The 254,955-nt window shown below is 40.3% G+C and overlaps 5 protein-coding genes across 20 annotated transcripts; 3 read left to right on the forward strand and 2 right to left on the reverse strand.

Annotated features, from left to right (window-relative positions):
- Nucleotides 1-20,387: 20,387 nt before the first annotated feature.
- On the forward strand, nt 20,388-21,770 carry UQCC4 (ubiquinol-cytochrome c reductase complex assembly factor 4). Of its 2 annotated transcripts, none has more exons than XM_072600432.1 (2): nt 20,388-20,673; nt 20,814-21,770. In XM_072600432.1, exons 1-2 carry the CDS (start codon nt 20,642-20,644, stop codon nt 21,178-21,180), a joined length of 399 nt encoding a protein of 132 aa, XP_072456533.1. In that variant the 5' UTR covers nt 20,388-20,641; the 3' UTR covers nt 21,181-21,770. The 2 variants fall into 2 exon arrangements, with proteins under 2 accessions (XP_072456533.1, XP_072456543.1); XM_072600442.1 differs by lacking the exon at nt 20,388-20,673 and having other exon boundaries at nt 20,680-21,179; nt 21,415-21,770.
- Nucleotides 21,771-23,059: 1,289 nt separating this feature from the next.
- Nucleotides 23,060-148,949, forward strand: UNKL (unk like zinc finger). 12 transcript variants are annotated; one of them, XM_072600334.1, is made up of 16 exons: nt 23,060-23,913; nt 24,135-24,245; nt 61,705-61,881; nt 62,425-62,558; nt 72,833-72,968; nt 82,144-82,261; nt 85,694-85,778; nt 88,096-88,253; nt 93,059-93,247; nt 97,690-97,752; nt 103,750-103,927; nt 130,411-130,503; nt 139,054-139,284; nt 140,935-141,137; nt 141,367-141,624; nt 142,712-148,949. In XM_072600334.1, exons 4-16 carry the CDS (start codon nt 62,519-62,521, stop codon nt 142,865-142,867), a joined length of 1,908 nt encoding a protein of 635 aa, XP_072456435.1. In that variant the 5' UTR covers nt 23,060-23,913; nt 24,135-24,245; nt 61,705-61,881; nt 62,425-62,518; the 3' UTR covers nt 142,868-148,949. The 12 variants fall into 12 exon arrangements, with proteins under 12 accessions (XP_072456435.1, XP_072456384.1, XP_072456394.1 ...); XM_072600283.1 differs by lacking the exons at nt 23,060-23,913; nt 24,135-24,245 and adding exons at nt 29,579-29,690; nt 30,816-31,025; XM_072600293.1 differs by lacking the exons at nt 23,060-23,913; nt 24,135-24,245 and adding exons at nt 29,579-29,690; nt 30,816-31,025 and having other exon boundaries at nt 130,459-130,503.
- Nucleotides 147,151-156,534, reverse strand: GNPTG (N-acetylglucosamine-1-phosphate transferase subunit gamma). Of its 3 annotated transcripts, none has more exons than XR_011965327.1 (11): nt 156,362-156,489; nt 156,212-156,263; nt 154,797-154,864; nt 151,250-151,304; nt 151,083-151,166; nt 150,136-150,229; nt 149,159-149,273; nt 148,865-148,947; nt 148,156-148,701; nt 147,949-148,030; nt 147,151-147,741 (listed from the first exon to the last, which is right to left on the reverse strand). XR_011965327.1 is itself a non-coding variant. In XM_072600409.1 (11 exons), the coding sequence occupies exons 1-11, from the start codon at nt 156,423-156,425 to the stop codon at nt 147,620-147,622; spliced, it is 951 nt and encodes a 316-aa protein (XP_072456510.1). In that variant the 5' UTR covers nt 156,426-156,534; the 3' UTR covers nt 147,151-147,619. The 3 variants fall into 3 exon arrangements, 2 of the variants coding, with proteins under 2 accessions (XP_072456510.1, XP_072456521.1); XM_072600409.1 differs by having other exon boundaries at nt 148,570-148,701; nt 156,362-156,534; XM_072600420.1 differs by lacking the exon at nt 147,151-147,741 and having other exon boundaries at nt 147,969-148,030; nt 148,443-148,701.
- Nucleotides 156,490-159,893, forward strand: TSR3 (TSR3 ribosome maturation factor). 2 transcript variants are annotated; one of them, XM_072600388.1, is made up of 6 exons: nt 156,490-156,732; nt 157,686-157,896; nt 158,215-158,408; nt 158,541-158,714; nt 159,437-159,500; nt 159,663-159,893. In XM_072600388.1, the coding sequence occupies exons 1-6, from the start codon at nt 156,600-156,602 to the stop codon at nt 159,853-159,855; spliced, it is 969 nt and encodes a 322-aa protein (XP_072456489.1). In that variant the 5' UTR covers nt 156,490-156,599; the 3' UTR covers nt 159,856-159,893. The 2 variants fall into 2 exon arrangements, with proteins under 2 accessions (XP_072456489.1, XP_072456499.1); XM_072600398.1 differs by lacking the exon at nt 158,541-158,714 and having other exon boundaries at nt 156,493-156,732.
- On the reverse strand, nt 159,857-193,555 carry BAIAP3 (BAI1 associated protein 3). The gene is made up of 33 exons (XM_072600270.1): nt 193,390-193,555; nt 187,905-187,992; nt 187,007-187,093; nt 186,639-186,746; nt 181,534-181,593; nt 181,013-181,079; nt 180,107-180,320; nt 179,265-179,309; nt 179,103-179,180; nt 177,740-177,842; nt 174,150-174,257; nt 173,381-173,473; nt 172,423-172,526; nt 171,951-172,074; nt 171,432-171,556; nt 170,750-170,840; nt 169,948-170,004; nt 169,613-169,710; nt 168,688-168,739; nt 167,758-167,888; nt 166,993-167,116; nt 166,312-166,455; nt 166,036-166,128; nt 165,691-165,882; nt 165,470-165,538; nt 164,692-164,771; nt 163,844-163,952; nt 163,104-163,175; nt 162,744-162,824; nt 162,502-162,646; nt 162,252-162,375; nt 161,747-161,952; nt 159,857-161,589 (listed from the first exon to the last, which is right to left on the reverse strand). Exons 1-33 carry the CDS (start codon nt 193,542-193,544, stop codon nt 161,489-161,491), a joined length of 3,528 nt encoding a protein of 1,175 aa, XP_072456371.1. The 5' UTR covers nt 193,545-193,555; the 3' UTR covers nt 159,857-161,488.
- Nucleotides 193,556-254,955: the final 61,400 nt, after the last annotated feature.

The following is a 254,955-nucleotide window of genomic DNA, read 5'->3' on the forward strand; positions in this document are numbered from 1 at the left end:
GGAATCTCAATTTGGCAGATATATTGAGGATGGATTGGATAGGAGAGGGACTTAAGGGATGGAGACCAAGTAAGAGACAATTATTAGAATAATTTAAGCCAAAGGTAATGAAGGTTTAATGGAGGGTGGTAGTCATGTGAGTGAAGAGGAAGAGATGTTTGTAAAGAATAGGTTGTGGGGGCAGAATCAACAATCCTTGTCAATGGATTGGACATGTTGGATGAGGTAGACTGAGGAGTAGATGATGACTCTAAAGTTGCAAGCCTGGGTGCCTGGAAGGATGGTGGTGGCCCCCAGTAGAAATAGGGAAGTTTGGTGTGGGGCAGGTCTTGGGAGAAAGATAATGAGCTCTGTTTTTAAAGGTTGAGATGACTGAAAGATCCATTTCAAAATGTCCAAAAGGAACTTGGTTGTGCCAGACTGGAGCTCAAGAGAAAGACTAGAGCAAGATCTATAGATTTGGAGTTTAGCCTGAAAGAAGATAAGAATTCTGAGGAACTGAAATGATGAGGGAGTGCATTCTACAGGATCTCTGTACACTGATATCCAAACACTGTTTAGGAGCTAGGTGGTACAGTGAGTAGAGCCTGAAGAGCTGAGTTCCATTTTAGACTTAGATATTCATTAATTATACGAACCTGGGCAAGTCAGCTTCTATCTACCTCAGTTTCCTTAGTTGTAAAATGAGAATAATAATAGCATCTATCTCCCAGAGTTTTTGTAAAAATAAAATGAAATAATATTTGTAAATTGCTTGGCACAATGCCTCACTCATAGTAGTTGCTTCTTCCATTCCTTTCTTCCTGTTCCCTCAGCTTTACCTCCATAGCCCTCCGTCCTGGTCCTCTTCTCAAGAAATGCAACACATAAACTGACAACGGTTAGAGCAATTTGATTTGTCTACCCCGAAATCTAAAATCAAATCATTTAAACAGAAATTAGAAAAGTAACTTTACACATGGGTTGACCATTACATTACAGAACAGACTCAACTTTGGAATCAGCTTCTGCTCAATTAGGAAAAAGAGGAGAAAGAATGAAAAAGAGATAATACATCATAATATGGTACCCATTCTCCTAAATGGAAAGTCAGGAGCCACCATCCCATTCTGGTCACTGAAAGCAGAAGCAGTTGTAACATCCAAAGCTCTGGTGATGGCCCCATTGGCTACTGCCACTGGAGTTAGGTAGTGGTCCCACAGGATGCTAAAGTTCAATACTCTATTTCCTCACTAGCTTAAATTGGGTCATTGATCCTTTTACTGCTGCTACAATCCATTACTGCCACTGCCGGTGATCAGTCATTATGGCTGTCCCAGTCAATAGCTCCTCTGGCTCAACAGCCAATGAGGGGATTACTTTGTTATTTCAAACTGCCCACTTATTTTAGCAATGAGTCGCCACTTGACCAGATGAAGTCAGGCTCTGAACACTTCTCCCTGTCAGTAGAGCACCATCTCAAAAGCTAGTCATTTACCAATTAAGCACAGATCCTTGTGCACAACTATTGTGTTTGACTACCTGGGACTTGGAAATCACAAATAAAAGTCTCACCATTTTAAATTGGGAGTATATGGGCTAGGACTATTTGGCTTTTTTACAATTTATCTGGCTTACTCTGGCTGGTCAAACTTAAGTTTATAGAACCACAGCATGTTGCAGCAGAAAAAGCACTGAATTTAGAACCACATGACCTAGGTTCAAAGTCTGGTTCTTCTGCTTGCCATCTGTGGGTGATATTGGGTAAATCACTAAGCCCCTTTTGGCCTCAGTTTCCTTACCTACCTGTAAAATGAATTAAATGACTTTTAAAACCTCTAACTAGGTGGCACAGGGAATAGAGTGTCTAACCTGAAGTCAGGAAGACTCATTTTTGTGAGTCTTCTCATAATCTGGCCTTAGACACTTACTAGCTGTGTGACCCTGGGCAAGTCATTTAACTCTGCCTCAACTTCTCATCTGTAAAATGAGCTTGAGAAGGAAATGGTCAATCACTCTGGTTATCTTTGCCAAGAAAAACTCCAAATGGGGTCACAAAGAGTCAGATACAACTGAACAATAAGACCCATTCCAACTCTAGATCTATGAATTCTCTTCTATAATGCTACCTTCCCTACTGTCCCATCCTTCCCCAAGTCATGTTCTGTTATAGGCAGCTCAGTACTGATCAGAAAGGAGACAGTTGCCAATACCTTGCCATTGGAACTCTAGATATTTTCTGATCATATCAATTTGATACACCTTGACTCAATTCATTCTATTGATTAATTATCCCAGAACATGGAAGTAGAACCAGAATAGGAGTAACAAGTGAACAATTTTGGCTTAAATACCCAAATGAGATCTGTGATCTCATCAAGAGGCATGTTCACCACAACTATACAGATCAAATCTTATCCACACCTGACTGTTCTGCCTGACCCTCTTCTATGTCCTCCCACAAGCCTTCCATTTAGGTCACCCATGCTAAAAGGACAAATTTTTCTCTCCAGATATGGAGAAGTTACAAGTAGAACATAGGAGTTGACTACTTTTTGTCATATGATTCCCTCCATCTTTTTTGACCTTTTAAAATTGTTTTCTCTTCTTCCCTCATTATTACGAACTTAACAAAATTGCCCATCTAATTTTTCAGTCTCCAGACTACTTTTTCATCTCTACCCTGGGAGACTCTCTCATGCTGGCAAAGCCTTTGATCCTGCAGGCTCCTCCGATTAGTGAATTCCTGCCCAGTTCTTCTAATTGAGGAAGTACCTTTTTCAGTAATGTTTGCTTCTAACCCAACTAACCCTAATTCTACAGATTTTCTTTTATTTCTTTCTTCCTTTTTTCCTTTCTTTTTTTTTCCTTCCAGACCATTATCATGTTCCCCCCATGTCTTCTTTTCTCCAACCTAAACATCACCAGTTCAATTTATCCTTTAGGTAATGTTCAAAGGATAAGGTTTACCGCCATCTTGGTTGCCCTTCTCTGAGAAAACTCCTCAACATCCTTTAAAAATGGTGTTCTCCTGCAAATCAAAACAACTCTGAGGTACCCCATTACACCTATCAGATTGGCTAACATGACAAAACAGAAAGATGATAAATGTTGGAGAAGATGTGGGAGAGTTGGAACACTAATTTATTATTGGTGGAGCTGTGAGCTAATCCAGCCATTCTGGAGAGCAATTTGGAACTGTACCCAAAGGATTACAAAAATATGCATACTCTTTGACCCAGCAATATTGCTCCTAGGGCTGAATCCCAAAGAGGTCGTAAAAAATGGGAAAAGGTCCCACACAAATGAAAATATTTATAGCAGCTCTTTTTTGTGGTGGCCAAGGACTGGAAATCGAGGGAATGCCTGTCAGTTGGGGAATGGCTGAACAGCTGTGGCATATGAATGTAATGGAATACTATTGTGCTATAAGAAATGACCAACAGGCAGATTTCAGAAAAACCTGGAAAGACTTATTTAAACTGATGCTGAGTGAAATGAGCAGAACCAGGAGAACATTATACATAGTAACAGCCACAGTGTGAGGGGACTGTTTCTCATAGGCTTAGCCCTTCACAGCAATGCAAGGACCTAAAACAAGGACCAAGCACTCTTGAGGCAAAATGCCATTCACATCCAGAGAAAGAACTATGGAATTGAAATGCAGAATGAAGCAGACTATTTTCTCTTGTCTTATGTTTTGTTTTCTTTTGGTTTTTCTCATGGTTTCCCCCATTCATTTAAGTTCTTCTTAGCAACATAACTAATGTGAAAATGTGTTTAATAAGAATGTATGTGTAGAACCTATATAAGATTGCAGCCATCTCAGGGAAGAAGGGAGAAGGGAGAGGGAGAAAATTTAAAACTAATGAAAGTGATTGTTGAAAACTGAAAACAAATTAATTAAATTTTTTTAAATGGCTTTCTTCCCCCACCCCCAAACACAATACTCTAGCATAATCTGAGCAGCATGAATAGCAGGGCGATCACGTTCCTTATTTTGGATACTTTGTTTTCTTTTTTCATGCTGTTTGTTCTTACATTGCATTTATTTTCTGATATTATACTCTCCCCCCCTCTCCCCCACACAATGAACTCTCTCTTTTAACAGAGAAACAGTTAAGCAAAACTAATCAACCCAACATCATCTTGCAACCTATATAGTATTCTACAACTGTAAGATCTGGACAGGATGGGGTGAATTTTAAAGGAGGATATCTGGTTCCTGAGTGACTAAAGGCAGAAGGAAGTTCTTCATGTAGAACAGTGGGAAAAAAAGTGTGCCAACTCCTCCTCCTAGACTGATGTCAAGAGATGTGAGGGAGGCAGCTCAGTGGCAAAGTGGATAAAGCACCAGCCCTGGAAGCAGGAGGATCTGAGTTCAAATCTGATAGACACTTGACACTTACTAGCTGTGTGACCCTGGGCAAGTCACTTTGTCCCAGTTGCTGAGAAAGAGAAAGAGGGAAGAGGGGAAGATGGGAGTGGGGTGGGGACAGAGACACACAGAAAGACAAAGAGACAGAGACAGAAAGAAAAAGAGAAAGAAGCCAGCCTTTAGAGGGGATCAAAAGATATGGTTTCTTCAGTAATGAATGAGTGGATGAATTAAAAAGCATTTATTAAGCCCTCACCATATACCAAACAATATGCTAAGTATGGGAAAACAAATAGAAAAAAAGCAACACAGTCCCTGCCCTCAAGGAGCTCGTACTCTAAATGAGGGAGACAATGTGTATAAGTCACAAACAACTACAGACCAGACTCTATGAGTAGGGGATGCTCAAAGCTGCCAAGACATTATTCAATATTCCCCCATTTGCAGGTAGGACTCTGGAAAATGAGATGGAAAGGTAGAAGGGAAACTTCCTTCTAGGACTCTGGAAAATGGGTTGGAAAGGTAGAAGGGAAACTTCCTTCCTTCCTTCATCAAATCTCATTATCTCAGTGATCATCCCTATACAGATAACTCCCAGATCTGAATAACCAAACATCTCTCTCTCCAGAGCCTTAATTCCCCATTGACAATTCTTCCTGGATATCTCCACCTGGATGTCCCATGGGCATCTCAAATTCAGTATATCCAAAACAGCACTCATTGTTTTCCTCCCTAAAGCCACCCTTACTCCTAACGTTTCTATTTCTATCTAGGACCTCACCATTCTCTCAGTTGCCCAGGTTCATAATCTCTGAAACATTAATCTCTGATACATTCTTAGCTCTTCATCTTCCCTCAAGCACCATAGCTAATCAGCTGCCAAGTCCTGCCACATACCTCCACATTCTTTACCTCTGTCCCCTTCTTTCTGCTTCCACAGTTAACTCTATGTTGAGGCCTCTTACTTCATTAGGATGGCCTTCATATTGGCCTTCTTGATTCCATTCTCTTCCCTCTCTAATACAACATCCCAGCAGCTGTTCAATTGATATTCCTAAAGCATAGATCTGGCCATGTCCTCTTGCTGCTGAAGAAGCCTCAGTGGCTCCCTATTGCATCTGAGAACAAATACAAACTCCTCTCTTTTGCATTTAAAACCCTTCAAATCTGGCTCCAATCTTTCTTTCCACACTGATTTCCCATTGCTCCCCACCATGTACTCTGTACTCCAGCCAAATGTGCAGCTTACTCTTTCTTATATACAACATTCTATCTCCCACCTTTATGTCTTTAAACAAAGTATTTTCCATTCCTACAACACACTTCTACTGACCTACATCTCAAAATTCCTTGCTTCCCTCAAAGCTCAACTTAAATGCCACCTCCTACGTGAGGCCTTTCCTGATCCCCCCCAGGTGGCATTGCCTCCCCCACCAAATTACCTTGTCTTTATTTCACATATATTTTTAATTTATTAAGATGTACACATGTTGTCTACCCCTATAGAATGTACCTTCCTTGACAGCAGGGGGTGTTTTATTTTTATCATTGTATCTCAAGTACCCAACACAGTGCCTGACACATATTAGGTGTTTGCTTGATAAATGCTTGGGAGAATAAAGGTATTAATGTGTCCCTGGGTTCCAAAGGGTTCAGGTCACTGAAGCCATGGTGACAGCTCCCTCTGCTGCCCATCAAGGAAATACATAGGGCCTTTTTTCCTTGTGCTGCATTGAATGCGAAATTCCCTTGGGATGCAAGGAGACTCAGGGGTTACCATTCCATTTGGGGATAGCTGTTTTGGTGAGGAAATTTTCTTTACATTGAACTCAAATCTACTTCTCTGTAATTTCCATCTGGTATTCTTGGTTGTTGTCTCTCTGGGGCCAAGCAGGAAAAAAAAGTCTATTGCCTCTTTCATATGGCAGCCCTTCAAATATCTCAAAATAATAAATCCACACCCTCCCCAGTCTTCCCCTTTCCAGTTTTAATATCTCTTGTTCCTTTGATTGATTCTTATATAGTACTATCTGTCAAAGGTTAAGACAAGTGTAAGAAGGGTTCATCAATTTGATGAGTAGATTACAGTGAATGGGGGCTCTATTTTAAGGTATCTGAAGACACTTCTCCAAGAAGTGTGAACTTGGCCATTTGTGCTTTGCTGATATGACACAAGGAACTCCTGATGATTGGGTGACTCAAACTCAAGAGAATAGATTTTTTTTGTTCGAAGATCTATATCTCCCTAAAATCTATGAAAGTAACTAACAGATCAATTTAATATTTTTCTTTCCTTCCCCCTTGGATTTTGAGAAAATAAACTAGAATATGACAAAAATTAGTTGCATTCTGGTGGTTGTATCTAAATACAGTTCCCTCCCATCATGAATACTTGATAGTGATTGTTAGTAGAAGTACATGGCAAAAATAGAAATGTGTTTTAAGAAAGATCCTGGGGCAGCTAGGTGGTGCAGTGGATAGAGCACCAGCCCTAGAATCAGAAGAACCTGAGTTCAAATCTGGCCTCAGACACTTGACAGTTTGTAGCTGTGTGACTCTGGGCAAGTCATTTATCCCTGATTGCTGAAAGAGACAGAGGCAGAGACAGACAGAGAGAGAGAGAGAGAGATCCTAAGATTGGATTTTCTAGACTCAAGAGATAGCAGCAACCAGGACATGGATAGAACTCCTGGAAAGGCATGGAAGAAGCACACAGGTACCTGGCCACTTACTCCAAAAGAGAAGTTCATGGACAATATTTGTAAATACTCTGTCTTGGGGAAGGGAGATTTTAATTCCCTAGACAATGCAATCCTAGAACCTAACCTTCTAGTCAGAGAAAGGAGATCTCCAGGGAAGCGTCTGGTGAGTAATCCTAAATATGAGAGTTCAAGATCTGACTTTTTAGAGAGAGAAAGGGATTTCCTCATAGAATGTATTCTTTGGAAGAAATAGCAAGGTAAGGAAGGCCATCTGAATAATTTCTGTTACAGCTTCTTAGAGAGTAAAGTCAGTGAATTACTTAGACACTGTTGTTGTTTGGTTGGTTGCTACCCATTCTAGAAGACCAAAATGACATCACTATGTTGGGGGTCAGGGTACAGTGTGTTTGACTGTAGCTGATCAGACCAAACAATATGAGCTCAGAAGGCTCAAATAGCCTATATATTAAACATTTGAAGTGGAGATGTCTCTAAATTTGCGTATCTCACAGTTCTTTTGAGCTACTGCAATTCTGTTTTCCTCATAGAGTACAGCACTTCTTTGATGCAGGCACTCTATCCTAGGTAGTCTCTTGCCAGTGTCTCCCATGATTGATTCCAAAGTTCTTCAGAAGATATTTCAAGAGTATCCTTGTATCATTTCTTCTGACCTCTGTGTGAGTGCTTGCCTTGTGTGAGCTCTCCATAAAACAGTCTTTTAAGCAAATGCACATTTGGCATTCAAACAATGTGCTGAGTCCATCAGAGTTGGGCTATCTGCATTAGAGTTTAAATGCTTGGTATTTGAGAAAGGCCCTCAGTGTCTTTTACCTTATCTTGCCAGGTGATCTTTAGAATCTTCCTAAGACAATTCAAATGGAAGCTACACATTCCTGGCATGGCACTGCTATACTGTCTGGGTTTCATTGGCATACTACAATGAGGTCAACACAAGGACTCTGCAGACCTTTAGTTTGGTAGGCAGTCTAATACCTCTTCTCTCCCACACTTTCCTTCAGAGCCTTCCAAACACTGAGCTAGCTCTGGAAATGCATGCATCAACCTTATCATCTTTTGTACATCCCTGGAAAGTATACTGCCAAGATAAGTGAACTGATCCACAGAATTTAAAATTTCTCCAATTACTGTAATGGATGGATCCACATAGGATGGTGTGGTGCTGGCTGGTTGAAGACCTCTATTTTCTTGGTGTTAATTGTTAGGCCAAAATTAGCACAAGTAGCAGAGATCCATACTTTGCTACATCTCAGCCTCAAGTCACATACCAATTCCCCTTCCACTTTAGTCCTGGCTTGTTCCTTTTTAAGTTAAATAATTGACTTCATTGAAGGTCCAACAGATCGTACAAAAACATCTCTTGTTTAATATTTTTATAAGCAGTTTGGAAGCAGAGTGTGAAATCCTCAAGTCTATAAACTGACACTAAGCTCTCCCAGGTTGTGACATTCTCAAAGAATGGGTATGAACTCTTGGGAAAAAATCTCAAGACATTGGGTCATACAACCCAGTGAATGAATGGCTGATGAGTTTTCAGTAAGGCAAGTGTAATTTAATATATTTTAGTGAAAAAAATTCAAACTCCTTATGGAAAGATGAATTCTGAGGTCCCAATTAAGAATAACAAAAAGACAGTCTGCTCTGGGAGAATTCACTGTCCGGTTGAAATGGTGAGACTCAGATTCATAGAATAATTAGAGAGAGAGGGCCATAATGATAAGAGAGAATATAAAGCTCCTAAAAGACAACTTGGGTGATGTAATTTTTGAGTACGTATAGCTTACAGAGAGTTTACAGTTGATAAAGAACTTTCCTTACACAAACTCTGTGAGGTAGTTAGTGAAAGTATGATTATCCCCATTTTACAGATTAGAAAACTGAGGCTCAGATTTCACAGAGCTAGTAGCAGTTAGAGCCTGATACTAGACCCCAGATTTTTCTGATTCTGAGTCTAGTGCCACTACACTCCCATTTATCTCATGCTTTTTAAATGTAATGGCTCATATTTATGTAACTCTTTAAGGTTTTCAAAATACTTCACATAGATTATTTTATTTCATTCTTATAACAGCTCTGTGAGATAGGTGTTGTGATTATTCACATTTTACAGATGAGGAAACTGAGGTGCAAGGAGGTTGTGATTTTTCCAGGGTCAGGGTTACATAGCTATAAGTTTCTAAGACAGAATTTGAACTAAGTTCCTTCCAATTCCAAGTCCAGCACTCTATCCATGATCTAGTATTACAAGCAGGGTTGTGTTGGAACCAGTTCAAGCTAGCTCTCCATTGTTTAATTTTCAGTGTGAATATGTATTCTTCAGAAATCAGCAAATTCTACAAATCAGAGGTTGATTTACTGTTTTGTTGATTGTCTAGATTTAAGGAACTGATGGATAAAATATTAAGAATGTATATATATATTTTTATTTTTCCTGGAAGCTAGTTAAACATTTACCAGTCATCCAATCCAAACTGAAAAATGTGGGGTTCATGGGATGGTAAATAGGTTCAAGTTACTGAATCAGACTTTCCAAAGAGGAAGAAGAGTACAGAAAACTTTGTTATTATAGAGACCTAGTCCTTGCCAGGAGTGGAGTGTCTGTGGCTAATGATGCAAGATTAGGAGACGGAGCATCTGTCTCAGCATATGCTTCTCTCAGATAGCCTCTTATCCCTGGCATTTCTTATTTTAAACAAAACAAAACAAAACAAAAGCCTGACTTTCCGTGCTATCCAAGCTCTGTCTTATCAGCCCATCAGGTAGAGAATAGGGAATTGGATTGGCTGCTGGTCTGGGGCTGCTACTATATCCCTCTTGAAAAAGGCCTCATGGGACAGTTCTCCTCACACCTCTTATTGATCTTCCTGTCGGAAAATCAATAGCACCAATATGTCAGCTCTCAAGTGGAGCGACAATAAATTACACCCACCATTAAGCACACAAGGGCTACTGCTGCCTCTTCCACCTCCCCATTAGATGAACATTAGGCCTTTCAGTGAAATCTCTGTGTGCTTTGAGATAATGAAAGGCTAGGTGTTGCTTAATTTTCTGCTCAGGGAGGGAAAGGAGGGAGCCAGGGCAAGGGAGGGAACTGCAACAGAAATCCTGGTCCTAGTGAAGTTAGCTTTTTACTCTCTTATTCCCCACAGGTTGTCCCTATCATGTATTTCAGAGAGAAAGTGCGGGTGAGGATGGAGGTAGATAGATAGCTTGTCAAGCTACATGTTCATTACAAAATCACAGAACTGGAGAGTTGGAAGGGACCTCAGCAGCCATGTAGTCCAATATGTACCTGAAAAGGATCACCTCCCATCCCACCTCCTACCCCTCTCTCCACCCCCAAAAAGTAGTCATCCAACCTCTGCTTGAAGACTTCCAAGCAAGTCATCCACCTCTTCTCAAGAGAGTCCATCCCATACTTGGATAGATCTAATTATTCAGTTTTTCCTGATTGAGTTTAAAATCGGCCTCTCTTTGCAACTTTCCCTTAGTGCTCAGGTTTATGTACTCTGGAGCCAATCAGAACAAGTCTAATACGTCCCCCCACATAAAAGCCCTTCATATTTTTGTTGTCCAGTTGTTTCACCCATGGCTGATTCTCTATGACCCCATTTAGGGATTTCTTGGCAAAAGGTACTAGAGTGGTTTGACATTTCCTTCTCCAGCACAGAGTTAAGTGACTTGCCCAGGGTCCCACAGTAAGTATCTGAAGCTGGATTTGAACTCAGGAAGATGAGTCTTCCTGATTATAGACACAGCACTCTATCTACTGTACCACCTAGGTTCCCCAAACCTTCATCGCCTTGAAGTCAATTATTATGAGTCCACCTGAGTCTCCTACTCTCCTGACTTCTTCTAGAGAATGCTTCTCCTGACCATATATCAGCAGATTGAAACCAGTTACAGGTGTCTACTCATGCTCCAGTGACTCCACAGCACTTTCACTGTATGTTATCACAACTCTGGAAAACAGACTCCCTAGTCTCCCAGGAGACACCATCAGAAGCACACTGCTCATGTGCCACTCTCTATTACACATCTTTATCTCATCTTTTAAAATCTCTACTTTGTGTATGTTTTAAGTGTTCATTGAGTAGTGCATGGATATAATTTATATATGGTGGAAGTGCGCTTAAAATTATTTGTTGATAGTGCTGATCAACAAAGTTTGGAGACCACTGCTTTAAAGCCTACTATTATGATATGTTTTTGATGAGCCTATAAGATTTGAGTCCACCTCTAATCAGCACTGATTTCAGCAAGAGTTAAGTAAGTCTTTTTCTGTGACCTTGGGCAAATAATTTATTCTCTCTGTAGCCTTAGTTTCCTCCTCTGTAAAATGAAGAAGTTAGTCTTTTGACTTATTTCTAGGCATATGCCTAATAAGGTTAAAGACAGAAAGCAATTAAAGTTGGCAGGGACCTAACACTCTCATTTTACAGAGAAGGAAACTGAGACCCTAAAAGATTAAGTTATTTGCTCATGGTCACTCAGAAAGTAAGTGGCAAAGGTAAAATTTGAACCCAGATCCTATGGGCAGCTAGGTGGCATTAGAGTGCCAGACCTGGAGTCAGGATGACTTCTTCCTGACTTCGAATCTGGTCTCAGACACTTCCTAGCAGCATGACCCTGGACAAGTCACTTAACCTTGTCAACTTCAGTTTCCTCCTCTGTAAAATGAATTGGGGAAAGAAATGGCAAACCATTCCAGTATCTCTCTGAAAATAAACCGAAATGGGATCACACAGAGTCAGACATGACTGAAACAATTGAACAACCCACCCTATGACTCTAAATCCTACATTCTTTCTATCTAACCGCAATGCCTCCATGTACACCAAAATATTATGGCAGCATTTTTTTTTTTTGTAGCAGCAAAATGCTGGAAACAAGGTAGATGCCTGTCAATTTTGGAATGACTAAATAAACTATGGCATATGAATATAAAGGAATATTACTATTCAGTTAGAGATAAGGAATGTGAAGAATACAGAAAAGCATAAGCAGACAGATAAATTGATGCAAAGTAAAGTAAGCAGAACCAGGACAAAGTACACAATGACTACAATAATGGACATAGAAAGAACACCACTACCACCCCCACCCCTCCCCTGCCACACACACAAAACAAAACAGTGGCTGAGGCTGGCCCCAAAGAAGAAGTGAGAAAATGCAATTCATCTTTCCTCTACAGAGCTGAGGGCTAAGGGTGTGACACTATGTATATTGGTTGATGTGGTTAGCTTTGCTGAATTAATGTTGTTATTTTCCCTTCTTGTTCTTTGTCACAAAGTGTGATAAGGAATAGGGAAAAGATAGATTCAAAAAAGAAGGTAATATAAAATCAAAAGATAGGAATTTTTAATGAAGGAATTGGACTAGATCAGAATTCTTAATCTTTTTGTGTCATGGACTGCTTTGGCATTCTGATGAAGCTTATGGAGTTTTTCTAAGAATAACATTTTCTGAGAATAATGTTTTAAATAATGTTTTAAAATACACAGAATTATAAGAGAAGCCACTTATATTGAAATATGGTTAACAACAACAACAAAGAAACAAAAATAACCCAAGTCTGTGGGCCCAAATTCCTGGATTGATTATCTTTATGTACCTTCCTACCTCTAATCTGATACTTTGAAGGTTTTGGGAGGGTTGACTTCAAGCTTGTTTTCATCTTCCCCAAATAGAGCATCTATTTGTTTATTTTAAGGGTTGCCACTTAATGCCTTCTTAATCTCCAATAATCAGGCTTCTTGGAAGTTAAGTATGAAGAAATGACTGATTTTTCCATCTAAATATCAAGATAATTAATTGAAATAATCAGTTATCAGATGGTCTGCTCCCTCCATGGAAGTGTTCTTTCCAGCAACAGCTTCATGATATCCTAGCATCTCTATTTCTTCCTTGGGACAGTGTCCTTCACAAACTTTCAACAGAGGTATATTTCCCACTACTAGCTGCTGTTTATAATGTTCACCCCAAGTGCAACCATGCTTAATTATGACTCCAATGACAGTATGGCTCATATTTATGTCTTATTTTAAAAATACAGAATAAACAAAAGGGGGAAAGTATGAATAACAACTTAAATTTAAAAAGCATATTAAGAGGTTTATTTTTTAAAAAGGAGGAAATATAGGAACTAGAAGGGAGAAACATAATGGAAATATTTGGTTGAAGAGCATGAAAAAAGAAAGAGAATATTAGCATGGGAGTATGCTACAGACCACTTGGACAGAAGGAGGATATAGATGAAGAGTTCTGGAGCTGTATCACAAAACTGGTGCAAGTGGAATGATTTAGTATTGATAAGGATCTCCCCTATACATACGGGACTTCTCTCCCTCTGTCAATAACAGAACAGGTAGTCATTTTTTTTACTTGCTTTAATGATAGTTTCACATGTCAAAAGGTGGAAAAACCAATGAAGAGAACTGTTGTTTGGCACATGACTCCTTCCAATAAAGACAAATTGATTCATTGAGTGATAGAACCTTGTAAGGAAATGACCATTCCTCTTTAGAATTTCAAGAAAACTGGACATAGTCTGACACACATCCTAGATTCTGGGAAAGCAGAGTTCAAATAGCTCAGAGAAAGGATAAGTAAGACTCAACAGCCTAAAATTCTATAGGGAAAGTCAGCCCAAGAAGGATGGAAAGCTCTTAAACATGAAATTCTGGAGACACAGAGAAAAATTCTGGCAAAGATAGTGACATGAAAGGTTTCAGCCAGGTATGAGTTTCCCAAGAATCCCATCTGGAATGGTTAAAAATAACAATTTATGAAACAAAGGATCAATACACTTAAAGAGAAATAAATATATGAGTTCTTGTATCCCATCTAGGCCAGTGAGGAGTCTCCTATTTTGAACCTAATGCAACTTTGAAAAAATCTGACACTTTTGTTGTCCTAAATATTCCTCATCAAACTCAACTCATTCTGAGTTTTACACTCCTGATACAATTCTTACAGGATCATGCCATGGTTTTGTATTCATTTTGAATTATCTTGTCCTACTTTTATCTTCTGTATGTGATTTTTAAAAGTTGGTTGATAAGTTCCCCTTTGTATCCATAAGTTTTTTTTAAATTTCCCTCCTTTGTCATCACTGAAATTGTTTTGGGTTTTTTTTTTATGACTTTAGAATTTAATTCTTGGTATTTTCCCATTCCCCCTAGGCTGAGTTCCCCTGGAGTTTAGACCATGGAGTCCTACTTACCTTTTTCCTGAGCCCTTTAAAGTCTGTTCAAAACTGTTTTTGCCTTTTTTTTTTTTTTGAAACCCCAGGGCTTAGCATAGTATCTGGTATATCTTAAGCGTTTGATAAATGCTTTCTAAGTGATCGATCTTCTAAAATCCATATCAGATTATACCTGTACTCTCTTTTCTATTCTAAGCGAAGGAGTCATTTCCCCTCAAGGTTCCTAAGATTCCCACCCCAGCTAATAGTGTCTCCTTGTTGATGAGAAGTCTGGAACAGTAGTTCTTCTAATTGTTTTTTTCTACCTTTTGAAGGATAAAATTCTTAATAAAAGCCAGGAGAGGATTGCGGCTCCATTTCTGATAGAGAGTTCTAACAGGTTGCTAATACTTAAAGGACTCTGCTTCCTGATATCAGGCCTCTGTGTCAAGCTTGTGACTTAACTCTTTATCTATTTCCTCCTTCCATCCAGGTTGTCTGTAATATACTTTTACGTTAATATCCTTTCTGTTTCTCCTGTCATTGCTTTTCACTCAAAAGATTCTACCATGTTTCCTTCCCTTTAATTCCTCTCTTGAGCACATCTTCTTATTTTACAATATTATCTTTCCAATTCTTCACCATCTCCTCTATTCTCTTCCTTTTGATTGGATATAGTCTTCTAGGGAGAAGATTGTAATTATGGATCCTATGCCACTGAGTCTCAGTGATACCTATAATATGAAATTTAATTCTTTGTATTAAGATCTCTAGTTTGTCTTGTTGATTACTCATATTGTTTGCATTTGTCCATACACATCTGAGGCTGTTCATTGGATTGCTGCTCATTTCTTGCATTTTGTTTCCCATGAACATGTATTTCTACTGCTATTTTTGTCCCTACATTGTAGCTATGCTCTATGAGATCTAATGTGTTGAATATATGATGTCAATTTTCTCCTTACCCCTTTCTTTTTTAGTTTAAAGCACTTTTGATTAGATTTGTAAGACTCCAGGCAAATACATTTTTCTAAACTAACCCTTGTTAGGTATATTGCATCCTTGTCCAGGAACCTATCATTCCTATGTTAAAATCATGAGCTAGAAATCCAAAAGTCATCTTCTTAACCAGCTTTCTACTTTCCAGTTCTATTTTTCTTTTCTGAAATCCTTGACTTCAGTGCTCTACATGAGTTTGCTGATAGTGTTATTATTTCAGCTAACTAGTTCATTAATTACCCATGCTTTACTTGTTAATAATTAATTTCTGTGTTCTATAGATATGCACACACTCTTGAAGCATGGATATACATGCCCTTCATGTAACCTAAGCATGCTGTCATTTAAGTATCCTGTCAAGATTCATTTAGTGCCAGGAAAGTATACTTGTCTAATATAAATATCATTAATAAGCATGTGTTTTCTTTGGTTTACAATGGATATCATAGGTTGATTACCTGAGTTGCCAGGATAATCACCTTTTTTATTTAAAAGCATCAATGTTTGTATTTATTCTCAGTAGTTACAGGTTTCATGCTTACCTGACTGATTTTTGCACAGGGATGAAACTTCTTTTAGCCCAGGAGAGGAATGTAACCCTGATTCTGCCCAAGCTTAAGTCTGTTTTTCCAAGGAACAGCCCTGTGCCTCATGTTCCATATGAGAAAGCAGGTAGATGTAACTCCTGATTTATTGAGAGAATACTGAGCATATATCAGCATATGCTCTGTGTTGTCAGTTTTTGTTCAATAAAAGTACGGACATAAAGCACTGCATTTTGTTGCAAATTTTAGAGAGAGACTTTAGAGGCTCATGGAAAGAGGAGCTCCAGGAAGGTAGCAAAGGGAAACTCTTGAACAGGGAATGGGAGCCCTTAGAGCTCTGGACATGTCTGAGAGCCAGAACTATCATATTCCTTGAACTCCAGGGCTAACAATTTTAGAGACTGCTGAGAGTAGACCTACCTTGAATGAGATTATTCTGACTTGAGTTTGAGCTGTTATCTTATCTCATTCCCAGCTGAAGAGCTCATTTTCTCTTGGTATGCTTTGACCCATAGAACTTCTCCAAATTCTGTCTGTTATTTTCCTTGGATAAATGGATTTACTCATTATTGTGATTTTTAATTGTCTTCTGTATAAATAGTATTTGATAGTAAGGGGCAGGTATAAGCAAAGGGCTACCCTTCACTCTTAAGAGTGAAAAGGGAAGTTGCTTTATTTCTGAACCTCTATATATCATAACCCTTAGAGATATTTGAGGCATGGCAGATGGATGTAATTCTAACCTGATTTTTAAAAAAAAGATTTTTAAAAAGGCCATTAGGAAGAATGACTTCCTTCTACCTCTTTCCCCATTAGGCACAGGCAGTGTACTTTCTTGTACTGTCCAGTATGATTTTCTAAGGCTAGTAATAAGTACACTATAAAAGATGGGTGCCTAAAGCATTGCTACTACTTGTCCCCTGAAGATTGCCTTACTAATGCTTTTTCATAATCCTTACCAGTGTATTTCTTCCCATTGATAATCAGTTAATATCAGCATGTCAATCAGATTTAATTGTAAGACTTTAAACCTAAAAGTTGGGGACACACTTTCCCATCCACTTAAGTTTAGAGCACATGTAGGAAAGAGAATAATTCATATCTCTTTAAAGTTATTTTTGTAGATGTTCCCTTTTGGAATGGTTTAGTTTCTCCTGGGTTCTTTGTAGAGTCTTAATGCCACCTTTCCTAGTTTGTCTTTAGCTCTTGAAGCACAGCGTGTTTCAAGTCGCTGTTTTCCCCGGGGATGCTAAGATTCTGATGAGAAGTAGAAGACCTCCAATCCTCCAACATTCACAATGTCCTCTGGTCAAGATGGGGTAGAAGGAAAAGACAAAAGCTCTAGTCCTCCTTTCTAATTTCTGTAAGTACAGTAATTCCCTATCAGGGGCTTGCGTAGAACTCTCCTCTGTGCCACAGTTACTTGAATGCCTAAATGGACCCTAATTTGCTGGTTTTATATAAGCCACACAGGGCCTGTTCTCTCAACTAAATAAACTTCTAATTCAGCATTACTCCATTTATCTAATAGCTTTTTCTCTTTTAAAATTGTTTAAGGACTCCCCTTCCCACAGGTTTAAACCCTTGATTGATTGATTTCTTTTCTGGTTAAGAAAGTTTGTGTGTGTGTGTGTGTGTGTGTGTGTGTGTGTGTGTGTGTGTGTGTGTGTGTGTGTGTGTGTGTGTGTGTGTTGGAGAGTGAGAGCAAGACAAAGACACAGAGACAGAGACAGAGACAGAGAGAGACAGAATGATTAACTCGATAGAACTCCAATCTTATAGGAATTTCCCTCAGTATTGTTTCTTTCAACTCCAATCATGTTCTGCTTTCAGTGCAAATCATCTTGAAGCTTTAATAATCCCTGGTGTGGTATCAAAATGGGGGGGTGGGGGGGAGAAGCAGTTAGGGAAAGGACACAAGCAGTGAGTCCTCTGTCCTCATTTCTGCAATAAATCCAAAGTTGCTGCCCTCATACATAGAGGTTGCTGCATCTTGGCCTTTCCTCCAGACCTGTCACTTGAATCTATTTTCTAATTCTGTGGGTAATTAAAAGTGCTTTTTAAAGTCCCCACCCACCCACCCCCTGCTGCCATTATCTGTAATTGTCATTTTTCTTCTCACTATAGTCAAGTATGTTGTTAGCTGATTCATTTCCCCGTAAGTTGGACATTCAGAAATTATTTCCTCTTACCCTTTAAAAGTATCTTTTACTACCAGCTTAAATTTATCCCCTAATTTAAAAATAGCTTTTAGGTATTCCTTTATTTGGCCTTGTGATTTTTCTTACCAGGCCATTCCTTGCACATTTATTTAAGTGTTATTCATTTAAGATTTTTCTCAAGATACTTTATTTTTCTTTTTGTTGTCTTTTATAAAATTCTGAACTTGACAAATATCAACAAACTTGAACATCCTTGTATGTAAAGAAGTCAGAAAAAGACAATTGCCTATGAAATTCTGACTCTTACGTACAGCTTTTAAAAGTATATTACACTTAACAGAGTAGCATCCACACTGCCATGTTCCCTTCTGTAACTTTTGTCTGTCTTCTGTGTATTTTTAAAATGTTTCTTTAATGCTTTTTTCTTTGTTTCTCTTTCCAGTAGAGTTGTATTTAGAACTTTAAGTGTTTCCATTCCTTTGTAGTATCTTTTTTTTATTACTTTGTCACTTTGTTTCACTCATTTTCAATTCTGGTTGATTTTTATTTTCTTGGGTGTGATTTTTTTGTAGCTGTTTTTCTTTTCTTTGGTATTTCTCTTTGTTGCTTTCTGAGTAATAACAGAAGAAACAGTTTCTTGTCAAACCTTCTCTCCTCGCTTTCTTGTCTGGCAAACCAATTCTCCCAAATAAGGGAGAAATCATTTCTAACTGGGGGGATAATACTTCGAGAAATCTATTTGAGAAGGGTTAGCAATCAAGCTATACCTCGAAAGATGGAGAGAATGTCAACAAATTGGATATGAGACCTAAGGGGTCAGGGAGAAAGACACTCTAAGCACAGGAAAAGTGTGAACAAAGTCAAGGAGATATACAATTATGGTGACAGCAAGCAGTTCGCTTTATATCGGTAGTGCGTCTTCAAACGACTGTTCCAGTCTCATTTGATATTATTTATTTGCACATACTAGATCACTCGATATTCCCCAAGGCCTGTACTTTCCCACTTTGAATCTTAATGATATTCTACCAATGAAAAACTTGTATGAACTGATACAGACCAAATTAAGCAAAATCAGGAGAACAACATACATGATGATGACAGTGATGCTGAGGGAAAAACAACTCTCAGTGACTTCCACAGCTCTGATGAAAGCCATTACCAACACCGATGAAGTATGCCTCCAGTGCTTCTGGTAGAGAGCTCATACAGGAAAAGCGCAGTGTGTGGCATATATCTGAAAATCTATTTGGCTTCCTTATTGTTACAATGGAGAGTTAGTGGGAAATGATAGGGAAAGGAAGGAAGGGGAAGAAAATGGCATGAAATAAACCATTAAAGCACATATGAGAAAAATAAAAGTAAGTTAGAGGGAGACACAAATCAGCAAGGCAATTCTATTAGTTCCTTGTTAAATTCAATACAGAGGCAGTTTAGTTAGGTGGCACAGTGGATAGAGTGACTAATTTGTATTTGAACTCAAATCCTCTCAGACATTAATTTAGCTCTGTGACGCTGGGAAAGTCACCTAAATACTCTATGTCTCAGTTTCCTGTAAAAGGAAGATAATAACTATTACCTTCCAAGGTTGTTAAGAGGATCAAAATCTAATACACTTTAAAAAATTTTGCATGACAGAACCTTTGCAGCGTACTTTAAAGGTCTGAGAAGTGCACCCTATGAGATGGATGCCATAACGATCCCATTTTACAGATTGGGAGCCTGAGGCTAAGAGGGGTTAAATGACTTACATTACTTATTACATAAGTAATAAGTATACCAGGTAGGACTCGGGCTCAAGTTTTCTAGGCTCAATCCACCTTCGTTTAGAAGCAACCAAGCTGTTTCTCAATGAGTCTGTGTTTCATATAGTCTTCCCCCCTCCCCCCTCCACTCTGTTTGCTATCTGTATTTTAATGCTTGTTTGAAGATAATGAAGTTCATAATAAAAAATAAAATTTTTTAAATTAAAAAAAAAAATTCCTCTTGACCTCCCTACAGCCACCTCTTAAAGCCCCGCGACCCCCACGTTCTCCCTGTCGGCAGTCCTTCTTATACGCCGGTGCCGCGGCCCTGAAGTCTGTCCTCGTCTTCTCAGAGCCTCAGTTTCCCCATCTGTAAACTAGGGATTAGGTCGCTGGCATCAAGAGAACCTTATATAAACTGTAATACAACGGAATGAGATCTGTAATGATGGTGCTAACGATGGTGTGGCTTCTCCTGGGATACTGGGAGAGCCACCTTTCGGGCCTCCGAGTACACCCAAGGTTGGACGCGTCTTCTTTCCCCAGCCATGCTCGGGCTTCTTCTATCTAACTCATAGCAAGGAGAGGAAAGGAAAAACAAAACTCCATTTCCCATCATGCCTAGGGCTAGCGTCCCCTCCACGCCAGGGCGTTTCCGCGCCGCGTACTAGAGCTATTTCCGCTGAACGCGAGCCCTTTCAAGTTCCTGGTCTTTACTTCCGGAGGTGTGTTGAAGGCGGGGAGATAAAGAACGTAAGTAAAAAAGAAAGGGATGTGACGAAGCTCCAAAGAACGTAGCTAAAAAAGAAAGGGATGTGACGAAGCTCCAAAGAACGTAGCTAAAAAAGAAAGGGATGTGACGAAGCGTCTGCGCCGGAAGTGACGTCACGGAGGGCGCCGCGCTGTGTGTGAGCAGGGTCAACCGGAATGAGCGGTTCCTTGTGCTGTCGAGCGGCGGGGTGAGTCCTCGCTAAGGGGGCGGGGAGGAGGCTCTGCCAGCTGCATTCGCTCCACGGGAGCCGAGTCCTTGGACCACGGTTAGGGAAGGGAAGGGAAGGATGCGGGTGGCACCGGGACGGCTCACTAGTCTCTTTCTCAGGAGTCGCCGGACGCTGAGCCTCGTGCCTTGGGCCTCGAGAGGCTTACTTCCTCCGGTCGGAGCCAGGGCCAAGAACGGGACCGCGGAAGAGGAGGACGAGCTAGATCGACCCATTCAGTTTTCCTCCAGCAAGGCGAACCCGCGCCGTTGGACCGTGGAGCACTCCCTGGGCAGCGACCGCCATCGGCCCTGGTGGAAGGTCGTACCCTTGAGCGTCTCCCTTATAGCGCTCATCGCCTGGTGCTTTTTAAGGGAGGAGACCGAGGTCGATCGATGGCTGGCTGAAGGCTTGGAAGGGGAGTCGGCCGAAGGAGATGTCCATTCCGAGCTCCCTGGAAGCCAGGCTGGCCTGGGAGCTAGGACTTGATGAAGGCCGTTCCAGACACTTGGAGAAAGGTCTACCTCTGCCACCGAATTCCTGTGTCATTTTTGTCAAACCGCTTCCTCATTTAGGCCTCGGTTTTCTCCTTTGTAAAATGAAGGGGTTGGAGCAAATGGAGCATTGGATTTCTCTCAGCTCTGACTTTGATTCACCCTAGGATTTGTAACATCTATATTTTTCTTTTCAGGTTATCAGGTGTCTTGCCTAGTCTTAATCCTTGAATTTCAGCCTAGTGGGACATGCTGGATGTGTCCAGAAAGATAGCAGTGTTCTTAGAGGGCAGACTCAGTGACAGCAGTAGACCATCAACAGAAGAAAGAAACTGCCCTTTGGCTCACCCAAGCTTCCTAATGAAACTTTTGAAAGGGCTTCTCAGGCCCTTTAGAAATGTTGGTATTAAACATTCTAGTAATTAACAACTGGTGCTTTTAAATGTGTTGGGGTACAAAGCACAGTGCAGAATTGCCAGTTGGATATCATTTGCATGAAAATGCCATCCATTTTGTTTTTATAAAACAATGTGAGAATAAATGTTACTTCTGTAGGATTGAAATAAAGTAAATAATTTGCCTTTGGATGGTATCTTTATGTGCACCCCTTTAAAAGAAGTTCATGCCAAACATGCTGATGAGTTTCCCATGTCTTGTTAGGGAAGAGATTTAAATTGGTTTTTAATTATAAAATTCATTAATTGTACAATAGAATTTCCATTAACCTTTAAGTTTGCTACTGATCCTGTATTAATTTTGGTGTAGCAGTGATGGATCATATGCAGGTACATATTAAGTTCCTACTATGTGCCAGGCACTGTGTCCTATAAGATACAAAGGGTCATAGAATTTGAGATTTGGAAGGAATCTCTGGCCTTGTACTCTAAAGCATACCTAAGAGAGCAAGTTTATAGGCCTGTGGTTAGGTGATTACTCTAAATATCTGACAGTGCAAGTTTGCAAAGTGCAATAGGTTCTTGACCCATATTTGATTAGCAAAGTAACTCTTTGGAAATAGGAACTATGGGTATTATTTCCATTTTAGAGCTTAGCATTTGAATGAGGGAAAGGGAACAAATGCACATTTATATAGTGCCTATTAGTGGCTGGCTGATAGGTGCTCTTATCTCATTTTTTTTTACAGTTGAAGAAACTTAAGAAAACAATGGTTAAGAGGCTTGCCCGGGGTCACAGCTAGTAAGTCTATGAGGCTGGAAGTCTTTCTGACCACAGGCCTAGTCCTCTATCTATTGAGCTATGGGATTCCTCTGAATCAGTTTATTCCAAGTTGTTTCTTACCGGAGAAAAACAAAGTAGATTGATTTGATTGTGAATTTAAAAATTAAATTAGTGTCCAAAAGTAACATTTAAGTTTAATGTACTTAAAACTTTATTTTTCCCTCAGTGTGCATCTAGTGCAAAAAAATTATAGCTAGTATTTATATAATTCTTTAAGGTTTGCAAAGTGTGTGTCACAAACATATCATTTTATTCTCATTACAACCATGGAAAGTAGGGGCTATTATCCCCATATTACAGTTGAGTAAATTAAGGCAGCTAGGTTAAATGACTTGCTGAGGGTCACATAGCTGGCAAATATCTATGGCAGGATTTGAACTCAGAGCTTCCTAACTGAATTCAGCACTCTATCCACTACACTACCAGCTACTTCTAGTACATAAAGATATCACCCAAAGGCAAATTATTTATATCTAGTAAAGCTGTCAGTATAAGAAAAAAATAAAGGAGCAATAAGTTTCACCACCCTTTATGATTGTAATTTTACCTTGACTTTCTATAGTGCTAATTTTTGAAGAGCTCAAAATACTTCAGATCTCATCTGTGTACATATCTATACACTAGCCTGGTAATGAAAAGGGCACTGTTAATTCATTTTGGTAACTAGAGAAAGCAGAGTTGTCTGATTTTACCTCAAGTTAAGTACTAAGTATAGGGTCTAGATCTAGGACTCAGGATTCCTTATCTCTGATAGGATCATTCCTTTACCTGCAGTGTTTAAACTTGATCTGTCTTAGGATCACAGTGCTGAGCAGATACCACCCATTTGGCATTGCAAATGACCAAAGGAAACAACTCCCCCAAGCTTCCCACCAAGATGAATGAGAATAGCATTGTTTTTGATGAGACTTGCTGTTTACTTTTGATTAAATATGTAGAACTAGATTATTGATGTATATGTTGTATGTATATGTGCATATGCACACACATGAATGTGTGTATGTGTATATACCTATGCATATACATGCAAGCACATGTAATTATTCTCTCTGCTTTTAGATTTTCCTGTTTATGGAAACTTGTGCTTACTTTGGGGTAAGATTTCAGTGTGCCTCCATTGTTTTGAGAATTCCAAATGGAGTCCGAGTCTTTCCTGTTCTTTCAGAGTTGCTGAAGTAGGGACATGTATCACCTGTCTCTCAATCCATACCTCTGCCTAAATCTCTACCTGTGCCAGCATGCATCAGACAAGGAATTAGGAGCCCTCTAAATTTTTTTCATGCAAAGTGGGGGAAATAAAATGATAGCAATAAAGAGACAGTAAGCAGTGGAGGGAGAACAGTTCATTTGGACTATAAGAGACCAGTGGCTAATCTGTCACCTGCCAAGGCTAAATCGACTTCTTGTTTCAGCGATCCTGCAAAGGGAGAAGAAATCACCACACCAATTTAATGACTATTATAATTTTGAACTAATACCTCTTTAAGAGGTGAGTGAGGGGAAATGCAAAGTTTGATCTGCTCAGTGTACAATCTCCTCATGCCATGCACCATGGTGGGCTGGGGAGGAGATGGGCACGGAGATTTTGATTTCCATTAACTGACCAAAGCTTGTCTGATAGAAGAAAAGGCAGAGATGATTCTTGCTGCCTCTTGAATGGTGGGTAACAGTAATGGCTGCTCATTCCAGTTTCTGGCCTCTCACTCCTAGACGCCTCTAAATCAAAATCCCAGAAATCCAGATTCCAACAAATGTCACCAAGTAGTGAGACCTGGGACAATATCTGCTTGAGTTCCTGGTCTCCATAGCAGCACTATTCAGGTAAGGAGCCCATGTAACTAGGATTCCACAGGCATATGAATTCTTTTTGTCTTTGAGATGATGTCTGATAGTAGTATTGCTGGATCAAAGAGTATGTACAGTTTAGTGTCTTTTTAGGCATATTTTCAAATATTTAGCTGCCATTTCTTATCTATCTCTCTGCTGTGAGTCTGTACTGGCACTTTACTTTTGCCACTTCCATGAGATGGATACCTTTAAAAACTTCCTCGAACTATCTATCCTCCAGTCAGGATGCTTGTTGGGGAATGCTGTCATGATGTGGACTCTCAGCCTTTTAGTAAATGGAATGCAAGAATATTTTCTAAAGTGAAATTTTCATCTCTAGGCATTATAGGACCATGAATTCCATGAACACACCTTTTTATATTTGTGAGAGAAGGTAAGGTTTCTGTGTGTAGTTAAAAATGGAGCACTTTATGTGAAAAGGACTGTGGCACTGTGTGAGAGAGGAGAAGGTGGGTATTCAGGTTTTGGAGATGATGGGTCATTATGGTGATATGAGAGGATGGACCACTTGTTTATGAACAGGCTACAGATTGTTTTATTTGAGAAAGTATAATTACAGCACAACTGGAGAACTGGGTTTAAATATCCTACCTCTGATATTGACACCTGGATCATTCCCCCTATGAAGAAGCAGACTTTTAATGAAATAACTGGTCAGCTAGGGAATGTAATTTTGTGCCTTGGACACCAGCTATTGCTATCTTTGGATCAAATGGCTATGACAGGCCAGTTGACCATGCATAAGCTTTTCCAAAGGTTGCAGGATCCCGCTGTTCAATAGAAGTTGATAGCTTGTAAACTCTTCAACTACTCCCCCAACCCACTCACCATTCCTAGCTATTTCCCACTTGTGGGCAGAGCACCTGGCTCTAGTGTATGACCAGGAATGTGCTGAACAATGACTAAAATAGGAAAGTCTCAGCTACTATGGTACTTGAACACTCATTAGGGAAACCTCCCATTTCATTCATAGGACTTAGACTATTTTTGAAGGCTGTTTCCAAACAGCAATACTATAAAGAAACCACTTTGATCAGTTCTTATCCTTCTACTGACCATGATAGCTTCCCAGAGCACAGGAAGGAAACAGGACTAGGGGAAGGAAGGTTGGGAATTCACAGAAATTTCCTCGGGAAACATTGGAAGAAAATAGTTTGGAAACGTAGGTTTTTGAACATCCTTCTGCTGGTCACATCAAAACAAGTCCGCTGGCAACTGAGTTTATTACAATCTCACTCTAGTGAGACCAATCAATCAACATGTAATTATTAAGCACCTACTGCATGTACCAGGTACTATATTATGTGCTAGACATACAAGTGCAAAGCAAGAAACTCACTATGTGCGAGCACACTTGCCTGCAAAACTAGCCCTGACTGCTCCCCAACTTCTTGCAAAGTTTCATCTCACAAAAGAACTCCTACCTGGATGGTTCTTAGAAACCCCCATACCTGTCTATGGGGATCGGGAGTGGGGCATTGTGTTTGTGATGGGACAGGAGTTCTATGTCTGTATGGCCAGGTATTATGTGAAGGAATCAGGAGTTCTGTGTGTCTGTGAGCGAGAATAGCTTGTGGTCAGTGTGTGAGGGGCTCATGAGTACTTTGTTTATGTGCATGAAATGTCTGGACCCTGTATCTGATGTGTGAGTGAGTAGGACGGGAACTGCAGGCATGTATGAAGGGAATATCATTGACTGTGTGTGTGAATAGGGACAGGCTTTGGATGAATGTTAGAGAGGCCATGGGTGGGGCACTGTTTTGGAGGGGTTGGTGCACTGGCATTTAAAAAGCCTTGTAAAGTACATAATACAAACATCCTTATTACCATTTTACAGATGAGGAAAATGAGAGTTAACAAAAGTAATTAAGTAACTCCCTCTGGTCTGACGTGTCAGAGGCAGAGTTGGGACCCGTATCTTTTTGACTCAAAGGCTATCATTTCTTCTACTACCATAGATTCAGAACAGGAAGGGCCCTCAGAAGTCATTCCCCTCCCTCCTAGTTTTATACTGGAGGAAACTAAAGCCCAGAGAATTTAAATAATTCACCCAAGGTCACACAGGTAGTAAGCATTTGAGGTCGGATTTTAATTCAATTCCTCTGATTCCGGAACGAGGACTTTTTCCTTTACTCCATACTAGCTCATGAAATTAGAAAGTGTGACTATCAATACCACTGGGAGACAATCCTATGTAGTCAAAGAATGGGAGGTAAAACTGAAAGGGTAGATTGAGGCTAGCCTATTGAGAGCCTTGAATGCTGAGATAAGCAGTTTGAGATATGTCTTTTGTAAGCAATAGGGAGCCCTTGAAGTTTCTCAAGTAGAGGATAAGAACTACTCTGCAACTTCCAAAACTGGTTGAGCATTGGCTAAATAGGATCTCTTTCAGCTTCAGCTCCTGATCTCAAGGTAACTAAAATGAGGATTGGCTGGGTGCACCCTGTACCGAGAGGGATTGATTGGAGGATCACTGTGAGAAATGGAACTGTGTCTAGCATTCCCCCTATGGCTTTTCTCTTCAAGACTCATGACACCTCTGCCTCCAACCGACCCTCCAGAGCTGAGAAGACTTTTCTTCCTACTTTACTGAGTAAAGGCTATCCACTGTGAGTTCTTTCTAATGGACTCAAAACTCCTTTTCTTTATCCCCAAACTCTAGTACTTTATTTCAGTCTCCCTGAACCAGGCTGAAAATGCAGGGACTGCTGTTTTCAGCTCTGATGGGTTCATCTGTCCTTAAACAACCACATGGCTCCTGGCTCCAAGTAGACTTACCGTATTAATGCCAAACTTAATGTAGACAACTGATGGATTTAATCCACTCCTGAGCTCAAGAGATCCACCAGTCTTGGCTTCTGTGGTAGCTGGGATTACAGGTTGTACCACCAGCCCTTGCACTAATGATTTTTTAATTGCTAAGTCTATTGGTTTTTTCTCAGTTGTCATCCCTCTTGACTTCCTGTTTCTGACATTGTTGGCTAGTTCCTCTTCCTGATAGGCTCTTCTCTCTCTTCTTTCACAACACTGCTCTTCCCTGGTTTTACTTCTCTGATTGCTCCCTTCCTAGTCTCTTTTACTTGATTGTAGAAATATAGGCTGAAGAGGATTTGAATTCAGGTCTTCTGACTCCAGTGCATTTATCCACTAGTCCATGCTGCCTTTCTGGTGGATGCTGGATCAGTATGTGCCTCCTGCCTCCTAACCATGGCTGTGCCAGAAGTCATAGACTTAGACCTCTTCCCTTTCTCTATTCTTTATCTTGGTGATCTCATCAGCACCCTTGGGATCAATTCTTAGATTTATTCAAATGATTTCCACTATATATCCAGCCTAAATCTTTTCTCAACTCTAGTCCCACATGACCTATTTCTTGCTGAGCATCTCCATCTGGATGTCTTTTCTTGATCTTAAAATTACCATGTTTAAAACTGAACCCATTTCCTACATTCCTCTAATATCTCCTCCCTCACACCACTCTTGGGGGTGCTTCCATTCTTACCATCCCAGGTTGACATCTCTGAAGTATGCTTGATTCTTCTCTTGGTTTTGTAGCTAATCAGTTGATATATATTGCTACTTCTACCTCTATAAGATGTGTCCTATCTGTCCTCTTCAAATTCATGGCCATTACACTCATTTGGGCCCTTGTCACTTTGATGAGTAGAACAGTCTCTTAAATGTCTCTCAGTCTTAACAGTCTCTCTCTTCTCCAACCCTTACTCTAGGTAGCTGCCAAAATTATTTCTGTAATATATAGATTTCACCAATGTGCTTTCCCTGCCCCAGAATTTTCAGTGACTTCTTGTTGTCTTTTATGGTAAAATACAAACTCAGCTTGGCATCTAAAACTTTTCCCAGGATGGCTTCAGCCTACCTTCCCAGACTTGTGTCGTGTTACTCCATTTCAGATGCTCTCTGCTTCAGCTAAATTGGCCCTTTTGCTGTTCTCCCAAGTCATACCCCTTCTTCCTTGCCTGGAAAACACTTCCTTCTTGAATTGACTTAGAATTCTCATCTTCTTTCAAGCCTCCGCTCCAGCAATACCTTCTAGAAGGCCTTTCTTGTTCCAGCTAGTTTTAGAATTCTTTTTTTTAAATGTCAGTTTCTTATCTGCTTATCTCTTGCATCCGTTACAAGAGTATGCATACTTGCTGAGGGCAGGGACTCTTTTTTTATCTGTTTTTGTGACCCTACCACCAGGTTTAGTGTCTTGCATGTGACAATTAATAAATGCCTTTTCAATGTTGAATCAAAGAGGTACAAAGTGTTAGGAGAGGCTACAAGGTATCTAAATGACAGCGAATGTTGCAATGGATACATCTAGCTAGCTGTTTGACTTTGGGTAAATCACTTAACCTCAGTTTCCTTAACTAAAATAGTAGCAATAACTCCAAGGGTTGTTGAGGATCAAATGGGATCATATTTTTAAAAAGGCTTAGCCCAGTAGTGGGCTAAAGTCTCTATATATTTGTCAATTCCCTTCCCTACTATAAAGCACTCTGATGGGAAAGGGGTACTTGTAGGCTTGTGAGTGGGATGGGACAGTTTTCATGTGAAAGACAACGCTTATACACAGTTGGTGCTTCTTCTCCGTGCTTTTGCTTTCTCGTCATCTTCAGTAAGTATTTAATAAATGTTCACCCACTGACTTGAGAGGATGGGTCAACGAGTTTTCGGGGGAAGGCAGAGCACCAATTGTGTGTGATAGGGCTGTGGTTACTGCGTGTCTGTGAGTTACTAAGCCGAGCCTTAGGCTTCTTTCTCACTGATGGGTCCGTCTGCTTCGCTTGCTGGCGTTCTCACGCGCTCTGGTGGGGGCGGGGTTGACAGCCGGGAGCTGGGGGTCCCTCGCGTACGGCGGCCGGACACCAGCGCGGGGCGGGCAGCCTGGCACCGGCAGAGATGCTCACTCAGGTGGGGGTTTCGGCCCCCGGGCGCAGGTCCAGATTTGGGCCGCCCAGGGGGGCGTGGCCTCCGATCTCAGCCTCCCGGCCCCGGGCCTTTGGGCGGTGTCATTCACGGCGGGGGCGTGGTCTCTGCGGGCAGTTGGGCTGGGCGACGTGGGGGGCCTCAAGGTAGTGGGTGTGGCCGCTGGGTGTGGCCGTTCCAAGAGGGGGCGTGGCCTCCTGCGCGGGAGGGGGCCGGCGAGCCTTCCAGGACGGGGGCGGGGTCCAGTCTCCGAGCGGGCAGGCGGGCGCGTGGGTGGGCGGGAGGGGGTGGGGGGCCCGGTGGGCTTGGCGAAGGCTGTGGGGGTAGGGGAGGTGGGGGGAGATCCGGAGGGGGCGGGGGCGGGTCCGACCAGCGCATGCGCGCTGCATTGTTTTGACTGAAAATGCCGTCGGTTTCGAAAGCGGCGGCGGCGGCGGCGGCGCTGAGCGGATCCCCCCCCCAGACGGAGAAACCGACTCATTACAGGTCAGTGTCCCGTGCCGCCCCCTACCGCCCGGGGTTGTCGCCGTCGTAGCCGCAGCCGCCTCCACCACGGCAGGCGGGAAGCGGCCTCGCGCGCCCCCGCCGCTGAGCGCTTCGGCCCGCGCGCCCGCGTTCCCCCACCCTCCTCTCCCCAGCTCCCGGTCCTCCTCGCGTCTCGGCCTCGCGGGCGCGGGGCTGCACGACTCTGAGCCCGAGGCGGCGGCGCGGCGCGGGGCGGGGCGGCTGGAGCGCTCCCGCGGCCTCCGAGCACCCGCCGCCGCCTCCGTCCTCCCCGCCCGCCCCTCCCCCCGCCCGCGGAGCCGCCTCCCAGCCCGCCCCTCCCCCAGGCCTCTCAGCCCGCTGGACGCCTGAGCCTCCGGGCCGAGCCGGGCCGCCCACTCCCCGCCGGATACGCTGAACTTCCTGCTTAGTGGCCCTTACGCGGCCTCCCGGCCTTTCCCCTGCCCACCTGGGCCCGTGCGGTCCAGCTCGTCTCCTTCCCGCGCCCTGGGGCTCCGAGGTCTTCCCTCCCACCCTGCCTGCCCGCTTTCCTTTTCGTGGGTGCCATCCTATTTCCCTGTCCCCTTCCTCCGGGAGCCCCAGATGCCAGGGCTAAAGTGCCAACCTTTGCCTTCACCCACACCCCTCACACACCCCCTCTTTCCTTCTTCATTTAAAAAGTGCTGAAACAACCTTGGTGTTACGCAAAATTTCGCTAAATCTGCCTTCGGGATAGTTTAGGAGCTGACTTGGTGGCTGAATTAAGTACATTCTGAAAGACTCGGGTGTGGATAGATGGGAGGGGGTGTGCTTCCCCCCAACCCTCTTCATTGAATGCAGACCTATGCTGGGGAGTCCCTTTTCCCCTCCATCCATTGCTGTGTAATTGAAGATAGATGGCTCATAGGTCTGTTTTACATAGAGATTCCCTTTCTAAGTTTGGCGGTGGTCATTAAAAAAAAACAACCCATTAACCAATTAACATTAAGTTGTTTGGCCCTAATAAAGTTACATTGTTACACACACAGTTTTTACACTGACAAAGAGAACTTACCGAGCAAACACTGCATCAAATGTATAGTACTTCCCTCCAGCTGAAACGACTTGTAATACCATTTATCTTTTTAGGTATCTAAAGGAATTTAGGACAGAACAGTGCCCCCTGTTTTTGCAGCACAAGTGTACACAACACAGACCATTTACCTGTTTTCATTGGCATTTCCTAAATCAGCGTCGCCGTAGACCCATCCGAAGGCGTGATGGAACTTTTAATTATAGTCCTGATGTATATTGTACAAAATATGATGAGACTACAGGAATTTGTCCGGATGGTGATGAGTAAGTGTATAACTTTCTTTTTGTACTTTTAGTAAGTTATGGTGATTATCAAAGTGATTTTAATAATAGTTTGCATCTTACCTGGACGAAGACAGTTCTTAGTCATCACCTTGGAAGGTGAAGAAAGAAGCTTTAAAGATTTTATTTTAACTAAAATGAATGACATACCAGAAAGTATTTACCTAGTGTACAAAAGATTCTGCATTTTTAAGGTTTTAAAAGTACACCGAGAATTCCCTTCTTTGTCACTCTGTTATTACTCATATTGCTTATGCAGTTGATAATAGGTTGGCGTATGTTGCAATTTAAAAGAATTGTTTCCTCTCCCTGTCAGTAGTAATGAAATTAAAACTATCTTTTCAAAAGTGTTATGAAGTGATCCTTTTGTGAGTAGTAAAGTACTAGTTGACATGAATTTTAAAAATAGAAAACAAAACTGAAAACTGCTCACCCACAAAAAGTTTACTGCAAAAAATAACTGAATTGGAGTGGAAGTGACCATTAATGCCATTGACTTTCAGAGAATGAATTGAAAACAAATGATCTTATGAAAAAAAATAACTTGTATTTAACCAAGTCATAGTTCTTCTGTATTGTTTTGACAATAAGTACTCTTGGTATGCTTTCTGAAACGTGCAACCTGTGAAGGGGAAATATACTATACTCCCTTGCTTCTGCAAGGAAGGGGACTGATAACCCAAAAAAAATCGTGAGCTACTGTTGTTAGTGTAGTAAGGATAAACCCTATGTGTTACTATTTTAAAAAAAATTTTAATCATTTCTTCTGTGACCCTTTATTGAAAATAATAATATCATTTGTAAAAGATGCATTTGATATTTCAGCTTTTCTGAATTTGTTCTTGAGATTTTATGCCTGAATATGTAGTTAACTTTTGTAAAAGAGGCATGCACAGCTGAGAAATCCTTTCTATTTCCTTTCAGTAATATCTGGAGGTCTGTCATAATCTAATTTTTCTAAAATTCTATTCTGGTCCTTCAGTTCCTTTTTGTTTATTTTTTGGTTAAATTTATCTACATCTGAGAGGGGTAAGGAGGTATTCTGCAATGATAGTTTTCCTGTCTATTTCTCCCTGTAACTCATTTAACTTTTCCCTTAACTATTTAATACTGTTCCATTTGGTGCTTATGTTTAGTACTGATATTCATTGTCTATGGAATGTTTCAGCAAAATGTAGTTTCCCTTTTATTTTTTTTAATTACGTCTTTTTATTTTTTAAACTGTTGCTTTGTCAGAGATCATAGTTAAAATATCCCTCCTTTTTTTTTAATGGTAGGTGAAGCATAATCTATTTTGCTTCAGCCCTTTATTTTAACTCTGAATTTTTCTGTTTCAAGTTTGTTTCTTGTAAATAACATGTTGTTGGATTTTGCTTTCTAATCCGTTTTCTTTTTCTCTTTCATGGGTAAATTCATCCCATTCAGTGTTATGATTTTTAATTTTGTTTTTCACTTCATTCTATTCTCTTATACTTTTCCTTCTCTTTGGTTCCTGTTCTCTTTTTATGAAGAAGAAGAGAGTGATGAGCGACAAGGAGTAAGCTCTACATCCGTGCTCTAGTTTTGGTGTAATATGCTTCTGTTTCTCTGCTCCTCTTTCTTTTACTTGTAGTCTAATAACAGGTTCTTGTCTTTTTTCCCCCATTCTTTTAAGCCCCTCTTTGAAATCCACTCTTCTATTTTGTTTTTCTTATGATTAAATTCTGTCCCTTTATCTTTTCTCTTATTTTCCCTTTTATTTTCTCTTTTCCTTCTCCCTTTTCCTTCCTATTTTTCCTCTTGAGTGAAATTTTTTTCTTTACTCAGTTTTCTTTCTTTGACCAATTCAGATGAGACTGAGGTTTGTGTCTCCTGCTCCCCTTCACCTTGTTTGTGTGAACTTCTGTTTGCACACCTCAATTATGTGAGGTAATTTCCCATATTATTCCTGTCTCTTCTATCCTCTCCACCAATGTATTCCTCTTCCTTAGCCTTCCCATGCTTTTAAGATCATCGGAATAGAACAGAACCATTCCTAGGCTCTCTAATCAGGTGCTCTCTGTGACCTCTGATGATGATAGGATTTTCAGGGGACATGAATATCTTTTCCTTATATTAGGATACAAAGTTTATTCTTATTTAGTCCCTTATTGGTAGTCACCTACCATTATGTTTATTTTTTGTTGTTGTTTCTCTTGATTCCTCTGTTTACACTTCAAAATTACTATGTAACCCTGATCTTTTAGGAATACTTAAAAGTCCTCTCTTTGAAGGTCTATTTTTTTTCCATTAGAATTATGCTCAGTTTTGCTGGATAAGTTATTCTTGGTTGTAAGCCTGTATATCTTTTCTCCTCTGGAATATCATATTTCAAGTTCTCTACTCTTTTATAGTGGTCACTGTGGAGTTTTCATGTGATCCTGACTGTGGCTCTTTTGTACTTGAATTCTTTCTTGCTGTTTGCAGTATTTTTTTCTTTGACTTGGAACCTCTGGATTTTAACTATAATTTTCCTGGGGGCTTTTATTTTCTGTTTTCTTTTAGAAGGTAATTAGTAGATGCTTTTACTTTCTATTGTGTCTTCTGGTTCTAAGTTATCTGAATAGCTTTATTTTAAGATTTTTTTGAAATATTATAGTGGGTTTCTTTTTTTAGTCAAGGTTTTCAGGTAGTCCAAAAATTCTTGACATTTTTTCCTTGATATGTATTTTCTACCTCACTTTTTGCAAAAAGTTATCTTACATTTTCTTCTAATTTTTTTTGGTTTTTTGACTGAATATTTCTTGTCTCATGGAGACTCATGGAAACATCTCTTGTCTTATGGAGACTTTAGCTTCTATTTTGGTGTAAATTCTAGTTCTCAGCTAGTTTTTTCCCTCTTGAGTAAGTTTTTTGTCCCTAGTTCCAAGCCATTAATTATATTTCCAAATTTTTGTTCCATAACACTAATTTCCTAGTTTTTTCCTCTAGTACTCTCATTTGGTTTTCAAAAAAAAAATTTTTAGCTTTTTTTATTTTTAAAGTCCAAACTCTTTTGGGAATTATAGTTGAATTTGTTCCCAAGCTGTGTTTTACTTTGAGATTTTGCTTGTAAATGTGTTGAAGTCAGTTTTCTTCTTTTGGGTTTGTGTCTTGAGTGTCCTTGTCATCATAATAACTCTATATGGTGGGATTTTTTTTTTTTATGTTAGGGCTAGACTATGAGTGCTTCTAAGCGGTAATGTCTGAGCTGAGCTTTTGTCTTCTTGTGTCCTATCACTGGTTTCTTGGTGTTTTATTGAGTGTTATGTTAGTCCAGCTTCTTAGGGACAGCTCCAACTAGGGACCTGCAGGGTTTTAGTGCTTCCAGAGTGATTTGATCCTGGGCAAAGTCTGATCTGTAAGTTTCTGACCTGGGTGTGGGTCTGCATAATACTTCTGTTGGCTTGCCCCTGATTGAAAGTTCTAGTAGACATCTACTGGACTAAGTGTTGATCAACCATTTGGAAAGCTCTTCTGGTTCAGAGTAACAGAATTGTAGGTTCTTCTTTGGTCTAGGATTCTTTCCTTGGCTGTTACGCTGGGGACTTCAGCATGGGCTGGAGGCTGGAACTGAGATCTTACTCTGTTCTTGGAGTCTGAGACATACAGCTGTTGTTTGCTTCTGAACTTATCCTTTCCTTAGTGCATAGTCAAGGGTTGGTGACAGCTCCTCAACCTTGGAAGTTCATGTTGGGTACAGATCCCCACTTCAGGCAGCCCTGGATTTGTGACCCAGAACTGAGCAGTGAATGACAGAGCTGCCCAGTTCACACCTGTTCTTGCATCCTGCATAAAGTCAGGGTTCTCTATATATGTTTGGGACCTCTTCTTGCACTGGTGAAGTAGCTTAGATCCTAATTCCTGCACACCATGGCATCCTTGGCCAGACCAATTTCTCTGAGTCAACAGTATCTACAGACCTCTCTATTTCTCTTTGCTGACCTTGGCTTGGAAATATAGGTCAATTTTTTTCCCTTGGGTTTTCCAATCAGGGGAAAGAGAACAAGCATTTATATAGCACCTACTATGTTTCAGGCACTGTGTTAAGCACTTGACAAATATTATCTCATTTAATCCTAGTGATTTACCCATACTTACAACTAGGCAATGTTAGAAGACAAATTTGAGAGAGAAAATAATCCCTGCCTATAAAGAGTTTACATTTTACTGAAGGCATAAAATATGTACATGGATAAATATAGTAGAAGGTAATTTGAAGAAAAAGAGCAGTGACAATTAATGGCTCATATAAAACTTTATGGAGGAGGTGACTGGAAGCAGAGGTAAGAAGGGAGAGCATTCCAGGCAATGGGGTACCGCCCATGAAAAGGCATGGAGTTGGGAGTTGGGGTGTCTTTTTATGAGGAATAGTAAGAAGGGGAATTATTCCAAAATTGTAAGTGGAGGGGAGTAATTTCTAAGACGTGGGTTTGTCTTGCCACTGATTCATGTTGGGTATGTAACCCTGGGCAAGTTATTTAACCTCAGTGTACTAGGTAACTCTCAGATACTATTCGTGGAAAAGAAGATACTGTCATGAATTGGTACAGGGACTTTCCTCATCTGAGTCATTGTTTTTAGGTCATTGATTTGATAGTCATCCATACAGAACTTTTTGAATTTAAGGAAGCAAATGAGGTCACTGAGGATGAAATTGGAGGGATAAGAGGTCCTAGGGCAGAGCCAGGGGAAACATTATTGCTAAGGAGGTGAGAAATGGAAAATGAGCCACTGAGGTCTGAGTCTGATTGTAGGTATGGGGATGGAACTAGTAGTTAGAGGTTGAAGATGTGTGAGAGGGAATAATAATAATTCTTTCTGTATGGAGGGGATAGATGGAGGGCACAAGTGAAGGTTTGATCTTGACAAGAAGGGCCACTTCTCTGTCAGAAATCAGGGTAAAGGAGGACAGTTTAAATGAAGACATTGAATGATTTTGAGGTGTGGAGTAAGGAGATCATGATATATGGCTTTGATAAAAATACTGTAGTTGGTAAAGGACATTTGAGAGATGAGGGGGATGAGTTGAGTTCTTGAGTACCCTAGAATACCTGAAGGGAGCAAAAGAGAACTGATCTGGAAAGAATGAAAGGATTGCTATGCAACATTTGAGAGCCCAGTTGAGATCAGATAAATTGAAGTTATAATGGGCCCAGTTTGCATAGTGACGTGAAAGAGGATGGGAGGGAATGGTCTGGGGTTGAGGATTTGACTAGATCTGAATGAAAACCAGGAGGCAAGAAAGAGGAAGGTGGAGAACAGTGTTGTTACTGAATTGGTTAATCATAAATAGGGTCAAGATTAAAGGGTGAAGTGAGACCAGATTAAGCACTGGACTGGGAGAATAGGGAGAGATGGAGAAACTGGAGACTAGTGAAGAATGGGTTTGGGAGGAGTGAATAGATGGCAGACCAGATAATTATTAGAGAAGTGAACTTCAGCCTTTATGAAAATGGCACTCTTATGGGTGATGGTGAGATCTGAAGCTATGGTAGCTCAGGTCATGGAAATTGAGGTTGATGAACTGGCTATTATTTGAAAGCAAGGGTTTATATGGAGAAGAGCCAAGTACTGAATTCTTTGCAAAAGAAGGAAGTGACCTCAAGGTTGACAGATCCTAGTAGTAAGGATCTGGATGGAGTAACATAGGCAGATGGAAAGGCATAGTGATACAGTGGAAAGAGTAATGGCTTTGGAGTGAAAGGAATTCATTTCGAATTCTGTCACTCACTGCTTGCATAACTTAGACAAGTCGCTGAACCTCACTAAGTTTCAGTTTCTTACCTGTAAAATGAAAGGAGTTGAACTAGATAGTTTCTAAGGTCATTCCTTGCCCTTAAATTATGATCATTTCATTCTCAAAGAAGTTGTTGAGTGGTGGCAGAGGGATGATTTAGAAGTGGCACTGAGGAGCATGGAATTTGCTAATTTACGCTAGGCTGCTTTGTCAGTGCATCAGAGAGAAGGTGCAACCAGAACTGGAGCGGGTGACTAGGGATGCAGTATCTTCTGGAGAAAACCAGATTTCCACAAATGTCAGAAAAGAAAGTGTTTTAGGAGGAAGGGAAATACGTTAATAATAAGTAGAAAAGGAGTTCTAGATGGTGTACGTAGTGCTCAGTTGACTTTTGAACCACCAGTTTTGATGATAGGAGGAAGTTATCTAAACTCAAAAATAGCTTGCAGCTACAGCTCAGAAATATTGATGTTTAAGAATTTCTTCATCTAAGAAGTGTAATATAGACTTTGAGTTCTCTTTACTTTAATACTTCTTTCCTTTTTATATTTTGATACTGCTTGAACTGTTTTGAAGTTAATAAGTAAAGCATTCATTATTGGCAGACAAGCATGTATGTATATAGCATTTTTGCAGTTTTAAGTAATTGGATTTTTACATTTATTTTGACATTTTCTAGTACTAAAATAAGTGGGTGTATTTCTAAATGCATATTAGTGGTACACAAATAATTAGAAATTAGTAATTGTGAGTAGAGGTAATACATGGAAATTCAGAATATGAGATTTCCTTTTCAAACTGAATCTTTGAGGATATTGGAAGAAAAGAAGCTTCCATTTCTACCCAGAGAATTGAGGTGCTGTGATTTTAAAGAATAGTACAATGGGGGAAAGTTTCTGTATGGAAAGGTTTCAAATTGCTTTATTAATGATTTGTTAAGGATGGAGTTTGCATTGGATGGGATCTCATTAGATCAGAACCTACATGAAAGTGAATTTATATGTTTACTTTTATTGTTAAGAACAGTAGCCCTTATTTGTCAGAGATGTTCTAGTTAAAGAATAAAATTTTGTTTAGTGAAAATCTGATAAAGTAAATTCTAAAAATATGCATATTTGAAATATTTTAGTGGTTTCTGGAAAATTGGATTGTTTTAAAAGTTAAGGTGTCTATAGCAAGGACATGGTGCTTGAGCTTTGGTGGAGACAGTTACATTTTGGTAAACTTATAAAGTAGCCATTTGCAAAACTAAAAAAGGTAACATTGCTTTGAAAGCTGGTTTTAAAAATATGTTATTCCATTGATTATTACTCTGGTGTTTTGCTCAAAAGACTTTGAATATAGTGTAGGGGTCTGTTTAATTGAAACGTGTGTTTAGTCTTTGCTTTGCCATTTCCTTGTGTCCTTGATCCAGTCATTCCATGTTTTTGCTTCAGTTGTTATTAGATGAGGCCAGAAATGTTATAGTTCACATTCCTATGATGCTTTTTAAGGTTTAAAAAGTATTTTTCTCACAGCAGATTTGGTAGTGGTAGCTTTGAGGTAGTGAAAGTGTTATTGCCTCCATTTTATAGGTGAGGAAACAGGTTCCCATGGGTTGACATAGGGTTCTGACCATCATTCTTTCCATTAAACCAGGCTGAGTGGATCTAATGAAATGAGTTTAGTCATTTTTTATATTTTACAAAGATACATATTATTAACAACATTCAAGGGTAAATTGGTACTGATTGTTAAAAAAAAAATAGCTTTGCTTAATGTTAAGCATTCTTTTCCATGATAAACTTTGTCAGGTGAATTTGGTCCTTTGGAAAATATCATTTGCCTATGAATTTATTTCATAAAAATATCTTGATGACAAGACTATATTTTAAATACGGCATAATTTAAGGAACTTAGTAATTGGTGGGTTTGCTCTCATTTTCTTTTCTTCCATTATTGATTCAATGTGTATAAATCTACACTTAGTAAGAACCCAAGTTGACATTCTGATTCTTACTGAAGAATTTAAATGTTTGTAATTTTTAATTAGAGTATGAAGTTACTTGTTTTGATAGTCTATAATGGTGTTTTAAATTTCTTTGCCATCTTTCACCCAGGAGTTTCAAAGTACTTAGTAATTAGTGCTTATTCCACTGAGAGAGGAAATTCCCTCCGTCCCTCCCCCCACTTCCATCCCCAAAACACTGGAAAGTTGCATATTTTTTCAAGGCTACCCTCTAGTTAGTGGCAAAAGATAAAATTACAATTCTGGATCCTAGATATCTTCTTGGACCAGATTTCTAAACTGGAAAGGCCTAACTCTAATGTAGCTATACAATTTCTCAAAATGACTTTTAAAAAATTAACAGATAAGAATAGATTTTTAATTATAGATTTATTGTTGTAATAGATATAATTTAATTTGAACTCTTCTGCTTCAGTGATGTCTAGAGTAATTTTGAAGATGCAGAAGATAAGTTTTGGAAGTTGAATGATAGTAAAACCATACAATTTTAGAATTGGAAGTACCTTAGTACAGCCAATTTATTTTATAGAAAGTTCCAAATTGATAAATATTTTTTAAAAGTTTACATTTATAACTTGATTTAAGATTTTCAAAGCTCTTTACACATTTCCTCACTTGTTTAATGTTACACAGATCATATAGTGACAGAGCAGGGGTTAAAACCCAGGTTCTCTGACTCCTCTTCATCTAGTGTTCTGTCCACTGTGCCATGCTTTTATGAAGCTTGGTTCTGTTACATGATAGGGATGGATACAGAGACACTGACCTATTTATATAAATGTTTTTCTACAGTAGTAAATGTACTCATCTCTATTCCTTTTGTTCACTATATTATAAGTGATGACCTAAAGGGAAAGTGGTCAGAAACTGTGAGTCAAACCTGAAGATGGTGGATATACTGAAGAAAGGTGGTTAGAAGTGTAGGAGGATCTAGTAAAGCTCTCTCAAACTATTTCTTAATCTTTTTCTGTCTGTGAACCTGGGAGGTGGTCTATTTGTTTAAAGAAATCTCAGTCAGCACACATGATCTTTTGTGTTTGTATGTATGTGTTTCCACACGTCAGCCATTATTTTTTATGGTTACAACTACCTTTACTCTATTGAGTAAAAGGGAAGTGTACAACTGTTGTTGTTTTTCATGACTCCATTTGGGGTTTTCTTGGCAAAGATATTGGAGTGGATTGCCGTTTCCTTTTCCAGTTCATTTTATAGATGAGGAAACTGAAGCAAACAGAATTAAATGACTTGCCCAGGGTCATACAGCTAGTAAGGATATACGTTTTTATATATGTATTTATATACATATGTATATGTGTGTACATGCATGTATGTATATGCATATATGCATGTATGTGTGTGTATATATGTAATATATATTAGAGTCTATCTCTACAGTGAACTTCAATGTACTAATAAAAATAGTTGAGAATAATCTGTGTAGTGTATAGATTCAACAGTACTACTCCTCAAAAATCTTCAATAGCTCTTATTGCCTATAAGATAAAATACAGACTTCCTAACTTGACATTTAAAGTCCTTCATAATTTGGCTCCATCTTAGCCTCTCAATAATCCAGTAGATCTGTGACTTCATCTGTGTAGGTATTCCCTCTCACAATGCAGATCAGAAGCCATCCATGTCTTTCTTGTGCAACTTTTATCCATGTCCTCCTGTAAATTTGCTAGAACGAGACTACACAGTGTGCTAGGGGCTTTCTTTTTTTGTTGTTGACATTTTTTAATACTGGTGGAACAGTTAGTCTGTCTTTTACTTTATCCCTTTTACTCAATAAGTGACTCATCCTTTTTTCCACTCGTGTTTCTCAGAGAGCATTCTTTGTAATGTTTCTTATGCACAATTCCTCATCTCTAATGCCTTGTATTCATTCATTCAGCAGCCTGCTCATGCCCACCATACCTCCTTGAATGCTTTTAAGTCCACCTTTAACTTCATTTCTTCAGAGACTTTTGTTTTCTATGGTTTGTAGCCATGTGACCAAAAGAATATTGATTGGTGTAAAAAAGATGAGCCTTTGTTTCAGGGAGAACCCTGGGATTATTTTTCAGTCTCCCAAAGACATTCCAGTCTGCCACTCTTTGACCTTTTTACTTCTTGTCCCAATCTAGTTCTTATCAATCTAGTATGTCTTTGTTTTTTAGATATGTTTCTTGTAAGGACCAGTTTGTGTTCTTATGCATTCTGTTACTTTTTATTTAAGTTAGGAGAACTAGATTCGAATTTTAAAAATGTATGTCTCTGATACTGTTATTTTTTCTGAATGAGTTTTTTTAATTCCTCTTCTTTTATGATGATACTTTGTCACTACTTTATTTTTGCTTAATCTACTTGAAAACAGCTCTATTTTCCACACTTTCTTTTCCGTAACTTCGTGCCTCTCTCCACCTTCTATTTGTCAACCCTTTCACTTAAGTTTCACTTAACGTATTGATTCCCTTCTCATTCTTTCCTTTAACTATCTAATTCTTCCCATCCTCCTCCCTTCTTTTTCTCCTCTGTAAAGTAATTTAAAATCCCCTTTTTTTCCTTTTCAACTTGTTTATTAGTGGTTCTTCACCATTTTCTCTGCCTTTTTCTTTTAAAAAAAGGATTTTTACTTTGTTCTTTTCATTAACTTTTATTATTTTTTCATTAAAGTTTTATTCTTCAGTTCATGATCTTTATACTTTGTTTATTCCTTTTAAGTCTCTTTGTGCTCTCTATGAAATTAAAGCTTCTAAAGTACCAAGTGTGAGTTCTTCTAAACAATATCCATGTTTTGTCTTGTTTTTATTATCCCTTTCTCACTTTTCTGTCTTATTCCTAATTCTTTGAAATGTCAGTTCCTGCAGGAGGTAGGTACCATGTTCTCTCTTCTTTGTATTTTTCCCTGCCCATGTTGTTTGCCACCTCAGGTTTTCCTTAGAGCCATTTTATCTTTATTTCTCTTTTGCCCCATCAAATTTGTACCTTGTATTATGCTTATATATGCCTTCTGCCCACTTTCCCACACCCTAAACAATAAGTTTCTTGAGGTAGGGACTCTTGACATTTTTTTATCTTTGTGTCCCTAATACTTAGGATTGCTTGTGTATCTCACATGGAGTCATAGTTGCTAATTACTTAGACCACAGGTGTTTGTTTCCTTCCTCCATCCTCTTATGCTACCCCTTCTCCTCTTAAGACTGTGTTTCAATATAAACCAAATGTTCTGAAACCAAATGTTGTAGTGATTTTTGGTTTATCTTCACTTTTGCCACCTTCCATTGGAAATCTTTTTATGCATTTTGAAAGCCTCACCCCCAAGATAAATACTGTGTTTCTTCCCTCCTCCCTCATTTTACTATATGTCTAAATGTACTTGGTAAGTGATTTTATAAGTGATGAACATAACCGGGACGTTATTTTTTCTACATGTGATAGTGTGATATAGTAGAAAGAACACAAAACTTGGAATTGTGGGACTTGCAAAGTCTTGGCTTCATCTTATTACTTTTGTGAGTTATTTAACGTCTCTGTGCCTGGAGTTTTGCATCTTTAAAATGATTGTACTTTCTCTCACAGGATTATTGGTAAGGATTAAATAAGATTGTATCTGTAAAGCATTTTGTAATCTTTAAAGCACTATGTAGGTCCTATTGCTTTTGCCTATTGCCTATTGCCTTTGTTACCGAGCATTTCCTCAACCATCATAGATAGTAACCGCTCTATAGTTTAGTAAATGATCTTTCAGAATTACTATGGCCAAATAATTCATTACTCTGTAGCCAACCTGGTGATAAGCCTCTCTAAACTCAGTGAGATTGGTCCTCAGACACATACAGTTCATTATGGAGTTCATCTGTATTTGATGACTTAATGGTTTGGTAGGATCTGCCAGACATTGCTCTCTGGTAGGATATACTCAGAGTTAGCTCCTTGTCATGAAGATTCATCAGAGGACAGCTTAAATAATTGTATTTTCATTTTCTTGGAAAGGGGAAGTTCTAGACTTGTGATTTCATCAGATGTGGAACTCCTGATGTGAAAATTCCTTCTGCTGTTGCAGATCAGTAATCTACCTGTAGCTTATAGTTTACAGTCCAGAGTAGGGATTCTTAACCTGGGGACCATGAACTTTAAAAATATATTTTTTTATGATTGTATTTCAAAATAATTAGTTTCTTTTTTAGTCCTGTGAATTTTATTCATTTAAAAATATTACTCTGAAAAGGGATCCATGGCCTTCCTTAGACTGCCAGAGATGTTCTTGACACATGAAAAAGGTTTCAGACTCTGATCTGTAGAGTTGCTTTGATATCACTGAGAGGTTAAGTGACTTGCCTGTAGTTGAGCAGGTAGTAGCCTTCAGTACTCTTTCCCTCTAGCTTGTCTTATTGCTTTCAAGTTGGTTGTGGTAGTGGTGATGGGGTGGGGTGGTATTTATGAGAGAGTCTACCCAGTTTTTTATTGTTTGTTTTTGCTCTCATTACATCTGAAAGTTCTTATTTCAGCAATCTTTCCTTGATTTTTCAGTCCTCTACTTGATTGCCAATTTCTCTAGGTTATCAATGACTATACTTCCAGTTAAAGTATTTATTTGAGTATCTGTGTTCATCATGTGTCTGTTTCTTCTCTGCCATTACATTGAAAACTCCTTGAGACCAAAGACTGACCCTATCTATAATCATTAAATATGATCTGTCTCTTTCAGAATTCTGTGATCTTTTTTTTGAGATTGGGCAAGTTGGAGATACAAGTTCCTTTCCAATTCCAGGATCATTCATTAGATATGTCTTGCCTGGGGAGATTTTGGATTTGGAAAAGAATTTCTTTTAAGTCTCCTGGCAAGGTTCTGTCCATTGATTCTATTTTTCTTAACTTTAAATGGCAGACCAAATTTAAATGCAGAGGTTTGAAGGGTGATACTATAGTAGAAAAAAAGTTATACAAACGTTTCAGAATTTAGAGACATTGATATAATTCTAAATGGTAAGGCAATTCTAAGTTAGTTTCTAGGACTTATTCCTTTGAATGAATAAGTTATTGGTGTTATTTGATTTTTAAAATATTTATGTTTCTATATGAACCTCTGTTCCTTTGAAACTGACTAACAGGATTTTAAAGGGAGAAGAATCTTTTGGCTTTTTTTTCTGTTTTAAAAGAAAATAAATCTCTTTTACCCCTACTTGCCTCTTTCCCCAGATCGAAATGCTGCTCATAAGATAGTCTCAGGAAGATAGTCTCAGGTTTGGAAGTTTACATGTTTACTTTTTACAAAGTTTGTATCTTACATGATTTTCATTCTCTGGAATGGATGTTGGGGTGATTATTTTCATTAGTTAAATATTTTGCCTAATTGAGTTTCCAAATATGAATTACCAACATTTAAGTATTTAGACACAATTTAAGTGATAGCACACAAATAAAACTGACTAAATTAAACATAAATATTAAATTAAGAAGGCCCTGTAGGATCAATGACTTATTCTATGAATGTTAAGGTGCTAATTAACTGTATGTTCTAGATGGTAGAATACCAGAGTTTAGGATTAGATAATTAAGATTTTTGGTCTTAAATTAAAATTGTTGGAATTTATTAAGTGCTTATTTTGTTACATGCTCCGTGTTAGCATTGAGGGATGCAAAGAATGACAAAAAATACCTTCTGTAAAGGAGCTCACCATTCTAGTGGAGTCAGTCACTTGCAGGCAACTATGTACGTACAAGATAATATACAGTATAAATGAAAAGTAACAGCATCGTGCTGGAAAGTGTTTAACAATTGACTCTGGAAAGAAAAATCCAAACATGACACACTTACATGTATAATCTGCATTATTAACATTTTATCTTTCATTTTCTTAAATTAGGCAGTCAGCAAAACTGTAAATCAAGCCCTGATTTGTAGTGTTTGCCAGTTTTACTTTAACAAGGTGGGGAAGGGGAGGTGTCTGAATATTGAGAGAAGGGGAATTCGGACTCTTCTACTTATGAACTGATTTTGATTTTGAACTGAGCCTTGAGTCCAGGAAACCCAGAGGCAGTGGTGAAGAGGGACAGCAGCATAGTCATGTGGATAATCAGTGAAAATACATGGAGTCAAAAGCTGGATTGAGGAGAGGCAGGAAGACCAGTGTTGCTGGATTGCATGAAGACTTCACAAAAACTGGAAAGATAGAAAGGTTTTGAAGGATTTTAAAAGCCAGGCAGGATTTTATATTTGATCCTGAGATAGTAATAGGGAGCCATTGGAGTTTGTATAGAGGATGACAGACAGGCTTTAGGAAGAATGCCTTGGCACTCACTGAGTAGAAGATGGACTGGAGTGAGGAGAAATTTGAGCCAGGGGGACCAACCCAAAGGATGATGAAATGATAAGTTTGAGGTGAGGAGAACCTACATCAGAGCAGTGGCTGTGTGAGTGGAAAAAAGGACCTATCTAAGACAAATATTGTGAATGCAGAAACAAGATTTAGCAACAGATTGTATATGGGGAGTAAATATGAAGGATTGAGGATGATGCTGAGGTTGCCAGCCTATGTCACTAAAATAAATCTAGTATGTTTTTGGTAGGAAGGGTAAATATGGGCCCCTAGTTAAACTTCTTTATCATTTAATTGTCTTTTTCCAAAATTAGGGCAGAGCACCTTGATTTTATTTGAGTTAGTTTATTGTTGGAAAATGCCTTTTGGATGTGTATAATGGTTAGTCTTCTGCTTATTTAAAATAGCTATGAGTTTTGGCTCCCTCAGCAAATTACAGAAGTAGAGGAATCTTGTAGTTGAGCTGCTTTGTTATGTGCCTAGTGTATTTTTGCTGGTGCATAGGAATGAGGAAATAGCATGACTTTGGTTCCCTACTACTTTGCAGCAACAGGGATGCTCACACCTCTTTTAGCCGTGCTGGGTTTGCACAGTATGGAAGTTTCCTTTTAAGAATTTCCGTTTCATTTCTAATATTGTAAACCTTACTGTAGAAATGAAATCTCTGGACACTTTATTGGCTGTTTCTCACCCATTTAAAATGTCCTTTGTTCTGAAAAAGCACACACCCCTTTTCTCAGTCAGGGCAGTGATTGGTTCTTATTGATCACATGCATTTGGACTACCACTGTTAGCCAGCTAGCTACCTGAGGAGTTATTGACGGTTGCTTCTTTTGTAATTAGAATGTTTAGTTGATTTTTTTAAGAGACTTTCATCTTGGTAGAGTACTGATACCTTTTCATTTGCAAATGACTTTTTAAAAAATTTGCATGTTTCTTTTCTTTCATTTGCAAAATTGACTTAAAAACACAGCTATTAGAATAATGTTGAGCCGTATTACATTGTGGGAAATTAAAATGCAAAACTTTTTATGTTAAATCCTTTTTTTCTTGTCTCCTTTTCTCTTTCCTTAATATGAAATATTTTAAAAAATAATTTGATTTCTAGGGCTTAGATTTTTTTTCTCCCTCTCCCACTGAGAAAGAGTTATATCAGTATATGGTATGTTAATATAGATAATTATTTGATCTTTTTCTGAGTAAACTTTATTCATAATATTATGGAACAGGGAAAAAATTCACCATAATAATGGTTTTAATTCAAATGAACTTTTAGAATACTTGAGAGATCTTCCCCTATTATAATTCTGGTGTTACATTAAATATTCAAAAAGTATTAATTGGGATATATTTTGTTCAGGATACTTTTTATGGTTCCGTGGAGGGTACTGAGATTATGTGCCATAGAAATAAGGATAACAAAATTTGTTTTGATTTTCTGTGTTTAATAATAATACTTTACATTTATAGGCTCTGTTATAATTTATATTATGCTTTCTCATGTTATCTCATTCTGTCTTTACCATGTTCTTGTAAAGTACGTAGGACTTTTGAAGAAGTAAATTTCCATAGGCTGCTTAAGTTATCTAGATCTAATTTTTGCTATATCGTGCCATTTATAAGAGAAATGTCCTCTATAGCATCCAAGGTTTGAAACATGACTTTATCTGTGGTGTAAGTAAGCAGCTTGTAGAATGGGGAAGTTGTTTTATAATGGAAATTTAGCGGATACTGTCGATGCTAATTCAGGCGAAATAATTGAGGATTAGTAGTAGAGAAAATAAAATCTGTCATTGTGACTCTTCTCCTTTACCATCTTCATTTGCTGATTTTCTCTGCTTAGCAAATGTTTATTTCCATTGACTAAAGTTCTTTTGCTTTGTTGATTTGAGTTGCTTTGAAAGCATTCTTGAGGAGATTGGGTTTTTTGGAATTGGCAAAGGGCATTGTAAAAATGAGTCCCATTAGTATGGGGAGAGAAAAATCTAATGTGTTGAGTCTTAGCATGAGTTGCGTTGAAGTCTAAAGATAGGTATAATATAATCTTTGCCTGTGTACTAGGTAGGATATGATATGGCTTAGTGTTTGTTTGGGACTTTACAACATATTGTTTATAAAGTGCTTCTTTGAAACTTTTTTGTGCTTTAATGTCAAGTTTTGTCCTCTGATAATAGTTCTCTTTCTAGTTTGTGTGAAGGCAGGCATTTAAAATCATTTCTTATTCTGTATGTTCCTCAGTTAGAGTAGATGTATAGATGTACTTATAGTATCTCAGAGCAAATCAGTCTGTATTTACAAAGAGCCTATTATTATTGTTCATTTTTTTCCTTATGTGCCTGGCACATAGTAGGTGTTTTAATAAATGCTTGTTGATTGCTATTGTTTGCAAATAGCTAGCTGACTTGAATATTTTGTGTAGATTAGAAGGAGAATGTTCATAGGAGTTTGTTAATAGACAAGATAAAATGTCCACCCAGAGTCTGTTCTAAACACCAAAAGTTAAGATAACATCTTGAGTCTGTTTTTTGTTGTTGTTATTGAAAGATTTGCTTGAAATGTACTTTGATATTTTAATACTTCAGTTGCATTCTAACTTCAGTGGTGTGGATCAGTCAGTAGTTAATAAACATTTATTAAGCACCTACTATGTGCTGGGTACTGCTAAGCCCTTGGAATATTAAAGCAATAGACAGTCCCTATCATCAAGTGTTGTGAGGATCAAATGAGATAATATATGTAGAGCATTTTAGAAAATCTTAAAGCCCCTTTCAAATGCTAGCTATTATCAAAACAAATTTTAATTCATTTTAAGAACCATGTATAACTACAATCCTATATATAAAGGGAGATGAGGAGACATAAAGTTGGGCAATGTAAGGTTTAAATGTAATGTTTAAAAATCAGACTAATTGAGAGTGGGAATCCCGACATCTTCCCCAACAAAGATCATCTTTGATTTCTTCAGAAACCAACAACTCCACAGGCTTTTTAGGTGAGTGTGTTTTACTCTCTGCTTTAGATAAGGACCTTTATTCTTTGAGCTGTTTGGGTCCTTATCACTATTAAATTGTAACTTAATTATGCTGAGAAGAATGCTAAAATTTATCTACTTTTTGATCATTGTGTTATTTTTCTAGTCTGCCATTCTGACCTTCTCATTTGTAGGCTGTTTTGTAGGGGTCAAATATGGTAGTAAATCTGTGAAATAACTTTGATATATGTAGGTGAGACTTTCCTGAGATAGTTCATAAAAATCATAGGGAAACTAAGGAAATTAATTAGATAACTTTGTAATGAGTTTTTTCCTCTGATTCTTCTCTTCAAGTTCACCAAAAGTAGTGTTGTGCTTAAAAAGAAAGAAAACCAGAAGGAATGATCGGTAGACTAGAAATTCTAGAAATCAATTTAAGAAGTATATAAACTTGTGTGAATATATGACAAAACATAAGTAACTCAGTAGTTAAGAAAAGAAGCACTACATAATGTGAGAATTGGGTAATATTGTGGAGAAAATATATGATAGCATACATTGCAGAAAACTTGATGTGTAAAAATGTTGGGCATTTTTTAATGAGAGAGTGAGAAAGAAGCAAGAATATTTATCTTAGCAGTTCAGGAGAGATACATTTATGACCGATGGAGACCTCTCTCTGGCTTGGTTTGCTCATTTTCAAAATGACAGAGGGATGGGCCAAAATTGATTTGCTGGAGCATCAGATACTGCTTTTTTACAGTCCAAGCAAGAATGGATTGTAGTTTGCTGACACCTGGACTAGATGATCCCTTTTGCTTCAGCATTATATTAGTCTGTGAAGGGCCATTGGACTTGGCAAAAAGGAGCTCATTGTGAAGCTGTTTGAGAGCAAAGACAATGTAGTGGGTTGACAAGGAAATCATTAATAAGGAAATAGAGACAGCCACTGTACTTCTTATTTGTGGAATTCTTTTTTTTTAATTAATTCATTTTTCGTTTTCAACATTCACTTGCATAAGATTTTGAGTTTCAGATTTTTTCTCCTTTCCTCACCTGCCCCCTCCCCAAGACAGTGTGCCATCTGATAATAGGCTCTACTTATCCATTCATATTAAACATTTTCACATTAGTCATGATATAAAGAAGAATTAGAACTAACGGGAGGAACTATTTGAAAGAAGAAACAACACAAAACAGCAAAAGAAAGGGAGAGCAAATAGTGTGCTTCCATCTCTGGATGGAAGTTCTTTCTCTGAATATGGATAGCATTTTCCATCTCATGAGTCTTTTGGAGTTGTCTTAGATCCTTACATTGCTGAGAAGAGCTAAGTCTATCAAAGTCAGTCATGGAACAGCAAGCCTTTCCAGGTTTTTCTGAAGTCTGTTTGCTCCTCATTTCTTATGGTACAATAGTATTCCATTGTGATATGGAATTCTTTAGAGTAGGAACACAGTATTGCCTAGAGTTTCTCTTGCTAGGAATTTTTTAGGCATTTGAGGACTTAGTATGATGAACTGCTGCTTTAAGGGGTTTCCTAAAAGGTGTCTCCTATGCAGCATTCATGTCCCTCACATAATTACTATGGAGATAACTTTGTAAAATGATCTCATGAGTATTTTCATCAAATGAAGTTTAAAATATAGGTACATGCTCACCTAAGGCAGAATTTTCCAAACTCTGAGGGACATCTAATTAGGATATAAAACCCTGGTACTTTCCAGTACAATTACTGCAGAAACACACCTACTTTTTCCAATAAAAACATAGTCTAAGTTAGAATTTTTAAAAAACACACATACAAATACCCAATATATGATGAAATTAGTTCCATTTTCAGATGAATGAAGCATATAGTCATTTAATATGATATGCATAAATGAGACTAAATTTCTTTGGGTGCATTACCTTTGGTCTGCATAGGTCCATGACACAAGTGGGTTGCTACTTAACTGCATTTGAAATACATAAACTTGAAGTTAATTAGTCTTTTTATGGAAGTTGCAATATCATAATTTCTGTTATGTTTCTTAATATCATTATCTTGGCAGGTAAAATTAGTGATCTGGTTTCCAAACCACTCTACAACTTCAAAAAAAATGGAAATAACTGAGTTATCAATATTAATTTGAAATTTTCAGCAGTTTTAATTTTCTTAAATTTTTTATCCACTAATTACAACATAAGTAAAATAATGTTCTTTCATGATGGATAAATGCATAATTGGTTTGAAGAAAAAACTCACTAAAGCAGGTACAACTAATATAAGCAAAGGCAGTTGAGATCATTTAAGTAGTGGAAATACAGAAAAGTAAAAAAAACCTATTACAAAAAAGAAAACATCCAGATTCACATTCACAGATCATTCAGATTCACAAATATAGTTATTGAAGCAATAGAAAAAACTTTTTGTTTGTTTGTATGAATGTCTTAATTGCAGTGAGCAAGAAATCTAATAAATTGAAATATCTTAATGTTTATATATGCAATATGTGGACAGAGCTAAAGAATTTTTCCAGAGAAAATTAGGTGTTTGAATAAACAGAAAACCTTTTTTCAGTAGCTATTTCTTTGATATCAGAAGGGTGCCTTACCTTCTATAAAGTTGCTTATAGAATTGTGTCATTTGAGCCTCTCACTGGCATCCTATGTATCTTCTCCTGTTTTTAGTCTTATACCTACAAAACACTGACTACATTCATTTCTTCTCCTTTTACTTCTCAAATGCTATTATTTTCTATTTATCAGTCAGTGAAGCATTTAAGTGCCTGTTAGTGCCAGGTACTGTGCTAGGTGCTGGAGCTAGATAAGTACAAAGAATGAAACAGGCCTTACTGCTAAGGAGTTTTACTCTCCATTGGGGGAAAGACCGTTACATATATGAATATGTACAGCATAGGTATAAAGGGAGTAAATACAACGTACAAAGTGGTTAAATACAAGGTAGTTTGAGTGGGAGGGCTCTGAATCTGGCAGTGTGAGGATCAAAAAAGAATTTCATGTAGAAGATGGAGCCATGCAGTATTTGAAATCACTCTTAAAGACTGGTAGTCTGTGTGACAGAGGTCAGTAGGGAATAGGAATTAAGTGTAAAAAAGCCTCATTTGTTCTCTTTAAAATTTCATCCTATGCACAATATTTTCTCCTTTTTTTAAAATTTTTTTTTTAATGTTCTACAATCACTACCATCAAACTTAGATTTCCCCACCACCACCCCCCTCCCTCCCCAAGATGGCACACAATTCTATATAGGATCTACATACACTTTCCTATTGAATACGTTTTCACTGTAGTCATGCTGTATGGACGAACTAAAATAAATGGAAGAAATCATAGAACAAATCAAAACATAATACACACACACACACACACACACACACACACACACACACAAACACGATCTGCTACATTCTGTGAATGAATTCCGTAGTTCCTTCTCTGAGTGTGGAAGGTATTTTGCCTTAGAAGACCATTGGGAATTTTTTTTTCTTTAAGTTCTTGCGTTGTTACGAAATTTCAAGTCTACCAAAAAAAAACTCTCGCACACTGGTCGTTGCTGTGCACCAAGTTCTCCTGGTTCTGCTCCTTTCGCTCAGCATCAGATCATATAAGTCCTTCCAGGCCTCTCTGAAGTCTTCTTGTTCATCATTTCTTATGGCGCAATAGTATTCCATTACATTCATATACCATAATTTATTCAGCCATTCCCCAGTTGAAGGGCATCCCCTTGATTTCCAGTTTTTGGCCACCAGAAAGAATGCTGCTATAAATATTTTTGTACATGTGGGACCCTTTCCCATTTTTATGGTCTCTTGGGGATACAGTCCTAGTAGCGATATTGCTGGGTCAAAGGGTATGCACATTTTTGTAGCCCTTTGGGCATAGTTCCAAACTGCTGTCCAGAATGGTTGGATGAGCTCACAGCTCCACCACCAATGAATTAGTGTTCTAACTCTCCCACATTTTCTCCTTTTTTTTTTAACCATACTCCTAGAAAAAGCTATCTATTCACTTCACTAAGGGATGATCACTGCAAAGGTGTAGAGACAGGAGATGGACTGTTGTGTGTTACATAGAGAGAAAGCTAGTTGGGCTGATTTGAAGAGTAGAGGAGAAGGAATAAATGATGAAGCTGAAAGATAAGTTGGGGACTGGTTGTGACTTTTAAAGCTAAGTAGAGACATTGTGTATTTTGTTATAGAGGTGATAGAGTTGATTGAGTAGGAGAGTCAATCACTTGGTCAAATATGCCCTGAGGATCATACCCTACTTCCAACCAAAATTAAAAAAAGAAGAAAAACAAAAACTATTTAATAAATAGTCACAGTTAAAAACAAGTGCCACAAACTGGCCATATTCCAAAATTTATGTCTCATTCTGAATCTTCAGTGTATCATCTCTCAGGTCACTGGGAGGTTTTAAATTCAGTCTCTTAGGTTTTAAATCTTGGTATCATCCTAGATTTGTCACTTTCTCCCTTTGACTTACCTCTTATTTCCATGTAGTTGCCAAGTCTTGTTTATGCTTCCTCTGTAATATCTCTCCCATCCATCTCCTTTCATGTGTCCACATATCCACTATTCCAGTTCAGTACCTTATCACCTCTCATCTGAACTACTGCATTAATGTTTACCTCTAGCCTCACCTCTGCAGTGCATCCTCTACATAGTTATCAGAGTCATATTACTAAAACACAACTCTGACCCTGTCACTCTCCTGCTTAAGAAGCTTCAGCACTGGCTTCTTGCCTCAAGACAAGATGCATACTCTCCTTTTTTCTTGGATCTTTTAAAGCCTACCGGTTTGTCTCTAGCTCACCTTTCAGGTGCTCTACATTCCGTTAAGTTAAACTGGCCTCCTTGCTCTTCCCCATACATGACATTTTGTTTTCCCCCTGTGTGTCCTTGTTTGGGCTCTCGTGAATGCCTCTAATGTACTACTCCTTACTTCTGCTTCATAGGATCCTTAACTCATCTCAAGTGCCACCTCATACAGAAGCCTTTCCTAATTTCCCTAGTTTCCTAAGAAACTTCTTTGTATCAATTTTGTATTTGATTTCCTGAATAGGTGTTATTTTCTTTTAATAGCACTCACATGCAATCTCTCTGCTGACCTCCAAACTTGCATCTCCAACTACTTTTCAGACATCTTGAACTGGATGTCCAGTAGACCTTTTAAACTCAATATATCCATATAGAACTCATTAACTTTCTTCCTAAGCTCTTTCCACTCCAACTTTCCATATTATTATAGAAGACAGTAGTGTCATCCTAGTAAACTCAGGCTTGGAACCTAAGAATCATCCTGGATTCCTCATGTCTCTCATATTTAAGATGTTGCCAAGGCTCACCAACTTCACCTTTGCAAAATCTCTCAGGTAGCGCCCCCTCTTTCTTCTGATGCTGCCACCACTCTAGTACAGGCTCTCATAACTTCACAGCTTAGTTACGACAGTAGCTTGCTGGTGAGTCTGCCTGCCTTAAGTCTTTCCCTACTCCAATCCATTCTCCATTCAGCCACTGATCATGTCACCTGCTCACCCCACCACACTCAATAAATATTCAATAAACTCTCTATTTCCTCCAGGAGCAAATGCAGAATTCTTTGTTTTGTGTTCATCACCCTGAATCACCTAGCCTCCACCTACCCTTCCAGTTTTCTTACACCTTACTGCCAGCAAATACCCCTCAATTCAATCACACTGGCTTCCTGGCTGTTCCTCAAACAAGACACTCTTTCTCTGGTCATTTTCTCTTGCTGTCCTCCCTTCCTGGAACTTGCTCCTTCCTAAATTCTGCCTATTAACCTCCCTGACTTCCTTTCAGTCTCAAATAAAATCCCACCTTGTATAGGAAGCCTTTTCCAATGCTTCTTAATTCTAATGCCTTCCCTCTGTTAATTATTTCCTATTTATGCTGTATGTAGTGCATTTCGTATATATTTGTTTGCATTAGATTTTAAGCTCTTTGAGGGCAGGGATTGGTTTTTGCCTCTTTTTGTATCCCCAGTGCTTATCACAGTGTCTGGCACATTGTTGTTCAGTAGTTTGTTGTGTCTCTTTAGTTGTGACTCTTCATGCCCCCATTTGGGGTTTTTTTGACAAAGACACTGGAATGATTTTGCCATTTTCTTCTCTGGCTCAGCAGAGGCAAACAAGGTTAAGTGATTTGCTCAGGGTCACTCAGCTAGTAAGTGTCTGAGGCTGGAGTTGAACTCAGATCCTCCTGACTCCAGGGCCTCTGCTCTATCCATTTCACCACCTAGCTGCAACTTGAGTAGGCACTTTGATAACTGTTTGTTGAATAAACCATATATTTTCTAGGTATTTCTTTACATCACCTCTTTTATCTGATAGATCATTAATGATTATATGTCATTTGGTATAGTCTGACTTTTTGGTGAAATAAACAAGATACTTTGAATTTAACTGAGTAAAGACACCTGTCCTTTCCTATATTTTTGTATTAATTATGCAGTCCTGGGTCAAATGATTTTTAAAGATTGATTCTTTGCCTCAGTTCATCCCAACAGTTGTGGGACTTAGAGGTTTTCAGAAAGGCCTAAAATGATTCAGATTAATATACCTTTTTGAGAAAAAAGAGTTTTTATTGATATCTTCTGTTTCTTACATCAGCATAGCTACCTCAAGTATCCTTCCCCCTTCCCCTCCCAGAGAACCATACCATGTAACCATCAGTATTTTTTAGAGAAGAAAAAAAATCAGCGTAACTTATCAACACATTGGAAAAGTCCCCAAATATGTACTTGTTACACCTGTGGACCTCCCACCTCCACAAAGGGATGGGTTGTGAGTGCCCTTTTATATCTCTTTGTTTGAGTCCTGTTTGATATTTGTACTTTTGTTACATTTCTTTTTGACTTTTTTATATTGTTATTCTTTACATATACATTATTGTAGTTACTGTGTATATTGTATTTTTGGCTCTACTTATTTAATTTAGCATCAGTTCAGATAGATTTTCCATACTTCTCTGTATTGATCACACAAATAATTTTTTTACAGCACAGTAATATTCTGTTTCATTCATGTACCTCAATTTGTTTAACCATTCCCCACTTTATGTACATCTGCTTTGTTTCAGATTCTTACGTGTCACAAAAAGTGCTGCTATAAATACTTTAGAGTGTATGGGGATTTTTTTTTAATTAGTATTTTCCTTAGAGTATAAACCCAGTAATGGGGTCTCTGATTTAAAGGGTCTGGACATTTTAGTCTCTTTATTTGAGTAATTCTAAATTACTTTTCATGATAGTTGTAACATGTCACAGATCCACCACTATTATGTATTAGTGTGCCCATCTTTCCACAATCATTCCAAAATTGGGTGTTTACCATTTAAAAAAATTTTTTTAGACAGTTTGCAGTGTACAAGATGAAACCTCAGGGTTGTTTTGATTTCCATTTTTCTTAGTAATTAGTGATTGGAGCATTCTTTCCTGTGATTGTGAATACTTTGGGGTTCTTCTTTTGAGAACTGTTTGTTTATATTCTTTGAGCATTTATCCATTGGAGAATAGCTACTAGTCATACGTTTATTATTTCTGTATCTTGGATACCAAACTCTTATTAGAGAAGTTTGATGAAAAGTCCTGGTTTCTGCTTAGGCAAATCAGACCAGCTTCTTATCTTTGATGTCTGTCAAGGATACACTAAGGACTGACTAGCAAATCAAATAGGGAAAGCAAATACTGGGCATAGAAGTTTCCAGAAAAGTTTAGGAGAGACAAAGAGAGGAAGGGCAGATGTTGCAACTGAAGCTTTTTGTGTCTCTAGAGGTTCCAAAAAATTTGGAGAAGCTTTCTGGACTATCACACTTCTTGAACAAAATAAGTTTCAAATAATTGCATTAAATTAATTGCATTAAAAAATAAAATGTCACATGTGGAATAATCGGAAATATACAATACGTGAAGCTTCTTGTTAAGTCTCTTCTCTCCTTTTGCTCCAATAGACCAAGCAGATATAACTAGAAGTTTTGATGCTTCGCTGTAGGTTTTAAATTTTCTTATGATTGTAGTAATATTTTCTTAGCTATATGGTGAGGTATGTCGTTGATTCCAACTTGGAAAAGACAAATAGAGAGCTAGACAGACAATCTGAAGTTTCATATTCTTTGACTCATAATTAAGTTAATAAATTTTTATTGAGCATGATTTCAAATTCTTGGTTGAATTTTAATTTCATGCATTTTAATACACACACGTGTATATGTGTGTATTATCTTAATATCTCATATATTACCCAATATTTCCTTCTAAAAGAATAGTCTCTTAAAATAATCCAGTACAGGAAAACTAACGACACCATGGTACTTTAGTACTTTACTTTTGCATAGTCCTTTACTTCTGCAAAGAAACTTCTTTGGAGCTAAGCTTAGTTATCGTAATTTCGCAGCATTCACTTTAAATTGTTTTGGTTTTTTTGTTATATTTATGTTGTAGTCATTTGTATGTTGTTTTCCTGGTTCTGCTTACTTCTCTTTATGTCAGTTCATATAAGTTTTCCTGTGTATTCATGTTCACTGTTTCTTTCAGCACAGTAATTTTCCATACATACGTGTGCCACAACTTGTTTAGCCATTTTCCCAAATGAACAGCGTCTACTAAGTTTTCAGTTTTTTCTACTACAAAAAATGTTGCCATAAATATTTTTGTATATATGGGCCTTTCTTTTTGTCCTTGACTTCCTTGGTGTATAATTAGCAATGAAATTTCATCATCAGGAGGTATGGCTGTTTTATTGTCTTTCTTAGCATAGTTCGCATTGTTTCTGAAAAGGTTAGACCAGTGTGTGACTCTACTAACAATGCATTAGTGTTTCTATCTTTCCAAAACCCTTGCAACGTTGATTATTTCCATCTTTTGTTGTCTTTGCCAATTTGCTGTGTGTTAGGTGAAATCTAACTTATTTTGATTTTATTATTTTTTGTAATTTGCAGCATTCTTTCAACTTTACAGTTCCTTTGAGAACTGTTATTCATATTTGATCTTCTGGGGAATGTCTTGTATCTATATTTCTTTTAGTTTCCTACATGTTTATGACATCAGAACCTTATCAGAGATATTTAATACAAAGAGTTTGTCCTCAATCTCTTCCCCTTCTTTTTCTAATTGTACTAATTTTGTTCATTCAAAAGTTTTTCAGTTTCATTAGATCTATTTTATCTTTTGTATTCATGTACATTTAATTGACTGGATTAACATGTGACTTGCACTGGTTCATTTTATAAGTAAATAGTATCTTGAATCTGCATTACATTTTTATGAAGTCATTTTTTATGAACAAAACTTGATAGATCTAGATTCATTAATTTGGGGGAAATCATGTAACCAGGTATCATTTAGCTAATCAACTAATTAAGACTTTAATTTTGCATATAACTAAGAATCAAAGTAGATGGGATAGACTTAACTTGGATGGTAGAAGAAAAGCCACAGGACTTGTTACTGTAAGGATAGAATGGAATGTTGAAAAAGACCTGAATTCAGTATTGGTCATTTATAAATGCCTCAATTTTCTCATCTTTAAAATGAAAGGGTTGGGTTTAATTTTAGTTTCATTTCTGTGCTCCTACTTTGAGGTTTTACTACAAGTCAGGTCACCAATTTATACCCTAATGCCTGTGTGGTATAGGATGTATTGGTGAAGGACTAGAACATTCTACCCTTTACAGCCTACCTAGTGCATCTGCTGCAGTGTATATCATGCTTTGACTCTCTCCTTGAGCTTTAATTATATAGATTTTCTGATAAAGGCAGAAGGAACTTTTTTTATACAGCAGGAAAACCTCTGAGTTGTTGGGGCCAAAATCACAAATTTGATTCCTTCTCCAGACTAGTTAGAGATCCTGCTCCACTGTCATAGACTGCCCCTGATCCAAACATCTCATAGCTATATCCTATGGGTCCTGAGTGAAAAGATACCTCTAGTTGCTAGAAAAGGTATTGAAAGCCACTGTTTTAATGGTTGTTTACTAGCTGCATTGAATGAACTTACAAAGAAGGACGTTAAATGAGATTGAGCTTCTGAAAAGCAGAAACTGTTTATTGTCTTTCTTTGTATGTCCAGTACATAGCCCAGTGCCTGGCACATAGTAGGCACTTAATAAATGCTTGTTGAATTGGTTTCTTGTTAGTAATAGCTGAGGTTTACATTGTACTTAAAAATTATAGAATTTTTATGTGCATTTATCTTGTGATCTTTATAACTCTAAGAGATGAGTAGTGTGGGTTTTGTTATCCCCATCTTACACATGGTAAAATTGAGGTCCAGTTGCTTCAATGAAATGACTGTCCCATGGTCACATGGCTGGTAATTGCCAGAGGTAGAATTCAAACCCAGGTCTTCTGCACTCTACCCACTATTCCCACTGCCTCTCTTTTTCAAAGCTTTGATATTGGATATACTAATATGATGGTTAAATGGGACCAAGAAATGTAGGCAGATTAGGCTTATATTGTCAGAGTGACAAAGTGCAAAGTTCAAAAAAATAGAAGCGGGAATTTGAACTCCACTATATCCATTGGAACATTGACATTAAATCCATCTTGTCTCTTTTGGGTTGCTATAGAAATCTCTTTCCTTTTCCGTCACACTCACATAGTTACTCTTTTGCTATTTTCTCTCTTGTCTCAACTTCTGGTAAATTATACCCACCTTCTTAATTCAAAATGAAGTGAATACAAAAAGAACAGAAGAGCAAGGGCTTTATTTAAATAACTGGGCATTAAGTCTCTGAGGTGTTTTGGGATAGAAGTTCCTTAAAGTCATGTATTCTGTGTCTCTTTTATTTTTTGGGTTTTAAATACATCTTATAAGACTTATTAATAACAGGCAGAGCATTTCTGATAAAAATTTAGAATTGAGAAGAGGAATTTAATAGTATAAAATATTTACTGCAAAATATCTTTTAAATAATAAACATTCCTGCTATGTTTAAAATGTTTATTTTACATAGCTTTTGCTTGTATAGAGTACAGGGATAGCTCTGAACCAAAGCAACCCTGTTGGGTTAGAAGTTGTCTAGTCCAACCCCTCATTTTTGAGATGAGGAAACTAGGGGCCAAATAGGTAAAGTAAGTTACCCAGGACCATATAGCTAGTTAAGTAAGTTCCTAAGGCATGGTTTCAGCCAACTTTTCCATACTTCAAGTCTGGTACTCTACCATAGAGAACAAAAAAATAGTATAGAAAAGTTCACAATATATCAGTTCACTCATTACGGACCTAGGATTTCATGATCATTCCAAATAAATAAGGGTAGTGGCAGCAGCACTGATAACTTTAGAAAATAACATTGGATGGAAATTGAAGAACAGCTACTTTTATATTAAACAGTAGCCCTGGGACCTTTTGGAAAGAACTGAGTATCCTGTTCTTTTAGACTGTGGCCACTATTCTGCCTGCTCTTCTTTATGGAGTTTAAAACCTTTTGTTGATAGAAGTTTTCATAGCCATTTTTAGTAAATTGAAGGAGCTTAACTTTGTGGGGTAATTTTTAAAATCAGTCACTTAAGCCATGTTTGTTTGCCAAATAATTTATAAATAGAGCATTGCTCTGTTGGCATGAGCTTGTCTGCTCTTGTTTTTTCAGTGTGCGGATTTGTTGTAACTTCACGTTTGCTTAACTTCTGAAAGTTTAGTGAGATAATCAGTTTTTTGGAAGTAAAAAGATAGAATGCTGTAAAGGTAAATACAGCTAAATTCTTTGGAAGATTTTGTTTTTCCTTTGAAATAGCAGTTTCAGGATCAAATTGGAGGTCTTAACATCACTTTCTTCATTGTGCATTCATTTTCTTCACTGTTCTGATTCCCAAGTCTATTGTTATTTTCCTTCCCATCTGTGTGTTCCTTAAATCAGTTTCCCTGACTGTCTTCTCCATAAGTAACTTATTTTTTATTCTCCCCCCCAATCTGACAATACCATGTATCATGGATTCAGTTCTTCTCTATACAGATGACTCCCAAATTTATATATGTATCTCTAATTTCTCTTCAGAAATCTAGTCTTATTCATACATTCTACCTATATGCTGGACATACCCACCTGATGACCTGTAGGCATCTTAGAGTCAGCAGGTAGAAAATGGGAACTCACATTGCCATGAAAAACCTCCTCTCTTTTAAATGACTTCATTGCCAATGACAAAGTTACTGTTTTTCTGTCAGGTTCTCAGTATCAGGGTCATCATTGGTTTTCTCTCTCCCTCAACTTCTCTATCTGATCACTTGCCAAGTTGTCTTGATTGTGTCTCCACAAGGCCTCTCATCCATTCCCTTCACTCTACTCGCATAGCTTCTCCCCAAGTTTAGACCCTTATCAGTTCTTACCTGCAGAACCCTCTTAATTTGCCTCTCCTTTCCCACCCCACTTCCATCTTTATGGACTCCCCATTGCCTCAAGGAAAAAATATAAAATCCTCTGTGTGGCATTTAATGCCCTCCATTATTTGCATCCATCCTGCCTTTCCACTGTATTTCACATTACTTTTCTTGAGATACTCTTCATTAGAGTCACATTGACTTGCTAGCTTTTCCCAATACGTATTCCATCTTCCTCCTCCCATGCTTCTGTACAAGTACCCCTGTCCTCCATCCCTTATCACTGCAGCCTTGTGGGATCCCTAGCTTCCTTGAAAGTACTGATTGGCTCTATGAATCAGACAATAGCAAGTCCTTATGCTTTCTTTAAATGACTTTGTATACACTTTGTCTTTTGTTTTTACTAGCTTGTGTAGATGTCACCTCAGTAGAATGTAAGTTGCTTAAGAATAAATTCTTTTTTTCTTTGTATCTCTGGTTCCTAGCGTTAATACCTTGAATATAGTAGGAGCTTAGTAAATGTCTATTGAACTAAATCATAAATTTTAATATATTTTGTAAAATGTGAAATTTATTTTAAAAATGTAATTTAACTTTTTCATTTAAAATTACCTCACGTGCCTCCTATTTTAGATGTAAGGTACCCGAGAGCCTCCTATTTTTAATTTAAGAGGCACCTTATATGAGGGAAAGGATTGGTTTGAAATCTTTCAGGGCAGATGCCCAATTAGTACTTGTTCAGATTCTAGATATTCCATTTTTGCCTGTTTTAAAGAGGCTCGTGAGGTACTGTTTGATATCATTGAAGTTAATCACTCTGTTCAGTGTTAGTCTGGGTGAGAGATTTTTCGCTTTGGCCAGGGAAGACACATTATACTATTCCATACAAATTGACATAGTAGTAATGTAAAAAACATGGTTACCCTACTGTGTTTTCATTAATTTTTTTCTTTGAATGCTAAGAAATGTAAACTAAGTGATTTAGTTTGACTAGCTTTCAGATTGATAAAAAGTATTATAGAAATTATTTAATATGAAAGTGACTGACTTCTGTCTTAGTAACTTTTATCAGTGATATATTTGTAATTTACATTAGATAATTTTACACTGAGCTAAGTGATCTAGTAACTGTGCTTTAATTATCAAAAGAACCCATAGGTGGAAGAATTCCTTTTCAGCTTCTATAATGAAGAAAATTAGTGTTGACTAAGGATCCAATATGTAAATGAAGCTGAACTAGAACTAATACTTTGTAAGTTTCTTAAGAACTGGATATACTTTTGTTTTCCCATTTTGCAGATGTCCTTATTTACATCGGACCACTGGGGACACTGAAAGAAAGTATCATCTCAGATATTACAAGACTGGTACATGCATCCATGAAACAGATGCTCGTGGCCATTGTGTGAAGAATGGACTCCATTGTGCCTTTGCTCATGGCCCTCTTGATCTTAGGCCACCAGTATATGATATAAGGTGAATTAATCTTTTTTCAACCGAAAGTTGTAGCCAAGCTCCTCATTTGTGTAACTGTGCTATAATTGTTTCTACAGTAGAGCTAGCTTAGGTACCATCTCTTTTGATGATCATTTGCTTAAATAGTCAAATTTTTAAGCAGTTAGTTTATATAGGAATATTATGTTTTACTCATTATATTCTACTTATACTGCTGAATTTAACTTCATAACTTACTAAGTATATTAGGTTGTGAGATAACATCCCTAAAAGAGGCTAATAATTCAAAATGCATTCTGATACTTATTTAGGAAATAAAATCCTTAATAAAGCTTCTGGTAATCAGGTCATTTGTGGGATCCCAGGAGTGTTGGGGGGTTTCCTTGGCAGGATGCCTGCTAGTGACTTCACTATCCAGGACCCACCAGGTAGCAGCTGTTTTTAGTGGATCTTAGGGCTCCAAAGAGTGAAATAATAACATGAATTTAAACATTTTATTTAAAGAGTTATAAAGAAAAGGAGTCCGAAGATTTAACATCTGTAAACTGACTTGTTTGCTTTTAGGGAACTTCAGGCACAAGAAGCCTTACAAAATGGCCAGCTTGGAAGTGGTGACAGCATTCCTGATTTGCAACCTGGAGTCTTAGCTAGCCAGGCAATGATAGAAAAAATCCTTGGGGAAGATCCCAGGTGGCAAGGTAACATTCTATCACTCAGCCTCCTCTTGTCTCTTGTATCTGTTCTTGTGTTAGTTTTGTTGAGAACTTAGTCATAAAGGTGAATTGCAATACACCGTGCCGTCCCCCAAATAATCTCTTCTGTATTTTGGAAGTATATGTTTGCACTGATTCAGTATTATCTTTTAGACCACTTTGGAGTGTTTCTAGAATTAAAGGGACATTTTTATAACCTTAATATTGTTAATTATCCTTGTTTTCATCTATGTGGTACTCCTTCCACTATACTGTTGCCTCTGTTTTGCTACAAATCTGCTGTATGGATATGTTACTGGGCATGCTGGAAGCCTTCTTGTTCCTTTTTTACCTCAAGGGTATCAGTGTACTACTCACCTTTACTGTAAAGTTGTATCTCTTTCTTAATGTTATTGACCCTCACCTTTTAGACAGACATGATATCTTTTACTTTTTACTCCATTTCTTAGATGTAAGTCTTTGGTAACAACATGTATGCAACTTGCTTGCAGTTATTTGTAGTTTTGCCATTGCCATTGGAGTGGAATTGTAATTTTAATTTTTGTGAGCTCATTGAATTTCTTAATTTGCAGCCTTATAGCATCACTGGGAGAATATTGGTATTAAAAACAAAGCTTTTGTAGTGATGAGCAGTTTGGGAATCATTGAAAACACTGCACCTTTTTCAACTGACTGTTATTTTATCTGATGACAAAAACCATTGCATGTACATAAGTAGTAAACCCATCTGTTGGTTATTCTGCATTGCTAGGGTGTAAATGATAGTTGTTTTAGTGTCACAGACTTGTATAAGGAAGAAATTCTGGCTTTGATTTTTTTTTACTCTTGTAGACCGTTCTGTTTGAAACAGGTCCTATTGTAAGACACATTGCATCTTGAATTACTGCCTCCATGCTTTAGTCTTGCATTTAATATTTTTATTTTAATCTTTAACATTATTTTAGTTTTAATATTTTTCAACCAGTCAGTAAACATTTGTTGAGTGTCCACTATATTCCTTGTACTATGCTAAGTGTTGGAGATAGGAAGAAAGATACGAAGATAGACCTGTTCTGAAAGAGCTCACAGTCTAGTTGGGGAGACAGTGTGTAAACAACTATGTACGACAAGCTATATACAGGACTGGAGGGGAGGCAGTAGAATTAAGAGGGATTAGGAAAGGCTTCTTGTAGAAGTTGGGGTTTTAACTGGAATTTGAAGGACACCAGGAGGCAGAGATGGGGAGAGAGAACATTCCTGGCATGGGGGGCAGACAGGGAAAATGCCTGAAATTGGCAGATGGAGTGTCTTGTTCAAAGAACAGCAAGGAGGCCATTGTTACTGGATCCTAGAGTATGTGGGAGAAGGGGGTTATAACGTATAAAAAAAGATTGGAAAAGTGGAATGGGGGGAGGGGGTCAGGTTACAAAAGACTTTAAAAGCCAAACAGAGGATTTTATATTTAATCCTGGAGGTGATAAGGATCTCCTGGAGTTTATTGATTGGGGCGGATGATATAGTCAAACTTGTACTTAAGGAAGATCAATCTGATACCTGATTAGAGGTTGGCCTGTAGTGGGGAGAGACTTGTGGCAGGCAAACCAAACAGCAGATTATTACAAAGTTCAGATGTGAGGTTATTAGGGCCTACACCAAGGTGGTGGCAGTGTCAGAGGAGAGAAGGGGACATATGGAAGAAATATTGCAGAGGTGAAATTGACTGGCCCTGTAAACAGATTGGTATGGGGAGTGAGAGAAAGAAGTTGAAGAAGACACCTAAGTTTTGAGGTTGGGTGCCTGAGAGGATGGTGGTGCCTGCATAGGAAAGTTTGGAAAGGGGGAAGATTTTGGAGGAAAGATGATTTCCATTTTGGACATTGACTTTAAATTGCTACAGGAGATACAGTTTGATATGTCCAGTAGGCAGTTGGAGATGAGAAATTGGAGGTCTTCAGAGAGATTGGGACTGGATATATAGATTTGAGAATCATCAGTATAGAGTTGATTGAATCTGTTTTTGTTGAAATATTGTAGAGAAAAGAGAAGGCAGCCCAGGATAGAGCCTTGTGGGATATCACAGTTTGGATGACTTGGATGAAGATCCGTCAAAGACTGAATAGAAATAGTCAGGTGGGAGAGGAACAAGGAGGGAGTTGTGTCATGAAAACCTTGAGAGAAAAAAGTGTCAAAGAGAAGAGGGTGATTGACAGTGCAAAAACCTGCGGAGAGGTCAAGAAAGATGAGGATTCAGAAAAGGCTGTTAGATTTGACAAAAGATTATTAGGAACTTTGGAAGAGCAGTTTAAGTTGAATGACAAGGTTGGGAACCAGAATGTAGAGAAATAAGAGAGTAAAAGAAAAGGAAGTGAAAGGTACCAAAGAAAAGGAAGTGAAAGGTACCTATTGTAGTTGGCCTTCTCACAGTAGCCACAAAAGGTAGGAGATGATATCATACAATAGCTAATGGAGATTGATGGATCAAGTGAAATTTTTTTGAGGATCAGGGAGACATGGCATGTTTGTAGACAAGGAAGTAGCCAGCAGATAGGGACGGATTGAAGATAAGTGAGAGAGTGAGAACAATAGAAAATGATCTGCCGGAGGAGACTGGATAGAATGAGATTACTTCTTCACATAGAGGGGTTTACCTTGTCTGGGAGAAGGCCTTCCTATCCAGGAAAGATAAGGGTGAAGGAGGAGATATTGGCAGATGGCATCTGGGCAATGTGACATAAGGAGGAAGAAGAAGCTCTTGGCAAATTGCCTCAAGTTTAAAAAAATAAAATAGGAGACAAGGGTCTCAGTTGAGAGAGGAAGCCATGAGAGGTTTAAGGAGGGATGAATAGGTTTGGAAGAACTTCTGTGGTGAGACAGTGATTAGGAAGGTGTAAAAGTGTTAGTGAGGACCCAGTTAAGATTATATAAATTTGTGCTGATGCAGTCAGCAGTTTCATGATTTTCTCCTACTTTGTTCAGCAGCACGTGTATGGGAGTGAAGGTGGCAGATGATGGGAGTGATCTAAGACTGAGACTTGGTCATACAATAAGGAGATAAGAGACTTAAGAAAAGAGAACAGTGTAGAATTGAATTGGTTCACCAAGGATCAATATGAGGAATGGAAAAGAGTGTGGTTAGTGCAGGGGTGATGATCTGAGAGAGAACTGAAGGGGTCAAGGGATTGGAGGTTCTTGTGTGGATGGAGAGCAAGGTTTGGGGTTGCAAAGCAGAGGCAGAGGTGGAATGACAGTAGATTCTAATTAGGTAAGGGAATTTCAGAGAACATGAAAATGGAGGTAGAGCATCTCTGGATGATGGCAAGATCAAAGATATGAACATTTTTGTTGGTGGGGGTGAAGGAGAAAATGTAGGAAATGAGTAAGTTGAGTAACTCTGAGTTTGGGGTGCTTGAGGGACTGTCACTATATATGTTGAAGTTCCCTAGTATGAGGGCAGGAGTTAGAGTGGAGAGAAAGGCTGTGAGCCAGGCGCTGAACTCATGAAAGAAAGTGTACTTTGTTTTAATGCCTATGGGCTATTATAAATCTGTTTTAATAGATTCTGATCAGATAAGGGCTATTTTAACAACCTTTCTGTTTCATCTCTCCCCTCTCCTCCAAGGACTTGCTGCAATAGCATCCTTTTTCTTATCCGATTTTAGCACTCTCTCAATCAAAAATTTTGAGTGATTTCTCATTTCCTATAAAATAAAATAGAGACTCTTTAGCCTGTTATTTAAGTCCCTCCCCAATTTCACTTCAACATTATTGGAGCAATCTTTTCAGCCTTCTTTCATTTAGCTTCTCTTCATGCACTCTATGTTGTAGCCAAACTGGACTACTAATTACTCTTTGGTTTTCGTCCTCCCTCTCACACTCCCTTCTCCTTATTCTGACAACAATGACTGGTATGTATTTCTTTCTGCTTTTTGAAAGTCTTCTATTTCTTCAAGACCTAACTCACATGCTACTTCTTCTGTTAAGTCTTCTCTAATCATGATTGTTCACTTTCCCTTGCTGAACATAAAATGGGATCTCTCCCTCTTCAGTTATTCTTATGTTACTTTGAACTTTGCCTTTTATACAGTCTGCTTTAGATCATAACTCATTTCTGTACAGGTCTTTCCCTTTCCTTCCCTCATAGAAAGGCAGTTTGGGGTACAGCAGTGATTGGCCTTGATGAACTGAGTTTGAATTGTGCCCTAGATAATTATTATCCTCATGACTCTGGCCACATCACTTAATCTCTGAGTCTTAGTTTCCTCAAGTGGAAACTTAAAATAATACTATCTCACAGGGTTGTTATTATAGTTAAATGAGTTATGCACATCAGGTGCTTTGCAAACCTTCAAGTGGATGTGTGAATGGAAAAAGTATTATGTGCTTACTATATGCCATGCATTGTGTTAAGTCTTGTGGATATAAATATTAAAGCAAACACTGTCTCTCTCTTCAGGGAGCTTGTATTACAATGAGAAACAAGGGAATGGTAGTCAAAGAGGGTTAATTTGGTCTGGAAAGGATAGTAGACTGACATACTGTTGAGGTTCGGGCTGCTTGGGACCCCAAAATACCAACACGCTGGCTCCTACTCGAATGAATTTGACCCAGCCCTTTAAGCCAGAAAACAATAAATTTTATTAAAGATTCACCATATTGGGTTGACTCTTAAGAAGCCTTGCCATTTGTGGTGCTTCCGAGTCAGATACAGTCAGATACAGTCAGATACAGTCTGAGCTAGATTGAATCTGAGTGCCTTCAAGGAGGCAAGATGGAAATTAAAGACTGTGGGAGGGAGCTGGGGGTGGTGTAGTAGTCTGGGGGTGATAGGAGGGATTTAGGGAGGATTTTAATGGGACTGGGGTGACTGATCAAGGGTTGGAAACAGCTGGAGGTAATTAGGAGATACCAGACAAGGGAGGGCCTAGCTAGGTTAAGGATAATAGATTGGCATATGAAAAGCCAGATTAAGTGGGAAGATTCAAGGAGGTTCCCAGAGTCTGTACCCCATCAATACCACATCCAGTTTAATTTGACCATGGTTTTAGAAATAGGGAGGGGAGGGGAGAGGAAAGAGAAATGGGTTAGGAGGCTATAGAGGAGAGAGTGAAGTGAATTATATCTAGGGCTTTCCTGAAATAAAGTTGTAGATGAAGCGTTCACCAATCAAGAGGGTAGCCAACCTGGGGTGGAACCTCTTTCAGAGCAAGGCTGTTGGTAAGAAGAGTTTGGAGGGAGGTAGCCAGAGAGGAGGAATGTTAGCTAGGATTGTTATTAACACCATCATCATTGTTATTGAACTCCTTGAGAGTTGTTATGAAGGAAAATTTTTTTAAATTGATTTGAGAGGAATTGAACACCTTGGCCAAGGTGAACTCCACTCCTTTTAAGAGTCGGAGAGACAGTGACAGATACATGGAAGTGAGGGCATTTTTATAAAGTTAGTGCAGGACTGATATTCCCAGAGGACAGATTGGTCCCTTCTCTTTCAGGTCACAGTCCTTTGACACTCCCACTGTATGTCATTAAGCAAGCACAGTTGGATTTTTAGGTGGCCCTGGCAGTGACTTCATGTTCTCCTTTCTGATAGGCTTTCCCTCAAATAGCTTGTCAAGGGTACTCACAAGTTTCTGACCTTTTATCTAACCGTACAAGGTTACAACTCTGATTAACTATCACAAATGAGAGTTTTGACTCTGTGGAAACAGAACTTTTTCCTTTGTTTCCCACAGAGCAGAGACTGGTTTTTTGTTGTTTTGTTTTGTTTTTTAAATTCCCAGTGCCTAAAAAGAATAATAGCCAATACTTAGGTAGTAGTACTTTATTGTTTGCAAAGTGCTTTGCATCCTACATTATCTCATTAGATTTTCACAACAACCTTAAAAAGTAGGTGCTTTTTTTAAGTCCCCATTCTACAAATGAGGAAACTGAGGCTGAGAGGTTAAGTGACTTGCCCACAGAGTCACACAAGAATGAGTGTCTGAGTTAGAATTTGAATTCACATCTTCCTGAATTCTTTACCTACTTCTCCTTTCTTTCTCAAGTCCAGCACCCTGTCCATTATACCACCCAACTGTCAAGCACATGAAAGATGTTTCGATTGAATTAACATGAATTTCTCATATTTAAATAGACTTGAATACCAAATCCGCCACCAGAAGTTTTACCCTGGTGCTTGATCATGGTTTGGGAATTACCCTGGGTTTTTGAAGACCGATTCCAATAGAATGTAAACTCTATCAGTTACTGTCAAGTTAGAAAGCCTTTGAGCACAGGCCCTCTTAACAGATTTGATGTCCTTCATCTGTTGACTAGCCTTGCTAAATGTGGAGAGGATTATCAGGAATGGTTTGACTATCAGGTGATGCATTTTCTCAGCAATGGTAGTTTATGAAGGCAATCTCCTGAGGTACAGAGGAGTTGTCATCTTTGTTAGAGGTGTAATACCCCTCCTGATGGAATCATGGTATAAGCTGAAGACCATATAATTTTTAAAAATTGAATAATACCTTTCACATTTTCATTTTATTTAACTCCATTTTTTATTGTTTCTTTTATGAGGTAGTAGGCTGTAACAAAAAGAATATTGGGTTTGAATAGAATCTGCATTCCAGTCTTGTACTATGCCTTCTATTAGCTGAATTAACCTTGGGCAGATCACTTGACCTCCCTGAGCCTTGGTTTTCTTAGAAAATGTTTGCGTTACTTCTGTACCCGCATGTTTTTATTAGAATAATTGCATTTGTACTACTCTTTCTTGTGAAAAAGAGATGGTATAAAAATACTTTGTGGCTGTAAAGCAGTATGTAAATATTATCTGTTTTTAAAATGATAATTATTTTCAGCAAAGCAGATGTAAAAAACCCCCCAAAATAATCATCAAAACCTTTAAGCAAAATAGCACAAAAAAGTCATTGAGAATGATTGTGCATGAATCCACATACTTCTCATATGTCTTTTTTGTCTAGACCTGTGGTTTCATTGATGTAGTGAAGTACCTTTAGGGATTCTCCCTCTACCAATCAAATCTATTGTTCTGCAACATATCATCTTGGGGAAATCTTCTTTGTTTTATTCTCTTTTAATCTCCTTTCTATTCTCTCTTATTTACTCTGTTAAAAAACATGAATGCTATCTTTAGTTTAGGTAGTACTAATGTTGATTGGATTTAATCTTAGTTTCATTTCTTGTGCTCTGGACCTAGGATTTAAGGGAACTCTAATGGGGGACACTCCCTCCCCCTCCCCAGTTGATAGAGATATACATTTCCAACTCATCTGTAGTATAGAGATCTGCTTCAGGTCACCAAGAGTTTCACTGACTTGCTCATGATCTCATCGCTAGCATGAGTTCCAGGCAGATCTTCAACATAGAGAATCCACACTGCCTTTGTCTCTTTCTTCTCCACTCCGTCTGGCCATGTTGCTCCTGTGTTCAAAAACTCCAGAGTTCCTATTGTCTCTGAGAAGAAAAACATTTAGCACTTCCAGAAAGAATCAAAGAATTTGAGATGTGGAATCAAACTCAAAGACCATTTAGTCCAATCCGTACACGAAAGGAAAACTACACTACTGCATGCCTGGCAAGTGCTTGTTCAGCCTCTATTTTAATTTCTCCAAGAAGAAGAAACCTGCCACCTCTCCATGCAGCTCATTCTACTTCTGCACAACTTTCGTCTCTTTGTAGCTTCTACTCATTGCTCCTGGTTTGGCCCTCTGAGACCAAACGGAAAAAGTTTAATTTCTCTAGAAAAGACATTTGAAGACAACCATCATGAACCCCAGCTAAGCATGCTTAATTCTTTCAACCAATTCTTACATGACATGGACTCAAGTCCCTTTACCAGTCTATCCTTTTCTGAATGCTCTTTAGCTTATCAATATCCTTCTTCTGTTGCCAAGAACTAAGCACACTATATCATATGAGAGCAGCGTCCAGTGGAGGGGGCTGCATTGACTCCTGTTTTGGAAGGTGTGTCCTCTTTAATGCAGCCCAATATCAGATTAGTTGTGTGTTTTGGTTTTGTTTTGGTTTTTTTTGGCTGCCACATTACACTGCTGGCTCAATATGAGTTTGCATTCTGCTAAAACCCCACATTTTTTTAGAACTGCTGTCCAACTATGCCTTCTCCATCTTATAAAGTTAATTTTTTCATAACTAAGTACAAGATTTTACATATATCCATATTGAATTTCGTCTTACTAGATATAACCCAGTGTTTTATCCCCTCAAGATTCTTTTGGATACTGCTTGTCATCCAGGCTGTTAGCTGTCCCTGCTAGCTTTCTGTCATTTGCAAAATTGATGAATAACGTATCTGTTCCTTTAAGGCAATTGATAAGAATATTAAATAGCTCAGGGGCAAGTTTGGATTTCTGGTGTATGCTGAACCATAACAGCTACATATTGAAAAATCCAAATAGTTTCAAATCTGGTTGTATTGTCTAATATGTACCTTCTCTTTAAGAATAGTATTGAAATCTTTGTTAAAATCTAGGTATTCTTATAAAAAAATGTGAATGGAATTACAGTGGCTTGATCTATTCTTTAATTAATCCATCCAGTTCTTTGTCGATTCCTTTCTCTTCTAGATTTAGTTCACTAACCATCTCTTTAATGATCCAGTCTAGAATTTTCCCAGAAATTGAAGTCAGACTCACTAGCCTGTAGTTTTGGGGCTGTTCTCTTCCTTTAAAAAAATGGTACAACGTTTGATCTTCTCCTAAGTCTGGCAGTATTTAATAATCCTATTTTCCATGTTCCTTTAGTACCCAAGGATGTGATTCATCTGGGCTAGGTGACTTATACTCTCTTACTGTCTCTTTATGTTTAGTGTCAACCCCCTATTAGCCATTTTTCTTGTCATTTCCAGGGTAAAAGTCATTATCTTTGGCAGAGAAAACAGAAACAAAGCCAGAACTGAGCTGCTCAGCCGGTTATAATTATCCCCAAGCAAAGATTCTGCCCCTTCTTTTTCTCCCAGTAGAGCTAAAAACCTTTTATTGTTCTTAGCTTCTGTCTTCAGCCCAAGTTAGTTTTAAATTTTAGCATTTCGGATGCTATTTTTATGATGTTGCCATGCTTTTATAGTAATTCTTTATTATCTGAGCTTGCTTGCTTCAGTTTTCTGAACATTCCTTTTGAAAGTCCAACCCATCTGTTGAATTCCCACCAGTCTCTTCAGACAGATCCCATTTTTCCTCCTTACTGGTATTTCTCTCTCTTTGTCTTCAGAATTTTATTCTTGAACATCTTCTTTCCCTTCTCAGCTGACTTCCTCTGAAGCATTTTAGTCCATGGGATCCCGCTTCTCTCTTTCCTCTGAACTCTTTAAACCTGCTTTCTCAAATACTTTTAAATTTTCTCTATTTCACAAACTCTAGGAGGGAGTGGCTTAGTTCCCTTCACGGTTCCCATTTATTTCCACTCCAGCATCAATTATTTCCTATACTAGTGGGAGTAAGATCCAGCATAGAATTTCTCCTTTCTTATTTGTAGCTTTAACATTTCTTGTAGACAATTCTTGTCTTGCATTTAATCAACACTTATTAAATCTGTACATTTCACAATGTCTCACATATAGCAATCACAAAAATATTTGTTTAATAAATGTTTTGCTTTTTAGATTTTTTCCATTTAATCCTTTTTTAGTTACAAAGCTATTCTTCTTCATGCTCTTTTATGTGGTTACTGGACATATTTTTCTTAATAAAATTGAATTTGTCCTTGGTAGAGAATTTTACATACTTGAGTTCAACTAAAAAATTTAAAATGCTTGAAAGTAGTCATTGATTCATTTCCCACTGAGGTTTATTATATACTACTTACAGCTACAAATCATGACAGGTTACCTTCTTTTCCTCTTTCCCATTATCCTTCTTCTATGAAAAAGTTAAACAGCCTCATCATATTATGGCATCTTTAAAAAAAAATCAAGTGTTAATAGAACATGGGATATTCCTTCAGTCCTGAGACAGTGGGACTTCCAAACTGTCCAGTAAAATGGAAGCTTCATGATAATAGGATTTGTCTTTTTCTATTTGTATACATAGTACTGGGCACATAAGATTGTAGATTTAGAACTGGAGAGGACTTTAGTGGCCAGCTAATCCAATCCTCTCATTTTAAAAGCGAGAAAGCTGGAGTCTAGAGGGGTTAAGTAATTTGTTTAAGGTCATACAGTAGTAAATAAGTGACAAGAGCTCTGTAAATGCATTTTAGTTTGATTAAGTTAACATTAATTGGTTGCTGTTTGCAAATGAAATGTGTTTATTTTTTTTCAGATACCAATTTTGTCTTAGGTGGCTACAAGACTGAACAGTGTCCAAAGCCACCTCGCCTCTGTCGTCAGGGCTACGCATGTCCACATTATCACAATAGTAGAGATCGAAGACGAAATCCCAGGAAATTTAAGTACAGGTGAGCTATTTTACACAATAGTATAGCAGAATAACTTATATTATCTGTATTCCTTCTAAAGAGCTTGGAACACTTTCAGATATACTCATTTTACTTCAGAAATATTTTTATACACAGTTCTTTATGTAAATTCTCATTATGCAAATTCAACTTTATGTTAGAATTCTGAAAGAAATTTGCATTTCAGAAGCCCACCATCACCTATTGTTAACTATACTGTACATTAATGTGCTCTTTCTCTATTTCTGCCCTTTGGCTCAGCAACTCTGTGGCTTTTAAAACCACCTTCCTTCCCCCCCCCCCCCCCCCCCCCCCCCCAAACACAACAAAACAAAAAAACCCTACAAGTGAAAGTAGAATAGTAGATGGTAGGAGAGACCCTGCCAGCACTGGATGGGGTCTTGACTTGGGTCCTCTGGTGCATAGATAGGAGAACTTTGCCCTACTCTGCCAGATTGGTGTATCTGTCCCTGATTCCATGTATTATACTGTGTGTCACTCATCCTCTCCTCCCTGTGTTTGTGTCCAACCCTATGTGTCTGCTGCCTGCCTGTTCTTCCTCTTGGCTCTAACTAGCCCCTTCCCTGCTGCCACCCCCCTCACTTCTCCCCCTACCATGGATAGCCTTGGTCAATTCTTGTTCTTCCTCCTGCTTCTCTGTCCTCAGTCTCCATGTATCCTTGAACTGTATCCTCCCTCTGTGGGTTTGGGGGTCCCCTTTTTCCCTTCCCCATGTCCACAGGCAAATTTGCATTATGTAAAAGTCATTTTAAGTAGAAATCTGTGGCACAGTCTACTTACTTAAAGTGAGAGCTGTAGGCAGCATGTATTTGTTTTTAATTAGCTGTTCCCATTTTCCATGTCTCTCTGCTTCAACTTCCTATAATTTCCCTTTAGGATTATCTTATTGTGTTTCTTCATAATTTCATAAGTCGTTCTTTAGTACCTAGTATGTTGTTTTGCTTATAGCTGACCCTCAAGAGATATTTGTTGCTAGCATTAATATTTCTTTTTCAACATTCCTTATTGTGGCTTGCCTTCCTTAATGTTTTGTGCCATGGTCATAGAACCACTGGACCTTTGATTTCCTTGGTTTAATAGGAACCCTCATGAAGAAACTCTCTGGACATCTGCTTTGCAACTTGTGATGTTAGAGAACTTCTTGGGGCCCTGAGATTTTAAGTGATTCACTCAAAGTCATATAGCCAGTATGTGCCAAAGGCAGGGTTTGAACTTCAGTGTTTCCTGATACCAAGGTTATAATAGAATTTAAACTGCGCTCCCTGCCTTTAGTTCCATCTTTTTCCAATCCATCTTTCACACTTCTGTGAAAATAATTTTCTTAATTCATGATGTTATTCACGTCTCCTGATTGTGAAGGACTTTCACTGCCAAACTGAGAATTTTTCATTTTCTTCTAGAGGCAGTAGGTAGTGACATGCTAAGACCTAGTCTTTAGGAATATTAATGTGGCAGCTGTGTAAAGAATGGATTGGAGAGGAGAGAGACTGGATGCAGGGAAACCAATTAGGAAGCTATTATAACAGTCCAGGTCAGAGAGGAGGTTGAAAGGTCTGCATCATTTTGTACAGTGGGAGGATATGTATGAATCCTGAATGAAGATATCCAAAGAACTTAAGAATTTGATTCACAGAGAAAAACATCCTCAAAGCCCAATTTCTCTTCCATTATAATTTGCAACAAACCCACCAAATTAATAATAATAAAAGGTCATTCTATATTCCTTGGATATTTCTTATCCTGATTTATGAAGTTAGTTCTCCCTATAGTGCAACAAACCTTAGTTAGGAAGCATCTTTTTCTTCCCCCTTTCTCTTTTTTTTCCTTCTTGCCTAAGTAGCCAGGCTGGAGAAAATAAATCTTCTAAAATCTGACTCCAGTCAAAAGCAGCTCATTGTAGAAGTTTCTTGCTCTCTTATCTTTTATTTTTTCTGACTCTACTTTTAGCAGTGATTAATTCCCTTCTTACTAACATGTACAGATAGACAGGAAAATTAAACTTAGAGCTATGTGTTGATATACTCATAGAAACAAAAGGAAGAAAAATTAGAATATTATGAGCCAACTTTATCAAGTTCATACCTTAGCTTACAATATCCTTTGCTTCGTTGTCCATTTTCTTGGTCTTGGTCTTGGGTTGAATGGACTCCTGTCATCTGGATCTCTCTCTCTTGCTGCCTTCTCACCTTCTGCCTCGAATATATCATCATATCATACTTATTTGAGTACATATTATATTCCCTCTTGGTGGATTGGCAGTTCCTTGAAAGAGCTATCATTTTTTCATCTTTGTTTTCCCAGCAACTTATTAGTAATGGTATTAATTAGTAATTAATTAATCTTAATTAGTATGTGTTTAATACATGTTTGTTGAATTATTAAAGGACTTGCCTAAAGTCATATTGAGAGTGGGGAAGCAATAATTTAAAGTCTTTTCACTTTACATATGATAATTATTTTCTGGATGTTTTGCTCATATCTTTCAGCTGCTTCCTAACTATCTCTCAAATAGTCCCTTTTAATAGGGCATATATTGGCACGTTAATTTTATTCAGAGAAATCCAAATGGTATATTTAGCTGGCTGTGATTTGATACCTTGGCAACTTAGTAACACTTACTAGAAATTTATATTTAGAAAGGATCCAGCCCTTCAAAAAATTATATTTTCTTCCTATTATGGAAAAATTCCTTTCCTATACCCCCATGAGCCCTCTAGAGATTTAGTGCAATATCAATTTAGTTCAATAATTGTTTTTTCATTATGAAAGTTTTCCATAAAGGTTCATACATTACAAATAGTGGCAGCAAACATGTACTCTTATAGTAGTTCCAAGAGAATTATTGCAGGAGCAAGCTCAACATTTAATTTTCAGTAGTGGGAGACATCAAGAGATACCTATTCAGGGGCAGCTAGGGGGCACAGGGAATAGAGTACCTGGAGTCTGGAGGACCTGAGTTCAAATCTAGCCTCAGACACTTCTTACTCATTAGCTGTGTGACCCTGGGCAAGTCACTTAACCCTGATTACCTTGTTAGTTCATATGTTAGTGATAATATCCAGTGCCCCTTAATTTTAATCCATATTGAACAAACCCTGGGAGCACTGCTGTTATTTAGGCATGGTTAAAGAAATTAAATGACAACTTTTAAATAGATGTAATGGTCATGTAATTTTTACTATATTTAAGGTTGTATAATAATAGAACTGAATTAGTTAAGATTCCCATTCTTTTTAAAATAATCTTTTTATTGATATCTTTTTAAACATTGCCTAAATTTTCCCCTGTATCTATTTCCTTCTTTCCTTACCAAGCACCTTCCCTTGTGAGACAAATAGTTTTAAAAAATAGAAAGGAAAAAGAGGAAGTAAAGAAACAAAAAATAACTGATCAATATGTTGGAAAAAACCTGATATAAGTATGCAGTGTTCTACTCTTTCCCCCTTCTCCTCAAAGCTTTTCTTTGGGGCTAGGCTTGTTCTTTATAGTTTTACAATACTGATTTTTTAAAAATTGTTTTGGTGGTATTATTTTTTCTATATGCATTGTCATGATATTATTTATATTGTTTTCCTGCCTCTGGTTACCATGTGTTTGTGTAATTTTTTTCATATTTTTCTTAATTTCTCATGTTTAGCATTTCTTCAGTACAGTAATATTTCATTATATTCTTATACCACAATTTTTTCAGCTATTTCCTAATTGGTGCCATCTTTTGTTCCCTTCTCTTTGTTACCACAAAAAATGGGACTATAAATATTTTGGTATATGGATCCCTTCTTTTTGTCATTGACCTCCTGAGGTATATGCCTAGCAGTGGTATCTCTTTGTCAGATGATACAGATGGACATTCATGCCACTTTTTTGTTGTTTGGTTGTTTTAGTCAAGTCTGACTCTTTGTGACCCCATTTGAGGTTTCTTGGCTAAGATGTTGTCCATTTCCTTCCCTACCTTATTTTACTAATGAGGAAACTGAGGGAAATAGGATTAGACTTGCCCAGGGTCACACAGCTAGAGTCTGAGGCTAAATTTGAACTCAGGAAGATGAGTCTTCTGACTCCAGGCCTGGTACTGTATCCACCTACCTAGCTGCCTTCAACTTTATTTGCATAATTTCAAATTGCTTTTCAGAACGATTAGACTTATTTTATAGCTCCTTCATCAATAATCAGTATGCCTATCTTTCACAGCTATCTTTTTTTTTTGTCAGTTTACTGATTATGACATGAAAACTTGTATATTCTCTTAGTGATTTGGAACATTTTTTTCTCATGGTTGTTAATAGTTTGAGGTTTTTCATTTGAGAACAATCTGTTCATTTAAGTAACAGCAAAGAAGGTCACCACTACTAAACTGTGGAGTATGTGAAAGGGAGTAAAGGCAAGACTGGAAAGATGGGAAAGAACTAGGTTGGTGAAGTTTACCAGGTTGACAGATGTCAAACTGAGGATGTTATGTTTGAATCCTGGAGGTAACAAGAAGCCACTAGAATTTATTAAATGGATATGGGGTGAGGAGCATGTTGATATGAGATTGAGGAGACATTTGAAACTGGGAGACTCAGCATCAGGCCCTTGCAATAGTTCAAATGTTAAGTTATGAGAGCCTATGAGAGCCTGTACCAGGATGGTGGCAGTGTCAGAGGAGAGAAGGGTGTGTTTATGAGAGATGTTACAAAAGAAGAATTGACAGGGTTTGACTATAGATTAGATGTGGAAAGATATAGTGAGATAAAGGAAGGAGTGGAGTTGAAGATTTCATATAGGTCTTGAGCCTTGGTGACTAGGAATATGATAGTGCCAGTCTTCTTTTACCTTACTCCCCTCCACACACCCTACAATTCTTGATAGCAATGAGGGCAGCTAAGTGACACGGTGGGTAGAGCAAGGGCCTGGAGTCAGAAAGACTTTTTTTCCCAAGTTCGGATCTGGCCCCAGATATTTATTAGCTGTGTGACCCTAGGCAAATCACTTAACCCTGTTTGCTTAAGTTTCCTCATCTGTAAATGAACTGGAGAAGGAAATGACAAACCATAGCAGTATCTCTGTCAAGAAAACCCCAAATGAGATCATGAAGAGTTGGACATGGCTGAAATGATTGAACAACAACAACTTGATATTACTACAGAAATTAGGAATAAGGGAAAGTTTGGGGAGAAAGGTAAGTTCAGTTTTGGACTTGTTGATTTGAGGTAGTTATAAGACATCCAGTTCAAGATGTTGAATAGGCAGTTGGAGATGCAGGACTGGAGATCAGGAAAGATTTTGGTAATACCTGAGATCTGATAGTTATCAGCGTAGAGATGATTATTGAATTCATAGGAGGTGATATGATAATCAAGTAAGATAGTATAGAGGAGTAAGAGAAAAAGGTCCAGCCCAGAGTCATGGGGTGTATTTATCACTAGTGGGTAGAGATCTAGGAAAAGAGATTGAGAAGACCAACAGATCAAAGGAGTACCGAGGGAACGGTGTCATAAAAGCTTATGAGAGTCAAAGGCTACAGAAGAATGAAGTTCAGAAAAGACCATCAGATTTGGCAATTAAAAAATCATTGGTAACATTGGAGAGTACAGTTTTGAGTTGAATGATGAGGTCAGAAACCAGACTGCAGAGAGTTTAGAAGAGAATGAAAGGATCTCCTGCCCATAGCTATAAAAAGTATATGATCTGCTTTTCTTCTAATTTTTTACAGCATTATCTCTAATATTTATACCATATATCCATTTTGAATCGTGGTATGTACTTTAAAATGTTGGTCCAAACTACCTTTCTAAAAGTTTTTTTTAATGAGCCTAATACATGAAAAATATCCAATTACCTTATCCTACTTTTAAGAAAACAATAATTTCTGACTTTTTCTTTACTTCATAGTTATTTTAACACCTTCATGCTTCAAGATTGAACATTTCCTTATAGCAAAAAAAAATAATTAAGCAAAAACATTCCATACAGTATATATAATTTGACAGTATATATAATATTCTGTTCTCATAATCCTCTGCCTCTTTATTGTGAGTGATGAGGTATATTAGTCATTGTCTATATCATTTTGATTTTGCTTATTTCTTCCTATATCATATAGGTACTTCTATATTTCTCTGAATTTCTTATGCATCATTTCTTACACTTCTGTACAATAGTATTCCATTACATTCATATACCATAGTTTTTCCATCTAGTTCTTAGTCATTGGGCACCCATGTCATTTATTGTTCTTTACCATCACCAAGAATATAGCCAGGAATATCTTGGTATATATCAACTATGTTCCCTCCTACTCATTAAACTCCAGTGGCTCCCTTTCATGTCCAGGATCAAATAGAAAATCCTCTGACATTCAAAGCCTTTTTTATAACCGAGCTATCTCCTATTTTCCTATTCTTCTTATACCTTATTCCCTGCTACATTGTTGTGTGGGTGTCCTTCGTTTTCGAAGAGGACCTTGACATCATCATGACATTTCTTGCAGTTGACTTTGATTTGAGTGAGGGGGACTGTGCAAGGTCACCAGCCTCACTTTCTCCTCCAGAGCCATCTGGATCCAGTGACCAGATATTCATCAGGATGATTGGAGATGGCCCAGGATACAGTGGGAGACCCTGGCCATTTTAAGCTAAGGACTTTTCAGGTACTCACTTAGAGAGAGGTAATGCCCATTTAGTGAATAGGCCTCCTTAAGAAGTAGTCAAGAGATGGCCCCTTTAATTAGAAAAAGGAAAAAAAAAATCAAGCTGGGAGGGCAAGGCCCTCTGGGTTGCTGTTCCAGAGAGAAATAGTTACCATTGATATTCACTGTAAGCCAGGAGGGCCCAAAATCAGCCATTAAGTGGAGTGTGGCCAGGGACCTGTTGGGATCCAATCTGTGGGTTTCCGAATGAACTGGGTTTAAGGTTTTAGGAAGGGAAGAAAGAAAGAAAGAAAGAAAGAAAGAAAGAAAGAAAGAAAGAAAGAAAGAAAGAAAGAAAGAAAGGAAGCTCTAACCATTAAACCCCAAGTTAACTGCTACATACTCTACAAACCAATGATATTGGCCTTGTTGTTGTTTCACAAACGATACCCTCCATTTCTTGGCTCCAAGGCATTTTCTCTGGTCGTCCTCCATTCTTGGAATGTTCTCCCTCAACTTCTTGGCTTTCTTTAAGTCCCAACTGAGTTCCAATATTTCCTTTCCCTTTCCCATTCCCTTTGACTTACCCCTTTTAATTCTGGTATTTGCCCTCTTTTACTGTTTCCTATATATTTTGTATATAGCTTCATTTTTTATATTTGTTTGCACAGTGTCTCTCCCATTAGACTGTAAGCTCCTTGAGGGCAGGAGCTGTTTTTTTTTTGTCTCCTTTTGTATCCCTAGAGCTTTATGCAGTGTCTGGCACATAGTAGGCACTATATTACACCTTTATTTCTATCTTTGTTTTCCTTGGGGTTATCCCCAGTAATGGGATCCCTGAGTCAAAGAGAATATAGAGAATTTTGTCTCTTCTCTTGTATAATTCTAAATAGAAATCTAGAACATTGGGTCACTATCTTCCTCAGCATTAATTTTTCCTGCATTTTGTCATATTTTACAATTTGCCTAGTATGAGAAAAAATCCAGAGTTGCTTAAATTTGCATTTCTCTTATTCTCAGTGATTTGGAGCATGTTTTCATGTGGCCACTTACAGTTGGCAGTTCATCTTTTGAGAACTGTATGTTCTTATCCTTTCCTTATTTATATATTGGGAATGTCTTTACAAATTTATGTTAATCCTTTATTTATTTTAGAAATCAACTTTGTCATTCTACTTTCGTGAGCTTCCTTCTCTTTGTTCTTTTGATTCACTTTTAAATACTACCACCACCGTCCCCTTCCTCATTCTTTGTGATAATTTTTGTCCAAGTGATCCTCATCCTTGAACACCCCTGGAAATGAATTGATTTATAAGGTTGAAGTGTTTCTTTTTTAATCTTTCCCTCTGGTTCCAAAATGTCCTTTCCCCTTCATTAGTTGAAAACTCTTTTACTTTACCCTGGCTTTTTCTTTTTATTGTTGTCTTTTAAAACCTAGTGTTTATTGATTATATCAGTCACTCAGCTGGCTTCATGCCTTCCTTTAAGTTCTCTTAAACATAGCAGGAACTTTATATTCTGCTTAAGTACTTCATTCTGCGGGTCTTTGTTCCTGGACTTGTTGCCAGGTAATAAAAGATAATCAATTTCTTCTCCCTAACTCTAGATAGGAATAAGTACAGCCTATTCATTATTTATAGTTTATTTCCCTGCTACTCTGTCTTATATGTCGGAGGGGAAACCCCTCAATGTCACAGAGGTACAGATATACAAAGTATGATATATATTTCTTTTTTTTTAATATACAGGACCTGAAGTGATATGCTTGAATTAGTAAAGACCAGATAAGCTCAAATTAGCAATTCAGAAGCTATAGACTTTAGAGAATATCTTGAGACAAACTGACTTTGTTCACTCATTGGAAAGAAATTTTATTTTTTGGATAGAAAACTGTTGGAAAGAACTAAACCTTGTTCCCCAAAGGTGATAATTTTTAATAAATGTGGGCAAATAATATTAAAAGTTGCCAGGGAGGCCAAGAAATAAATGTACATACTTTTCCTTTCTAGTAACTGGTTTGACTAAAAAGAAATTGAAATTGTAGTCATGAAAGCTTCAAAATAAAGCTTTAAAAATCTTTCAGATTTCAGAATTGAAGAAGTACCCAATCACTCACCAGTAACAAGTCTAGACATTTCTTCCAGCTCTAGGCTCCTAAAGATGGTTTTAATCAACCCTAGAAAATGTTTCCCATTTTATTGCTTTTTAAAGACACAGATTAGAATGTATGGAGTTTATGAGAAATTTGTGCTTTGTTAGACTGACATTTGACCATTTAATTTTATTTTTTGTCTCAGTGAGAGAAAATTACATTTTGAAAGAACTTGTATTGAAAAGTTCTAAGAATCCTTAAAGCTACTGCTCTTTGCTGATTCCACTAATTTGATGCTATCCCATTCATCTAGTGTTAATCTACTGATAACATGGTTGGGCCAGCTCCCAAATGTCTATATCTGTGTATTTATAGACTTTGATATAGCAGATTATATAAATGAGTGACATTTTCCTTTCTTGTTTTTCAGTAATTTTTTTTCCTCCTTCCAGGTCCACTCCATGCCCCAGTGTAAAACATGGAGATGAATGGGGAGAACCTTCAAAATGTGAAAGTGGGGACAACTGTCAGTATTGTCATTCTCGTACTGAACAACAATTTCATCCTGAGGTAAGAAATGTGCTATTTCAATCTGATGTAAAGAAGTTGAGAGGTAGTGTGATGTATTGTCTTCCAGTTTTTCTTTAGAAACTCTTAAAGTTTTGAGGAAAAATGAATTTGCCTCCACTACTTTTGCTGTTTTATGAGCCAGTAATGTTCATAATCTTCCACCATCTTACTTTGTAAGTTTTTTGAAAATGATTTTATATTCTAATTCAGTGTTGATCTTTATTTTAATTTGGCAAAGAGCTATTGCATTTCTAGGTAAATTTTTAGGGTTTTTTGACTTCCTTGATGTGATGATTGCTTTGAATCAGTAGTGATAGGAATATTCCATATTGATGTCTGCACATTTATCCATTTTCCTTTTTATCCCATGTCAGTAGCTTGTTTAATTTGGTCAGGCATGGTGACACATGCCTGTACTCTGCTACAGGGGAGTCTTTAATTGGCAGATCTTTTGAGCCCCAAATTCTGGGCTGTAGTAGGCTGAAGCCAATCAAGTGTCTGTACTAATTTTGGTATTAATGTTGTGGTGAGTCCCCGGGAGTAGGGGGCTCTTGTGCTGATAAGAGTATGACCATGCCTGTAAGTAGCCACTTCATTTCCAATGTGTGGATAAGTTATGGAGACCTAGCCTTAAAAACAATTAACTAAAAATAGGTCAGGTTGGAGCTATTTTAATTGCATGGCATATCAAATAAATGGTCTGAGTACACATAGATGATTGACTAGTTGTTTCCTATCTGTTAAGACATAGTCATTTTTTTTGAAATAGTATTTGATATTCTCCTTGACTAGTACCTTTGTACTCTCTTCTTGAATAAAGTATGTATAGATGTATATATGATGTATAGGTGTGAACCTTCTGTGTAATCTAAATACCTTTGTCCTCTTTGGTTCCTTAATCTTAAATTTTTTGACTGCTTTTCTTAATGCCTATCCTTGCATTGAAGTAATTAAGTTTTAAAAATGTGTAGATTTAATTTGGAAAGCTTATTAAGTTATTTGTAGAACTTTTTTAACATCTTGCAAAAATGAGAAGAAATCTAGGATGATAGCTGGAAGAGATAGTAGGATCAAATGAAGGAAGGCAGCAGAAAAAATAGCACAAGAAGAACAAGAGAAGGCACAAGCTCCTCGAGGAAAGATAGAAAGTGTTGGATTAAAGGAACAAGTCGTTGGATCGACTCTAGCAAGGAAAAGGGCCTTTTCTATCTTGGAGAGAAAAATAAGGGACAGTGTAGAATAGTTTTGAGCTGTGGTATAGGGGAGAAGGAGCTTATGACACTTGGCCTTGATTTTCTCAATAAAGTAGAAGATAAATCCTTTCTGTAAAGGTTTAGAAGGTTTATAGTAAAGAAGGTGGTTGTCAGGGAAGAACGAAAAGATTTTCATTTAACAGTGAGATTAGGTAAAACAAATTTGTAGTGGATCTAGTTGATATCGTTGTCTGACTCTTAGTAATGTTCTTAAGATGAGAACTGGAATAGAAAAGACAAGTGATGAGGTTAACCTAGGTTTGGAGTCTGTCAAGAAATGAGCGGTCATAGAACATAATGGCAGGAATGAAAGACCACATACGGTTGCACTGGTTAGTTTTGGCTTCCAAGGTCAAGGTCCAGACTTTTGATCCCATGACTGTGAAGAAGGGAAGATGAAGCCAGAGCAAATCCCTGAAGACTATTCAGCAAGATTTCACCATAAACAAGAATAGTTGTGTTTCAGCATTGCTTAATAATGACCCAGCACTAATTTGTCTGTATTGGGGATAGAGATGAAGCAATTGTGCTGATGGATGAGAAATTCCTTGCTGTGATGTTGTACATGGCACAAGACAACGGGCAGGTCAGGATTAGAAGCCTAGTGAAGCAAAATAGGTCTTATAGGTGCCACACCTTCAATCAAAAAAGGGGTACGTCTAGTGTTTCAGTTAGTAAGGAGAGAAAAAAGTGAGCATTATAAAGTTTGGAGAATAGAATGTAAGGTCTAGAAGGTCAGCAAAAGCAAGAAGGAATTAATCAGTCAGTGAGTAGTGGTAACAGAATTATAACTTCTGATCCTATTAGCAGAGGCTGTTTACTCTCTACTCTCTACTTTGACTTTATGTTTTCTGTTTGAGATATATATTTTGAGGAGATGGGGCATGAAGGTTTCTTTGTATCTCTACTACCATATTTGGCATGTAGTAAATGCTAAATAAAGGATTGTTCATTGATTGATTGACTCTGGTGCATGAATGTTGATTATGGGCAGAAAATAATCTTGCAAGTGAATCTTACTGTATGACAAGACCAGAAGAATTAGACTTAACCATGCAAGTACTTGAGAAGTTGGAAAGGTACAATGAGAAGAGTGCTGCATTTGGAATTATGACCTGGGTTCACATTTCACCTTCACCTTGCCATATGTGTGACTTTGGCAATCCACTTCACAGCTCTAAGACTTAGCCTCCTCTAAGGGTTAGAGTAGATGAACTCTAAGATCCCTTGCAACTTTAAATATGTAATTTTTTGAGACCATACTATAGAGAGTATTTAAAGGTGGAATGGATATTAAAATCTGACCAGGTATTGAAAAACTAGGCTTGTCAAGTTTACTGCATAACCTGTAGTAGTATTCGTTTGGCAGTGAGAAAGGCTACGTAGTTTTGTGATTTAGCATTTATTATGAGAGAGAATTTATGGCTGGAATCTTTTTGTCAGATGATAATTTTGCCATGTATCATATATTGCTATAAAAAATGCCTAAGGATTGTAGCTTAAAAGCTATGGATCATTCCCTGGGGTTCACAAAACAGTAGATTGTTGAGCCAAAAACAATATTGCCATTAGAATTATGGTTACTTTTTCCTTTGACTTATCTATATTTCAAATATGTTACTAAGCACTTTTTATCTTAAAAGTAATCTAACAAAAATATTTAAGTGAATATTTATTCTTACTAAGCAAAATAGTTTGATATAGCCCTTGATTTGCAAGTATATGAAAAACATTTGACTAAGCAGATGGTGTTTGCATATTTTGTTGTGGAGAAGCTGAAGGCAGCAAAATTCAGATTGTTTTTTAAAAAAGAAAATAAAACAATGGTAGTATAATGCAGCGAATTTCAGAAACATAATAATAGCATAATATAGACCAGGGGTGGAGAACCTATGGCCTCAAAGCCACATGTAGCCGTCTAGGTCTTGACTGAGTCAAAGTTTTATAGAGCCAATTCTTTTATTAAGGGGATTTGTTCTGTGAAGTTTGGATTCAGTCCAAAAAGGACTGCACTTGAGGACCTAGAGGGCCACTTGTAGCTTCAAGGCCACAGGATCCCCACCCCTAATATAGACTATATTGCAATCAAAGACAATTTTTCATAAAATTACTTCTAAGAAATGGTATCTGGTACTTTATTTAGTGAGTTGATCAAGTGTATTCGATTTTTCTTTCCTAGATCTATAAATCTACAAAGTGCAATGATATGCGACAAACTGGGTACTGCCCTCGGGGTCCATTTTGTGCTTTTGCACATGTTGAAAGTAAGTAAGCAAAAACTAGAATTTTTAGTATTAATCAAGATTATGCAGTTTTAGCTCAGTGGTTTCAAATACAGCAGGAATAATACTTCTCCAAAATTTCAGTGAAAAAATTGTTGTTAACTTTCCCTTGATTTTAAAAGATGTTTTATCTTTATCTTTAGTTGAAGAGCAGCCTGGCATTACTGATAACTGGCCTTGGCATAAAGAAGACCTGAGTTAGAGGTCATACTGGCTGTGTTACCCCAGGCAGCTCACTTAATCTCTTAGTTCTGTCAGACCACGTGATTGCAGAACACAAGTGTCTGATTTGTATTAGTGGGAGAGATTTTCTCATCAGAGAATTCCCTGTACTGACAAAATCATGTCAGTATTTTAAAATTAACTATATATAACTTTTATTTTCTTAGTTCCAAGTTTTGTGGAAGTTCTTTTTGGCATTTATTTTCTATAGAGAACATCCCATGAGAGCCCTAGCAAAGAAGGTTGTTGAAAATTCACCTCCAGTCATTCTGAGGAAACACAACATGGTACTTGTTAAGATTCAGTCAAATAACTTGGTTCATTCCATCAGGCACATACTGGTCTTAGGATAGCGAAGCTGTGGCCCAACTTTGTCACATATGTGTAATTCAAGTTGGTTACCACATATACCTATGTTGTATACTCAAATAATGGATCAATTCTAGGATAGATAATCTTTTGAGTTATGTATAATTCCCACAGCAGTGTGAGAATGAACTCACACAGCTGCTTGGGAATCCTCTCATTCCTACTGTGCTATCTCCTACTTCCCTGGATATACAGCTGGGTTTCTGGATAATCTTCACTTTGTCTCTTTTGCATGGTGACCATTGTGTGCTGCCTGGATGATTTACCCTAGAACCATCTTCTTGCCTTTTGCAGATAATAAAATAAAAAGGACTCTTAAGTCAATAAAGAGGTTTCATAAAACTCCAGGTTGAATGAATTTGATTAAGCTAGAATATGAAGACAACTTTTGATTCACCTTTTTATGGGGAGGACTTAACTAGAATCTAATAAACATTCACATTCTAAAGTAAGAGAACTTTAATAATGGTATCACATTTGATATCAGAGTCCACAGAAATCAATGAATAACAGAAAAGTTACTGAATTTTACTGAATTTAAGTTTGATAGATTTTGTCATTTGGGAATAAATAATTTCTTATTCCTTATAATTCTAATATTTCAGTGTTAATATTAGTTCAGTAAAAGGTGAATATAACTATAGCCTAGAGTTTGCAAAATAATAAATTTGTAACTTAGAAAATCTCATTTTGTTTGTTGCGGCTATTAAATTATGGTATTAACATCATGAAACCATAGTAAGCCAGACTGCTTTTATTTGGGTTTTTTTATTATTATTATTTTTGGTTTTTTGTTTTTTTGGAGACTGTCTCCTTGTCTCATTCAGGCTGAAAATTCAGCAGCCATATAAGTGGTTGGCACTATCACAATACTAATTAGCATGGCACCCAGGCTAGTTTACCCTTGCTTAGACAGATTGGTGGTTCTCTACTACTGTGGATTCAGTATATTGGTGCTGAACTTAGTGCAGCTACCCAATTGGCATTAGCCCTGCTGCAGCATGGAACTCTCCATCTCAAGATCCCTGCCTTAGAAGCAGGGACTTCGGGTGCATGTGTACCACCACCACATACTGCCAGCATGCTTTTAGTAAATGTTATAATTAGCTTCCTATTAGTTTAATTACATAAGACTTTAAATCATCCTAATAGATAGAAAACGTAAGTAATTGTACATTATTTTAATATGTAATGCACACACACTTATGCCAGACCATCTTCATTGTATAGATATAACGAACCCTTAGGTGTTGCATTGATAACAGATTTATTAGACTACACTAGCATTGAAAACAGATTAGTTCCATAGACTAATGTTAGCATTAAGGTCAGCATGGCCATTGTGGTGGTAGAAGTTTTCTTCTCTTTTTAGTTATAGTTTTTGGAGGAACTATAATTTTGAAATTTCACAGTCAGATCCAGCTAACCCAAATTTCATTGTACTGTTTTCATGTTAGGAGAAAGTATGCTTATATTTTTAGATATACTGTCAGTTGTAGTTAAAGACCACAAATCTACAGAAATCGTGGATTCTGGTTCTTAAATATTTTTGTCACCTTTTTTAATAGAAAAAAATAAAAATATTCTTAAAGAATTTATTTATGTTGATATTTTTGGTTCCTTATTTGTGGCATTATTTAGAAAAATGTTGTTCAAATGTTTAGATATACTCTCTTATTACCTGATTGGTTGGAATTTCCTTCAACAGAGGATACCATGAATGTAGTTATGATGCAAAACAGTGGTCAGTCAAAGCCGGGTGCTCACATGTTCTCAGCAGAGAGTATAGGAATCACAAATGACTGGAACTGCCATGATCCAAACTCCACAAACAACATTACAAATAATAATGGGCAGCCTGGAAATGTAAGTATTTCTAAATGCATTTTCTGCAACTAGTAGAATTTCAACTGATTTGATTTTATGTTTTAATGTGTTAAAAGTAGAGAACATATATTTATGTCTACACATATACATTACATGTGTGTGCTTACATACATACAAATATACATGTAAGTATATGCTATGTGCATGGCTTGGTATGACCCCAGGAATACATCTTCCTGGCACAAACCATTGTTCTTCAGGATCATCTCGGTCTACTTATATGTATTTGGCCTTGGGCCTAGCAGTTTGACAGCCTCAGAAAACAGATGCTTGGAAGTCTCCTTGCATTTCCCTCTTAAGTGGTCATAAGGGCCCAGGGAGTGACAGAATTTTTGCAACTGGATTGTCTCTAACATCCTACTGTCTCAGATCTGTGGAACTGGAAGAGGAAAGAAATCTTAGGCAGAAGTACATATTGGTATATGCTGAAGGAACAGTTTTTTCCAACCTACTGAGCCTACTCAATCAATTGTTCTATTATCTAATTATCATTTATTAGCCAAACTCCATCATGTCACGTCTGTCTGTCTGTCTGTCTCTCTCTCTCTTTCTCTCTCTTTCTCTCGCGTGTGCACACACACTCTCTCTGTCTCTCACTCTCTCACTCACTCACTCATTCACTCGCTCACTCCAGGCTCTGCTTGTAAATCAGCTGGTGGCCAGTTCCTTATAGAAAAGATACATGTATAAATGCTGATTGTCAGAGGTAACTACTTTGTTTTCTTATGTGTACACACTCACAAATATATATGAGCTGAGGGGGCTAAGTTTGGTTAACAAAGGAAATTATATAATAGAAGCACATACATGCATATATATATATATATATATATATATACACACATACATACATACATACAGAACAATCTATTATTTCAGCTGTTGAGTGGAGAATGATGATGGAAACATCCTATCTTCACTGGCTAAGAATTCGGAATCCCTATTTTCAGTGCATGCAGGCTTAATTGAAACAGCATGTAACTAGAAGTTTATTCTTCAGGTATTCTCAGGTGTTTCTATGTACCCTACCTAGGTCCTAAATATTTTCAAAGATGATGGATGGTGTTTGCTGTCTTTATTTGGCAGGAAGGAGTGAGAGGAGGGTGTAAGAAAAATTGCATGGTGCTTTTCTGTATTTATCTAATTTTGATTTTGCCTATTCAGGTCTAGTTACACACAAATTTCATTTGTGAAAATTGCCATTAATAATAAATTAAATTGTTTGTGTATTGAAGGTTAACTTTAAAAAATGGACCATACAACAAACAAAATAGTTATCCTCTTTCAAGTGTCATTCCTTTGAAGTAGCTGTAATAATTATCTAAGATGTGGACATCAGCTGATGTATAGTAAAGGAGAGCCCACAGCAATATGTAGATCATTTGGATTTGAGAAGGAACTGGATAGTCTGAAATACTTTGGGTTTCTCTTTTAGCTTTTTTAGCTTCACTTCTACTTTAGCTGAAAGCTCTGAGATTTCCTTCACCGAATTCAAAGCTCATCATGTCATTATGTATCTTTCCCATGCCATCTTTGCCTCTGTGTCAGCTCAGTTAACCATCTGAACCATCTGTTGTCTTCCTTTCCAGTCTTCCGAGCAGGGCCATTCATTTTGAGATCATTAGGTGGCAGGGTTCAGATATGCAGGATTCCAGCAAGAAAAAGTTATTGGCCAGTTAATACATGAATCAGCTCTATAAATTAAATTCAATACATACTTAGGTACTGGGATCAACATTGAATCCTTTTGGTGATAACTTAAATTTTCCAAAGGGAAAATAACTTATTTTGCAATGGATTTTCTTAACACTGGTGCTAATTGAAAGTAATTTGAAGAACTAATCACAGTTATACTGCTTGCTGATATAAATACTAGTTTCTTTTTAACTTAAAAGCAGCCTCTTTCAAAATTAATAAAAAAGAAATTGATTAAAAACGTGCTCCTTGCTTTTTATTCTCTTCAGCTCAGCCATATAACACTTGAGGTGGATTTGATGGCCTGTCTTTAGAAGAAAAGAAACATGGGTATTAGCTACTGTCTTTAACAACGTAATTAAACTTGATTATGCTACAAGAGCAGACCAAAAAGATGTTAAAATTCAAACGTTAATAATATAGTTGTTTATATAAAAGAAGGTCTAAACAGTCCTGGTTTCTTTTCCCTTACTTGTGACTTTTTAAATGCTTTTTCTTAAGCAAGGGTGAAGGGTGAAGTTGCTTTAAGATGAACAAAATCTATCATTGATTTTTCTGATTAACTGAAGTTCAGTTAGTCAAAACCTCCAGTTAATTTTGTTCCTGTCCTTTGAGAAAAGCAAAGTGGCATGTGACAGTTTGTTTTATCAGGCATTTATCTTAAAAATCGACATCTAATCTGTAGTTAATACAGTTCCTTCTAAACTGGTCTAATCTATATATGCAGTGTTACAGTGGATATTGAGAGTTGTAACCGTAATACTTCATTTTTTTATTAATTTATTTTTAGAAATTATTTATAAACATCAAGAAGCAAGACCAATCTAATGTCTTCAGAATTGTTCAGATTTTTAAAGAGAATTGCAGCAGACAAAAATATTTATTAACAACTTTCCAATTGCTTCTTTTCTTCCCCCTTCTAGTTTGTTTATCCATTCACTTTTATACTTGTTTGTATATTTTTCTTCTTATATTGTTGTAATGAATATGTTATATTTTAGTTATTCTTTGCTGAGCATTTTCACCATTTTCTGTTTTTTCTACATATTCTGCATATTCGTAATTTTTTAGCTCACTGAAATTTTAAGTTATTGTCATAAATATTCAATGTCTATCACATTATTATGGTGCATAGCAAACCCTTAATACATGTTTGTTGAATTTATCAAGTCAGTTGGAAATTCAGTACACTAAATTTGTATAGCACTTTTATGATTTTCTCATTTCCAGTCCTTAGACACTGTAAGGTCATTTGCCATCAAAGGAAGATTTGGTTGGATTTAGCATACTGTGGCAGTACTAAGGCAGTAAGATACACTATTAGGATTAAAAATCTTTTTAAAGTGCATGAGTTGAAACAAAAAGTGTGCTCTGCTTGCCTCTTTTAACCAGAAAATTCAGTAAACTAGAATCTGTTTCTTTTTATATCCCCATTAATCAGGATTTTATCCGCATTTATTTTACTTCTTTAATTTTAGCTTTACTAAGTGGAAACATAGGCTCTCATATTTAGAAGACACTCAGGGAGTCTATTCTAATTTTCCTTCTGCCCAGGGTAAGAATCACTTCAGTAACATTCCTGCCTTAATTACTATTAGCATAGTAATACATAACTATACTTATGTAATTGATTTTTTTGGAACCTGACTTTAGAACTTTATACTTGCCCCTTTGAGAAGTTCATAGCTTTTAGCCCATCTTTTCAACCTACTGCACTAATTTTTAATCTTGATTCTATCACCTGTCGTATTAGCTGTCCCTCTCAGCTTTGTTTCACTAGCATACCCTTTGTGTCTTCATGCATATAGTCAATGAAATATTGAATAGAACAGGCTGAAGTATAGAGTCCCCACAAGTTGACAAGGATCCATTAATTAGATATAATTTTTCCACTCCTTATAAATTAATGTAACCATACTATCAACCAGCCCACAAAAGCTCATGAGAGATTTCAGTTTTCAGTAAGGCACCCCAGACATATGCTATATACCTTTGGCGTTCTCATGATCTGTTATTTTAGTAACTACCAAAAAAGACAATGTGATTAGTTGCCGTGTTTTCTTATTGAAAAGATATTGCAATTTTTACATCAGGCAGGTCATGTAGGGTCTAAAAGAGTAATGCAAACTTAATTTTAAAATCTTAAGTTACAGAAAAATAATCTTTGTGCTTAGAATGCTAAATTTCTATTTGATTTAGAGTTGTGTTACTGTTCTGATGATGCTAGGGTGTTATAACCCTATATTTACAGTATCTAAAGGTCTTAAGTTTTATTTTATCTTTTAGGTATCCCATTTTGAAAATTGCATTGAAAATGTAAATGTAGCCTGTTCAATTTTCTCTCTCTCCTATTTTTTTCTTATCTCCCACTAGCAGAGCTCAGACTTCTTACAACTCAAAACAATTTTAAGAACAAAAGTTATCAGTTCAGTATTAAGTGTTTTGAAATTTGAAAATGCCTAAGTAATTACAGTTTCTTTTTTTAAAATAGAATATATGGCCCATGATTATTAGAAACAATTAACTTAGATACATTTTAAACATATGCCCACCTTAATTGGGATTACAATACTTTAGGCATACGCTTTTGAGAAATATTTTTATAGAGAACATAATCTTTTAGATTAGCAGTTATGTTTCTTGTTCTTCCATATTACACATAAAGCACAAGGTATTACATTATTCTGAGGAGGGTTAAGGGAAGAGTAAGTAGAGTTTTGAGATGAAAATTTGAATGGTTTAGTTTTTTTCTTGAAACTTGTCTTCTTCTTAAGTGATGAAAATATTGACTGAAATCTCCCAAAAAGGAATTAATTGGGGTTATGATTACCAGACAAAAAACTGAACAGATATTAATTACATAAGAAAAATAAATTATGTAGTATAAACAATTTGACCCCATTTGTAAGGCAGTTTTCTTCTATGTTGTAAGAACCTTCCCTCTTCAGTTCCTGTCTTGTGCATATAAAACCTAACCTGTGCATGACATTTTAAAAAAAATTTACATTGAGTGCCATGTTTTACAAAACATTAGTCAAGTGGGGAAGGCCTGGGCAGATACGTTATGTGTTTTTTGTATTCTTCCTTAGATCTCCTGTTCCAATAGTCCAACAGTAACATCAAGCTCTGGTAGCAGTAGTTCCTTGTCTCCCATTGGACCCCTTTGTAGGCAAAGATCATTAGCAAATGGTGGTTTATGTTCAGAATCTACCACATCAGGCGTTTCTTCACCAACTTCTAGCTATCCAAAAGCACCAGGTTTTGAACGAGAGGATCAGGTATGTCAATAAAATGAACATTGACAATAAGTGAAGAAGACATGTTTTCTACTTTTTATTTTTTACTATAATAATTGCTTACATTTGATAACTTGCAAAATAATCAAACTTGATTTCAGTTTGTTGGTGTTCAAGCAAGTCTTGGTTTTGGTGATAAAAAGCTTAGCCTTGGGACCATACCCAACCTTTTCCAAATAAAAATTGAAATTTGCTTTTAGAAACAGTTTTCTATATAAATAGTAAAATGCCCCTCAAATTAACATAGTAAACTCATTTTCTATTAGTGATAACGTTGGAAAGATAATGGTATAGGTGAGCATTTGACCTCAGGTCAGATAACCTCTGTCTTTCTACAGTTTTGAGTTGTGGTTCTCTTATAATTGGGTGCCCAAAAGACTGTGGGATTGCATGTTGTCCTTAATAGAAATTATTCTAGTTATTTCCAAGGTCTGTTTTATGTTACTAAGCAAAGGGTTTGTTATAGTATCCTGTGATTCTTGATCTTTTTTGCATTATGAACTCCTTTGGCAAGTCTGATGAAGCCTACAAACCCCCTCTCAGAATAATGTTCTCAAGCGTATAAAATAAAATGCATAGGGTTGCAAAGAAATCAGTTATATTGAGATAGTTATCAGATTTTTTTGTAAGAAAGAAAGAAAAAGTTTATGGACTTTAAGTTGAGCCCCTAAACTAAGACTCTTTGCACATTTACATCTTTGTATTGTCTCTCTGCAACAGCTATTTACTCTCAACCCATCTATTGTCTTTTCTTCCAACTGTCAGAATGACCTCAATCATTTAGAGATCTATCTAGGTAACAGGGTTCAGATATTCAAGATTCTACTTTATATCTGCGTTCTCCTGCAGAATATACAATTCACATTTTCCTGTAGTACTGCTTTTAAGTAAAAAACATACAAAGTCTTGAAAAGTAGTTAAAGCTGAACATATAATAAAAAACAAAAATTTATGTTACTACAGTACGTTTAATATTTAGCTTTGGAAAATGTTGATTGTGACATGAGTTGTAAAAGAAGCTGAAAGTTAGTAAATTTCAGTTGACCTTTTTTTGAAAGGGGGAAGGCAGATATTCTGTTATGTGGAAAGTTTCATACCGGAATTCCTATTTTTTTTCCTATTTAAAAGGAGGAGAGAAAAGCAGTAGATATAATATCCACTGAGTAATGCTTTTTGAAATACCTGCATGTCACAGTATATGCAGTGGTGACACTTGTTAGAAACAGCCTAAGACTGTTCTCATAGAATTAATGTTAATCAAACACGTCATCTCACCTAAACAGTAACACAACTGTAAACTTTAATTATAAATCCAATTCAGAGTTGTTTCACTGAACACTTAAGAGTATTAGTATTTTTGTATCTTATTTCAGATTAGTTTATTTTCTAATTGTGATTTAGGGAAAATCACAGAATACTGTACAATCTTCAGTAGACTTTAGGTTGGGTGCATTTAATAATCTTTTTCAATCATAGAAGATAAAACTATCATTTAAATGATTGTAAAAGATTGGTAAGTGTACCCAACCAGAAGTCCATTGAAGATTTTAAAATAATACTTTTTATGACTAGAAGTAATTTGGAAGTTCTATCCTGGCCCATTCTTTTAGTAAGGTTAAATGTACATTTTCCCACTTCCTCAATTTTCCGAAGTTGGAGGGATTGGGTGAGGAAATAGGTATAGTACTAATTAGTTACTATTGCTAGTTAGTTAACCATACCTTAGGTGGCGTTGAGAAATTTAAATCCAGTGTACTAATAATAGAAGATGTGGCCAGTAGTCATGATATTAAAAGTTGTGAAAATAAGAATAAGGGTCTTTGTAGGTAGTTCCCGAAAAAGCATTTTGGCTTAATGGAACCAGAATATCATTTTTGGTGATAGAATTTTATATCATTTTAGGGGTCATTTTTAGAGGGTAGTGGTAAATTTATAATAGCTACTTACTATAAGCATGATGTTCTAAATAACATCTAGTTCTAGTCTTTTTGAGATGAGTTCTACCTGCCATCTTGGAAAAAATTGTAGCTAAAAATTGTTTTTCTCACATTCTTGAAAACCTTTGCTACTAGGAATACTTTAGTGAAAATTGGAGTTTCAGAATTTACATAAAAATTAATTCAGCTTTTAAAAAGCCAACAGTTTTGCCATGTAATGATAAGATTTAAGGGAATTGAACTTCATGATGATCCCTCACTGTCCCTTGTTTTCTCTTCTGCTCAGTTAATATCAACTTTTCCCACAGAAGAGAAATTAGAGCATATAGTTTGCTGTCAGTTACAAAGATGACCTTGTCTCCTTTTTCTTTAGCTAGGAAATTTTAGGAACAGTGTGGAAAGAGCATAATTTTGAATATTCTTATCTATTCTTAGTCACTTGGAATAATCATTAATTAGTTCATAATTTGACACATGATGAAAGAATCAGATTAATAGATTTGACAAAAGAACTTTTAGCTGTTCAAATGGTCACCATCTTTATTTAATCCTGAATCCTAGGGGTCAGTGGCACTGTTGGACTATTTCTGACTATTGTGCAAGTACAACTACACAAATTCCTGAATCTTTGGAGACCCTATCCTCTCTACCAACTCACTGGTTTTTTCCCCATTATGTGCCTGCCCTATATGAACATACTCTGTGTGTGTGTGTGTGTGTGTGTGTGTGTGTGTGTGTGTCCCCCTCAGTGTTTAGTGTAGTGCTCCCAAATCAATTCAATTAATATATATTTACTGTGTATAAGTTACAATGCTAGGTGTTGGGGGTATAATGATAAATATTTCACAGACTGTCTCCAGGGAACTAATAGAAATAGAAAATAGAAGGAAACATAACTATGACACAAGGGAGAAATAACTTTCACTTGCCATATATATCTGACATTTATATAGATAGATATTAAAGGTGTTATCTCCATTTTATAGAAGATGAAACAGAGGCTTAGAGATATTTTCTGACATTCCAAGAATCACACAGCTATTACATATTAGCATTGGGATTCAAACAATCATTTATCTGGAACTGGAAGACACTTAAAAGGTCATCTAGGTCAACCTCCTCATTTTACGTATAAAGAAGCTTAGACCCCTAGATTTGCCCAGGTCCCACAAGGTAGTTAGTGTCAGGGCAGGAATCCACACTCAGATCCCATGACTCCAACTGCACCATGGAGTCCCTCCCAGTACTGAGGCCTGATTCATTCCATGTCCAACACTTAGTTACTCTTCTCTGTCATCTCTCATACACTGCCTTACAAATTGTAAGCATTTCATATGAATAAATGCAAAAAGCTTAAGCAGAGGGACTTCACTGTGTATACAGTGTTCATGCAAGGTTGATACAGAAATAAATTTTAAAAAACAGGATGTTTTCCTCATGTTGATGAAGGGAATAAATAATAATGCCAACAAAAATCGTTACTATAGCTATTGATACGTCTTCCAATAGTATACTATTGTGTGTACTACTAGGATGTAGATCTTGTTGTAGTAATAAGAACTAGTGTGATCTGAATCTACTTCTTATTTTTTTTTGTCAGTTTAAAAATTCAACCATACAGAAAGATCAAAGACCTTACCAAGCCCAATTCACTTCTCCACCTACTTCATCACTATCCTGAGTGGATGGAGGCAGACAAGAAACATCCATTTTTGCAAAATACATCCATTTTACAAAGCTAAGAAGGAAGAAGAAAATAGTGGGAAATACACAAAAATAACTTTAGATAACAGAGGGGGACACTAGAGGCAAACCAAAACACAACACAAAATTTAATGGTGTGGCTGCTCATCAGTTACTTTTCTTGGTTTTTTCTTGGGGATGAGGAGGAAGGAGAATACAGACCCACTCTTCAGGGGTACAAAAACAGGTAAAAGATAAAAAGTAGGATGGCAGAATTCCCCTTAAAGTACTGTTCCACTTAAATGTTTATTTTTATGGCAAAGCAGTTGGTTCTAGGAATATGATTATATGCATCTGTACTATGTTTCTATAGACTCTGTAGTTCTGATATTGATGTTTTCCTTCATAGGAAGAGCAAGATGGTGGCTAGACCTCTACTTGGAGTAATTACTAACTAGTATGTCTTTTAGAACACCTCTCTGTCTTGATGAATTTTGATTCTTTTGAAATTGTTTTCAAGTAGCTTTATAAATATAGGTTGTTCATTCTCCCTTTTCCTAACTATTTCTATAACAACTATCCAGCATCATTCTGTGGGGGTATTGTGGTATATATCCATGTGACTAAAGTAAAAACATTTGAATTTAAGAAGACTGATGCATAGACCTAAATAATTATCTTGGCGTAGCTGTTTATTATTATTTTATACATCCAAAACTCACCTTGAGTCAGGAGTTATTGTAAATATATTCGAAGTCACTATCCTTAATTCGGTTTTACAACATAAGTGTTTCTGTGTTTCAGGCAAAGCAGAGAAATTTGCCTACTGAAAATAACCAGAAAATAAGTGAACAAGACAATAAACAGGTACAGTCAATGAGACCAGTATTTTAAATTTTTTATGTTTGTGAGTAGAGTAAGCTGCTTGTATTTTCCTAAAAGTATTGAAGATGCTCTAGGTTTTCCTTTATTATTCATCTTGCAACTTTGTAAACGCTCCATCAGTTTGTTGTGTAGTGCTTTTGTGGTTGTAGTCTTCCTATAAGAGACTTTTCGGTGTTAAATAGACTTTTCATGTTTTTATAAAATTTGTACTTTGGGGTGGTAAAAACAGGCTACAAAGAAAAACATCGCTTGTGAAATGAAACATTCTATAGAAATCTGTCAACTTTCCTAACCAGTCTCAAATGATTACACATTGTATTTCTTTATCTCTGACTACATCAGCAGTGTGCAGACTCTCTTATTTTCTTCTCTCAAGTCAATGGGACAAAGTATTTTATAAATCATAAATGAATTTTTTTCAGAATTATTCTGGTCTGAGTCCCATAAACACCTTTTGTCATATTTGTCATTAGTATTTTTAGTGTCTTAGTGAACCTCTTTTTCTTAGTAGCTATAAAGAAATGTGTATACGTTAGAATTTCTGTAGTAGATTCTTGTAAAACTGATACCTGTCAGAGATATTCACATTTAGAAGCAGTATATTTTCTGCCTCTTGACTAATGAGGTCAATTAATGATTATATTTATTATTCTTTGTTACGCAAAAAGCAAAACAAAATCAACTCAATTAGTCTGCTATGGAGATTCAGATGTAGCTCATCATAGATGCCTCAGGTTCTTCCCTACCTTCCTGTCCTCAAACCTATGAGGATAGCCACTTAGGACTTTTCCTTTAAACAGATGTCTGGAAATTTTTTCTGTTCAGGGATATTGATTTGGAAAAAATCAGCAAAGGGGATATAAGAGAAGAAAACTAAAGTACAAATCAGGTCAGTTATGTAGGAGTGGGCTTTTTTTTTTAAGAGAAGTGTATAAAACATTAAAATCTAGTGCTACAAATTAAGAACAAGGAATAATGTAAATTAAAGACAGCATTTAATAATATTTGTCAGGTCTACATATATCCAATTGATAGGGCTAGAGGAAGAAAAAAAGGGGGGAAAGTGAAAAATATGTAAAAGGAGGAGATACACAGAAATAGAAGTTCTAAAGTGGTTAAATTAGTTTTGTCTTATCCTGCTTTTCACTTGGGTTGAATTTTGTGAGAATTATTGCCTCGTTATTGTTTTTTGAAATGTCAGAGGATTAACCCCTCTTCACAATTCTGTAGCTGATATTTATCCTTAGATTTTTAGGAGCACTGTTTCAAATAGGCTAATCATAGCAGTACCTGAGGAAATTTATTTCCTGGACTACAGTTGTAGTGGCCCAAGTAACAGTACACCCCTGGACTGGATGAAACTGGACTGAAAACTGGATCTAGCCTGTGAATTAGAGGTTCTCCATTCTTCTCCTAAGGGAAGGAGCACAGGGAACATTAAAGAACCCTAAATTTCTGGATGGCAGAGACTGAAAGACTTACTGAATAGTTTTTGATGGTTTGATTGGCTTTATTTTAGTCCAGTTATTGGAGACTTTCAGCTCATTTTTCTATCACCTTTTTCTTGCCCTGAAAATAAGTGATAATGGATTCTCATATAGGCCTCTGTGTGAGATCCTGAGTATTAGCACAGTATGGTGATGGTCACCAAGGGCATATTGGTTCACTTTTAAATATCGGCTTTCTGGAAGCCTGAGCCAGATAGCTTTGTTTTAGAGGAGTGCTAAGAGGACTTCTCTTCAGACCCTTCTAATTCTTAGGTCATTAGGTAGTTGGTCTACCTGTTACTAAAGGAAATATTGAGGCTTCTTGGAAGAAACAGCCTTTCTTTTATAGCTGACCCATTAGTAGGTAATCATTGTTTCATTGTAGGCTAGGGTTTTCTGAATGACTTTCTCCAGAGTGACTTTCTTTTTTCATTCTAGGGCAAGCTAGTTTTAGGTGTCAGCAGGTTACAGTTGAGACTGCAAAAGACAGGGCTATGAATTATCAAACCCCAATCATGATAATAAACACTAATTCTGTTGCTAATTAATGTACCAGTTCCTCTATACTTTTCCATAGTTCAAGTTCGGGTGTGTGACTGCACTGGGGCTCAGAAAGACAGATATTCACTGCACTGTTTCCCAGATCCAAGATTCCTTTTCATTTATCCCTGTATTTCCAGCTTTGAACTTGTAATGAGCATGCAATACCTTTTAAAAATGGTGGGCTTGCTTAAATGAAAAAAGAAGTAATGTATTGTTTGGGACTGCTTTCAGGTTAGTTCTTAACTCTTAATAGTTGAAAGGAGGCTCTTTTCTAGTTTGAGACAGTATTAGATGGAATACATTAATCCTTCTATGAGAGAAGTAGTCTTAGCACACTCGGTGCTGCTAAATTATTTCTGTGGTCACCTTTTGAGAAGTAATTACTTAGAACATTTATTCTTCAAAGATATTCTACCTTTGTTGAATTGTCACAAATTTTTCCATTATTCCCACCATATTCTTAGAATAAAGTCAATCTCCCCTCTTATTAGTTGTGAAGAAGCATTGAACCATTTTTCTATTTAACAAAACAGGCACAAACATAAATCTCCTGATATTAGAGAAAGGAAGTTTAGCCACATGTCTTAGGTTATTAGATCTGTGTTTCCTTTGCAGGTTAGCACCCACAACTTGTCATATGCTGAGATTGTTCAGATGTGATAGAAGTTGATAGGGAAACTCCAAATTTAATTCATTAATAGTGATATAGTAATATATCTCTTTAGTGAATAAAGGCCTGCACTTTAATACTGTTGGTTATTTATAAGGTAAGGTACCACTTTAGTGCCTTGGAGAGGGGCATCTCTTTTACCCAGTAATACTTGCATGCTTGACAGTGAACTCTCTGGCACTATACCATGCAACCAGAGTCTTTCCACATTTTCTGTATAGATATAGATGTAGCAGGATTAGGAAATAGATGATTTATGATTTGGAGAGGAGGCATCATTATTTGCTATTGAAGGCATAATGAACAATATGTTAGGGGGATTTAAAAGACCATAGCTTGGGCAAGAAAATGCACTTGAATTCTACCATATCAGATAGTCTTAATTTATGGAACTAGACCAGATAATGGTTGACTTACTGACTCTAAGTTGGCTCAACTTATTAACAGTTGTTGGGGTTTTTTTTTTGTTTTTTTTTTTCCCTCACTGGGAGTGATTCTACAATTTCTCTATGGACCATTCTTTGGAAGGGAGATTTGGTATCATTATATCAGTTAAATGAGGATGATGGTAAATTTGGGGGAGTCATCAAGAAATGAGATGGATAATTGAACTCTTACTGAGAATCAAAAATATTAGTTGATCAGGAAAATGTACCTTTTGAAACTTAAAGCTGTAAAACATGGAGTTTAGGATACTTGTTGATAGTCTCCTTTGAAGGAAAGTTAATGAATTGTATCAAATTGGGCAACCTGCCCTTTGGTCAATTTCCTGAAAGGTCGCTTTTCTACTCTAACTTACATAGTCTTTTTAGGCAGAAAATGGTTCATTCTAATTCATAGCTATTCATACCACTTCTCTACAGTTTTGTTCATTTTAATTCTTGGTTAAACTTGCCCCACTCTTTTCAGTTGGGGTATGTCCCCTTCTTCATTCCTGCCTCAGTTTGCTTATTCAGTAAACTTATTAAACACCTGTAATGTGCAGAATTCCCTGCTAGGCACTAAGTACTCAGTTATTTTTTATTATTTAGTATTATGTGCAGGTTCTAACTTACAGAAGTCTCTGACACAAGAGCAAACCTGCAGCAAACTGCAGGTACTTCCTACTTATACTTTAAGTCTTCTCTATATACTGACCCTGAACTTCCAGCTCTCCAGACCTTTGGACCAGCCTTAGTCAAAATCTAACCACTTTGAATAACCAGGAGTCAGCTGAGCTTCAGGGAGCACAGTGACTCAGTCAAAGGACATTTTCTCGTTTAGGAAGACAAATAGTATACATGTGTGTAGACCTCTTACAAATCTGACATTCTAAGATTCTTATAAAGATAATGTTTTTAAGTCAGAAAAGTTGTTTCCTAAATTATTAGCAGTTAGAAAATGGTTAAAACTCCAGCAACCTAATATTTTTGACCTTGTGAAGAAGTCTTCACCATGGTGGTGCTTTCATTTATATGGCCTCTCCCAGCTTTAAAGAAGAATCCTTCACTTAGTCATCTTCTTGGAACAGAATGATAAAGAATCAGAAAACAACTGTTGAGCCTTAGCCATTTAACTGAGTAGGAGTTGTAAGTGAGATCTGTGAATAAAGTTTTCCCAGTTTTTTGCATTTCTTTCTAGAGCATAAGATTTTTAGGAAGATATCTTACTCATAGTATTAGAGCAATTCTTAATATTCTAAGAGGATTCATATACTTTCTAATATATTAGGCATTTACATAATGTCTGATCTAGGTACTTCACATTATAACATAGAATTTTTAATCATGCACATACACAAATATATGTTTGTCACAGTTCAGAGTTAACAAGTTGAAGAGTTGATATATAAGCTATAGTGTCAGGACTAGAATGCCTTATAAGTTGTGTTTTTAACCGTTGCCTAGATTTTCATGGGGCTTGGGTGTTAGAGGCAGGGGGAAGAGTGATGAGCTACCTCTTCCCCCCTCAATCCCCATCCCCCACCTGAGTCCTATACATCTCATGTTCTGAAAGGGATGAGGAAAGGGATGAGATCAGTATTGAGTTTTAGAAAATGTTACTAATTTACCTAGGTGGAATCATTTCATTTAACCCTTCCCATGCTTGGTATCACTTTTTTTATTTGCTTAAACTAATCCTTTTAGATTTCATGGATATTTAGTTTATATAAATTAGCATTTGTTTTTTATTTTCATAGGTTGTTAATGATATCAGCAACAAAATTATTACCTTAGAGGAATATTTTGATCAGGTGAATAAGTTGAAAGTGACACAGGGAAAGTAATTTTTATTTAAATATTTACAGATAGGGAACCATATAGTAACACATGTTGTTTTAGAGACAGAAACTGTGTTCTTTGATTTATAGAGTACTATTCTAATTTAATAAAAATCTAGTTCTTTTATAGGCATACACTTTCTGTGACTACTTTCCAGATTAGTACTTTTTTAGTTTTGAGAGTTTCCTTGTCTTTTCAGCTGTGTGTGAGAGGAGCTCCATTTTTTAATTCCCATTTTCTTTTAATTGAAATTGTGCCGGTACATAACCCATTATTAGCCTTGACCCTTTCTCACTTATTAAAGATAATTTGAAGCCGTCCAGATTTTCACTTTCCTGAGGTAGTTGAAGAATGAACTTTTCTTGATTCCTTTTGGCAAAAGGAGAACAGTAATATAATCATTTTCAGAAGTTATAGGTTATTTACTCACATATACACACAACAGAAGTAGCCATTCAAATACAGATTTCTAAAAGGTTGGATAGAACTTTGGATCTTTTTTCCTTTGTTTTTTTCCTTTTTTTTTTTTTTTTTTGTCAGAAAGGGATGAAGCTATGATGGGGAGCACTATCTTTTGTATCTTAAGATGTATGTAGACAAGCATGTAGGAAAATACTTGAAAACTTATTCAATCAATCTTCCCAACCTGGTTGCCACATCTTTCTTCACCAGCTGAATCCACTGTGTTTGTTTAGGCTGGCATGTGCCTGTTTCTTAAAAGTGGTTTTCTATGGAAAACCAGATTGTGAATATCAAATCTGGAAGGTCACACTTTCTGAATGTGTTTGGTAATGCCTTTTAACAATAAATAAGTCATGATTTTGTTTGTCATATTTGTCATAATTGAAAATTCTAAAACATAATTTGGAACAAAACCACAAACACATGAAATCCATAATACATCCAAACTTTACTTAATTATTCCACATCCTCTCCCAATAATTGTATTTAATGTCACTTTATAATATTTTTCTGTCAAAAATACATTTGCTTATTTTATTTATATATTTTTAAACAGAACCACCTCAGTGTGTTTGCAGTGGTTAACCCACTTGCTTCAAGTATAACCTCCAGTATAACTTCTAGTCTGGCTTCCAGTATTGGATCAGGTAGCTCATCCCCTACAACTCTATCAGCTATCAATGCCAAAGCTCTCCCGTTCTACCCTCCGAGTAATACAGTTGAATCAGTAATAGGTAAGTCTAAGTGTTTCCTCTTTTTTTTTCTTTTTGCATTTATGTTACAGCTTTTCAGGATTATTCTCTTTTGATAAATATTCTGGAAATGCTCACTGAAAAATAATTTGCATTTTTTACATCTGTCAATTTTAATCTCATGCACTTAAAAGCAGTACCTGACTTAACATCACCTTAAGGTTAAAAATGTATTTCTATCATCATTTAGTCCTTTTTAAGTCTTCCCTCTAATATAACATCCTCCTAACTATAAGGGCCATTTTAGACAATAGATGAGAAAATAAAACTGCTAAGTATATGTGATTTCAGTGTAGTTCATTTGTGATCATAAATTTTACAGCATCAAACTGACCTGTATAAGATCAACTGAACATGATCTCTTTGGCCCGATAGAGAGTATTTTGTCATTTTCAACATTGTCAAATTCTCTGGTCCCAGATTTTCACTGGGATAAGGAAGGATTATGGTAGGATAGGAAGAGAGGTGGGAGTGGCTAAACATCAGGTTAAATTCCATGAGTTAACCTAACAAAGACTGGCCTTGATGCTCCCCTGGCCAGGTTCATCTTGTCTGTGCTGAAACCGATGTTCAGCTTGTCTCTATCCTCTTTGACTTGTCCTGAGTGTTTTTGTGTCCAAGACTTGAAAAGTAGAATTGCCACCCTGCATCTCTATGAATAGGTCTAATAGCAGAACTGAGTCTGGTAAAAGTTGAACCTTTTCATACCTTGGAGATAGGGAAACTGAACAGTTTTATCTAGTAGTAGTAGTAGTGGTATGCCTTCATATTTGTACATCACTTTACAGTTTAAAGAGCCCTTCAGCTCATACAGTCCTAACAACAGTTTGGAATTGCCTTGATTTTTACAAAGAAAGAAACTGAACATCAGAGAGATTAGGTGATTTGCCCAGTAAGTGGCAGAGCCAGAACTAAGACCAAGTTCTCTTTGATTCCAGCTTAGTTCTTTTCATTATAAAATTATATTTCCCTGCTTAAAGTCTATCTAGATTAGGGGATATCTAGGTGAGCCATTAATTCAACTAACACATTTTTAGGTACCTACGCTGTCCAAAGCATTGTTTTAGTTGCTAGAAGTGCAAAGATAATTAAGACAAAATAGTTATACTATTTTGTGGCGTATTCAGATTGGTTTAAAATGGCCTTGAAAATATAGAATAGTTATCAGCTCACAGAAATTTTCATAAACTTTTCCTGTTTGAAGTGTACAGATAATAGACTTTTAAAATAGCCCTTTTGTTGAATATATTTTACCAACTGTGGATCAACAACTTGAAAGAATAGTTGAAAATCAGTTTAATGTCAGAAACATGTCTACAGTATTCAATTTTTTCATCATTGCTTACTCTTAAATGGAAGAGCATATTCACATTATAATAACATGCTTTCTTCTAATGTAGTATCAGATTGTCTAGAATATGCTTTTATATATGTTTTGTAATCTCTTTATGAAGTATTTCACTCTACTGTACTCTTAAGAGTTTTTGCTAAAATGTTTGGGCATAATTGGTTTATAAAATAATTGTTTTCCTTGGCTTCTTTTGGTTTCGTTATTAAAATTTGTATTATCAAGAAGTACAGGTTTTATTTGGGGAGGGATCACCGAGAGATATCTTTAGGTATTTGTCTCAGTTTCCATGGTCACCTGACCCTTTGCTATTTAAGCTTTTGTATGGAAAATTGTACTCGAAAGATGTTGTAACCACTTTTGAAAATTCCTCTGAGGAGAAGAATAGCATATTGAATTTTTCTGTTAAAATTTAGAACCTTCTCACATACACTATCCTCATTCTCATGGGAAAGTTTAAAATTCCATGTTTCTCAATCAAATGAAGGACAGTTTATCTTTGTTATTTGTACTTGAAATTTAGAAGAAAAAGACAGTACTTATTAAAGAACTTTATTGGCCTCTTTATATGAAGGTTCACTCTTTATAGAAGATGGTAATCTTAAATGGAGGATTGTCATGTGAAAATCTTTGATTTTAATAATTCTGACCTATCTGAGAACTCTAAAGAAGCAGATCACTGACCTGGGAAAACTTGCATTTGTCCTTTGGAATTGTTGACTTTGTTCTCTCAGGACAAAATCTGTATCTGGAAGTGTATTAACACTGTGTTTTCAAAAGTAAAAGTTCACTTCATACTTCATATTATAACCAGTTTGTTATTTGAAATTGGCTCCATTTTCCCTTTTTCAATGAGGTTTTCATTCAAAAGTACAGAAATGAGTCACCTTCCCCCCCATATATATGCATACATATAAAATTAATCCTATATATTGACTAGTTGAGTTCATAAGATTTTGAAACATAAGATTATAGATTTAGAGCTGGCAGTGGCCAGCAAGTCCAACTCCCTCAAGGTACTGAGACTCAGAGAAGGTTATATGACTTGCCCATTTCAGTTCTCATTCTTCCTCTTATAATCCTCTACCCATTCTTCAAGACCGAGCTGAAACTTCCTCCGTGAAACCTTCCTTTATCCCTCTTGAAAGTTCATTCATCCTCTCCTTTGAACTCCTGTAGCACTACACCCCTTGATGATGAGGATCATATCTTTCATTTTGTATGTCCTCAACATCCAGTGTACCTTTGTACATAACAGCAGCTAAAAAATTGGAATTGGCTCTTTTTTTTTTTTTTTTTTGGCTAATCATTATTTGGTTTTAAAGCCAATTCTAGCTCAAACAATTTTACTTGATCACTTTGAGTTTTGTCTTTTAATAGACTTAGATAAATAGATATTCTTATAAAAACTACTTATAGGTAAATTTTGCTCCATATTGTCTTAGAAAAATAACTTTTCATTTTTCCAAGAATAGTAAAGTTTAGCAATTCTGTATAGTCTGTGTTTTTGTTAGATTATTTCCTTTTAAGTTCAAATAATGCTTCTGTGTAGTTGTAACCAGAAATGTTTAATGGCCGCTTATGAAGAGCTAACAAATGTATAGATTGGAATTAAGATGTTACTAAGTAGAAAATTTCTCTGTTTAGTTAATAAACTTTGCCTCCTGTTTTACATGTACCACAATAACATAACCTAGGAAGTATAGAATAGGAGGAATTTCCAGAATTATTCTCCATTTCTTTGGATATTTGGGCCTTTGAGGATCACTTGATAAATTTATTTTTGTGTGCTGTATATTTCAAACAAATCACTGAGTAAACTGCCAGTATAATAATTTGAAAAGTTCATTAACAGGGAAGAAAATTGGAACCTGAAGTTTTCAGTCCATTTCTAACTTGTTATTGTTAAAAGTGCCAAAATAATGTAATCAGATTTTGAGGTGGCATGAAAAGCACTATAAATGATTGGCCAGAGGCCTGATCTGTGACAAATGTGGAATTGGGAAGAGGAGGGGGCCAATAGGAAGGATGATGATAGTGATGAGGTATACCAGCTCAAGCCAAGACCTTTTTCCCCATGGATCAGGAGGGCTTTTGTCCCATTTGTCCGAAGGACCCTGGAAAGTCTGGCCTTGGGGGGGCTCCTTGGATTCCCCTTCCATTTCTCACATCCCAGATACTCCCTATCTTCTATTTAGCATTCTTTTGATATTCCTCCCTTTGATCGTATTACTAGCCAGTCCCATCAGGATTCTCCCTGGGTTTAATCTATCAAGACTATCCCTGGGACCCCAGACTACTTGGCGATACCTGGATTCTTCTCTCAGTCTTTTTTGTATTTAAGTTCCATCTTGCCTCCATGAAGGCACTCAGATTCAATCTAGCTCAGACTCTGTCTAGTTGAGATTGTTTGGCCCACTTGTCAATACGAGTGTTACAAAAGGTTAAGCTCCTTAAGAGTCAACCCAGTATGGTGAATCTTTAATAAATTTTGTTTTCTTTGACTTTAAGAAGGCTTGTGTTGAATTACTTCAAGCAGGACCCGACGTGTTGGTATTTTGGAGTCTCCCAGCACCATAGACCTCAACAGTAGAGTCAGCCCCATTAATAACATCTGCATTGATTATTCATTGGCAGTTAGAATGGGATAGAGTTCAAATTGTTGCTTAGAAAATAGGTATAGAAGAATGTACATTCTTGACAAGGGACCTAGAATTGGAATTGGAGGAAGATTTGGAAAGTAGTTCATCAGATGAAAAAAACAAGACAGCAAAATTGACTTATGGTTGCCAGTAAGGTTCTCCAAAGGATAAAGTACTTGGGAAACCAGCTTGAGACTATTCCTAGTAAGGAAATGAAGTCCTTGTTAAGACCTGCCAAGGAAGATGTCGAACAAAGGGAAAAGGTAAGTTTAAAAGCAGACGAGGCAAACCAAGGGCAGCTAGGTGGCACAATGGATAGAGTGCCAGTCCTGGAGTCAGGAAGACCCACGTTCATATTCAGCCTCAGATACTTACTAGCTTTGTGACCCTGGGCAAGTCACTAACCCTTTTTAGCCTCCATTTCTCATCTGTAAAGTGAGCTGGAGAAGGAAATGGCAAAACAATCCAGTATACTTGTCAAGAAAACCCCAAATGGCTTCACAGAGAGTTGGACGTGACTGGAACAGCAGGCAAACCACCTTCAGCCTTATTCTAGCAGGTTCAATGAGAGGTGTCTAAATTAGGGGAGAGAGTGCAGAACAAAAGAGAGAATGAGTCCTAACAAAGGTTCAGAATAAGAGACAGAGAAAACAAGATTTAGATTGGTGTAATCATAGGAATCGTATGGGGATAGGGAGAATAGACACATAATCAAAGGGTAATGTTTCCTCTGTTGCAGAATGTGTAGTTGAAAAAAATTATTATTATTATACTATTATATTAATAACTATTTGTGATCCTGGTTTTTCTCCTTCTAATTTCTGTTTAGAGTCCCAGCTCTTATTAAGGTCATCCTGTCTCTGAAGGACATAGCTGGTTGATGAGATTATTCCTAGACCTCAGGGAACATGTTCATCAATCTTGGGTGGGACCCCATTCAATTAAGAGACCTAATTTCTCTTTAGAGTATAAATAAAATCTACTCTGTGGGAGTCCCCTTCATTAGAATTTAGAGTGACCCAGTTCATGAAGGAGAAAACTAACCAGAAAGGTTGAGATGGAGATGGCTTCCCTCTGGCCAGATTGCTGGAGGCTGCTGAGTCTCTTGATCAAGCCATATTCAGAGCTGGAGGAGCTGAAGACTTTTAGCCTACTTCCTCATTAAATGTCCACCAGTCCAGGTGGATGTTTCCCTTGTCAGGTGACTTCCCTTGCAGAAGGTATTTAAGGTGTCTCAGGGTCTCCCTTGGTGTCTTTGTTACCAAGATAAACCAGCTAGCCTGATTAATAAATTGATTATTAATTATCCCTAAATTCTCTGTCTAGGAGCTTTTTCTTCATCTCAATAGTTGAACCTTTATATTAATTGGCAGAATAATCATTTATTACGTGTGTAAGGCACTATTGATAAAAAGGCAAAAATGGAACTATCCCTACCATTAAAGAGCTTATATTTTGCTCCGTAAAGGGGCCAAGGTCTCCCAGTGCATCCTGGGTCATCTCCAGTCATCCCAACGAATATCTATCTGGTCACTGGATTCAGATGGCTGTGCAGGAGAAGTGAGGCTGGTGACTTGCACAGCCCTCCCTCACTCAAAACAAAGTCAGGTGCAAGTCATGTCATCAGTTCTCTGGTGGCAACGAAGGACAAGCACAACAACAACACTTTGCTGGGGGCAGTGTGTGGTGTACAGGTTGGATACAGATAAGTAAGTGGGTAATTTGAGGAGGGAACGAGCCATCAACCATTAGGCAGATTAGGGAAAACTTTATAGAGGAGGTTGACACCTAAGTGAAAACATGAAACGTTTCATGAATTTGATTTTCATTGGAAACAGTAGTGATATCTAGGAATTCAGGCCGCAAACTCAGGTGTAGAGGAAGAAGCTTCATCACTTCCTGGAGTGATGGTCAGGTTTGGGTAACACTTTGGGTAATTGTAAGAGCCCTAAACTGAGGGAGTGAAATGTTGATTCTTGCTCTTATGAAAATGAGACTGATTAAAAATTTCCAAATTTTGGGAAGACTGAAGTTTAGTTCCCTCTGTGACCCTTATAAGCTGTACGACCAGGCAAAGTCCCTTCACCTCTCTGAGCCTCTATTTCCTCATTTGCAAAAATAGGGATAATAATACTCTTGGTATCTACCTCACAGAGATGTTGTAGTGCTTAATGTATGTAAAGTGCTTCACAGACTTTACAAGTGTTATATAAATACACACGCGAAACAACTAGAGGATAATGTAAGATATCAAAATATATGCTAAATAATGTGCTAGTGTAATAGAAATTCAAAGAAAAATATCAGTGTGGTCTTTAGTTGTTTGGAAAGACTACTTTTAAGAGTTGGGACTTGACCTAGCTTTTTAAAGTAATGTAGAATTTGAATTGGTAGAGAGGAGGATTTGGATTGGTGGATAAGGTTGGGTAGATGGGGCTAATTGATGGGGGCACTTAACCAGGTCAAGGAATGGAGAGTTGATAGGGGACTGTTGTAAATTTATGAGGAAGAGATGATGTAAGATTTGTTTTAAGAAGAATAGTGGAGCAGTGGTACATAAGGTACATCCTCCTTTTTTTTCTTTTGTTATTATTCTTTTCTGTCTCATATTTATTCCCTTTGGGAGGTCATGCATTTTGTGATCTTCATCTACTTCTGGATTAATCACTCTTAACCTCCAGAGGTTTAATTGTGCATAAGTCACTTTCCTTCTCTGGGACCTAGTTGTCTAACCTATAAAATAAGTGCTTTGGACTATGATATCTAGGGCCTTTTAAACTCTTAACATTTTCATTTGATTTTCATCATATTAGTGACAGAGACATCCAAGTAGAAAAGTCCTTTAGGCAGTTGAAAATATGAAATTGGAACTTAGTTGATAAGTTAGAGATGGCAGTTATTTAAGATATCTTAAACTCAGATGAAGAGGTTGTGGTTGAAGTTACAGTGGTGGATGAGCAGCACTTCAGTAACAGAAGACCACACACAACTGGAAGGAAGAGCTAAGAGAAGTAGAAGATCCTAGGAAAGTAAAATAACATAAAAACCAAAGGAACACAGTCTCGAATGTCACCAGTGTCATATGCATGCAGTGGAAATCAAACATAAAGAAAATTTAAATAAGAAATTTATAGTTTGGTCTAGAAGAGCGTTACTCATCTTGGAGAGAACACTGTCAATGGAATGGTAGAGTTTGGAATCAAAACTGTAAGGGATCTAGGAGAGAATAGTTAGGAATTGCAAACAAGATATATAAACTGTTTGATGAATGGGGTAGTAGGGACATGCATAAAGGGAAGGGTAGAGTCTGTCAGTGGAAGATTTTTTTAGGATTCTGGAAACCCAAATTATTTGAAGGCTGAACAGAAGGGGTCAATGGAGAAGAGATTTATGTTCTGGGTAATCTTCAGTTCAGAGTAGTAGCTCATGGTTTTCATGTGAAAATGTGGTTTGCACATATTTGATAAGCATTTGAATTGAATGTTATAATACTGCTTTAGTATTTGAAGGATTTATAGTTTTATAGAAGTAGATATCCAGTCTCTTGACATATTGTAACCCCTCCATAATTCAGTAGCTGAAAACTTTAATGATTACCTAGCGCTTTCCATAAATTGTGTCTCTGGAACTTCACAAAAGCCCTGTGATTTAGGTGCTATTATTATACTCATTTTACAGATTAGAAAACAGGCTGAGAGAGGCTAAGAGCCATAAAGCTAGTGTCTGAGGTAGAATTCAAATCTGAATCTAACATTCTTTCCAGTCTCTATGTGCTTGTTGATTGAGTATTCCAAGAGTTACTGTAGCCAAGAATTCATCACCCTTATGTCAACATGGTGATGAACTTCTCTGAACTTGCTAGCCTGGTCCTTGGGCAACTGGCACAATCTTTCACTGGGCCCTTTCTTGAAGATTTTCCAGCTCAGTAGAATCTGCCCAAGTCTGCACTCTTCTGGCATAGCCTTCCAGGACTTAGTGTATCAAAAGGTGACTTTAGTGGAAAGTTATTAATAACTACCAGAAATAAAACGGGAACTGATTATTTTCTAAATCACAAAATCGACATTTGCAATCTAGTCTATTAAAATGCCTCCCAAAGTTGGTATTCACTTTTGCATGTATTTGTCTGCCTAATGTAAGTCACATAGTTTTGTTTGGATATTAGTCTTGTTACTTTGTAAATATTAAATTGCTTTGTCTCAAGTTAATATGGTAGATTCTCTCAGAATGAGCCATGTATAAAAGTTCCATGATGCAACCAGTGTATTTGAATTCATTGGCAGAGGGCTGTGCCTCCAGTCATGTGATCGGGGGTTGCTGTGATTAGCTGGTACGTTTGCAGGATTCTATGTTTAAATTGGTGTGTAGAGGAGGAGGAGAGGCTGCAGACAGTGAGTCAGCAGTTAGGGCTGGTAAGCTTTCTTAATTTCTTTTAACAAACTAATTCAAAGATTTTATCAAGTAAATGTTTTTGTAATGTAATTTACCCTTCAGTAATCTTCTGTGTTGATTTATAATATGCTGTAGAATTTCACACTGATTTTTTAAATATACTTAGAATGTGTATTTTTTTCAATGTTCAGAGCTTTTTTTTTAAATTTTGTAAATGCAACCTTGTGAAAGATCTGACTTAGTGATTTTAATTGTGATTTAAATGTAAAAAGAAGGTAAACCTTAGCTGGATATGTTCCATTGCAACATCTGTAGTATTAGCAAACAATTATGCTCAAGCTATATACATCTCAATATTAGCTTAGTAAGATGGTAAGTCTGAAGATAACATTTTAGACACCAGAGTAACAAAACAATGTTTAAATAGCTTTGGGTCAGTATGAAACATTTTTCAATTTTATTTAGAGACAAAAGTCAAACTGTATTAAATCTCTTATTTTAAAAATAAACTACTAATACGAATTTGCCTAATTTCTGTGGTGTCCATGAACAGATTTAGACCAGGCAGCCATAAGGTTTTGTTCCTGTCTGCTGCCATGACAGCATTTACATTAACTGACAAAGGTCTTAACTCCTTGCTTGTCAGAATTATATTGTCAGAGTTGTTGAGAGCAGTACTTAGCCTGGGTGTATTAGTGCAGTGGAGACAAAGGGCTGTATGTGTACTGTTAAGGCTAGTAAATTTCTGGGGGAATAAGACACTGTACTTATTTATAGGGTTTGGGGACTAGGTATGGCACAGTCCCAGGCTGACAGATAATATGCACAGTTTTGTTTCATAGACTAAAAAAAATAACCTTATAGTTAATATATTTTAAGTGAGTAAATGCTTCTTCCTTTGGATAAGGTATTAGAGATTGGAGCTCTTTTCCCTCTTGTGTTGATTCAGAAGTTAGTCTTTTTAAAAAAAATTAAAGTGTCTTTTTCAGGTAGCTTTGAACTCAACTCTAAACCAGTTTGAATAGCTAAGTTGTTAACATTTGACAAACTCTGATGACCTGTATTTAGCACTAAGGCTTGAAGTTTGTATCCATGTTATGTAATGATGTGAAAGGTCTCACTGAGGCTGACTTAGGTATGAAGTGCTTGGAACACAACTCGACAAATTGCAACTTGGCTTTTCTATCTAAAGAAAGAGAGCAGAATACAAATGTTTGTGTTCTTTATGCATAAAATACCTGTTCATCAGTACCAGTCTTTTCCCCCTTCAGATATTGTCAGCTTCGCCTATTTCTATTGAGTCTGTGTCCTCCAGTGTCCCACTGCCCTCCATGGATTACAGTGGGATTTAGGATTGTTTGAAGAGCCAGCCAGGCACCTCTAGGCAATAGTGTGTGCCAGCTGTATTACTCAGCACTTCCTGGCTGGTGTTCATTAATGTTGAAAAGGGTTTCCTGGTTAAGATTTTTATAGTTTTGATGTCATTTTGAATTCTGTGACTTCCTCTTACACACGGTTTCATCTGTTCTGAAAGATCACGTTTTTAAAATTAAGCAGACCTGCAGTTTACTTTTAATAAAGTATTTGAAACAATTTGGGTTCTGACCATAAAAAAATGAAACCTGATAAAAATTTGGTTGAATTCAACAGGAATTTATTCATTGTCTTTGGTGTACTAGGAAGTAGTTGAGGTACCAGGGATATACAAATAAAAATGTAAGCAGCCCCTGTCCTCAAGGAGCTTACATTCTACTGGTAGAAAAGCAGCATGACAAAGAAATGTAAATATAACATACACACATAAAGTAATTTGGGGGAGAGATATTCCCCTAACAATTAGCCATATCTAAGAAGATCCATAGAGTCCTTTCTTTAGGATGCACCTGAGCTGAGCCTTGGCAGGAGCTAGGGAGTTGGAATGGGGGTGGGGAGGTAGGGAGGGAAAGAGGGAAGAATTAAAAACTAGATAATATGAATGAGGAGAATGATACCTTCTAGGATAAATAGTAAATTAAACATTTCTGGATTAGGATTCATTATGCTTGGTTAGGCCTGGTGCAGTGTATCTTCTGTGCAGTACTATGATTATCTAAGAAAGTATATGCATTTCCTGGAGTGATAAATCTACAATGAGGAGGCTTAGTAAGATGTTTTCCTCTGCTATGGCAATTCAGTTTCCTCTGGGGGTAAATTGTAAGACTTGGTCATTTGGGTCTGGGGAATCCTAATTTAATGTGCTTCTGAACATCTCTCCCCTGTTCAGGGTGACTTCCAGATAAGCCAGTGAACTTCAGTGGGAAAACTAGATGATCTACCTATCATCGGTTAAATGAAAAGATTCAGAGATTTCTACCCCAAGTCATTTTTAAGATAAAACTGTTTGTTCAGTTTGTCTACTGAAAGATTAAATGGAAGCATAAAATTTTCATCAGCTGTATTTATTAAATAGCCAACATTTTTGGGAAAGTGTTATCCCTAGAAGAAACAGGCAAAGTCTTAGGTCTTTTTAAGTTTTCTTAGTGCTTTTTTCTTTCCTACACCACTGCCATTTCCCAATGACTCCTTTGCCCCTCACCAACAGAACCCTACCTTGTAACAAAGAAGTACATACAGCTCTAAGTAAAACAAATTAAAGTGTTGAACTTTCTATTGTAAAAGATTTGGCACATTCTTTCAGCTGTCACTTTCTTGAATTTTTGTGTATTGATTTAATGAATGCCATAGATAAAGCAAACAATTTTAAAGCATTTGACTACTAGCAATAAGTAAAATGTATATGATTAGCCTTTCCCTGGCCAGGAGCCAGGTGAGTTGAAACAAATTCAAGGCACTAACACATGCCTCATTGCCAAGTTTTATTTCCTGTTCCAGTGCTTTTTATGACTCCAGAGTTTTCATTAATTAAGCTTGACACACAGACTGGCCATTAGATGAAATTCACTATTACAACAGAGTCTAAATAGGAATTGAAATGATAATCCAAGCTGGAGGCAGCACAATGCAAAATAAATGCCTTACCTCTGAAAAAAGTTGAACAAATAGTATGTGCTAGTACACAAAAAAACACAAATTTGTGTGCCTCTGTTTCAGAAACTAGAGTTGCTGTGTTGTTCAGTCATAGCTAAAAACCCAAATGAAGGTCTTAAATTTCCTTCTTTACTGTCATCTGTTAGGACTTCTTGATTGGGCCCAGTGACCGTGCCTTGGGTAGGTAGGTGAGATATCGACCTGCTTGTAGTATGGCTTTCTTGTGTTCCTGAAATGTTTGATCAGAACTCAGCCAGCCTGTTGCAGCATGGCAGTGTTTCCTATTCCTGCTTGCCAGACCTCAATGGCTGCGTTATATACACAAAATTAGACTTACTTTTTCCCTGAAGGCATTGTGCTGTCCGCTTTATGATTTCTGTGTCCTCCTGTTTTAAGCTGATCGTGTGGCAATTACATTGGTAACCTTTTGATTTTCCATCATCAAATGAATAGCCGTGTGAAATGGTGAAAATAGCTGTAATCTTAATTACAGTATTTCATAGCTACTGAACCTTGCTTGCCTTTTGGTGTCAAGTTAAGTATACAAGTCTGTCTAAAGCTGTTGATCGAGAAGGTGAAAGTGATAATTTGACACTTTTGATCTTTCTTTGTATGCTGGACAATATCATTGTGTTTTAATGGCATCTTTAGAAGTATGACATATTAGGTGAAAGTCAAAGCAACATAGCCATATTTAATATTAGCTTATCTTTATTATCCAGCCTAGATGTAGCTATTCAATTATGAATTTAGTAGAACAAAATCTAATTTTCCGTCATCCACTCAAGTACTTGAAAATATCTAAACAGTCTTCTAACTGGTCAATTACCAAATAATGAAGTATGTCAAAGGTCCCTACTCCAAAAAAAGAAGCAACAACAAAATTCATGCAGTCAAAGAAATTTCTCTGTCAGAGTCAGTAGAAATTAGAAAGCTGAAAAGTAGATTGTAATCTAGAATTATCAAGAAATAAGTTTTCAGTCTCTTCTTAGGATACTGAAAAGGTTTTATATTTTCTCCTCTGAAAATTTGAACTATGTATGACTCATCATTTTAACAACAGCACTTGAAAAGCATGTAAATAGATAGTTGTAACTGACCACAACATATTCTAGGATATCTGCAAAACAAGACAAAAATAGAAATGTTACCTTACCCTATTGGAATTCAGTCAATCGGCAGATACTTACTGATTACCTATTCAGTTTGTGACATTATTTTAGGTGGTATGGGAAATAAAGATTTTTTAAGAATTTCCTCATCTATAGATGAAGGGGTTGCACTAATTGGACTCTGAGGTCCTTTCCAACTCTTAGTCTATGATCCTATGAATATGGTCTTTATCTTCAAAGGGCTTCCACAGTCTCAAAGGGCTTACACAGTCTATTTGGGAAAATAAAACTCAGGCATAGGAAATAACATGAATAACTAGAAGACATCATATAAGTTTATTAAATGGTACAGACTATCAGTGCTGTAGGAGTTCAGAGGAGCTGACTAAATGCGTGTTGATTAAAAGGAAGATGAATAACTACTGAAGTAGTTAAGGAGGACTTCCGAAAGAGATGGAACTTGAAGAACTAGTAGAATTTAGTCAGAATATTCCAGGTGATGGGAACCTAATCAGAAACTTTTCATGGGACAGTGAATATTGGCCTTTCTGTAACAGAGTACTGTGCAGAGTACTGAGAGGAAAGTAAAAACCAAAGTGAAACTAATTTGTGGAGATCATTAAATGCCATTCAGTGGAATGCAAGACTTAATGTGCTAAGTAGTAAGGGGTTACCATAGTTTCTTAAGTAGGAGAGTGACATAGTGAAAACTTTGTTTAAGGAAGATTTGTCTGGTGTTGGCATGTGGGATGGATTGGAGAGGAAAGAGGCTGGTATAGTGTGGCATTCTTGGAAGTTGTATTATTTATTCCAGGTACAAGGTAATGAGAACCTGAACAAGAGTGACAGCAATAGAAATGGAGAGAAAAGGAATATACAGGAAATAATAGGAAAGAGGAAGGCAAAGAGGGATGAGTCAGGGATGTTTTCTAGTTACCTAGCTTATCCAGTTAGGATAATGGTAGTGCCAGTAAGAGAGATGGGTGATTGAGAGCTGATTTGACAGGAAGATAACTTCAAAGTGTACAGTTGACAATAGAACATTCAGGTGTCAGTATCCACTATATTATTGGAAAGATAAGACTAGAATTTAGATTCATGAGTGTTTGCTATGTGTAGCATACTGTACTAGGCATTATGGGTAAAGACAAAAATGAAATAGTCTCTTCCCTCAGGTGTCTTCTGGGAGATGGTAGAATATCTATAGAGATAAATTAATACAAATTAATGAAGGAGGGGAGAGTGGGAGGGAGGAAGAGAAGAAGGAAAGGAAGGAGAGAAAGAGAGGATGACAAATAGGAAAGACAGAATGAGAAGAAAAAGGGAAAGATATAGGGAGCAAACAGAATGAGAGAAAAAACAGGGAGAGAGAGAATGAGAAAGAGACTTTATGCTTCTTACCAGTGTAGTGAAATGACTTTTTCACAAAATTCTTCTGTTAATGATTGTTTAAGATGATAACACTGCTTTCTAATGGACTCTATTTTAAAAGTTTTATTCTATTTAGCAAATACAGTTGTCTCTGTTATAAGCAGGTAATGATTAGCGATATGTAGAATATTTTTGAAGTATCACCTGGGCGGAATCTCTGATTGATAACCTTGTCATTTTCTTTGCAATAGTCTTCTGACCTTGGTGGTTACTTACTGTCCTTTATTTTTGTTCCCCTCTACAAGTCATGATGTAATGATTCATCATGCCATGGAAATGACCTGGGGTTTTCAGAGGCAAGGTATTGCTTCTGGCTTCTGGCAGGTATTGGAAAGAACGAAAGACTTTTCAGTATAGTCTGCTAACAGATTGCTTGTATTGTCCAAAAAGCAGCTGAGCTAAATAAGAAGACGATCATCATCAGGATGTTGAATGATTGTTGGTTAGTGGCCCATGAAACAAAAGGGCCCTTCATTCTATCTTGCTTCTGCATTGATGGTGGCAGTGGCAGAAAAAGGACACAAGGATATTGACCATTTTTAGACTGCCTAAAAACCATTTAATTTGGCCATGCTTACTGTTCATTTATTCAGCAATCATTTATCAAAAAATAATTGTTTCAACCATTGTGCTAAGTACTGATGATAAAATTTTTCAAAAGTCCCTGCCTTTGAGAACCTTAAATTGTTTTATGCTCTTTGAAAATGTTATTGTTGTCTCTTATTTTTACATCACCTCCATCTCTCAGTATACTCCTTCTCTACCCAGATAGCCATCCCTTTCAACAAAGAATAAAAAGGAAAACAGAAAGTTCAGTGAAACTAACCCCAACAAATCTCACTGTGGTCCTCACCTACAGAGCCTATCCTCTACAAAGATATGAGAAGATGCCTTTGTTTTCCTTCTTCCTTCCTTCCTTCCTTCCTTCCTTCCTTCCTTCCTTCCTTCCTTCCTTCCATCCTTCCTTCCTTCCATCCTTCCTTCCTTCCTTCCTTCCTTCCTTCCTTCCTTCCTTCCTTCCTTCCTTCCTTCCTTCCTTCCTTCCTTCCTTCCTTCCTTCCTTCCTTCCTTCCTTCCTTCCTTCCTTCCTTCCTTCCTTCCTTCCTTCCCCCAGGGTTACACAGCTACTAAGTGTTTGAGGACAGATTTGAACTTAGGTCCTCCTTGACTCCAGGGCTGGCAAATCTACTGTGCCAGCCAGCTGCCTCTATATCTCTTCTTTCGTACCAGGAGTGGTCATTATAATTACACAGCATTCAAGTTTGATTTTTTAAAATAGTTTTTGCCCATTTATATTATAGTCCTTGTGTACATTGTTTTCCTGGTTCTGCTTCATTTGACGTGACTTCATATAATTTTTTTTCCTTGTTTATCTTCAGATTCATTGTTTCTTCCAGTGCAATAATCCATTACATTCATGTATCACTATTTTTTAACCATTCCTTATCCACTGGGCATCTACTCCTAGTTTTTTGACCACTATTAAAATACTGTAAATATTTTGGGCTATATGAGACCTTTCTATTTTTGACCTCCTTGAGATATCTACCTAGCAATTGAATATCTTGGTAAAAAGGTATAGACATTTTAATCACTTTCTTAGCATAGTTTCCAGTTGTTTTCCTGAATGATTGGAGCAGTTTGGCAGCTCTACCAACAACGTATTAGTGCTTTTCTTTCCTAAGCCCCTCTAACATAAACTATTTTCATCTTGTATCATTTTTGTTTATTTGCTAATTATAAGATAAAATCTGAATTATTTTTATTTCTCTCATTTTAATGAAAGGAATATAGTCTCTAGTAAATATGAGGGTTTTAGAGGATTTCAAGCTTAATGCACATCATTAGTGTAGTATGGTAGCCAAAAAAAACCCCTTAATATTGTCTTCAGTAGCTTTAAGCTGAACAGTACCTAGCGGAGGGCAGCCAGAATGGCAAACGACCTTACATCCCTGGTATATGAGGATTTGTCTAAATTTGGACTGGAGAAGTGATATTTGATGGTTGTCAGGTGGAAGAAAGATTAAGTTTTATTTTTTTCCACCTAGTTCTGTACCAGTAGATGGTAGTTATAAAGAGACAGATATAAGCTTGAAGTCCTAGAAATAAGAACTATCCATAAGTGGACTAGGCTGCCTCAAGAAATTAGTTCTCTCTCATTGGAAGCCTTTAAGCATAGGCTGAGTGGCTGCTTCAGAGGCATGTTGTAAGTATTCTTTTTGATTTATGAATTGAGCTAGCTGACTGGTAAGGTCTTTTCTAACTCTAAAATTCAGTGATTGTATGAAAGTTTCTGGAATGTGGACACTTGGGAAGATGGATACCTCAGTTTGTGCCTCCATAAACGTTCCTCATTGTGTTCCTAGAGAAGTCTTCTTGTTCCTAACATTCATAGGTTTCCCAATCATAAGCTTGCTCTCCAGCATGGATCTCTGGTGGAAGCCTTTATCGCATTACTTAGGCAGTTGGGATTACTTTTAACTATGAATTCTCTACTGTTCAGAGTGAAAGTTTTGGTTCTAGTCAGAGGCCTTCCCCACAATCATTGTATTTATGGAGTTTCTCACCTATATGAATTTTGTGATGGAATGCTAAGGATTGCCTTCTATTGAAGACTTTCCCTCATACATTACTTTCATCTAGTTCTCCAGTATAAGTGACCTGATGTTTAGTAAATTGTAAGCTTTGTCAGAAAGCCTTACAACATCTATTACATTTGTAGAATATGTATATTTCAGTATGGATGATCTGATACTGAATAAGTCATATGTTCAGTTCAAAATCCTTTCCATTTTCAAAATTTCTTTCCTAAAATTTCTCTCTAGTATGAATTATATGTCAAAAAAGTTCTCATGTCTGGGGAAAGGTAAAATTTTTCACATTTTCCCATTTACTTTTATGAGGCATCCAGTATGAATTCTCAAGTGTCCCAAGTTTGCTGGTTGTAGAGCTTTGCACATTGATTATTGTAACGTAGTCTCTGCCCAAATATCAACCATTAAGTTTAGCCCTGGAAGAATTAAGCCATGTTTATCGTGACATTTCCACTGTAAATGAAGCTAGAAGATATAAAGTAACTTTATATATGTGTGTTCGTCCTTCGTTGCCAAAGAAGACCATGCCATCAGAGAAATGATGACATGACTTGCACTTAACTTTGTTCTGAGTGAGGGAGGGCTGTGCAGGTCACCAGCCTCACTTCTCCTCCAGAGCCATCTGAGTCCGATGACCAGACATTCATCAGGATGACTGGAGATGATCCAGGATGAGGTAATTGGGGTTAAGTGGCTTGCCCAAGGTCACACAGCTAGTGAGTGTCAAGTGTCTGAGGTGAGATTTGAACTCAGGTCCTCCTGACTCCTGCACTGGTGCTCTATCTACTGCACCAACTAGCTGCCCCTAACTTTGTATAAGTTATAAGGCATATATGTATGTGTATTATGTATATGTGTGTATATATGTATATATATGATATAAAGTTGTAACAAGTAAAAAGATGACCCATAGCTTCTCCCCAGAGAGCTGATACAAAAAAGGACAAAAGTTGGATTTGTTGGGTTCACTGCATGCCCAAAGTTAACAAAAACATTTCCTAGGGCATTTGGTTAGCTCTGCTTGTAGTGCTTGTGATAAGCAAAAGCAAACAGACCACCGTTAAGGTAATTGCAGCTTATGTGCCAGCATTCATCAACAGTGAACAAAACAGGGAAAGCCTGTGAGGAGCTTATTAAGATTCTCCCATCTGAGTCCATATGTATCTTGATACTTAATGATTTAAAACAAAATGGGCACAGGAGAGGGCAGGAAAAGTTACATTGGAAAATATGATTTGGGATCAAGAAATAAAAGGGGCTTGCTGACCATTTAGAAGCTACATTTTTGGACATCAAGAATGCTTTCTTGGAGAAGAGGTTAAAGACACTGAATATGACAGATACCAAATTACATAATTTTTTTCAAAAATGAAATTGATTATAATTTAACACCCTGAAAATGTGCCTGACTGGTTACAGATACAATAGTCATTTCAGAACTGATCATGTACAATTAATTCTGCTGGTTAGAGTGGAAAACGAATTTAATACCAAATTAGAAGAAAAGATAAAGAGGGAAGGACATTGTGTGAGATTGATTATAGGTAGTTGTTTAAATAAACTGTGGACTCTGAAAAACTAGAAATGGACAGAAATAGACATTGATTTTTATTAAATATTAGAGAAATATTGTTGATGCAGATAGTCACGGTGGTGAAAAAGCCAGTAGAACTCAGCGATTGCCTTAGCCATAAAAGACATAATCCCCCCGTGGGAAGCATTGAATATAGAGTGTCCCAAAAGTCATAGTACAGTTTTAAGCCTTAATAATTTCAAAAGTACGAATACTACAAACTTACAAAAAAGAGTATATTTAAAATTTTTAAATACTTACTTTTGAAATTAAAATGACATGACCATTGTCTTGTGCTCTACATTGTTCAGGTCATTTTTGAACTTCATAAAAACTTTCATCATTTGCTGTTCTGACTTAAAGTAATTCCTTTGTTAGCCTTAAGATCATCCAAATAAGGTTTTGGTTCATACATAATAGTTTTGATGTGACATCACAAGGAAAACTTTGATGGAGATTGATCAGGTGACCAGGATGGTCAAGCAAGAGGACCTCCTTTCCCGTCCACTGGTCTGAGAAGGTGTGTGCACTTATTGCACACGCAATGTGTGATGACAGTATGTTTGCTTGTTAAAATTTAAAATTGTTTATTCAAATTTCACAAAGCTAAATAAGTTTAAAAGAAATTTCAGTTGTTAAAATTTCAAATTTTGGTAAGTTTGTAGCAATTATTAAAAATTTATATCTGCACTAAGACTTTTGGGACATCTTGTTCAAGCTCATTTGTAAAATGTTGCAGAAGTGGATGGCAAAGGATATGAGCAATCTGCCTGAAGGGTCTGTGATTTTTGTCAGAGTGGGTAATCCAGCTTGCCTAAATCACCAGCCCACTTTGACCTTTAAGAGACATTTGTCGTGAATAAGCAGAAAGTCATCACTGTGTGACCAGCTTATTAAAAAATAAAACAGTTGAAAAAAAAATTGAGGAGGAGAGAACATGTTGACAGAGAACTTCATGTGAGCAGTTCAAACAGATCCATTCTAAGAGAATTTGTAGATGAAATTGAAGGATGGATTGTAGCTACCAAATGAAGTAGGCTTACTAGCACTTTTTATAATAATCTGTTTTCATCACTTTTAAATCATCAAATTTGGCTTCTGTCACACTTCAGTACTCAGTGTACTTGGCAGCATTGTTGGATAATGGAAAGAGCAGAGGACTTGGATTCACATTATCTGAAAATCCTGGCTTTGCTTCTTAGCTGTAAAAACATGGTTAGTTTATTTAATTTCTCTCCATTTTTTTTTAAATCTGCGAAGGAAAATAATATATACTGCTTATCTCATAGAGTTGTGAACATTAAAACCTGTATAATTTTAAGTGGTGATTATCAGTTGCCATTAATATCAGTAATATTCAAATGTTTAAGTGGATCCATGATGTCAGCATTGTGAATATTTCCTCCAGTGAGGGAATTGTAACTCATCCATGCCTGCCCATATTTTGCCATTTTTGTCCGTATCTTCTCATGATTTTACCACAGGGAGAATCCACCCAATGTTTTGGGAGACTTCCTCTTTTCCTTTAACATCATTCAGAACACATGTCCATCCACCGCTTAACCTTTTCTTGTTATATGACCAGCTGATCTGCTTGTTTGCTCTGGCGCCTTGATAATACTGTTTAACTCCCCTACTGTATAGTTCCTTGTTTGTAATGTGTTACTGCCTACTTATTCCCACTATACACCTTTCTCTTGCTCTCTGGGTGATGATATACATTTTTCATTCTTCAGAGACTAGTATTTTTCACTAGTAGTCATAAACAGCTCATTCTGGAAGAATGTTAATATTAAAATGGAGGCCTTTGCTTCAGAAAAAAGTTTGACGTCATTAAAAGAACTCTAACTTCCTGAAGTTTAGTCCACTTACATATTCCATTTTGGGCTTGACTTATCCATTTACCGTCTCTGTCCTCTCTGTCTATATCTTTACATATTCATATACATATGTAAACATATACATATGTACACAGACATACTTTGATAAATAAGCTATTTGGGTTGTTTCTCAAACTGCATCTCATGGTAATATTTATTCTTTATTCAGTTTGTTTTTTCTTTATAAATAGTTAGGGCAAATCCTTTTGAGTGATTCTATAGCTCATTGAGAAGACTCTGCAGCAGGCCTGTACAACCTGAGACCCATGACTGCCAAAGGATTTCCAGTGGTCCGTGAAAAATGTAGAGGAAACTATCCTTTGTATATAGAGGAAATCCTTTAGCATTTCCCGATTAGCCTGCAGGCCTTAAGCAGCCCATAGCCCACAGGTTGTGCAGCCTGGTCTACAGTGTTTTAAAGCTTCATGAAATCAGCATAATATCATCCCTAAACACAATCTAGAGGATTTCATACTATTGATAATATGTAAGGAAGTAGTCAAGGATATTTAACAAGATAAAGACCTGACAAAATATATTTGGAAGAAATAAGTGAAGACAACACCATTTAAAAGACACTGAAGACATAATTGCCAAAATGTTTGAGAGGAAGACATTCCAAAATTATGTAGACAGTGAAAAATGTGAATATAATATATAACTGTATACAACTTTGACATCAAATGAAGTGTAAAAAAAAAAAAGAAAATTAAGTTGTTCTTCAGTGACATTGAAGATGTCCTTAGTAAAGTCAAGTCAAAGGGAGGATCACCTGTTAGTGTTGAGGTTCTCCACAAACTTCTGTTCACAGACTATACGATGCCTCAAGACACTATGAAGTTTCTTCTGTAAAATTCATAGTAATGCCAAAGAATTGTTATACCCATCCACACTAGGAAGTAGATGAAAAATGCATATTGCTCTGACAGTCACTTAACTTTCAGCAAATGCTGTCAGTGGGTGACAAGTTGTGTCCAGAAATGAGTTGGATGAGACCAGAATGGAATACATTTAAGAAGTTTCAGAGTGCTCACTTGTGATTCTAGGCTGCTCTCCTCCCACAAAATTTTAATATCAGTAGCCTTCCTATGATGTTATATGATAGCAGATGACTGAACATCAAAATTGTAAGCAACCTGAAGGAAATTAGAAAGGTACATGGTAAACAAAAGTAAGTTTTAACATAATATCAATTATAAATTGTATTTGAAAAATGGCATAAAAGACATGATTGAGGTTACATGTGAAAAGGGAGTTAAACCACTAATATACTTTTGGTGGAAGTCTGGATTGATCCAGCCATTCTGGAAAATAATTTGCAACTATATCCAAAAGTCACTAAACTGTGTGTAACTTTTTTTTAATAAATTATTTGTTTTCAGGTTTCAACATTTACTTCCATAAGTCTTAAATTTTCTCCCTCTCCCCCCCAAGATGACATGCAATCTTATTGGAGTTCTGTACATACATTCTTACTAAACACATTTTCACATTAGTCATGTTGCATAGAAGAATTAAAACGAATGGGAGAAATGATGAGAAAAACCAAACCAAAACATAACACAAGAGAAGATAGTCTGCTTCATTCTGCATTCTGATTCCATAGTGCTTTCTCTGGATGTGGATGGCATTTTGCCTTGAGTCCTTTGGGAATGTTTTAGGTCCTTGCATGGCTGTGAAGGGCTAAGTCTATCAGAAACAGTCCTCCCACACTGTGGTTGTTACTGTGTACAGTGTTCTCCTGGTTCTACTCATTTCACTTCCCATCAGTTTGTACAAGTCCTTCCAGGCTTCTCTGAAGTCCTGCTGTTCATCATTTCTTATAGCACAAAAATATTCCATTACATTCCTATACCGCATCTTATTCAGCCATTCCCCAACTGATGGGCATTCCCTCAATTTCAGTTCTTGGCCACCACAAAGAGAGCTGCTATAAACATTTTTGTACATGTGGATGTATAACTTTTGGCCCTGCAGTAATTGGTTTATGTCCTACAGAGATCAAGTAAAAAGGAAAAGGATTTACACATACAAAATCATAGCAGCAGTTTCGTTGTGGCAAAGAACTGGAAGTTAAGGGAGTACCTGTCAGTTAGATTTGGCTGGGGGGTGGGGAGGGGAGATGTGAGGCAGTTGGGGTTAAATGACTTGCCCCAGGGTCACACACCTAGTAAATGTTAAGTGTCTGAAGCTGGATTTGGACTCAGGTCCTCCTGGCTCCTGGTCCACCCAGCTGCCCCTGTGGTGAATCTATTATATATGTGTGTGTGTGTGTGTATGTATGTATGTATATATGTATGTATGTATACATACACACACACTTTAAACAATATGGAATTAATAGTTTCACATATAGTCCTTTTTATGTTTTACTTCGTTTATGGATATACTCTCTTTTTAATGGAAAGTTCAGAATAAGGAAAGAGGTGGATTGACCTTCAGTGAGAATAAAAAACAATAAATGGACATCCTGGTACCTTATATTGGTACCTTTGAGATACTGAAAGAATCATAGGAATCCCTAGGGGGAGATGGGTGGAATCTTTATATGGAATGTTCAGGACATTCATAGATTAGGAAAGCATAGATGAGAAGGCATGAAAGGTTTGTGTTTAATTGATGGGACAGATAATCCACACTGATAAAACTTCATTAAACTATTTTTGCTTCAGTTTTGATAAGTGAAAGTTTTATTTAAAAATTATACCATTATACTCTGCTAATCTGAATGCTATCCCATCTTTGAAATTTCAGTCAAGTCTTGTCTCCTACATGAAAAATTTCTTGTCTCGCCTATTCTTGATTATATTGTCTTGTGTTCTCTATTATTTTATACAATCTTATATAGTCTTTTAAGATTTAAAATTAATTCATAATAATGTTAATGACTAACATATAATCCTTGAAGATTGAAAGATACTTTATGTATTTTCTTATTTGAGTCTCACTACAGATCTGGAAGGTAAGTGCTGAAGCTGTTATCCTCATTGTGCATATGAAGAATTTGAGGCTGAGATTGACCAGTAGTCTCATACCTGATAAATCTCAGAGACAGGATCCTCTAGGTTCTGTATTCTCCATTCTCTGCACAACACCAGGTGGCCTCTCCTGTACATTCTTTCAAGAAAGGTTGTCTCACGTACTTTTTTTTAATTCATCTTTAATAATACTAGATACATTGTAAGTGCTCAGCGCTTATTAAATTGAAAATAAGATCTTGGGAAGACCATTTTAAAAAAAATAAGTGAGACTAGGAAAAGATAACAATTTGTGGATGCCCAAAAAAATAAAATAAAATTAGTTCCTGATGTTAAAACCTGGAAGAAAAGCCTTACTCTGGAATTGAATACTTTCATAGAAGCTATGTCATGTCCTTCATTTAAGAAAACCTTATTTAGACTTGATCATAGAACAGAGTGAGGTAATTTCCTAGCCAGAGACTTCTGGATACGCTATTTGAAGTAAGTCTTAACATAGAGGCCCTTTTTGCCTTGCTTTGACCTTGCTCTCCCCTTCCTCTGTTCTCACTTTGTTCAGTAATTTTTTCCAGTACATAAGATTTTAAGGGATTGAAAAAAATGAATACAGCATATGTCATGGTCCATCCATGCTACGTTTGCAAAAAAGATGTGTCTCTATTTTAATGTTCTATATTTCTGTCAAACTAATAAACAGTCTCATAAGGCATTCCAAACTAATTGTAAAAAAAAAAAATCTGGTTATAAAATAATTAGCCTTTTTCTTTAAAGAAAAATTGGAACAGGAGATTAGAAGCTGTCAAGAGTGAGTTTACTCAGGTATGTGATGTGCTATAAATAACGACAGTTTGTAGAGGCATCTTTGGAAATGATTAGTAAAGGGGAGGTGAGGTGCAAGGGGATGTCTCTTATTCTTGTTTGGTTTGAATGCCATCTTACCAGAAAGTATGCTGTATGTTTTCTCAGGGGATCTGTTTAAGCCATGTGGTTTTAATAGATAACTAGAAAGTACTTTTTATTTCTGATGTTATCTCTTAGATGAGGAGTTCTTAAACTGGAGGCCGTGAACTTGTCTTTTGAATGTTTTGATACCTGTATTTCAATATAATGGGTTTCCTTTATAATCTTATGCATTTTATTTTATGGATTTGAAAACCTTGTTTTTTAAAGAGGTTCATAAGGTTCAGAGTACCAGAGAGAGCCCATAACACAAAATAAGGTTAATAACCCTCACCTCCCCCATTCCTTGGGTTAGGGATAGTGTTATCTTCCTCTGGTTTTATTTCCTAGCCCAGGAAAACTAGATGCCATTGTCACTTTACAGGATGGATGTTCTGAGGTAACTAAAAGTAGCAGATCTATAATTCAGCTGTATAAAGTCTCATTAACATTTGTGCTGAAATAAAATCAGAGATGTTTTCACGGAAAATAAAACATCTCCTAGTAGGCTGAGTTGGACATTTTTGGTCAGGAAAGGATAACCAGCCAAAGCAATGCTAGAAGCTTTGGTAACACCTGCTTTTGTAGTACTTTAAGTATTTCCCTGCTCCCTTTCTCAACTCACATACTAGACTAACCCTTTAATTCTGTACCCACAGATTCTAGGATTTTACTTTGTTCTTTTGGGGAATTGACAGCATCTAAAAGACTAGGCTACAATATTCCACTTTGCCGGTACCTGCAGTCTGAATTATTTTGTCTGGCCACACCAAACAATGTTGATTCAGCTTGCTCAATTTTTAAGTAAAAAATTTTGTAAAATAAGTTTTTAAAAAAAATTTATTGATTTAAAAAACAATCTTCATTTCACAATGTCTTTCTCACCTATCCCTTCTCCAACAAGCCATTACACAGGCTGTTCATGTAGCTGTTACATATCCAACAAACTGTAACAAGGAGTTTTTCAAAAAAGCAGTTCAGGAAAACTAAGCCACAATATTAACTGAGTCTGACAGTATAAAAGCAAGTTTCTTTTAAATGGAAAATAGCCCAACCCAGGTCTCCTGCAAATTACAAATATGAGCCTGCTGTCTGGCCAGCCCTGGGATAGGTATAGGTGCTACAAGGGACATAAGGGAATTCCTTGTTCCTGATTGCAAGAACTTTATGATTTTATTGGGAAAACACAACAGAACTGAATGAAAAACCTAAAGAATAGTTTAAGGCTACATGTAATTGTGTTACATTTTGTGGTATAAACTGCCATTGCTCTAGGAATTCAAAGATGAGCAAAAGTACCATGAGTTAGAGTAGTCAAAAAAGACTACATTAAGGAAAGAAGTAGAATGAATCTTGGAGGATGAGAGATCATGAAGTAAGCATAGATTTTGGATTGGTGGAGAAGAGATTCTAGGTAGGGTAAAAGAATGAACAAAAGTAGGAATGAGCATATTTTTTTGTGGTGAACAGTAGGAGACCATTCTGATTAGAGTGGAAGGTTCATATTGTAGAGTAGAAGGAAATAACACCAGGTAGAGAAACTGAAATTGATGTAGTAGGCAGTGGGGGAACTATTTTGGGTTGGAGGACAAGGAAGGTAGTAGCAAATTTTATAAAGAATAATCTGTTCACCTGTGCAGAATGAATTTAAGTGGAGAGAAGCTAGAGGCAGCTAACTGTGTTTACTATAATCCAAAGTTTGTTGATGGGGGCTCAGAAGATATTGATAACCCTGAGATTGGAAGAGGAAAGTGAGAGTTTGCAACAAGACATTTTGCAGGAAGAGTTAGTAACAAGATAACTGTATCTTTTTCAATTTTTTTGCATGTAGAACAACATCATTTTTAGACACTTTCAGTAATTTTTAAGTTAATGGTTAACAAGTACAACATTTTTTTGCATGAGTAACAGTATTACTTATGGTTTATGCAGATATGATGGAAAACGCATTAGATTGAAATCATGTACTAGAAATTACATTCACTTTTGGAATATATTAAATGGTCAGCATTTCAGCAAATGATGAGAAATGTGAAACATTAGGTGGATCATATCCTCAGTGAGATGAATGTATTGACAAGTCTATCATGATAAGCGCTTGGCTTCACTGCCTTTGTTAGTTGGGGAGAGGAAAATGCTGAATTTCTAATGGAATTGAAAGCTGATTAAAGAAAAATTATGGGCCCATTTTTATATTGCCTAAGTTCAGTTGCTTAAATGTATTAGACAAGCTGGATTTTAAGAAGATTTTCTCAAGATCAGTTTAGGAGATGCCTTTGAATCAATTATCAAGTAAGTAACAGAGTTTTGTTTTGTTTTTTTCTTCAAGTTTTCCCCATATTCTGTAATTCAGTAATTTTTATAATAATGATTTCTCACCATCTTGAAAACCTTAAAAACAAGCTTCTATCTGGGACACAAAGAGTTTATTTTTTTATGACATTTGGTTGGTAGAAAGTAATCTTCCTGTAAATCATTTGAAGAATAAACACAGCCTTTTAATAAATGGCTTAGATGTATTGTAGGTAATATGATATTTTGTTTAACAGGTTCTGCTTTAGATCTACATTTTAGTGATATAAATGTTGCATCCCTAGATAAAGAACTAGAAGATCAAGAAACCAGTGACCTTGGATTGACAAGTAAGAATTGTTCTTTTTAAGAATTGTTCTTATCATAGTCTAATATGATAGGTTTTTCAATGTTACTTTTTTCCTCTCTGTGTGGAGCTCTCATCTTTTTTTTTTTTTTCCAACATTGATGGGTGATATATGTTTGGTGTGCATGGATAATCAGATTCTTCCCATCCCCCTCTTTGAACCTCCCTTTTTTTCAGTTATCACATTTTTTTTCCTTCTACCTTCCCTCCCTGCTTATTTTTCTCATGTCTTTGTATCTTCTGTATGTTTGCTTTCTCCAGACTTTCTGCCCTTCCTCTTTCTTGCATTGTTTCTAACCAAATACCTATCATTTTCTTCACTCAATTCTGTAATCACTTGTTGCCATCCTTCTCATTAAAGGAGTAGAGCTGCTTGGGATGTCCAGCCATATTTACAAAGAACCAAAATTCTAGCTTTTACTGGCACTAGCAGTAAAGGTATGCTCCTTTTATTTGAACTTTAGTATGACAGAATAGGTAGGTGGTGCAGTGGATAGAGTGCAGGGCCTGGAGTCAAGAAGACCTGAGTTCAGATGTGGCCTTAGTCACTTAGTAGCTGTCTGACACTGGGCAAGTCTCATCTGTAAAATAAGCAGAAAAAGGAAATGTTAAAACTACTCCATTATCTTTGCCAAGGAAACTCCAAATGAGGTCACAACGTGTCAGAAGTGACTAAACAACAAATACAAAAATGGTGAGGCATCATGAAGTATATAATTTCCCAGAAGCTTTTTTTCAGGGGTTTGGGGATGGTGAAGCTGGGGACAAACAGGAATAATGGGAAATGAAAACCCTTAAAAATTAGTTACAGTCTTTGGATCCCATAGAAATAGCAGAAGGTAGGCTGTTTCATATCCTATCATAGTTAGCTCTGCTCTCCATTTGGTTAAGAAGTAAAGAAGCCATATCAAAGAAAGTCACTGAGCTATATAACTGAAGAAATCTTAATTTTCTTACCAGCAGCAAAATTCTAATGGTCACCTGTGGGACAGAAACAGTTTCCAGAACCTGTAAAGCTTCTGACGAAGTAACGTTTGTCTCCCTTAGCCTTCCAGCACCTGGGAGAATAGCAGCTCCAGGTTTATAGGCTAACCTGGGTGATTAAGTTCTGCTCAGTAATTGCAAAATAGAATCTCAGCTCCTCTCTTATCTGATCTTGGCACTCGCAGATGCAGGCATCTTTTTAAATCTGAGCCAGTTGATTAGGAAGCTTTGTATAGTTCTCTGTCCAGTTAATAACAAAGTTGACAATAAGGAGAGAAAAAATTGCTAGAGTTGAATTGGAAGAAAGACTAGCCATTTAAGGAGGATGATAAAGAGGGAAAGGGTGAGTTTTTTGTCCTGGATAATAAAGTCAGTTAAGTGAAGTAATTCATATCACTGATTAATATTTTAACATAAATAACTTGAATTCCATAGGCCTTTCAGTTTGATAGCGATGAAAGTCCCTACCATGTGTAAAACACACTGTATTATCTACCAGGGACACAAAATGAAAAAATAGCCCATACTTTGAAAGCCCACATTCTATTGGAGAGTTATAATATATACACAAATAAGTAAATACAAGGTAGTTTTTAGGAGTGAGCAAACCTTAACGAAGAGAGTGATGAAAATCTTTTATTAACCATACGAGAAAATATCTGAGTGGAGCCTTGAACAAAACTGGAGAATTCTAAGCTTAGTGGTAAGAAAGTGAGTACAGCCTTATAGACAGGGTAGAGCTTATATTTCATGCCAGAGTCAGGAAAGAGCCACTAAAGATTATTGAGCAGGAAAGGGGCATAGTTAGACTTTTTAAAATAAGTTTCAAATTGTTTTGATTGATGACTGTTTTGTAGTATAGTTGGAGATCTGATGTTTTACTACTGTGCCCCTTTCCTTTCCATTTTTTAAAAATTATTTCCCTTAAGATTCTTAAGGGAAGATTCTTTTTGTTCCCCAGCTGTGTTTTTCTGCATAGTTCTATAAAGTTGTTTGATAGTTTGATTGTTATGTAAATTATTTCCTGTAGTATTGCCATTTTTATTACTTTGGCACAGTCTAATGATAAACAGTTCATCTCTACAGTTATTTAAATATATCTTTATTTCTGTGAAGACTTTTGCAGTCATACCAAAATAATTTCTATGTATGTCTTGGTAGGTGGACTCCCAATTATTTTATATGTTCCTTAATTATTTTGAATGGAATTTCTTTTTCTACTGGGCTTTGTTAATAATATACAGAAAGGCTAGTGGTTTTGTGATTTATTTTATATCCCATCACTTTGATGAAGTTATTATTTCAAGTAATTTTTTGTTGAATTTCTAGGGTTCTCTGAGTAAGCCATCATATCATTTACCAAAAGCCCTAGTTTTGTTTTCATTTTGCCTATTTTCATCACATCATTTTCCACAATTTCAATCACAACATTCTGTTTTCTTGTCTTACTGCCATTGTTAGCACTTCTACACATATAAGTATAAATAATAGTCATGACAATGGACCATCTTGCTATATTTCTGATCTTACTGGAAAGGCTTCTTTTATCATTTCTCCACTAAAGACATTAGCTGCCACTTTTAAAAAGATATTTGTAAGCTTATTGATATTAGCAAATTGCAGGACCAGGAAAGGGATTTTCACAATGTGAGTAGCGGGGAAAGTTTTTGCACAAAATAATTTTGGCTAGAATTAGAAGACAAACAGTTAATTGGGGAAAATCTTTGTAGCACAGTTTTCTGATAGAGGCATTATATGCAAGATATACAGAGAATTGATTCAACTGTATTATGAATATAAGAACAATATAGAGGCAGTTAGGTGGTATAGTGACTAGACCTGGAGTCCGGAAGATCTGAGTTCCAGTGTGACCTCAGATACTTAGTACTTGTGTGACCCTGGGCAAGTCATTTTAACATCTGTTTGCCTCAGTTTCCTCAACTGTAAAATGAGGATAGTAGCACTTAATTTCCAGGTTTGTTGTGAGGATCAAATAATATTTGTAAAGTACTTAGCACAGTACCTGGAACAAAGCAGGCACTCCCCCACCTCCATTTTTCAGTAACTAAATGAACAAATCATATAAATAAACAGTTCCCAAAAGAAGAAAGACAAGCTGTCAACCACTGTACGTAGAAAATGCTCCAAATTATTAATTATAAGAGAAGTATAAATTAAAACAAGTCTGAAATTCTGCTGTATGCGAGTGGACAAAGATGACACAGTTTTTGGAGACCATGTGGGAAGATTGGCCCAATAATGACAGAACAGTAAATTGATCCACTCATCTTGGAATACACCTTGTGTCTATAACCTAAAAGTCACTAAATCGGGCATGCCTTTTATTACAGTGGTTTTACTACTAGGCATATACTCTCATAGAGATCAAAGAAAGAAGGACCCATTTTTGCATAGATATTTATAGCAGCACTTTTTTAAATAGGAAAAGACTAGAAACTAAGGGGGCATATGTTAACTGGGGAATGAATGGCCAAATTATGATCTTTGCACATAATCAGATATTATTGCACCGTAAGAAATTATGAAAGAGTAGGATTTAGAGAAATTGGGGGGATATTGTATGAGTTTATGCAGAGTAAAATAAACAGCACCAGGAAAATAATTTATACAGTGACTACAGCATTGTAAAGACTACAGCCCTTGAAGATTTAAAAACTATGGCCAATGCAGTGATCAATGTGACCGCAGAAGACCAGTGATGAATCCTACTTCCCACTTCTTGGCAGAGAAGTGATGGGACATTCAGACATAGGCAGTGTATGGATTTATTTGTTACAAAGGAGGGCTTTTTTTTAAAAATAGAAGGAGTAGTGAAGAGATTCTAGAGAGCAAAAGGAAGTTCTAGACAAAACATGAACAGGACAGTTTTAGAATTACTGGATTAAATTTACTGCATATTCTTATGACAGCTAAGAAAGGCAAGGAGATCTTAGTCTATATTTAGAGAGGCATAGCTTCTGCTGCTAGGTCATACCACATCTGGTATTGTGGTCTGTTTTGGGCACTGTATTTAAGGAAGTAAAATTGATAAGCTGAAGAATGTTCAGAAGAAATGTGAAAGACTGATTTCATACCATGTAAGAAATGGTCACTGGAAGAAACTGAGTATGTTTAGCATGGAGAGTGAAGTTTCAAAGAAACTTAATGGCAATACAATAGCTATCACTTGGAAAAGACATTCGTTAGATTTGTTCTTTTTGGTCCCAGAAAACATAAGTGAGAGAAATGTGTGGAAAATGCAGAGCTAAACTTAGGCATGATGTGAGGAAAAATCTCCCAATAATGAGTTCTATCCAGAAGTGGGGGAGAGGGGGGCTGCCTTGGGAGACAGGGGGGTCCCTCTCAGTGTGGTTCTTCAAGCAAAGGCTGGATGGCTTCTCATGCTGGGCACATTGTAGAGGAATTCTTTTTTATGTATATTGACTAAGAGTCTCTTCCAACTCTGAAATTCAGTGATTCTACAAACTGTCTACTTGAGTTTTCTTACTTTGCTGTCATAAAACACATGTGCCTTCTGATTGAGAACACAAGTTCTTTGTTTTAGATATAACAGACATTTCTTTTGCTACAAATTATCCTCTCAGTTTTCTATTTTTAATATGTGAAGTTAACACTTTTGATCAGTTTACCATGGCTCACATCAGTTCTTTGTTCTATGACATTTATTTTTCTAGAAGAATATCAGTTTAATTCAGCAGTTAACACTGTCTCTCCCCCACATATATTAAGAACATAAAAAATTCCTTGATGGCTATAAAAACCAATAATTTTGACTATTCTCTAATTATTAGCAAATATCAAGTAAGGTATAAAACAGGAGATTTGTGCTTACCAAAGGAGATCACCACTGTCATGGAAGATGACCAGCATGAAATGTAAAATGATTGTCTATAAATCCTCCAAGTTCTCCTGTTTATGGATGACATTATGTTGGTTGCATCAAGTGTTGGACAGTTGCAAAGTCTACTAAATAAAATTCATAGTTGTTGAAAAGAGTTCAACTAATTGTTCACTCAGGAAGAACAAGATAGAAGAAAAATGCCTCTTGTCCAGACTATGACATGCAGTTGGACAACCTGTAGATCTGACTTATCATTATATACATTTTGAATAAATACTGCATATGAACAGTGTTCTAGGCTTCTTGAATAGGAGGCATGGAGTGGGCTGGATTGCAGTTAAGAGATTGCACTGCATTTTCAGTGACCCAAGCTTTTTCCTAAAACAAAAACTGATCTTTCTAAGTATTCTTCTGGTATTGCTTAATGGTTGCAAATGATGAAATACCAGAATCTCTGTTAATTAAAAGTGTAGGTCACTTAAAGGGCAAAAGACATGTGCATGGTGAGTATAAATAGATTGTAACATTAATTAATTATGTGCAAAAATAGTATGTAATGTCATCAAAAACATATTTGACTGGAAAAGCCAGTGGTTAATCATGTCATGAGAGTGAGGGATAATAGATAATCCAAGTACAGCATTAGGGTCCACATAATGTTAGGAGACTTTATAGTCCCTCGACTTCCTGAGTTTTTTAGGAGGACATGAGTAAGAAGAGGACTACAAAGATCCCTGGGTTTGCGGTCAGAGAACCTAAATTCCAATCCTATTTATTCCATTTAATCTGTGTGGCCTTGGGCAAGTCACCCTAACCTCTTTGGGCCTCAGTTTCCTCAACTTCAGAATGAAGGGTTAGACATTACATTATATGATCTCAAACATCCTTCCTATCTCTTGTTTTTATTATTTTTGATTTTGCATCTTGAAATGGCGTGGGTAGGTTTCATTCTGATGGCTGTTTTACTCTTTGATGAGATCACAGTTCTGTCAGCATATGAGTAGGCTCAGGGTTAGGTGCATGATGTACCAAGACAAAAACGAAATTACTTTTGTTACATTCTGCTGATATCCATCCTGAGATAGGCACTATCCAGATGTATAAATATCTTCACAGTTGGGAAGGGTGTCTTGGATACTTAGTGGAATTTTCTTCCTAAGGGCTAGTTGGAGCAGGGAAAATGGACAGACGTGGTAAAGTTGAAATAGCACTGAGTTGAGTGGAATCAGAGTTGAAGTTGAATCCTGGCTGTGCTGTTTACCTTTGTAACTTCGGGCAAATTACTTAACCTATCTGGATTCATTTTCCAAATTTATAAAACGAAGGGGTTGAATTTAATGACTTCTTAGGTTCCTTTCAACTAAGGAGTTCCAATATATAGTAGACTAACACACTAGGGCCTTTCCATGAGATCCACAAGCCAAAAGTGAAAGACTTGGTTCCCATAGAGTGTATAGAAAGGTATGTGGTATGTTACTCTAGAACAGAAGAGGTGAATCTGTTTAATTGATGAATCATTTTTTATCTTAGGAAAAAAATTATTCTTAGGACCTGAATTTAAACTTTTGCTCTGCTGCTTACTGTCTGGATGACCTTGGGCAAGTGACTTAACCCTGTAAGACCTCAGTTGTCTCATCTGTAAAATAAAAGGGTTGGACTGAATTAGGGTTTTTATGTCACGGACCCTTTTGGCAGTCTCGTAACGCCTTGGACCCCTTCTGAGAAGAGGTTTTTAAATGTATAAAATAAAATACGAAAGATTACAAAGAAAATTCTGTTAAAATAAAGTTAATTTTAAAAAATAAATTTCATAATTCCCTGGCTAAAAATCCCTGGTCCTTTCCATTTCTTAGGTCCTGTGATACCATTATTTTCCTCTGATTCTAGAGATGGAGTTTTGTTTGTTTTTTTTTTTCCAGTGTTGTTTTAAGCACCAGACCTCTGATAGAACTCTGATCCAGAAGAACAGTTCTTGCAATGTGTCTCACTATAATCTCTTCATCTTTCTGCCTTTAGGATAGTATCATACCTAAATAAAAGGGAACATTCTTTTTTCTGTTTTCTCTTGATTTGAAACCCCTTCAAAAGAATTAAATCTGCTGAGTGGAAGACAATTTGAAAAGATCTCTTTTGACACTTACTGGCTTCTCTCATTTTGTTTCTTGACCATACTTTCTAGAGGCCTCTTTAGCCTCTTTTTATAGAGGGATTCAATCATTTCTCCGTGGAAATGGGGAAAGGCTATGACAAAACTTTGCTTCAGCCAAGACCTTTATATATGCCATTTATGAAAGTATTCTTAGTTATTCCACTGGAACATCACAGGTGGGCAGCCAGGCATGGGCTGTCCTCATTAGAGCAAACCTCAGCATGACCTCTGTAGAGGTCATCATAGTTTTCCTATTCTCATGTCAGAGACTATCAGTGAAAGACTTTCAGGCTGATAAAAGCCCGAGAGTAAGTAGCTGATGCCTGGATTGAAGAATGTCAGAACTAAATGAGATCTTAAGAGTCTATCCAGCCTAACCTTGTCATTTTAATAAAGAAGAAATTGAGAGACAGACAGTGAGTTGCCCACAATCACAGAACAAATTACTGGCAGAACCAGGATTAGAACCCAGGACTCTGTCCAGATCTTCTTCAGTGATCCCTCTCCATTTGACAAGGAAGAAGAGAAGGCAGGAACATTAGGGACCCTCTCAGAGACTGCAGAAACTGAAATTAGAAACTAAAGGTGTGTACATGAGTTAACAAAATTCATTATTCTTCAGAGCATCTGTTGGTATATAGACTTTTTGGCCACTTATTATTAACCAATCAATACAGCTTGGATATTGAGTTCATGATGATTGAATTGCTAGTAGTTTCATCAAAGTCTCTAGCTTTCTTACTTTTCAAAATAGCATTCTTGCAGAGGAAGCTATAACTTTTACCCTTTCTACCTTCGTCATGAATGATCAGCAAAGCCAACCTGGAAAAATCAGAACTTAGTGCTTTAAAAGCAGCATGGCTAAAAACCTTTTTTCCTTACTAACCAGAATTGGATCTGAGGTCTGTAACTAAGAAGTCTTTTGATATCACTGGGTGGCTTGGTCTTTTAGCTTCTAAGAGAGTTGTTCCACAAATGGAATCTAAGGAAGCAAATAGCATTAATTTTGGAGCTTGACGTGTTTCTTTTCAGTTGTTTTTGGTGCACTGGTTCTGTGCATATTTCCTAAATGTTTATGAGGTATTGCATTGGGAAATATGTTGCATGCATTATTAAATGAGATAATGTACACTAGTGCTTTGCAAAATATAAAGTGCTGTAAAATTATTCTACCTAGTGCACCCCAAGCACTACTCTCTTATGCCTGCCACATACCAAAGTTGGAGATGTTAGGACCTGATACATTCCGCGGTAAGTAAGAGGAATCTAGGAGAGGACTCATCATCCTGGAGGCTACCTCCCCAGATCTGTTTGGGAGAGCCTGAAGTCTGGGGATCTAGACTTTTCACTACTTGAGATGAAATCCATCTTTACAATACCCCTAGTTCTCAAAAGTTAGTGAGTGCAGTAGGATGTACATTTTTAATCATAATCACTAAAAACTTCATCTTCCACATATGAATTCATGTGTTGGTGCTCCAATGAGTCTATGTTACATGCCTAGTCTGACATAACTTTTTTCTTTCCTTTTCCTTCAGGTCAAAGGTTACTGGGAAGTTCAGCTCCTGTCAATATTCCAGGTTCTCTTCCCCGTTCACCATCTTTGCATTCATCATCATCTCTCTCAACCTCCCCACTCAGTTCCTTATCTCAGTCATTATCTCAGCCTCTTATTCCATCCACTATGACTCCTCACCAACAGCAGCCTCAGCATTTGAAATCAGAACATAATGTTTTAGGCACTTCAGCCTCTTCCCATAATTCTTTAGGTAAGTCATTCAAAGATTAACTTCTTGTGTATAGTGAAAAGGGAGATGATCAGTGGATACTCAAAAGACATACGTCAGTGTGGGTTAGAGAAAGGTTCTATAATGGGTTAAACATTTTCTCTCATCCTAGGAAGGCTTTTCAGGGCTATAAAATTCAGGTTGATGTGGTCACCAAACTTCCCAGGGTGTGAGGTGTTTGGTCATAGTACATAGCTAACACTGGCTCTTTGCACATCCTGTTATCTTTCTGAGAGCTGCTCATAAATGAATTTCTTGTGGGCTCATGACACAATTATTTCCAGGTGTCTAATTAACCTAGACCCTGTGACAGATCGGTGTCAGGGATTGATAAGTTAAAAGCTACAGTTTTTGTATGTATGATCACAAGTGTTCTTGTGTCTTGTATTATACAACTTGTCAGAAGTCAGAGTGAACTCAACAAGTCAGTCATAGAAAACAAAATAAAAAACCTACCTTTAAGTCAGTGGAGTTGGCAAGAGCAGAGACGTCAGGCGGAGAGCCTGGCCTTTGATTTGTTTCAGTCTAAATAATAGTTTTATAATTCAGGCTATATTTGCTAATTAGATGTAGTTTGAGATTAGTCATAGATACTTAAAAACTTCCTTTTCTTTCCCCCTTTTGAACTTCTAAACAAGTTGAAACCTAGTATAAAAATAAAGAAAAAGGCAAATCCTAATTATCCTCTCATATACCTCATATACATGTGCCCCACCTGAGAGCTTTTCACTGATCTACTGCTGACCAAGGGAATGTTTAAACTCATAGACTTGAAGGCATGCCATCTTCATTGTAAAAATAGCCCCCCACCCCCTTCCTTTTTTTATCTAACGGGCCTAATAAACAAGTTCCAAGTAGAATCCTGCCTGGCTTGGTGTTTCGCTCCTCTGGCATTGTCTGAGGCAATGTTTTAACCTAGTAAACATATTCACTCTCAGGATTGCTTTGTGAGAGTCTACAGAACTTCTTAGCAAATACCACCCAATTAACGATGCCTCTGGAAGATTGGCTTTAAAGAACAGTACAGCTTAATTGGTTTTTCAGCATATATGCACAGTATAAAATTCCTATAAGCCTACCTTTGGTTGTATAACATTTTTCAGACTTGGGTCTGACATTTCTCCAACATGACAGTTATTTCTCTACCGATACACTGTTTTATGTTTTGTACCTGTTCAGAATATATTCACTTATCTGTTTGCACAGTGGAGAAAGACATTTCATTTTCACGTTTTCTAGCTTAAATTCCCTTTGACTTGAGATATGAACATGAATGCATTCGTAGGCCCCTCAATTCCTATCATCAAGTTTGGTGAGCAACTGGAAAATGGCTCATAGGTGATATCATAGGCATCTACTTGATATACAAATTAGTATTTTCATATTTTAAAATTAATTGGCTTTGGATTTCTAATTTGAATATCAGACATTGGGGTTATAGATTCTCTCGTTAGCAGTTAGATGTGATGCAGCAGAAGTTGTACTTTAAGATATTTTATCAAATTCTTTCTCTGTAAACACATAATTTAAACTTCATATTAGATCTTCATTGTTGACTGAGATCTAAAATACACACATTTGTGTTTAGTTACAAACTGTGAATTGACTTCCACTTCCTTTTTACGTTGGCAGGTTTAAATGGCGTCAATGGCAGCATCTGGGATTTTGTAACTGGGAGTTTCTCTCCTAGTCCTTCCCCCATAGTGAGCACTGGAACCGGCCCTTCAGCAAACTCCAGCGCCCATGGCAGCGAATTAGCTCGAGTCAGGAGGGAGCTTGATGAGGCCAAGAGGAAGATCAAACAGTGGGAAGATTCTTGGCAACAAGTAAAGCAGGTGATGAACAAAACGAGAAACCAAGTGTGGAGTTTTAGGGGTTACCTTGTATTGAGAAGTACTTTGGCTTTGTTCTTGGCTGACACGGTAACTAGTCTTTCATTTTTCTGTGATATTCATGTAAGTTGTGTACTTGATGTGTTTTCTCTCAGTTAAAGATGTGGTATTTTTCTTTGTTTTCAGTCTGTGTTCAGGCATTCTGGTTAAATTGTCTACATGTTTATTTCAGGCTTGTGATGCATGGCAGAGAGAAGCCCATGAAGCAAAGGAACGTGCTAAAGTAGCAGATACTGACAAACAGCTAGCATTACAGAAGAAGGAAGAAGTTGAAAATAAATTTAAACAGCTACAGGAAGAGTTTGAAAGGCTTGGTTTATCCTCTAAATTTCCTGTTCTAAGAAGCTATGGAGACATAGAAACCATCCCTTTACCAAAGCTGCATTCATTACAAAGTCAGCTGCGTTTAGACTTAGAAACTGTGGATGGGGTAAGTATCCGTCCTCTTCCCGTTGTTTCGGCAGAGCAGGGGGGACGGTGTCTGTGGAGACTTTAAAGCTAGCAGTATGCTGGCAGTGGATCCACAGGGCTGGCTTTGGCAAGACTGGACTCTCCCAGGAGTGTATCCTGCAGAGTTTGTGCCAAAGATGAGGCAGCCAGCAGTTGGCACAAAAGTGAGGGAGAAGGATCAGCTTGAAGGCATCTCAGGTGGCCGGCAAGGGGAACAGTCAAGAGTGTTTGGGATTTGAAGGGGAGATTTAGTGTTTAGTGAGACTAGGAATTATGGGAAACCTTAAAGACAAGGATTTCCCTGGAGACCTGACTGATTGTCAGTCATGAAGCTCTGAAAAGGAGGGCTTTGATCACTTCTGTCCCTGGCATTTCTGAATTCATTTGAAAGTCCTTTGAAAAGCTGTGTATGGTCTATTTTTAGCATGCTGCTTATCAGTAGAAAAGATTGTCCTCATGTTATTTCCAGCCAGTTCAGCCAAGCAGTCGTTTCTGTCCCATCAGTGGTTTCTCTTCTCTGACAATATGGTTTTCTCAGTTCCCCTTCCTTCCCTAACCACACCATATTTATACGTCATTACCTCCATGCCTTAGCTGTTCCCCCGGCTGGATGTCTTCTGCCTGGCCAAACTTTACTAATTGTGCAGGGCTCAGCTTAAGTCCCTTCCAGACTTAAGTAAGTCTCCTTCCGGAAGTCTTCCCTGACTATTCCAGTTCACAGTGACCTCCTCTTGCTGTGAACTCCTACATGTACTTCGTTTACCACTCACTAATTCCAGACTGTCTGGAATCATTACTTAAATGTTTCCCATGCCTTGTCCTTTTACTCCACCCTTATTTTAAGTTCCCTGAAAGCAGGAACTGTGTCTTAAGCTTATTTGTGTCTTCCCCATTCCCCAGTGTGGGGCTCTATAACCTAGCTGACCTTCAGGTAATGCTTATAAAGTGTAGTGAATAAAGACTCTGAGAGGCTGCCTGTGCATTGGGTTTTGAGATGATTAGTACGACTGATGAGAGACATGTTACATTCTAAAATCTCTTCTGGAAAATCATTCTCGTTATTCCAGGTAATCTTCCAGCTTCATTCAAAAAAATGTGTTGTGTGCCATGAACATGATCGTAGCATTGTCCTGCAGCCGTGTCAGCATTATGTCCTCTGTGAGCACTGTGTGTCTAGCCAGCCTGAATGTCCTTACTGCAAGGCCCAGCCGATCAAGTGGTGACCCCCGGCACTGGTACTCAGGGCTGTAGCTCTGTATGAAATGACATCTGCTATATCATGGTAACTAATTAAGGACACTATTTTATGTTTCTAGTATTTTATATAAAGACAGATATAGTAGTTCATTTATTAGTGACAGACTGATCACAATCTGGACCTCTAAGGAAATAGAAAATGGTAGTTTTTTTTAATGACTCATTATTTGACTGCCTTTACATTTGACTTCTTTTTACCAACCATGTCCTAATGTTTCATGGCTACTTTGATCCTCAAAACCCTTAAAAATACACACACAGAACCAATTCATCTGCTCAGTCCATTCAGGTTCTTCCTCTGAGCTAAGCATAGTCTAGGTGTCTATTCGGAATGTTGTTCAGCGGGGAATGAAAGTATCCCTCTGTTACATGAACAGACAGCCTTGTTGAAAAATATCCCTAGGAGCATTCTAATCCATGATCTGTTGGTGTGTGTGTTATAAATCATGCCAGTATTTTGGAATCAGTCTAACACTACTGTTTACTAGGTTATTAGAAGAAGTTTGATTCTTGTGAAAAGCACTTTGTTAACCAGGGGGTTTAGTTAGAGGTTATGATGTTGTTTTAAATTGCTTTAAGCTGCTTTCTAGGTTTCATGTTTTTTTAATATACGATAATATGAAGCTTTATATGTGTACTGTGAACTTAAAATATTTCATATCAGTTTATTATTGTTAAATCATAGTATGGTAAATATATTGTTAGATTTCATATTCTGAAATTAGTACTTATTAAATGAACATTTATCTAGTAGTGAAAAACTTGCCTAGGATTTTTACAGTTTTCAAATTAAGTGCAAACAGATAGTATTTATAAGCAAAGAGAGTGATTATTGAAAGGCACATATACTTAAGCATTTAGATAGGTTTTTAATTTTATGAAAGGAACTAATTTTCCTAAACGTGTGCATTTGCACATGTTCCAATTGGACTTTTGTAATCCTAGTGAAATGATTTTAAGAGAGATCTATCATGCGTTTATATGATCCATGGCCACTTTTTCCAAGTGCCTATATGCCTTGCAAAAGAATTGAAGGAAACAGCTTTTATTTTTGTTTTGTTCTTTTATCCCTTAAAAATGTGCAAGACAATTTGATACTAACAAAAATCCTTACTTTTCTGTAATGATAGCAACTCAATATAATACCTTGTAAGGGATGTGACACTAGAATTTTTAAAATTAAACTACACAGCTGTGTTCTGGTGATCAAATTATTTAGGTCTTTAATCAGGCAATGGTGCTTTGTAATTTTTTTAGAGATGTTGATAGTCATTCATATTTAACACTGACCGTTGGGAGTATGCAATTCAGGAGAAATCATTTACTGTATGTTAACACTGTATTTTGTTACTTTCATAGAATTAGCTTTTGGTATAGGAAAATGTTAACAATGGTGGTTTTATTCTACAAATAGGAGTGTGACACAGGTACAGCTGACATTGAAAAGACCTTCTACTGTGTTACCTAATTTGTACGTTCAATTATTGTTCTCATCATAAGAAGTTCATTCATGTGACCAGCAAAGTTTATTTTAAATCTCTGCAAAAAAAATGTCTTGAAAATGAACAAATCCAGACTAACCATACCCTTTCGACTTTGCCGTCTGCCTATGTGAATCAGAACAGTTCCAAGAGCTGGGGGCCTAGACAGGAGGTTGGCCTAAAGGGCAGGCCTAAGAAGGCGGTTCACCAGGGACTAGACTGGCACCTTTTTGGTTAGTACATCCTGAATGTGATGGATGTGAGAGAGAGAGCTCAGTGACAGAAGAGAGAGGCTTGAGCCTGGATATTTTTTCCCTCACCTAGTAAATCTTTTCAGCACAAAAAGCTACAGCAAGGTGCGTTATACACCAGGGAGGAGAAATAAATCAGACTCCTGTGGCAATAAAGTGAGGGTGCAGATTAGGGAACAGATACTTCTAGAAGCCTTTGTGTATTAAGATCTGAACAAAATGTTAAAATATTTCGTAACAAGGATTAATTCTCATTGTTTCTGGTCTGGATTTGGACATTTTCCCTACATATTAAACATTTGAGAAAATGGTTTCAGTTTACCCAGACTAACTTTATTCTTAGCAAAGCAGGTTGCTGACTCCAGACAGGTCTAGGTGGTGCTTATAATTAGAACATTTTTTTTTTTTTTGATTCACCAAATGGAGACTGGGATTAGGGAGACAAGGCGGGGGAAAGGCCAAGAGAAATGAAGTGGTACTTGAATAACCAAGCTTTGCTGTGAATATCAATGGACTTCTATACTTGTGTGGGCTTTGCCAAAGACTTTTATTAAACATTAATAGCATTTTTTAAAAGTGCAAAATGACTAGGTAAGAATTTTTAACAGTGACCAAATTAGAATGTATTGTAAGGTAGTATATGTTTTGATTTTTAAAAATGTTTTAAAACATACAACTGATTTTAGACAATGGTTTTATTATCTCAGTATAGAAGAGTGTGGCATCACAACCTTCTGCAGCTATTGTGCTAACAAAGGTAACTATGTACTTAGTTTTTAGTGAAGGGTTTGTTTTTAATTGTAGTGAGAGGATTCCAATTTATATTAAAAAGTGGTCGTAGACCTCAGTGCTTTTAGTTCAGTACTTAGACATTAAATATATTTTTGTGCTACTGTTATCACTGTTTAAAATTCTTTATTTTTATTAATATTTATGCACTTGTTTCTCATCGTAGGCCTTTTATTTGGCCTTTTTGGAGTAACAAGACAGTGTTTTATTGTCTAGAATTGACTTTTCAAATTACGAACGAGTTAGAACAATTAAGCTTTAGATCTTCATAAGCTAATGTGTCAGTTCTTTTTGTTGAATTTGGCTAATTCCCAGGAGATGACTTCTCCAGGGTGAACATTCCCATGGTATCTCCTTCACACAGGGAGGAGACAGTAGCTCGGGGCTGGGCTCTTCCCGGAGGCCCACCCTGTTAAAAAGCACATTTGGCATAGGGCCTGGATTTTCTGGTAGTAACCACCTGTGTTGGCTCTCTGTGTAGGAATAATCACTGATAGTTTTTCAGTGTGAAAAGAGTTGCAGGTGTGTGTCCTTATGTTTCTGTAGTGCTTATCATAGACTGAAGTTTGAGTTTTTAAAAGACTGGGAGGAAAATGGAGAGACCAAAGAAATGTACCTATGAGTGAAATTCCCAGAGTAAGCAGCCTGGTCCTCTGTTACATGCTATTATTCTGGCAAGTTCCCTGGGTGTGCTGAATGAACCATTTACATAAAAAAGACAGATGCTTTCTCTGTGCCACTTTTAAGTCTATATTCATGTTTGAGTTCCTTCGAAATAATGGGACCTCCACGAGAGCAATTTCCAGTACTTTCTAAAGTGACATTTTTAATACTGGAAAGTACATTTGTTACAGTTAGTGGAAATATGCTCAAAAGGGATTGTTACAGGTTTCATTGGCATGAATAAACCTGCTTAAAGAGAAACTGTTTAACAAATGCAAGACAGTTACAATATTAATTATAATCTGCTCTTTATTGCCAGTTGCATATATGAAGTTGAATCAGCCCAGTGTTTGTAGGGAAGAACAACTCACAAAAAGAGCATGTGGCAAAGAAGTTGAGAGTTTTTGAGGTGAATGGTGTTCAGGTCCCTGTGTTTTCTGTGGATTTAAGTAGCCAGGGAGCAGAGATGACAGTGTCTCAGGGTGGGTTTCACAGTAAAGAACACCTTGTTCAGGTGGAGTGCTGGTTTCAAAGGGAGCTTGAGCCGTGTGTTTATAGATATGTTCAAATTATCCTATCATCATTTTTGTTGCCTATTGTCTTTATCAACTATCTAGTGTTAAATATTGGTAGTAATATTGTCACAATATATTTGTGTAACTGTGGTCAGCATAAGACCTTAATTCAATATGGACTTTTCATATGTATTAATTTATGAAAGCCGCTAATATGGTTTGAGTGTTTAGATGAGAATGTTATTGTGAATGGAATTTCCTTAACCCAGAAGGTAGTATTTATAATGCATAATCATTTACTTGTAATGAATTGTTTAAAATTGTTAACACTTGTTAAATTTTTTTACACTATAGCATTTATGCAATGGTTTACAGAATTCATGGAATTATTTTTATTATCAGTATGGGAATTAAAATTTTGAATCTTTATTTTGTCCTATGTCTCATTGAGAAAAATCAACCAGATTCAGGAAAAACAGAGCCCTCCTTTCTGAGCTGAGGTGGCTACACAGGTAAGGTACTGAGAATTAGTCCAGGAACCAGTTCCCCCTCCTTCATCAATAAGTCACTTTATTCACTCGTTTTATTGATGGGGTATTACATATTTTAAATAATGCCTTTATTGTACAAAATATTTATTTTTCCCTGTAGTGTTTTTTATTCTCTGCCTTAAACTTCCATTAGCACCAGAGAGCCTCAGCCTAACCCTATGACCTGTTACTTCTCTTCTAGGCTTCACTCTTTGCTTCTTCCTCTCCATCACCAGTGGGCTGGGAAGCTTACTTAGACTCAAACGTCCTCCTCTTTCACATCCTCGTTTCCACGGATGAAACAATGGAATGTCCATGAAAGAGAGGGGATGGTTTTCTAAGCACTAGGTCTCGTAGGTAGGGATTCAGTCCCCTGGGAGCACCAAAGCAACTTTTAAAAAGCTTAACTTTCCTCCCTCCCCATATAGAGGTGTACATCATGTTTGTGTGAATCAATGTAGAATGCTCAGGTCTTCTGCCTGTGAACTGTCACAAGAGGTCATTTTGAAGGCCAGTGTCTCCTCGAAGATGCTCCGGAGACCCAGTATTACTCCCAACTGGGGAGCTGGTTGCAGGTGTCTTGTAATCCAAATGTTCAGCATTGGTGCTTTCTGCCAAGATACCAAATAGCACAATTTATTTTCCTCTACAGAATATTCTTCCCACCACCTCCCAGAAGCGATGGAGGGATGGCAGAATACAAAGAATAGAAAGTGATTTGTGTTTCTTAAATTTGTACGTAATTTGCATATTAGGATCAAGCCTGTTCTGTGACAAGGATTATACAGGGAATGCTGGAAGAATACACACAAATTTACCTCCATGCTTTACGTATGCAATGTGATTCTGAGTTAGCACATCTTTCAGTCTTTTTAATTCCTTAGAAAGTTCCTCATATTCCTAAAATGAAAATTACATAAAGATCATAGATTGAGATCTGGAAAGGATCTTACACTTCATACTCTCAAAACATCCTCACTTTAAAGATTAGGAAAATGAAGCCTCCAAGAGGTTAAGTGATTTACCCTGTCTCATTGACAGTCAATTAAAAGCTGGGATTCAAAACAGGACTTCTGTTTTCAGACATACTCGTTGCCCTGCCATCACTAGATTGGATTTAGGGGTCACCTCAAAGGCAGAATAGGGGGAAGGGAAAGGAAGAAGCATTTATTAAGCACTTAATATATGACAAGCTCTTTACAAATATGATCTCATTTTAGTCCTGATAACAACCCTGGGAAGTGGGTGCTGCTATTGTTATCCCCATTTGACAGCTGAGGAAACTAAGGCACACAGGATTTAAGTAACTCACCCAGGATCACACAGCCAGTAAGCATCTGAGGTCAGTTCTGAACTCCTGAGAGATGAATCTTCCTGATTCCTGGTACTCTCTCCATTTTGTCCCCTGGCTGCCCCACCCATCTCTGCACTCTGTGTACCTTATTACATTTCTCCAGGGTTTCAAACTCAGGACCCTTGGCATCTCCCTCTGTGTGTGCAGCCTCCTTTTCTGTTGAGGCTTTTAAATAGCCTGCTTCTTCCAACACCTCTTTGAGTAGCTTATCATATCCCTGAGGACAAAAAGTGGAAAGAATAATCCCCAGGGTCAGCTCAGTTTAGTGATAATTACAAAGTTCGAATAAACAACAAGAAATTTAATAAACCCAGGAGTTGAACACACCAGAATTTGACACCACTTGTGCACTGAGCCACCAGTCAAGTGCTTTCTCTTACCTGGGGGGTAATTAATTCATCAACAAGAGACTGCTCTGCTTGATCCCACTTGTGCTGTAGGTTTTCTGGCAAGGTTGGATACACTGGAGGGAAAAGCACTAGGCTCACAGTTGTGCCCAGTAATGACCCAAATACTGCAGTGAACAAGAGCTACTGAAAGGGAAACAGCGATCAAGAAAGCTTACAAGAGTCCAGCTTGGAATAAGGCTTCTGACAAAGGCTGTGAGATCTAGTCTTAGCCATTAAGCTTGCAGGCCCTCAGTCTCCTTTCACATCCCACCCAACACCAGTTACCTAACAAAGCATGTGGGTGGCAAACCAGAGGTGTCTCAAAGGTCAGAGAATAAACACAAGTACTTGGTTCAGACACTCGGGCCAGTTTATGACTTTTTCCACAGGCAAGGTCCACCTAAAGAGAGGATATAAAATAGAAAAACATTACCTCTATTTACTGGCTTTTGAAATATATCCACCATAGATATAGATTGGATTAGGCTTTTTCTTTAAGTCAGTGGAGGGAAGGGAAAATACAGGGAATGTGATTGAATAGGTATGATTTCAGCCCCTGGCTCCAAAAGAATTCTACCTAAGTTTGTGTTCAGCCCTGAAGGGTCACTCAGCTTCCTTTGCCTAACTCCATATAAAACCTGTAGCCTCTACCTAGAACTTGTGAGGCATTCAACGATTAGGTACGTCCAGACAGCCTCTTTTCTCAATTTACAGCTTAGTTTCTTTAAGTCAGAAAAAGATGGGGACCCAGTAGTTCATGGTGAATACATGCAAATTTTCTACTTTCCTCATATAAAAATATCTACGTGATTTGTATATTCCATAAACCCTATAGTTAGCTTAAGGTGAATGTGTCTGTATCTGTTCCTTGATATCTAGAACCTTATTAGCAAAGGACTGTTTTGCTAGATAGGGATATGTAATATGGACTGAATCTCTCCTGTTATACCTTATCATTTGCAGTTATATACCTCTGGTTTTCTTGCAAAGCTCTTAAGTGGTTTTGTAAATAACATTCCTTAATTAGATGAAACTAAACCAAAGTGGGGGGAAGGAGGTGGTCTCTCCATTCAGAACATGCCTCCACAGGCTCAACAATGCCTGTGGTTGGTGCTGCCCTGTGGAATTCCAGAAGCAGAGAACCTTAAGCCCTTTTAGGGGAGGGAGGGAGGAACAAAGGAAGGAACCACCTGAGAGGGACAGAGACCCCATCAAATCCTGCCTCATTTAGCATATACTGCTCTGGGCACTAATGTAAGTACCTTTGTCTGCCTGTTCTTAGACCCACAGGAATCTCCATCTCTCATCCACATGCCAGTAAATGTATTGTTGAAAATTTCCCATTCATCCCAAATCCTGGGAAAGAATAAATATAATACTTACACTAATCCATGAAAGAGTCACCAAAATGAGTTACGTCTAACATGAACTACCAATGAACAACTCAGCAAAACATAACTGCTAAAAATTTACCCAAAAAAAGGTGATGCTTAAATTCCTTTTAACATATCTCAAGGGCCTTATATCTAGGCTCATACCAAAAACACAGTATGGCAGAACGCTGCAGCCTTGGACAAATCGATTTTCTTTCTTCTAAGACTTACTGTCTTTCTCTAAGTGAGGGGATTAGCCTTGTTGTTCAGTGGTGTCCAACTCTGTGGGCCATATCGTCCATAGGGTTTTCTTGGCAAAGATAGTGGAATGGGTTGCCATTTCCTTCTCCAGTAGATTAGGCAAAGAGAGGTTAAATGACTTGCTGAAGTTAACACAGCTAATAAATGTCCGAGACCAGATTTTACTCAGGTCTTCCTGACTCCAGGCCTCCACTGAGCCATCTAGCTGCCCTGAGAATTAGCTCAATTGACTTTAAAATCCTTTTTAGCTCTCACTGGTTTCCCTCAATAACACTGGACATGTATAATACCAGGTTTGCTAAATGCTTTTACATACATTACATCATCTAAGCAGCCTCATGACAGTCCTATGAAGTAAACACTATGCTATTATTATCCCTATTTTACAAATAAAAAAGTTGCTAGTTTTCTGTGTACATAATGGATTGAGGGTTGGAAGTGTGGGGAAGAAGGCAGCTTCTTACTGTCAGAAGTTTGTATGATCACCCTACCATTTATCTTGAACAAGAATCTACCTAGTTTGGGGAATGATGGGGGTTCTTTCAAAAAAGAAGACTAATAGCCAGCGAGCTCACCCCAGAATTCCACTGTAGGCATTCCAACGGAAAGTCTGTTCATGCTGTGTGACGTTGTGGAAGGGACAGAATTCATACTTGTACCTGGAAGGAAACAGAAGGGCCTTAGGTCCTAACATCCATCTGTAAATGTTGTGAACTTCCCTCATCACATTCCCTGTACTCACATAGATTCCACTAAACTGAAGCACTTGCCAGAAAGTCTGAAGAGATGTGCAGGACCTGAGGGCAGGGGAAGGGAGAAAGAGAGATCTTAACTTAAAACCCTCATCCTGAAAGACACTCTGTGTTGATTAAAAGCTATATCTAAAAAAAGTTAATTTCTATTTCCTTCAAACTCCATTTTCATTTCCCTTTGTAAGGTTGGAAGCTTCTTTTGTACAAAACAGGAGGGTAGGCTCCCTGTACTTTTACCTCTAGAGAAGGCCAAACATGCAGTCAAGCATCAAGGCCTTCTTGACCCCGTGACGTGGGGATATAGAGTGTGGCATTTTAATGTAACTTAAGTAGGAGGGGGAGAGAAGAGAAAGTGTAATTTAACTTCACTTCTACTCCTAGACCTAGCTTTTCTTCTGGACAGAGGTGGAAATGGGAAGGCAGTGAGCTTTCCCACAAGATAAAAGAACCATTTACCAAGCACCAACTAGAAGCAAGGTTCTGAGCTTTGTCTTAGGGGGATTCAGTACAGTGAATAAGCAAACATCTATCTAATGCACGCTGAATAATATTTCATATATATGTAACAATTTTTAAATGCATGTGATGCTGTTGTGATTAATAAAACAGAAATGCATTTAAGAGGATTTTAAAAATTCATAGTAACTTTTTTGTCAATTATTTTCCTGTGGCAGGGTGGGGAGGAGTGGTGTCTTAAATTTTTTGATGTTAAAAGGAGTTGTCATCCAAAGCCCTGGTGTGATAGACTCAGATGGGAAAGTCATACACTGGAGTTCAATTCTTAATTCCCATTTGTCTGGTAACAGTTAGCTCAGACTAGTACTAAAAATTAGTTTGCCTTTCCTAAGTCCACAGCATTTGACTATGTAGGGTGGGTAACAGAAGTTCTAATACCCTACCAGAGATGTTTCTGTTCTCATTTCTTGGCCTATGGAATGCTACTAGGCAGTGATTTTTTTCTAGCTAACTCCATTTTATACATTTTATTATTTTTTTTTATTTTATTGGAAGCTCCAATTCCAGACTCACTTTACCATGAACAGTTACCCCCTCTTATTTTACTGGGAAGACCCAGACTTTTGAAATTAACTCCACAAATTTCTCCATACCTCATTACTTTGCTGTATCCATTCTAATCACTGCCTCAAAATCTTTCTATACTTCTAATGAACTCCTTTCACTTCCTGCAGTGTTCCAACAGTCATTCCTACAACTTTAATTTCTCAACACTAGTTTCTTCCTCTATGCCTACAAACGTATCTAGGACTCCCTGATCCTAAAAAAAAAAAAATCTTGTCAGCCCTAATGCTTTCAGTATTTTCACTGTCAAACAGATTAGTCTAAGTCCATTACTTATATTTTCCCAGTACCTATCTGCTCAGCCCTCTAAAATCTGTTTTCCCTCCCATGGGTTTCCTACAGAAACCTAGTCACTAAAGACCTAGCTGAAAAAGTCAATGGTCTCCCCTTTGTTTTCACCTTTTTTTCTATCTGCAATATGTAAAACCAGTGAATAAACCATCTATTTAATATGCTATCCTCCCTGGGCTTCCATAATATTGCACTGGTTGGTTACCCTCCTGTTCCTTCTCTGTATTTTCCTTCAGTTTGAACCAAGTGGGCATTTGAAGACATATCAACAGCACCTCTATATAGATGACTCCCAAAGCTCCAACCTTGCCCTCTTTGCTATGTTTCATTTCATCCTGGACATTTCCCCTGATTTATCATTGTCATCTTAAATTCAACATTGAAAAAACTAAACCTATTTAACTAATTCACCCCCAACTTGGTTCACTTTATAAATTTCCTATCTCTTATCCATTTGGCCAGGCTCAAAATCACATTTTGGACTCTTCCCTTTCACATCCAATCAGTTTCCAAGACAAATGGATTCCACCTCCACAACATCTCACATTTCTCTACTACTACTACTACAGTACTAGGTCTCATCCTCATCCACTTACTGCAACAGCCTGGCCTCCACCTCTGTAATCCAACTTGTCAAATTAGTATTCTGAATATACAACTTGGATATGTCTCTCCTTACTCAAAAATTAGCACCTGCTCAGTACCACAGGACAAGATTTAAGTCTACAGCGACACTCTCCAGACTCCTTTTTCCACTGCTCTCCTGTAGGAACCTTCTGCCCTAGGCACACTGGGCTGCCTGATGTTCTCTGCACAGGATTTACCTATCTGTCTGTATACACATTACATAGTGCCTCTTATTTTTATTCTCACAACACTGGAAGATAGGTGCTATTACTGTCACTATTTTACAGATGAGGAAACTGAGACAAAAACTAAAATGACTTACCCAGGGTCATGCAGCTAGTAAGTTTCTGAGGTCACATTTGAGCTCAGATGTTCCTGACTCCTTGTCTGGCACTCTATCCACTGTGGTGCACAGCTGCCCTGTTTTCCTCTCATTTATAATCCCTACATATCTTTTTCAGAGCTCAGGTCAAAAGCCTATAGTACTTACTGTCCATCCCATGCATTTACCTCAGCATATGCTACCCAGTACTATTATCTATCTCTTTAACTTGTGCTCCACATCGTCATATTCAGGGCAGATAGGCCAGGGAAGGAACTAGTTTCATTTCTGTTTGTACACCCCACCGTAACTAGTATAGTGACCACTACATATGAGATGTGTCAGTAAAAGCTTTTTGATGGTGATGGTGGTGGTAAAAAGCAAGGTAAACCAGCTTAAGGTTTAAATTTGCCACAGATAACCCAGGAATATTGTCCTAAAAGCAAATACTGGAATCACACTTTTGGAGCTGGGAAGATCATTACTATAAAAGGTCATTCAGTTTGACCCTTCTCATTTTACAGAAGAGGAAACTAAATGTTGGAGAATAGAGAAGACAAGGTCATTTCAAGTAATGAGTATTAATAACTAGTATCAGAGTTTTGAATTAGAACTGAAATCTAGGTCTCCTGCCTCCTGGACACCAGGACTTGTCCATAGTCATGTGTGGCATCCAAATTTGTTGCCAACCTATTTCACTGAATTTGCCACAGGATTCCTTTAAATACTAAATTCTAAGCATGCATATAAAATACAAACTGATTTGAAAATATCCAAACAGCTTTTTCAAGCTGTCTTCTACAAAGCGAAATACATACCCAAAACAATGACAGTTAATGATAAATACAGTAATTCTTGCACACCAACCCATGTCAGTTACAGGACATCTTTCCTGAAGTCAAGGGGATTGAAAGAGATGGATGGCTTCCAGCGCCCCGAACAACAAGTGAAACCCCTCCCCAGACATTCCCCAACTACAGCTAAAGACTGATGCCGAGCTACCACACTGGGCCTCTCAGGTCAAAATCCCAGGCCCAGCCCAAACTAATTAGAAAGGAGGAATTCTTGGCTCACTGAGCTGAAGAGAAGTTGGAACGAAATTTGTGTTTTACATTCCCTTTACTTTGACTTTTCCTGAGTTCCTCTAAGAGTAGAGAGAAAGGTATGGGAAGTTCCTAACCAGGCTGGGGAAAGTTGGGAGCTAGGCCATAACTCACCTGAGGCTGCTGATGGGTCTCTCTTGGCCTGTAATCGACTGGTCTGAGGTAAGAAGGGGTTATTCAACCTGCCAGGGAAAATAAACAAAGTGCCAGCAAGCTAAGAAAACTGATCTGTTTGCTAACTTGATAACTCTCCTCCTTGGAACCCACCAGCACCTTCTAGCTCTTCAAATTCTGCTTGTAGTTCAAGGCCTAGCTGAAGTTTCACTTCCTCCAGGAAAGCTTTTCCAGAGTACATTATTCCTACCCAGTCAACTCTTCCTCCTCAGAGTGCGCCTGGTCCTTGTTGTATTACACGTATGTTTACCAAACATTTACTGAGGCTGAGAGAGATGTGATAGAGGTGAGTAAGACAAGGCCAAATTAGGATGACAGTGGTAGCAGAGACTTAAATGTCATAGGGAATCTACTCTTTGTTGAAGCAAGTTGGGTAGAATGATGGGAGCCAGAAGAGCCCTTACATTTCAAGATCATAGAGTATAACTCATCCGATAAAGGAGGCTGAGCAAAGGAGAAGGGATAATTTGTTACTGAACACGCACACACCCCCAATAACAGGGATAGCAGCAGCAACTCACTTTTCTCTAGTACGCAGCCTCCCGAACAGTTCTCACAACTACTCCGTAAATGAATGTTACTCCCACTTACTACCACAAATCCGTAATCTTAACGTGGAGGGTGTTCCCTCCAAAAATGCAGATCCATCACAACCCACCCAAGGCTTCTCATCAAAGATGATGCTTGGATGTGTTTTTTGATAAATTTTCTACTGCCCAGCAGAATATAAATACAAATAAATACAGCAATGCTGTTTGTTTAATTAAAGAGATGATCTACCCAATACACCGAAGGCCTTCCTTCCAACAGTTTTTTGCACAAGTCTTGTTGGTAATATACTGCAAACTCATTACACTTACAACGCACCTTCCCAATCCTCTGGTTTACTTGGTATCTTGCTTCTTCTAAGATAATAGTATTCATAATTCATAAACCAAGCGCCTTATTCGCTGGTGTTAAAAAGAAGGGCCAAATCTTCTACCACCACATTCTGGGTCGGGTTGTTCGGGGGCAGTGTCTCCTCAAGACAATCTCCCTGGGGAAGCCCTAGAGCACCCCAGCGTCAGGCACAGGGTCATCCAGGAGCAGGGCTGTGGAGGAGACCTCTCCTCCGGGCGGACCCCCAGTGGCGGACGTCGGTGCCGCCGATCCTCTCCGGGGCTGTTTCTCCAAAGGCCTCCCTACGGGCGCAGGAGGCAGCGGAAGCGAGTCTTTACGGGCTCGGGGAACCACGGACGGAGACGCCCGGAGTCCCTTCGGGGCCCGGGCTCGCAGCTCGGACCCGCCCCAAGTCCCCTCCCCTCTCTCGAGATGAGGCACCAAACAGCCCCCGCGGCCCCGCGCCGGCCCCTTACCCGAACGTGTTCGGCTCCTCCACGACTTTCATTTTCCCAGCGTGGGCGAAGGCTGGGGAGGAAGGACATACAATGAGGCTGGGTCCCCGGGGGAAGGGGCTGCGAGGGCCCGAGGGGCGCGAGGGTCCCCGGGGTATGGATGTTACTTACGGCGCGGCCCCATCCAGAGCAAGAGCAGCAGCAGCACGGGCCCCTGCCCGGGACCCAGCTCCATAGCCCTCCGCACTCGCGCTACCCAGAAACGGATGGTCACGCGGATACGGAGGAGTGGTCACGTGAGGCCGCGGAACCGGAAGCTACGCCCGGGCGCGCGTGCGCGCGCTTGCGCGGGGGGCGGGGCACCGCGTGAAGTCGGGCTTCTCCCTAGCCACGCCTCCCCGGGCCCGCCATGGGCCGGAAGAAGTCTGCCCGAGGCTCGGGCCCCCAGGGGGCTAAAGGCGGCGGCCGGCGGGCGGAGGGCCATTCCCGGGCCGCCCGCTCCTTAGACAGCTTCACTGAGGAGGTGGAGGCGGCGCTGCTCGGTGAGCACCGGGGCCGATTACGAAGGGTCCCAGGGACGGGCCGGGGGCGGAGCGGGAGAGGAGGTGTCTGGGGGCTCGGGGATGGGAGGGCCCTCGAGGCGTCCTCCCCGACCGGCGGCCCGAAGCTCCAGGCGGGGGTGGGAATGGGGGGAGCGTGCCCTCAGGACCCCGAGTGCGGGCCCCCCCTCCCCGCACGCTGAGCTCTCCATACTCAGCCTCCCGCTCCGCTTTGGGCGCTGAGCGCCTCTGTTACGGTCCCGGCTAAAGGAGGCCCTGGGCCGGCGCCCCACGTGGAGCGTTCCTCGTGCCTGCCTGTGGGGGCGGGGAGACCTCGGGAGCTTTGCTACTTAGTAGCGCTGCAGACACTTCGCGCTCCGGCTCTTCGTGTCTGTGTCTGTCAAACAAAGACGCTGGGCTCGAGCAGGAGTTTTTAACCTGGGGCGTCTGAACTTTTTAAAAAATATAATTGGTTTCCTTTGTAATCCTGTGTGTCTAAAAACCTAATTCTGAGAAGAGGATCCATGGGCTTCACCAGACCACCAAGAAGGACAGGAAAGTGCTCTGAATCTGTAACCTATGATCCTACAAATGGATGTGGGATTGAGAGGGGGTGGAGGACTGATTATGATGCTGCTGAAAGGGTGTGAGAGGCTCAGAGATCTGGGTCAGCGGTAGGATCATTAATTTAGGACTGAAAGGGGCCTTAAAACCCTCTGAGTCCTTGCCCCTACCCCATTTCATACGTGATAAAATTGACCTGCCTAGAGCCCCATTACTACTATTGTTGAAGGTGGGAATTGAACCAGTTCCTCCTCATTTTGTATCTCATGTCCCACCCACTAAGCCACACTGTGTGTTAGATCGGAAGGGAGGCCCCAGAGCCTTCCCTTTCCAAAAATATCCTTCTGCGTCACTACTAAAGGGGCAGGTAAATGAGCTCTGTTTTGCCACAGCCTCTGTAGAAAAAGATGCTTCACCTGCCCCATCCAAGCTGGAACTGCCTTGCCCTCTGGCCATGTGGGATTTGGGCCACTGTGACCCCCGGAAATGCACTGGCAGGAAGCTGGCCCGCCAGGGTCTCGTTCGAACTCTCCGACTGAACCAGAGGTTCAATGGCCTTATTCTCAGCCCCATGGGCACCCACTATGTATCACCGGCAGATAAGTATGGCTTGAATTTGCGTGGGTCGGGGGTCCCTTCTAATAGGGTCAGCAGGACCTGGTCCCAGCCCACCACAGAGAGCTCCTAAGGCTGTGGTTTATTGATTATATTAAGGGCTAGTCCTGCAACCTAAAGCTGCAGCTGCTGCTCTGTAACTACCTGATTGAACTAGAGTTGTTGAATAACAAGCAGCAGTCCCACGGCGTGGGGGTGGGGGCCCAAATATTGGACAGGAAGCCTCCCTTGCTGGTTGACTTGGGCTGGTGGGAGAGACTGGGAAGGGAGGGAGGCTCGGTCAGCCCCGATGTGATTGCCTTGTAGACAGCTGGTAGCCCAGTGGGGAGTTGCAGTCATTGACTGCTCCTGGGCCAAACTGGAAGAGACGCCTTTTGGGAAGATGCGAGGGACTCACCTCCGTTTGCTACCTTATCTGGTGGCTGCCAACCCTGTCAACTATGGGCGGCCCTGCAAGCTGTCCTGCGTGGAGGCTTTTGCTGCCACTTTTTGTATTCTAGGTGAGTTCTGAGATGAAGAACTGTCCCTGTCTGGTTGGTGAAAGGGAGGACCCCTCTTTCACTAGGGTTGTTTCAGGGTACTTGGGGTAGGGTGATTGGTGTTTGGAGATTCCCTGTTTTCTTAAATGGCAGGTTTTTCTGAACTTGCCATCATCTTGCTACGAAAATTCAAGTGGGGGAAGGGATTTTTGGACCTGAATGGTCAGCTCCTAGACAAGTATGCAGCCTGCAGCAGCCCTGAGGATGTGCTAAAGGTTGAAAAGGAGTTTCTGGCTGGTGAAACTGAGAAACCTGAGGAGGAAATAGGTGAGCTCTGTCAGGCCACACTGATTCCCCTGCCTTTACAGGGCTTGGCCATCTTGGACAAAGTAATGTGGCCTCTTACCAGACAATTTCCAAGCACTTACCCTCATCTAAACTTGTTTGGGGCTTAGTTAACATCCTCCTTATTAAAGTATCTCCTTAAGGATCCCCATTGCCCATAGGAACCAATGCAAACTAATTGGTCTGGTGTTTAACACCTTCCAGAATCTGGCTCCCATTCACATTTCTGTCCTACTATTCCTGTTTTTGATTCTACTTTCCAAACAAATTGGACTGCTAGGTATTCCCTGAGTTCTACATTCCATCTTCTGCTTGAGTTATTTATACAAGTCACCACCCACACCTGGAATGCACTGTTTCTGTTGCCATCTCTCAGAATTCCTGTCTTTCTAAACTGTTCTTGGAGGCTTTCTCTGATTTGATCATCTCTCCAACTCCCGCAGTTAGTGGAATGAAAGACCCTCGTCTACTTTCCTCGTACTATCTTTCTGTGTGTACCGGTCGTGTCCCTCTCCTCCAACAGAAGGAAACATTTCCAATCGTTTATGTCTTTATGTTCCCATTGTCTAGCATGATACCTTGGATATAGTAGGCACTTAATGTTATTGTGTTGAATTGAACAAAGGTGTTGGAACTCTCTGGTTGGGGGGTTGTATATGGGGGGGTAGAGACCTTTGACTGCTGCTCTCCCACTTGCATTTCAGATCCGTTTGACGTGGACTCGGGTCGAGAATTCTCCAATCCTAACAGGCTTGTGGTCCCTGCCAGGTGGGTTTGTCCTTCTTTGATTTTGTTCTGACCCCTGAAGGGCCCATTTCATGTTGTCTGGTGTGTGACTGACCTTCGCCTGGACTCTTTAAGATCTTCTAGGGACTCAGCTGTTGATTTTGCTTTTCTGAGTTATCAACCATTCACCTTCTTTGTTTCCAGAATGACTCATGATAGTGATGATGACAGATCAGAAGATGAAGGAGATTATGAAAGGGAGGAGGAGGAGGAGGAGGAACAGGAAAAGGGAGGCAGCAGTGATGATGAGAGTCTTGGTGAAAAGAATGGAAAGGTATTGACTGCCACAGTGAACACAGATGTTTGGAAAGGAATCAAGAAAAGACAAAGAGACTGAGTAGTGCTCAATAAAGCTGTATTTTTCAAACCTAGAAATGGATTATTTGGACCCATAGAGACCCAGTCATTTGTCAGAACTTGGAATTGGTGAACTGTGCTCACCCTAACTTAGGAACTGCACAATTGGACATTTTCATCTATTTTAACGTTTTCCCCATCGTTTGACTCAGCTGAACTGATGGAAATTTTTAGGTGGAGTGAAGGATCTGCCCTAGAATATCATAGTGAAGCTGAGAACCAGAGGTCCTGTTGTGAGTCTGATTTTATGGGTGCACCCATCCTGGGAGTCTTTGTTATAGGACCATAGTATGGTGCTGCTTCCTCTTGGCACACCAGTCCTCCAAAAGGGAGCAAGCCTGGATCGTGGAACTTTAGTTTCTGCCTGGGGACAGACTAGGAGGAGCATGGAACAACTAGGCTGGAAGGGGAATTCTGCAGTCCAGACCGTTAACTGTGAGGGGTTGGAAGTGGAAGGGAAGATGGACCTTTGCTCTTGAATCTCTATGTGCTGCTGACTAGCTCTTTACTCCCAGAACGGAAAGGCAGCTGATCTTCTGTGGCCTAAAGTCTGGACCAGGCACATTGTCCCAGGATTATAAAATAGAACTAGAGGATATAGTGGAAAAAGACAGCCCTGGTGCTAAGTCCCCAGGGAGATGACAAAGAACCTTTCTCAGGGGCCCATCCTCCATAGGAAATCAGTCTTCTACAAAAGACAATTACTCTTTCACTAGGGTGAGAGAATTTGGTGAGAGGACCAGGTGTCCTACAAGCACACGTCCCAGCCCTTTCTTTTACCAGCTATGTAACTTGAGGCAAGTCTAAATACTTACGTTTCCTCATCTGTAAAATGATAGGGCTGCGCTAAATGATCCTAAGAGCCTTTCCAGGTCTGACCTTTTGGGACCTTTCAGGGCCATTAAACTAGGTATTGTCCCTGGCATTTTTCCAGGAGAGTTTCCTTGAGAAGTTTGGACTGTACACACAGGGTCAGTGCTGTATTAGCCTGCTCAGGATCTGCTAATCATCTGGTCCCTGTAATACAGCTGCCTACTGAATTTGTCAGGCTTGGATTGAATTTCCCGGAAGAGCCTCGTCTGGGGTTGGGGTGGAGCTGAGGAGAAACTGGGTAGTGGGAACTGTCCTTTGGGCTCATCAGATCACTTCCAAGCTGGGTGAATCCGCCTGCTTAGTTTCCAGCCTGTACCACCTGCTTTCCTGGAAGCCTGTCCTATATGCTCTCACAGTTGCTTGACTGGGTCATTTGGGTGGCACTCTGGGGTCTCCAAGCAGAGGGGAAGGGAGGGACAATAGCTGTCACAGACTGGTGGAGACTTAGGCCCCAATGGCCCCAGGGGGTGTTCACAGAAAAGGCACCAAACCAAAATTGACCTAGGAGCAGGTGAAAGCTATTGTGCCTGAGTGAGGCACACACAGCACTGAACGAGGGGAAACATCACAAATGCTGAGCCATCACTGAGATTACACCAGAAGGCATTGAACAGGAGTTTCTGATGAAAAGACCAAACAGACTGACGATGTGGATAATTGCAGCCAGAGGCAGAGAAAGGGGGTGGGGAGGAGAGGAGGAAAGGGGAGCATGAGCGTGGCACCACCTGGAGAAAGTCTGCTTAGTCATCTCCCATGCTCTTCTCCATCTCTTTGAGTTTCTTCACAAACTCCTGTGCTTCTCTGTCCATCCTTCCCTCCAACATCCTCAGTGCAGATTTCACTGGGAGAGATCATCCAGCCCAGGTTAACCAAAGTCAGGCAGGGTTCTCCCTTTCCCCCCTGTACCCCCAAATGGCTAGGACTTTCTTCCCTTAGGGTAAACCCAGCAACCTTCATAGGGATGAGCCAGGCCAGGGTTTGAGGGAAGTGGCCATTACCATTGGCTTTGGGCCTGCGAAGGTGAAGTGTGGTTGGCTGCATGCTCCTCACGCTGCTTCCCACTTGGGGCCTGCTGAGCCCGCTGATGCTACTTAGGGCCAGGGCAGCCTCCCCAGCAAAGTCATTGGTGGACAGCCAGTCGTGGTCCATGACCGTGAAGACTACACAGGCCGCCCGATGGCGGCACAGCTCTGCAGGGACTGAGCTGGGAAACCAGGGAGAGAAAAGTCACTGGAGACAAGTGGCTGGAGCTTCATGTTGGGGAAATAGCCATACCAGACCCCCCCCAGCGGGGTTTGGTCCCAAGAATGATTTAACCAAATCACTGTGGTCTCACCATGGCTGGGCAGACCCTGAAACAAATGAGGACAAACTTTGAGGGACTCTAAAAGGTCTGACTGGCCAGAACATACGCAACCACCCAACCCATTCCCTTTGGTTAACACCGGGGAAAGAGAAAGAATAACTTGCACAGAGAAACCCAGCCCTTTCCTTGGAACTCACAAGTGGAACAGCTCATCGTACACAGGATGCAGGGTCTTGGTCTTGACCTGGGTCCTCTGGCTTCGGGCCAGTGGAAAAATGTGATGGGGACAGAGTTCAACGATGACAAAGGGATCACTTAGGCCTGTGGAGGGAAGGGGAGGAAGCTGCGCTCAGTTGGTCTAGTGGGATCTCTGCCTTCCCTCAGCACTGTGCAGACTTTGGGCCTCTCTCCCATCCCACCTACCCCTGGCTCCTGTCCCCTCCTCACCATTGGCATCCAGGGCAATTAAGTCTGCAGCATGCAGCACCTCTACAGCCAGCCGCTGTTCCGCTGCCTCGTAGTAACACCGGACACTCAGCCGTCCATACTTATTCTGCTCCATTGATCTCTGGGGGAGAGTTGTGCCCCCACCCTGCCCCAGAATGCCAAGAGTCAACTAGGTTTGAGGCAGCCCAGCCGGGCCAGATGAACAAGTGTGCAGGGGTGATGGTCAGTGGTGGGGACCCTACCTGTTTGAGCTTGTCCAGGTAATACTGCTCAATGCACTCATTGGTGGAGCATTTGTTCAGGCGTAGTTCCTCCTCCAAGGTCTGGCAATAGCAAGTCCTTCAGGTTAGAAGGTCAACTGTGGGGGGGGGGGGGGGTCCAGGCTGCCCAGCACCCAGAGGGCCTAGTCTCAGTTCTCTAGGAAAAGAGCTTCCAGGAAGTTTAGGGGGGCTAGGCTAGAGAGGATAGAAAGACCAGTAACTGCTTCCAATGAAATGAGGTCTCAGGGGTTAAGTAAAGCTCCCCACCCTCACCCCCCTCTGCTCCAACATGTTTCTTCCTCCTCCAAATACAGGCCTCTGGTCTCAATGCCCGGGGTTCACCTTGTAGTGTCCATCCCTCAGGCTCTCCAGGGGCAACCCTTGCCCTTCTGCATGGAAAAAATCCACTAAGGCCTGAAGAGAGAGAAGGTATAAATTGGAAAGGGTATTACCTTCTGAGTGCTAGACCCAAGCACACAGAACCCTTCCCTATTCCTCTAGCTGGTGTGTACACAGGAGGATTCAGACATTTAGCCCAGGCCCATGGCAGGGAGAGGGTTGAATGGGACTCTTCCACTACTGTGTCTGTCCCCATTACCATGGATGGGGGAGTCTCTGGCTTCCCTTTGGGCAGGCAGTGCCTCTCTAAAGCGGCTGCTCTGTTGTCATCATACCCCACAGTGGGCCATTGCCCCAGCTACTTCTATGTGCTCCAGAAGCCAGTCATAAATAAGCCTGCTTTGTCTGGGGGCAAGGGGTGGGGGGTGCGGATCTCTCATTTTAGTTACAACTCAGTAGTCCTCACTCCTGAACCTTGAGCCTCCTTTGAAATATTCAAATCAATTCTTAGTTACAATTTAGGATGAATCCTTCCGTTGTTCCCCTGTGACTCCCTCAGAATCCCCGAGGACCAAATCTGGTCCACTGCTCAATGAAGGCAGGCCAGAGTCAGTACTGAACTGAACCATTCCCTGCCATCTGGCACATCCTTTACTCTGGGGGATTTCCTCCTGCTTCAGGCCAGCTCCCCAGAATGTCCGGCTGGGCCCTTCCCCCTCAATTCCAGCCCGATCCCCACTTACCTCTAACGTATAGTAAAACCTTCTATAGAACTCAGCAGAGACATCTCTGTTGGCCCCCAGAGCCTGAAGAATGACCTGAAGCAGCAGATCCCAGAGAGCTTCCAGCACCCTGGGCAAGAGAGTATATTTATGCATTGAGGTGGATAGGGGAAAGGGGTAGGGACTGAGGAAACACATTCCCACTGGAGCTGGCCTCTGCTTTCTTTATCTGCCCTGAGTTGAAACTCCAGCAGACAGGGCTACCCCTGAGAAGCATAGCCACTGGGAGGACAAGGGCAATCTCTCCCAAGCTGGGGAGAGCAGCAGGGCAAAGCCATTGAGGGAGGCCCTTTACCTGAACCAGGGAGGAAGGCACTGGGACTTTCTGCTTCATTAGCCTGTCAAAGTCCCTATCTGCAGCCCCTAGAACTCCCTTAAAACATTGGCCTTTGCTTAACAAGCTCTCCTAACACCCTCTTCACACCTCCTACACCCCCCACTCCTCCCCCAGCACTTATTGTGCCTGGGATATCCACAATTACGAACACAAAAAAAATCTCATCTTTCTGTCCAGAGTACCCTGTCTCCAGCCTTGCCAAGGGTGAGAAGGCCCTTCTCCCTTGTATCTGGAAAATTAGGAGGTGGGCATTAGGGTTGGAAGGGACCTTAGAAGCCATCCCGTCTGTCAAGTGAAACATTTGTTAAGTACCTACTGTGTACCAGTGCACAAAGAAAGGCAAAAAGCACTCCCGATTTCAAGGAGCTCTGAGGCCCACAGCCCCTTCATTTTACAGAGAATCCCTAAAGTCTCTCCCACCCTTACGCCTGCAGCCCTCCACAGTCCCACAAGCCTGGAGCCCTGGATGTACCGGCAGAGGTTTTCCTTCACCAGTGAGTCACTGAGGAGAATCAGCTTGTCGTCCAGATATTTCATGAGAGGGGCTATAGCCTGAGGAGAGGGATGGAGGGAAGACCCAGTGAACAGGAATCACCATCTTTGGTGGGGAAGATTACCTCCTGCCTCCCCACCCTAGGAGACACCCCCCGCTCCAGCCCAGCCTGTCCACCGCAGGCAGCCCTGATGCCTAACTTCTAATTCCATTAGGCTCTACTTCCCCACAGGAAAGAACACGACTCATTGTCAGAAGACCCATCTCCAACCCTTATCATCTGTGTGAACATAAGCAAGTCTTGGAACTTCAGTTTTCCTATCTGTAAGACTACCTACCTACCTCACAGGGTTGTACAGAAAGATGATTTGAGCCTCAAGGCAACACATAGATACTTAAGTGATGGCCTCGAGGTGGCGCAGGGGATGGAGCATGGGATCAGGAAGACCTGAGTTCAAATCCTGCCTCAAATACGTCCTGGCTGTAAAAGCCTGGGCAAGTCACAACTTTTATCTGCCTTAGTTTCCTCAACTGTAAAATGGGGATAATGACAGCAGCTTCCTCAGAAAGCTGATGTGAGGATCAACTGAGATCATACTTATAAAACCCTTAGCACTGTGCCTGGCACACAGTAGGTGCTTAATCAGTGCTTGGCACACAGTAGGCGCTTAATCAGTGCTTATTCTGTTCCGTTTCCCTGGGCCATAGAATGAAGTACAATTCATCTTAGAGAGCTCTGGCTGTTTGCAGGGATCACCTCTTCATTCTGGATCGAGTCTGGTGACAGGCTGATGTGCTGAACATACTTCTTAATGTCTCCTACCATCTGGGGAAGGGAGATGGGGGGAAAAAGAGAAAGTAAGTGACTGGGAGGGAGAGATGTGCCCCAAAGGGGAAGAAATGAAGGCATCCTGGAGATGGGCTCATCTTGTGGGCACAGCATGCCCCAGCCCCAGCCCTCACCCCAGCCTGTCCCACCTTGGCAGTCAGGTGTGCGATCATGTTCCGGGCCTCTCTCTGAAGGTCCTCATCCATAGCCAGCAGTCGGTTCTTCAGGGCTCTGGGGAGGCCCCCTGGGGACCCACCACCTGGCTCTGGCCACTCCAGCCCCCGAAGCACCTGTCCTGTGGCTTTTCGTATGTGTTCCACATTGTTCAGAGCAATGCAAAGCTGAGAGAGGAGGGGACAGATGACCAGAACTATCCCCAGGATCTGGTTGGGAGCCAAACCAATCCCTGCAACCCTAGGGACTTTGTCTTGTGACTTCACCTCCCCTGTGCCCCCACCATTCCCTTCACCCAGCCCTCACCCCAACAGGCTCACCGGTTCACTCACTGCTTCACCCAGGGCCAGCGGCCGTGTGTCTACCTTCCTCCGAACCAGCTCTGGGTAGTATAGAGCAGCCTCACAGATATCCTTAGGGAGAGAAGAAATAAGCCTTCCACCTCTCCTTCACACCTAGAGCTCCCCACAGAGAACACTTATTTCTCCCCCAACTTTGGCATGTTCCCCTCCCCCTCCCCCTTGCTCTCCTAGGGCAGGGCCCCCTCAAACTGGAGACTCTTCAGGGTCTCTTCATCCCCTCATTCTGGGCTTCACCTCGGTGAGTTGAGTCACTAAGTCCAGGGCCTCAGCTGATTCAGGCCAGGCCAGCTGGGCCCAGAGCTCCTGGGTCTGGGAGAAGCAGAGGGTGGCATCAGCTGCAGAGCTGCTGTGTTTGGAGGTGGCGTCCATGGGCTCCAGCTGGGGTGGGGTAGGGGTGAAACAGAAACACAACCATGCATCATGCACTGGTGCTTCTCCTTTGGGGCAGACCCTCCTAAGGGCATTCATGGGATCACAGATCTAGAATTTGAAGAGGCCCTTTAGGTCATCTAGTCCAATCTGCACATTTTACAACTAAGGAAACTGAGATTTAAATCAGATAAGTGACTTGCCCAAAGTCATATTGGTATTAAGTTGCTGGGCCAGAATTTGAATCCAACCCTTCTAACTCAATATCCAGTGTCCTTCATTTGAACCACACTGCTTCTCAATTTGCCCCAAATCTAACCCTGCCCCCCATCAGCCTTGGGTAGGAGCAACTGAATGTCTCCCACATACCTCCTGGGGCCTATAAGAGAAGAGGAAAGAGGAACCAATCATACTGCCCCCTTCACCTACAAGGGATGTCCGGGGTTGGAGGTGGGGCAGAGATGATAAGGTAGAGTCTGTCCCTCTCCCCACCCAAGGCAAGGGATAATGCAGCTGGACCACAGGGATCCCAGTCTCACCACCCACCTTGTCCACATCCACAGCTCTCTGGAGTCGCTGGCGAGTCTTGTCCCGGAGGGTTTGCAGCCACAGGCGGATGGCTGGAAGGAACTGAGTGTAGAACCCAGGCAGGGCCAGGGTAGAGCTGTCCCTAGGCAGGGAGGAGAAGATGCTAAGGGCTGGGGTCTTGGATCCCTTCTCCCTCCCTGCTTCAGTCTCCCCCAAGGAAGTTGTGAGGTGATGACACTCCCCTTTTATTTTTCTCATCTTTCAGGATGGAGGGAGGGGTGGTAGGGGTGAGACAGGTTATTTCTGATGGTCTAAATCAAGGAAGACTTCCTGGGAGAGGGAGGCATATAGGTACTAGTTCTAAGTTGAAGGTTGGGGGTACATTGAGGGTGTGGTCTAAGAGAATCAATCAAGAAGCAGAGGAGGAGGGATCTAGAAGGTGACAAGGGTCTAGGCTTCGTCATAGAGGGATAGAGAGAACCTCTGAGGGGGTCTTGGACATGAGGGGAATAGGCCTGAGAGTGGTAGAGCCCTAGGAGACTATCTTATTTTCCAAAAATAACCCCTATCCCCAAACTTTTCCCCATCTTCTAGAGGCATATGACAGGTCATTAGAGTTGGAAAAAACCTTAATCTATCAGGGGTAAAGGAGAATAAAAGCCTACTTTTCTATATCATTGTTTATTGTCTACTGAACACTTTCCTTACAACACCCTATGAGGTAAGGGGTGCAAGGGTTAGGACTGCAGAATGCTACGATAGCAGAGTCAGGAATTAACTCACTTGGTGGGGAGGTAGGCTCGTAGGCGCTGGATCTCCGCCAGGGTGATGTAGAGCTCAAAGAGGCCTGGGGCACAACCCGACTCCAGACCAGTGCTCAGCTCCTCCACTGGAGCCTGGACCTCTTCAGCTACCTGCTCCACAGAGTTCACCAACTGAGCCTGGCTTCTGCCAGCCCCATATGTAAGCTTCTCAACTACTGCCTTGCTTCATGCAGCTCAGTACCATGGAGAGCGGAGCAGAGAGGAGGAAGGGAGAAGGAAAGGGACAGAAGAGAAAGGAAAGGAAAAGAAATAGAGAGGAAGAGAAGAGAAAGAAGGGAAGGAGAGAGATAGAGAAGGAAGGGAGAAATGAAGAAAAAGAAAGATGGAGTAAAAAAGAAATGAAAGAGGAGAAGTAAAAAAAAGGAAGGAAAGAATATGGGGAATAGAGAAAGGAGAGAGGAGAGAGAACAAAGGAGGGGAGAGGAAGAGGCAGAGCAGAGAAGGAGGACAGAGAAGGTGGGAGACAGGATGGGACCACGTGGGCAAACCTATTTTACAAAAATTCAAATTCACCTACAAGATAAATTGACCACGTAGCATGCTGCACACTACCTTAATATTTACAACAGGGCTCCTATGGCCAACCACCCACTCCATACATTTAAAATAAGATTCTGTTTATACACAGCTTTCTCAGAATCATGCTTATTGTGGCCCAGCCATTCTGGGAAATGGATTCCTCATTCTCAGTAAGATAAGGAAGAACAAGGAACCCTCATGCTCTTCTCATCCCCCTTCTCTTCAGGCCTAGGACTAAGGAAGACAGGATGAGACAAAGGACCCTGGTTCCTCCCTCCTCCATAAGGTGGGAATTGGGATCCACATTTCTCTCCAAGATGCCCCCAAAGTCTGGGTCTTGGAATGAAGCATTCCCCAGGGGGCTCCTCACCAGCTTCTCCAGCTGCCGATAGGTGATGCCAAACAAATCAACCTTCACAATACTGTGGAAGGAAAGATGAACCTAGCTGAGGGGAAGGCAGAGTCTGGATATGCTCCTCCTAAGCCCTGTTGTACCCTGATATGAGGTGGTGATGGTGACACAGGCACTGGATTTTATCTTTCATGCAAGAGACACAATTGAAGAGATCTTCTATTTTCCCTGCTCTTTGGGAATAAACTCTCTGGGACTCCCCAGGCCTCAGCAGTGCAGGGACCCCAAATATTCCAGTGTTGATTCGGCCACCAACTTGCAAGTCACACAGTCATCAGGTCTTAGAGATCATCTGGCCCAATCCCATCCTTTGAAAGGGAATAGTGTCTGACATTTATATAGCACATTATTAAGGTTCTCAGCATTCCATACATTCTCTCATTTGAGTCTCACAATAGCTCTGTGAATGGGCTACTTCAGGAATTATTAGTCCCATTTAACAGATGAGAAAACAGAGGCTCAGAGAGATATAGTGACTTGCCCAAGGTCCCACCTGTAGGAAGTGGCAAAGCCAGGACTGGATGGGTGGGTCTTGTAATTTCAAACCTAGCAGTCTTTCTACTAGAAAGCATGATTACTGCCTAACATAGTTTATGTTGCTTCAGTTGTCTGGACTTCAGTGTCTTCCTATGTAAGAGGAATAATCATTTCCACTCTGTCTCTCCCAGGGACGGGGGTCTATGAGCACCTAAAGAGAGTGGATGAAAAAAAGCTTTGTAAAGTGAGGCTTTGAGTGTTTGAGGGATGGTGAGGAGAGTCCTTGGTGAATGTGTGCGTGTGCGAGTGCATGTGTGTGGACCCTGTCTGTTTCTCTGAATGTTCCTTCTCTGTCTATCCTACTTTGCTCTTCTCATTCCCACCCCCACCTTCTCTCCTTCCTCACCTGACAAAGAGCTTTCCATAGACGCTGTGGCTGGCCTGTAAGTCATCATACACGGCATCTGCCAGGCTGATAAGTCCAGGGAGACACTCCAGCCCAGGCTGTAGTAAGAGGTCATTCTCATTGCCCTTGGCAGAGCCCAGGACACAGGCACACACGCGCATGCATACACATATACACGCACACAATGCAGAAATATGTCCACACATGTCCATGAGCACATGCTCTTATAAACCCATGAAGAGGAACACAACCTATGACCCTTGGGCCTTGTCTCTGAGATGTGACCATCTCTGAGATGTGACCCTCCAGCCCCAGCCCCAGACTGTGGGCTCTACCTTTCCCAGGGGGCTCCGGCTTCTCTGGAGTCTTTCATACCAGTCCTGAGTTCCTTTCTGAAACAGAAACCAGGATGTGGCTTCAAAGTGACTGGCTATAGAGGGAGATCATTTAGGATGGCTAGACTCAGTTCAATAGACTCCTCCAAGTGTATGAGCTTGGGAAATGGGAGGCTTCTACAAAAACTCTCATCCCTTCTTAACTTAATGAAGCTGTGTATGCAGAACTAGGGTGGAGATTGTCTCAGGGCACCAACTTGTACAGTGGGCAAAAGTGTAACACATGCTCCTCTGGCAAAATAGAAGCCACTACAGGAAACAGTTTTTCCTCCACTCAACTGAATTTAACTACCTCTTATTTATTTTTTCACATCAGGAATTATATAGTTTTCAAGATGAAGGTGGTTTCATGATGCTTGCCCTGAGATTTGAATTTTGCTAATTGTCCCAAGTGTGGAAATGATTTGGTATAGTCCTGAGTGTACAACGAAACAAGAAGGAGGCTGGAGGGTCTGGGCTAAAGCATCCTCTGAGACATAGTAGGGGCACGTTGGAAAAATGACGGGGTGGGGGTGGAGATCTGGGAAACTGAGTTGGATACTGGCCCTGATACAGGTAGCCCGGCTTCATGGGGAGAGGGCAAGACCACCCTGGGGCCCTTTGGAGATTGGGAGAAGCTGAAGGTAGGTAGGAGCAGGGACTCTGGTGGGAGCAGGGGATATGAGAGAGAGAAAGGATGAGAAGAAGATGGGAGGAGAAAGGAGGACTGTCACCAATGGGGCCCAGTGGGGGTCACATCTACCTTCAGGGCTGTGGCAATATCCACATGCAGCTCATTCTGGAATGGGCAGACCATGCGGAAGGGCTGGAGACTGTAAATCTGACTAAGACACCTGGGGGGTTGGGGGAAGACAGAGAGAGAAAGCTCTGACCACCCTACCTACCATGATGAAAAATCAGGGTTTTTAAACTCAAAAAAATATTTCTCCCACATAACCTAGCCATCTAAAAAGGGCTCAGTGGAACTCTTAAAACTGGGATAATCAATTCTGGGTTTTTCCAGAACCCTACCACTTCATCCCTGTCCCCCATCCCTTCACTGAGATTTCATCATCTCAGTGAGTCCCACCTCATTCTCTTGCAGACCCTTAAATCCCTCAAGGACCTCCCCCCACCCATCCTCCTCACTGAGTCCCCACCCATCTGTCTCAGTAATTATTTTACTGAGGCCCCACCCCAGTCACTAATCCCTCATCCCTCTCAGTATTTTTTCTTCTTTTTTTGAAACTGGGGCTGCCTCTTCTTCCCCAGGCTGGAAGTCCACAGCACCCACTCCCCATGACTGGCACAGAAGTTTTAATCTAGGCCAGTTCTTCCCTCCTTAGACAGCCTGGTGGTACCCCTCTTCCTAGGGGGGCTCACCATACTGGTTCTGACTCAGTGAGGATGTCCTCCCCTGCCCCTGCCAGCCTAGCACAGCCCACCTCAGGAGGAACTCAAGGCGGCCGATGGCATTGCTGTTGGTTACAGGGAACAGCTCCCGGAGCTGTCTCAGCAGCAGGAGGGCATGTTCCACGAAGGAGATGAAGCTGTTGGCCAAACTCTCCTCCTGCAGGGGAGACAAGCCATTCTCTCCAGGGGTCTGGCCAGGACATGCAGGAGAAGCAGCCTCCCTCCCTCCCAAAGCACTTGTGTAACAAGGAAAGCAAGAGGCTCAGGGTGGGAGCCTGTAACTTGGAGCTCAGATTAACCCAAACGATGCTGCCCTAGTTCCCAGAATGCACAAACACAGAGGAGCATGGATACATATGCATGTGCATGTGAATACACACACATCAGACCTGGGCCTGAGGGTAGTAATGCTCAGCCCACCCCTGAGCATCCTCTGAGCATCTTGAGACATAGCTGGGATACCTGCAAGCTGCTGGTAGTCCCCGATGAGCCCCCTCCCTGGCTTTCCCACCAACCTCCTCCCCTCCCGGTCCCATGCAGGTCCCATTCACCTGTTCTCTAGGTAGAGCGACTGCTGCTTCTCCCCACTGTTCCTGGATGGTTCCTAGTAGCTCCAGAAGGTAGCAGTAGTCCAAGCTGCAAGCTTGGTGGTGCTGACTGCTGACCTGCCAGTGTCTATGGGCCCCCCAACCCAGGCAGCCTATCAGCACAGGCCTTCCCCCTGCCTCCTGCTATGTGCCTGGCTCTCTGTATGTACCCACATCTATCTCCTCTGTTTCCTTCTCTCCCCTCCTCTAATCTTCCCCCTTCCTATCTCCATCTGTCTACTCACTGTTTGGCTCTCTGGCCTGATGTTTGTCCCCCCACCCACATTGTTTCTTGCTACCTGTCTGTGACCTTAATCTGTATATCCCCACCCATGTCCCTCCACTGCCCACCATTGGCTCCCAAGGGCCAGGTCTGGAGTGACTTCATTTAGCCATAACAGGAAAACATCATTCCCAGAAGCCTGGCCATACTCACATCATGGCCAGCTGCAGAGCTGACAGGTCTGCCTGGGTCCCATGGTGAGAAAGAATAGTGGCTGCAGGGCTGCTCAGGTCTCCTTTCCAGCCACAGGCTTCTGGCTGCCAAGGCAAGGGCCCGACATGGTGATGATGAGAGGAGAAGGCCCTCCTGTGGTCCGTAAAACCTTCTGGGACTAACCCTGCCTCCCCTGATGCTTAGCCCCCTGCCTCCTCTGACCTTTAAACCTTCACCCCAGCACTTCTAAGCACTGACACTCTGGGCAAATCGTTAACTCCCCTCTCTGTAAAATGAGAATAATTATGTTCTATTTCCAGTTTCAAAAGACAGCTGGAAGCAAAGGGGCTGGTGAGCATTAACGCCCTATAGAAAGAGAAGTCAAGGTTGTTACTGTCTAAACCAGAATCAGGACAAGGAATCTCTGCTCCCTTGGTAACGTTTGAAAATTATACCACCAGGTGTTACTGTAACTTGTTTGACATGATTTGTCACAGAATGAATACTTCTGACCCACAGAGTATCGTGGTCTGGCATAAAAAGATGTGCATTTAGAAAATGTCACGTTAAAAAGTGTCACTCACTGTGTCTATGTGCCATCCCCTACTGGGTAGCTGCCTACCTTGCCAGCCCTAGTAGCTTTTGGCCTGGGCACACCTGGATACATTCTCCTGTGGTGCTTCCTCTCCCATGCATGTGAGTCTCACTTCCCTCACCAGACTGAGTTTCCTAAGGGGCAAGGACTGTGCCCCCTTTGCACCTACTACACACACAGAGTAGGCACCCAAATTGCTTATTACGGATATATGTCTTGACCTCATTGTTCCTCAGCTGTAGGACCCAGGGACAGAGCAGGGGAACAGGAGGAGCCCGGACCTCAAGACTCAGGCTGAAGCCTTTACTTCCCTTCATCTTTCACCCTCTACCCCTTCCAGCCACCTGCTGAGAGAAGCCCCACCTGGTCCTGGCCATGCTCAAACTTAAGCAGTTGGCTGAGGAGCAGTCCATGCACCTGGAAGCCTGACATCCTCCGACTCATGCTGGTGTCTCTCTGAAACAGAAGTCCACATCATGCCTCACTGGCCTATCCCCCAAAGCTGCGTTAGTGAGCCATTACTGCTCTCCCAGAATTCCTTCTGGCCCAAGCACTGTTCATGATAACCCCTCACCAACAACCAGCCCTTTTCCCCCATAGCCCTACCCCCTTATTGGTGCCCTAGTTGCACCCATACCCACAGAATTGTGGCATAATACCCAGTAATCTCAGGTAGGAGCTGCATCCTCCCTTTGAGCTCAGAGCTCACAAGAGAAATCCCAGAGGGTAGAAAACAGGAAAGGGAAAAGATGTGATTAAAAAAAAGGAGAAAGGTGGAATGGGAAAGAGAGTAAGAATAAAGGGAAAAGTAGTAGAGGAAAGATATGGGGAAACAGAGGGAGGAAAGAGAGAGGTAAGAGGGAAAAGTAGAGGAGAGAGATATAAGGGGAGGGAGGGGGGGAGAATGAGGAGAGGGAAGAGAAAGGAGGAAGAGGAGAAAGGAGGAAGAGGCGGCCAAGAAAGCAGGTGGCAGGGAAAGAGAATTCACAAAGTCCTAGAAGAGCAGCTGTGAACCTTGAGAAGCTTGTTTTCCAACAGCTGTGGATGCCACAGTGGGAACTTTCTGGATCCCAGCCCAGGAGCAGGGCTCCCCACTGCGCTAAGGGTGTGAGTAGAAAGGAAAGGCTGTTACCTGTGTGGTGATCAGCTTGAGGATGAGGTGGCAGTCTCCCTGGACACGGGAAGAGCTTGATCGAGGCTCTAACTTGAACCACTTGTCTAAGCCAGTCACAGGGATCTCCTGCAGAGAGAAAGAAGTCTACCTCGTCCCTGCGTGCCAGCTGGCAATGGCTTGCCAGGAAAAGCCCTGTTCCCTTCTCTGCAAACACAGAGCTACTGTGCCTCCCATAGCAGACATGCCCAGAATCCTAGAAGATATTAGAGCGAGGAGGACCTTTCGAGGTGCTCCAGGCTGACCCCAAACTTGAGAAGAAGGGCGTCATGCCCCAGGTTTCAACATTCTGATGAAGGCACAAATGACTGGCTTGCTCAATGTGTAGATGATACAAGGCTGGAAAGGAGAGCTCGATTTAGACAGGCTAGAAAGATGGCCTGAAGAATCTAACAAAATAATGTATTATATATATTATAAATTTATATATAAAATAATATAATAAAATGATAAATTTACACATAAAATTATATGGATAAATGTATACTTCTGATGAGGAAGTGGGGCCAAGAGTCCAGAAGATCTGAATTCAAAGCCAGCCCCAGACACTGACCAGCTGTGTGACCTTGGGCAAGTCACTGAACCTCTGTCTTAATCCACTGGAGAAGGAAATGACAAGCCACTTCAGCATCTTTGCCAAGAAAACCCCATGGACAGTACTGGCATGCTACGGTCCACAGGGTCACACAAAGAGTCATACACAACTATAACAACGATGTAGTTCTAAACTTGAGCCCCCAAAGTGTACAAAGTGAACAAATGTATGATGACGGAGCCATGATTAGACAACAGTTTCTGTGAAAAATAATAAAGGTTCTAGATGGGGGAGGCTCAGTGGGCAGCCTTCCCAGTGAATCCACACTGTAACATGGCAGCTGAAATAGTGAATTCTATTTTAGGCTGCATTAGTGGAAGCTCAGTGCTTGGAATAAGGAAGGTGGTAGTCCACTGATCGCTGCCCTGCCACACTATTCTGAAGAAACGTGTTCAGTTCTGAGCAGGAAGAACATCGACAGACTGAAACATGGCCAATGGAAGATGAACAGAGCAGTAAAGTGGCTTGTGACTGCCAAAGAAGGAACAGGGAATGTTCATCCCGGAGAAGAGAAAATGTAAGGTGGTAAATGAGTCCTGTCTTCAAGAATCTGAAAAGCTGTCATGCAGATGAGGGATTCACTTTGTTCTGCTTGGCCCCAGAGAGCAGAACAAGGGAGTTAAAGAGAAGAAGATTTTGGCTTGATTTATGAGGGAAAACTTCCTAACAATTGGAGCTGTGTAGAAGTGCAAGAGGCTGTCTTATTTGGGCTAGAATGGGATGAAATGAAAAGAAGGAATACAGCATCATTGGAGGTCTTCAACCATGGACTGGATGAGCCCATCTCTGGAATGTCACACAGGAGATTCCTACTCAGATACAGTCTGAAGCTTTTGGGTTCCTCCAACTCTGAGATTCTACGGCATCCATAGAAGGGGAGGGACATGTCCAAAGTCATACTTGAATATGTGAAAGATCTTGAATATGTGAAAGATGTTGTTAGTATGAGGGACTCCTAACATGGAAGATTATAGTCCTTCTATGATATGATATGTAAGTCCTGGCAAGTTGTCTGAGGCAACTTGATGAAGGAGCCAGACACCTTCAGGCAAAGGAAGGAGGTAGCATGTGCCAGGCAAGCCAAACCACCACCATCACCTTGACCACTATGTGCCCTCAGACTCTGATCCTGAATCCAAGAGCTTTGGGAAAAGCCATGCTTCCAGCCCAGTGGCCTTGGCCATCATCCTGGGAGGCTGCCCCTGTGATGATGCAGTCCAGTAAATGCTCCTGCAGTGGCTGGGAAAAAAAGTTCCTGTCACCAAAATCCTTAGATCTGTCAAATGGTTCAGAATCATAAACTGGTATGGTTTATTGACAGAAAGGACATTAAGAAAGAGGCATCACCATTTGCTTTGCTGCTGCACCTGGGGTTCATTCCCATCACATCTCAGCACTTAGAGCAGGAACACCAAACTGGGGGATCAGAATCTGGGAAGCCATATCCCCAGTTCCTGCTTCTGATGTGACTCTGCTTCAGATGTGATTAGGCTTGGGCAATAGTTAACAGTTCTTTAGGTTTTCCTTTTTCTATCTGGGAGCAGGAGCAGAGGAGAAGAGGTTCCTGGGATCTGCTCCCCTCTAAGATTCTCAGAGACAGAAGGGAACTTAGCAGTTAATGATCCCCTTTACCATAAAAGTGCCAAGCCTCTGCTTGGAGAACTCTAGTGATAAGTCAACAAATATTTCTTAATCGATTATTATGTGACAGGAACTCACTACCTCTCCAGGCAGTTCATGACACTTTTGCAGAGTTCTAAGTGCTAAGAAGCTTTTCCTTCCATCACCCTTAAAACAAAACACTCCATCTTCCAAGTCTCTTGGAACTAGAACTCTTTCCTTCATCTCCACTCCCTGATTTCCCTGGCTTCTTTCAAGTTCTACCTTCTACAAGAAGTTTTTCCCAAACCCCCTTAAATGCCAAAAGTGCTAATCAGGTGCTGATAATTCTGTTGATTAGTTCTAATTTGATCTGTATATATCTTGTCTGTACAGTCACTTGCATTTAGTCTCCCTAACTAGGCTGTGAGCTCCTGGAGACAGACAACGGACTTTGGACATCTTGACGGACAGGCAAGTGTGTTTAGCACAGTGTCCTGCACACAGTAGGAATTTAATCCATGCTTGTTGTCCCTCTACAACTCTCATTCATTGTTCCTAATTCTGACTTCTGGGGCCAAACATAACGAGTCTCCTCCTCTTTCTCTATGACGCTCCCTCAGAGTTGAAGACAGCAATCATGCTCCTCCTAAGCATTCGGTTCTCTAGCCAGACACTCTCAGATGCTTCCACCCCTATGCTCCTAGCATGGTCTCCAGGCTCTGTGCCATTCTTATTGCCCTCTCCTTGACACACTCCACACTATGTCCTTCCAAAGGTGGAGCTCAGAACAGAACATAAAACCCCAGATGGGAGGCTCCAAATAAATGCTTGTGGTGATTGATCGAATGGCACATCATACTGACAACTCACGACTTTCTAATGTACTAGGAAACCTCCCCCTCCCCCAAGTCCTTTTCATATGAACCATTGTCTCATTAGACCTCCTCCAGTCTGAGAAACAAATGTAGTTGATGTTTTAAACCCACAATTTCTGACTTTGTGGGTTTTTTTTAACTAGGCCTGTGATTTTATAGACCTGTCACATTTCCCCTTATTCCAGGTGGCCCATGTCCATATCTTTTTAGTTCTTGCTTCTATGATCCTTCATGTTTGCTATCTCTCCCAATTTTGTGCCATCCTCTAACTTTGATAACTGTGCTATCTAAACCCTCGGCCAAGTCATTTATAAAATGTTCACTACCCTAGGGCTCGAGACAGAGGGCTGCTGCTATCACTAAAGACAACTTTCCCTCAAGCTGACATCTAGTAATATCCTCTACCAGCTCCCCTTTCCTCATGAGGGGAAGTTGCTGACAGAAGTGGGAGGAATGAAGGTGGTTTTCTCTTTACTCACTCGAATGGGGATGTTGAGGCAGCCCAGGAAGTCATCAGCATTATCTTCTGAGGCTCCTGCCATCCCATTAGCCCGGGCTGATTTGACAATCTGTTTGAAATATCTGTAGGAAGAAAAAGAGAATGGAGGAAACCTGAAATCTTCACATTCCCAAGGAATAATTCTTACCTCCTACCCCCTACTATTCAGTTTTTTTCCTTCCCTACTATTTAGAAGAAGGCTATCACTAGCTAATTTCTTGGTGTTTTCCCCAGGGGCTCCATGCTGGCTGTTGCCCAAAACAAGAGGACGGTTTGGCAAAGAATCAGAAAGCTGAGGCCCACAGACTCCAAGGACCACACTGTCAACCATAAGTGTGGCTGTTTCTCACACTGGAAGCCCTTTGCCTGTCTTCCTTCCCATCCCATTCCCTCATCCAGCTCCTCACCTTCTCTGGGAGATTCAGCCAAAGCTCAACTTGAGCCTCAGAGTGGCCTTCCCTGACCACCACTGCCCACAAGGATTCCTCCTCATCTCTCCATCACCTACAGCCCCACAATTCATACTTGATTCAAGGCTGTCTTGCATATGTTACATGTCGTGGTTTCAGCTGTATGACTTGGCTCTCCACAACTAGTCTGTGAGCTCCATCAGGACAGAACTCACACTTTCTAATGCTTCTCTTCCCTGTGCCTCTGTCATACACTTAGCCCAAGGCAGGGTGGAGAGTGACATGTCCAGAGTCCAAATGAGACAAGGCTGAGGGATTGGGCTAGGATGGCACTGAGAGTACTATCTTATTAACTCTCCTCCACCTTCCCTCATCTCATACACCCCACTACCTTTTTTTCTCTGGACACAGTGCTATGTGTCTGCTATCTACACCTGTAATGTTAATGTAAGGTTAAAGCTCTTCCCTGCCCATTAATAGGCCTCAGACACCTTTTGTTTATTTCTAATGAGGCACTAGATCATGAAGGTTGTGAAAAGAGTACATATACTCTGAGGTGGGTTTTGCTTTGGGGCTTATTTTTCAGAAGAAAGATCCTGTGCCAGATAAGACTCTGGGCAAATGTTTTAAGAAGCCCCCTGGCTTTGAAAACCCAGATGTTGGTGCTTCTCTCTCTAGTAATGAGTATGTATTACCTAAGGTCAGACAGTTGGAAGCCCTGTCTGTTGGTCTTTCTGTTTGTAATTTCTGCTTGTAATTTCTGTTTGTATTTTTTCTGAAGTTCAGGGTGCTGACTTCTTCCCCTGAACTTGATGTGCTTGATTAAAGTAGATTGCTGACCCCTCAGTAGTTGCTTTCCTTTTAGAAAAGCAATTCTACGAACTTGTGCAGCAGGCCTTCCTGTGCATTCCGGGGTCCTTGATGTTACAATACCTGCCCATTCCTTTGAAGCCAATCACTTCATTCAGTTTTTTGCAGGCCTCAGCCACAGAAACATCATCATCATGGTCCCTGAAAGACACAGAAGACCCAGTTGTGTGCCGTGGACCTCACCAGTCAGCCCTAAGCCCAGGCAGAAGATTTTGCTCTACCTACCATATGTCCAGGTGCAGCTGGTCATTGGAGGCATCATCTATTTCACTGACAGAGAGAAAAAGACCGCCTTCTGCTCAGGCATGGCCAGGAGATGGATAGTTTTCCCCAGCTCATCCCTGAAGCAAATGTCCAGGGACAGCCCTCAACCCTGAACCCATGCTTTGTCTCTCATCACCCACTGTGATACAATGGAATGACCACAGGTTGGAAGTCAGGAGAGGTAGCCTTGTAGAATGAAAAGAATGCTAGACTTGGGATTAGAGGGCCTGGCTTCAAATCCTGAATCTGCTACTGTGTGACCTTGGACAAGTCACTTAATTTTTTTAGGCTATTGCTTTCCTTACCTGTGAAAGGGCAGGGTTGGGCTAGATGTCAACTCTTAGTTCTGCCTTGGGTAATTCATTTCCCCCTCTCTGGGTCTCATTTCTAAAGTAGATATGAGTCCCCTCCCTGCTTTGCTGACTGGGTTATTGTGAAGATCACATGAAATAATGCATGAGAAAGTTCTGCACAAATCTGAGATTGTTAACAAGAGCCCAGGACAGCTAGGAATCAGGAGACCTGAATCTAGTTCAGTCTTTGCCACTAAATCACTAGATGATACAATGCAAGTGTGAGCTCTTATTTTTCTGATCTGTAAAATGGGAATAACTACTAGGGGTTGCCTGTTCTAGCCATTGGGTCCCTCCTTTTCCTCCCATATCCATGTTTGCATGGCTGGGTGAACAGTCCTAAGATGGTCAGCTGTCCAGCTACCCCGAATCCAAGACCAGGGCCTTGTTTCTGGCCACAGGGCTGATCTGCACCCCATCCCGCAGCTGGCCAGAGGCCCATGTCCTTACAATAGGAAGTGCTCATTCCAGACAGGGTTCAGGGTGCTGTTCTTGACCTCGGTGACCTGGATGTACTTGGCCGGGAGCACATCTCGAGCACTGTTGCGTTTCTCTACCTTCTCTTTTCGCTTTCGAAAGCTGAACTTCCGTTCTTTCTTTTCCCCCTGCTCTCGGGGGCTCTGGCCAATCAGGATGCCCAGCATGCAGTACGGGTCACTGAACCCTGGGTACATAAGGCACAATTATCCACTGCCTGCTACCCATCCCAAGCTCTGCACTCAAGCCTCAGACCAGCCCTATAGCCCTTAAGGTCTGCTGGAGGATTTCAAACTACTTTTAGGCATCAACACAGGACTCACCAGGAGAGGAAACATCCCCCTAACCTAACAAGCAACGCCTATGACCATTACAGAAACCCATTACAGGGCCTAGGATTTGCCTCAATCCTTACAATGCTCTCCTGCTTTGTGTTCCTAATTTCCCCCTCCCCACTTACATCCATAGAAATTGGGAGACAAAGAAGCCAGTCCCCCCAGCTTTGGTGCACACCCTCCAGAGGTCATCCCATCTAGTACCCCTTGGTAGGACTCTTTCCCACCAAATCCCAACCATCACAGTTGTTAGATGAAAATCTACCAGTCCTACTTCAGTTGCTTTTGTCTGAGAACAAGGTAGTAGTTTCTTAGAACTACAAATTAACTAGGTCCAATCCCACCTGGTCTCATATGGCTATGATTAGCAAGCCCGCCCAAGCCCGACTCCTCCTGATCTGGGGAAGGCCTTGGTAATCCAGGGCCAGGAAGCCTGTTTCTCTTTCTCCCCGCAGGAGGAATACAAGACATACAAAAAGGTAGAAATCCAGGGATCCAGCGATCAAGCTGGAGGATTGAGCTCTGATGGACAGAACTTACTCACCGTTGGCATCCTTGGCCAGGAGGTTCTTGGCCCGCACAACTGTGACTTTCAAAGAATACGCTGGAGGCTGAGAGAGTAGAAAGGGGCCAGTGATTGGGGAGTCCTTAAGCCCCCAGCTTGGGCATAGGTACCTGAGAGAAGGCACCTCCAGTACTAGCCTGTAGTGAAGGTCTGGATGGCTTAGGAAGATGTTATGACAGTCTAACTAGTGGGAACTTCTGGGATGGTTTATTGAGAGGGCAAGTGGGAAGTCAATCTTAGTAGGGATTACCAAAGCTCCCTCTACCTTCTATCCTGCTATCAACCCTTGGCTCATCCTCATGGGCCCTTCTAGACAAAAGGGACCCCAGAATACCAAATGGGAAAAGGAGCTAAGTTTGGGGAGAAATGGTGGTTGGCAGAGTAGGGAGCAAGAACTAGAAGTCAAAAATGTTAAAAAAAAAAAAAAATGAATGGGCTATAAGACTAATGGGCAAGGAATCCCACAACATCCTCCTGTACCCAATGGTCCCCCCCATTACCTTGGCCTCCTTCACATGATGCAGGGCTGCCTCCAGCTCAGAAGAGCTCATATCGAACACCTGGGCATGCAGGGCAGAGAATGGAAGGGCTCACTAGCCTACCTCCAGTGATGGGTATGCCACACAGGGTTCCCAGGGGCCATTCAGCTATCAGCTCAACTGGCCACTGTGTGTCAGATTCATCTCTCCATGAATCTGGTTTCCTCCCTCCCTCCCCCATGATAAAACTTTTTGAGATATGGGGGAGGAACAATGAGGATCTGATGCTTCATTCAGGCCCACAAAGGGGATTTCCCCCAAATTGTGAGGCCAAACACAGCCCCATATCCTGGGGAAAGGGCAGAGGACTGACTTCCTGAGCATGCTCAGCCCCTTGGCCCAGAGAGAAGGAATAGCTGCTTCCCCTGCTCTTCCCACCAGTTGCAATATTGGCATTTCTCCAAGACTCCAAACAGAGGATGCAACGGGGCTGCTCAGGCTTCAGGAGTTCCATGCTTAGTAATAATAATACCAGCTCACACTCTTGTGGCACCTTAAGGCACACAAAGCACTTTCCTCACAACAACCCTGTGAGTAGGTAGTGCAAGTATTATTATCTCCATTTTACAGATGAAGAAACTGAGGCCTGGAAAGGGTTTGTGTGAGATCACATAGTGGGGAAATGTCAGGATTTGAACCCAGGCTTTCTTAGCCCACATCATCTCTATATCCACATCCATCACATCATTATAAAAGAATTGAGTGTGACTCCCTCCTGCACTTCAAATCTAGTGCTCTTTACACAACACCACACAGCCTCAGACTCTAGAAGGGTCACCAATGTTTGATAAATAATGTAAATTTTAAAAACAAATGAATGAATTTTTATTTGAAAAAGGAGGGATATTCTTCTGGACTGGTATGTGTCCTGACCTACCTGAAGGCAGGGGGATGGCCCAGATGGGCCCCCAGAGTCAGTTCCCAGCTGGGGAGTCTGTAACAATCCTGGAGGCTACAGCCATGGGAGGTGAGTGACCCAGACAACCTTCTGAGATACTCAGCTCCCAAGCTCAGGACACAAGCATGCCTTGCCTTGCCAACAGATCGCCTATTCCTACTGGGCGATACAGAGTTTCTCAAAGGCGAGGCTCCTCGACTTGGCCTTCCATTTCATACCCTGGGACTTCGGAAGAAATATCATAACTGAACTTCAGGTTCCAAGGGGTTGGATTCTCCCAGAAGGGAGGAAATTTATAGACATATTATTTTTAATTTCCAAAGAAACTTTATCCCCTCCCCCTCTCCCAGCTGTGCCTCCCAGATCCTAGCCTCCAAAAGGCTTTGACTGGGAAGATTACTGAGGGCCTGTATGAACTTCTATGGAGTTCTCTCTTAAAACTCACTTTCTTTAAAGAATTCTGAATTTTTCCCATGGGGTCTCAGGTGGAGAATCAATCCAAATGTGTGGATTGTGAGGTGTAGAGATATCTGGGCCCCAATCCAGGCACTTGAATTCTCATCCCAGTTAAAGACCTCAGTAATCTTGGGTAAGTAGTATTCTGTATCTCTTTCCCTTTCTAGCCAAACTGCTACACTGGAAGGGTCTAACTCTTCTCTCATTCTACTCTGAACCTTTGGCCATCTGCCTTCTGACTTCCTCATTCAAGTGAAACTGCCTTCTCCAAAGTTACCAATGATTTCATGGTTGCCTGATCTAATGGCCTTTCCTCAATCCTCATCCTTCTCCATCTCTCTGTAGCATCTAACACTACTGATCATTCTCTCCTTCTGAATATTCTCGTGGCTTGGGGTTTTCATGGCACCATTACCTCCTCCTCTCACTTATCTGACTCCTCCTTCTCATTCTCCTTTGCTAGATCATCATCTATGTGATGCCTCTAACTGTAGGCAGGTTACAAGTCTGTCCTTAGGTCCTTTCATCTTTTCTCTCACTTGGTGATTTCATCAGCTTCCATGGGATCAACTGTCACTTCTATGCAGATAGCTCCTATCTACATATCCAGACCTCATTTATCTTCTGAGCTTCAGTCCCATTTTAACCATCTGTCTATTTGCATTATATATCCCATAAGCCAAATAGAACTCATAATATTTCCCTTCCCAAAACCAATACCTCTTTTATTTTCCTGTCAGGGGAAACCTCTTACCATCTAATAACCCAGGTTCACAACCTTGATATCTATCATTCTTACTTCATTGCCCTAGCTCACTCTATATATCCAATCAGTTGCTGGATCTTGTCATCTCTGACACCTATTCTATCTATGGGTTTCTCTCCACTCACAGACACCATCCTGGTACTGCCACTCTCATCATCATCTCTCACCAAGACTCAGTCTCCTAACTGAGCTTCCTGTCTCAAGTCTCCCTACTCCAAATAATCCTCCATCGAGTCACCAAAGATAAGGCCCTAAAACAGTTTAACCAGGTCACCCCTCTACTCAATAAACTCCAGTGGCTCTAGATCACCTCCAGGATCAAATACTAATGCCTCTGGCATTTCAAGTTCTTCACACCAGCTCCCCTTCTTACCTTCTACACATTACTCCCCTCCCTGCACTCGACATCCCACTCATGCTAGCCATGTTGCTGTTCGTTGCACACCCCTACTACTCCCTGTTTTATACTGCTCCCCCACCCCCATGCTAGGAATTTGTCTTCCCTTCTCAAATCCACTTTTTGGAATTCCAGTTTCCTTCAAGACTCAGCCACCTTCTGCATGAGGCCTTTCCTAGTCCCTCTCTCCTTTTCTTCTATAAGGCTACCTTGTATCAAAGTTATCTTTTTTTCCCCAGTGGGGATGGGAGAGGTGAAAGGGAAAGAAAAATACTTGTTAAATTGGGGGGGGAAAGTTATCTTGTATCTGTTCTGTCTGTGTTTTGTATCTACCTCCTATCTGTGTGCCATTGTCTCTCCAGTTAGAATGTAACCTTCTTTCCTCCCCTCTCTCTCCCTTCCTCACGCTGGAGGGCAGAGTGTTTTACTTTGCCTTTGAATCCCCAACACTTAGCACAAGGTCTAAGTATGTAATATATGCTAAACACATCTGCTTAATAGATAACTGAGGAAGTAAGTGGCACCTTCTGCATCCCAGGGTGGGGAACTTTGCAGCCTCAAGAACACGTGGCCCTCTAGGTCCTTGGGTGCAACCTTTAGACTGAGTCCAAATTTTATAGAACAAATCCTTTTATTAAGGGGATTTGTTCTGTCAAGTATAGACTCAGTCAAAGGGCTGCACCCAAGGACCTAGGTCTGGAGGTCAGAGGTTCCCCACCCCCGCAAAAAATTTATCCCCCCCTTCCACTGAATTTCCCCCAAAACAACAAAATTTCCTTATATTTACTTGGCCTAAGTCCTTCCTGTATGTGATACATGTAGAACGCTTCCCCTGATAAAAGGTAAACTCCTGAAGGCAAAGGCTGTCTTCCTTTTGCATTTGGAGCGCCAGCACCTGGTCTAATGCCTGCACATAGTAGGGGCTTACCCAGGTGTTTGTGGGATTGATTAAAGTCATAGCCCCTCTCCAGGCCTGAGTCTCTGAAGGTCCTTCCAGTTCTCACTTTCTATGGCTTCTATAATTGGGCAAAGAAGGTTTTTGGTCCCCCAAAACTGGCTCCCTCCAGTAGGGGTAAGAAGCATTTGTGGTGCAGTGAGAAAAAAAGAGCACTGAATGAGGGACCCTCAGAACTGAGTTCTAATCCTAAACTGACACAATGCTTTGTGTCCTTGCCACCCTGGGCCTCAGTTTTTTCACCTGACCAATGGAGGGGCTGAGACTACTTAATGTCTAAAGTTCCTTCCAACTCCTGTGATTTGATTGCATGAAGTGGAAAGGAAACTTTCGGCATGAACTAGTTAGCCTCAACTCCAGGCTCTCCCATCCATCCTCCAAGGAGGGGCCCAATTTCTGAAACAAGCAGGGAAATTGGGATGGAGTGAGGGATGTGTGTCTAGGCTCCTTGGAGGCTGCTCCTACTGATGTGGGGAAGCATGAACAGCTTCTTGGAGCATGCTCCCCATGGCTGGGGAACCAGGTTTAGGGGCTGACTCCTCTATTCTCACACAGCTTAACCACTTGGATAGGGAAGGAGGGAGAGGGACTTTACTTACCCTGACAGATCCCACTGTAGAGCAAGAGTTCAAACAGAAAACAGCAAAAGAAGACAGCAGACAGTTTAAAAAAAAAATACACATTTACAACAAGACTCCCAAGCTCAACACATAGACATGACGCAGACAGTGGGACCACAGAAAAGCAGTGTATTTGTGGGGGTGGGGGAGAGGGGCCTGAGCCTGGACTGGGCCAGTACGTGAGGACTCAGGAGACTATGGTGTGCCACATTTCCCTCTCATATTCCCTGTCCACTGCCCTGGGAAAGGAGGTCCAGAAAACAGGTATTTTGTCCATACTTGGTGGTGCACTGTGAGTGACCTTCAGGGGAGCACTGGGAAGGTAGGGTTGGGCAGCCAGACAAACTTAAGGACCAGTAACTATGGATGTTTGTGCAACCACAGCCATTACCTTCACCCAGTAAACAGCAAACACAGTAGACATGAGGACAAACAGGACAGGTTACTGGACTCCAGACACAGAGGCTGATCGGGAATGACTTGGACCCCTCCCTCTCTCTTTCCTCCCTTCCTTCCCCTTCTCTCTAGGCCCTCTCTCCCTCCCTGCTCCTTGGCTGGCCTAGTATCTGGGCTATCTATCAGTCTATTTTGATGGGTAGGGACTAGTGTCAATCTCAAGGGAAGGTACTTAGGAACCACTAGCTCCTCTCATCCCTGGAGGAGCCTCTGGGACAGGTATCCTAAACCTGGCTGGGATTTCTGATATTTGCTGGCTAAATCCAAGGTCAACTAAAATCTAAGGAAACTCCCCAAAGGGCAGACAAATCCATCACCCCCTCTGACTGCTGCTTAGTGGAGGGTGCCCTGAGAACCAGTGTAGACTCATTTTTCTGCCATTACCCTTTTGGGGGGTGGGGAAATGGGATCAACACTTAAGGAAGCCCTTCCCTCAGGGGTTTTCCCCTTTTCAAGAGGTTCCCTGGGTCAAAACTGGAAGGAAGGTGGTATCCAAGGGTTCCCTCCTCCCCACTTACCTTCTGAAGATAGTCAAAGAGCTCATCTTCACTGGCCACATGTTCTGGGGATACCACTCCTGATCTGTAGCATACAGTGTACAGGGCTTCCTCGAAGAGCATTTCCATCTGTTATGAATGTGCGGATAGAGGTGAAGCCCGATGGGATGAGATATTGCATGGTCTCTTGTCCACAGGTCCCCAGACAGCAGGATGCACTAGGCTGGGAACACCAGACACCCAGCCCACCAAGGCCAGGGGACTAAAGCACCCCAACCTCCCAAAATAGACCCTCTGTGCTGAGCAGAGCAGATCCAGCCCTCTTCCCCACACCCCAGTGTTTCCAGGGAAGAGCTAAGGAGTAGAACATGATATACTCTCTCCATTACCTCCTTCTTGGTGGGCATCAGGCTTTCAGCACCAAGGCCAGGGCCCAGGGGCTCCCTAGGAGGAGGGGCACTGCTGTGTAAGACACCCTGCAAGGAAGATGGGGATCACTAGAGCATGGGGTCCTCCCAAGAGGAGGATGAGAGAACTGGGGTGGGGAAGGGGAAAGAAGGCAGACCCCTTCAATCCCCAGTACTTTAGCTCACATGAGTACACGGGGAGTGGGGTTAGGGTACCACCTTCTTGGCGTTTCCACCACGAATCTCTATTTCCAACTCTTGCTTCCAAAATATGGAGAGAGGGTTGAAGGTAGAGAGGTGTTAGTGGGGCAAAAGGATTTCTCTTCATCTAACCCCCTCCCCCCAGACTCTAAGTGGCCACCCCCTGGCATATGGGGCTAGGGTTACTTTCGGCAGCCAAGTCACACTAGAACAGGAATTCTTAACCTCTTTTGTGTCTGGTGATGCCTATGGACCCCTTCTCAAAATAGGTTTTTAAATGCATAAAACAAAACACATAGGATTTTAAAGGAAACCAATTAGTTACCAAAATTAAAAAAAAAAAGTTTAGGGACCTTGAGCTAAGAACTTCTACATTAGAGGACCTGTAATGTCAGAGCTGACTATGTAGATTACATCTGGATTACAGAGCCTCAGGCTCCCAGCACTGGAAACTTCTGGTACGGTTCAGCCCTGGGTTCTTGGACTGGTTTCACAGAGCCAATAGAAAGCCTTTGATTTGTTTAAAGAGCAACCAAGTACCCACCTTTCCCTGCTCAGTGCAAGCTGTGAGAATTTCTGGCTCCAGCTCCCCATAAGGAAACAGCTTTGGGAAACTAGAGGTTCCAGGGGAGACAGGCCCTGGAGCTCCTGAACCCTTTGCCCCCACTGCCCTTCTTACCTCCAGCCGCCCCAAACGCTGTCTGGTTTCCTTCTTCTTCAGAATCAGTTTCATCTTCGAAAAGAAGTCACTATCATCTCCTTCCTCCCTGGAGGATGACAGAGGCAGGGCGTTTCAGAGTAAGTCACTGAATCTGCCCCACAAACCACAGGTCTGGGGTCTGAGTCAACAAGTCCCAGCCAATGCATACCTGTCCCAAGTCCCAGCCATCAGCCTCTCCCAATAATAAGAGAACAACCATTTCACCAATATCTACACATTTCTATGGTACCTTGAAGTTTACAAAGCTCTTTCCTGACAACATCCTGTGAAGAAGAGAGCACAATTTTTATCACCCTCCCCCCATTTTACAATTTCAGAGAACCAAGGCTCCAAAAAGTTAAATGACTTGCCCAGGGTCACACAGCCAGAAAACAGAAGAATGAGGATTTAACCCCATGCTTTCTGACTCCAGATCTAACTCTTTCCATTATGCCACACTGCCTGGGAGGTGGGCCTCCATTTCCTGATGAGCCATATGGAGATACTGAACCTGCCCTCACTGCCTCCCAAAGCTGCTGTGAGGATGCCATGAGCTGATGGAGATATAAAGAAGTAGATAACATGGTTTTTATTGAATATGTTAGGCGGGTCATTTTACCTTGTCCAGCTCTATCACTGATGCAAGGACCAAGCAGTCCCTAGCTCCAAGTTCAGATCCAGCAGCCTGGGTGTTTGCCTTCTAGAAAATCACAGTCTCATAATATTTAGAGTGGGATAGGATCAGAGGGGATTTAAGGAAAGAAGGGAGGGTGCTCCTTTTGGCCCACAACTGAGTCTGTGGGATTTGAACTCAGATCTCCTGACCCAAAATCAGTGACTTCTGCTACTTCACAATGCATTTAATGAAGTGCTCTTTCCAGGAATAAACAGTCTTTCCAGTCGTTGGAGTCCTCCTGCTATCTCCAATCATCCCTCTTCCTTTTGTCTCTACCTAAGGTTTGCATGGACTTGTTACCCTTCAACCCCTTCTTGCCCACCTCATTTTTAGATGAATATGTTGAGTCCCAGAGAAGTACACTGACTTGTCCAGAGTCACGCAGGAAACAAGGAGATAATTTAGTTGCCTTGACTCCTTTTCAGTCATTGTTCAGTTTCTCTGTGACTATCACCCAATAAAAAGAGGGGAAGCCAGAGGTCCCAGGTTGATGGGGATCAGTCAGTAAGGCAGGCTGCCAGAATAAGTCTCTGGCAAACTGTCACCTCCACTATTTCTAGGAGATGACAATCTCATTTGGGCATAGACACTGTCCTGCCCTGCCCTGCTGGGGTAAGGAGACGTTAGGCACGACCAGCAAGCTTTCAGACTAGGCATTTAAATGTAAGCAATTTCTTCTGGGGCCTCAGTCCTCCAACTGAATGAGAGGAAGGGTACTCATGGGAAGGAATAGGGCTTGGGGAGAGGAAAGTATAAAGGGGAAAAGAGGACTCTGGGAAGGGGATGGGAGAGGAGCTTGATGCCAGCTCAGGGACCTTCTGATGCAGCCAGGCCATGACTCCCAGCCCTTCCTTCTGTTTATGGAAAAAACTAAAAAGCCAGTGAAGAAAACAGGACATGCAGAGGGCGGGGAAAGTAGGAGAAGAAAATGGGTGACCTCAAGCTCTCCTTCTTATTGGGCTCCTTCTCAACAATACTCAAATCTTTTGAAGTAGGCTTCTTAGGAAACAGAGCTGATTTGAATTCCCTGATTGGATTTCAGGAAGACTGAACATCTCTCATCAGTGAATGGCCCAGAGAGGCCAGCCAGATACAAGAAGAAATGGGAAAAGGTGAAAGGAACAAAACTTATTTCTGCCTGAAGAGTAGAGGCAGGGGGAGGAGGGGAAGAGAGATCGAATGTGCCTCAATGCTACGAAAACTCCTCACAGAGGAAGATGGTAAACAGTTGTTCCGCCTGCCTGAGGAAGAATCAAAGGGAAAATGGGCTTGAAACTGCAGCAGCACCTTTACCACAGCAAAGAACTGAAAACTAAGCGGGTGCCCATCTATTGGGCAATGGATGGATGAGACTACGACCTATGAGTGTAATGCATGAAAGGGTGAAAGGGACAGTTTTCAGGCAAACCTGGAAAGACTTGTATGAACTGATGCACGGGGAAGCAGGTAGAACCAGGAGGATAATGTATACAGTGACAACAGTACTGTAAAGGAAAACAAACTTGGAAAGACTTGAAAATTCCAATCAGTGCAATGACAGTTACAATCCCAGAAGACAGAGGATAGAATATGCCACGTTCAGACGTGAAGGACAAAAGATGAAGAATGAGACACTTTATTTCCAATTTGGGAACGTGCTCTGTTTGATTATATATATATATATATATATATATATATATATATATATATATGTATGTATATTTGTTATGAGGTTTTTCATTTTCTTTTCCCATGATAGGGAGGAAAGGTTGGAGAGAGAAAAAAAATGTTTGATTATGCAGGAATTTTTTTTAATTTCAGGAAGACTATAGCAAGAGAGATTTAGGGTGAATATAAGGGAGGACTTCATTTAGTGAAAGATGTTAGAGTTTGGCATGGATGAGTTGGAGAGGGAGGAGGTTCAGTCTTTGGACATTCCCAGAAATGACATTAATTCCGTTCTACAATAAACAAGGTATAGTCTGGAGCAGAGGACTTAGTACAATCCTGTATCTGTCTGCAGTGGAAGGAACCTCAGAGGGAATCCCAGCCAACTTCTCTATCTTTGTAGAGAAGAAAACTGAGGACCAGAGAGTGAAGAGATCTGACTCCTCTTTCTTTACATTGTAGAACCGACAGGCTTTACAACTCTTGTGGAGGTAGACTCTTAACCTAGGCACACTGTGTGCCTAGATAGCCTTGGATAAGGCTATAAAAATAGCTCCCCAGAAGGAAGAGATGCCAGGGCCCCAGAACGTTACAGATCTGACATTTTATCTTCCTTCTCAAAAGGTCAGGTCGGCTTCACTAATCTGCCACAGAACATTTGTTGCTGTCCAAGCCAGAGCCAGACAAACCAAGCCTCCTCCCCAAGGGTCCAATCCCTCCTACTAAATGTCAGGGAATCTGCAGGATGCAGAGGAGACTAAGGTCCTCTAAAGAAATGGGTCTAGGATAGGCACAACTGTCACGGTTTCCAGTCCATACCCTAAATAAGAAAATTACCAACATTTATATGTCATTTTAAGGCTTCCAAAGCTCCTTACATACACAGTCTTGTTTGATTTGATCCTCAGAACAACGGTATGAGGCAAGTGGTACTATTATCACTATTTTACAAGTGAGGAAACTGAGGCAAACAGAATTAAGTGACTTGTCCATGGTCACAAAGCTAGTAAGTGTCACTGGTAAGTACACCAGGAAATCTAAGAGGCAAGATTGAAGTCTTCCTGACTCTTAAGTCCAATACTCCACCCACTGCACCACTTAGCTCCTTCTGTACCCAGGCAGGCCATGGAGATAGCATGGGGAAGCAAAGAGAGCCCTAGATTTGGAGGCGGGAAGACCTGAGTTTGAATTCTGCCTGGGATACTTACTATATGATCCTGGCTGAGTAATTTAACCCTGCTATGCCTCAATTTCCTCACTTGTAAAATGGAGATAATAATAGCACCTTCCTCATAGGATTTATTGTGAGGTTGAAATGAGATACCATATGAGATACCACTTTGCAAATGTTAAACTGCTCTATGAATGCTCATCAGCAGTGGCCAGTACACATAGCATTAGTACATAGAATCCCCAGACCTGCAGATCAGGAGATCTGAGTTCAAATCCTACCTCAGATTTACTAGCTGTGTGACTTGGGGCAAATCACTTAATCTCTCTCTGCCTCATTTTTTTCCTATTAATTCCATGACCTTTTTAAAGCCCCCTTCTGATAGATCTAAACCTCTGTGCATGAGGTGAATGGATGTAATTGTCACCCAGACAAACTCAACTAAGAATGTAAGGGAACCGAACAGAGCTGCCTCCTGTATTGTTTCCTGGGAGGGAATATTTCTAATCTTCTGTGAGGTTCAATTTAAGAAAATGTCACAAAATGAGATTTTTGTGATGCCTCCACTGGGTGGGGCTGGGGTGTAGTTTGCTGAAGGATATTTAGGCAGAGCATAAGGGTGGGGACTAGTAAAAGAGTCCTGTATCTATTGGCAAGGATTCATCCCTTACAATCCTAGTAAGGAGTCACTTTAGGATGATCAGATGAGGTCTAGAGGCCACCCTATCCTGTCAAAGCATTTTGGGAGAATAAAATGATTTTGGTTTGGAGACTAAATGGGAAGTTCATAAAAATCAAGATGGCAGACTTATATAGTGATGGAAGGACCTTTCCGTAGCTGGAGAGTAGGCTGAGGGCTTCCTGGTTATCAGGTTTCCTACCTACGAATCTTCTTGGCTACTTAAATTAAGAGGGACAAGATAGGACTAGACTCTTAGCTGATTTTCTTGCCCTCAAGTCACTCCCTTCTCCAGTCCATCCTATGTAGCTGGGTGACTCATGTTCCTAAGACAGTGTCGATCATGTCACACCTCACAAACCTTTATTGGCTATAGGTGGCACCATAGTGCACAGAGCCCTGGGATTGGAACCAAGAAGACTCATCTTCCTGAGTTTAGACACTGACTAGTGGTGTGACCCTTGGCAAGTCACTTAACCCTGTTTGCCTCAGTTTCCTCATCTATAAAATGGGCAGGAGATCGTAATGGAAATGGTAAACCACTCCAGTATCTTTGCCAAGAAAACCCCAAATGGGGTCATGGAGAGTTGGGCATGCTCAGGAAATGTTGCCCAGCTAGGAAATATCTGAGGCCAGATGTGAGTCTTCTTGACTCCAGGCCTGGCATTCTATCCACTGTGCCACTTAGCTGCCCCTGGCATAGAGCAGTTGTCTAATAAATGCTTGTTGATTGATTGGTTGATCTATGTACTGATCTCCCTTCACTCCCTGTTATGTGATAGACAGCTTAAGAACAAGACCCACAATGTATCTATTGTTGCATCCTCAGTGCCTAGCACAGTGCCTCCTGCATAATAATTGGCACTTAATAAATCTTACCTGAAATCAAACAGGACTCCTCCTGGCACTTCCCTCTTGCTTATTAGGATAAATGCTAAACCCTCTAAACCTCTCCCATTGCCATCTGCATGTGTATCTGTAGACCACTCCCTATATAAATTGTCAACTCTTGGGGGACCCTCATTTGGCTTGAGACTAGGAGATGAGGTGTGATCCAGAGGGCATCATTCATAAAACAGTTAACAGTTTGAGGGATGTCAATTGAGCTTAGTCCTGAAAGTACTGGAGGTGTGAATGGCTCTTGGCTGTTGAAGCTGGTATGATTAGTACCATTAGACAAGAAACTGTAACATCCTTGCCATCCTCCCACCCAATCACGGGCTGATTGGAACAAAATCTGTTCCATCTGGGCACTGTCAACTCAGCAGGTCTGTGCCTCAGTAGGACTTACCTGGCCACACTTGTCTCAGGCCCACCTTCTTGCAGGGAGGAGCTGGGTCCTGCCGCTGCTCCAGATGTGGCTGCCTCATCAGCTCTCCTTCGAAAAGACTGGCTTCTCTGGACTTGCCTCAGCACGCTGCTTTTGATATCCAATAGTGTTGACATGACTGCTCTCCAGAGGGCTGGAGGTTGGAAATGAGAGATGGGTCAGCCCAAGTGATCCACAAAACTCAAATTCAATTCAAAGGCATCGATTAAGTGCCGTGTATAAGATACAGTGCTGGCTGCTGGGAATAAAAAAGGCAAAATGGCAAGCTGGAGAAAAGCAACATGTAAACAGGCTGGTAATTTATAAGATAATAAGAGGGAGAACACTAACAACCGGGATGTTGGGAAAGGCTCTTCACAGCAAGAATAATCTGAGCTAAGGATTCTAGAATCCCACGTGAGGAAGGTGGGCATTACAAATACAGAGGAATGATGGTCCATTGAGTTCAGGAAATTACCAAATAGGGCAGTTTAGCTGGAAGGTAGAACAATGACCTCCGAAGTAGGGGCTGTGTCCTGCTTCCCTGGCCCAAAGTGTGATCAGTCAATGCGAGGGTAGCAAAATAAGTTGTTCCCACTCTCCCCACAATGTCCAATAGGGGTGCCTGTCTCCAACAAAGAAACTTTCACTCTTTTCTCTCCCTCCTCTCTCCCTCTCCTTGATTCCGACCTAGTCCCCTCAAGAGGAGAGTATAACCTAACCCCTACCCAGACATCCAACAACTGTGTAAGCTCCATTGGTAAAAATCCCCACAGTAACTCTCATAACCACCCTCTGTCCTCCAGACCTTCAGCAGAGGGCAGTGATCAATGACTAGCAGCCCCACTCCTTCCTTTCTTTGGAGTGAGGCAAAGTAAATGGACTAGAATGAATAGGTTTGTGCTCTTCTCACCCTCTTTTTCTCCAAAACCAACTCTTTCAAACTTTCCTCTTACTTTCAAAGATACCATCACCACTCATTCATCTTCTCCCTCACTCTCTCATCATGTGCCACCTCTTCTGCATCTCTAATGTCCACTCCAGTCCCTTTTCTTTCCTTACATGGCAGTGACCCTCATTAAGGGCCTCTCAGCTTCTAATTAGTCTCCCTGTCTCTAGTCTGCCTCCTTTCCAATCTACCCCCCAACACCTATGCAACACTGATTTGGTTAAAGTGTGGGTATGACCATGTCCTTCCCCTACTCATGAAAGGACAATGGCTCCCTACTGACTCTAGAATCAAATATTATTACATCTTTTATCTCATCCTTTTTACATTTCTGTGTTTTGTATTTTATAACGCATATAATTATTTTAATTAATTTATTTTCATTTTCAGTATTCACTTTTATAAGATTTTGAATTCCAAATTCTTTTCTCCCTCTCCTCCATCCTCCCCAGAATGGCAAGCAACCTGATATAGTCTATACATGTACAATCATATTAAACATATTTCCACATATGCATATAATTATTAGTACAGCAATACATATATACATACATAATTTATAAAAATAAGCAAGCATGTACATATTCCAGGTACATGCTCTAAATTTTTTACTGATATGAGAGGATGAACATAAAAGTTTAGAGATGACTGAAATAGAGTATGTGAGGGGGAGAACTGTGAACTAAGTATGGAGAGATAGCCTGGAGCCCGAATGAGAATTTTCAATACCAAGATGAAGAATTTATATTTTATCTAGAGGCACAAGAAAGTCATAGAATATGCTTTAGCTTGGAAGTGGCACAGTCTAACCTGTGTTTTTAGGAAGAATATTTTGGTAGCTATGTTGAAGATGGATCAGAGAAGGAAGAGGCTAGAAACAGGTTATTGCAATAGTCCAGTGGAAATATGATAGTCTGTACAAGAGTGGTAGGTATTTGACCCAGCAATAGCACTTCTAGGACTGTATCCCCAAGAGATCATAAAAATGAGAAAGGGTCCCACATGTACAAAAATATTTATAGTAGCTCTCTTTGTGGTGGCCAAGAACTGGAAATTGAGAGAATGCCCATCAATTGGGGAATGGCTGAATAAATTATGGTATATGAATGTAATGGAGTACTATTGCGCCATAAGAAATGATGAACAAGAAGACTTCAGAGAGGCCTGCAAGGACTTATATGATCTGATGCTGAGTGAAAGGAGCAGAACCAAGAGAACTTTGTGCACAGCAATGACCACAGTGTGTGAGAGTTTCTTCTGGTAGACTTGGATCTTCATAGGACTTAAAAAAATTCCCAATGGTTTTCTAAGGCAAAATGCCCCAGAGAAAGAGTTATGGAACTCAATCACAGAATGTAGCAGATCATCGTGTGTGTGCGTGTGTGTGTGTGTGTGTGTGTGTGTGTGTGTGTGTGTGTATTACATTTTGGTTTGTTATATGATTTCTCCCATTCATTTCAGTTCTTCTACACAGCATGACTGTAGTGAAAATGTATTTAATAGGAATGTATGTGTAGAACCTATATAAAATGTATGCTGTCTCGGGAAGTCAGGGGGGAGGGAGGGGAGAGGGAGGGAAAAAAAGTCTAAGTTATATGGCAGTGATTGTAGAACACTGAAAATAAATAAAATTAATACAAAAATTTAAAAAAAGAGTAGTAGGTAGCCATGTGAAGGAAGAAAGTAGGACAGATGAGAAAGATACTGGGAAGACAGAATCAGCAAGACTAGGGGGAGGGGATCTGAAAATTGAAGGAAAGGTAATGGTCAAGGCAGCTAACTCATCTCCATATCCCATCAGGGTAGAGTGTGGGCATCTGCCAAGCCTGAAGGACCCCCGCTCTATGTGTTAGGGTATTTTTATACTATTAGGTGACCAGGAAGCCTCCTCAATATAGTCTGAGGCCACAGGGAAGTTGAATCAACATTAGGTGGCTTGAGCCCCAGTCTTCTCAGCCAATCAAATCTTGGGGACGGTTTTCTTGATTTTTAAGAAAATAACTAACCTAACCTACTTGGGAAGGAGTGAGGAAACAAACCCCTTCTATCACATTCCTTTTCATAGCATTTTGTCTCATACTATTCTGATGTGCTTGTATTACAATTATCTGTTATTATGATTACTATCTTATTATATAACTATCTCTTCTTATTAGATTACAAACTCAGTGAGAGCAGGAACTATGTCTGCTTGGAACAGGAAAGGCTGACGCCTCAGGGAAAAAAATCATATTACTCTGACTGATGCCTCAGACCTAAGTGAATGACAAAAGGATAAGGCCATGAACAGAGCTGAGGGCTGAGTATATTTCATTCTACACCATTTTGGGGTAAAACTACCAAGTTGGAACCATGTCTGAGTTCAGTCTAGTTTTTGGAGACACAAACCTCTAGCTTTAATTCCTTGCTACTTTTCCTGACTTGTCACCCCACTTTCAACTATCTTGTATTTGGAAAGGGAACACCAAGCCAGGGCTACCATGCATCTTCTATTTTCATATAACCTTGGAATTGAGAGGCCCCAAGTATTCGCTGACTGTAGCCAGCAAATCTGTGCCAACTGATCACTGACCACCCTCTTCTGAGTTGATTGCTCTTTCCCTCACTCATTAAAACACTGAACCATGAAGACAAATGGACACACTTGTTGTTCCTCACTTATTCCTTCCATAGTTTCTCTTTGCCCTCATTACTCAGCATCCTCTATCTCTTTGAAGTTCATCCCATTCAGCCATATCAAGAGCCTCGGATCCTTAGAGTCATCATCTTAAACATCTGATGGCTTCCCTTTCATTCTCTCTCTTTTCTAAAGAAATTCAGTACTGGAACAGCCTTGTTTTGGTTCTTTTAAAAATGTGAGATAGTGTGGAAATGGCACTAAAGAAAAAACACTGCATCTGCTTTACTACTGAGCCCTAAGGAATCATGGAACTTTTCATCTGCTTTATGTTATGGGATAACCGAAAGTTGCTGGAGGGATGGCCCTGGGTCCTAAATAATAAAAATTAATAGTAGGAAAAAAATTTCCGATTACACTTGCAACTGAAACTTCCGTAGGTGTGGACCTATGTCCCTTTGTTGTACCACCATTTGTGCCTCAGCAGTCCTTGACTCTGGGTCACCCCCACATACACATACACATATACACCATCTGCCCGATGTACTCATATTCCTACATCGCTATCTCAGTAGTTTGTATTCTTCCTGGATACATTCTTTAGCCCACTGTTCTCAATGGTTCTTCCATAGGTCATCTGTCAACATCTTCTCAAATACCACCTTGTCCTCAGCAAAGTTTCTTGTCCCTTTCCTTATTGAAAAGTAAAGGCCATCTGCTTTCAGTGTCCTTTCCCTTCTACTTCATACATCAAAATCCCTCTAAATCTTCCCCTACTTTTTACTGTATTCCTGTTTTTGAGAAAAAGGAGTGGCACTGTGCCCTACAGTTTACCTCAGGGCCTTGCCTCCTTAATCCTTCCTGATCTCCCAACTTTAATCTCTTTCAATTTTCTGGCTCTTTCCTTCCTTCCTCTCCTCTCCCCAGTCCCACCCCACCTCCATCTATTTTTTTCTGGAGCCATGTCTGGAGCCATATTCGGGGTTAACCCACCTTCACTCAATCCCACTCTCCCCCTTTCAGCTATCAACCTTGATCTCCCTTCTCCCTTTCACTGACAAACTTCTACAAAGAGTTGTCTACACTTCATAGCTAACCTCTATTACTTCTCAAGCTCTTCCAATCTGGTTTCAAACCCAGACTGCTCTCCTTAAGAGGTGGCCATGGATCTCTTAATAGATCTAAGGGCTTTTTTTTCTAGTTCTCATCTTCCTTGATGTCTCTAAAGTTATTTAGTCTGTCAACCCTTCCCTCTATCTAGACACCTTCTCCTCCCATATCTTTCAGGACAGAAAAAAGATAAGGAAGATCAATCCTTTCAAAGTGATTTCTCCAGTTTTTTTTATAGCCCACCCTCTACTGAAGCCCAGAGCCTCCATCTTGTCTGTGCCTGTTTTCCTGACTTGATTTTGTCTTCTCATTCTCTGCTTGAAATGACCTTGCTTCAAATTTTAACCCAACTTTAGGGCTCTGTTTGAATCATGGCCACTCCAGGGAGCCTTCTCAGAGGACTCCAGCCCACTACGATTTTCCTTCCCATCCCACTCTTCCGAGTCTTTCTGTACCTAAGGGTATAGCAGAAAAAAAAATCAGAGAACTTAAAGAGTTGGAAATTTTGAGAAAGAAGGGCCAGCAAACATGGTCTGTCTCTCCAAGGTCTGTCTTTCCATGGTCCAGGAAGCATAGAGAAAAACACTTGTTTCCCAGCAAGAGAATTTCCTAAGTACATCCCAGATGAAGCCCAGCAGGGGAACTGCCATCAGCACCTGAAAATGCTAGTGAAATGGACTGCCATTAGCAGAGCAGCTTGTTTGGGGGCTGAGACTGGAGCTGTTGATGAATGTTTCCATGTCACTTATCTTTACTGGCTGTCCCCAGGAGGGAAATAGGCCTCTTACTTCCACTAATGGGCCCTATTCTTCATTTTTTCTACCCTCCCTCCTCCCTTTCCTTCTCTTTTTAATCAAAACTCAAGAGAGGGGGGCTTTGGGGAAGGAGACCTCAAGATGCTGTTTCTTCAGGTGTCTAGCAGTTTTGACTCCTGGAACAGTTGAGTGGTATCCCTCAAAGGGCTCAGGGTTAGACATGTTGAATTTAGTCTGCACTTAATGTAGGGAGATGGGAGTAAGGGAAATGCAGCCCCTTGTGGAGCAGGGAATGGGGAAAGTCTAGCACCAGATAATGCCATTAATAGCAATGTATATTTCTATGTTACAGCACATTACTGATCCTCATATACCACCCTCTCTCTTTAGTGTTTACAATAATCTGCTAAGCCTTAGGTGGTTCTCTAACTTTTTCAAAGCCTTTAGTTCTTGGCTCCAAGTTGTCTTCTTTACCCCACCCTGGACATTATTTTTGATGACTTCAGGACTCATATTGATAGCCTGACCACAAATCCTTAGCCTCCTCAACTCCATCAACTTCTCCCTCCAGCCTCACTTCAACTACAAAACAGCCCACTTGTCTCCAAGAAATGTATCATTGGGGAAGGAAAAGGGAAGGGATGGAGGATAAAAAATTTGGAACTCAAAATCTTTCAAAATTTGAATGTTGAAAATAGCCTTTACATGTAATTGGGAAGAAAACACTACTAATTTTTTTTAAAAAAAAGAAAGCAGGGAATTAGACAAAGAAATGTATCATTAATATCCATATTTTGACCACTTCCACTTCTTCCAGCGTCTCACTTGCATTATGCCTCCTCTCTGAGTGTTATTAGTAGGATAAAAGGAAACAGAGACCCTGGTTACAGCCCTAGGGCCAAGAGGAGTGGTCAAGTACATCACTTGTAGCTCTAGGAGATCAGGGGCTTTTCCTGGACAAAGACTGGAACTCAGTCAGGAGAGCAGTGGTCACACCTATCCCTGGATCACATCACCTTGGAAGCAACAACAGCTTGCAGAACCCCAGAACTAGTGACAAATGCTGGAGGAAATGAGGAAAAATAGGTACACTAATAAACTGTTGGTGGAGAATGATCTAACCATCCTGAACAACAATTTTGAAATATGCCCAAAGGGCACTGTGCATACCAGCAATACTACTACTAGCTCTGTACCCCAAGAAGATAAAAGAAAAAGGAAAAAGAAATATATGTACAAAAATAGTTAGAGGATCTCTTTTTATAGTGGCAAAGAATTGGAAATTGAAGAAAATGTTCATCAGTTGGGGAATGACCGAACACCGTGTGGCATATGATTGTGATGGAGTACTCCTTTTGCTATAAGAAATGATGAGGGGGGTGGCTTCAGGAAAAAAAAAAACAAAAACATGGCAAGACCTATATGAACTGATGCAAAATGAAATGAGAAGAACCAGGAGATCATGTTTACAGTAGCAGCAACATTGTGATGATGATCAACTATGGGATTTTACTTGGATTAATACAATTATATGAGACAATTTCAAATGACTCTTGAAAAAATACTATCTACCTCCAGAGAGAGAAATGATGATGAATTCTGAGTGCAAACCAAAATATAATTTTCTCTATTTCTTTTTTTTTTGCTTTTTTGTGATACAGCTAATAAGCAAATATATTTTGCATAATTTCACATGTATAATTAATTGATATCATTTTACTTGCCTTCTTAGTGGGTGGAAGAGAGAGGGAGAGAATTTGGAACTCAAAATCCAAAAAGAAAAGATGATTTAAAATAAATAAATAATAAATCACACACACACACACACACACACACACACACACACACACACACATCTTCTTTTTTCCCTTATCCTAACCTTTGGTCTCCTGACCCACTGCTATTTATCTAGTCCACCTCTTTCTGCTCTGGCTTCACTTGCCTCCATGCCTGCTTTTGACCCCTACCATCAATTCCTTTAATGCTTCACTAGCTACTTGCTACCCTATGCCCAATCCTACCACTCCAAACCAACACGTTTGCATTCCTGACTAATTCGTGCCATCCAATTTCTCTCCTCCTGTTCTAATACTAATTAGTGCTGATGGAGAAATCCATAAAATTAAGCCAGTTTCAAAAACTAAGAATGCATGAGCTCTTTACAATCCTCCTCTGTCTACATCAACTCCTTTTCTCAGTTGTCACTGAAACTTTTTGTAAGAAGTTCAATTCAAGTCAACAAACGTTTACTAAGCCCTTACTATGTGCCAGGCATTGTGCTAAGCACTGGAGATACAAAGAAAGATAAAAACACAATCCTTGATCTCAAGATCCTCACAGTCTCATGGGGGAGACATGCAAACAACAACATGCAAACGACGAATACAGGATAAACGAGATAGTCAACAGAGGGAAGATGCTAGCATTAAGGGGGATGGGGAAAGACTTCTTGGAGAAGATGGAATTTTACTTGGGATTTGAAGGAATCCAGGGAAGCCAGGAGGTGGAAATGAGAAGGGAGAGAATTATAGACATTATGAAAACGCCCAGTCTGGAGATGGAGTGTTTTGTGTAAGAATGGCAGTGTTACTGGATCAAGTAGTATATGAAGGAAGTTAGATTTCCAAACTTTATCTTTTCTCCTCCTAAGGGAGGAAGGAAGTTTCTTCTACCAACTCTTCCCCCTTTCCCCCTCTTCCCCTCCTACTTCCCTAAGAAGACAGAGGCAGACTGATAGTAATTCCCTCAGTTCCTTTTATCTATTCCTCAAAACCTTTCAGCATCATTACACTCTCTCCTTTCCTTTCCTCTTGGCATAAGAGAAGAAAAATCCCTTACTAGACTGGTACACTGGGAAGGCCATGGTTCTTAGAGTCAGGACCCAAATTTGAATACCAGCTTTGCTACCTGTGATCTAAATGACGTTAGACAGGTCATTTCACCACTGTCTGGGCCGAGGTCACTTCTGCCTCCTTCTCCTTCTCAAAAGCCCGGCTCTCTTGAGTTTTGATTAAAAAGAGAAGGAAAGGGAGGAGGAAGAGCAGAAAAAGTGAACTCTTTGGTGGAAGTAAGAGGTCTATTTCCCCTCCTGGACACAGCTGGTAAAAGATAAGTGACACTCATCTGTAAAATTCAGAGGTTGGACTAGACCACTCCCGACCACATGATTCCTCCAGTGCCTCAACCCTAGCTCTAAAATAGTTCTATGGTCTATTTCTTAGACTTCTCTCTCTACACTCCCTCAGTTTTCTCATTCACTTTCTCTAGGCAGATGCCTCTATTTCTAACCCTTACTTCCTTTGAGGCTTCCCACCCATGTTTCCCTTTCTTTAGCACAGGTGTACCCAGGTGGCCCATCAATGCCTGAACTCAACACATCCAAAACCTAACTTATTTCCTTTCTCCTTGAATCTACTCCCCCTTCTGTTTCCTTCACTGGTACCATCCTTCGTTCAGTCTCCCATGTTCATCTGTAAACTGGAGATAATAACAGCACCTACCTCACAGGATCAGCTGACATAACATATAAAGTGATTTGCAAAATTGAAAGTCTTTGCAATTAATATCATTATTGTTATTATTATAGCCTCCCCCATTACCTGTAAAATGCTCCTTGAAGACAGTGACTGTTGTTATTTTTGTCTAAGTATCCCTAGCTTTATCACAATACTTTGCACAGATTATGCATTTAATAAATGTTCATTGAATTGAACTGATACCTCCCTACGCCATTCCCCCCGCCAAAAGCAAGCATTTATTTCCAACAGGTAGTATAGACTATTCCCACCTTTATCCAAGTGAGGCAAGGTCATAGCAATATGTATAGAACAAGATGCTTCAGGGGCTCTCATTTCCAGATGATATTGAACCAATTGCATCTAGTCCTGGAACATTACTTTAACGATATCTATAACCTCACAATCCACATAGGAATAACCAAGTGGATGAAGACTGCCTGCAGACCAGACTATGACATGCAGTTGGATGGGCAGCTCAGCGAGTCTGTCCATCATTTCTCAGATAGGAACTGCCTGTGAGCGACGGGCCGGGCCCAGGACTGAACAAGAACAGAATGAGCAGTCACATATGGGAGAATCCCTAACACTACTCTGTAACACAAGACTTCAGTCAGAGGAAGGCATCCAACATATTGGGGAGATTCCTCCCTGGAGGATATAGAGGAGGATGTAGACAAGAACCGAGTCATGGTCTGTACGGAGAAGGTGAAGGGAGCATCCTTGACGACAAAATATTGCCTAGCAAACTCTTGTGATGCTGAAGGCACAAGCTCCCACTAATGGAGGTGAGCAACAGCAGGTGGTATGTAAATTACACAAAACACAGAATCACAGGGCTGGAAGAGCTCTAGTCTAAGCCTTTTATTTGCCAATGTGGGAAAAATGAAGAAACCAGGACCCAGAGCAGGGAATGAACTTGCTCAAGCTCACACAGTGAATGGGTGGAAGTCTCCTATTCCTAGCACCGTGTTTATATTTGGCTTGAGAATAAAATACAGTGTTTAGTATAGTGCTTGGCACACAGTAGGTGCTTATTAAGTATTTACTGATTGATTATAGAATCTGTCTCTCCCCACCCCCAGTCCATGTAATTTTTTACATGATGCTAATCAGGCCAACAAGGACAATGAATTTCTCTTTCCTGAGCCCATACCCACTGAAGACTGGAAAAGATGGGAGGGATGACTAGAGGCACACTGAGCTAGTATTAAATGCCTGTTACATGTCATCAGACAACTAGCCCAGGAAACCAAATCTGACTAGAGAGGGGAAACATCTATTGACTGGGTTGCAGCCAAAATGTCTGGGCTGGCTGCGACTGGCTTAGATAGCAAGCCCAAAGCCATCACCTGTGCAGCAACCTGTGCTATTTGGAACTTGTAATGAATGCCTCAGAGCCCCCATTCCCACCCCAAGCTCCTGTAAGGGTGAATGGAAAGGGTGTTGGACTAAGATCAAAAGGCCTGAGTTCAAGGAAAATGATAAATGTTGAAGAGGATGTGGGAGAGTTGGAAGACTAATTCATTGTTAGTGGAGCTGTGAGCTCATCCAACCATTCTGGACAGCAGTTTGGAACTATGCCCAAAGGGCTACAAAAATGTGCATACCCTTTGACCCAGCAATATCGCTACTAGGACTGTATCCCCAAGAGATCATAAAAATGGGAAAAGGTCCCACATGTACAAAAATATTTACAGCAGCACTCTTTGTAGTTGCCAAAAACTGGAAATCAAGGGGATGCCCATCAATCGGGGAATGGCTGAATAAATTACGGTATATGAATGTAATGGAGTACTATTGTGCCATAAGAAATGAGAAACAAGAAGACTTCAGAGAGGCCTGGAAGGACTTATATGATCTGATGTTGAGTGAAAGGAGCAGAACCAGGAGAACTTTGTGCACAGCAACGACCACAGTGTGCGAGAGTTTTTTCTGGTAGACTTGGAACTTCATTGCAACGCAAGGACTTGAAAAAAAAAATTCCCAATGGTTCTCTAAGGCAAAACGCCTTCCACACTCAGAGAAAGAACTATGGAATTCATTCGCAGAATGTAGCAGATCATGTTTGTGTGTGTGTGTGTGTGTGTGTGTGTGTGTGTGTGTGTGTATTATGTTTTGATTTGTTATATGATTTCTTCCATTTATTTTAGTTCGTCTATGTAGCATGACTACAGTGAAAACATATTCAATAGGAAAGTATATGTAGATCCTATTGTATGCCATCTTGGGGAGGGAGGGGAGTGGGGGGGGAGTAGGAGTGGTGGGGTAAAAATCTAAGTTTTATGATAGTGATTGTAGAACATTAAAAAAATAAAAAAAATTTTTAAAAAAGGCCTGAGTTCAAATCTTAGGTCTAAACACTTCTTAGCTTTATGACCCTGGGTAAAGCACTTCTCCTTTCTGCACTGCAGTTTTTTCATCTGTAAAATGGGGATAATATTGGTACTACCTATCTATTAGAGGTATTATAAGGAAATCAGTTTCAAACATTTTCAAAATGTGAGCTGCTTTTATTGTAAGGACACTTTATGCTTTTCAGAGCAACTTCTCCACTGTCACCTCTCTTCCTCATAACAGCACCAGGGAGATCATTCCCATTTCACTGATGGGTCTCGAAAGGTGAAGGTCACATAGTTGTACCTGATTCCTCCAGCAAACACCTCTCACAGACAAGTAGTAGAAATGAAATGAATACGGCATCACAAATTTAGAGCTAAAGGGGAATTTGGAGGCTTTCTAGTTCAAGCCCTCATTTTTGGGGGGGGCTCAAAGAGGCCGCACCATCTTGCTGTCTCCATTTTAATAGGTTTGGGTCAGGTACCTACTATGTGCAAGGCACTGTACTGAGTGCTAAGGATATAAAGAAAGAGAAAAATGGACCCTACCCTCAAGCTTATATATGACAAATTCTCTTTTTTATGGATATCTATTGTTTTGACATCTGATTTATCTTTTAACATATTCCTCTCTACCTAGAGAGCCATTGCTTGGTAACAATGATTAAAGGGGGGCAGAGCAGTTTTGCCAAATTAACCCACACATCAGTAGTATATGACAGCATATGCGATAATTTATACCCAAAGGCCTCTAATTCTGCAAAGAAGGGGCGAGACACATTTTTCTCATCTTTTCCAAGGCCAACCCTGAAATTCATGTTTCAGTGTAAAACACCTGAATGTGGAATCAAAGCAAGTGGGTCCAAGTCCTAGCTCTGACACTTGGGCAAAGCATTTAATTTCGCTGTCAAATGAGGCCATGGCTAACATTTACATAATATTTTAAGGTTTGTAAAGCACATTCCCATGTATTATCTCATTTGAATATTGCAAAAACCACATGCATCTATTATTACTCTCATTTTACAGATGAGAAAACTGAGGCTCAGAAATTAAGTGGCATACCCAGGCTCACACCTCTGAGAAGGATTCCAACTCAGGTATTTCTAGCTCTGAGCCCAAAGTAGTGTGTGTGTGTTTGTCCTTAGTTGCCGAAGAAGACCATGCCATCAGAGAAATAATGACATGACCTACACTTGACTTTGTTTTGAGTGAGGGAGGGCTGTGCAGGTCACCAGCCTCACTTCTGCTCCAGAGCCATCTGAATCCAGTGACCAGATATTCATCAGGATGACTGCAGATGACCCAGGATGAAGCAGTTGGGGTTAAGTGACTTTCCCAAGGTCACACAGCTAGTGAGTGTCAAGTGTCTGAGGTGAGATTTGAACTCAGGTCCTCCTGACTCCTGCACTGGTGCTCTATTCACTGCACCACCCATCCGCCCTCCGCCCTCCCCCCCCAAAGTAGGATATCCATCTGCTATACCAAGCTGCCTCTCATTGTGCCCAGATGTTTAACCTTTAAATCTGATGAGCTGAGGCCAGCTGGCCTGGGCTCTGCCACCTTCAAGTCAAGCAGGAGGCAGCTGAGGTTCCGACTGTTTGGGAAGCTGGCAGCCCCACAGGATCTGAGAAGCTGTTTACTCACCTCAGAGCGCAATTATCACAAGCAGCCCTTGCCTCTGCCTGCTGTGAGGGGGCAGGGAATGTTTCTACAACTTTTTAGGCTGTCTTGGCACCACATCCTCTTAATTGCATTTCAAGCAACAATTAAGTATTTAAATAAGAGCAGACCCTTGCTGATTTTCTCAGAGGAGCTAGGAAATGGGGGAGCTAAAGAGGGCTATTACTGAATTAACCCAGGATTCATTGGCATACGTTTTCTGTAGACACATTACTCCTTCCAGTAAGGCACCCTGATGGCTCTGAATAGTATCTAAATTTGAAATCGCTTCCCAGGAGGGGTAAGCCCAGTCTTTGTTTGATTCACCAGGGTTCTCCGCTGAGCAGGCTGCTCAGCAGCAGCAGCAGTCTCCAAGAAGAGGGAGGAAAGAAGTAAAGAGAGAGGGAGGGAAGGAAGTCATCTAGTCACAGATCAAAAGACTGTTAACTCTTTCAGGGACTCAATTAGAAGAAAATCTTGTCTTAGATACCTGGAGACAGTCAGTTAGTCAGTCAATAAGCATTTAAGTACAAATTATGTGCCAGGCATGCACTGAGGATACAAAAAAAGAAAAAATGATCCTTGTCCTTGAGAAGCTCACATTCTAACAGCAGGATATTAGCTTCTCATATGTACGTGTAAGATGAGCCCAGCTTTCAAAATAATTACCTTGGATGTACTGAAGGCAGCTGGAATTCAAACGTTAGCAGATGAATTGGGGACAAGTCTTCCAGTCTCCAGTGGCTCCCCATTTTTTTCATATAATGATAGCTCTAGATCTGGAAGAGACCTTAGGGGCCATCAAATCTAATCTCCTTCATTTTACAGTGAGGAAATTAAGGCCTAGAGAGGCTAGGTGACTTGCCCACGGTCATACAACTGGTACAGGTCTCAGGCAGGCAGGATTCAAACTCATATTTTCCTGACCCTAGCTCCAACACTCTTGTCTCTGTCCCCAAACTCCTGAGTTGTTCTGCTTTGAACTCTCTTAATCATGTTCTACTTTGTAACATGCTCACTTGTGTATGTGCCATATTCTCCCACCAGTAGGACAAAAACATCAAAAAGGACAAACTAAGGCTCAGGAGAACGTGAAGTGATTTTTGCCCATAATCACACAGCTAAAATCATCACACACACAGCACAACCTTCTCAACGCTGAAGGCATGCTATTAAGTTGTTATATTTGTTGAAATGAGGTGAATGGATTGAGGAAAGATGGGACCCCAACTTAGACTGAATAGAAGAGAAAATAGATTCCTTAGAGGTCCAAGGCTTCCAGGCAATCTAGACACAAGGGGACCTGGCACCTCCTCTCCTTCTCCATGAATCCTGATTGGTGCTTGATGTTTGGTTTCATGGGTCCTTCTCCTCAAAATAGAGTGGCAACTTTTCCTGGGAGAACCATAGACCTTTCATCAGGGAGAAAGACTCTTATGATCTCCCCTCCCCAGGGGATGTCCATCAATGGAGGAATGACTGAACAAGTTGTGCTGTATGACTGTAATGGTATACTACAATTCTATGAGAAATTATGAGCAGGTGGGTTTCAGAAAAACCTGGAAAGACTTCTATGATATTGAGTGCTGAGTGAAGGGAGCTGAAGCAGAACACTGTACACACGAACAGCAACACTGTGTGATGATCAGCTTTTATAGACTTAGCTCTTCTCAGCAATACAGTGGTCGAGAGCCTGTGACAGAACAAGCTGTCCACATCCAGAGAGAGAACCATGGAGCCTGAGCACAGATCGAAGCACACTTTTTATCTTTTTGTGTTGTTTTTTCTTTCTCATGGTTTTTCCCTTTTGTTCTGATTCTTCTTTCACAACATGACTCATATGGAAACGTGTTTAATATCATTGTACATGGATAGCCTGTATCAGATTACTTAAAGATTTGTGGAGCGGGGGAAGGAAGGGAAGGAAGGAGAAAAAAAATTGGAACTCAAAATCTTACAAAAGTAAATGTTGAAAACTATCTTTACATATAATTGGAAAAAATAAAGTGTGAGAAAAAAAAGATCTCACCGCTCAAAGAGGAACCCTGTTCCATTTCCCTTTCCTTACCCTCCACTCCAGAAATTATTTCACCTTTTCTTGAACACTTCCAGTCTTGAGCATGAGGTTCTTGTTGGACAGTTCTAACCATTAGAACATGCTTCGTTATACTGAATTAAAATCTGCTACCCACTGACCTAAGAAGGAGATGGGAGCTATATCCCCCAGACCAGGGCAGATCCTGTGTGATGGGAGGAGACGAAGAATCCAGGCATTTCATCAGAGGGTCCCTTTCGGCAGTGATATCTCAGCCACCCCCGTTGGTTTCCCTGACTCATCTCCCCACTGCAATCCATCCTCCTCTCAGCTGACAAAGTGATGTTTCTAAAGCTCAGGTTTGACCATATCGCCCTGACCCCTTATTTAATAAACTCCAGTGGCTTCCTATTACCTCCAGGACTATAAAGAAAACCCTTTAGAAGCTGGCCTCTTCCTGTCTCTCTAGTCTTCTCCCACTTTACTCCCTACTAAATGCTCTTTGTTCCACTGACTCTGGACTTCTTGCAGGTCCTCACACATGACATGATTCTCTGTCTACTGACATGTGTCCTGTGTCTGGAATGCTCTCCCTCCTCACCTCTGTCTCCTGTATTTCCTGGCTTCCTTTACTCTCAGCTTAAATCCTATCGTCTGCCTGAAGCCTTTCTTGGGGTTCCCTTCTCCTCTACCCAGTGTTAAAGCCTCTCCTTTGAGATAATTTCCCCTTTGTTCTTGTCTGTACATAGTTGTTTGCGTGTTGTTTGTTTCGTTAGAATGTGAGCTCCTTGAGGGCAGGGACTGTGTTTTTGCCTTTCTTTGTATCCCAACACAGCACAATGCCTGGCACAGAGTAAACAATAAATGCTTGTTGATGATGGATGATGCTATCCTATTCCTCATGGGAATTGGTGGGTAGGTATAGGCTCCTCCCTACTTCCCCAGTGCCCTCTCTCCTATCCCTGGATGTTATAACTGCCTTAGGAAAAGTAAGCAAAGTCAAGAAAGGATGTAGAAGCGGGCATTATAAGAGCTCTCACTGGAAAAGAATGTGTTGTGAGAGAAGGGCTAAGGACAGGGAAAGGTGGGTAAGAACTCCCCAAACTCTGGTCCTCAGTGGACAGCCACACTTCTCAGATTGCCAGCAACCCCTTCTTCTGATCCTCCAATGGATCTGAGTCTCTCTTGATCCCTGGGAACCTAATGATAATCTAGCTCAGGATGTTCCTATTTTAAAATGTCAAAGCTTTCTAGGAAAACAAGATGTGAGGCCAGATGGGCAGCTGGTCTCCACACTGAAGCTACAGGTAGTATGTTCACTGTGCCCACTCACTCCTTCTTAAAATCAGAAACCTGCCCTTTCTGATCAGCCAAAGTATTCTGGGCTGAGGAATGTCACCTGTGGGAACAGAACAGCGCCTGCACCATAGGGGAGCCCCGTTCTTTCCAAACTCTTAGAGCCTTCACTGTATCCCACTTTACCCAGTCTTTCACAGGTAGGAATCTTGTGTCTCTAACGAAGGGCAGGGATGACAGCTGGGAATCACAGGACTTAGAACTGGTAGAGGCTTCAGAAATCACTCCTCATTTTGCAAATAATGAAACTGTTAAGTAAGTCATCCAAAGTCACATAGGTAGGAAGTAACAGAGCTGGGTTTCAAACAGAATTGCCATCTTCCATTTTGCTTTTATTGTCAACACAGCCCTTTCATTGGATGGCCACAACAGTCCTAGCAGGGAGGTAGGGACAGTGGAAAGAACCCTAGATTTGAAATAGAGGGAACAGAGTTTGAACCCTAGCTCTTCTGACTGGTGCTTTGATTGATGAATAAATCTCTTGACCTCTTTGGGCCTCAGTTTCCTCATTTGTAAAATGAAGAGGTTAAACAAGATGACCTTTGAGGTCCTTCTGGATCTCTTATGCCTGTTACATGTGAGCTTCCCTGCCCTTCTCTTTACTGGGGACACTTCCATCATACATACCTTCTATCTCAAAGGGGAAAAAAAAGATGGCCACTTCCTCACTTGCCTCAAACTTAAGTCTCTAACCTATAATCTTCACCCATCAATGACTTACCCCTCTCTCCCTTTTCACATCCTTTTTCATATCTACTGAGTATCTGTCCATCTAAATTCCTTGGAGACAGCTAGGTGGTGCAGTGGATAGAGCACTAGGCCTGGAGTCAGGAAGACCTGAGTTCAAATATGACTTCAGACACTTACTATGTGACCCTGGGCAAATCACTTAGCCCTGTTTGTCTCAGTTTCCTCATCTGTAAAACTGAGCTGGAGAAGGAGATGGCAACCCACTCTAGTATCTTTGCCAAGAAAATTCCAAATGGGATCACCAAGAGTTGGACATGATTGAAAACTGCTGAACACCAACCTATTCCTTGGCCCATCATGGATTGTGACAGTTAATTATATGACCACTAGATGGCAGAGCAGAAGTTTCTGGGGTGTTGCTGGTAAAAAAAAAAAAAAATAAGATGAGAATGCATATATAACCTTTGACCCAGCAATACCACTGCTAGCTAGACCTGTGTCCCAAATAGATCAAGGAAAGAGGAAAGGACCTATATGTATAAAAACATCTTCAGAAAATGCAAATCCTAATCTTTTCATGGCAAAGAGCAAGAAACAAAGGAGATGCCCATCAACTGGGGGAAAGGCTGTACAAATGACTGTACACGAATGGAATAGAATGGAACATCATTGTGCCCTAAGAAATGACAAAAAGGAGGACGTCAGAGATATCTTCGAAGACTTGTATGATTGGAAACAGTCACATGAGCAGATCCAGAACAATTTATACCATAACAACAATATTGTAAAGATATACAATTTGGAAAGGCTCAGGAACTCTGACCAAATCAATGACCAACGAGGACACCAGAAGACCTAGAAGGATTTCTACTACCAACTCCTGAAAGAGGGATAGTAGACTTAGAATGAAGAATGAGACGTGGACATGGCAAACGGGGGAATTTGTCTTGCTAGGCAACTTTTTTTTAGAGGGAAGGGAGAACAACTGCATTTAAATTTTAAAAAAAGTACAGACTCTTGTTTCTAAAGTTCTTTTAGGTTTATAAAGTGCTTTTCCCCCAAACCCACGAGGTAGGCTGTGCAGGTAGTAGTAGGCTCATTTTTATAGAGGATGCTCAGACAGATGAAGGAACAGACCCAAGGTCACACAGTTAACAAATGTCAAAGTTAGGATTCCAACCTAAGACTTTAGTTTCCACTACAGAGACCAGAATGATAAATACATTACAGTGAGCATCAGGTGGCTTGCACTATGAAGCAGGTCCTCTGTCTTCCTGAAGGAACTCTCATTGGTCGTCCACTGGGGTTGAATAAACAGTGATAAGAAAAACTGGCATTCACTTTCCATACTGATTTTGTCACTTTCATAACAAATGTTTTCAAAAAGTCTAATTGGATATGTATGTGGACGCCTGGATATGTGTATCTGTAGTATGATCCTACCAGGAGTGGGGAACCTGCGGCCTCCAGGCCACATGTGGCCCTCTAGGTTCTCAAACTTGGATTCAGTCAAAGGGCCACACTTGAGGACCTACATGGCTTGGAGGCCACAGGTTCCCCACCCCTGACCTAGACTATGTATGTTCAAATTAACTTTGATGGTACAGGTATCAATTTTTGACATTATGCATGGTCCTTTTAGATCACATGGGAGTTTGATTTGCAGGCATTGCTATAGATTAACTTGTACTTGCAGTTGTCTCCTTAATAAAACAGCCTGGACATTAAAAAAAAAAAAATACCTGGCATTTAGATAGCGATTTAAGGTTGGCAAAGAACTTTACACACCTTATCTCATTTCAGCCTCATAATAATCTCATCAGACAGATGCTATCGTTATTTGGATTATCCCCATTTTAAAGATGAGGAAATTGAGGCTCCCAGAAATTGAAGTAACCCATGGTCACACAGTGGAGAGAGTCATAGAACCATAGAATGGTAGAGTTCAAAGCGCTGTCAGAAATCAACCCCACCTAATCTTGCAGAGAGGGAAACTGAGACCCCGAGAGAGAAAGGAAGGGTTACACAGCCTATTGAGCAACTAACTAGATGGCATAGTGGATAGAATGCCAGGCCTGGAGTCAGGAAGATCTGAGTTCAAATCCAGCCTTAGAAATGACCTTGGGCAAGTCACTTAAACTCTGTTTGCCTCAGTCTTCTCATCTGTAAAATGAGCTGGAGAAATAAATGAAGGGCAAACCACACCAGTACCTTTGCCAAAGAAAACCCCAGACGGGGTCATGAAGAATAACTAAACTACACAATAACAGCAACAAGACAGATTATTTGCTGGCAAGTGCACTGCGGATGAGATGATTTTTCCTCTATTAAATGAAATATAGGAGTGGTTTCAAAACTTTTTTAAGGTCTGATTTCATTTCAGACTGGTTCACTAGCTCATTAAAAATAAATCTTAGTGTGGTTTCTGGTTCACTAAAAAACTTGCTATTTGACTTTTGAGCTTAAAGAATTCAGCACAGTTTCTGCTTTTTAGTCCATCTTTTGCTTTGGTCCAAGTATCTCATTTTAAAAGCCTCCTTCCTGTGCACACAAAGGGCTAAAGGTGGGGACAGTAACCCTTAATTCAGACTGGAAGGCAGCGTCAAGCTGAAACTAGGCCTGGGGTTTTCCGAGTCCTGGTTTTAGGAAGGAGATGTGAGCACAGTCAGTGTGAAGCATCCAAACCATCCCCCAAACCCACAGGACAAACATCTCCCTGTCCATTTTTCCCTACTGATCCCTTTCCCTTCCCACCATAGCATAACTACTCATGTCTTGGTTTCATGTGGTTTAAAGGAAAGAGGATTGTCCTGGGCATCAAGAGCCCTGGGTTTGGATTTCTATCTGTGTGATCCTGGAGGCATATCCCTTAACATCTCTAAGGGTCAGTGGCCTCATCCCTAAAATGGGAAAACAACATTTGTATTATCCACCCCATAGGCTACTTGTGTGGAAAATTTTGTAAATCTTCAATTGCTCTGGGAATGAAAGCTATTATTAAGATGACAATGTCTGTGAGTCCTGTATTTTGCCTCTCTCTTAAACTATGAGATTCCAAGGCCTCTCTGGTTCTCTGAGTGAAACACTCAGTCTAGTACCACATAGGTAGAGGTAAGGTATATTGTCTTTGTGTTAGCGGTCTTTTAGGAAGCCTCTCCCCCAGACTTTGATTAATCAACAGATGTTGCTTGATGAACACTGTGACCTGGGGCTGATTTGGACCCCAGTGGACTTCTCCAAGCTCTCTCCTCCCAAATAACAGAGACCTGGATTCCAGAGTTGGGTCAGAACAGTTCTTGACTGCCAGGGAGGATAGAGAAAGTTGTGGGGAACGATCCACAGATTCACCTCTCCACTGACAAAGTTTAAGAGGAAGCCACAGAAACTAGAGCAAAAGGGGGGAATCTGACTTCTTCCTTTCCAGGACCCTCCCCCTCAACATCACCTCTTATATCCATAGCTGGTCCTGCCAAGACTGAGTCAAGAACTTCCAGTCTTGACTGTATCATTGCCTTGCTTGGTCAAGTCAACTCCCTTTTCGAATCTTGATGTTCTCATTTGTACAATGAAAGCATGATCTCTCTCCCTTCATGTTCCTACCCTACCTATCCCACAAGGCTGTAGCAAAGATCAAGGAAGCAAATGAATATAGACATACTTTGTAAACTATAAGCCATATAATAAATGTGCAGTATCAAACAAATACCTGCTTCCCCAGCAAATCCAAGTTACCTCTCTTTGTCCTCCCAGCCTCTGTCCTCTCCTCTCTACTGTCCAAATGCTGAATGCTTTCAGAGAGTGGGATGGGTGAAAAGAATAGGAATCCATATTGGGATTGGACTAGGGGAGTGAGAGAAGTAAGGAGGGAAGATAACTGCCCCAGGTTCCCAAAGCAGGGTATTGTTCCTTCAAAGGGAGGATGTGACACCTGTCTAATTGGGGAGCACAATGATGAACATAAAATCCAATTTCTTCTCTAGCCAACTTCATTCACCATTGAGATAATACATCCCTTTGGAATGGCTGAACTCAGCTCCAAAGGCAGGTCTGACCTCAAAGAGCTTCTCCAACATGGTCTTATCTGCTGGGACAAATCTTTCAACTCTTGCCTAAGGGCTCTGACCTGACATTGCTTTCTATTTCTATCTGATATGGTAGTATCGTTCATTAAAAAACTTTCATTTGCTTCCATAGCTTTGAGTCAATGATCTTCATTGAGAGAGAGGGGAGAAGAGAGAGATGACCAAAGAAACATCGGAGAATAGTCCCACAGCACTGAGAAAGGAACCCAGCCCCCTCTCCTCTGTCTGAACACCTGCTCAGGGTGCCATACTCTCCTCCAGGCTCACTCAACCTTCCAGCCCCAGGAAACCCTGGTGAAATAGCAAATTCTCTCCATTGGCTTTCCTTTGGCCACAAAAAGTAGGGAGGCAATCTTGGAGAAAGGCACTTCTCTCTAGGACAAGAAAATAGATATGGGGTCAGAGAAAAGTGGAGAACATGAAAAGGGGGTGGGGGGAGAGAGACAGTAGCTTGGCATAGTCCAATACAGCACTCACTGAACTTAGAATTCAAAGACCTGGGTCTGAGTCCCAGCTCTGCCACTCACCAGCCCTGGGAGTCTGAGTGAGTCACTTCTCTGCTCCAGACCTCAGTTTCCTCATCTGAAAAGTGGCAGTCATCATACTTGCACTGCACTCTTTATAAGACAGTTGTGACATAAATCTTTGTAAACTGTAAAGATGAATGGCACGCTAAACTAATTTTATTAAAGAAGGAGAAAATGGAGGGGGGGAAGGAGAGGCTGGGTGCCTCTACCCCCTGGACCTAGTACTGCCAGCAGACACTACTGCCCTCCCCAAGCTAAGGTAGGATCACAAGTTGAGTTGGCTCTCTCTTAGTTCTAGAGCCTCTCTGGACCCGTTAATCATTAAAGGATGAAACCATAAATGGGGATCATGCCCTGAAAATAAACATCAACCTCTAGAGACCTAATCCACTGCAAGGTGGCCAAGTCCATTTTCTCCCCCCAGTAATATCTATGGCTGTTGTATTTGGGAAGCTGTCGGTACTCAACTAGTTACCAGCACCTCCATAGCAACCCCAGGTAAATATTGCCATTCTCATTAGCACCCTGTACCAGCAGGCTCACATCTTCCTATCTGAACAAGGTGTTAAATAACACGGATGGTATTTGCCTCCTGGTTGGAAATTGAGAGAGATCCTATTTGTCTAAGAGGTGGGAGGGAGCCAGAGCCAGGGAAGGGGAAACAAAGGGAGTGAGATGGCGAGGGTCTCCCCAAGGAAGAAAGGGTCTCTGGGATAGTCAGAGATATTGGGATATTTCTTGAACTTTGATCTTTACTTACTCTGCTCTATACAATCCTGGGTGAGGGAGTTTTGCAGCAGACTAACCTCGTAACACATAGACATATATACACACAATCATACCCCTGCAGAGCAAGCCAAGAGCCAGAGAATACGCCTGTTTGTATCTTACCAAGCTTAATTCATCCATAACTCTCCACCATATATAGTACAGGGGATCTATAAAGAAATCCTTCATCAGTTCTGCCAGACACAAGATGCTTGGGGTGGAAGCTTTCTCTTCAAAGCACCCCCTTTTTGGATGCTCTTTCAGTTCTTTACATTATACTGTAGTATAATTAGTCTGGGTCTTTCTTTAAACAAGGGAGATCAGGGGTCTATGCAGGTAATTAGCTGTGAAAGGAGGAGGGGGTCCACAACAGAATCAAGGAACAGGAACCAACAGGATCTATGATGAGCTATTGAAGCCCACAGTATTTGAAGCCTTCAGTCTACGTTTCTTACAGATCAGGGAGTTCTCAGTATTTTTTGTGTGATGGTCCCCCTCAGGAGTCTGGTGAAGTCTCCACATCCCTTATCAGAATAATGTTTTGTTGCCTACATTCATAATTGAAGGAAGGAAAAGAGAAATGTCAGTTACAAGAGATATATTTTTTCCCATTCAAGTTCATGAGGTCCATGTTAAGAACTACAAAGTAAAAATGAGAACAGTTAATGCAGCCCTGCCCACCCCACCCTAATCCCCGCCAGTGCCACTTATTTCAGAAGCCTTCCTTAGCCACGGTAGCTCACACGGAGCTCTTCCTTCTCCGGCCCCCTCTACCATTTAGTCTTTATCCGAGTTAAGCACATAATTATATGCTTTCTTAGATTGTTTTCTTCATAGACCATGATGAGTCCTGTCTCTCCAGTCAGACATTATGTTCCTGAGAAGAGGGTCAGCCCATCCTCCATTCCAATATGCCCACTGTCCTCCCTCTCTTCTTCTCAGCATAGCCTCAGTAAATGCTAGCTGAATTGAACTGAATTGGGGTCCTAATGTTAGGTGGAGTATCAAATACAGTAGATTCTATATAACAATGTGGACAAGGATTTCCATCTTTCCAAAGGCCCATTCAAGCTTTCCCTTTCATCCCTTCCCCTTAACCAACCAGGGATTTTCCATGATGGGAGAGTCCCATTTCTGCTCAGAGACAGAGATGGGGATCCTAACTCAAACTGCATACCTACTGGTGTACCAGGAACTGGGGCAGCTCACAGAGATCTGGGTTCCAGAGTTAACTCTACCCCCAACATCCTGTATGACCTTGGGCAATTCCCCTTGCCCTCCTTGGGGATTAGTATTGTCTAGTGCTGACCCTTCTTAGAGAGGAGATTTGAGGAGAGTCAATGGAGATGATAGATAGAGTCACTTCACAAAGAAAATAAGTGTTAGGGAAGAAAGACTACCTTCCTCACATGCCAATGGTAGGAGATAGCATAGTATTGATCAGATTGTCAAAGTTAACCAAAATAAAAAGGAAAATGACAAATGCTGGAGGGGGTATGGGAAAACAGGTATGTTAATGCACTGTTGGTGGATTTGTGAACTAGCCCAACCATTCTGGAAAGTAGAACTATGAACTATGCCCAAAAAACAATTAAATTGTGCAAACCCTTTGATTTAGTGATGCTGCTACTAAGTCTATACCTCAAAGAGATCAAAGAAAGAGAAAGAGGACCCATATGTACAAATATTTATGTCACCTTTTTTTTATGGTAGCAAAAAATTGGAAACTGAAGAGATGCCCATCAGTAGGGGAATGGCTGAACAAGTTATGGTATATGAATATGATGGAACACTGTTCTATATGAAAGGATGGAGGAGGAAGTTTCAGAGAAACTTGGTAAGATTTATATGAACTGATGCAATAGAGCGAGCAGAATGAGAACAATTTGCCTAATAATCATGACACTGTAACGACAAACAACTTTAAAAGACTAAAGAACTCAGCTTCGATCAGCTCGATGACCAACCGCCATTCCAGAGGACTGAGGATCAAACATGCTACCCACCAAAAGCACACATACAGAAGACTGCGACTTTTTTTTTGGCATGGCCAATGTCTCAAATTTCTTTTGCTTAACTTTAAATACGTGAAATAGGGTTGTTTTTCTTGCTTCCTTAATTGGAATATGGGAGAAAGGGGAGGAGGGGGAGAAGTAGGAAGTAGAAATAATGAATCTTCATTCGAAATTGAAAAATATTTAAAACAAAAAATTTAAAAAGATACCATGGTGTTTTGGAATTAGCATTGATTTCAGAAAAAGATGAGCTAAAGTTCTGTCTCCCACCCTTATTAATCCTTATTAATTCTATCAACAAATTAGCATTTACATTTTGGTTCAAATCATCAGGAAACAATAAATTCCCTTGAAGTTGTCCTATGTATTTAAATTTACACTATTTGAAGTTATAATTATATGGTTCCATCCCAATGGAAATATATAGTGCAAATGAAACACTAATTATGGACTAGACAGTGTTCTAGACACTGTTCTAGACACTAAGTATGCATGGACAAAAAAATGAAATAATTCTTGTCCTCAAGGAGCTTTTATTCTATCAAGGAAGACAAGGACATAAATAAGTAAATGCAAAATCCCTAGACAAGTTCCTTCATCTCTTAACGTTTCCTCCTCAGTAAAATAGAGATATAACACACCTCCTACCTCTCAGAATTACTCTGAGTAAAAGTGTTCTATGAATTCAACCTAGGATTATTTTGGTTGCCTGGAAATCTGTTTCCTATCAGGGGTGGTGTCTTTGTCAAGGTCAACCCCCAAATGTGGCTGTTCTGAAAGTGGTTCCTTAGGTACAAGGTGGAACTAGAAAATAAGGCATATTTTCAGATTCACTTGAAGACATGTGTGCTCTGGATTCCTTCAAATAATAATTTGTGTGATTCTAGGAAGACCTTTATTCTTCCTGATCCTCAATCATTCTCTCTCTCTCTCTCTCTCTCTCTCTCTCTCTCTCTGTAAAATGGGAGGAATTGCTCTTGCTGCTTTCCTCTCCATTTTGTGATATGGAGGGATGGTGATAGGGTAACTGGCGTAGTGTTGAATTGAGAGTCAGGAGACCTGCATTTCCTCACACACATGCACACAGTCACATACATAGTAGCTTTCCTTGGGGGTTTGGCGTAGGGATGGGGGAGAGGAAGCAGAGAGGGTCATATTAAATTTCACATGACATTAAATTTCATATAAATTTCAGGACTGGAAATGGTAGATAGAGGCAATACAGGGATGGTAATGTCTCCACAAAGGCTAGGATGAAATTTGTCTCTTCACCCTCCTCAGACTGAATGGGCTGGCTTGTCTGCCACCCACCCCTGACCCTGTCCCTAGGGTCAGAGGGAGCTGGGTTGCCCTGCCCATCACAGATTCTCGTTCCCCTTTTCCCTGACAGTTTCGCTCTGAGCTGGGGTGAGCACAGCAGTGTGGATGCAACAGCTGCTGAAGTCGTTGCCAGGGCAACCGACATCCTGCCAGTAGAATGGCTGAAAAGGGGCTGGACCATGTCCCAAGGGGCCTGGAGCTGTGACCCTCAAAGGGAAAGTGGCTAGAAAATAGACAGGGTTTGGAATGCAGGGGCGCCGATGGGAGAGGAGGGGTCCCAGCCCCCTAGGGGCAGGGGAAGGGGCTTTCCTCTAATAAATGGGAGGAAGGAAAATAGAAGACCTCTGGACAATTCCCCCTGCAACCACCAAAATGCATGTACCCTTGTCTTTAACCCCTTTGTCTGTGCCTCGTTTAGCCCCAAATCTACAACACAGAATGTCAATCTCCTCATTTTATGGAAGAGGAAACTGAGGCCTAAATGGACACTATGAATTAGTGGCAGAGCCTGGATGCAGACCCATGTTTTGTGACTCCTTTCCCTTTATTCAAAATCTTTGGGGAGGTGATTTAGCAGATGGAGTGCTAGACGGCATTAGGAAGGGCTGAGTTCTACTATTATCTTAGATGCTTACTAGCTGTGTAACTGGGAGCATGTGGCAATCTCAGTTTTCCCCATCTTTAAGTTGGGGATAACTACACCTACCTCACAGGGTTGTTGTGAGGATCAAATGAGGTAAAATATATAAAATACTCTGCAAGCTAAAGCGTTATATTAACAATATTGATTACTATCATTATTCCTATCCTATCACATAGCAAGAAAGAAAGGGGCAGGAATAATCCATTTTGCAGAAAGAGACGCTGAGCACTGAAGCACCAAGGTCTGCCTAGTGTCGCAATGAGTATTATTTTATGGAAGCCAGAGCACTGCATGATCTAATGGTTCTGAAAACGTCTTTCCTTTTGTTTCCTCCTCCTTTCCCCTTCCTTGGCTCCCCATATGCGGCTGTCAAATACAGGAGGAGGCTGAGATGAAGGTCAAGGTGTGGTCACAGAAGGCATCATGGACAACTTACAGACGACCCCTGAACTGGAGTGACTGGCATTCAATTTGTTGCTTTCTTATTGACTAATTGTGCAACCTTGGGGAAGTCCCTCTCCCTTGTTCTGAACCTTTCTTCTTTGGCTATTAAAGAGAGATGATACATCCAGAGAAAAAACTGATGGATTCTGAATGCAGATCAAAGCCTACTATTTTCAGTTTCTTTGTCTTGTTTTTTTTTTTTAATGGGTTTTTTCTTTTTGTTCTGTTTCTTCTTTCTAACATGACTAATGTGGAAATAAGATTTACATGACTGCACATGTATAACCTATAATAGATTGCTTGCTGTCTTGGGGAGAGGGCAGGGGAGGGAGGGAGAAAAATTTTCAACTCAAACTCATAAAAATGAATGTTGAAAATTTTCTTTATGTGTAATTGGAAAAAATAAAGCACTATTTACATTTGAGAAAGAGAGATGATAGGCCCTGTCCTGCCCATCTTCCTGGGCTTCGATGATTAGGACTGAGAAAATGGAGATAAGAATGTCTCGTCAGTTCTAAGGTGTCTGACAAATTGTGAGGAGTGATTTGCTATTCTATTAACAGAGGCATGGGAAAGATGAGTTACAGACTTAGGGATTTCCACTGAAGAGGCACATCTACAATACCCTCACTCATGGTTGGAAGCTTCCTTCCAGAGTGTGGCCTAACTCCTTCACCTTCCAGTCCCAGGAGGCTCAGAGAGAACAGATGTCCAATGTGGGCGGTTGCTAGAAAAAGGCAACATATGTGCCCCAGGGCAGAAAGCTAGCTCATGGTTACCAGGAGAGAGTTAATTCTGTCACTTCCTGATATGAAGAATTTTCAGTTTGCCCCTTCTGCCTCATGTTGTCCAATCGCCCCCATCCTGGGTCCCTTACTGGAGTGTGGGGTGAAGGGTCACTGGAGTTAAATTTCCATGAGATTGGATGACTTTGTTGTCTAAGTGTGCCTGGTTTAGTGCACAGTTAGCAGCAGGATGCAAAAATCTACAACATGTAACATGGCCTGTTTAGCCATTCAGAGATGATGCCAGAAACAGAGAAGACATCCAAGTCCTCTGCTTCCAGGATCAAAAGCACATCTGGATGATGGATCTGTGGGAGGGGAGGGGCTAGCGAGGTTCTGATTTCCATTCAGAGCTCAGTGAGGATCCAGCTGGCCTGCAATCACTTCAGTGCTACAAGAGGTCCTCAACTCCAGTCCTTTCACCCAATGCTCTGTCACTCTGCTCTCTCCCAATGATTCCCAGAAAGAATTCACTTATTAAAACACTTCAGCTGCTTTTGAATTCCATTGTTACCATGGGAGAACAGCATTGAGAAGATAGAAGATCCCCGTTTCTATGATTCTTTTTGAAAAACGCGCCCCTGGGGTTTGAGAGGATAATTTCTGGGATGAGCTCCTCCCTTGCTTTTTGACCACACACACTGTTTAAAAGAGATACAGAGAAGGACTCAGACCAGAGATTCAGGGGACAGATTGGTAAAATGGACCCAATCACTCTTGACTAGGATGCAAACTTTCATCCTCATAGGCCAGATTCATAAGTCAATTCCTCCCTCGGTCCCGGGATTATAAACCAGAGAGAGACATTAGGAGATGTTATATTGGAAGATCATTAGAAGTAACTGTCTTCCACCATGTCAATTTTGGAAACATTTGGGAACTCCAAACAACATCCCTGGTCTCCCTTAAAGGAGACATTGTGGATTTATCACTCATGAATCAAAACTAAGCAGTATGGTGTAGACACACTTGACTTTAAACTGTGGCTCTGGCACACACAAGCCATGAGCTGAGCAAGTCACTTAATCTTTTCTGGATCTGTCTCCTCAAGTGTCAAAGGAAGATAATAGATAGATAGATAGATAGATAGACAGACAGACAGACAGACAGACAGATAGACAGACAGATAGATATAGATGATAGGTAGATATAGATATCCACAAGCACACATGTGTGTATACTTGTGAGGATCGAATGAAGTAATACATGAAAGCACATTTTAAGCCTAAAAGCTCCATGGAAATGTTAGCTATTTTAATTTCAACCCTACCATCACCCTCTCCTCTATCCCCACATATACAAGATTATAGGGAGGTTCTAACAAGATGATGGATATGAAACTGCTTTGAAACAAACCAGTGAGGGGGAGAGTTCTTGTTGCTCCTAGTATCTTCTGTTATGTCTGGAACTAGCAACTCATGAGAAACGGGATCTCCTAGAAAAAGTGACCCTTCTAGAAGGGTCTGCTGGTTTTGTTTCCTTGCCAATCTCCATATTCTCAGAAGGACTTTGAGTGGGTAGAAGGTGTGGAGGAGTATGGGGTAGGAGGCTACATATGGACAGAAAGAGAAAGACAAGAAAGCTCCAGTGGAAGGACAAAATGGAAGGTGGTCTGCTAAGAAGCATCATCCTTCCGGACTTGGACGTGATTCTGTGCTTATTTCTTCTATTCTGGCTGTGCCTCCCTAGTGTTCTGCCTTCTAAAAATATTTCAGAGTCACCAGCATCGTAGCACTGAGCCAAGGGCTGATGGGGATGAAGAGATCTGTGAGTCGTTGACATGCCAACATCTTACAGAGGAGGCCTGGCTCATCGTACCATTCTTAAAACACTTCTGGCACCACTTTCCTTAGGCTAGTGGGCAACTCTCAGAGGATGAGGATGGGAATAGAAATGGGCCTCCCACTTACTAGCTCGGTGACTTTGGGCAAATCAGATCTCTCTGGGCCTCAGCCTTCTCATCTGTAAAATGGAGAGCATAAATCCTCCCTCATAGACAGGGCTGTTGTAAGCATCAAATGAGCTGATGTATGTGACAGCATTCTGAAAAAAGTAGGGTGACCGGAAACTAAGGGGGTGCCTATCCATTGGGGATGGTTGAACAAATTTTGGTAAATGAACATAATAGAGTGCTAGCGTGCTGTAAGAAATAATGCAAGAGACTGTTTTAGAGAAACCTAGGAAGGCTTGTCTGAATTGATGCAGTGTAATGTAAGTGAAATCAAGAGAACAACTTATTCAATAACATTGTAAAGACAAACAATTGAGAGAGACTCAGAATTCTGATCAATGTGGTGACCAACTGCTTTTCCAGAGGTTCAGCATTGAAGCATATAGACTCATCTTCCTGAGTTCAAATCTAGCCTCAGATATTGTGTGACCCTGGGTAAGTCATTTAACTCTGTTTGCCTCAGTTTCCTCATCTGTAAATTAAGCTGTAGAAGGAAAGGGCAAACCACTTCAGTATCTTTGACAAGAAAACCCCAAATGGGGTCATGTAGAATCAGACATGACCAAAAAATGACTGAACAACAACACTGAAGCATGCTACCCACTTCCTGACAGAAAAGTGATGGATTCTATAGCAGAATAATGCATGTATTTTTCGTACATGGCCAATGCTGGAATCTGTTTGGATTGACTGTATCTATTTGTTACAAGGTTTTGCTCTGTTATTTTTTACAATGGGAGAACAGCTTGGAGGAAGAGAGGAATTAGAGATAGGGTAAAAAAAAAACTTGTAGGACAATAAATATACTAAGATAGATTCATAAGCTCATCAGTGTAGGTCCATGCCTGTGGACTCCAGCCCCTCTTTTCATCCTATGAAATTCTCTTTTACCTCTTTCATGTAATTTCTCTTGCTATAGCTCTCCTACACAACATACCTGAGATCCTCCTCTGGCCCTTTTAATATCTCAAGGTTACCAGTGTCTCCTGTTCTTCTTAAATGACTGGCCCACCTTCTTTTCATAGACTTAGAAATGGAAGGGAACTTAGAGGCCACTGTGTCCAGAACCCTCATTTTGCAGATGAAGAAACTGAGGCACAAAGAAGTTGTCTAGGGTAGCATGTTTAGTTGAGTATCTGAGGTGGGATTTGAACTCAGGCCTTTCTGATTCCAAGCCCAGTAATCTCTTTTATGCCATTTCTTGACATACATTGCCAATGGTAATAGGCTACAGTCTGAAAGTCAATTCAACATTAAATGCTAACTACATGCCTTTCCTTATTCATATTAGGGATTGTCATTGTTGTTTTTTATTACTGTGGGATGATTAGAAGGGTCTTCTTGGACTTTTGACTTTCAGAGTCAAGTCTCAAAGATGGCACTTGCTCCCTCCCCAACACTAGGGCTATTGCTGAGAAAAAGATGTCGTGAGAAAGGGAAAGGAGGGTAAGAAAGGGAATAAATATTTCTATAACATCTACAATGTGTCCAGCATTGTGCTAAGCACTTTACAAATATAATCTCATTTAGTCCTTGCAACAAACCTGCAAGGTAGATGCTACTATTACCTCCATTTTACAGCTGAGGAAACTGAGATTAAGGGAGCCTAAGTCACTTATCCAGGGTCACACAGCTAGAAAGTGTCTGAGGCCAGGTTGAAGACAGGTCTTCCTGACTTTAGGCCCAGGGCTCTATTGAAGGCACACCAGCTGCCTCAACTTAAGAATACCCCTATGTACTTAGTATAGTGACTGGCATTATTTTCTTCCTTCTTGAAGGCAAGAAATAATTTTTGTTTGTTCAATCTCAGTGCTTGTATAGTAGGCAGTTACAATGGCTGTAGAACTGTCGAATTAAATTTATCTACCCTTGACATGTAGGCATGGTCACAGTCTGGGATTTGCCTACTCAGCAAAAGAAGGGGGAACCCCTGGATGATGGAAGAACTGGGTCTACATTTGACCTCATTTGACCAGGATACTGGCAGCACAGGACCTACCTGGAGATGTGTGCTTGTCTTTCGTTGCTGAAGAAGACCATGCCATCAGAGAAATGGTGACATTACTTGCACTTGACTTTGTTTTGAGTGAGGGAGGGCTGTGCAGGTCACCAGCCTCACTTCTCCTCCAGAGTCACCTGAATCCAGTGACCAGATCTTCATCAGGATGACTGAAGATGACTCAGGATGAGGCAATTGGGGTTAAGTGACTTGCTCAAGGTCACACAGCTCGTGAGTGAGAAGAAAAGTATGAGAAGACTAGAAAGATAGAAAGGGCTGAGCTATGAAAGGCTATAAAAGCCCCTTCCCCCCCAAAAATTTTATATTTAATCTTAGAGTTAATAAGGAGCCACTTGAATTTATTGAATAGGGGGTGATATAGTCAGACCTGTACTTCAGGAAGATCAATTTGAAAGGTGAGTGGAGAACGGACTATAGTGGGGGGACCTGAGGCAGGAAGACCAACCTCCAAGCTATTGCAATAGTACAGATGTGAGGTAAGGGGGTCTGCACCAAGGTAGTGGCAGTGTTAGAGGAGAGAAGTGGATGTATACAAGAGATGCTATGAAGGGAGAAACCATAAGGTTTGGCAACAGACTGGGAGTGTAAGGTGAGTGCAAGTGAGGAGTCAAGGATGATACCTAGGTTTTGAGCTTGGGTAGTTGAGAGGAAGGTGATACCTTCAAGAGTAATAGAAAGGAAGAAAAGAACGAGAGGGGGGAAGGAGGGAAGGAAGGATGGAAGGAAAGAAGGAAGGATGGGAACATTAGAAAGAGGGGAGGATTTGAGGGAAAAGATAATGAGCTCAGTTTTGGATATGTTGAGTTTAAGATGTCTACAAGAAATCTAGTTCTCTATGTCTGTAGACAGTTGAAGATGGAGTGAGAGGTTAGGGGTGGACAGGTAGATCTGAATCATCTGCAAAGAGATAATTATTAAAATCATGGGAGCTTACCCATGAGGGTACCAAGTGAAATAATATAGAGGGAATAGAGAAGAGGGCTCAAGACAGAATCCCAGGAGATACTCACAGTTAGCAGGCAAGACCTGGATGAAGACCCAACACAGGAGACAGAGTTAGAGTGGTTAGACAGGTAGGAAGACAATAAAGAGAGAATGTCACACAAACTAGAGAGAAGAGTTATCAAGGAGGATGACTGACAATATCAAAGACTGCAGAGAAGTTAAAAAAATGAAGATTAAGAAAAGGCCATTAGAGCTGACAAAGATCTAAGCTCTAAGGTTGGAGAGAGCAATTTTAGCAGAATGACGAGGTGAAAAACCAGACTCCAAGGAGTTAAGCCACAAAAGGGAGGAGAGAGATGACAACAGCTACCAAAGATGGACAGACCAAATAAAGGTGGTTTTGAGGATGGGGAAGGCAGACATGGGAAGCAGCTGGAAATCAGGGAGAAATTAGAGATTACAAAAGAGTAGGGATGATACAGTGGACAATCTGCTGGAGCAGATGGGATGGAATAAGATCATTGGTGCATGTAGAAGAGTTTGCTTTGGTAAGGAGAAGGACCAGGTCTTCATATGAAATAGGTGTGGAGGATCTAGTGACAAAAGGTACCTGAGTAATGTGAGATGAGGAGAATGGGATAAGAGGGAGCTTTTGGTGAGTGGCCTCAATTTTTTCAGTAAAATATGAAGCAAAGTTCTCAACTGAGAGGGTGGGGGTAGGAGGACCTGTGAGAGTTAGAAGAAAGGACGAAAAGTTTGGAAAAGATGCTGTGGTGAGTGAGATAGTGAGTCAGTTAGGAAGGTCTTGGTGTGGGGGGGCCAAGTTGAGAGTATGTAACAGAAATCTGTAGGAGAGTCAGTGAGAACTTCATTTGGGGTGAGGAGGCCCTAAGTGCTAAGGGAGCTTCTAGGGTAGGGCTGTGGTAGGATATGGTGTTGAAATCTGAAAAGTCAGACATATAGCCAGGAGGGAAATGACAATTTGCAAAGCAAAAGCTCACCTGAGAGTCGGGACCAAGGGACAAAGTCTCAGATGTCTTTCTCATGCCGCTTCTGGCATGAAATTCTTTGTTGCTAACAGTCTACGATCTATTTATGCTCACCATGTTTCTCCACTGCTCTTTGGATGACCCTCCCTTTCAATTTCTCCATTAGACTATGAGCTTCTTGAGATCTGGGATCTTTTGTTTTTTGCCTTTCTTTGTATCCCCAGGTCTTAGTACGGTGCCTCCTCATCTCTTCCTCCTGTATTCCTTGGATTCCTTCAAACCTCAGCCTAAGTCCCACCATCTTCAAGAAGCCCTTTCTAGTCCTTCCTTCTAGGACTCTCCCTCTGTCACAATTTATATCCCATAGATATCTTGTTTCTATGTAGTTGCTTGTATGTTATCTCTCCATTAGACTGGATAATTCTTTCAACACTGTGGTATTCTATGATCTATAACCCCATATCATCATCTGGAGAAATCTGTTTGTGCTCATTGTAAACAAACAAACAAACAAACACACTTACCAAAAAAACCCCCCCACACTTCCCATTTCCCCTAATGCAACCCAACTAATTTTCTTTCTTTTATTTCAATCTGGACCCAGCTCACTGTCCCACTTACAGTAGTGTCAAAAATATCATACTGAAGGGTGAGTTATATGGGCTGTCCATCGAACTGCATATTGGAGCCTTGAACATCAAGCATTTTTCATCCACTTGGTTTTCCCTTGGTGGAAACTTAGGGTTAACTCTTTTGAGGGATTATATGTCTCATTTAGGCTACCAGCAACATCCAGAGTAATGACACAATCAAAGTAGTTAGCTGCAAATAAGAACATCTAGGGAACTTAACTATCTACTGAGGTTCTTTTTAATCGTTTGGATTCTGTGCTGGATTTCCTCCATGACACTGACAAACAACTTTGATGAGAATACATCTCCCTGTTTTATGTCTCAACTTGCTATTAAAAGGCCGTAAAAAGAAGTTCTCTCTTTTAGCTTTCAAGAAATCTGGCACGATTTTTAGCTTGTGCACAAAAAAAACCTTTTTGCTATGGGAAGGTTTTTAAGATAGTATTTTGTTCTATAATGAATTACTGTTATAATTATTTTTTCAGTCAATGAACAATAAGTACAGTAAGATTTTTCATTCTCTGTACTTTTCAGTCAGTAGTATGACTACCAAGATGTAGTTTAATACAGGATACCATCTATAGAAACCTCCATTTTCATGCCTTCATCAATAATATTCTCCAAAAAATATAGATTTTTATAAAGATATTTTAGGGATAAGAAGCAAACACATGGGGTCAGTAGTTATTGGCATTTTTAATCACTTTTTTCTGGCGGTCATACTATCTTTGATGTTTCCCAAGTATTTGTTTAGTTATCTTTTCTTCAGATTCCCGTAGAACTGACCCTCCCCTCAAAGACACCACTCCAGTATGAACTTCCTCTGGCTACACTTGATCTAGTTCTACTGCTTTTTGCAGTTTTGTTACCTCCAGTACCATCGATGCTTCCTTTTACATAACATCAGGGATGGCAATGTTAGAGTTGAAATGTGATTCCATTCTCATCAATGGAGAAAATTATTTGATACAGAAATCTTGGCAAACTTCTCTGTTTCTTGCCTTCCTTCCAATTTCATTTTTAAATCTTCTCAAGATAATTTGATTTCACTGGGCCTTGCACCTTACTTTCTATAAATTTGTTTTTTCCCTCCACCACCTGTTTTGTGAGGTGACATTTTTCATAATCTTCCACCAACCATCTCTAAATAATTTTACAAATGATTTTATTTTCTAAACTAGTGTTGCTCTTGGTTGCCACATCTCTCTACTTGGAAAGGAGAGCTAGTATATTCTGGAGGAGGTAGTTTCCAGGGTCTTTCTGTCTCTTTGTTGTAGCAATTGATTTACATCAGCTAAATGTCCTTAGGAAAGTGTGTTAGTCTATGCCGATATCTTTTCTTTTGTCCATTTCTCAGCCCTCCCTCACTCAAAACAAAGTCAAGTGCAAGTCACATCATCACTTCTCTGATGGCATTGTCTTCTTTGGCAACGAGGGAGGAACACAACAACAACAACAACAACTTCTTTTGGTATCAAGAGCACTTTTAAATCGATCAGACTGAAGCTGCTTTAATTGTATGAATTTTCTTCTCATTTTTACTTTTTCTCTAATTTGGATATTTGCTCTAACAAACTGATGAACTGACTATACCAGAATGGCTGATTTGGAAATGACTCTAATATAGAAATCCAGTTGTTAAGATACAACCAATTTCATTTTCTGGTGTTATTCAGCACTCATCATATACAGCACCTCCTGTAGTCTTGAAAAAAATAATCATCATACATAGATATGGGTCTTCTATATAGAGTATTAACTTTTGGTCTTTTTCCTTTCATCAGAGGATCTAGTTTCAAATCCCACCTCAGATTCCTACTAATTATATGACTTTACCTCCCCAAGTCTCACTGTACTAAACTATAAAATGAAACGATTGGAGTAGATGGCTTCTGAGATCCCTTTCAATTAGTTCTATGAGCTTATGAGTATATGAGTCAAATTTTTTACTACCCTCCCCTATTTTTACTTTTGTACTTAAGTCACAATGTATTAAAATATATATATATATATGGGAGAGAGAGAGAGAGAGAGAGAGAGAGAGAGAGAGAGAGATATTTAACTTACAGGGGATGAGGAATAGGACACAAAGACTAGACCTGTGATTTCATTGATATCAGGGATTCCTCAGTGATGAAATTCCTTCCACCAATGCAGGTCCACATCTTCTTTGCAACTTATATTATCAGAGAGTTCCTAGAGCACTGAAAGGTTAATTAACTTGCGCAAGGTCAAATAGCCAGTATGTGCCAAAGAGAGGACCTAAACCCAGGTCTTCCTGATTCTATCATACACTTTATAGAATTTTTCTACATCATCATCCTTTGCAACAGATTGTTAAGTCTATTGTCTTCATAGTGGGATTTTTTTTTGGTTGTTTTTTTCAAATACTCATCTTGAGCACTGAAAATCATAATGGCCAAGTGTCCCATAAAAAAAGATATTTCCTGTTGCCCTTGGATACATGATAAAACTAACTCTGTCAAATTCTTTATTTGTTTCTCAAGGAGAGTCTGTGAGCCATCCCTCCATTTATCTGTAACTTTCTTTTGTCTTATTTCTTTTATAGCAAGAATGACAAGGTTGATAGGATTCAGTTCCTTCAGGAGCATGCCAATTTCTTGGGCATTCAACAAGGATGTCTTATTTATAAAATACCAACAATTAATGTTTCTAGATGATCTAAGAACTGTGTGCTCCTTAGCACCTTCTGCCTCATTTTTCCAACACACAGCCACTGCCAGTGTCAATGCAGAGGTGGGAGGGCCCCCTCAAGACCTAGAAGCATCTGTAATTGTCCTTGCACCATGAGTTGCCATAGCAAAAGAATTCATCACCTAATTGCCAGATTTAGGATGACGAGCCTTTCAGTACACATCTACCTAGGAACATCAGTACTGCACTCAAAGCTTTTCCAGCATGGTAGAACCTGGAAGTTTTCACTCTGCTGATGTAGACTTTAAGAGCTCAGCATTACCTTCACACCAGGATGAAGTCTTCAGAATACATAGAATCACGGTTCAAATCCTTCACCTACTTATTTCCTGTAGCTCTGTGATCTTGGATGCCATCTATTCTCATCCATAAACTGAATGGAGTTGGACTGAGTGATCTCCATGATCTTTTCCAAATAGTATAGTGTTGGAATAATTCTTTCAATGTTTGGTAAAATTCACTTTTGAATCTGGTCCTGGAGATTTTTTTTTAGGGAGTTCATTAATGGCTGGTTCAATTTCTCTTTCTAAGATAGAGTGATTTAAGTATCCTCTTTTCTGTTAACCTGGGCAATTTATATTTTTGTAAATATTCATCCATTTCTCCAAATCCATTTCTCTTTTCTGTCTCAAAATCCTAGGATCCTCTAAGTAAGTAAGCAAGTTATACAGCTATAACTCACCTTTCTAAAGTATTTTCTCTTTAGTAACCTTGTAGCATAGCCTCATTTTACAAATGAGGAAACTGAGGCTTGGCAAGAATACTCATCTGCCCCAGTTCACATAGTTATTAGGTGATGAAGCCAGGATTTCAACCTGGGAGATGTCTAACTCCAAGTTCAATGTTCTTTCTGTTATACCATGATGCATAAACTCAAACAATTGTTATTGTTATATACTAGGTTCTGATCTATCCCCTTCTCTTGCAAGAGCTTATGCCCCTGCTCCTACCTCCAAAAATCTGGTATTTCCTTGGTGTTGTCTTTACTCTGCTACTGGGTAGTACAACCACTTCATGGCTCTGCAAAGGAGCTGCTGTAATTCTGCCTTAAGAGTGAATTACTTTGTGATGTGCCTTTGGGTGATGGGCCTCTATGGACTTAGCTAGGCTGGTTCTTGGATAATTCTACTCTACTAAGCCTTTTCACCTTGGTAGATCCGATTAGACAACTCATGCTCTGCTGGCATAGCCTTCAAGAGCCCAGGGTATGATGAGGCATCAAAGAAAGACTGTGTCAGATTCAAGTCTGTTTTTAAGATGAAATATTAGTAATTGTGACTGCACTGCCTGTAGACATTTCTACAGCACCTTTCCTACAAAGATCATAAGGTACATGAATGAATGAAAAAGCCCTTATGAAGGGATTTCTATATGCCAAGCACTGTGCTCAGCACTAGCAATACAAACATAAAAATGAGACCGTCCCTGCCCTCTATTCTACCAGGGAGGACAACTCGTCTAAGGAAGTCAAAGTCAAAGCGAGGGTGAATGGAGCCAAAAAGGAACTGACTCTCCCAACCTTTCCAATAGTGATGCCTATCAATTTATGTTAATTCTTGTCTTCAATTTTTTGTTTTTGGTGAAGCAAGTGAGTTGACCAGCCAGATTTATAAACTATTAGACACGGCAAGGACCTCAGGGATCATCTAGTTCAATTTCTTTATTTTTCAGAGGAAGAAACTGAGGCTTAGAGAGGAAAAAAAGACTTCCCCAAGGTCATACAGCTTAGCCTCTGACACTTCCGAGCTGTGTGACCTTGGGCAAGTCATTTAACCCCTGTTTTATAGTTTGGGAAGACAGGGCCCCAGAGAAAATAAATATTTGCTAAGAGGATGCATTCTGAGTCAGGACAGGACTTGGTAGGGCTGGTGGGCTTCACTCCAATGCTCTGTCAAAGGTACTCAAAGCCTCAGGTGCTAAATGTCATACTATATAATCCCTGGGGTGTAGACCAATTCTGAAAGTTACCCTCCCTTTCCCCAGGTCCCAGGGACACTAGACAAGTAGGGCCCCTCCCTTAAGAAAGTATCTTCTCCAGAGCCTGACAAAGAAAATGGGCTAACAGCCTTCTGAGCACATTCAAATGGACCAAACAACTGGCGTAGTTTCTGGACAGCTTAGCTTAGGCAGAAAACCAGATTTATCTGTTGCTAATTAGTTCATTTTCTCTCTCTCTCCCACATTAGTGAAACACGACAGCATTGGGCTTGCCAACTTCAGACCAGGGCTGAAATGGAAGAAAGAACCTACTTCAAAGGGCATCTTAATGCAATATCATCTTCAACCTGGTATCAGGAATGAAAAAGCCCCTACTTCATTACTTAAGCAGGAAGGTTGGTGGGAGCTAAGGGGGGTAGGGCAGGGTTTGAGGGAGGGCCTTCTTTTAGTCATGCTAGGTAGATAGAGTCTTAAGAGTCTGGAAATTCTGACACTAGCTGTATGACCCTGGGCAAGTCACTTAACTATCCTCTGCTTATCTATTATATTAATATTATATTATTATTATAGATAGATTATATTGTTCTAAGACCTTAGACTCAACCTTCAAGTCTTGAGAAAAAAATAGGTTTAGAGATGGAAAGTTGTCTAGTCCTCTCATTTGAGAGAGGAAGACTTAGGGGAGACCTAGAACAGGGGAAAAGATTTACCTACTACAGTAAGTGCTAAGGACTAAGACTCAAACTCAGGTCCTCCAACTCCAAATCTACCCTCTTTGATCCCCAAGAGCAAATTCATTCAACAGTGTCCACTGGACCAGGTGAGTCTGGGTTAGGAAGATGCTGTCTAAGGGTACTACTTTTAATTACTAGTCCCAGTTCAGAAGGGTCAGGATGCAAAATCAGGGAACTAGAATCACATCAGCTGCCTCCAGGGAGCATCTGAAATATACAGGAGGCTGGAGGGACCCCATGGAGTTAAAAAACAAAGGGATACAGGCCATGAACTCTAACAACTCAACTATGTGGGTCTATGCCAGAGAACCACTGAATGATAGAACTGGAATATTATCTAGTTAATTCATTTCCTGGAGGAGAATACTAAGGCCCAGAAAGGAGAAGGACTTTGACCAAGATCATTGTGTTAATAAGGGGCAGAGTCAGGTCTTCTTCCTCCAAATGTTGAGCTCTCTCCACTCCACCAATTCCAGATTCCTTGTAATTCTCCTATGATAATTTGAACTCCACAAGAGCAGAGATTAAGTCTTATTCCTCTCCAGGCTTGCTTGGTGCCTGTATAGAACCAGGACTCAATAAACATTGGTGGAATTGAATTAGAAGAAGGTTGGTCAGGGAGGCAATGGAAGAAGAAAATCTAAGGGCAGCATGGTCCAAGGGAAAGAGCCTTGAAAGAAGAGATAAGACCTAAAATCCCATCCTAGCAGTGCCACTAATACATTATGTGATTATAGACACCACCCTGAGGCATCTGATGGGTGTCTCAGTGGCTAGAGAGCTGGGCCTGGAGTCAAGAAGACCAGAGTTCAAATCTGACCTCAGACACTTGCTAGCTGTGTAATCCTGGGCAAGTTGCTTAACCTCTGTTTTCCTTAACCCACTGAAGAAGGAGATGGCAAATGACTCCTGTATCTTTGCCGAGAAAACTCTATGGACAGTAAGATCCACCAAGTCATGAAGAGCTGGACACAACTGAACAAAAACAAAGACATCACTCCACCCCCCAAACTTTTTTCTGAGCCTTAATTTTCCCACAGCTGGAAGTGGATAGAACTTCAGGTCTCGGAATCAGGAAGACCTAAATTCAAATACAGCTTCAGACACTTACTAATTGTGTGACCGTGGGTAGGTCTCTTAACCTCTGTTTACCTCAGTTTCTTCAACTGTAAAACGTGAGGAAATAACTGCATCTATCTCCCAGGATTGTTATGAGGATCAAATGAGATAGAGATAACATTTAAGAAAAGAAAAATGAAAAAACACTTAGCACAGTGCCTAGCACATTACATAAATGCTTAATCCCTCTTCTTTTATACAATGAAGGGGGTAAACTAGATGATGTGAGATCCCTGCCATTCCAATGCTCTATGATTCTCTGGGAACCTATCTTTAAACTCTTGATTGTTGAGCCCAGGGAATAGAATACTTAGCTCTAGGTAAACCCAGAGGAGGTGAGGGATACAGAAGAACTTAATTAAGGAAAGCCACCAGACATCCAGAGTGTCAAGGAAAATACAATGATGGGGATAAGGGAATGAACCCAAGTGTATCCAGGATGATGCCACCTCTGGTCTGAATAAGTGTTTATTAGGAAAACCCTAGGTCCAAGGTCAGCCTGGTATTCAAGGCCCTCCCAATCTAGCCCCACCCTCCCTTGAGAACCTCAAAAATCGGAGAAAGTTCCTCTGATCTGCCTCGTTTTGGAAGGGGGCAATCTTTCCAAGAAAGGAGACAGGGGAGGGTCCAGGTAACTTTTCCCAGTTCTGAGTTTCCCAGGAAACCCCATATTCTGTTTTCCTTTGGGTCCAGCTTCCCCCCCACTGCACCATATTACTGACACTCTGCTTCTCTTCTCTGAGTCTCCTACCAGAGGCCTTCAGGAGCAGAGGGTGGGTGGTGGGACGTGAACTGGGAGTGATGGAGGGATCAGGGGCTTACTTCTTTCTGGAAGCAGAGAGGGATACTGGTGGTATATCTAGGGAAGCTGTGGGGATTGAGGAATCGGAACCAAGACATGAATTTTAAATTTCAAGTGGGTGCTTTCCTTCTCCAATCATCTCCTGCTATAGTACAGGTTAGCCTATTGCTTCACTGGTGCTCTCCACTACCCTTGTCACCCCCACCCCAATCTCCTGGAAAATATTCCTTTCAGTTCCCTCTTCTCTCAAGCCTCTGAGACCTCCTTCTGAGTCTGTGCTACCTGTCCCAAAGACTAAGCTTGCTCTTGGTAGGCTCTGGTGGCCTCAAGGTTTCTCCCTCCTAGGAAGGGTTTGCATTTTAACCAGAGGAGCCAGGAGTGGGCAGTGCCTACCACAAAGGGATGCTGCATTAACAAGAGAATTTCCTGTACCTAGTTAGGATGAAGTGAGGGTATGATTTTTGGTCTGGGTGTTCTTCCTCTAATCCTTAAACGGGGAGGGGGAGGTAGTGAGAAGAGAGAAGGGGAAGCCTTGGTCTTAGTTACTGTCATATCACGGCCCTGATTTCCACCCCTTGCCTTAGTGGCAGAGAAATCTCTGGGCATGGAATGCCTGTTCCCCTCCCTGATGAGACAGGAGGTGAGAATACCACCTTCAACTGTGGTTCCTCCGTGCCTGCACCCAATCACAGGTCTAGGGTCATAGAATTTTGAGCTGTAAGAGGCTTTAGACACCACCCAGCTCAACCCTATCACTTCACGGATGAGGCTACTGCGTCTCCGAAAGTGGATGTGATTTGCCTTGGGTCACAGAGCAAGTGGCAAAGGCAGGATTGGAACTCGCGTTCTCTGACTCCAAAAGCGAAGGGACGAGACCTCCTGGCCCCAGGTCTTCTCCCTCCTTCCCCTAACTACCTGGTGAGAGCGAAAGGCAACAGAGGCTTTAGCACTTCCAGATTCGTGCCACCACGGCTTCTGTGCCTCAGGTGGGTCAAAGGGAAGCTGAGATTTCGGAGCTTGTTCCTGCCGGGTCCCCTGTCCCGGGCAGCCCCACTCACCAGACAGAGTCGCGCGGTCCCCTAGCCTTGGCACTCAGCCACCGCTGCCGCTGCCTCTGCTGCTGCCGCCGCTGCCGCCTCTCCAGGTCTGGAGCCCAGTATTGCTCCCGCTCCCGGGGAAGGCAGGAGAGAGCAGCAAGGAGGGGCGCCCTCCCCTTCTTTAGCCCAAGAAGAGGCGGCGCTTGGTGGGGGGCGGGGTCTCGTCCGCTATCTGGGGGCGAGGGAGGAATGTCAAGTGGGGTAAGCTGAGGTCTTCGGACTAGCCACCCACTGTGCCCCGATGGGGTGGGGATAAGTTGGGGTTTACATAACACAGTGGGCCTCAGTTTCCCCTCTAGCTGGAAAGGACAGAAGAGACATTTTTGCTACATTTTATTAACCCTCCTAACCCCACCCCACCCCCACACAGCCCTCAATTTCCCCACCAATACGATGGAGTAAAGGCAACATCCTTCCCTCTTCTCCAGCTCTCCCCTGTCCCCCAACTCCGCAAGGAATGGGCCTCCTGGTCCTACTCTGTGCACTTTCAGGTGTTATGTGGATACTTGGATGCTGCTGCGACAGGTCCCAGGATGATCTGTGAGCTTGAGGGGTAAGAGGCCCCCTACCCTTTTCCCTTCCAGTCTACATCATTGGCCTATCATAGAGAATTCTCCAGTGCTTGACCGAGGAACTTGCACATAGTAGGCCTTCAGTATGTTTGCTGGATTCGGACTGCATTGCACTGCATCATGTTGAATCGAATTGAGGCAACTGTGTTTTAGTGATGAACACTGGATTTGATATCAGACATTTACCAGCTGTATGACCTCAGGTGAGGCACTCCCCCCTCCCTTTAGGGCCTCAGTTTCCTCATCTGTAAATAAGGACTAGACTGGAGAATCTCTAAGGTTCCTTCCAGCTTCAAGTCCTATGATGCGATGAATTATCTTCCCAGAATATAGACGTCTAACCTGGAAACTGCTTTCTGCCTGCATTAGAGTTGCTATTCTCTTCCTGACTCCCCCGTCCTCCCACCATTATCCAACAACTCTTTGTGCCAAATGGGGAAAGGGGAGAAGGTTTCCAGGGGTTAGGTCTCTAGCTGACTATTTGGCCACAGGGGTGGTGGATCTATTCTCGCTTTGCTTTTAAGGAGACCTAGATCTCTGAATCACCTGGGTGGGGCGGCCCATATAGAAAAGACAATAACCCTTGCCCAGGAGTGGATCTGCCTCCTAAGCCCAGGTGTCTTCTGGAGAGGAGTGGAGAATAATGAAGAAGAGGGCTGGAAAGTGCCTACAGTTGGCACAGGTTGGAGGGGATGTCTGACACCTCTATTTACCGTGAAAATCCAGAGTCTGGGGGTTAGAAATTACCCTCAAAATGACTGCTCCCCTTGCTTCTTGCCCTCCAGCTCTTAGGCCTGGCCTGGGTCACTGAGGGCTGGGGAAGGCTGACCAGATCAAGAACTAGCAGGGATTTATCAGGCAGGGCACTAGACCAGCTGGGTAGATTACTGCTCTCTCTAGTCAGGCCCCAGGACACCATTCAGGGACAGATCCTACCAATGTTAATGTCTCATTGGTTGGGATTGATCACTCTCTGGGACTCATTTCCTGGAATTATTTCAGTGGATTCTTCCCCAGTAATGAAGGGAAACACCTATTTTTAGATCTGGGATGGCAGTCCAAGCCCTTAACCCCAAAGCAGGCTAGGCTTGGTTGCCCCAAAGGACAGAGATGTCCCTGAAAGATGTCCAGTCTCATGATCCTCATTCCCATCCCTTATGCTCATTCTGGTGGAACCTCTTTTAGAATTAAATGCTGGCTACCTGTTTCCTCACAGCCAGCTAGATACATTTGCCCATCACCTATCTACCTTCTAAAGCCTGGGATAGGACTTGGAAAGAGTGCCCAGGCCTTCTTGACCAGGCTAGGAAGGAGAGCCACCCATGTAGGGACTCTAATGCTGTTTGGGGGAGTCAGGGTGGAGCAGCAGTATTCCAGCCCTCCCCCCCACCCCCCAAGAGGAGGTTGAGGCTGAACTGAGCTCAGTTCCATGAATGTCTGCACACTTACCCTTGTACCAGCTGCTGCCCCTCTCCTGGCCTCAGTCTCCTGGACTCTAAAGTGGGTCTGCTGCTGATCTCCCTTAAAGGGCTGCGATGCCCAGTCGATCCAAGCAGGGATAGGCTTCAGGCAAATGCCAAGTCTATAAAGTGAGTCTAGGAAAGGGGGAGGGCTCTTTGAGCAGAGAGACACGCACTTCAGGGTAATGAATTACTGCAGAGATGTCGGCAGCCAGAGGCCAGTCAGCCAGTTGCGAAGAATCCTTCCTTCTGAAATGACTTTTCGCCACTCCTCGGTGCACAAGGAAAACAGTGGGTGTCTAGCCTTTGGGCGGGTGGGTAGGCTGGATGCAGAGGCTGCCAGCTGTGCCTAGTGCCGGCTCAGCTCCCCTCCCCTCCTTTTCTCTCTTCTCCTCTCCTTTTCTTTCCTCTTCCCTCCTTTTCTCTTTTCTCCCCTCCCCTTCTCTCTCCTCCTTTTTTCTCCTTCCTCTCTGCCTGCTGCAGCCTGGCTCCCTGGGGGCTGAGTACTGGCACCTGTTGCAGATTGTGGAGGTCCTTGGGAGACAGGCAGGTTTCTACCACAGGGAGACAGAGCTGCCCAATCCTAGCTTCTCTCTCAGGGGGAGGGGAGACAGAGACAGACAGGATTCCCAAAGCCCTCATTTGCCTAGCCTTTCAGTCTGGTCTGGGTATGCTATCTGTGCCTTCAGGTGGAACCAACAGTCCCCAGGGTCCTGAGGGGCCCCAGAGACTGGAGCCATGTGGCCCCAAAGGCTGGAAGGGCAGGACCCAATGATTGCCTGTTTAAATACATGGTCCTTTGGGGGTGGGGGAAGTGGGGAGAATGGCGCTTTATGATTTAATGTCTCATAAGACTGAATCACCAGATGGGGAGATAGCTGTAGCTATTGAAGAATACGTAATCTCAGACTCCCCCCCATCCCCTCATCCACAATTTCCTGGTCCTTATCCCCTCTCCTGTGAGGCTACCTTCCCTTAGGCCCTCAGCTGTCTGGGTTGGGCTTGGGGGAGATGTCCTACTCTCCCCACAGGGTGTGTGAGGACTCATTCATCAAATCTGGTTGTCCCATCAAGAAATGTTGAAGGAATGAATGTAAACAAACAAGAGATTTTGAAGATTCATTATCTATTGAAGAGCTTACTTGGTGGCTATAAGAAAAGCTGGCTCTCACTCCCACAAGCAGCCTAAACCCAGTGATGGGGGAAGGGGAGATCACAGAGCAGCATAGTAGAAAGGGCATTGGACTCAAGAATCTAGAAACCTGGGTTTTAATCCCAGCTTTGTCAGCGACAAGTAAACTGTGTTCCCTCTCTGAGTCTCAGTTGTAAAATGAAAGGGTTGGAACAGGTGATCTCTAAATTCTCTTTCAGTATTAACAATACGTAATTTAAACCAAGATTGTTCACTTGTGAAGGGGTAGGGGGGTGGGAGGGAAGAAATTCTCTACCCTTCCCTCCCTCATGGGATACCAGAATGAGAGACAGGAGAATGCCAATTAGGTAACTAACACATCTTGATAAACCACCTCTGTGAGCAGACCTGGGGTCTGATGGGCTAGAGGTGGGGCTGATAGGAGGGGCTGTAGAAAGAGGTGGGGCAGGGGGGGGAGGGGGAAGGGGAGACAGAAAAGGGTATCATAGTGGGGGAGCCAGGAAGAGCAGCCCCAAGCTTTACCCTCAGAGAGGTCACAGTGTGGGGGAGTCAGAGGATGAGCAAACCTAGGGGAGCTGATAGTCTGGCTAGGAGACAGCATTTGCATATGAAACTCTTACAGAAAAAAAAAAGCTTATGACCAAGTTTGAGATTGTGCAGTTGCAATAAAGGGCTTTAATTTTTTGAAGAAGGAAGAAAGAGGGCTTTATAGATTGAGGCTGGTTGGGGCAGGCTTTCTGCAGGAGGAGAGATGTGTGCTAGGTCTCCACATAAGAGTGGGATTTGGTCTGACTGAAGTTGGGGAACACTGAGCAGGGGAATATCCTTGGAGAAAATAAAGTATTTCCCCACAGAGGACCAGCAGGGTTATGTCTCCTGGCCTCAGAGCTCCCAGCAACATGTGGCCTTGTCCAAGAGTGACCCCAGAACCTCAGGAAACAGAATCAAGCCTGCCTGACTGGGACACTTAAGTGGGAGTGTGAGCAAAACCTAACTAGGGTGTGTGGGGATTTACCCCCCAGGCCACCAAAAAGGACAACACTTGTCCTTTCTTCCTTCCTCCCTCCTTTTCTTCCTTCCTTAGATTCCTTCTCTTCCTGACCTGTGGGTACTCTACCCAAAGGAATACAAATTTTGTTGGCTGAAGCTTTGAAAGATATCTTGGGATTTATGGGTTAGATCTTTTTTTTTTTTTTTTTTTTTTTAAGGATCTGATCTATACCTTGCCACTCTGGAGGAGAGAGTGAGGCTGGTGACTCTGCACAGTCTTGCCTCACTTAAATCCAATTCACTTGTAACTCATGACATCACCTTCCTGATATCATGGTCCTCTTCAAGAATGAAGGACAAACAACAATTGTAGGAATGGAGGAACATAGCACCTAGTTAGCAAGGATGACTTAAAATAACATGCCACCAAGTGGTAATGGGTGAGCTCCTTTCCCAGCTTTGTCCACTTCCCCAACCCAGAACTGGTTGGTTAATGTATCCTCTGGTCTCTGCCCACCCCCCTGCCCCCCTCCCACACCCCCAACTGAACTGAGGATAAGTTTCATGTTTATCTCCTTGGGTACAAAAATTGCCAGTTGGGTTTGAAATGAGGAGCTAGGGAGCTAGGAAAAGCCCTCTAGGGTCTAAACTCCAGTTATGTAACAGGATCATAGAATCAGAAATAGAAGGGACCTCAGAGATTGTCTGGATCAATCTTTAGACCATCTAGTCCCATTTTATAGATGAAGAAAATGAGGCCCAGAGAACTGAAGCAATTTGCCTAAGTTCACAATAAACAAGTAGCAGCCAGACCAGGATTCAAACTGATTTCATATTCAGTGCCTTTCTGCCATACTACGTTACCTCCCCCTCCAGCTCTGTCTCTCATTACCTGTCCTGAGGTTGTCACTTTTTTTTTAGTCATATCTGACTCTTTGTAACCCCATTACCCCATTTGGGGTTTTCTTGACAAAGATACCTGAGTGATTTGCCATTTCCTTCTCCAGTTCATTTTACAGATGAGGAAACTGAGGCAAACAGAGTTAAGTGACTTGCCCAGGGTCACACAGTATCTGAGGCCAGATTTGAATTCAAGATGTCCTCCTGACTCCAGGTTCATCACTTTACGAACTATGGCACCACCTAGCTGCCTATTACTTGTCAAACTGGAGTACTTACTACATCCCCTATACTTTCTCTTCCTGGTTTCCAATCTCCACTCTGTAGTTCTCTATGCCTGGAATGCTTTCTCCTCCCTCTCTTTCATCTTGGCCTGTAAAAATCCTATCTATCTTACTAGGTTGTGAACTAACAGTGTAATCCTGCCTTATTTATTTTTGTCTCTTACCTGTGTCTGTCCTCTGCTCAGAGCAGATGCCAAACAAGTGGTTATTAAAAAATGAATGAATTCTTCAGGGTCCAATTCAAATGTCACCTCCTCTTGGAAGCCCTAAGACTCTAAACTATTGAAGCACCTTCATTGTTTCTCTCATTCACTCGTCTTCTGTTGGGCATTTAAAACTCTCCAAAGTCTGGCTCCAACCTGCCTTTTCCTGATCTCATATTATTTTTTTCATATTTCATATTTATTTCATATTATTTTTCATATTTCATATTATTTCATTTTTATTTCATGTTAGTTCATATTTATTTCCTCTCACAAACTCCCAGCCCAATTTGCTACTCCCTGATCACTGGACAGTCCATCTTCTAGCCCTATACTTTTGCCTGGAACATGCCTTGTCTTTCTTCAAGGCTCAGCTCAGATAACACCTCATACTGAAGCCCTCCCTGATACTCTGACTTGTTACTTGATACTTAATACTTTTCAAATTATCTTGGATTTAACTATTGATTTATACATTGTATCTTCCAATAAAGTATAAGCTCCTTGAGGACAAGGACTGCTTTTTTTTCCTGAGGAAATTGGGGTTAAGTGACTTGCCCAGAGTCACACAGCTAGCAAGTGTCTGAAGCTGGATTTGAACTCAGGTCCTCCTGACTCCAGAGCCAGTGCTCTATTTGCTGTACCACTTAGGTGCCCCAAGAACTGCTTTTCATCTTTGGTTTTTATTCCTTAGGATTCAGTAGAGTCCCCATCAAAAAAGGAGATAATTTAAAAAAACATTTGCTGAACTGAACAAAATTTAATTGTTCTAATTTGTCTTCTCTGAAGAATTTGTGTCTCCCTTAGGATCTCACACAATACTGTGCGCACAGTAGGTGCTTAACCAGTGTTTGATGTATGCAGGAGTGGAACCCTTCCTGTGGAGTCTGGCAGCACTTGCTGGGGAAACTGAGGTACTAAGCCTCAGGTCCTTGGCTGTACTGTTCTGTCTTTGTATTTTTTCTCTGAATGCAAATTTGTGACCAGCAACCAATAATCCTGAAAGATGAATATTTCTTGTAAGTTAGAGCATTTCTGGGATTGTGAGTCCCACTTCCCACAGGTTTCTGGCTGCTAAGGGGGAGCTCCTTCCTCCAACCTCACTTCTTATCAGAGAATATCAGATAGGATCATTCTAAACCCAAAAGGACTAAAGACTTGTGCCTGGATGGCCAGGAGGTATGAGCCTTGTGAGATGTTTGAGTGGTGCAAGTCTGAGAGGGAGGGGAAAGTGAGGCTGGTGACCTTGCACAGCCTTCCCTCACTCAAGTCAAGGTCACCTGCAAGTCATGTCATCATCTTGATGTCATGATCCTCTTCGGGAACAAAGTGAAATAATGTGTTCAGCAGCTGTAAAAAGTGCTTTCATCTTTGGAGGAGATTATAATGATAATGATGGGCTATTCTTTTATGTTTTAAATATTTGTTAATACATTTAACTGTTTCTTTCATAGTGGTGGGAAAAAAATTAGCTGTCCTATACCTGGTACCTATTTTGTTCATTAACTTTTCTGAGAAAGGATCCTTTTAAATCCTTTTTGGTGAGACCTCAGACATGAGTCATACCTTAGTTTTTGTTTTAGAGATTTTCTCTGGAGTTCTACTCTGGGGTGGGAACATAATGAGCCAGCAAAAAGTCTTGGTCCATTTCTATAAGTCATAAAACCATAGATCTAGAGCTGAGGTTCCTTCCAAATCTAAATCTATAATCCTATGGCTTTATGATATTATCTTATTCAGACCTAACAAGTGGCCTGACAGGTCTTAATTACTATTCCTATTTTTTAGATGAGGAAATTGAGGTGGTGAGATAGTGAAGCAACTTTTCCCCTGGTCACACAGCTAGTAAATGTCAGAGAGGGAATTGGAACACAGGTCTTCCTGACTCCAGATTCAGCTCTCTATTCATACTTTTCTTTGAGTTGTAGAGTGGGAACTCCAATTCTGGTTTCCAAGTTCAATGCTTCTCCCACCATTCTATACTGCCTCCCTAAGTGAGAGGAGGAGGATGAGGAGGGACATTAATCACAAATGTATATGTATACATACATTACATACATATACACACATGTATGCATATATTAGCTGGTGGGTCTCTGTGCCTCAAGTCTACCCTATCCTCCATTTAGCCACCAAAGGGATCTTCTTAAAATGCAGTTCTCCAGGAGCAAATAGAAAAATAAAAAAAAAAATGCTACTTAGCATTCAAAGCCCTTCATAACTTAGACACTTCCTACCTTTCCAATCTTCTTATACCTTAATCCCTATATTTTTTGATCCAGTGACACTGGTCTCCTGGCTGTTGCACAAACACAACACTCCATCTCTCAGCTCCAAGCATTTTCTCTGGCAGTCCCCTGTACATGGAATGCCCTCTCTCCCCTGGTACAAATACTGACCTTGGCTTCTTTTAAGTCCCAACTAAAATCTTATCTTTTACTGGAAGCCTTCTCCAAACCCTTTTAATCCTCTCTTCCCTCTGTTATTTCCTACGTACCCTGCAACAGAGTTTGCTTTCTATATATTTGTTTGCATGTTGTCTTCCCCATTAGATTATAAGCTCCCTGAGGGCGGGGACTGCCTTTTGCCTTCTTTTGTGTCCCTGGCACACAGTAGACATTTAATGTTTATTGACTAAGTGACTGATATGTATTACATATTATTATATATATATATATATATTCTCACAGCATCCTGGCAGCTTGATGAATACAATATATTGTGCTAGACTTGGAAGTCTAGATGATCTGAGTTCAAATTCCACCTCAGACACTTATTTGCTATGTGACTTTTGGGCAAAAGTCACTTAAATATCTCTTGACCTCTCCTCATCTGTAAACTAGGGGTGATAAAAGTGCCTACCTTGCAAGGTTGTGAGATGAGATGCCACATAAAGTGATATATATATAAATGCTATTATTGTTATTAATAAAATCCCTCTATTGGAGGGAGGGAGGTCAATGCTCAAACCTAGATGTGTGTGCCCGTGGACAAGTTCCTCCTTCTCTCAGGGAGAAAATGTGAACTGCTGAGACCAGGAGCTGTTTCATCTTCTGTCTGAATTCCTAGCACCTAGCATAGTTCCTGATACATAGTAGGCCCTCAATAAATGCTTCTTGATTGAATGAGTCTCAGTTTTCTCATTTGTAAAATGAAGGCCTTTTTTTCTAGATGGTCTCAGGTTTTTTCAACTGAATCTGATTCTAAAAGTCATCTTGCTGACTAGGAAAATGAGGCAGAAGTGAGCTGCTCATGATTATAAAGTGACTCACTGTCTTGTCTAAGACCAGAATCTAAGTGTCCTGAGTCCTGATGTTTTCACTCTTACAGAAAAGTCTGAAGAGGTCCTATGGTTTTCATCTCCTTGGGAAACTGCTCCCAGTACGGGTCAGAAAGCATCTGCTGGGTAGCTCTGGACCTATCTCTCTAATTTTGTTGTCATCATGGTGCTGGTCCTAGAGGGGGTTGGACCCAGTCAACCCATTAAGGGGCTGTGGTATTCAAGTCAAGGAGATGAAGGCAGAAAGATTATAGGTTGTTGATACCATCCACACTGTCCACAGCTGCCATCATCAGTACCACCAGGGTGAGTGCTCAAGTTGAGCCACAAGCTTCATGTTAGGAGGTACAGACAAGGTGTGGTCCCTGCACTCAGGAGATACATACCTGGGACAACAATAGGAGAATCCTTGCAAAGCAGTCTATGAATAAATACATATCACTATGGTTCCAACGATTAGAGGATTATGGATCTAAGAATCAGAAGGGATCTTAGAGATCATTAGTCTAATCTCTTCTTTTTTACAGATGAAGAAACTGAGGCCAAGGGATATAAGGTGGTTTGCCCAAGGTACAGAGTACTTAGTACCAAGAGCCAGAATACATGCTCAGGTTGAGAGACTGGATGTCAGTGCTCTTTGTAAAACAGGGAAGTTGGAAGCCCCTGAGGTGAAGAGTCAACAGCTGGGAGATCCCTTCATCTGGTAAAACTTCCTGGCAGAGGAGAATTCTGAGTCTGCATTTTGAAGGAAGTGATGGACATAGATGAAATGAAGAAGACTTCTTGCAAAGGCAGGAGGGAAATGCAAAGGTGTCCAATCAGTCTGGCGTTGGTGTAGGGATGGGAAGCATGCTATTCAGTCCAACAAACCTGTATGAAATAACTGCTATGCACAGAACAATGGGTGAGGCTATGTGCTAGGCTACACTATTTTCCCATCAAACACCCTACAATCCAATTAAACTGGCTTTCTTATTATCATTTACACACCACAACAAATCCTCATCTTTGTGCCTTTTCCCCGGCTGCCTCACTGGCTGGAACACCATATCCCCAGCTCAAACTCTACCCTTTACCTGAACTCTTCTTGAATTTCCCCAGATGATAGTGTTCCTCCCAATTATCATGTATTTATTTTCTATATATTTCCATGTGCACACATTGTCTCCCCTAATTTGAAAGCGAGCAAGGATTCTTTTTGCTTTTGTCCTTGTACCCCTAGAACCTGGCACTTAAGTAGGCTCTTAATAAATGTTTGTTGATTGACTGATAGATGGGGAAATAAAAAGTTCAAACAAGATGGATTTCTTGCCTTCTTGAAGCTTTTATAGCCCAGAAGGTCATACAGACAGTAGGGCAAATAACTATCATAGAAAACAGTATATCCACTTTGTGTATAAAAGATATAAATAATGTGTAAGGTCGGGGGAAAGGGAAGAGGAAGGCAGAATATAAGAGGAAGAGAAAGGGGGGAGAGGGAGAGAGAGAGAGAGCGAGAGAGAGAGAGAGAGAGAGAGAGAGAGAGAGAGAGAGAGGATTAAGAATAGTTTGAGCAAAGATAAGGAGGAAGGGAATTAAATTGCACAGTTTGGCTGGAGTTTATAGTTCATAAAACTGGGGCTGAAAGGTATCCCAGTATGGCCCAACCCCCTCAATTTGTTGTGGAACAGGTGGAGGGGAGTAAGACAAGACTGAAAAGGTAAGATGGTGGTGGTCGCAGGCTGGGGAGGGCTTTGGATGGCAGATTATTGAGTCTGAACTTTAGTCAACTGGCAATAGGCACCAATGGAGGGATCTGAATGGAGAAGTGACCTGGAGATGTCTAAGGAGGAAAAGTACATCAATAATGTGAAGAACGGTTTGGAAAGATGAAGGCTGGATGTCCTAAGATTTGTTAGGAGGCTCTTAAGATAGATCAGATGAGTGAGAATAAGAGCTGACATTGGGGTGGTGGCCATGGGACTAGAGAGAGGACAGATTCAAGAGACATTAGAAAGGTGGAATGTGTAGGGCATGGTAGAATATAGCGGATGAGGGAAAGAGAGGAGTAAAAATATCTGATCAAAGGAGATTGGCTATGGAGTGAGGTCACTTATAGACAGTGAATTTAGAAGGAGAAGCAGTTTTGGGGGGAGTTGCCAAAGTGATGAATAAGACCATATTTAGAAGTGTGAATGAATGAATGAAAAAACATTTATTAAGCACTTATTATAAACCAAATGCTGTGCTAAGACCTGAGATACGGGACAGATAAAGGGACAGTTTCTCTTCTCAGGAGATCACATTCTGATAGGAGGAGGCAATACTTATAGGACAGTACTCAGCCTTAGGTCAGATGGAAAAGCCTCAGGGGTTCTTTTCTTCCCTAGTCTTTAATTGTTGTGGCTGCTGAGGAAGTGATGCTAATGCTGGCAGAGGCAGCTGCCCAGTCTATTATGGTTATTTTCATTTTTATTATTATAATCATTCGTGCACATAGCCTTCTTGGTTCTACTTTCTTTGCTCTGTATCAGTCCATGTAAATTTTCTCATGTTTCTCCAAATTCCTCTTATCTGTCCCGTGTCTTATGGAACAATATTCCATTGACAGTACTATGCCATAAATTGTCATCAGTGAGACTGATAGGCATCCACATTGTTTTCAGTTTTCTGCTACCATAAAAGTGCTACTATGATTATTTTAAGCTGTAATATAGGGGACTTTTCTATCCTTAGCAGCATTGTTTCAATTCAGTCCTCTCTTTAACTCACTCCCCCAGCTCAATTCCCCTTTATCAACTAACAGTGGATTACCAAGTCATGTAAAAGCAGTGTTGAATGGCAGAAAAGACTACTGGATTTGAAGTCAAAGGACCTGGGTTCTTGTCTCAGCTCTGTTATTAGCAATGTGACCTTGGGTCAGGTACCTGACCCAAGGGGCTTCAATCTATAATTGAGAAGCTGTGTGGTTTTCTGTACAGGCATACCAATGGATGTAAAAGTGAGAAGCATTTAGAGGTACTCAGAATTCTAAACTTTCTATGATCTCATGAATGAACAAAAATACTGTACATTTTTCTTATAAAGGAAAAAAAAATAACAGAGTGGCCAATGAGCATCAATGGAGGAAGCCCCCGTACCAGGAATTCCCTAGTACCCACTAAGATATTAAAAAAAATACTTTCCATTGGAAGGTGGAGTGGAATGGGGTGGTATCCAGAGACTGAGATCCACAATAGCACAGTCTAGATTGGGGACAGATGGGAGAAAGAGGGACAACACATAATTTTGTTTGGGAAGTGCACATAGCAAAGCTCAATGGAGCCTTATGTGGTGGTTGTCATGGTGGGTAAAAAAAAAGGATTACCATTATACAACTGTAGCTTTTTTTAAACTCTGTTTATAAAAGAGTCTCCCTACTCAGTTCTCAGGATATCCTGAAACTTATGTCTGGAGAAGGGCAGTGACTTTTCTAGGGTTGTATCTCCAGTTAGAGGCAGAATTGAAACTTTTCTGAATCCCACACTGGGACCTTTTCCTTACAATATGCTAGTACCAGATTTAACATAACATAAGGTCTCCTTTCTCTTTCCCTCCCAATATTTGTGTTTCACTACTTCAATACAAATTAATAGCCATATAATGGGTGAATTGTGACATGGAGGTCAGTGGTAGTGGAGGTCTACACCATGTAGGGGAAGGAATTCTCCCCTATGCATAGGATACCCTAACAAGGTCCTGATCAGTAATTTCCTCTCTTCCTTTTTTCAGAAATCCATGAAGGACAAAGCTCTTGTAGAGAGCACAAGGGTGGTGGGAGCCAGTGCACGAGGGCCAGGAGGAAAGGGGAGGAACAGGTTTCTCTGGTATGGGAATAGGCCTATTCCATGCTACTTGAGAACAATAATGCCTTTCATCTATTTTTATCACTTTTGCCACTTGTTATCTCATTACCCAGGAAGAAGCTTGGAAGTTCAAAGAGAAGTATCTTTTACAAGGACACATAGCTGGTTGAGGTGGGGCAAGGACTAGAATTCAGGGCATATCAGAGACCACTAGTCCAACCATCTCATTTTACAGAGAAGGAAACTAAGGTCCAAAAAAAAAATTAAGTGACTTACCTAGGGTCACACCAGCTGTAAACAACGGAATCAGGATCTGAACCTATCTTTTGATTCTAATGCCTATGTTCTTCCCACATTTGTAAAAATTAGGCTCAGAACCCAGGTCTCCTGACTCATAGTCTGGCCCTCATCAGTCTCCCAATCTAAGGAGAGACCTCTTAGATATTTCTGCCTTGTGTTCCCCTAAACCTGCCATTGCTTCCCTTTCAAACTTAATTTAACATTTAATACTAATGGCTAGCATTAATATAGTTCTTTAAGGTTTCCAAATCATTTTACAAATACTACCTCATTTATATCCTCACAACTACCCTGGGAGATAGATACTATTATTTTTTTTATTATTCCCCATTTTACAGATGAGGAAACTAAGGCAGTCTTCCTGAATCCAGGTCCAGAACTCTATCTCCGCCTGGCTGTCTATCCTTAATGGAGGGGTAGAGAAAGGGATGAAGGGGAGGGATAATACGACAAGGTTAAGGCAAATGCCTAGTCATGGAGGTAAGGCATGCTATCCCAAATAGTCACACCATCAGGACAGGGCCGGATAGTTTATATTTATTTATATTTATTTTATATTCTAATATCCAGAGACAAATTAGCTTGTCCTCTGACTTACTTAGGACAAAGAATTACAGGGCCCAAAAGGAGAGATTCAGTGCCCATCTGAATCACACAGACCAACTCCAATTTATACAGTCCTTGAAGTTTTAAAAAAAGCTTAACATCCCCATTTCAAAATCACAAGAGATTAACATCCCCATTTCAAAATCACACAGAAAGTGATTTACCCAAGGTCACAAAGCTGGGAAATGCCAGACATCTCTCAAGGACACCCAGTTTCAGTGGGTTCCCCAAGAGAACCATCATCTCAGACAGGCAGCTAGGCTCAGAACCCAGTTCTCCTGACTCACAGTCTGGCCCTCATCAGTCTCCCAATCTCCTCTTCTGAATTCCTGCCTTATCTTGACTTTTTGGAATCATCTTCCTTCAGTCCCATATAGGGCTTTTCCTGATCCCCATACCCACAGCTCCTATTGCCTCCCCTACCAAATTACTTGTACAAATTACTTTGTTCATATTTTGCATTTAGTAATCAGAGGTCTCCACCAAGCTCAACTCATTCAATGGATGTTGTCACCCCCTAGAAGGGCACTCTCTCCTCCTGTTCCCACTTGTTTTGCAGTTCTATTTTATACACTGTCTGATGACTGGGATCATCTTTGTTTGTATTTGTATCCCCAACATTTAGCACAGTGCCTGGCACAGAGGTGATGAACCTGGGCCTCAAGGCCACATGATGAATCTAAATGGATTCAAAGGGCAGCACTTGAGGACTTAGAGGGCCACATGTGGCCTCAAGGCTGTGGGTTTCCTATCCCTGCCCTGACACATAGTGTTTAAAAATGATCTATTACCTAAGCACTTATTCATTTCCTTGATAGAATATGAGCTCCCTGAGGGCAAGAACTATTTCACTTTTATCTTAGTATCCCTAGTACCAGGCAAGGGGCCTAGCACATAGCAGTCAATGAATAAATGACTGCTAACTGACTGAAACCAATGGGGTGCTTGTCAAGAAATCAGTCTTAATTGAGTGGCTACTAAGGTGTGTCCAGTCTGCTTTTGGTAAGACAGGAGGTGGAAGAAGAAATGAAGAGGAGTGGAGGAAAAGTCAGATCCCTGCCATAACAGAGCTCAGTCTCCTTAGGAAGCTGAGGGGCACTTACTTTTCTGAATCTTATACATCCTTCAAGGCTCCACCTTAGGCCTTACTCCTTCCAAAACTTGCACTGATTACTGACCAACAGGGTTTGCTCCCTCTTCTATGGTTCATCAGCACTTAGCGTCTAGTTCAATTTAACGAACAGGCATGTATGAGATGGTGCTCCCCGTAGAGTAGGGGAGATAGAGAAGTAAGACATCGCCCTTGTTTTTATGATAGTCACAGTCTAGCAGAAGGACACCAATATACCAGAGCACAAAACAGGTTTCAATTCCTTGAGGGTAGTGTCTTTGTGGCATCTGTCCTTGTCTCCACAGGGCCTAACATAGTTCCTTGTCACGTGATAAATGCCCCTAATAAATGTTTGTTGAAATGAACTGTAGATAAGAGCCCAAGGGAGTCTGAAGTCTTTCCCCCAGGAAAGTCAGATATTACTGTAATTCTTGGCACTATCTTTCTTATTATTTTATGAAAGGCAGCTTTCATGGTGGGCACAGATCAGACCTTGAAATGAAGAAGCATCTGGCCTCTGACTTCAACTATGGGCAAGTTGTTTAATCTTTCTAGGCCAGATTAAAATGTAATTGGAAAGTACTGAACAAAAAAAAATACAACAGAACATACATAATGTTAATATGTAGTTTTCACATGTTATGTAGTTTTCTAAGTCAATATGTAGCCTGCAGGGATCCTTCTATGTGGTTTGGTGGCTTCATTTCTATTCGAGTTTGATGTCACCGCTCTAAGACTATATAGTGGCAACCTGCATTGGTACAGTGAACTTCTTTTCCAGGGAGTTCCTTATGCCAGAGATCACAGGTCTAGCCTCGATCTCTGTTATCTTTCTATATGTGCCTCCCTTTCACTTAGACTGTGAATCTCTTCAGGGAAGGGACTAAATCCCTCTTTCCTACACCACCACGAAGCCTAGGACATAGTAGATACTCAATAAATGCTTCTTAGTTCTTGACTGAAAGTTTTCTCTTTGACCAATCTGCAATTTCATTAGTGTCCTGAGTTTCCAAAGAGGAATCTTCTCGCCAGGACATTATTTTCAACTTATAGTCTTAAGGGCAGGGGTTCTTAACCTGGGGTCTGTGACCCCCAAGAAGATGAGGTGAAATGACATCTTTATTCCAGTATAATTGGGTTTCCTTTGTGATCTATTTTATTTTTTCACTATTGTTCTGAGAAGGGGTCCAAAGACTTCATCAGATTGCCAGAGGAGTTCATGATGTAAACAAGTCCAGGTACTGTCCGAGGGGGATGCCTCAGGTACTGCAAGGTTAAGTGGGCATCTGGAAGGTTACATAGCCAGTGTATCAGAGAAGAGACTCGATCCCAAGTTTTCTTGGCTCAGAGGTGGGTTCTCTAGGCACTCCACCAGTGCAAAGTTAACTAACAATAATATATCTGGGAAACGACATGGATATGTTTAACCATTACTCCCTAACTAGTGGGGTTTCCTTAAAGGTTCTAATTGGCACCCATCCTTAAGTGAAAGGACATCTCATCCTCCCCACACACCAGGTCCCTTCTCCCCATGGGGATTGTTAAGGGATGGGAAAGAGGAATAATCTTTGCCCCTGCCTCCTTTGACCTGGGAAGATGGAGTGAGTCTTCTGCATCTCCTCCTGTCTGCCTTTCCCCCAAACACTAGCCCTGTGCAGCAAGCAGGTTCTACTAACCTGCTTAAACAAACAAGTCCCTGGTTGCCATGGTGAAGGGAATGGCGTTGGGGGGAAAGAGATGAGGAGATTATGCAGAGGCCTAAAATAGGCCTGAGGCTGGAGGAGGAGGGGAAGGAGAACTCCGGGGGGACATTGCAGACCTAGTCTGAGCTGGGGGAGGTAGGAGAGAGGGAAGAGGGGGAGGGGGAGAGGCAGGAGACCACATCAGACACAGGACACAGAAAAGCATCAGCCTCAAAGATCACAGGACACAAGGTCAGAACTAGAAGGGCCCTTAGACTCTAGCTTGTCCAACACCCTCATTTCAGAGACAGGGAAACTGAGTCTAAATGCAGGCAAGTGATTCTTTCAAGGGTACACAATAAATTCAGGACATGAACCAGGACTCTTGCTGGTTCATCAGTCTCCATGGCATCAGACCTTACACCTCAAAGACACGGGTTTCTGAGAGATTGAATGCCCAGTGCCATGACTTGGAAGGAAGCAGGAAGGTGCACCGAGGGAAAGGATAGGCTCAGGGGAATTATAGGTACACCATAGTAACTCCTATATTTCTTCAACACATTAAGGTTTATTAACTGCTTCCTCACAACAATCCTGCAGGTTACTGAAAGTATTATTTTACATATTTTTTTTACATTTTACAACTGAAGAAAGGCAGGCTTAGAGGAAATGACAATCATTGTCACATATCCAGGAATGTCAGAGCAGCCCCACTGGGGCCCCAACCTAATTCCAAGCCCAGCAGAAATCTTGGTGCTTCGAAGAATATCATAGAAAGAATACTGAAAAGACCTATTCTCAAAAGACCCAGTCTTGCAATGTACTGGCCTTGTTGCTATGGGCAAATGAAGTCCAAGTCTCAGTTTCCTCATCTATAAAATGGGATAAATAATATTTTATATTATCTACTTCCAGGGGTTTTTGGAAAGTACTATGTAATCTGTAAAGAGTTACAGATATGTGGAGACTACTATTATAATTAATTTCTTGCTATCATTACCATTATCTTTTCATTTAGGTGGTGGTAAAGCTAGCCAAGACAATGATGGGGTTGAATCATAATGTATCACTTGTTACCAATGTGACCTGAGACAAATCCCTCTTTCTCTGAGCCCCAGATTGTAAGATGAAGGAATTGGAATAGATGACTCACTACATTCCCTTAAAGCCTTAAGTGATTTCTGTAGTTTCTCTAATGACCCCCTAAATATACATCCACTGAAGTCTGGCATAGGTAGGGAAGGGAGGAATTCATCTGATGGCAGTTTACCTGAATTGAAGATGTAACACAGGATTTTCTCTCCTTAAAGATACCTTACCCAGAGTCCTGGGAAAATGTCTTTATTGGACAGTCCAACTGTTCCAGCAAACACACTCAACCCAAAGAAAAGGTGTCAAAGGCATTTTTATTACAATCATAAATGATCGATGCAAAATGAAACAGCCCACAAAATGGTTTAAATACCTCTCCCTTACACTCCCAATCATCTCCAGGTGAGCAGGTCTGGGAACCACACTCTCATTCCTTTGGGGCTGGTTCCACTTAACTCCACTCCAATGATATAGCTCCCTCAAGTTTTGTCTGGCTCACCAAGGCTCCTGAGCTGGAAGGGATGTTAAGAGTTCAGCTAATCAATTTTTTGTTGAGGTGAGTCCCAGAGAAGAAAGAAAAGTACCTTGTTTTAGGTCACAAGAAGTAAGTGGCAAAGGAGCATTTTCTTATTTTTTATTTCCCAATAAGCCACAAGGGGGGAAGAAAGGAAGAAAAATTAAGTAATAAAAGTAAATTTCTATCTGTACTGAGTTCATCAGTTCTTTCTCTGGAGGCAGATAGCATTTTTCAAAGATCCTTGGGAATTGTCTTGAATTGTTGTCTTGAAAAGAGTAGCAAAGTCTTTCACAGCTGATCACATCATTACAGGGGCAGCAATGTGGTGCAGTGAATAGAGCACCAGTGCAGGAGTCAGGAGGACCTGAGTTCAAATCTCACCTCAGACACTTGACACTCACTAGCTGTGTGACCTTGGGCAAGTCACTTAACCCCAACTTGCCTCATCCTGGGTCATCTCCAGTCATCCTGATGAATATGTAGTCACTAGATTCAGATGGCTCTGGAGAAGTAAGGCTGCTGACCTGCACAGCCCTCCCTCACTCAAAACAAAGTCAAGTGCAAGTCATGTCATTATTTCTCTGATGGCATGGTCTTCTTTGGCAATGAAGGATGAACACACACATCATTACAACATTGTAGTTACTGTGTACAATGTTCTGCTCACTTCATTTTATATCAGCTCATGTAAGAATTCCCAGGTTTTTCTCTGAAACTGTCCTGCTCATCATTTCTTTTTTTTTTTTTAGTCAGTTTATTTATTTTTAGTTTTCAACATGCATTTCCATAAGTTTTAAATTTTCTCCCTCCCCTCCACCTCCCAAGACAGCATGCAATCTGATATAGACTCTACATATATGTTCCTGTTAAATATATTTTCATATTAGTCATGTTGTACAGAAGAATTAGAATAAATGAGAGGAATCATGAAAAAGAAAAAAACCCAAAAAGAAAAAAATCTGCTTCGCTCTGTATTCAGATTCCATAGTTCTTTACTTGGATGTGGATGGCATGTTCCAT

The sequence above is a fragment of the Notamacropus eugenii genome, chromosome 1 (genome assembly GCF_028372415.1).
Source record: "Notamacropus eugenii isolate mMacEug1 chromosome 1, mMacEug1.pri_v2, whole genome shotgun sequence".
NCBI lineage: Eukaryota > Metazoa > Chordata > Mammalia > Diprotodontia > Macropodidae > Notamacropus > Notamacropus eugenii.

What these genes read in the sequence shown, in the direction of transcription:
- UQCC4 (XM_072600442.1), top strand. Translation starts at nt 20,773, where the DNA reads ATGCGGGTGGCACCGGGACGGCTCACTAGTCTCTTTCTCAGGAGTCGC. An exon ending in GGCCTGGGAGCTAGGACTTG is followed by an intron (nt 21,180 to 21,414) that starts ATGAAGGCCGTT and finishes GTCTTAATCCTT; the next exon opens with GAATTTCAGCCTAGTGGGAC.
- UNKL (XM_072600283.1), top strand. Translation starts at nt 29,608, where the DNA reads ATGCCGTCGGTTTCGAAAGCGGCGGCGGCGGCGGCGGCGCTGAGCGGA. An exon ending in ATTTGTCCGGATGGTGATGA is followed by an intron (nt 31,026 to 61,704) that starts GTAAGTGTATAA and finishes CCCATTTTGCAG; the next exon opens with ATGTCCTTATTTACATCGGA. An exon ending in CTTGGCAACAAGTAAAGCAG is followed by an intron (nt 141,138 to 141,366) that starts GTGATGAACAAA and finishes TGTTTATTTCAG; the next exon opens with GCTTGTGATGCATGGCAGAG.
- GNPTG (XM_072600409.1), bottom strand. Translation starts at nt 156,425, where the DNA reads ATGGAGCTGGGTCCCGGGCAGGGGCCCGTGCTGCTGCTGCTCTTGCTC. An exon ending in CCCTGGAGAAATGTAATAAG is followed by an intron (nt 148,031 to 148,569) that starts GTACACAGAGTG and finishes TTTTCATTTTAG; the next exon opens with GAATATGAGGAACTTTCTAA. An exon ending in TGCATACGTAAAGCATGGAG is followed by an intron (nt 147,742 to 147,948) that starts GTAAATTTGTGT and finishes GTATCTTGGCAG; the next exon opens with AAAGCACCAATGCTGAACAT.
- TSR3 (XM_072600388.1), top strand. Translation starts at nt 156,600, where the DNA reads ATGGGCCGGAAGAAGTCTGCCCGAGGCTCGGGCCCCCAGGGGGCTAAA. An exon ending in TATGTATCACCGGCAGATAA is followed by an intron (nt 157,897 to 158,214) that starts GTATGGCTTGAA and finishes ATTGCCTTGTAG; the next exon opens with ACAGCTGGTAGCCCAGTGGG. An exon ending in AGGCTTGTGGTCCCTGCCAG is followed by an intron (nt 159,501 to 159,662) that starts GTGGGTTTGTCC and finishes CTTTGTTTCCAG; the next exon opens with AATGACTCATGATAGTGATG.
- BAIAP3 (XM_072600270.1), bottom strand. Translation starts at nt 193,544, where the DNA reads ATGTCAACACTATTGGATATCAAAAGCAGCGTGCTGAGGCAAGTCCAG. An exon ending in GAGCTGTGGATGTGGACAAG is followed by an intron (nt 166,456 to 166,992) that starts GTGGGTGGTGAG and finishes ACCCCACCCCAG; the next exon opens with CTGGAGCCCATGGACGCCAC. An exon ending in TCGCAGGCCCAAAGCCAATG is followed by an intron (nt 161,590 to 161,746) that starts GTAATGGCCACT and finishes GATCTCTCCCAG; the next exon opens with TGAAATCTGCACTGAGGATG.